Source organism: Mesoplodon mirus, assembly GCF_964341445.2.
Source record: "Mesoplodon mirus genome assembly, chromosome: 10".
Classification (NCBI taxonomy): Eukaryota; Metazoa; Chordata; class Mammalia; order Artiodactyla; family Ziphiidae; genus Mesoplodon; species Mesoplodon mirus.
In genome coordinates, this window is record NC_138986.1 from 41,973,904 (window position 1) to 42,262,261 (window position 288,358).

General features: G+C 38.3%; 2 protein-coding genes across 3 annotated transcripts; one reads left to right on the forward strand and one right to left on the reverse strand.

Moving 5' to 3' along the window:
• The first annotated feature begins 85,261 nt into the window (after window positions 1–85,261).
• Window positions 85,262–240,081, forward strand: CEP85L (centrosomal protein 85L). Of its 2 annotated transcripts, XM_082633276.1 has the most exons (13): window positions 85,262–85,654; window positions 106,162–106,323; window positions 133,902–134,689; window positions 167,104–167,225; window positions 177,069–177,186; window positions 195,737–195,916; window positions 202,458–202,610; window positions 204,791–204,945; window positions 208,468–208,585; window positions 209,133–209,183; window positions 228,754–228,858; window positions 230,938–231,169; window positions 235,329–240,081. In XM_082633276.1, the coding sequence occupies exons 1-13, from the start codon at window positions 85,582–85,584 to the stop codon at window positions 235,490–235,492; spliced, it is 2,421 nt and encodes an 806-aa protein (XP_082489402.1). In that variant the 5' UTR covers window positions 85,262–85,581; the 3' UTR covers window positions 235,493–240,081. The 2 variants fall into 2 exon arrangements, with proteins under 2 accessions (XP_082489402.1, XP_082489401.1); XM_082633275.1 differs by lacking the exon at window positions 228,754–228,858 and having other exon boundaries at window positions 85,463–85,654.
• Window positions 139,782–151,490, reverse strand: PLN (phospholamban). The gene is made up of 2 exons (XM_082633277.1): window positions 151,406–151,490; window positions 139,782–142,541 (listed from the first exon to the last, which is right to left on the reverse strand). The coding sequence occupies exon 2, from the start codon at window positions 142,443–142,445 to the stop codon at window positions 142,287–142,289; it is 159 nt and encodes a 52-aa protein (XP_082489403.1). The 5' UTR covers window positions 142,446–142,541; window positions 151,406–151,490; the 3' UTR covers window positions 139,782–142,286.
• Window positions 240,082–288,358: the final 48,277 nt, after the last annotated feature.

A 288,358-nucleotide genomic window follows, 5' to 3' on the forward strand; every position in this document is an offset into this window, starting at 1 on the left:
AGTGGTTGAGAATCCACCTGCCAATGCAGGGGACACGGGTTCGAGCCCTGGTCCAAGAAGATCCCACATGCCGCGGAGCAACTAAGCCCGCACGCTGCAACAAAGACCCAATGCAGCCACAAATAAATAAATTAAATAAATGGAAAAAAAAAAGCACATTAGATCCCACATTCCTCTCTTCTAAAACCTCTAATAGCTTTCCATCACACTCAGAGTAAAAGCCAGAGCCCCCCCAGTGGCCTACAGCATCCTCCACAATCTGCTCTAAAGTTACCTGGCCCAGCGCATTTTTACCACTCTCCTTGTCTCTCACTTTCTCTGCTCTGTCCACTGGACTCTTGCTCTTGCTCTTGCTAGGACACCCCCAGCCTGCTCCTTACTTCGGGCCTTTGCAGTGGCTGTTCCATGGCCTCAAATGCTCTTCTCCTAGATGACATATGGCTGAAGGCTGACTCCCTCACCTCATTCATGTCTTTGCTCAAATGTCAATGTTTGATCTAAAATCACGCCAGCGGTATGCTGGTAAAAGTTTATCAGCTGCCTATTTGAGAAAAAGAAGCTGCACTTTGTAAGATCTGCAAATTTCCACGGTGCGAATACTTTGCCGTTTCAAGTTACCAATGTGATGTCACTGAATTGATGCTGATGAACATGGAGTTGGAGAAGAGATGCCACAATCAGCTCCTGGAAGCCGAATTTCCAGAGCACGCATCACCACCTTGCATAGCACGTTACTTATCCTCAAGTCCATTGTGTGTTATCTGCCTCCTCCCCACCATGCCCCCAGGGATTTTTGTCAGTTGTGTTCTTGATGTCCCTGTAAGAACAATGCCTAGCACAGAGTAGGCTGTCAATACCTCGTTAAATGAATGAAAGAATTTCCTAATGAGGGTGATATAGTGCAGATATGCTAATATAGATGGACTAGGAGAATGTTCAGGCAGAGATCTGTGGTCAGAGGGCTTTATGAGGTTGAATAGCAGCCCCTTGTTTTGAAGCTCTATATTTAACTTAAAGAGCATTATTTCAGACTGTCATTATTATGGGTTTGAATAAAAAGAATAATGTGCACTGAAAACTAACAAAGGAATTTATAGGTGTGCACTCATTAAAAAGAGAGAGACAATTCTTGATAGTTTTAGGAATTCTTTGCTGTCACTCTTCTTTAAATAATCTGCCCTAGAGACTTTCTTTTATTCAGTGAATGTGTCAGTGTGACACATACTTCACATCCTGATCCAGGGCCTTGAACATCTGGATTTTTCTCCTCTTGCAAATGTATGCCCTCTTACAATTTAGAAATTCCATTTACACTGAAGCTTCAAATAAAACTTTTTTCTTAATATACCACAGAAATCTATTTCTTCTCCATACATTTACTGACATAGGACCATGTCAGTGAGTGTGTCGTTTTTATGAGTTCGAAGACTAGTCATTAATTAACTGTCCTGCCTTTCTGAAAGTGTTGTACTGTTCTCACACTTGGATATAATCAGCCTCTGCCTACACTGCCTTCGATTTGAAAGCTACTTAGCCTATTAACAGCAGTCTCAAGCCTTTATAGGCACATTTTCTACAGCAAGTTGTTCTCATTTATCCAGTTTTTTCAAAGGATATCTTTCATGAATGACATAAAGGTTGAGTGCCGTTTAATATTCTCCTCTGACGTGTTGTTGGATTTGCTGTTTAGGTACAGGGTGGCCAGGATGGGAAATATTGATGTTATACTTAGTTTTTCTACTTAAAATTAAAAAAAAATTAATGCCCAATGTAAATTTCCAACATCAGAAATGAAAGGAAGACCAGAATACAAATGATAAGTGTAAGTGCTGGTTCTTGGCACTGACAATGAGTGCAGACCTCTATAAGCATCTCCAGAAGGACAGTATAGTCAAGATCTCCTGGAGAATCATTTTCTGCAGCTGTTTATTTTGGCCTTGCGAGAGCTGTGGCATGCCCAGTGTGGGCTGCGGTGGGGTGGCTGCCGTCAGCAATGTGGCTGCTGTGAATTCCTTCCCTAACTTGGAATTTTCATCATCCAGGGCTGGCCCACGGCAAGGCCTCCTCAGTGCATCCAGGATGCAGGTCTTGCCCTCTAATGCGCTATCCTGTGCCCTTCGCCCTGATGGTTGCCAGATGTTTCCCTGTGGCTCACTGTCCGTCTCACGTGTCCCTAACCTGCCAGTCCTGCCTATTGGTTCCTGATAAGCTTTCCTTCTCCAAGGAGGGACTCTGCTGATCTGAGCCATGTTGATGAGACCCAGGCCACAACTTCAGTTCTGCCTGATGATTCCATGCTGCCTCTGGCCAGTCCACCACCCCAGAATTCGTCTTAGTCACAATAGGGACCAAGCCACAGATGCCACTGGATCAGTCCAAACTGATCCCCCATGCCCTTTCCTAGGAAAAAACCTTAAGGTCCTTGCTTTAGTGATAAATTCATTCAACAGCTATTAATTTGATCACCTCATCCTGGCATCTGCCCTCATGAAGTTTATGTGGGAAGTCAGGAGATTAATGGTTAAAAAAAATTTAAATTGTAGAGACTGCTGAAGGCTATAAAGCAAATATGGCAACGAGAAGGTGTAACTGGAGGGGGGGTGCTCTCAGAGAACATGAGGATGGGAGTCAGGAGTTCAGTGAGAGCACAGGGTTCCCAGATTCAAATGCAGTGTGTGCCTCGAAACCGAGAACGACAGCAATTCCTGGTACAGTGAAATCCTACTGCACGTACGTCAGGCTTCTGTTCATGAAAACAGTCAGATCAGAAGATAGAAAGGGTGAGAGGTAAAGTACAGTGTAAATGTTAAATTAAGGTGAGCAAAGGAACACACTAAATTCTAAGGGGAGACATATATACGAAAAACCACAGCTTCAGGTTGGGGATTCTAATGACTAAAGCCTCGCTGGTTCCCCAGGTGAGGTGGATGTAAGTGTAGACAACCATCAGAGGCGTAACTCTGCCATCACCTGTGTCAGAACAGAATGTGCGTGACGTCGGCTTGCAGCGGGAAGCCGTCCTGCTCCCAGCCCCTAGGTTAGTCTGTAGCGCAAGTGGTCCTGCTGTATGTCACTTGACTCTGTTGCGCTCAGAAACAGGAGCCAGGAGTATGTACCTGATCCTAGGACAACCGATCCAGAGGCTGACCAGTGGCCTGTGAGCCAACTCAAGGCGATAAGCTCTACACCAGCACGGTGCATGCTCTCTCTTTCTGCTACTAGGAAATATGGTAGCAGGAGGAAAAGCAAGGAAGCAGAGACCAAGAGAGAGGCCGAAGCACATTAACACTGACCACTGGAGAGACCATCCTTCCTCAGCTGTGGTGAGTAGGTATTAGCAGTATCTGCCCACTCCTCCCCTCCCCCGTCTCCCTGCCAGCCCTTCAGCGGCTCTGACTGACGCCAGCCGCCAGTGTCCTTGTCTCCCATCCTAAAGATCTATTTCTAGAACCTGTAGCAGGCTAGAAGTACGAGTGAATTAGCACCTCTTAGGACCAGTCCTCAATCAGGGGCTCACAGGAGTTGCTCTATAAGTACTACCCCAGCTCAGTCACCTCTTGGCTTGCGTAGATCTGGGTTTGTGTTTGGCCCCATTGTACCACAAGGTGAAGCTTTAGTCACCCTCTGTGATAGTGCTTCATCGCACATCCTTTGTTGCCTGCCTGCAGCTCTATCCTCTTCCCTACTCCCCACACGAGTATTTCCTGCACTTCCCAAATAAAGCAGTTGCACTTCTTGTCTAAGACTTGCTTCCCTCAGGAGGCAAGACGATGATTTAGACCCTGCAGCAACTCAGATCTTGAGCCCCAGTTGCCAAATCACTCCTGAAAAGCTGTGGTGGCGTCTTGGTTTTTGCTTTTTCCTTTTTTCGGGCAGATCCCTATGCAGCAAGTGTGCTTTACTAGTGACCAAAAGGGCCTAAATTCTCAAGGCAGGAAACAGGTGTCTGGGGAAGGAAGAAGTTGGTGGTTTCTTAGAGGTAGAACCATATCCTCCTTTAGGAAGTATTTTTGGTAGCTATTTGTTTCATGCTGGGATGTTCTATTAAAGCAAAGGCAGGTTCCTAGTCAAGATATTTAATTAGGGCTTCAAAATGCCCTGTCTTGGGCCTCCCTGGTGGCGCAGTGGTTGAGAGTCCGCCTGCCGATGCAGGGGATACGGGTTCGTGCCCCGGTCTGGGAGGATCCCATATGCCGCGGAGCGGCTGGGCCCGTGAGCCATGGCCGCTGAGCCTGCGCGTCCGGAGCCTGCGCGTCCGGAGCCTGTGCTCCGCAACGGGAGAGGCCACAACAGTGAGAGGCCCGCGTACAGCAAAAAAAAAAAAAAAAAAAAAAAAAAAAAAAAAAAATGCCCTGTCTTTGTGAATATCCTATGATTTACTGCCATATGAGCATGACAGCATTAAAGATAAGAGGTGACTGTCTAGTACAATCGGTTCATGACACTGTTTGGGGGAAAAAAGTTACTATCCTATGATATTGGGGAATTCTTTGGGAATAATACATGGTTGGTTGTGGAATGCTTATCTAATAGACACTACTACAAGAGGGCCAGAGAACCAGGTGATTCTATTATATTCATTCTGAAGAGAAAACTTTTCTCCACAACTTGAATCTAGACCTATTTGTGTGTGTATGTGTGTGTGTGTGTGTGTGCGCACACGTGTATAGAGAGTGATTACATTATAATACAGTCATATAATAAAATATTATGTTCAGGATTCCAGGAAAAATGCAGAAGACCTTGAAATGGGTAAAAATGACCTCTGTCTCGTGTAGCCCGCTCTTCCAGCTTATCTCCACCTTTCATGGTCTTTGAGGTATTTTGTATTCTAGGTTGTAGAAAATGATGATAGTGAAAATGACTGGTGTCCACAGAAATGCAAATGACCGGTGTCAGATGTAATTCATTATCACCTGGTGGATCTTGACCAGTTTTGCAGGCAGATTAAATTCATTTCAGCATTTCAGATTGCCTATATATGTATGGTACTTTGAATTCTCCTTTGAACTAGTTGTAATATCTTACTGGTTCCATCTTTGGTTAATTAGTCAAATAAAAGCTTTTACTTGTATTCATTTTTTTTTTGAAGATGTTGGGGGTAGGATTTTATTAATTAAGTAATCTATTTTTGCTGTGTTGGGTCTTCGTTTCTGTGTGAGGGCTTTCTCTAATTGTGGCAAGCGGGGGCCACTCTTCATCGCAGTGCGTGGGCCTCTCACTATCGTGGCCTCTCGTTGCGGAGCACAGGCTCCAGACGCGCAGGCTCAGTAGTTGTGGCTCATGGGCCTAGTTGCTCCACGGCATGTGGGATCTTCCCAGACCAGGGCTTGAACCCGTGTCCCCTGCATTGGCAGGCAGATTCTCAACCACTGCGCCACCAGGAAAGCCCTGTATTCATTTTATAATTACATAAGAGTCATGATTTTACCCTTTAAAAAATTGCCCTTTGACAACGACATATAGGTAAGGGAAAAAAACCAAGTTGTGCGTTAACATGAATTGTGAGATCAAGCTTCAAAGTGTAGGGGTTTGTCTGGAAGTTGTTGGGAAGTAAGTTCAGAACCAGAGGAACATCTTTAGGGTGAAGACTGTGAGACTCCTCACGGGAAGGTGGCCTGATGTGGAGTTAAGCATGTAGGCCTGGGAATCAAGGAGAGATAAGTCCAAGTTCGGATTCTACAATTTACTAGCTTTATGGCTTTGGGCAAAACTCTTAACCCTTCCACACATCAGTTTTCCTATTTTTAAAACAGCAGTATCTTAGGCTTCTTGAAGGATTAATTGGTGCACCTTACACTTTTCGTTGTGCCCTCACACACAAATACGTGGTAACTAGATATAACTAAATATATTACCATGTGAATGGTTAGAATGTTGCAAGAATAAAAGTGGTTGAGAGTAACATGTGGGAAGGCTCTTCCTGGGCTGGGCCGGTCAGGGCCAGTCATGACCAAGGAGATGCAGGGGAGCTGTGTGCTGGTGGGGTGAGAGGCGGTGGGCTGGAGAGAGGGAAGTCACCACTTACGAGGTAAGCAGTTGGGAGGCTTTGGAGGAAAATGAAGTAGCCAGTGTTCTTCCTTCCTCTAGAGAGGCCAGTAGTGGAGCTTCTAACACAGATTGCAAGGTCTATAAAGCCAGACTCTGAATTCAGTCAGAAAAGCCACACAGAGCAGGAAACTGAAAGAGTTCCATGCTTGGGTTTTGCATCAGTCCAGAGTTCTTGCCAGGAGGCCAGGAGAGGCAAAGGTAGGAACCAGAAGCAGAGCCCGAAGGCTAGACCTAAGAGTTCATGGTATCAGAATTAGGGGGCTGGTCCAGTCCCTGTCCTCCAGCCACAAGGTGATGTGGCAAGTCCTCATCCTTTCATTGTAAACTGTGACTGTTGGACTCTGATTCCCTAAGGCTCCCCAGCCCAAAGATGAGTAAAAGTGGCATGCACCCCATGCATGCATAAATGTGCACACACACACACACACACACATACACACACACAGTGCTTCTGAAAGTGCCCGTGAGAGGCAGCCAAGGGGCAAATTACACGATAGGAGCAGCGGTGGCGGCAGCAGCTGACTTTTTTTTTTTTTTTTTTTTTTTTCCTTTTTGCGGTATGCGGGCCTCTCACTGTTGTGGCCCCTCCCGTTGCGGAGCACAGGCTCCGGACGCGCAGGCCCAGCGGCCACGGCTCACGGGCCCAGCCGCTCCGCGGCACATGGGATCCTCCCAGACCGGGGCACGAACCCGCGTCCCCTGCATCGGCAGGCGGACTCTCAACCACTGCGCCACCAGGGAGGCCCGGCAGCTGACTTTTGAAGCCCAGAGTCAGGGCTCCCTTTGCTCCATTTCTTCTCCTCATAGGGTTTTGGGGAAGCACAGATCACTCACAAAAGAGGAAGGCATGAAAATATAAACAAGAGACCTCTTACTGAGCAAAATGACACAGAAGTCCCTAGGACACCATCACTGTTTCACTCCTGGGTGCTTTTTCATTAGATATATTCACCCTTCTCCTTTGTCTTTCTTTCATTTACAGAAAGGTTGAAAAATTAACATGCAACAATCCATACAACCCCCAAAACAGAGTTCTCTGTTTAGCTGGGCAAATCCTCCTCTTAGCCTCCCTTGAAAGTATCTGGGGGAAGGGACATCACCTCACATCTGCTCTGAGCCTGTTCCACACTGCAGTTGCTTCTCTCGTTCTTACTGGGGATGCTGGTGACCTTGTTGCTGGTCACTGCCTGGAGCCCCTGGATGGCTGTGCTACTTGGCACACAGATGCCTCCTCTGCATTGTTGTCAGCGGAGAGGCGAATGTGGGACCCTGCCCTTTGTATTTCCCCCAACACTGTCACGCGGACTGTAAAGACACCTCAAACTCTGGATGGGTTGGGGAAATGGAGAAGCTTGACATTACAGCAAGAAATCTACCTGGAGCTGAACATGGGGTCCAAGTCCCATGATCTGTAATTGTTAGTGCCAGAAACCTCTGAAAACTGCTTTAAAAGATTTGTGCTCACCCATAAAGGCTGTGCTCTGTGATGTCACTCTTTGGTTATGTTTGCTGGAAGTGTTTCTGGCTTCAAGAAACAGCACGCTCTCAGAGTGTGTCAGAGTTAACATCACTGCTAGGAGCTCACAGCGATGGGGATGACTATAGCCCAACTTGGCTACACACCTGTGAATGAAGCAGTAACATGGTAACAACAAAATAGGTTTCTAGAAACAGTGACCCTGATGACATGCTGCCAAGAGGTGTAAACGAGCAAGAGCCTTTCTCTAGGTGCCTGAGGATTAAGGGCCTTTTTGCTGTCGTATTTTAACTTAAAGCAAAATTTGTTTTCCCCACCAGATAGCCTTCTGCTGGCAGAGGTAAAGGTGTTTATTTCAACCAGCTGTCTCTTACAATCGCAGTGAATCTTTCTTGGCAGCAAAAGTTCACACCAGAGATACGTCAAAGATAAGGCTAAAGAATTCATTTAGGGCATAAAGGTTTGTGCCTTGAATGTCAAGTTTAGGAATATAAACTCTGTAATAATGAAGAGGTTTTAAAGGTTTTTAAGCAAAGTATACAAATACAGTCAATTCTCACTATTTTCAGTAGTTACGTTTTATAAAAGTGTGGTAACACTGAATTAGTGAAGACCGACCCATTCCTCCTGGGGAAATACAGGGTTAATGGAAATTAATTTCAAAAATTAATGTGAAAAAATCCAAATGCTTAATATGATTATATAAATGTGGCAGGATAATGGATATTTTTTCCATTTTCAAATAGAAAGTGTATATTAAAGGTGAACTTGATAATAAAAAATATGATTTGGTTAAAAAAATGAAAAAAAAATGTTCATCTATTATAAATGGACGCTGGTAGCTATAAGGAGAAAAACACCAAGAGTTAGTAAATGTGGTTTGCCCTCAGCTTTAAAATGCTCTTAGTACTTTACTTCTACATGCTGTCACCTTGTCTCTGCATTCTTAGAGCAGGAACATGGATGGCTGGGTAGGTTTCCACATCTTGTTGTGATAAACAAAGGGAACAACATGGAAATTGACTTTCCATCGACTACCACGTCTTAAAAGAAAGCGACTACATTTTGCTCACTTTTTTTCCTGTCTATTAATTCTAGATATCTTTTTCATTGAACTTGATGGCAAAAATTATTCTATGGTTTTACTTTTTAAAAACTCCATTACTTGCAGTATAATCAATAAAAAGGACTCCTTTGCTGAGAATACCCACGTGGCTGAAAAAAGAAAAAAATATTGTACAGTAACAACAAATGGATTTCAATTGTCTCAGCTTAGATTACTCAAAAGTCCCCTGAAGAGAACTCTAGGGATTTTTTTTCCCCTCTTTTAAGAGGAAAATGAATGAATGAATGAGCAAGTGAGTGAGGGAAGCTTGCCAATCCTGCTTTCTTCAAAGGAAATGCTTGCCATGTGGAAAGTAAAGATGACAGACAACAGTCGCTCCAGCTGTAGCAAGATAAAAAATGAATATTAATGATTGATTTCAAATTAGCCAGCTCTTTTTCTTTTGCCTGCAGCTGATGCTGAGGGGATACTGAGTCTCAAGAGATTCCTGGAGTTTAGGTGGCTGTAATTCATCCAATCACCATTAAAAAGAAAAGTCCTTGTTCTGTTCACTTTCATAAGACTTCATGTTTTTAGCATTTTAATTGTGTTTGTTCACTCCGGTGATGAAACAGATTTTTTCCCCCAGACTGCTTTCTGTCTGGTTGTTTTGTAATCATAAACTATGTTAGAAGTAATTTTTTTAAAGCCAAAACTCCCATTTTCTATTCTATTTTATGTAGGTCAGCACTTGAATGAAATAATTTTCTGACTTTCTTAGTGCACATTTATTATTTAGGGTGTGTATGTGTGTGTTTAAACATATGCATATATCGTATATAGCTGTCTGCATATACTGGTATACACACATATATAAACACACATACATTGATGTGCATATGGATATATAATTCTGATGTATGCAGATATGTACATACCCACACCTCTAGTTTTTTTCTTTTATTTGCCCTTTAAAGATTTTCTGTTATGTTCTTTTAGACTGTGATAGTTTTAGGACTCAGCCTGTGACCTCAGGTGTGTGGCAGGAGGCTGACATCACCAGCCCTGGGAGACGGGGTTTGTTTTGACTACTGTATCAGGAAGGAAAGAGCTGCGTAGATGTGTCCTGCAAGAAACACGTCTGACACACTGAAATTGCCTGGGTCAGTGGTTAGTTGCTCCCACGGAAGCCAGGCAAGGCAGCGTCCTCCACACCGTCACTGTCCCTTGAGCCAGAGCAGAGAGGACCTCGGGATGGCCCCCCTGCTGGGTCTGCCCTCAGTTGGGATGAACTCGCATCAGAGTGGTTCTTTAAAATCCGTCCTGTCTTCGATGCAGTGGGGCTGTGAGGGGGAGCTGTCAGAGGAGCTGGGGTGGAGGATCAGCGTGCAGCCTTCTCTCTGTTCTTTCTAAATCTGCCCACTCAGCCTGAAAGCTCTGCTTTCGGGAAGGATCCTAGGGGCTGGGGACGGTCCTGTGTCTGTCCATGAGCAGCCCAGGTCAGGGCTCCACACTGCCAGCTGGGGAACCCAGAAAGATGCCTGTCTTTCCGATCTCAGTGGTGGCCAGGTGCTGCCTGGTCCCCGCAGCCACACACTGGGGCCCTGCAGAGCCCCAAGCACTGCTGCTGCCTGGCAAAGTTTGCACTTTAGTGCTCCTAGATAAGGGCCTGATTAGGTGGACAGCTGTGGCAACAGGACTCTGAACAGGCTAGGAAGGCCAGTGTGGGTCCTCTTTGTACCTATATGTAGTCACATATAAGTACATGTTGGGGGGTGGGGGAAGACCAGGGTGAGAGTGCAGAAGGGGTGCAGGAGGAGGAAAGAATAGGCATCTGTTGCTCCCTCTTACATAACACTCTCCGTGAGACATATATGCTACCCTATGCCGCTTTTGAATTTGGATGCTATTTTAGTGGTCGCTAAAATAAAAGGATAGTGAAAGAAAAGCTCGCTCCTAAATGCATACCCAAGCTGTCCTTAATTTACAAGACTCTCTGCAGTGACTACAAGAGTCTCCCTTCCTGCCTGCTTCAGAACTGGGCTCCATCACCTATCATCTCTTCAAATCTTCAACTTCCTTACGTTTCCAGGCTCCTTTTCCCAGGTGGCTAGCCTACAAATACTTGCAAGAATGCATGCAAGGATCTATCAGGCAAAGGAAAACATTCATTTGAACTTGTGCTACCTTTATCAAGTGCCCCATGGCTCCTTCCTTTTTATACAACTTCTCAAAAGAATAGTTTACACCCACTATCTCTACTCCTTCGCCTTAGGTTTGCTCTCAGGGCATGGCAATCTGTCTTCTGAGCTTATTGCTGTTGGAAGGCTCTCATTGTTTGCCAAAGCCAATCTAATTTTCAATCCAATGGACTCTATCCTTTATCTGTCTGGACCTCTTTGCTGCACTGACATCAGAGTGTAAATCTCATCTGGGCAGGGATTTTTGTTGTTTTGTTCTCTGCTGTATCCAGAGCATCTGGAACGGTGCCTGGTATGGAGTCTGTGCTCAATAAGTATTAGTTGAATGAATAAACTGATGAGTTCTTTCCCAGGACTCACTGAAGGGTCCACTCATGGGCTTCAGTGACTGGGCACCCTCCTGGCTCTCCTTTCTGACCATCCTTTTTGCTTCCTTCACAGACATCCTTTCTGTGAACATCCCTGCGTGTTGCTATTCCCCGGGGTTTCTTGCTGGTCTCCATCTCTTCTCATTCTACATACCCTCTCTGAGTAATTGCATCAACTTTATGTCTTAGTTACCCATGTAAGCTGAGGATTCCCAAATTATATCTTCAGCCATGACATTTCTTTTGAATTTCAAGCTTAAATATCCAAACGTCCATTGGTCATCTTTCCTTTGCATTCTATAAAGTGCCTCAAAAATCAACATTTCTAACACTGATTCCTCAGTCGCATCTCCAGATCCATTTCTCCTCTTGATCTCTAGTCTGGAAGCATCCGCAGCCACCTTATCACCAAAGCTAGTGTAAGCGAGGACTTTAGTATGAGCCTCTGCTTGGAGTTAGACATGTCTTGTTTGTATTCCTCAGGCTGGAAAGGCGGGTCTGCCTAGGAAATCTGTTTACACAAGGGATTACAACTTCTCTTGGGAAAGGACTCATCCTAAGGGAGGGAGAGATGGACAAATCAGGCTGGCTTGAAATTGCTGAGTATGGGAAATCTGATGGTCATCTGCAACCTCACCACACCAGGAAAAAGAAAGGAATGCTGGGCTTCCCTGGTGGCGCAGTGGTTGAGAGTCCGCCTGCTGATGCAGGGGACGCGGGTTCGTGCCCCGGTCCGGGAAGATCCCACATGCCGCGGACCGGCTGGGCCCAAGGGCCATGGCCGCTGGGCCTGTGCGTCCGGAGCCTGTGCTCCACACGGGACAGGCCACAGCAGTGAGAGGCCCGCATAACGCAAAAAAAAAAAAAAAAAAAAAAAGAAAGGAATGCTGAGAAGGGTCCAGGGTGAACAACTGTGGTGCTGGGTTGGAGGGTGAAACTTTCCAGGAGAGCCTCAAAAATGTCAGATATTAAAACTTTGTGCTTCCTCCTGAAGGATCTTTCTGGGTCTTCCTCTTAGCTTTGACTCTTCCTTCGGATGGTTGTTGACATTCTTGAGTCACCCGCTCACTCTGGGGCTGGTGGAGTACAAGAAGCCAGATCCTTCCTTCTCTTCCCTCCACGTAAAGCAGGGCTGCAAACCCATAGTCCTGCACAGTTCATCAGCTTCAAATAACAGAGTAGCCTCTGCTACTGGTAAAGTGGGCTTGCCCCGTCTGTGCTCTGTGTCTGTGGTTCTTGCTTGGAGCCTGCAGTGGAAGCCAATGAAAGATGGGATTCAAGGTTTCAGAGGTATCGATCCTGATGATGCAGAGGCACAGCTAAGGCACACCGTGCTGGATCTCAGCTCTGGGCCTTTGCTCATGTGCCCTCTGCCCCACCTCTCTTTTTCTTCCCTCTCCCTGCTGACTCCACTTGTTCTAAAAGATGCATTTCAGATGTTCTTCTGGGCATGCTTTCCTGACCCCTGCCTGTAACTCCAGTGTTGGATTTATCACATCTTCTTTTACTGATCTGTTAATATGTCTCTCTCCTTCACTGGACTGTGTGAGTGTCTTAATAGTAGCAACATTATCTTGTTCATCTTAGATTCCACTGCCTGGTCATAGCAGATAAGCAGTTAATATTAAATGAATAAATGGATGGATGGATAAGTATGTGAATGATGGGCGCTTTTCTGAGGTTCCCCACAGTACCTGACACAATGTGTTATACATATTTTTGGATCATAACTATTACCATCTGATTGACTGAAAACTAGGTTCCAAGATATGCTCATTAAACGAAGCTACAGAACCAAAATAAAAACCAGACTGCTGGTCTTGCTGCCAGTTCTTTTGTATGTCAGGAATATCCCCAGATTTGGATTAAGTTTGGGGCCAGTTTAGAGGTAGACCCAGACAAAGACAGAAGAGGCAGATTGGTAGAGTGAGTAGCTGCCAGGGTTCCAGCAGAGCAAACAGCTCATCAGCCAAGAACTCTCTCTCAGATGTCAATTTATGTATTTCTCAATTAATGATTAAATTCATTACTGTCATTTAAAAAGATTGCTTAGTCTGGGTTTATTTTAAACTTTATAAAATGGGTATTTTTATGGTTGAAGTCTTCCAAGACTTCTTATTTTCACTGAAAACTGCATTGCTAAAATTCATTCATATAACTTCATATAACTATAATTTGTTATTCCACATCATGGCTATATTACAATTTATTTACCCATTTCTTGATTATGGACATTTGAGGGGTTTTTTTCCTCCAGTTTTTGCTATTAAAAACTACATTGCTTAGACATGCTTGTGAATCTCTCTATGTGCACATGTACAAAAGTTCATCTTGGATATGCCTAGAAAAAGAGTTGCTAGGTTGTAGGGAATATGATGGTCAACTTATAAGGCACTGCCAAACTATTTTCAAAGGGCATTGTATAAATTTACTTTCCCATCAGCCATGGATGAAGAATTGTTTGGTCCATTTTCTCCAACATTTAGTGTTTCCATCTCTTTGTTGTCTGTTTTGCATTTCCATGATCACGAATGAGGTTTGAGTCTTTTATGATTTGGGGCCAAATGAAATGCCTTTTCATGTGTTTTGCCCACTTTTCTTTTTCATTACGATCATTTTTATCTTGAATTTAATACTAGTGTACTTGAAGGTATATTGACTCGAGAGTAGGAAACCTGGGTCATGGTTAATGTCTGATGATTACTTGCCACATTTTCTTGAGCAGGTCATTTACTCTCTCTGAATCTCTTTGTTCATCTGAAAATTGGAAAAGATAATACTCATTCTGCATATTTCACCATCTTGTGGTGAGAATCGAATTAGATTCGGTAGGTCAAGAGCTTTGTAAACTATAAATTGTTATACAAATGTTGAGTATTATAATTGTATCTCATATCATTTATTAAATCCATGGAATTTGGAAGGAAATAGTGGAGTAAGAACATCGCTTGATAGAAACATTTACAAATTCAATTATGTCTCATCTCAGGCTACCTGTCCAAATAGTTCTTTAACCTATATTAACCTTAGATGCCATTTTTATTGAAGTTTTAAAATACTTTAGTTATAAACAAATCTCTTTGTACATAGAACCCAATCTTTCTTTTTGTCATGTTGGCAGTCTCAATTAAATGCCTGACATGTGTTTTAATTCTGTCTTTTTAAAAATAAATAAGACAGTGGTCCATAGTGTAGCTGAAGATGGTGTAGGAAATACTTTTGCTAACATACAAACTCATGTATGTGCAGGTACATGCATGCGGGTGTGTATGTGTGTGTGTGTAGAGTGGTCATTACTTTATTGAGAACTTTTTGTTTCCTTCTAGTTCGACATCATCTTTTTCCATAATCAAATTTTAAGAATATTGTTTAAATGATAACTTATAGTAGGCTGAATAGTGGCCCCTAATGACAGCACGTTCTAGTCCCTGGAACCTATAAATGTAGCCTTAAACAGAAAAAGGATCTTTGCAGATATAATTAAATTAAGGAGTTTGACATGGGGAAATTGTCCTGCATTATCCAGGAGGACCCCAAATGCAAACACAAGTGTCCTTATAAAGGAGAGACAGAGAGAGATTTGACATGCAGAAGAGAAGATCATGTGACCATGGATGCAGAGACTAAAGTGATGTGGCCACAACCAAGGAGTGCTGGCAGCCACCAGAAGCTGGAAGCAGCAAGGAATGGAGTCTTCCCAGAACCTCCAGGGGAGTGGCTCTGATGACACCTTGACTTTGGCCCAGTGAAACTTATTGTGGATTTCTGGCCTCTAGAACTGTGAGAGAATAAATCTCTGTTGTCTGAAGCCACCAAGTTTGTAGCCAGTTGTTTCAGTGGCATTAAGAAACACTAACCCTTCTTCACGTGTCTCAGGAGGAAGGACACTTAGTTATAAGAACTAGTTATAGATCAGTGACTCCTAACTTCTTCTTCAAGATTGAATTAAAAATGTGTTAATTGAGCCATGTAAGGTGCCTGAATGGCACTAGATGCAGCAAGGAACATAAAAGGAATAAGAAATACTACCTTTCCCCCAGAGATGCTTTTCATCTAGTTGAAGAATCAAAACAAATAGTTGCAAAACATTTAGCACACAATTCAAGACAGTGCCTAAATCAAGGGGTAAATAACTCCGGTGGTGTGAACAAAATGAGCAAAGTTAAGGGCAACGATGACCAAAATGGGTCATAGGCAGGGAGTCTGTCAAACTCCTGGGATGGAAAGGAAAGCTCATGATGGGAATAAGTTTAGCAGTTAAGAAGGGCTCCCTTGCAAAGAGAAAAAAAACAGTAAGATGTCAGCTTAATGGTAGAGCAAGCAGGGAGCCATTAGCTGTTTGGAGGCCGAAGGATCAAATGATGAAAGCCGTGTCTAAGGAAAGCTCATTTGTTTCTCATGGGGCAGGTTGTACACTCTAGTTTGCTTGTCAGTCTCCTTTCTCCTAATAGGCAGTATGACATGATATTTTAGAATAATTCTTTTCTGAGAAATATTTGGGACAGCTGTGATGCTCCTTGGGATAATTAGAAACACTCTGGGATGTCAGAAACAAGAACTATAAATCCTTCTCTCAGTATTCCCAATTAGATGTAATTGATATATCCCCATATCTCACCAGCCAGAAAAACAAGAACATTCTTTCTTTAATATCCAAATTGCAATGGAGCCCTACTCATGGACTGCAGGAAGCCCATTTTCCTTCTGAAGTTACCTCTCAATTGGGTTCTGGACATCCTAGAGGAAGGTGTGTAACCTGTTGAATCCTGGCTCTCTGGACCTCCACGAATCTTCTAGTCCAGACTGCGTTTGACTTCTCCAGGCTGCTCTGGTTCCCCTGTGCCTGTTGCTCTGAGCAGGAGCTCTGGTTGCTCGCTCTAGTCCTCATGACCAAGCAAAGTCTGGGCTGTGGTGGGGATAAACAGAGAGACAGCAAAAAGAGTAACAGGTACTGCTGCTGCACGGGCACACCTCACGGTTGTGTGCCCAGATCAGTCTCAGAGCATGCAGAGCATGGGGGTATTAAAGGAAACTTCTATCAGGCTTCCACATGGAAGGGCCAGACCAACCCCCACCAAAGAGCATGCCCAGGCATCTTCCTACCTTGGAGTCTAGTCTCAGGAAGAGACGTTCCTTCCCTCCTCCATCCTAGGCCAACTCACTCCCACACCAACATGGCTGACGGGGAACGTCCATTTTCTTCAGGAAGGCTTAACCCACACACATGCTTAGGCTTCCTCCACGGGCCAGAGGAGGCACGCAGATGGTTAGTTATATGTTAGGACACCAGTGGTCAAACCTGGCGAGGCCTGGTCCATGCCAGTCCACTCCTCCTCATGGCCTTCCTCAGCTTTCAGCTTAAGGTGAAGGGAAGGTCAAGCTGCTTCTCACTTCCTGTGTGACTCAGGTTCACAACGTCTTGTGGGTACATATTTGGGCCTGAAGACACACAAATAATTTGAAGAAACAATAAGAGTCTTCGAGGATGGTCCAATCTCAATGCCAAATCTCCTAATATTCTTCTTTAACTCGACAAAGTCTCATGAAATGTACACTGTTTTTATTACTACGCAGAACATTCAATATCTCAAGTTGCAATATCCTCAGTTTAACAATAGTTCCACATTTTCCCCAAAACAATGTGTGGTGTTTTTGCTCCATGTAATGGTTGATTTTATATGTCAACTTGACTGGGCTAAGGATGCCCAAATAGCTGTCAAACATGATTTCTGGGTGTGTCTGTGAGGGTGTCTCCAGAAGAGATCAGCATGTGGATCAGTAGACTGAGTAAAGGTCACCCTCACCAGTGTGGATGGGCATCATGCAATCTGTTGAGGACCTGAACAGAACAAAAGGTCCGAGGAAAGATGAATTCACTCTCTCTCTACTTGAGCTGAGGCATCCATCTTCTCCTGCCCTTGGACGTTGGACATCGGTGCTCCTGGTTCTCGGCTTTCAGAGTCAGACGAGAAAATACACCATCAGCCTCGGGATTCTCAGGATTCAGGCTGACTTATACCACTGGTTTTCTTGGTTCTCCAGCATGCAGATGGCAGAGAGACTGTGGGACTTCTTGTCTTCCATAACCCTGAGAGCCAATTCTGATAATAAATCTCCTCTATATATCTATATATCTATATCCTACTCATTCTGTTTCTCTGGAGAGCTCTGACTAATACATCCCACATTTGTAAAAAAATATAAATGGCCCATTCTACTAATTATTTTCAATGAAAGGAAATGTGAGACATAAAATTGCTAGCAGCTTTAATTAGTGTTCCTTCAGCTTTCAAGAGTAGGTTAAAACACGGTCTCCACTGTACTCCGTTACATATTTATTGAACTATAAATGTGATTCAACAGCTATTCATTTATTCATTCAACAGATATTTTTAAATGGCTACTATGTGCCCAGCGCTGCTCTAGACACTGGAATACAACAGTGAACAAAGCAAAATCCCTGCCCTCAGGGTGTCTGGTGTTTCATTCTGATGAGGGAAAGCATAAACAAATAAAACTGGAATGTATCAACTGCTAATACTTGCTGAAAAAGAATAAAAGGTAGAGTAAAGGGATAATGAGTGGCTGGGGGAGGATAGTTTCAGAAGGGTAAAAAGGGCAGGTTTCTCTGATAAGGATGTATTTGAGTCCTGAATCAAGGGAAGTGGTATGACAGAGGCTAAGAGCGCTCCAGTCTCCTTTATCCTTGCTGTCTTCAGTGATAGCACCTCAGAGTTTTTGCTAAGCAAATGGATGACATTTGTACTGACTCATTTCCCAGCTTTCCTTGCATCTCTGTGTGCCATGAACTAATTTTGGGCCAATTGGATGTGAGAAAAAGTGATGTGTGCAACTTCTGGGTCATCTTTTTAAGGACATTTGCCTTTTTCCTGCTAACTGGGAAACGGTGACAACTGGAACGACCTGGGAGACCGCATAGTGAGACGGCTACCATCCCTACACTTCTACAGAGACAGAAATTACATTCTCTTCTGAATTAAGTGGCTGTGTTTTGTTAGAGTAGCTTAGCTTGCAGCTTAGCTAATTCAAAGAAAGAGCCGTGTGGGTATTAGGGAGGCACCTCTCTAAGCAGAGGGAATAGTGTTGGCAAAGGGCTATAAAGTAAGAACTTACAAGGAATGTTGGAGAACAGCAAGGAGGTCAGTGGGGTTGGAGTGAAGCAGTAGGAGAGGAAATCAGGAAAGAATCAGAGGACAGCTCATTTTATGCCTTGGAACTTTCATTAGGGCTTGGGATTTTACTCTTGGGAACTATAGACGTACCACTGGAGCAAAAGAATGACATTATGGGCTTCCCTGGTGGCGCAGTGGTTGGGAGTCCGCCTGCCTGCCGATGCAGGGGACACGGGTTCGTGCCCCGGTCGGGGAGGATCCCACATGCCACGGAGCGGCTGGGCCCGTGAGCCATGGACGCTGAGCCTGCGCGTCCAGAGCCTGTGCTCCGCAACGGGAGAGGCCACAACAGTGAGAGGCCCGCGTACCACAAAAAAAAAAAAAAAAAAAAAGAATGACATTATGGGATTTCTGTTTTGAAAGGGTCATTCCGGCTGTTGGGTTGAGAATAGAGCAGGGAAGCAAGGGTGGAAATCCAGAGATTACTTTAGAGGTTATCGCAGTAGTCCCGGCAAGATAGTACTCTGGCTTGGACTAGGGTGCTAGTGCGGAGTGCACTTACAGTGTATTTCTAAAGTAGAGGTGCTTGGATATGCTGATGGATTGTGAATGAGAGAAAGAAGTAAGGGTGATGAGTATAGAAGGAAGAGGGTTGACGTGGGCATGAGAAAATCACATGAGGAGGTCTAGGGTTGGAGCAGGCAGTGGGACTTATATTTCCTTTGCTCATGAGCGTCATATGACCACCTCCTTTTTGCATAATTATAATTAATTTTATCTTGGCCTCCACCAATCCAACTGTGCAGATCGAACTCCACCCTCTCTCTCTCTCCTCTATTTGACCTTCTGTCACATCTTCCTGTCTTTAGCCTAAGCATTATTTAACCCATTCATCCCTTTGGGGAGATGTTCAGTGTCAGCAGAAGGTAGTGGTCTCTGAGTGACACACCTCAATTATTTTCTCTCTCAAAAGCACTTAGGGAAAGAGAAATGAGAACAGGGATATGGAATCAATGTAGAAGATACGCACTGTCACTGGAGAAACGATGGGAGGTTAAAATAGCGATGAAGGTCAGGAGGGAGGAGAAATCCAAGCCTGGGACTGTGAGAACAAGTGAGAGTTGCGCAGTGGGAGACAAGAGCAGGTATCAGTGGTCTCCACGACCATGAGGTGAACCAGAGGCGAGGGGGGAAATAATGACAGTCCATGCTGGGGATGAGCAAACAGAAGGATTGACCTCATCTCTCCTTCATTCATCAGTGGTGCAGTCTTCAGGTGCCCCATAAATTTATGGGATTAAGCAATCTTGAGGAAGTGGCCCCAAGAGAATTGTCACACTTTTCAAGATCTGATTATAAATTGGATTCGAGCTCAGTTGTTCTTATACGAAAGCATGGCAAATGTTATCATAATCCTCTGTCCAAGTCTGTGCAAATGACTTAAGGTGGGAAGCCCTCGTTCATTTCCAGGGGAAAGTTATCCATGGCAATTTCAATACATCTAGGGACACCCAAAGTCAAACTCCAGGGATGGCTTTTTTTTTTTGTTCCATTTGCTAAGAGGATGTTTACAGAATGGGCAGTCATTGAAACTGGAACAGGATACCCTTAAAGCCACTTGGGAGATTGCAAAATATCCAGCACTATACTAGGCATTATGAAGCAAACATGGAGGGAAATATGTTTTAAACCAGTGAGTGACAGGTTGAAAGCATGTTTATGCAAGAGGTACCTTCTTAATTATGATCTCCCATTTTGATTTATAGCTAACAATCAAATTTAACATGAAAATTAATATGACTAGAATCTCAGCATTGTTTACATATCTTTTTGTGTGACCAGGCTTCTAGGGTGCATAGGAAATATAATCAAAATGTACATATCTTATAAGTTCAAAAACCATGGCAAACTCCAGTCTGTTTTTAACTGGGCTTTTCTTGAAATCAAGAATACAGAGGCCAAAATGGTTGCTTCAAAATATAAGTACACCTGATATTGACTCCCTGTCATCTTCACCACCAACACAATCATCCCCACCGCCCACCATCAGTAATCATTTGTAAAGTGTCTACAGTGTTTAGGGTACTGAACTGGAAAAGGGAAATCAAAAGACTATAAAACATAATTACTTTTTTCAAAGAGCTTACGATCCAGTTACAGAGAGAAGATACAAATTAATAGATAAATACAGGTACAAAGTGTGTACAAGTCAGAAGCAGCTAGGTTATGCTGCAGAAACAAATAGCCTCCACATTTTGGAGGATTATAACAACAGAGATTATTTCTCATTCTTTCAGTATGGTCATCACAGGTTGGCATGGGGGTTTTGCTCCTTGCATTCACTCAGGAACCCAGGCTAATGAGGGCTCCACACTGACTTACTTTTATGGTCACTGCAGCAGGAGAAAAGGAAGGTGATGAATCACTCAGTGGTTTTTAATGCTTCCTCCTAGATGCTGTACTTGTCACGTCTGCTCATATGTCATTGTCTAAAGCAGGTACATGTCCACATCTAACTTCAAGGTGGGTGGGAGAGTGTGATTCTACCATATGCTAGGAGGGGAACTATACATATTTGGTGGACAACATAAATGATCACTACAAACTGTACATGTTAAGGGTCAAATACATTATATGGACTGTGTCCACATGCTGTAGACATTTAGAGGCTGAGCGAGCAATAAAATCTAAGATTTTAATTTATGCATTCACTTATTCATTCATCATTTATTCAGGGTACATTTATAGAGCATTTTCTAGCACTAGGTACTCTCCTACGTGATGGTCCTACAGCATTAAACAATCCTGACAAAAATCCCTGCCCCCCTAAAGATTACCTTTTAGTAGGGGAAGACTTGAGCTAGGCCTTGAAGGATGAGTAGAATTTAGACAGGTATACAAGGAAAAGCATTCTAAGCATAGGGAATAGAGTTTGTTTCACATGAAACCAGAACAGTATGAGGCATAAAAGAATGGCAGAATCACTTAATGAATATAACTTATTCCACTTCTGTGTACCTAAGGGCCATTGATAAAAACCATGATCACATAGGTAAAAAAATAGTTTGGAAAACATGGAATTAATATGGATGCTTTTAATTAGTAATTAAAATTAATTAAATAGAATATAATTTTTAATCATTCTATAATCTTAGTATATTTTGTTTTATGTAAAGTATAATGATTTAGATATGTTTCACTGGTAATTTGCTTTATTTTATTTTATTTTATTTTATTTTTGGCTGCACTGGGTCTTCGTTGCTGCACGTGGGCTTTTCTCTAGTTGCAGCGAGTGGGAGCTACTCATCATTGCAGTGCGCGGGCTTCTCATTGCGGTGGCTTCTCTTGTTGTGGAGCACGGGCTCTAGGCGCACGGGCTTCAGTAGTTGTGGCACTTGGGCTCAGTAGTTGTAGTTTGCGGGCTCTAGAGCACAGGCTCAGTAGTTGTGGCGCACAGGCTTAGTTGCTCCGCGGCATGTGGGATCTTCCTGGACCAGGGCTCAAACCCGTGTCCCCTGCATTGGCAGGCGGATTCTTAACCACTGCGCCACCAAGGAAGTCCTGGTAATTTGCTTTTTAACATGTCTTTATTCCTTGAAATGTTTGGTAGTGGGATAATTTGAGTAATGATTATTGTGAATAATTATGACCACTCCCACATTTCTAAGGACCTAGTTATTCCTTAAAGACCCTCAGAAGCCTTAAAACTTTTTTTTTTTGCATATCTACAGAATATGTCATCACCTTTGAAAATAAATTTACTAGGATTCTGAAAGAGGGCAACGTAAAAACAAACTTACAGCTACTCTTATATACATAAACTCATAAAAACAAATACTATCAAATACTCGTATTGAGATCTTTAGTTCATTTTTTACCTAAGAGTTGTTGATGAGGCCCTCGCTAAACTCTAAACTTAGGCAGATGAAAAATGTTGTTGAAAATACAACCAGGCAACAGATTAGTGAGAACCAAGAGATGATATCACTTAACTTGAACAATACTTATCTGTGGGGAAGAGGGTGTAAATATTTTCAGAGGTTGAAAACTTACAGATGATTTATGAAAAAACTTAAAGATACTACCTCAAATTTTTTAGGATGGCTACTATCATAAAGACAGAAAAACAACAAGTATTGGAGAAATTGGAACTCTTATGCTCTGCTGGTGGGAATGTAAAGTGGTGCAGCCACTACAGAAGATGGTGTGACCGTTCATCAAAAGAATTAAAAATAGAATTACCACATGATCCAGCCATTCCATTTTGGGGTATATACCCAAAATAATGGAAAATAGGGACTCAAAACTATTTGTACACCCATGTTCTTAGCAGCATTATTCATAATAGCCACTTACATGAGGTACCTAGAGTAGTCAAATTCACAGAGACAGAAAGTAGAAGGGTGGTTTCCAGAGCCTGGAGGGAGGGTGGAGGAAGAAGAGTTTATTGTTTAATGTGTTCAGAGTTTCAGTTTTGCAAGATGAAAGCAGTTCTGGAGATGGATGGTTGGACAACAGTGTGAATGTGCTTGATGCCACTGAACTGTACACTTCAAAATGGTTAAGACGGTGGACTTTATGTTATGTGTATTTTACCACAGCTAAACATAATTTTAAAATATATAAAAACAAATGAACAACAAGAAGAAATTTTAAAAGTTCTGGGCCTTGTAAAATCAGCAGCCATTTATTTTCCCTTCAGTCTTAGGCATCTCGTTTGTGTTTTGCTCAGAGAGTAATTCCCTGATGTGATGCTTACACATTCCCACTGTCCAAACCTCGATCGCTCTGCCTGCTGCTACATTCCAAGAGTTCCTGTCCTAATTAACATTTCAGTCTAATAAGATTTTCTGGCTCCTAAAGTGTGATCTATCAATTGTTGACATACCTTGGGATATGGCCAGGCATAACCCAGTTAACTGCAGTGGGATGGGCAGCCTGGGAGGGGCTGGAGAAACAAGCACCATGGAACAGGTGCCAAGAAAAAAATGCAGTCGGCAGAGTAGGTAGCAGGGCAGGAATGAGTATAGGGATGGCCCATCATCACAAGGCTGCAAGGAGTCCCAGTGGCATTCTGGCACGTCGTGACCTTCTGGGATACAACAAGAATTTAGATGGGCAGAAGATACTGGGGAAGGTTGTCAGCAGCTCATGGTTAGGATTGTTCCAAGAAGGGAGATTGATAAGAGCATGGCAGAGCCTCAAGCCTCAAACGACTAGAGAATTCTAGCAGGTTGAAATTCTGGCAGGTCGAAAAGGCAACATTCTCAGCACTCAGAATCCTAGTTACCAGATCTTGAACAGAGATGGTCCAGAAAGGGTGACTGGACCTAACATCTAGACTGTGGAGTTAGTTTATGCACCCGCAGCCCCTTGCCTAAAGTCAGGATTGGCAGAGGCTGAGCTGGGCATAGCTTACAGCCAGGAGCACCATGGACTAGCTAACTAGTCAACCATGACTCGTGATAAAATAGAGTTGAATCATCCATTCTAAAGCCACGCAGCTTTGGGAGTTGTTAGCGTTCTAGGCTGCTTCTCTAATGTAAGGAGACTATCAGTGAAAAATCTAGCTTTCTGAAAATCACAATGCATGTCAGAATTTATAAATCTATGGCACAAAAAACATTTTGAGGTAGAAGCAGTCTGAGCTTTGTGTCTTGGCTGGAAGGAAAACAGGAAAAATCTTGGCGAAATATCCATTCCTAATATTTCTCTGGTGTAATCAGCGAATGCCACATGCTCTTCACTGACCTCATAGAGACAAGGATCCTGAGCGGAGAGTAACTGTTGAGCCTAGTGAGCAGACCCACAATCAGAAACAGAATTTTGTATATTTAACATATTATTATAAACACACACACACACACACACACACACACAATCCATTTCAAGTCCAGATGGAAATGTACACGAAACCTTGGGCTTCACAGCAGAGAGAAAGCTGCTATAAACCAGTGAAGAAATCCTCATGTTGTCCTTCCAGAGCTTTGGTTAAGTGCCTGCTGTGTAGTCAGAGTTTCAGAACGGGGCAGTGCTGGTATTCTATTGAGGAGGAAACTTAAGTCTGGGAGCTTAACTTATTTTCTCAAGACCTCTTGTCCAGGCAACGGCAGCCCTGAGGTAGAATCTAACAGTGAGGAGGGTGAAGGAGAATTAGAAGGTCAGGTCCAGCTGGATAGGAGCTCACAACAGCACTCATCCCTGTGGCGTAAGAAGCCCTCCTCACCACCGTCTGCTCTAGGAAATCTGTGGTTTGGAAGTGCAGTTAGGGGGTCCCCCTGCTTAGCCAGCTTAGACCTTAAGGCACAGTGACTGCCTTTAGCCTTCAAAAAATCCAGGTAGGGAATTCCATGGGGGTCCAGTGGTTAGGACTCTGCGCTTTCACTGCTAAGGGCGTGAGTTCGATCCCTGGTCGGGGAACTGAGATACAGGAAGCCGCGCAGCGTGGCCAAAACAAAACAATCAGGTAAAAATTACAATTTGCAGGGTGATAGACTTTTGTGATCTTTGCTGAGAAGTAGGAGGAAGAACCGGCCCTCCAGGGAACCCCCGCTTCTCAGCATCACAGTTACCCACCCTATCCTCCAGCTACCCTGACCTCAGTGGCTCCGCAGGCCTGCAGGCCAGACCTCTGTTCATTCTTCCTTTCCCAGACTGGGGACAATGCCAAGTGCCAGGGCCAGCCTTGAAATTAGAAAGTGGGTATTTAAAATAAACCCTGGACTCAGAAATGCTTCAACTCACAGTGTGTTGTAATTGACCAAAAATACATCAGTGTTCATTTCTTATTGCTGCTGAAATATATAACCACAAAGTTAGTGGCTGAAAATAGCATACATCTATTATCTTATAGTTTTCGAGGTCAGAAGTCTGAAATGGTTCTCACTGAGATAAAATCAAGGTGCTGTAAGGATTCATTTCCTTTCTGGAGCGTCTAGGAGAGAATCCGTTTTCTTGCTTTTTCCGGCTTCTAGAGACTATCTAAATTCTTTGGCTTGTGACTCCTTTCCACCTTCTAAGCCAACAGTGGCTGGTGGAGTCTTTCTTGCTAGTTATTTTCTTTATCCATTAGAGCATGTTAATCAACGTTGTTTTAAATTTTCAGTCTGATAATGCCAACATCCCAGCCATGTCTGGTTCTGCCAACTGCTGTTTCTTCACATTGTGTCTTTTGTCCTTTAGTATGCCTCGTCATTTTTTCTTGATAGCCGGACATGATGTACCGGGTAGAAGGAGCTGCTGTGAACAGTGGGTGGTGGTGAGGTTGTGGGGAGGGGGCGTCTGCGATTAGGTGTCCAGTCTTTTAGTGAGCCTGTGCCTCTGGGCTGGGAACTCATAAGTGTTTCTCGGGCTTTTTCCCCTCCCCCCTTAGGCGGAACATGATGGCTAAGTGGGCTGCAGTTGGGTATTTCCTTTCCCACTGTCAGTTAGGCTTAGAGAATACCCCAGCAGGTTAGGCTCCGTTAACAAGTTTCTCCAGAGGGCAGGCCTTGCTAAGAGCAGAATGCTCTGACCTTGCTGGAAGTATGAGAGGGTTTTTTTCTCCAGTATTTACTGTGGGAACTTGGTCAAGCTCCTGGAGAGAAATCTCACAATATTGTGGGGACCTCCTATGACTGGGTCCCCCTGGAGTTTTTAACTCTCAGTACTGTCTGCACTGAGCCTCCAGCAACTCATCTGTTACAATTCACTGTAACCCTGGCACTGGTCCCTGTGGCGCTTTCCCCTCTCGAGCCTCTGTTAGGGAGGCAGAAACGCCCTGTATTCACCTGTCTGTCTGTCTAGTCTTGTGGGCAGTGGCTTGCCCTGTGTCCTCCTCTCTCTTATGAGTCCGAGAAGAGTTGTTGATTTTTCAGGCTGTTTAGCTTTTTACTTCTTGTTAAGATGGAGAGACAACTTCCAAGTTCCTTACAGCAGACCCTGAAACCAGAGTCATGGAATCTTTCTATATGGCATCCAGCTAACTCTGATGCTCCTGCTTCCCTCTTCCACTCATAAGGACCCTTGTGATTACAGTGGTCCCCGCCACACAGCCCAGCCTATTCTTCCCATTACAGATCAGCTGATTAGCAACCTTAATTTCATCTGCAATTTTAATTTCCCCTTGCCACATAACGGAACCAACACATGCACAGGTGCCAGGGATAAGACATGGACTTCTTTGAGGGGCCATTATTCTGCCCATTACTAGATCCTTCCTCAGAACGTTTTTGGGGGAGGAAGCCGGGGGGCAGAAAACACTGGGGCCTCATGAAGAGAAGAGCCAGGGAACCTCAAAGCATCAGAACAATTATCCTCATTTCCTAAACCACGAGATGGCTCCACAATATACCTTAGAAACCTGTTGTCTGGGGCTTCCCTGGTGCCGCAGGGTTGAGAGTCCGCCTGTTGATGCAGGGGACACGGGTTCGTGCCTCGGTCCGGGAAGATCCCACATGCCGCGGAGCGGCTGGGCCCGTGAGCCATGGCCGCTGAGCCTGCGCGTCCGGAGCTTGTGCTCCGCAACGGGAGAGGCCACAGTAGTGAGAGGCCCGCTTACCGCAAGAAAAAAACCTGTTGTCCTTCTGTCCTGTCTCCCAGTTTACTTTAGGAGAATTTTTTAAACTTCATCTGTTTGGGGAGGAATGGATTTCTCATTATATACAAATACTATGTGCTTCAGAAGACGAAGGAGAGGGTCTCTTCTCCAGGGCCAGTGGCCAGGGCTCCTAAGTCTCAATCCAAGAATGACAGTAATGACAGTAGTGAGTCCTGAGATCAGTGTAGGGGGTGAGGAAGAGTGCAGGGGGTAGGGGAGAGCGAGGGAGGGAGCGGGAGAAGAAGGGATGGAGAGAGGGAGTAAAGAAGGCAGGAAGGAAAGGGAAAACGAAGACAAAAATTAAATAGACTGGTATAGAAAATATCGGGGTGCCTCCCGTGTTCTAAGGATAAAAATTATTTCAGTCACATCTGGACGTAGGCACTGGCTTGCTGTGTGAGTGCATTTCACGGTGGGTGCAGCAGTCTGAACCTAGGGGCTCCCAGGCAGCTGCAGGTGTTTGCAGGGAGAGGTTTCTCCCAATCCCTGCTGAGAAAAGTGCATCTGCTTATCTGTGCAGAAGCTTCAAAAGGACATTAGGGGACCAAGGAGGCAAAAAGGATGGGGATGTGAAGAAAGGAGATCAGAACAGAAGAGGTAGAGATGGGAGTTCAAAGGGAGAAAGAGAAAGCGAAATGAAATTAAGAACACTAATCCTGTGGGATTAAGAACAAAAAGAGTAGACTCAGACAAGAAATCAGCCAGGAAGATAAGTGTGGATTCAAAGGCTTTCCCGGGAAAGTGCAAAGGAGAGAAAACCCCCAAATCAAAACCAAAACCCAAACCACCCTGCGCTCAGCATTCCCTCATTTTGCAGCTGCTCAGCCGAACCTCCAGCAGCCGTCTCTCCATTGCAGGCACTTGTGGGCGCTGGGGTCCGAGGCTGGCCATCTGGGCTTGCTGGTGTCTGCCTGGCGCTGTGACCTCCAGCTGTCCCTGTAGGTGCAAATCCTAGCGGGAGAAAGTGAAAATGACAGGGGACCTGGTCTGAGTGATAGGCAAGGCGGTGGAATGACAGCGCCGCTGCAGCCAGCGTGCAGCCCCAAGGGGCGGTTTCTGTTTAATGCCTGCTGAGGACCCAGTGCCCTTGACTATCACCTCATCACAGACTCAGGGGCAACAGCTATTGAGCACTACTAAATGCAGACCAGGTACCATGAATCCTGTTACGTAGAGAGGAAACCGGGTCTCAGAGGGATTCAAGAAATTGCACAGGATCAGTAAGTGGGAGAGCTACGACTCCAGCCACGCTCTGACCTCTGCACAGGGCTCTTTGCAATACAACTGCCCCTCAAGGACAAACTTTTCAAGGAGGCTGCCCCTAGCCTATCACACCTGGAAACTGCGCTAGCCATTTTAGTCTCAGGCCTCCAGGCCCTCACCCCCAACCAGGCCCCTACTCTGAATTTTGGACCAGTGGACCTTTGCGGGTGGGGTGGGTAGGGTACTTCTGGTGGGAGACTGGGAAACCCTAGAGATGTCTTCTTCTCTCATCAGCGCTCCTGAACAGGCATGGTGGACGGATGAAAGTAGCCCTCTCTTCCCAAGTTTAAAATGGAGTTTAGGGTCGCTTAAGAATCAAATCCTTAAAAGGAAAGTAAAATACTGTTGTCAATTCATTCTTATACACAAACTTACAAATGGCTGGTTAAGGATTATATTCACGTCCATTTTATGGTCCCCTGATGTAAGCACAAGGTCAGTCTGCCAGTCACTGTTCTTCCTGGTTATCTTTTCCACTGCTGTTTCTCTTTATGTCTCAAGCACCCAGTCCTGCCTGTGAGCTCAGGCAGCACCCAGAAGATTCTAACTGAAAGTGGCAATGGACCTGACAGGAAAGCTCTGGAAAAGACAGCCATTTCCAGTGAACATCTGGGGAGCTGAAATAGGGACACTGGAGTCCTGCTCACCTACCCCTTTAAGGAAAGAATGTCTGGAGAGTTGGGGGCTGAGATGGGGCCTGCAGACCTCCAGAGGGGTCCAGGTGACATGAGGACTGCTGTGAACTCTCTCACCTGTCATCTCCCTCCCGTGTGGCAGGCTGGTCACTAGGTAAGAGAAGGCGTCATCCTGCTCCCACTTGAGGAAACATTAGATTAAGTCAAATTAAGCAGAAGTCTTTCCTTCAGGATTTGGTGAGTTTAATAAACCAACAGGTGTTATGAGTCTCCCAAAGAAGAGTATGGTATGAAGTCAGGAGCGGGGTCCTGAAGATCTTTCTGGCAGCCTCCTTTCAGAAGAGGAACCACTAGGTGTGGGTGAGATATTATTAATCTTGTTACACAGAAAAGGGAAGTGGGTCTCAGAGCAGTCCAGGGAATTGTGGTCCCTACAACACAAAATCATGAATATAAGTTAGGTGTAGCTACAGCTTTGATGGGACCCACACAAACAAAGCTTATGCTTCCTTAGCTCATGGTCAATCCACATTTTTTTGGGGGGGCACACCATGTTTCAAAGAAACAGTCTTCCAGAACTCTGAGTCTAAATATAAAGTATCCAAGGTCTTGGGCAGCTAACCTGGCTCTGCAAGGAAGGCATCTGGGCAGATGCTGCCGTCCAGCTTGAGTCCCCCTTTTAGCACTGCTTTTCTAATCCACCGAACAAAGCAGTGGCCTCTGGGCTGGAGCTTCTCTGACACACAATGATAAAGAAAGGAAAGTCACCCACACCGTAAAGGTGGCTTCAGGGAATTTGTTGTTTTTGTGGCTGTTAGATTAATCCTGGACACTATGCAAAAGGCCGAGACCTCCCAGAAGGTGGGTAGGAAGCGATAGCTTCTAAGAGAATGAACTAGCACCAAGGGATGCAGAAACAACTCAGAGGACAGTTCCTTTCATTGTGGGCTTTTAAAATGCTGCGCACTCTGTTTCATGTCACGCAAGCCCGTGTGTGACAACTGTGGGGGTACGTGGGCTGTGACATTAAGCAAACACTGCTGATGTGTTTCTGATTACATTAACGGTGCCTCACTCTCCAGCATGTTAACTCATCGTAGTTGATTATGCTGACACTGAAAGCTTGTGTTAACACGTGTGTTTGTATTTCTAGCTGTAATTTGGTTCAATACCAACACGAGCATCAATACTATCTGAATCATATGTGAGATGATCAGCCGAAAACTAGAGCACAGAGGATTTAGATGAGCCCTGAAGATTTACCAAGAGAGGCAGTTGCTAAACACTGAAATAGTTATTAAGGGAAGTGGTGGAATCTGTTTCCCTGGAGGTTATTAAAACAATGTCTGTTCTATAGAAGGTTCCACGATCCCGACAGAAGGTAGTTTGGCTGGCAAGGTCTTCTAACTAAAATCATAGGTACTCTACTCAAGGTAACCATTGAGGGCTCTTATACGCAGGTGGCATTTTGATTCCTTAACACCTTGCTTGCTGATGCTATTCCTGTTAGGAGAGTTAGAAATTCCATTTCAGGTCAGACTAGCAAGGTATGAACTTATTACCAACACGATGCTTTCTTAATTACTCTATAAAGTATGGTGATTATACTCTATAAAGTAAGGCAACTATTATTATTGTTGTTACTAATATAATAATAATAATTATTATTATTACCTACCATTCTTGAGCACTCACTATGTATTAGGCACTATGCTAGCTCTTTATATACATGACTTCATCTTCCTCTTATAACAAATATTTTAAGATGAGTATTGTTATATCCATTTCATAGATGTTTAAACTGAGTTTTGAGACTAATAACCTGTTGATCACCCAGCAGGATTCAGACCCAGGTCTGTCTGACTCTAAAGCCTGTGCTTTCATGTATTACAAGGTGTGGCTAATGTATCTAGAAGCACATCAGATCACATACAGTGTTGGCTCTTACGTGCAGTCCCATTGGGCAGCCATGCTCTTCTACTGGTGCTCAACAGAGGCTGGGTTCTCTTTTGGATTTGCCTTCATCTCCACAGACACCTCAAAGGTTCACAGAGAATGACATAGTTCCCATCAATCCCTGAAAGTTTAGATGGGATGAGAAAGACCTTCATGACAATCACCTATTTCATATGTACGGGTTCTCATTAGGATAATAAAAGTTCTTCTGCTAAAAAAGTTTGCAAATATAATACAAATATAATACACTCTTTTGAAAATTCTCAACATTTTTTGAAAATCCATTGAGCACCTGTCTTGGGTGGGGGGAACACCTGAGGATTATTCAAAACCAAACTTGGTGAGTTGGGAGAATAATCATTCCAGTTATAAAAAACAAGGTAGGAATGATAAAATAATGATGTCGATTTTCTTATGTGATATTGTGACATGTATACTGACGGTGTGTGCCCTGTATTTCCATCACAACCAACTGTGGCCCCAGCGCTGACATCTATCTCAGAGTCCACACAGTGACCTAGAAACATCTCACCTATTCATAGACCAATGTCCAAGAGAGGACCAAAATGATGACTTATATGAAATGCATTAATCTAGCAGCTGGTGAACTTTGGAGCAAGACAGATGGTGGAAGTAATGACTTTGTGGGAGATGTTTCCCCTCTCAGCGAGATTGCCAAAAATGTGCTCCTCTGCTATTTTTTCTATCAAGGAGAGGGTGGGAGGAAAGACTCTTTTATTGGTGTCTGCAACAGATCCATTTTCCTTAAACAAGATGTAGGTCAGTGATAGGCATGACCTTTATAAACACTTTTTGTGCATATTATAATAGCGAAAAAACACTTAGCCTCATGATGAAAAAACAGCACCATATTCTTTTGCTAAGAATTCTGAAATTATTATATTTAGAGTTTTGATATTTTTTATGAGAGAGTTTGGGTCATATGTTGGTTGGTTGTCACCAACAGCTAAATTTAGCCAAACTCAGGCTTATTTCCTTTCCTGTTCTCCTTACGAACCCTTGTCACATCTGAAGTTCCCCGTTGTTGTCAACGGCTCCTTTCTCCTGCCAGCCTCCTATGTTCCTAACTTGGTCAGATCTTTCCCTTCTATAATTTCGTCCAGGAAATCACCAGTTCTAAGGATCCTTGCTCTGTGGGGCCTCTTGAAGTCACATGCTCTCTCCATTCCCATGGGGACAGGCTGCATTGGACCAAAGCATCTAGACATGGGGAATGGTTTTTAATCTCCCACCTTTAGTTCCTTCCTTATACGAACCATCCTATCCAGCAGCAAGCGTTCTTTTCATCATTTGCCTGACAAAATTAGAGTTATTCAGCACATATTCCACCACCTTACGACTCAACTCATTGTCTTGCAGGCCTTCACTAGGCCCATCAGACCCTTTACTGCCTCTTCCTTCAACCGCCTTCCACCTCTGATGTATGCACAGACCACTCAGCCTGGCACTTCCCACCAAGTGATGCCACTTCATCCCTTTCCAACAGTGTTCAAGATGGTTCTTTGTCATGTTTTCCCAGAGAATACGTGGTTTCCATGTTTTCATCCCCACAACTTTCTTCAATATCCTCTTATCCCTTAGGCACTGATATATAATACAACGAAAGGTTGAAATTAAAAATTTACATGCCATTGTGTTTGTATTCCTACCTGCTCCATAAATTGTTCAAGCTTCTTTTGTGCAAGAGTCAGTTTCCATTTTTGACGTTGCACCTGGGCGTTGGGCAGTCCTTACACACAAGATGGGTCTCCATTAGTCCCATCTCAGTCCAGGATCATCTTTAAAAATTCCACATTTTCCTTACAAACTTTGAAGTCAGGAGGTCCTTCCGTGCTATGTAACCAAACTCCTTGTGCTGGATTTAATCAACCCACTGAAAAATTTATCTCCTTTGTAAAGAATTTTCTGTGTAAGGAAATCAATGAGTCTAAAAGCTGAGTTTAAAAATAATTCTTTCTTTATTCAAAAACTTATTTACTTTAATGTTGTGTGGAAAAGAAAGATTTAAGAATTTTTTAGAAAGCAGTTTCTGTCTGCAGACAAGTTGTTAAACAATCAACCCAGAGTTAAGATGCCTACTAAGCTATTCAAATAGGATATGTTTATTTTTTCAGTACCAGAATTTGTTAGGTAGATTCATATATATCAACTTATTTTACCCTCACAACAATGCTTTGAGATAGATTTATTATTCTCACATTATCGACAATGAAACCAAAGCTCAGTGCAGTAAAGTTCCAAGTTCAAGCTCACCAAACTACAAGTGGTGGAGTAGAATTGTTACTTCTGTTTCTTACCTTCTAAACCCTGCCCTCTTTCCTAATGCCGAGCTGTTCTGTGCCAAGGGCCTAGGGTTAGCACTGAGCCCCTTAATGAGAAAGAGGCAAAGGACCATGCAGCATGGTTGACAGTGGTAGTGAGGCAAACAGAGCCATGGGGAATGTGCCATGTTGATTAGATATTACATTCCCATATGCATTTGGAACTACTTCTGGGCATTATTTCAGTTCCATTGTTTTGTCTGTTTACTTATGGATTAGTCTGAAGCTTTATATTTCAGTATCGGATAGGGCTACCCCTCATTACATTTTTCCCTGGAGATTTTTCTTCTTGCTTTAGAATCAGCTTATCTAGTTGAGAATATCATTATGAAGATTTTTGGGGTCTTATGTCAGATTTATAGATTAAGTCAGGAGAGTTGATATCTCGATAATATTTTGTGTCTTCCCAACACAAAACATATCAGGTTTTCTCATCTATTCCAGTGTTCCTTTGTGTCTCTTTTTCATTTCCCAGTACTAGAGTCTTTTGTGTTTTCATTAGATCATAAAGGTAAACCCATTATTTTTTTAATAGTCTTCCTCTTGGTTTATTCTGTGTTTCAGTGTTGCTTTCTTTTCCTCTTTCTCTCTTTTTTTTCTCTCTTTCACATAGCACGCATGGACACACATACTGAGTTTTTCATCCACAGAGTCATCAAGGGCATTTGAAAGATATTGAACTAAAAGTTCCAGAATCTTCCATGACAGGTACACAGTAAGGTGTTCTTTCTCCCTAGAAGAACATGACAATAAACTGTCATAAGCTTCGTGATGGAGGGACTTTTATCTCTTGTTCATTGCAGTTTTCGAAGTGCCTAGAACAGTATGCATTTACACTCAGTTATCATTTGTTCACTGAAGGAATGAAAAATCCAGTACATGCCTCCCTAAATCCCACTGGAACAAGGCCCTTGGTTTATGTTTTCTGGCAGGTGAAACTCACTCTGGGTATTTTGTTGTAGAAAGTCTGTTGAGAAGAGAAGCAGTGTGTAGAGGAAAATTATCTTCCCGTGTATATGCTCTACTGACCTATTTCTCCATTAGAGTATTAATAATAAATGCCCAAGGCTCTACTGAAAATAAATAACCTTATTCCTTTTTGGTTCTTATTAGCCAAAGCCTTGCAATTCACATTTGCACAGTGATGGCTCTAAAATGCATCCTGGCAGATGGATATTTCTTGAGCCGTCATAAGGCGATGAAGAAAATCCAGTTAAATGTGTGGGTTAAGTCGGCAGTGAACAGTCATCATTCTCAACCGTGTTATAAACCGAGGCTCCGGGGCTCTTCAGCATTACAGCGTTTCCTGGCAGTGTGGGCTGCAAAGTGTGTACAGGAAACACAGTAACACTGTGGTTTCACACCGGAGCTCAGGTTGCCTCTCATGAATATGCATGATGAGGCTGGATCTCCCTCTGGCCACTTGAGTGTTCTTGAGCTTAACTTAACTCCCACAAACCCACTTCCTGCCTATCATTTGAAGATGTTCCCTGAGGAGGTGTGAAAAAGTGAGTTGTGACTCCAGTTGTGGAGCATTTTCTTTTCTTTCTCTTCAAGATGACAAACTGCATCCTGATTTATTTTTATTCACTGTGAGGCATTTGCTAGTCTTATTTTATAAATAATATTTTCTACATCTTACTCAGAGGCAGATGGGAAAGTTCAAGGAAACACCCTCTTGGAAAGAGGAAAAGCCCTCCGGTCTGGATTTGCACATTGGTGCCTTTGCTGGAGTCCCCCATTAGCAGCGCTGCCATGAGGAAATAAACAGATGGCGAATGGTCCCAGGGAAGCAGCATTTAGAGTGGGTTTTCTTTGTTTTAGAAGTGTCTGTTATTCTACTCTCACTGCGAACTCTGTTTACTCCTGAGAATGCAAAAAACAAGCTGGAAACGCTTTCCTAATATTCCTAAAACAGGTCACCAGATCGAAAGATACTTGGGATACTCGCGCGCGCGCACACACACACACACACACACACACACTTGCTAACGGTTATTGTGTGTTTTCTTTGTGAGAGGAAATGGGGGAGGGGAAGGGGGGCTCCAGAGCCTCTGAAGCCAAGAGGCAGCGCTCCAGGAACCCACGTGATGAACAGCATGTGCTCGGAAATGCCAGCCTGTGGCACTCCTCAACTTGGCATACAGACGCAACTCCTGTTTGCCAAAATTTACGAAGCAGACAGGGAGTAGTAGGGGTCTCTTCTCTGGACAAACAGTAAAGGGTGAGAAATGGGCATATGTATGTTGCTATGCGGTTGTTTTGCTGTTTATATGGGAGCCTTGCCAAGCAGCACTTAGACCCTGGGAACATTTGCATTAGTCCATGGAGGTCCCAGCCTTTTCATTCGAACCCACGCCAATGTCTTTTCCTTGAATGACAATCGTTAGGGAGAAAACGTACCTTCTTTCTAGATGTGCTGCTTTTATTTCTCCACAGTCTGATGACCCCTTCCTGAAGTCTGTTACTGATATTATCTTGGTTGTCATAGATGACTATGATTCTAATGAACTGTTTGTTTGTTTTTAATGTTAGACATTCTTTTCCTATGGAATGTTCATCCTTTAAAAATTGCTCAACACCGTTTTGGCACTTAAAACTCATGTTTTAAGAGCTGATGATTTTGTCTCATGGTTAAATGGTGAAACAACAGGGTCAAAGTGAGGTTAATGGGATTTAGAATTTCAATTTGACTGGGGTCTTTCCTTCTGAAAAATGGTGAAAGAAAAGAATGGAGGGATGGAAGGAAAGAGAGGAGGTAGGGGGAGTGAGAAGGAGGAGAGTCTATTCAAGGAAAAGTCTTGAATAGGTGAGATTATTGACTAAATCCAAGTTTATCTGAGCTAAACATTTTTAATACATATTTTTTTAAATTAAAGAAGGTAAATAATTACATTCACATTTCTAAACACTTATTCTACCACACTTTTTCTTTCAGTATTATTGAGATATCATTGACATACAGCATTGTATAAGTTCAAGGTGTACAACATGATGATTTGACCTACATACATCATGAAATGATTATCACAATAAGTTTAGTGAGCATCCTTCATCTCATATAGATACAATGAAAGAAAAAAACTTTTTTTCCTTATGATGAGAACTCTTAGGATTTACTCCCGTAACTACTTTTGTATATATCATTCAGCAGTGTTCATTATATCTATCATGTGGCACATCACATCCCTAGTACTTATTTATCTTATAACTGGCAGCTTGTACCCTTTGACCACCTTCATCCAATTTCCCATCCCCTCACACCCACCTCCTCCCCACCTCTGGTAACCACCAATCTGATCTCTTTTTCTGTGAGTTTGGTTGGTTGGTTTTGAAGCATAACTGACCCACAACATAATCTTAGTTTCTGGTACACAACATAGTGATTCGGTATTTCTATACATTCCAAAATGATCACCACAGAGCTAAACCTTTCTACATGCTCTTCCCAATTCTGTCTTTGTTGGTTCAACAAATACGTTTCAAGAGTGTACTCTGTACTAGGCATAGAACAATACAGCATTTTTGGCTATCACTTAATCATAGACTCTTTGGATTTTATTCCCCAAAAGTATAATAAATCCTTTTTCCATCGTGCACCTCATATTCTGTCACCCCTGCCATTAGAAAAATTAGATTGCCTGTAATTTTTGTTTCATGGCCAGTTTAGGGTTATGTTTCCCCATGTCCAGTTATTTTTACTCTGTTTAGCTCTCGTGGACCATACAACTTAATCCAAGGCCTTAGGAACATGCTGTATCTTGCCAAGTCATGTGAGTGTGCTTTTCTGTGAAGTTTTTGCAGCCCTCCATCTATGCCTGAATTGCTTCCTCTGCATCTCTCTCATGAACTCCAATTGCTTGGGCACTTAACTCTCTCCCCCCAGAGGCTGTGAATACATTGAGGGCAGGGCCTGTGTCTTATTCATTTCTGAAGGGATGGTAACATAGTCAGCACTTAACAAGTATTTGTAGAAAAGCATGAATGTTGCCCAGAGCACCTTTGTTTTTATATTCTGACCTTTTGGCCTTTTTATGGGATTGGATTCTAAGAGTGAGTTTGTTGGTCGAAGTCTATATATATTTTTAGTTTTAATAGATGTTGCTAGATTGCTTTCCAAGAAAAGCTAAGGCAATTTTCTCCCATATTTCTACCAGTAATAGGTTTTATTGGTCTTTTAAATATTTGCCAGTTTAATAGCTATAAAGTGATATTCCATTATTTAATTTTTGTTTTCCTGCTATTAATCAGTTTGAGTATCTTTATATGTGTTTGTTGGTCATTTAGATTTGCTGTTCTGTGAATTAAGTTTTTATATACTTTGTCCATCTTGACACGCAAAAGTTTGCATTTATTTCAAGATATATAAAAACAAAAAATATAAAGCTGCTTTTCTTTAAAATTCCAATTCTAGGTGTGTATCCTATGGAAACACTTAGATATGTAAACAAAAATATATGCAAAGCATCCCATTAGAGTATTGTTTGTAGTAATAAAAAATTAAGTGTAGTGAAAAGAAAGTAGTTTAATGAATTATGGTGTTTCCTTATTATGACAGAGAATGAGGAATTAAAAAAGAATGAGGTAAATCTACGTGTACTGCATAAAAGGAATTCAGCATATTGTTAAATGAAAAAAGCAAATTGTAGAAGATGTATTGCATAGTTCTATCCAAAATTATATATGTACATATGCACATTATGGAAGAAACTATTTGTCCTTAATCTTAGGAGCTATCAAAACTATATATTTGAGTCACACTGCAGCAAGCAAATAGCAATTGTAAAAGCTAGGTCACATTCCGAAAGATTCATTGAGTTTTTATAGTGTGGGAAATATATGACTAGTCCAATGTGGGAAAAAAAGAAAAAAAAGATGTAAATCAACTATACTCCAATATAAAATAAAAATTGAATTAAAAAAAAAAGAAAAAGAAAAAAAGAAATAAAACCCAGTGAGTCAGTTCCCTGGGGATTCAATTAGTTCTGAAGTGACTGACAAGAGGTATGATTTCTTATCTATCAATCCTATATTGCCATATATTATGACTTTCTGTATTTTATTTAGAACATGTTTCACAAACCCTGATATTGATAGCTAAAGTTAGCTTACACTTCAGATGGGTAAATTCTGTGTTTGTAGTGAAAACATTTAATAGAGTCCTTATCTATCTTTACAGATCTTCTCTTTTGTTTCCTAACTTTACTTGTGATAAAAGTGTATAACAAAGTGTAATTTTACTTAAGATCATGTCTCAACCTGATGAGTCAGCAAGTGGGTTTATTGTTTTGTTCCCTGGATCATTAATATTCTCTATCATTGAGCTTTCATATCAGCTTATAGAAAGCAGCTTAAGTTTAGATCCAAGTGATTTGCAATGAAGTTTATTCCTATTTAAAGGAAGACATGTCTTTCTAATGTTTACATTTTCCCCTCTCAAAAAGATGATTTAACTATGCAGTTTCTACAACTTAGGTGTGTTATACATATGCCTGCAAACATCTTTTTGTATGTAAACCCACTAAAACGAGACCTGTCTGGACATATATCAAGCTCTTAACAGGGCCTATGTGCAGGGACAGGGAATGGGAAATGGGAAGAAGGATGTTGGGAGTGTTCGCTTTTGTTCTGAATACTTCTGTAACGTCTGAATATTTTAAAAATGAGAATATTTTCATTCTTTTGTACTTGTATAATGTTAAAAAATGAAAAGAGAAAATCACTAGGAATTAGCAAAAGATAAGATTTTATATATCTCTTAGAACAATATTCAAGGAGATTACAACTTTGTGGAGTATGAGGATGCCCTTTAATTGTTAATAATTTTCCAGACAATCATATGATAGCAGTTGTACTTTTAGTATCTGTTTAGAAAAGAAATAACTATCAAAAGGCACTTCAAATCCATTAATACTTTTTAATCTAAATTATCTTTTCCATAAGGTTTCTCTCTAGTTTCTCAACTCCCTTGCCTGTCATCAGCATGATAAAGCCCCAACCTTGGAAGTGTTTATCTTCATGTTTTCCCTGTCTGCACCCACACTATTGAGTTATTCTGGAGAAATAACACGAGTCGGCCATTGGTACTATTCCAACTCTGTGTCATTAAGCACTGGTCCCTCAAAGCTGCTAGCTCTCCTCCTTTGTTTCCCTAGCCATCTTCTCTCCCACTCACCATAGTAACTATTTCATCCATTCACCATTCTTTTTAGACATTAGCCTCCAAATAATTCAATTCTCTGGAACGGTTTTGGTTTCAGTCTTCCAGGCTCGATTTTAAGCTCTTTGAGGACTGAGACCTTGTCTGTCTCGCTCACAGTTATTTTTCAGGACCCAGCATACTGCTAGAGCGGGTATTCAATAAATATTTAAGGAATAAGTAAATGAATGAATGAATGAATGGATGATGGTTTATAACAGATAGATGATGAGGATTGCTGTGCAGCTTTGAGGGACCAGTGCTTGATGACAGGGGGTTGGAATAGCACCCGTGGCAGAGTTGTGTTATTTCTCCAGGACATCTCAGTAGCGTGGGTGCAGATGGACAGGGAAAACATGAAGATGAACTCATTCAAGGTCGGGGATTTGCTAACGAGGAGCAATGGAGTCGCGATATTAGAGAACATAGTTAAAGTGATGGATCGCGAGATCTCTGCAGGTAGGAAAGGAGTGAAAAAAAGAAACTACTAGGTGAAGAATTGGGCTGGGCTTGTGAAGTGAAAGTTCTGGTGGAGTGTGTGAAAAGTAGCTAAATGAGGCTGGAAGAGAAGGAGATTATGGTTGGAGAGAAAAATTTTTACCTAAATGTTTCAGAGGGGAAGCTGTCCGAGGTGATGAGGTTGAGGGCGTGGCCAAGGTTATAGGTGGCTGAATGAATAGAGGAGTCATTAGCTTTGAGAGGTCAGGAAATATGAGAGTCCTCCAGAGCTCTGGATGTATTACCACGTCGATGTTCTGGGTGGATGGTAAGATTGTTTACTGGGAAGAGTGCCAGTTTTCAGTCACAGGAGGGACTGTGGGACTATAGGTCACATTGAGGAGGTGGGATGGAAGGGGATAAAGGAATTAGACACATAGAGATGTGAGGAAAAGAAATCAATATGACATAAGCGGTGTTGACCAGTACCTCAAGTTGGAGAAAAGAGAGTTAAAAGAGAAGCAAATATTGAAGGGTAGTAAAAAATTTTGTTTAATTTTCAGTTGCTTAAAGTAAGTAGTACATAAATGAAAAATTCCAGCAAGTTCAAATATATGTTTCATTAGTTGAGATTACCCTAAGCTAAAAACTAAAATCATATTAAAATTTTCTGAACCTTTCAGAAGATATAACATCCCAAAGAGGCTCGATGCTAGAAGGAAAATCATAGTAGCTTGCCAATTCCAGTTCTGGTCAGGCATTCTTAGAATACCTTGGAGTGGATTTTAGTCTCAGAGGGATTCTACTTTCAGAAATCAACCAAAGGGCCAAAATACGGCTCTTGAAAATTTTCTCTACTGAAATGCTCAGTCTGCAAACCTGGATAGTGATGGAAGTACATAAGCTTCATTTCTGGCACTTTGAGTGCTGATGAACTTGGTCTTTAATACAAAGAAAACTACTGTTCCTTCTCCTCTCTAGAAAATGAAACTAAAACCAACTCCCTTATCAGAGTACCTGTGTTCTATGCCTAAATTTAAGGCGATTGATCAAGTATACATTACATGCAAGATCTGAGTCCTTCCCTTACAGATAGAAGTACCCGAGGAGCAGGGACACACAGCTAGTGAAAGGCTGTGGTTCCTACAGACAAAGCAGCCCCAGTGCCCCCCAGTTAGCTCAGTGTTGACTGTAGCAAAGAGCTGAGACCAACAATGTGGGGCAGGGTTATCAGGGAAGGCTTCCCAGACATTGCATCAATGCACAAGGAGAGAGAGAGAAAGAATTCACACCAGGGAGGAAAATTATTTATGGCATTGCAAGGGTGAAAAGAAGATTTTTTTCAAGGTCCTGGTATCTCTATTACTCTATCCTAGTGTTTGGACATATGGAGTACCCACTGCCGTTAAAGTATTAAAATATGCCAGAAGAATTGGAATCTCTTAATAGCATGTTGAGAAGGGCTGATGACACAACTCCAATTATGCTTTTGGTACAATTGTCATGTCAGATTGATATCTGGAAAAGGACCGAGATTTGAAAAACTGCATAATGAGTTCTTGTGTTGTTTTTATCCTTTATTTTGTGCACACCATACTCCATGTGCCATTAGTAGCTTCCTCAAAACTCAACAAGATAAAGGTCTGTAAGAGGGACTTGCTGGCTATCTTGATCCCTAATAGAAAGCTCTTAAAACCTGGATTTGATGAGCCCAGGCCATGCCATGTAACTAAACTTTAAACATTTTCTCTTTTGTTGTTCCTTTAGCAGAAATTATATTCCTTCCTCCCGTCTATAAATTGTCTAAGCTCAAAGGGATGTTTTGTGCTGTTTTAGTGTTATCTGACAGCCTGGGGCAAATTATCAGGTAAAACAAGAAGGCAAAATCTAATAAGAGGCAGGGTGCGGAAGGGTGAGCATCTCCTGGTTATGAGGAGAAGATCGAAGCACCACCCTTCGTGTTCTTTGAGAGCCCGTTTGACCCATGCACTTATAAAAGCAGCAGAAGAAACGTGCAGAGAGTGGAAAAGGATGTGTGTGTGTGATGCTGTTACTTAGCAATAGGGAAACTTGTGGCTGACATTTTGAACTGAACAAAGGAAAGCAGCTGGGACAGCATGGAATAAATGAATGTGGAGAAAATGAAAAGGCGGAAAGCAGATGTGGCGGTGAGGGAGGGCTAAGAGGAGACTGAAAAATAAAACAGTAAAGAAAAAGCATGAAAATGGATGTGGTAGGTACTTAAAAACCAGAAGACTATGAATAAAAATCTTCTGAAAAAAAAGTAACTGAAAGAAAGGTGAAAATAGCCAGAAGGATAAGAAAACATCTTCAGTGGAAGCCAGGCAACTGGTGGGAGAAAATTCCCCAATGTAGTGAACTCTCAGCTTAAAACATGGCTCTTTCCTGGTGTTTGAGGTCACATCAGAGTGGACTTGATGCAAGGTTCCTGGAACAGAGTCCAAACCACCTGAGTCTGATTAGGCCACTTGGAAGATGAGCTGGGAGGTAGAGGGGTTCTAAGGATGTTTTTTCTAATATTTTATTATAGGTATGAACCCTTAGAATGATCCGAAAAGAACTTTCAGGTTTTGGGACCACTACGTCAGGCCTGACCTAAAAGGAAAACCCCAAGAGAATTGGATGTACTTTAAATCAGGCTAGAAAACTCCCAATTCCATCTTTGATTCCTCCAAACAGGTTATTACAGTGTCAGCACAGAGTAGGTCTTTACTGTGATATTTTCCATGGGTAGATATGCCTTGATGTTTTCCCAAGGCCTTTGTCATGGCAGTTAGATGACATCTTGTACGCATGGGTGTGTTTATTTATATTACATGACAGGTACAGTTCTCACCTACGTTTGTCTCTTAAAAAGGGCAGCCGTGCTTCCTAGCTCATCCTTCACATTTTTTGATCATTTACATGTGTAAGTAAAAATATTGCAAGCATTTCCTCCCAGTATATGTGCATTTTTATTCATAAACTCTATGCATGTATTATCTCATGATACATGGGCCATTAGATTATGAGATCCATATTAAGAAAGATGAGATAAAGATAAAATTAAATATATATTTTAAATTCTATTTAATTAACAGTTTTTTTAATGAATGGAACCTTCTCTTCCCCACCTTCATCTTCATTCCCCACCCAACCCGAAGCTCATCTACCTACCACAGGGCATAATGCAACAGCACATAGTAGGGGCTCATTAGGTATTGACAGAAGACAGAAGTGGAATGGCATTTTCTCAGTCCCTACTCAGGGTTCTCACACCATGTTTTACAGGGCTGCATGGAATTACCTACATTATTGACAACCATATTGGTTGATATGTTATTTCTGTTTTTCTACATATAAAATAGGACTAAGTTTTTAAGTTATTCCTCTCTAAAAAACTTTTCTTGGGCTTCCCTGGTGGCGCAGTGGTTGAGAGTCCGCCTGCCGATGCAGCGGACATGGGTTCGTGCCCCAGTCTGGAAAGATCCCACATGCCGCAGAGCGGCTGGGCCCGTGAGCCATGGCCGCTGAGCCTGTGCGTCCGGGGCCTGTGCTCCGCAACGGGAGAGACCACAACAGTGAGAGGCCCGTGTAAAAAAAAAAACTTTTCTTATCTATAACATATAATTTATTGATTTCTAAGTAAGCATGTTGAATGATAATATACTTTTGGGTCTACTTCTTTCCCACATCTCACTAAAATGACAGTGAAACGATACAACATGAAGAACCAATGAAAATTAGACAAGGCTTGGTGTATCAGTTATCTATCACTGAATAAAAACTACCTCAAAACTTAGTGGCTTAATATAACACCATTTATTAGTTCACAATTCTTGGGGCAGCAATTTGTTCAGGGTTCAGTTGCAGCAGCTCATCTCTGCTCCACATGGCACTGACTGAGATTACTTGCAATTCCAGTCAGTGGGCAGTTAGCTGGGGTTAACGATCAGGGTGCCTCAGTTCTCCACAGAATCTCTCCAGCAGGCTAGCTCAGGCTTCTTCACATATTACTGAGGTTCCAAAGAAGGCAAGAGGAAGCTGCAAAGGCTTCTTGAGGCCTTGTTAGAAGCCACAAGTCATCACTTCTGCAGCATTCTATTGTCAAACAAGTTGCAAGGTGTTATGGACTGAATTGCACTTCCCCAAAATTCATATGTTGAAGCCCTAACTCTGAATGTGACAATGTAATTTAAAGGCAGATGGGGCCTTTTAATTAAGATCAAATGATATCATAAGGGTGGGGCCCATCCAATAGGACCAGTGCCCTTATAAGAGGAGGAAGACACCAGGGACGTGCATATACAGAGAAAAGTTCACAGTGAAAGGGTGGCCAGAAACCAACCCTGCTAACACATTGATCTTGGACTCCCAGCCTCCAGAACTGTGAGAAAATAAAATTCTGTTGGTTAAGCCATCCAGTCTATGGTATTTTTTTATGAAAGCCTTAGCAGACTAATACACAAGGTCAGCTCAGATTTAAGGGGTGGAAAATAGACCACCTCTTGATGAAACGAACTGTAAACAATTCTGTGACCATTTTTAACCCACCACACTTGGAAAATGTCAGCTTGTTTTAGAAAGTGTAGGTTTATCAAGAGGTGTACTTAAAGAAATGCACAAAATACTCCCACCTCCTTCACACATACTTATTTCACTTAAACCACTTTATAACAGAAATTGCATTAACATTTTTTTACTTAGGTAAATAAGAGGTAGTCATTTAGTAGGCATATGTCTAATTAGGAACTAGAAAATGATATTAAAGGCATAAAATTTTCATTAGAAAGTGAAAGCTCTGTTATGCCAAAGCAGAGCTATCTATAGAGTAAATATAAAGAAAAAAACCACATTTATTTCCAAGATTGAACATTAGAATTATATACTCTATTACATTTATTCTTCTCTGACCACTGGGTAAAAGAAAACATTTCTAATTTTCAGTAGCTGTTGAACCATATCGGTAGATGTTACACCATGTGGACCTTTCCCCTTCCTCCTTCCTAATGGAAACTTCAATTTTATTTGGGTATTCAACCTATCCTCATGTACAAGGGTAAACTTATTAGGTTGAGCCATTGTGTTAGTTCCTTTCCCCTTCCTAATGACTGGTTCAAGAACCCAGTCTTGAAAGCTGTTCTGTACATTCCATCTCCATGGTGACTATCATTTATGCAGAGATTGAAAATCACTCTAAATGGGAGAACTTATATTCCATGACTCTGAAATGTCCTCTCCCCTACTGAATATAAACAAGGAAGTATTAGAGTCTGGCGGCTACCTTAATAACCACAAAGGATGCCCACCTAAGGACAAAGTAAACACAGAGGCTCCTGAAACTTACCTTTCCTCTAGAAATATTATTATGTATGTAATAAACATCTGACTCTTTAGGCCAGTTTCACAGGGGGTAGCCAAAAGAGTCCTTCCTGTCTGATGATGCTGTTTTTGTCTCGCCTGAGGTGTCCTTGATGATCTCACATAAGAGAGTCTATGGAATGGTTTTACAGGGCAAGTCATCCTCCTCACACGTCACTCCCACTGCTCCTCAACATAACCAGACGTTTAAGCAGATTCAGATCTCCGTATGCCTCGGGAGATTCATTATAAAGCCAAATCCAGGATCAGAAGATGTACTCGCCAAAAGAATAGAAAGACTGCTAATTTATGTTGGAAAAATATGGAGAATATATGTGGAAATGGATTCTGAGAGTAGTAGATCAAGGAAGGAAGAACAAAATTATAGATCAGATAGAATTTATCAGTAGAGATGTATTAGAGATTCTGGATTTAATGTGCTAGCTCAAACAGTTGGAAGTTGTCTAAATTATTTGCTAAATTATCTTTTGAGCTGTGCTCAACAGCAGTCCGTTCTAAATTAACCAGAGATACTAGAAATTTCTTATTTTAATATAGAGGAAGAAATCCAAAAGTTTATGGAGATATAAATATTGGGGTAGATCCTCACATGTGAACCACTCACCTATTACCAACTGTTTCCTTCCTCTTAGGAAAAGGAAGAAATGGCCAGAAAATATGTCCTAGACCAGAGGCTTGAGAATTGCATAGGTATAAAAAGCACTTTGTGGTTCTTCTTCATATGCTGGGGTAAAAAGAGAATACTCTGTGGTTGAAAAGGGCTCCTGATTTCAATAGGGATGCTAAGATGGAAGAGGGCAAGTTGTGGTACTTAACTGCTAAAGTCAAAGTGGGTATGCTGACCATAATAACAGAAGTAGGATTGGCATGGTATTCAAAATGATACAACTCTCAAAAATCTCTGCAAGTCTTTTATATTCAGTAGAGTTACAGACATCCAAATAGATGGCAGCCTACTAGAGTTCTAATTCATTTGTATAATGGAAAATACTCCAGGATTAATGATTGCAGCTCTGATGTTGTGTTCTTGAGCATGGTAGTCCTGGTGGTGGCCTTCTGACACCTACTTTTCCAGCCTTTCCAGTGATTTTTGTAAGCATCTAATTCTCTGTCTTAAAACTCTTTCTACTTAAAGTACCTAGAGTAGTCCTGTGCCCTGAACACTGATGCATCCCAATAGGACCCTGAGCCCTTGCCATGATTATTTCCCCAATTTCTGGGTATATTATTAAGATAGATGACCTCAGAAAGTGGCAGACTTCCTACACTGACATGTTGAATAAAAAATTACTGTAATATTTTTTAAACTTCATCTCTGGGGGAATCACAGAGAATGAGGCCATAGTGTTTCCTATCCATCCCCACTTTTGGCCAGTGCAAAAGATAGATGAGTCTTGAGAATCACAGAGGATTACTGTAGGCAAAGTCAAGTGGGAATTCCAAGCATACATGATCTTCCAAATGTAGTCGCTTTTTTTGCAGCAAATCTACATACACTGTATGACTGCAGCTTGTATCTGGACACTCCTTTTTCTCCATTCCAACAGAGAACACAAGAAGTAGTTTGATTTCACCTCAAATGACAAAAACATATTTTCAACTCCAGGTTATTTTAACTCTCTATTCTCTGTGCCATAAATTAGTCTATAAGAACTAAGTTGTCTCACCATCCCCAGATAAATCGGCAATAATATACTGATGAGCTCCAAAGAGCAGGAAGTGGCTGGTATTTTAGATTGAAACCATGCATGCCAGAAGGTAGGAAATAAATCCTATGCTAATGCAGTGATGTTTCTTGGGATCTGTGCTATGTGGCATGTGAGTTTATCCTCTCCAACGTCAAGGACAATTTGTTTCCTACCTCTAGAAAAAAGTACTATGATTTCTGGTGCTCTTTGGATTTTAGAAGCAATAGATATAACATTTTGTGTGCCCGTCAGCTCTTTCCTGAGTGACCCAAAAGGCTGACAGCTTTGAGTAGGGTCCAGAGGAAGACTCTCTAGCTGGTCCCGGCTGCAACTTTTCCATATGGCCTATTAGGACCCAACAAGATCAGTGGTGCTCAAAAATCAAATGAAGTCTGTGGTGTGGAAAGACTGAATACAAGATTCACAACAGAAACATCAAGGTTTTAGAACAAAGCTATCCCTTCCTCAGCGAGGTCCATTCCTCTTTGGAGGAATAGTACTTAGCTTGCTACTGGGCCCTGACAGAAACCAGGTGACTATGAAATATAAGCTGCCCATCATGAACTGAGTGTTATCTGATCTACCCAGCTATAAAGTCAGACATATCCAAGTGGAAATAGTATATAGGTGAGTGCATCTGAGCAGGTCCTGAAAGCTCAAGTTTCACAGGCTGATGTCTTCCTACTATGACACTACTCATGCCACAGGCCACCTCTCCACCCACCAACACTTACAACACCATGAACACTTCTCTAGTATCAGGTAATTGAAGAAAAAGAAAGTGTAGTTTACAGATGGCTTTGCATAATAAGCTGACACCAGCCTCAAATGGATTGCTGAGTACCTCTCAGTCCCACTTAATTGAAGGTGCAAAATTCTCCCAGTAGGTAGAACTTTAAGTGGTATAACATCTTTGTTTTATCCTGGAAAAAGAGATAAGTTGATGGACAGTAACAAATATTTTGGTCAGGTTGTCATAGACATGAAAAGAATAAGACAAGAGAATTGGTGACAAAGAAGCTTGGGAAGAAGCATGTGCACGGGTCTCATAAAATGGGCCATATTGTAAAGACATTACAGTTCCATAGAAATGTCCACCACATTGGTTGTGAACCCAATAGCCATTCTTCTTTCTTGAGAACAAAACTTCAGTTTTGTATAGGTACCCATGCTCCTCCATGTGACTTAAACTCCAAGGAAGGCTGGTTACATCTCCATCCCAACAGGTGAATCAATTCATCTAGCCCATCATGGTTATTCTATTTTCCATATGAGTGGTTGGCTTAAAAAGGGCCATGTGACCCAATTTTGGCCAATGAGACATTGAAGGATGTCTGCTATGTGGTTAGTTCTGTGAGAGTTTCTTTACCTATTAAAAAGAAAAATAAGAGGTGGTCTCTTCTCCTGCCTCACGTTGAATTGGGAGCTAGTCTTACAAATAAGAAGAGAGAGGGGAGCATTTCTGCTTGTAGTGGTTGTAGGAACAACCCCTGGTTTCTAAGGCCAGCTGCATCTGTAGTAGCCTCCAATGTATTGATACAGTGCCAACTGTGCAAGCTGTGACTTCTGACACTAAGTGGCATCAGCAGCTGTGTCCTCACAGGAGTAGTTTTGTGATATGATTTTCATTGTATCCCTGGATGCATGGCTTCTGAACCTGGACAATCTTTGAACTAAACAATATCCTTTAAATAATCCCTTTTCTGCCCGAACCAGGCAAAGTCCATTTCTGTTGTTCGCAAGGAGGCTCCCTGGCTGATATAGGTCTTCCGGATAAAATTGTCTGTGAGATGTTGGTCCAAAAGAAAAAAAATGTAATTTTGCAACACTAATATTGTTTTCAGAATTGAGTGTTTCTTTGTAAGTTTTACTTTTTGATGTTATTAAAAGTTAGGAAAGACAAATGTTCATCCACCTACCAGCAGTATTGCCTGGGTCAATCTCCAGCTGGTAAAAATAATTAAGGAGGAAAACATCTTTCTTTGAAAGAATGGGAATTTTTAAAAAATGTATTAATAATGGACTCAGTGGAAACTATCAGTAAATATGCAGTTTGGAATTGGAAAATAAAGGCAGTGCCTTCCATATACGCTGTGGTGCTAGCCCTTACTTGTTACTGCTCCAGAGGAGCAAATAGGCAGATGTTTCACTCTCACAGAGACTTTTAAATTTTATCCTGGGACTGTCCTTGGTCATGTACTGAATGTTGTAATTTCAGCTATTTTTTCCCAACTAGCGGGGCTAGAGGTCTCTGTTCTCCGTCTCATCTGAACAGCTGGGGCCACAAGATTCCCCCCTTCACAATCTGTGCATGCCTATTTCTTAGGCCCAATTCCAATCAGAAGTAAGACAAACTAAATAGCCTGAGTCTCACATTTTGGCCTACTATGTGCTGGGCATGCCTCTTGGCACTGAGGTTACCCCAGTGTCCAAAAGAGACAAAGTTCAAGATTTAGTGAAACTTCCTTTCTAATGATTTCTTTCCCTGCCCACCAGCAAAAATCCCAGATGCCCCCATTCTATCAATATATCTGCACGTTGTTTCATTTCCTCTGTACTGGCCTAGCTCACTGCTGTCTGTGCCCCAAATCTGGAAATGAAGCAGAAGTCTTAATAGATCTGATAGATTAAAAGAAGTGGGCATGTTGCTTTATCTACTTAGAAGATTAATATTTTTATTTACTTCAGATGTATAATTTTGTGCTTTCATGTAATTGGTGTAGTACATTTATGCCTTCCGTAATGAAATAAAACCCAGATGTTTCGAAGCAGTCAACGAGGGTGAGGCTTTTCTAAGTAGAGGAGGCTGTACTCTACAGTCTCAGCTCTTAGCTCTGAACATTCTTCTCAGGGTTATTTGAATGACTGTTATCACCTGCTGGCCTTGGCAGGCAAAGACTGATACCCTGCTTCCAATGCTTTGTCCCATATATGGGCACATGACTTTTTCTCGTATATCATTTAGCTCAGCTGAGACAGATTTAATGCCCAAATTAAGCTTTACTAAAGGCTAACAAAATGGCAAACTGGATAATAGTGAAACCATAAAAGTAACCCATCTAACAGACATTGCATAACTTACTCATCTTCAGTTTTTAACCCATTACAGGGCTCTTTACTTTTTCTCTTGAGTTCTGTTTCTGCAAGTATGTATCCCCAAGTATCTGGCTTTGTCATCATTAAGACCCAAAGAAGAATGGGAGCTTCCATCTATCTCAGGACCATCCTCTCAGCTATGAGTTTCTACCTGAGGACCTCCTTCCTCCCCAAATAATCAATCCTGGTAAGAACCACAAGCTTCATAGAAGAAAAAAAGACAACTACAGTGGTGTAGCCTAACCCACCAGTCCTACCCTCTGAGTAAGCTGTACGAAGCATTAGTCAGGCCTCTTCCAACTACAGGTGACAAAAATTTATCTGAAATTTGCTTAAGAAAAATATTTATATCTTTGGCTAAGAAAACTGAAAAGACAGATCTTGCTTGCTTCAGGCATGGCTGGACATGGAGTTTCAAATAATGTCATCTATCTTCTGTCTGACAGAGGCTTTGGCTCTCTTTCTCTTTTTGTTTATCTCAGTCTTTCTCTTTTTAAAACTGTTCTTCCCTCTTTCTGTGTATCTGTCTTTGTTCTCCTTTCTACTGAGTCTACCTTCAAGGAAAATTCCCATTTTGGCAAAAATGGCCACTAGCAGCTTTGGATTTACATTAAACTACAACAATTCCAATGAAAAGAAAAAGATGTAACCTCTTTCTGAATGGTTCCAGCAAAATTTCAAGAGAGGACTATGATTGGCCCAGTATGGCTCCCTGAACAAATCCTGTGACTGACAGATGGAGTGTTCTGATTGGTCAGCCTGGATAACATACCCATTCCTGTGAAAGAAAAGATGGTGTCCTGTGATTGGCAGTCCTACCAGGGAGCAGAGAGGTATTTCCTGGAAAGAAATGCTTTAGGACGTTCACGAAGCAATAGGTCTGGATAAAATATGGTATTCCTAATATTCATTCTAGAGATCTAGGTATACAAGAGCAAATTATTAGAGTTATAGTTACACATGATAAATTTGATATGGTCTACAAGTCAGACACATAAGAATTAGGAATAATTAATTATAAAACTGGTTCAGTCATAAGCAATCTGAGACATTGTATCACCAAAGGTGTGGGAAAAGTCTCCAAAGTATTAGACAAGCGTAAATCCCATGTAAGATCAAATGCCAGGATGGATTCAGACATACAAGTTACTTTGAAGTGAACTGGGCAAATCAGGAGGGAGGGACCGGGATGCAAAACTTAACCTGAGGCAAGAACCAGAAATAATTGACCTTTTTTTTTTTTGGCCACACCGCACAGTTTGCGGCATCTTAGTTCCCTGACCAGGGATTGAACCCGGGCCACAGGCAGTGAAAGGTGCTGAGTCCTAACACTGGACTGCCAGGGAATTCCCCCAATAATTGACTCTGTTGAAGGTGGAAAGATAAAGGATGTACTCTTACAAGCAAAGCATGGTGTGCAGAACAAGAAGAATGTAACATTATTGCAATTAATCTTTTTTTATTACTAAATGCTTGAATGAATGAGTTGTACTTATGGGGCTTCAAAATCAAAACAAAAAGAAAGATTCTTTTGGTAGTCACATGTTACAGTTGTCTTAACCTACAAACAGTAAGTCTGAGTTGCTTTAGTAATGAAGCAATTCTATTCACAAGTACTGATCACTGTCTATTTTAGTACTGTAGCCATTAATTTCTTGATTTCCCATCCCACAGGAAATCTAATGCAGCCAAGAACTCCTTACAATTTTTCTGCCACATTCTATAATAGAAAGAATTCCCTACCTCCTCTCATTCCTAATGGAATCACAGCTCTGAGACCATTTTCCTCATGGAACAGCTGAAATGACCTATTAACAACTGAAAGGTTGAAGATTTGAAAATAAGCTAATGTCCATATGAACTATAATTTTTTTTACCAAACAAAAACCATAAAAAGCATTGCTTGTGATGTTACATGCAGTATACTAAGCTATATGCAGCGTACAAAGTTGAAAACCCAGAATTTAATGTGAGATATTTTGAGCTTTAAATTTGGACAATTTATAATTTAAAAGAAAAAGCTATGTAAGTTATAGGCCAAATTTGGCTGCCACTGAAAGCAGGGGGTGAGACAAAGACTTGGCTGCGGGTCACATGTGAAGGAGGTGATTCCAGGAAACAGGAGTAAAGGAGCAGGGAGAGTGGGACAAGAGAAGTGGTAAAGTCAATGCAAGGGTGTGTTATCCAAGTCTTTGCTGAAGGCACAGGGACTCAGTTTGGCTGGGACTTCTGGAAAGTGTGAATATTTTCCAGAATTTTCCATCTGAGGGACGTGAGGATGAAGCATGGCTCTCACATTTGTTTATGGCTGACGTTTCCCTGGGGAGCACTAACATAGCTCACCTTAGGGCTGTGTTTATACATAAGCCCGGTTGCTCCAGGGCACAGGAGAGACCCAGGGCAGAAGGCAGAACACTTCTGTACCTGCTTGAGGTGGGACCTTGTCAACAGGAGATGAACCTGAACTCTCAGCCGATGAAACAGAGGTGGGCCAAAGAAATGAGAATGGGGCTCCAAGGTATCTGTTGCATAAAACAAACATATGTGAAGGCCAGATAGGGTACATGGTTTGTCAGTATTTGACCTTTGGTCTGTTGGCTTAGAAATTCACAAACTGAATTCACAGCATCGTTTAACTGACTTAGAGATTCTAGGGATAAAGTATAGACTTGTAAAAAAAAAAGACGACCAATTCTGCTTTTTATTTATGCATTAATTCAACAAATTTAATGAACATTTACCACATGCTAGGAGCTGGAGATACATCAAAGAACAAGATAAACAAAAGTACCTGCTATGTTGAGCTTGCATTCTGGTTGGGAGGCAACCAACAAGCAATGAGTAAGGTAATTTCTGATTATTCAGTTATAGGGGCTCATAGAAAATGAGAGAAGCGTGGCTGCTATTTTAGGTAGCACCCTAAAAAGCCGTGGAAGGCTTCTCTACATGAATGACATCTGAGAAGAGACCTGAATGAGAAGGAATGAGCCAAATGAAGGTCAGGCAAGAACATGCTAGGCAAAGGGAATAGTTTACGTAGGAGCCCTGAGGGCGGCGTCAGCGCTTGTTTGGTGAAATTGAAAGTGAGAGAGAATTGGCAAGTGAAGAAGTGAGACATGTCGGCTGGGGGCAGGTGAGGCAGGGCCCTGTGGGCTACGGCAAGGTCAGGCTTCACTCTTAGTGAGATGGGAAGTCACTGGAAAATGGTAATCAGAGGAGGGATGTGATCTGATTTTCTGTTTTAAAAAGTCTGCTCCAGTTGCTGCGTGGAGACTGTTTCCAGGCAGTGTGTTCCCTGGGACACAACAGACCTGAGAATTTGTATTTTCCATAAACAAGTTAATCTCTCCCTCTCGTTCGCTTAAAACACAATAGTTGTCCACACAAAGACTTGCACACAATATGTTCTAAGCAGCATTATTCATAATAGCCAAAAAGTGGAAACAACTCAAATGTCTGTCAACAGGTGAGTGGAAAACAAAATGTGTTTATACAATGGAAAACTATTTAACAATAAAAGGAGATCTTGATGCATGCTGCTACATGAACATCAAAATCACCGTGCTAAGTGAAAGAATCCAGACACAGAAGACCACATATTGCATGATTCTATTTATATGAAATGTCCAGAAAAGGCAGCTCTGTATGTAGAGTAAGCAGACAAGTGATTGCTGGGGCTGGGAGTGGGAACAGAGCTTAACTGTACAGAAACAGGAAGATCTCACTGGAATGGTGGAAGTGTTCTAAACTCTATGGCAGTGGTGGTTGCACAAAATGGTAAACCTGCTGAAGATCATTGAATTGCATACTTGCAACAGGTGAACTTTAAGGCATGTACATTATACCTCAGTAAAGTTGTCTCTAAACACACACAGATATTTCTAAACTGAGGACATATGTCCTCAGATCCCGTGGACCCTCGGTCTGTACAGACCTTGGCCTGACCTCAGGTCTCCCCCGCAGACCCCTTGCTCTAGGTATCACCAAGCTGGCCCGGTTTTCCACTCACCAGTGTCCTGCTTCGGAACTGGTTGAGTTAAGCCTTCTTCCTCTCCCAACTTTCTTCCCTCTCAGGAGATCACAGATATTCCAAGCTCTCCCCATGCCTCCTATTTTCAGAACTCTCCGGTTGGTTGGTTCCTCCATAAGAAATTGCTTTATCATCTTTAGCCCACCCACTTTTTTCTCTCACTTTTCTAGCTTTTGTCAACTGTGTTTTAAAAAAATTTTTTTTCTTTACTACTTTCTTTTCTCTTTTTTCTTCTCTCTTCCTCCCTTTTCTACCTTTATTTTCTACCCATCACTCTTTCTCTGTATTTGCTCCACTTGTGATCCCACAAAACGACTGTAAAAATCATGGCCCTTACATGGGAGAACGGTACTGGGGACAGACACTTTCTTAGTACCAAGAAAAAGGAGAGACTAAGCAATACTTTGCCAAATCAACCTCTAAACTTGAAAGTATCAAAAAATCCTTCTCAAAAATATCTCAAAATTTCCCTCTACCTCACTATTGCACAATCAAACCTGCTTCTCTCTCTACTATATTCATGGGAAATAAAGTTATTAAATCATATTTTTAAACTTTTGCTTATTTGTATATAACTGTATTTTAAAATTATTTTTCATTATGAACAAGAATAATAGCAAAAAAAGTATTGTATTGATATCAGTGTAAATACTTTTGTAGGCTAACCCAGTAAAGCACACACTACTTATCATATTATTTCTATAGAAAAAAAATGATGTCTGAAGCCCAAGCAAGATTTAGAGTTTATTTTTGGTTTATTAATTGGAGACTGCCATCACTTAACTGGTTTTAAGCACCTTTACGTGTTAAGTGCTATACATAATTGTTCCACTGGCTGACCTCTTATCTTGTTTTATTGAAATTTTTTTCCTGATATATTCTTAAAAGCAAAAGGGAAATTGTAGATATAACTAAGCAAAATTAAATTTCCCTGTCAGTAGAACAGATGACGGATTCATCATCATCTTTGGATTTTCCTTTCATGTGAAATATATAATGCTGGGAAAGATTAGCATATTAATAGTCTCTACTGTCAGAATTCATTTCTTGGTTATGAATATGTAAAAGAATGAGTTTCTAAATTCTTTAAAATTCAGCTGAAAGGAAACAATCAGGACTGTAGCTCATAATTACTTATTATGTGAGATTATGAAATCAGAGTTTACTGTTATGTCTTGCCTTCAGGGAGATGGATAAATACAGACATGCCACAGCAGACTGCATTCAAGGCTGTAAAGAAACTCTTCAGCCCTGTTGGGAGAAGGATAGGAAGAAACAATGCTGACCTTTCATTTCCTGTAGGTTGCTCATAATTTATGAGATTTCTTTACAGCTTCAACTGTCTTTAAACCTTACATATACTAGTTAAGCCACAATAATGACAGCTGAGATCATAAACAGCAAAAACTCCATTTAGATGTAGGGTAGATTTTTCTAATGTAACCTAGAGGGAGAGCCTCTCAGCAGAGAGAGTTTTATGTTTCGATTTTTTTAAATTTATTTTTTTATTTTGGGTCTTTGTTGCTGCATGCGGGCTTTCTCCAGTTGCGGCGAGTGGGGGCCACTCCTCGTTGCGGTGCGCGGGCTTCTCACTGCGGTGGCCTCTCCTGTTGCGGAGCACGGGCCCCAGGCGCGCGGGCTTCAGTAGTTGTGGCACGTGGGATCTAGAGCGTGGGCTCATTAGTTGTGGCTCGTGGGCTCCAGAGTGCAGGCTCAGTAGCTGTGGCTCACGGGCTTAGTTGCTCCGCGGCATGTGGGATCCTCCAGGACCAGGACTCAACCAGTGTCCCCTGCATTGGCAGGCAGACTCCCAAACACTGCGCCACAAGGGAAGCCCTATGTTTTGATTTTTAAGTGCTAATTTTACAGTTGGCTGCTAGAGAAAAGGGTGTGAGTTTGTTTTAGCTTTGGTCTCCATTTCCTGTGTAAGTCCTTTGGGATGGATGTTAAGCTGAGATATGAAACCATTGGGAAAAGAACAGGTAAAGAGAAAATATTATTATGAAAAATTAAACATTAACTTTCCACATAGTTTTTTTTTTTGAAAGGAAAACTAGTTTGACAGGGTGAAACACTTTGGCAAAACAGGTGGCCCTGAGACCTTTATCTAGGCTCCCTGATAAAAGAGTCCAGTCTGTGGAAAGATCCTCCCCAAAGACGAGCAGGCCATGATCCAACAAATGCCTCTTTACCGCACAGGCTGAAGTTTACAAGAAACAGATGATTAAGTTTAGAGCTTTTACAGAGTTGGCTAAACTTTTGAATCCTGCCCTTTAATTAACAATATGCTTTACAAAACCAGGTAGCTGTAGTAGACAGTTATACCCACGTGTTAATCACTTATTGCAACAAGAAAAAACACTGGAATTTACGAATGGACATTGGTCTGTCACTACATGTTGATGAGAACGTTATGATCTTTGTCAAACCGTGCTGCATATACACACCCAGAGGCAGCACTGATTTTCCGGCATCACGGCTGGAATTGGGAAAGGAGACAGAGGAGTGGTTGCAGGCGGCCCCGAGAGATGTTACTCTCTCTGCCCTGCCTGGGCCAAATGACTCCTTGCAATGCAGTCAATAAAACGTTAAAAAGTTAAGTTTTCATATAAAAATGTTTATAGTTCATATTCTTCCATATAAACATTTCAAGGGAGAAAAAACCCAAAAAACAAAAACCTCCAGCTTGGCACGAAAAAGATTAGATTCTGTCCCAAGCATTGATTTGGAAATCTTCCCAAAAGAAAGCTGTCTGATCAAACTGCTGCAACCTTAAGTGGTAAAAACAATGCACTATATTTCAATGTAGCTATAAGATTTTTCTAATCAGAGTATGAGAACCCTCAAAATCATCCTGTCTGGACTCTTCAGAAAAACACATAAGCTTTGTGATGTAGGATGGATCATTCCTAGGAGGCCTCCGGGAACTCCACAACTTCTCTTCATGGAAACTACAGGATTCTAGCTGCCTTAATCTTCATGCCTGTAAAAACGTGTACTTTTTCGAATTTGGGCCACATCTCCCCTGTGGCAATGCTTTGTGTCCTTTGTCTTCAGTGGATTATTACAACTCTGGAAATTCAAGAAAGGCATAAACTTCTAGATCCAAGCTCTAGAAACATTTCCATATTGGAGCTGAGAACTCTAAAAATAACTTTTTAGCACTAAGTCCTTGATATTCAAGAGCAAAAATTTAGAGCAAGTTGAAAGTGCGTGTGTGTGTGGTCTTTCAGGAGTAGGAGGACTTACCTTGAGGGCATAATATTATGTGAAGCTTCACTCACCTCTGCCTGAAGCACAAACTTAGAACATGTGAACAACTGAGCAGCGGAGGGGACATGTTCCTTGCGCAGTTTGTCTGCCAAATCACTTCTGTTCCCTTAATACATGGCGAAGGCACCCCTTCTTTAAAACTTCTTTATGGAATTAAACCATGGGGTCCTGCAGGTGAAGACCACATTTCACACCCAGAAGGCCTGTGTTTCTAAATCCCAGCACCTAGTACAATATAACCGTACTACATAAAGTACTAAAAATATGATTGATGAATAAAAGGAATCAATGAATGAGTAAACATGTATTTATAAACTGCTGTGACTGTGAAATGTAAGGCTTTACTTAATAAAATCAGCTTATGATATTTAGGTTAGGTTGAATGAACAGCTGCTTGGTTTTTGAAAGCTACCCACTTTTTATTTTTCCTTGATTGTTTTTTGTTTTCCTGAGATTAATAATTTTGAAATGAATATTAAGGTAGGTGAAAGCATTGTTAAAACTGTTTGATGATATTTAAGTGCATCCCAGGTTTAATTATAGTAAAAGAATAAATAGATCTGGATTTCAAAAGTACCTCTAATAGATTACATTTTCCTAGTCCCTCATCTGAGATATTCTTAATTTATTTATTTTATTTATTTATTTTTGGCTGCATTGGGTCTTTGTTGCTGCGCATGGGCTTTCTCTAGTTGTAGCGAGCGGGGGGTATCTTTGTTGTGGTGCACGGGCTTCTCATTGTGGTGGCTTCTCTTGTTGTGGAGCATGGGCTCTAGGCGCATGGGCTTCAGGTGCGCAGGCTTCAGTAGTTGCAGCATGCGGGCTCAGTAGTTGTGGCTTGCAGGCTCTAGAGCGCAGGCTCAGTAGTTGTGGTGCACGGGCCTAGTTGCTCCGCGGCATGTGGGATCTTCCCAGACCAGGGCTCGAACCCGTGTCCCGTGCATTGGCAGGTGGATTCTTAACCACTGCACCACCAGGGAAGTCCTCATCTGAGATATTCTTAAAACTCTGTCCCCTGATATACCAGTGGCTTTGCAGGAAAATTTCATGGGGTTCACATACTATCAAAACGAAAACTGCAGGGACTTCCCTGGTGGTCCAGTGGTTAAGACTTTGTGCTTCCAAAGCAGGGAGCTGCGGTTCGATCCCTGGTTAGGGAACTAAAATCCCACATGCTGTATGGCCCCAAAATTAAAAATTAAAAACACAAAAAGACAAAATAAAAGGAAAACTGCAAAAAAAATTTAAGTTAAGTGGGAAAAAAAAGAACAACTTCAGATATTCTGAAATCTTTAAAGTTTCTCTGAAAATATTAACATTCGGTCTCTTTACTGTTAATAATGGACATATTGGGTTTTTTTCACCGCAGATCCCTGATAATTCGTGTTCAGACTTGTCCATTTCCTTGCTTTCCAATGTTTCTCCCTCTTATGGTTCTATAGATGAACCCAAGAATACATGGACACAATACACTCTACATAAAAACACATCACATGGGTTTCCCAGGTGGCGCAGTGGTTGACAGTTCACCTGCCGATGCAGGGGACACGGGTTCGTGCCCCGGTCCGGGAAGATCCCACATGCCGCAGAGCGGCTGGGCCCATGAGCCATGGCCGCTGAGCCTGCGTGTCCGGAGCCTGTGCTCCGCAACGGGAGAGGCCACAACAGTGAGAGGCCCGCGTACCGCAAAAACAAAAAAAAACAAAACAAACAAACAAACAAAAAACACATCACAGTTCCTTGTTTAAAAAATATGTTCTGTTTGTTGTAACTGTCTTCTCTCATTTGACTTGTATAATCCACATCTTTAAATTTTCAGACTGCATTCAGTGTTTTAAGGTCAAAAACTGTACTTTTCTATGTTGAATGTACTGGTGAGTACATTTTCTACGTTGAATTACTTGGCAAGCAAGGGAAGGTTCTTTATGGGCAGGACTCAAAAGCTCTTGTTTACTGTTAATCCCGAATTCAGTTCTCAAAGCAAATGTCATATGCACAATAGCTCTGTTGTGGATTCAGAACCAAGTTCCATTTCAACAATAGTAAACCCCTCATCAGGCCCTGTTCTGCAGACATGTGCTTTCAGTCAGGCACTCCAGCGTCACCTCAGAATGTCTTTAATAGTTCAACTGGATCATAAGTTCTTACAGATAACCAGCTGTTTAGAACTAAAGTATTTTCCTGCTTACCTACTACCTAGCTCTGAGCATGCATGTGAGTTCCACAGTTCTACCTCATATCTGATGCATAAACTAAAATGCTGGTTGGTAGACGTTGATCACTGGTGGACTAATTTTTTTTTTAAATTTGTTTATTTTTGGCTGTGATGGGTCTTTGTTGCTGCGCGCAGGCTTTCCCTAGTTGCAGCGAGCAGGGGCTACTCTTCGTTGCGGTGCACGGGCTTCTCATTGCGGTGGCATCTCTTGCTGCGGAGCACCGGCTCTAGGCTCGCGGGCTCAGTAGTTGTGACTTAGCAGGCTCTAGAGCACACACTCAGCAGTTGTGGTGCACAGTTGCTCCCTGGCATGAGGGATCTTCCCGGACCAGGGCTTGAACCCGTGTCCCCTGCATTGGCAGGCGGATTCTTAACCACTGCGCCACCAGGGAAGCCCACTGGTGGACTAATTTGGAGGAATTGTTTTTTAACTTTTTTCCCCCCTATTTTCCAAATATTTTTACAAAGGGTTTGTGTTAGTTTTGTAATCAAGAAGCAAATAAACTATGTTTAGAAAAAAAGGAAAAGCAGTGCCAACGGTGGACATCAAGGTATTTTACATAGAAGGAAAACATTCTGTTTTGGGCTGCCAGTGAAATTTCTGATCTAATATTCTGGCAGACTATGAAACCACTTCAGAAAGAATTTTACTTCTTACCAGAATTATAGAAACAGCCTCTTTTTCTACAATGTTGAAAAGATTGTCCACATCTCTCCCCACTCAGTTCCGTTGTAGTTCAGAAGATGTTTTGATTTCAAAATGTGTAGAAGGGAAGGTAAACCAGTGCCTTGCAGACCACATCAGGCCCAAATACTGTTCTGTTAGGTGACCACATGATTTAGAAATTGAAATTGATGCCCCTCGCATGGACATTTAGTTCCTCACAGGCCCATCACACCTTTAGGTAACCTGCCTGGCACCTGAGGTTATTTGAAGTTGACACCTAAAGGCTAGCAGTTAGTAAACAATGGACTGAGAAGTGGTGTGACTAAGACATGTTAGGCAAAGCAACAATTGTGCGGATATCACCATTCTGCTCTTCATTTTGCACACGGGAAAAACTGATTTTGGAAGTAAGGAATTACAGTTAATTCAGTACCTACAAACGCATGGCTCTTACATAACCTTCTACAATTTTCTCCCTGTATCGTCTTCCTTCCTACTTAGTTCATTCTGCACACACCGCCTGCTAATATTCCTAGAGCCTAACTGTACTCATGTATGTATTGTTTATTCAGTCATTCTTTCTTTACTGGGTGAAAGACCCCTCTTAGGTGCTAAGGAAACAAAAATGGGTATGAAGCTCACAGTCTAATATCCCCTGAAGGGGATCAAACGTGAACATTAAAAGGAACAGAATTGGGCTTCCCTGGTGGTGCAGTGGTTGAGAGTCCGCCTGCCGATGCAGGGGACACAGGTTCGTGCCTTGGTCGGGGAAGATCCCACATGCTGTGGAGCGGCTGGGCCCGTGAGCCATGGCCGTTGAGCCTGTGCGTCTGGAGCCTGTGCTCCGCAACGGGAGAGGCCACAACAATGAGAGGCCGCAAAAAAAAAAAAAAAAAAGGAACAGGATTGTGATAGTTGGTAGGAACTGAGGGCTATGGAAACCCAGAGGATGAAGGCTGTGAAAGTGTTCCAAAGTGACTGCCTGGGAAAGTGACTGCCTGGGAAAGTGACTGCCTGGGAAAGTGTTCCAAAGGCGACAACTGAGCTGATTCTGAGAAGGAAACATTCAGCTGATAATCAAGTCAGATAGAGTTACTCCGAGCCAAAGGAGGGCAAGCCAAAGCCTGGGTTCAAGGGAAGGCTTGGGAGAGTCAAGAAACTGCAGTTAGTTTGGTTTGACTGGATCACCAGGGAGCAAAGAATGGAGAGAAAACAGATTCGCGTTATTCATCCATTTAATGATTCATTTGATAAATTGTTTAATGACATGCTCTGTGCCAAACATTGAGGATACAATAGTGATTTATATAGTCAAATCATTTGTCGCACAAGGATCAAAGTCTAATGAGAAATAGAGAAGAGTGTATCAAGAGTAAATAGAGTGTATTAGGTGCTGTGATAAAGTAAATCGGCTTCCCTGGTGTCTTATTTTAAAAAGGGCCGCGGCCACCCCACCCCACCCTGACCAGCGGCCGTCAACATCGAGGCAGGACCCCCACCAGCAAAAAGGTTACAACTCACCGAAGGCTCCGGTGATGGTTAGAATCTTTGAGCAATTAAGTATTTTTTTTTAATAAGCTTTATTTATTTATTTGTTTTTGGCTGCATTGTGTCTTCGTTGCTGAGCGCGGGCCTTCTCTAGTTGTGGTGAGCGACGGCTACTCTTCACTGTGGTGCGTGGGCTTCTCATTGCCGTGGCTTCTCTTGTTACGGAGCATGGGCTCTAGGCGTGTGGGCTCAGTAGTTGTGGCTCGCGGGCTCTAGAGCGCAGTCTCAGTAGTTGTGGCGCACGGGCTTAGCTGCTCCACGGCATGTGAGATCTTCCCAGACCAGGGCTCGAACCCGTGTCCCCTGCATTGGCAGGCGGATTCTTAACCACTGCGCCACCAGAGAAGCCTGCAATTAAGTATTTTTAAATGAAGGTATGTACATTGTATTTTTAGACATAATGCTATTGCACACTTAATAGACTACAGTATAGTAAAAACATAACTTTCATATGCACTGGAAAACCAAAAAATTCATGTGACTTGCTTTATGGTGGTATTCGCTTTATGGTCGTGGCCTGAAACTGAACCCGCAATATCTCCAAGGTACATATAATTGAAAATATGCATTGAGAGATGGAGAGAGGTCAGTGCTAGACATATGGGTTTGGTGACCATTAGCACACATGTGGTAATTAAAAACATAAATGTACATTAGCTCAGAGTATCACTGCTCAGTTCTAAAATGGTGAGCTCTCCATGTTGCTTACCAAAGCAATTCCTAACTCCTCCAAACGGCATTCAGACAAAACAGTAATGGTTCAGCACTACGGACAGTGGCTGGGCTGCGTGCACTTCCCTGCCCCCTCCTCACCCCACCCCCAATATTTTACTTCTGTAAGATCAGGACTTCATTATCTTTCCCAGCCTAGCTTTCTCTCTTTACTTCCTACCACTGCCCTGGCCCATATTATATGCTTAAGTCATCTTGTTCAAGCTTTTGTTTCTATCAGATGACAACCTGAGGCCCAAAGAGAGGCTAAACAGTTTGCTTAAAACCACATTCCTGGTTGGTGGATATCCTAGATCTGTTCTCAGTACATCATCTCTTCTCTCATTTTATTTGTTCCTATATCTTTTTCCTCTGAATTCTGGAAGGTTTTTTGAGTTCGTCTTCAAATTCATTGATTTGATTTTTGGCATTTTCCTATTTTGCTCTTTGCTGCTTTCACTGCTTTTTAAAAATTTTTTTAAATTTCACTTTTACAGTCCTATTCTTATTTCTAAAGCAATGGCTCCTAATTTCAAATAGCTCCCATTTTAAACATGTAATATTTTTTAAAGTGACAGCTTTATTGAGATAAAATTCACATATCATAAAATTCACTCTTTTAAAGTGTACAGTCTAGTGGGCTTTAAGATATTCATAGAGTTGTGCAATCTTTCCCACTGTCTAATTTCAGAACATTTTCATCATTCCCCAAAGAAACCCTATTTACTTACTAAAAATCACTTCCTATTTCCCCTACCTGCCACCCAGCCCCTGGCAACCACTGATCTGCTGTTTTTATGGATTTGTCTATACTGGGACATTTTACATAAATAGAAGCATAAAATATGTGGTCTTTTGTGTCTAATTTTTTTCACTTAGCACGTTCTCAAGGTTCATCAATGTTGTGGCATGTATCAGTACTCCATTCTTTTTATTGCTGAATAATATTTCCGTGTGTGTGTATAATTTTATTTATCCATTCATTAGGTGATGGACATTTGTGTCATTTCCATTTTTTTGGCTATTATGAATAATGCTGGTCTGAACATTTCTGTTTAGGGTATTGTGCAAACATACATTTTAATTTCTCTTGGGTATATTTCATTTCTCTAGGAGTGGAATTTCTGGGTAATATGATAGCTCAATGTTCAACTTTTTGAGGTGCTGGCAAACTGTTTTCCAAGATGGCTGTACCATTTTACACTCCAACCAGCAATGTATGAGGATTCTACTTACTCCACATCCTCACCAATATTTTTTACTGTTTGTCTTTTCTATTACAGCCATCCCAACTGGGTATGAAGTGGTATTTCATCATGTTTTCATTTTCCTAATAACTAATATTGTTGTGCAACTTTTCAGATACTTATTGACCATTTGTCTATCTTACCTGGAGAAATGTCTATTCAGATGATTTACATATTAATTATTTGTCTTTTTATTGTTGAGTTGTAAGAGTTCTGGATACAAGTTCCTTACCAGTTATATGGTTTGCTAATACTTTCTCACATTCCCTGGGTTGTCCCTTCACTTTCTCCAGGTTTCTTTTGAAGCACAAAGTTTTTACTTTTGATGAAGTCCGATTTATCTGTTTCTGTCTTTTTTTGTGTGCTTTTGGCATCAGATCTAAAAACCATTGCCTAATTCAAGGTCACAAATATTTGTGCCCATGTTTTAAGAATTTTATACTTTTAGCTTTTTTTTAAAAAAAATTATTTATTTATTTATCTTTTGGCTGCATTGGGTCTTCTTTGCTGCGCGCAGGCTTTCTCTAGTTGTGGTGAGTGGGGGCTACTTCTAGTGGCGGAGCGCGGGCTCTAGGCACGCAGGCTTCAGTAGTTGTGGCACACGGGCTTAGTTGCTCTGCGGCATGTGGGATCTTCCCAGACCAGTGCTCTCAAACCTGTGTCCCCTGCAATGGCAGGTGGATTCTTAACCACTGTGCCACCAGGGAAGTCCCTATACTTTTAGCTTTTACAATTAGGTCTATGATTTATTTTGTGCTAAATTTTGCATATAATGTGTATATGGTGTGATGTTCTTTTGCATCTTGTTGATAGCCCAGCATCTTTTCCTGGGTTTTAGAGTTTGCTAAAGTTTTTTGTTTGTTTTATTTGTATTATTAACTGTTCATGGATGGGGTCATTTACTTTTACACCTCTGGTTAATTGCCTCTTATAGATTAAAACTGATGCTTTTCATCTAGAAGATGGTTCTTTCTGCTTGTTCATTTTTATGACTGTGTTCATCTCCATGGATGAAGTTCACAAGTTTCAGAATTGTTTGAGGGTCCTATTCAAATATTAGGTGCAGACAATGGGAGAAGGGAAAAATTAAGATTTTTCACAGTTCTACATTAATAAGTTGGATTCCAGGTATCTGCTGGAGTAGGGAAAGAGTTATAGCAAGAGGGGGCAGGGTCAGAGACTACCACCGTGTCACAGAATTCTTGTTTTCTTATGGCTCACCTCAGTATATGAGGGGTAAGCTGGGATGTCCTAGGATATTGCTCTTCGTGGACTCTAGCATTTAGTGTTCTTCCTATAGATGTTGGTAGGATTGGTATTTGTCCCTCCCTAACTGCCCTATATCTCACATTTACCTCTAGACACAGAACACTTTAATAGCGAGCCCTTAAGGTTTATAGCAAGTGCCAATTCATATTTCCCCCCTTTTTATACCCCTTTGGATATTCAACAGTAGTTAAAACATGTAAACTTAGATCAGTGTCTTGCATCAGAGCCCTTCTTTCGGCTTCTGATTTGGCTCTGCTCATTACTGATTATTCTTGGCTTCCATCTACTGACCCACATTAGTTCAGCTTCCTACTCTCATCAACCTGAATGGTTATTTTCTGTTTTTTGCTGGTGTTTCCTATACTTGTCCTGCCCTAGCCACCAGCCCCCTGACCTTGGTGACTGATTTATTTCTTGACGTTTTAGAGCAATAAACTACAATTAGAGATCAGATTGTGCTTCTGCCGGAGGTCCCGAGAATTTCCACATTGCCTCACCTTTCTTCATTCTTAGAGTGAACCCCAGTTACACCTGAGGTAACCAAGTCCTTGTAATGTATGTGTCTAACACACATAGGAGCTTCAGAAAGATTTTGAAGTACCTTATTCATCTTTATACTGCCAATGGCACTTAGCATCACATATGTACACAGTAGGTGCTCAACAAATATTTAAAAATTCACTTGAATAATTAATAGAATAACATGTCAATTTCTTAGTAAATAAAAAACTTCTCTAATTCTAACAGCTTGAAGATAGCTGTTTTTTATTTTATTTATTTATTTATTTATTTTTGGCTGCGTTGGGTCTTCGTTGCTGCGTGTGGGCTTTCTCTATTTGCGGTGAGCAGGGGCTACTCGTTGTTGTGGTGCGTGGGCCTCTCATTGCGGTGGCTTCTCTTGTTGCGGAGCATGGGCTCTAGGCACACGGGCTTCAGTAATTGTGGCATGGGCTCAGTAGTTGTGGCTCATGGGCTCTAGAGTGCAGGCTCAGTAGTTGTGGCGCATGGGCTTAGTTGCTCCACGGCATGTGGGATCTTCATGGACCAGGTCTTGAACCCATACCCCCTGCGTTGGCAGGCAGATTCCCAACCACTGCACCACCAGGAAAGCCCCTGAAGATAGTTTTTCATCCTTACATTTATTTTGATGGTGGATTTGAAATGGTACAAATGGATATCAGTACTTTTTAAACAATACCTTCCTAGAGATAGTTTAGAGAAATACTATAGTCTCAGTAAGTTTTAACAGTGAAAGAGTTGACAGATCAGTGGTATAATTATACTTTTATCTCCATTGTACTAATTGAAATTAGTACTTTTATTATTAATAGTCGTTTAAAAAATATATATATTCTCAATTCAGTTCCAAAAAGGATTTAAGGTAGTTGACATAAACATATACAATATAACAATACCTAATGTAATAACAATAGTAAGTTATAAGGAAAACAAAGAGAGAGAAAATGGGTGTAGGAAAAAAAGATAAAACCAGGAGAGAGGTTAGTAAACAAAATGTATGCTGCAAGGTCACCTACATGTACTTGCTTGTGGAAAGCTACGTATTTGGTTCTGACTTTTGCAAGCAGTATCAAGAGGGCTCACAACCAGTTACAGAACTAGTGTCCATAGATTCAAACAAATTGCTTGGGATAAATACAATTTCTCCAGTTACTGAAACCAGAAAGAAATTTCTCCATAAGGTTGTCACAAAGACGACACTGTAAGTTACAATGATCACCATCCTTACAGTCAACACAGCACCCTTTTGTAGAAGTCATTTCTCAATATAGGCTAGGAACACAGAGTTCCTTACACAGAAAGTTCAGTAGCCTAAATTTAAGTTGTGCAGTGTTTTTAGCGCCGACAGTAACCCTGCTGGTTGTCCTAATGAGGAGAACATTTCCATGGTCAAGTTGAAATGGCACGATGCCTCTAATGCAGCTCAATAGCCTTGAAGAAATTTTCAGATCAGTGGGCATATTGTTGGATAAAATACGCCAAAAAAGTCAAAAGAGCAAGAGGTCTATGGTATTAGTCAGATTTCTGCTGCAGTAGTGCTGCATAACAACCAGCCACAAATTTTAGAGGCTTAAAACAGCAGATGCTTGGGGGGTTTTTGGGGTTTTTTTGTTTTTTTAACATTTCACTTTCACATTTTTCCTTTTTTTTTGAATTTTATTTTATTTATTTTTTATACAGCAGGTTCTTATTAGTTACCCATTTTATACCTATTAGTGTATATATGTCAATCCCAATCTCCTGTTTTTCTTGCTCAAGGTTTGGTCAGCTCCACATCTCCTCGTTCTTGAGTCAGTGGCTAGCCAGTAGATTACAGAAGCAAAGAAGTGCTAAAGCCAAAGACAGGCATGTGTAAAGCCTCTGCTTGCATCACATCTGCTAACTTCAGTGGGCCAAAGCAAGTCACATGGTCAAGCCCAATATGGTCAGTGGGGAAATATATTCTGCCTACTCTGGTGGGAGGTGCTGCAGAGCGACTTGACAGATGCCATGTAATTCCACATCAGGGAGGGACAATCCAATTATCATCACCATAATTCTGTTTGCTACACCCCTTCACATTTCACTTCCCATTTCAGACCTCTAAGGATCATACAACATTGGATTAGTAAGGAAATTTAAAGGTTGTCTAGTATGATCCTTTTTGTTTTAAACATGAATTATCTGGGGCACAGAGAGACTATAAGACTTGCCTATAAGTCAGTTCAAAGCTCTGCTATGTGAAACTAAATGTACCGCTGACTTTCCTCTCTACATTCCACTTCCAAACCCCAGCTCTACGTGGAATTAAATGAGTTTAGTTCATGAGATAAATCTCGGATTAAGGACCTAAACTTCAATCTCCAGAGATAAAAGCCTAGATTGGCTGCAGATGTAAAGAGTTTTGATAGTACACTGAAGGGAGACCTTATATTCTAGGTTCTGCCTGTAAAAAATTGGTTTCTCATAGGGTTTTTCTAATGAAAATATTTACAGAGTCTGAGTTGTTATTTAAAAATAGGTAATGTTTCCAGAAGGAAATGTTTAGTTTCTTTCCCAGTTGCTTTCCATTGTCTCCATGTTTTATCTGACAAAGAATCAAATGTAAGTAAGGGCAAGGGGGAGGGGAGGTGGACTGAATGGAAGATTGCCAGAGATGTTGGAAAGCTATAAAACAGGTCATGTTCAAGCTGACTTTTGTTTTTAAGTTTCCCTAATGTCCTCCCTAAGGTAAATCACCAGTGGCTATGCGCTTGGCTTACTCCTCAAAAGCAGATCTGAGCTGGTAAGCACACTGAAATGCAGTGGAGTCGGGTTTGTTTTGAGAGAAGGGAACAGCTGTTCCTCCCGAGTCCTCAGCAGGCGTGGAGCCTATCCATTACCTCAGTGTTCCTACATGCATTGCTTACAGCCCTTTCTGTGTTCTGTTTACTGTGCCAATTTTGTTGGTCAGTGTGACTGGATATTACTTTTTTTTTAAAGAGATACTTAATAGTTAGTATAGTATTTGTTATTAATGTCCTGTCCAAGTTTGAAAGTTTCTTTAACATTTCATGGTTGTACTTCTAGTTTGCTTACTTCTGTGAATCGACACTTCTAACAAGAAACTTGACCCCTGTAGATGATATTATCTTGGAGGAATGTAGGGCTAGGCTAGAGGGTAGTTTTTCTGAGAATCAGTGATCTGACCACACATAAGAAACAAAGCCAGATAAGAAGCAGCCATTCAACATAAAAAACAGAGTGATAATTTAGCTATACAACATTTAAAAAGAGGCACAGGAAAAGATACAAAATATGTTTTAAAATAATTATTTCCTATCCTATTATTGTTCTGTTCCCTTTATTTTACCCTCGAACAGATGGTCCCCAAGTTTTCAAGTAGGATCCCATTTTTAAGATAAAAAAATTTCACAGAGCCCCACATAACAGTAAAATTGTTGTTTTAGTAGAATTTGATTGAGACGGTACATTAGGACAAAGCACATTGTTATGAATTCAGTAATGCTTTTAATTAAAATCATGCTTTATTGAACGAAAGAGCATCTACATTCATTTGAAGAATAGGCATACATATCAATGCAAGCCAACTTATTCAGGGTACAGATATAAGCATACTTCATGGAAGTATGTGGGTCTCCCTGTAATAATTATAAAGATTGGCAGATGCCCATGGCTCATAGTTTGGCATCTAAACTTTGTTCTCCATTTTTATGCCTGTCAGTTTTGGAAGCTGTCCTATTTAATGACATCATTGGTCTCCCGTCTACACAGGCACTGCATATTCTTACTAGTTGGATTAATCAGGACATAAGAAAATGAACTGAGCCTTGTCTTTCTAAAAGAAGACTGGAGTTGAGGACCGCTTTTTGTTTGTTTTTCAATCTACTATATGTTTCCTTGAGGAAATCAGTGTCTTTGAGATATTGATGTATCTTTTACCTTTTGTAAAATTAAGGATGGGGGCTGGGGAGATACTTGCTCTGCCCAACTCAACAGATACTGTGAGGTTCAAATTAGATTATGTAGCATCTAATTATATAAACAATAAATGGTAGCTGGCCAGTCAGTATTTAAGTAGAACCTTCCCATTTAGAACCTAATTCTTAGCTGTTGCAGTACTAGGAATGCATAGTTTATCCAGAGTTACATTGGCCTGGGTGACGGCCATGCTCCCCAGACTCAACAGTGGCTTGTGGACAGAAAGCAGAAGGTCTGCACAGTGGACTGGGCTGAGAGTGGTAACTTAGTTTTAAGATTTACCATGGCCTTTTCAGTGAATCATTTAATCTCTGGGCCTTATGAATAGAGAAATGGACCAAAATCTCAAAGGTGTTCACTTTTTGCAGTGGGGCTCTTTTCTTTTCCTAAATGAAATCTAATTGCAAATTTCCCATGTATAAACCAGACACAAAACAACACACAATTTTCACATGCAGTTTAAAACTTTCACTGTTTGCCATTGAGGCCCTAGGAGTACATCTTGAAAACCACTGATTTAGTTCACATTTAAGATCCAGCTCTAAATGAAGATGCCCACTTATTAAAGTGAGAGATGTTCCTTCCCAAAGAATTGCTAGTGGTCATCTCCATGAGACCTCTAGTCCTGATGGTCATGTCCATTCAGGAAATCAAACCTTAGATCAGAATTTTGAGCATAAAATAAATCAAATCAAGTTCTCTATTTTTTTTTGGCCGGGCTGTGTGGCATGTGGGATTTTAGTTCCCTGACCAGGGATTGAACCCTGGGCCCTTGGCAGTGAAAGAGCTGAGTCCTAACCACTGGACCACTATGGAATTCGCCACAAGTTCTCTATTCTTGAGGAATAGTTCTGTCAAGCAGTGGTTGACCTAGCTTAATGCCCTTCTTCATGCTAATAATTTTTTTGTTTTCTCTAAAGAACTGGGCAGGGAAATCTAGAATGTCAGCACCATTCCCCATAGCTCAGTGTTGGAAGAAACCTTACCCTTTAACTTGCCTTTTTATGTCTCCATGTAGATCTCCATACTCCTGACATGACTGTCCTCCTAACATTCAAAATATGCATCGTAGACTCCAGGATGAGAACTTTTCAGGTCATCGTATGTTTGAACACACATGAGCCAGGCTCTGCCTTGTGCATTTCCTATGTTTGAGGGTTTGCTACCATTGGAGATAGAGTCATTTCTCTTTCCTCCAAGGAGTAATTCTTAGACATTTCGTTTATATATTGATCTGAAATACGACTCTCTATAGATTCAAACATCATCAAATGTGCAACTATTTGATGAATGAGTCATATTACAGCATGCTCTACACTACAAGTTCCCCATAAGATTCTGAGCTACTGCAGGATATGTTTTTGTTTGCTCAGCGCCTAACAGGACCTGAGGTACTACTAAGGACACTCAATAAATCTTGAATGACTGACTAAATGAATTAAGTGAATTTGTGGCAACTCGTTAAGCAAGAAAAGACTGAATTACTTTATTATTTTCAAAAGCAGCAATTACAAAGTTTATAACTCAGTTTGTCACTGAGCAAATCTAGTTTGTACCTTCAGGCCCCAACAATGCCCCTGCATTGTCACAGCTTCAGAAAACTTGAGTTACTTTCTTTCTTTCTTTCTTTCTTTTTTTTTTTTTTTTTTGGCCTCACCACATGGCTTATGGGATCTTAATTCCCCAACCAGGGATCGAACCTGCACCCTTGGCAGTGAAAGCATGGAGTCCTAACCACTGGACTGCCAGGGAATTTCCCAGAAAACTTGAGTTTCTAAACCACACTGATGCCATTTTCAGGGTGCAGATGGAACTGTCATCCGGTATCTGCCCCCATTTCCAGCCACTGAAAGAACCGCAAGGAGCTAGAGCATGAGGCTGGCAGCTGATGAGGGAACCAAAGAGACTACCTGGGTTCTAATCCTGGCCTTTGTTTGCTATGTGACTTTGGGCAAGTTACTTACTATCTCTGTATCTATGACATGGATATTAGTTAATGTGAGGATTTAATGAGTTGATGCACCTAAAGCTCTTGGAACAGAGCCAGGCATGTTGTAAACATTCAGTAAGTACTGACTTTCATATATTCATCCTGGTTTAGTGGAAGGAGCATAAGCTTTGAGTTAGTCAAGACAGGCTTTTAATTCATACTCTGGCCATTTTTCTTGTGTAATCATTTAATCTCACTAAACTTGTTTCATCTTGTGTAAAATGTGAATAATAACATAGTGGTGGGGGGAAAATGTTATTTAAAACTACAGCAGACAACAGCCTTCAGATTCCTAAGACTCTAAATTTAGGAAAACACCTTGATGAGCCTACTTTGTATATGAAGGTGGAAGCCCCAGGCAGAGAACTAAATTGCTTTGCCTGATAAAGTAAGAATTTTGAGCATTCCAGAATTTGAGATGAAAGCACCAACCCCAGGAAGGAGAGAAGTCCAGCAAAAGAGCCAAAAACCTGGGGCTCTATTTGGGGCAAGAGTCTTAATAGTCAACGTTGACTTGTTTCTTGGCACCGCAGTGGACCATTCCTTACCTTTTCACCAGAATATAAATAGATGTTTGTTGCACAAGCAATCATGTGTGGGTGATACTTTGGGAAGTGAAGAAATTGGGATGATGTGTTTGTGGTATTGGGGAAGGCAGTACAGTAGAAGGGAATGAAAACACAAGAGGGATGTAGAGGTGAGATGAAGAAATTTGGCCTGGGTAGGAAAATAGAATGTGAGGTCAGGAAGAGAAACCTGGAAAAGTGGGGAAACCCAGCAGATTTCTCACCAGTGTGAGACAGCAATCAAGTACTTTTATTTTACACTGATCTTAAAAGATTTAAAAAATGAAAAAAAAAACCCCAAAAAACCCAAGAGTCAGTTAAAGAAACTAAGTACCCTGGCATTTGTGCTACACACTCACCAGGATTCTTATGACAATTAGTGTTAATGGATGTAAACTCCTAGCACAAAGTAATCATGCTATAAATGATAACTATCATCCATTCAGCCTGTTAATTCATATATTATTCAGTGACTATTTATCAAACCCAAGGAAGCTGGGCAAAGAGCAGCTGGTATATGTTGAGGGCAGTGGAGCATACAGGTTCATTCATTTTACCTAATATCCCTCCTCCTACCCCCCACTCCTCTACCCCTGGCCTCTGTCTTTCTGCACCAGAAAATACACTCCCTGAGCCTTCAGGAGGGCCAGGGCTGTGCCCCTCCGGGAGCATAGGCAGGCTTGTGTGATTAGAAAAGATTTTTCCTCTGTTATGTTCATGTAAGAGAATGCTTATACAATGAAAGTTTAAAACTTATTTCATTAATCAACTCAGCTGAGGTAAGAGTGACAAGCAGGGTTTTAAAAACATGGAGTTATTTTACCTATGATCCATTTTCCAGTAGATGACTACCAAGATAGTTGGAACACAAGAGTAGGTAACGGCTTTGTTTTCCCAAGATGTAGTCATTGTGACTATTTTTAGATGAAAGATTTGAAGCCAGAAGCACAACTCCTAATTATGTTGCTGTGATTCTATAACCAGTTGTTTTGTGGAATTAATTCAACCATGACAACTTTAAAGTCACCATATTTTCCAAAAAAAAAACCTGCAGATAAAAACTGAAAATAAAATATTCCATGACAAGAAGTGCTGTTTCCTACGATTATCTCACATCTTTCTACTTTTGAAGCTTGCACACCCTCCTCCCTTAGGCCCTTTCCTAGTTCTCAGCTCTTACCCTGCTCTACCATTATTGAACCCCCAGACAGCCCCTCCTTCAGGAAGCATTCCTAAAGACCCCAGCCTCATGAGCGCCCCTTCCTCTGAACTACTGCATTGATTGTGGATGGTCTACAACCTTCCTTAGAACTCCTCATTCTCTCCCTTGAATTTTAGTTCATTTTCAAATATATCTCATTATTTCCAAAGCTAGGTTTTTACTATGTGACAATTTTGCATTACAAAAACAATATGTCAGAGATCAATATTATCAAAAATTTGGAAGAGTGGGGCTTCCCTGGTGGCACAGTGGTTGAGAGTCCACCTGCCAATGCAGGGGACACAGGTTCGTGCCCCAGTCTGGGAAGATCCCACATGCTGCGGAGCACCTAAGCCCGTGCGCCACAACTACTGAGGCTGCGCTGTAGAGCCCACGAGCCACAACTGCTGAGCCCGCATGCTGCAACTACTGAAGCCCACGCACCTGAAGCCCGCGCGCCTAGAGCCCATGCTCCGCAACAAGAGAAGCCACTGCAATGAGAAGCCCGAGCACCGCAACGAAGAGTAACTCCTCCTCACTGCAAAGAGAGAAAGCCCGGGTGCAGCAATGAAGACCCAACGCAGCCCAAAAATTAAAAAAAAAAAAAATTTATTAAAAGAAAAAAAGAAAGAAAACCAGATTCAGATAACCCAAGAGGGGAGGGAGTTAATGAGGCAGTTACAGGCAACGTGACAAAGCCCCCAGGGCATGGTAGACTGAGGGACCCTTAATGGCAACTAGAGGAGCAGAGAGCATCTCAAGACTCAGGAAAAGTGTGAGTTATGGACATGATCACGCAAAGGCTATTTACTGAACTAAATACTAAAGTATTTTGAAAAGATATAGATCCCGCCAACCTAAATACAGTGTTTGATTTGGTTTTATTCCAATATGGGAATAATCTGGCTCTTTTTTCTCCCAGAAACCACAGGGTTCAGGTAAGTGGCTGAAGTATGGGTTACTGGGAGTCTATAAAAACCATCACTTTATAAATGACAGTCTACCCCTCACCTGGCAATCTGACAATTCTCCCAGCTACTCACTGGAGCAATGCTCTGGGTCTGGCCTTTTGCCAGTATGTGAAAAGGGATCAAGGCACATGCGCTTCACTGTGTCTGTCACTGTAGGTCTCCTTCAGCAGAACTTCTCCAGGAGCCGGCCGTCACCTCAGCAGAAAGCCACCCTGCAGCCGAGAAAGTTCACCTCTTACTGGAGACTGTATTAGCAGGAGAATGCCCATACATACCAAAACATTCTAAGGGAATTCATTATAAGCCCCTAGATGAAAATACAACAAAAACTACAGTGCCTGGTAGCGGCTTCCCGTGTAGCCGGTAGGTACTTACAGGGTGATAACTACCTCCGCCCTGGAAACACGGAGATATACACACTCATCTGCTAACTGAGTCTCATTTCCTCTAAGAAATGTTAAGCAATCTGTCCTAAGAGATGGTATGGAGGAAGATGAAAATTCCTTTAAAAAAATGATATGGTAAAACCCAAACTCAAACCCAGAGCAAAAGTTGCATTGCTCTTCTATGCTTCGATTTTTTAGAAACAGCTTCAGGCAACAGGCTCAGGAGCTGGGTGAATTCAGGGGCCATTTTAGGGCAAGCTGGGTGGGATTAGATGTTCCAGTCTGCACCATTCTCCTAAGCCTGCCGTGATCTGAAACTTAGCTCTTGGGCCTGGGCCAGAACCAGGCTGGCGTTCAAGGGTAAGCAAAGAAGGCAGCAGCCTTCAGGCAACTGCTGTGCAGAATTCTCTGGATAATGCCTTTGGCTCTGTTCTCCCCAACGCTGGTCAAATGCTCCCAGTCCGTCCCCTGCCTCCTTAGTGTCAGTACAAGTGCCTCCTGCTGAAATCATACACCTTTTTAAGACAATGAAAATAAATCCTACCGCTATCTCTATCTTTTGGTCTCAGTAGAAAACAGTTATCTTTCAGTGATTGTCACAGTGTAGATAACTTGCCCAATTTTACTAAGGCTAAAGTTTGCTCATAACTTCATTAGGAGATTATCTGTAATGGAAGAAAAAAGTACCTAATTATTTAATATAAAGATTTATATAATATCCCAATTAGGAAAATGTCATATAAATTTATGTATATCATATATATATCTTTTGTAATTTATTTTGTCATCATTCATAATATATGTATGAGGAGTGTGAATTTAACTTTAGACACTTTATTCATTGTTAATTCATCTCAGACTCTCTGTGAGTACTTATGATAATGAATATTTGATGTTCAGGTGACTTTTCTGTGCTTTCATTTGCAATTTTGCAGTTCAGTAATTGGCGATTAAAGGTGCAGAGAACATTTTTTAAAAGTCGCAATCACTATAATAAAAGTACAAATTGGTTATTCTAGGTTTTTAAAAACTTTTAAGTCTCACTGCGTTGTAAGAAAAGTCTATAAGAAGTTATTCCTTCTGAATTCACTTTTAGGTAGTATGTTAAAATAGATGCCCCAAATATAACATTATAAGAAATTAGAAATGTTTAAGAAATATCTTGAGTATGGCTCAAAGTAGAGAAAAAAGTAGACCAATTTTAATAAATTAATTTTAATTAAGTTAGTCTAGATATGTCCAAATATAAGGTGATCCCCATTTTTTTTTTAAGACACATTTTCAAAAATGTGTCCCAAGTTTGGGACAACTTGACATGTTAAAATTTTGAGATATTAGTGAAATGGTTAAATGTCAACACAATATTGTTGCTTAACAATAACACAAGATATGTTCCTTTTTTCCACTTTCACATTTAATATGTATTTTTAATCACTACAATGTAGTAATTATTGTAGTACATTTTATGTTTTAAATTTATCTTTTTAAAAAAAATACAGATTCCCGATTTTATAGATTGAATTTACATCAAGCTAGATGACTTCTTCAATCAGTATGTTGTTGATCAAAATAAAGTAAGAGAGTGATCCATAATATTAGAGGCTTGTAAGGACTGGAGCACAATGTGACTCTATCTTTTCTGAGAGATAATTTGGGTTAAAACCCCCAAACAACCCACACCGTATAGATATCTATGTATGTTTACAAAACAGAAAATTCAAAAGCTATAAAGGGTTATAGTGAAGTAAGCCAAACTTTCATACCTGTCCCTACTTTTTCCTGCTCTGCTTAGGTACTCAACAAATATTTACTAAATGAGTAAGTAATGAACATTTATATACTATCTTCTTTCGGTTTTTTAGTATGTATTATTTTTACAATCGGAAAAAAATAAAGATAAGAAATTAGTTCCCCCATAAATCCGGAATTTATAGCTAGACTTGTCTTTTATTTCTGAATATATTATAATACTTGTTAAAATTCCATTGAAATTTTAGCTAAAATGTCCACTCTTTAAATCAGCCCAGCTCACTCTAGGGATTGTTTTAGTGATATTAGCTCTATTTACCGCTCCAGAGATCCCTACACATTCTTCCATTGTGTAAGCAATACGGGGAAAGTTCTTTGGAATGAAAACTTACCCAAGTTAACAAAGCTACTGAATTGAATACTACCTACTACCTAGAAGTAATGAAGCTACTGTGAAAACTGTCTTAATGTTTTAAAATTATTTGAGTAGTGAAGTTGTAACAAGTTAATTACTCTTAATTAGCTAATTAAATCCTGTGGACCTCAATGAACTCAACAAGTTGCACAAGTTTGTAGTCTGCTTCTGGAAGCACTTTGGATAGCGGCAAACTTGTCTAACTGGGGCAGCAGCAGCCAGGACCACCCCAGGCAGGACTATTGAGGACTTTGCCCCGTGAGTTTCGTGTGTGCCCAAGTGGCATTCTGAGTCCACTCAAACCTGGTGTTTCTCTCAATCCTGCCTTCCTCTGCTGTTCAAAATGTAAGGTGCTTATTTATCTATACCATTGTCTGGTGTCAGTCCACGCTGCTCTGTGCTGCCTTTCTGGTAACTCAGCCTCGGCTGACAGTCCTCAGAAACATTTTCAGCATGCTCTAAGAACCCCCATTTTACTACTTACAACAAACAGATACAGAGATGAAAATCTAACTCTTTTATATCTTTATCTTCACGTATTGTTTCAGTTGGGTTCTCTGGGAAGCAGATGCTAAAATGGAGTTAGGAGTGTAAGAGGTTTATTGGAGGGTAACACCTGTGAAAGATAAAAGGGGCAGGAAATAGGATTGGAAAGGAAAGGCTCAGACCACAATGCATAACAGATGAGGTCTCAGTCAATCCAACGGGGAGCTAGAGGACAAAGACTGATGATTAGAAGGGTTCTGCACTGGAAAGACTGACAGACCCCAGTATCTCTGCCCTGCTCAGCCATTGGCTGGGGCTCTCCAAGAAAAGAGAGGCCTCCAAAGCTAAGGCAGATCCCACAGGTGCTAACAGCTTGTGGACTGAATGTCCTTGTGGATAACATCAAGGTCTTTCTTGAAGGGAAATCAGAGAGAAGCAACTCCAATGCTACCTCATAGATTGAATTCCTCCACTGCCCCACCTCTGAAATCTGAAACTCCAACATGCTAACCTAACCATTCACCCTAATGCCCTATCTTTCCACCATTCGCTCCCTTACTCTCATTATATCTGCTGTTTGATTTCATGTGAAACTTCCACTCCCTTATTCCTTGAACCTTCTCTCAACATTTCACCCTTTCTTGACATCACTGCTTTCTCCAGATAGGCTAGACTCAGTTCCCCATCACTTCATTCATGCTCCAGCCAATATCCTTAAATTCTTTGCCCCTTTTCCCTAAGTGCCCACAATGCAAAATCGTGTTTATCCATTTGCCTTCTTTATTCCTATACTCAAAATGATGGCCGCAGCTAAAGAAAATCATACAATACCACAGATTAATGTCACATGGTTTCCAGTCTTAGCTGAAGCCTAAACACTACACAGAAATAGGTACTATAATTAGGTACTTCCTTCTCACATGGCACCGGAAGAAAAATCTTATAATATTTGTTTTGCAACATGTTAAAGAGCATGATAGGGAAAGCTCCTTAGATTAGATTTGAATTGTAGCTCTTTCCTGCTTATGTGGCCTTATTTAACTTCTAGGTCTTTTTTCCCCCAGTCTTTTTTTTTCTATACATTTAATTTTATTTATTTTTAGCTGTGTTGGGTCTTCGTTGCTGGGCACAGGCTTTCTCTAATTGCGGTGAGCAGGGGCTACTCTTTGTTGTGGTGCGTGGGCTTCTCATTGCGGAGGTTTCTCTTGTTGTGGCGTACGGGCTCTAGGTGCGCAGGCTTCAGTAGTTGTGGCGCGTGGGCTCAGTAGTTGTGGCTCGTGGGCTCTAGAGTGCAGGCTCAGTAGTTGTGGTACACGGACTTAGTTGCTCCGCCGCATGTGGGATCTTCCCGGACGAGGGATCGAACCTGTGTCCCCTGCATTGGCAGGTGGATTCTTAGCCACTGCGTCACTGGGGAAGTCCCTCCTCAATCTTTAAAATGGAGCTAATATTAACAGTTGATGGCAGATTGTTTTCAGGATTACATAAAATATTTAATCAGTTTAGTGAAAATTCTCAAACCCTTGAGAGTATATACCCTCAGCTTTTTCCCCACTAACTGCTACCAACTGAACTCTATTGAAAACTCCTCTTTCCACTGAGTACATCCCAATCCAATTTCATAACATTCTGGACATTTTGTTATTAAAACAGTCCTCTTCTCCACTAGTGCAGGTTAGATAGGAAACTCTGTGTGTGTGTCTTTAGTGAAGGCATGATCAGCTTTCTTGAACTCCACACTTCCCTCCTTCCACATATCCATTTGGTGTTTGAAAAGGAAGACAGGTAGGGAAGAATTTGATTCTTTATAGTTTGTCAAGTTTGCTGTGTCCTTTCATTGTAAATGACCTTGAATCTTTTCTGAGGCTCAGTATGACCAGGTGGCGACCATAATAAGTTCCACTGACAAAGATGTCAGTCCTCAGCAGTTCCAGTAAACATTGATAGTCCCTGGAAGACTAAACTTTATCTTTTGGTTTAATTTCATCCTTCACAGCTTCACCACCCACCCATAGGACTGCTCCATTATTCAGTGATCCATATCTTACCTACTTTCTCATTAGCCATTGCAACCCAGCTCTGGAGCCAAAGGTATAGGTGGGATTCATTTTCTGTATCTCCCAGGAATCAGGGACTTGAGATGAGGTTTCCTCACCCTTTTGGCCTGGCTACACCACCCAGCCACCTCTCCCTAATCTTCCTTCTTCTATTTGGTAGCATTGGGCAGAGACAGGAAACCCAGTAGCTAAGCAGACATCCATATGAGGAGTTCAGGGAATCACAGCCTAGAATGAAGGCTTCTATGAACTTGCCCTGAAAGAATTTGGTAAATATTGTAAATATTTACCAATATTTACCAAATATTGTAAATATTGTATCATTTCACCATAATCCCTGGACTAATTAGCAACCCCAAAGGGTCAGGAAATGATATCAATCAGTACCAAATATTGTAAATATTGTATCATTTCACCATAATCCCTGGACTAATTAGCAACCCCAAAGGGTCAGGAAATGATATCAATCAGTACTTTACACTATTCTGATATACCATTCTGATACAAAGCACCATCTATAACTAACCTAGATGTACCAATCAATGCTATTTTTCCTTGGTGAGTTATAATGGGACTCCATTTCTAGATTGTATGTCTGTGTCACCAATACAGGGTGCACATTGTTCTAAGCATGCTACAAATATTAACTCATTTAATGCCCACAAAAATCCTATGAAGTAATTACTATTGTAATCCACAAATTACAGATGAGGAAATTGAGGCACAGACAGGTTAAGTAACTTTTATCTCTTGTTTTCACCTTTGTATAGTTGAATGAATCTGCTAGGAATCCAATTAAGATTTTCAAACTTGTCGTCTAGAGAAAGAATTTCTTAGTTTTCTTTTTTTATTATTTTAAGTGGTTATTTGAGAGTATGACAACCCATAATAAATTTGGTAACCTGTCGTTTTTGTGATCTGAAAGAGGTTATATACTATAGTCCTTGTTACACCAGAATTATCTGTTCCTTCAAATTTTTCAGACTTCATCCACAAATCTGTTTCTATCAAGTGGCAATTGTTCTTTGGGAACACTGTCAATTGTTACTGGTTGGCTTAATTTTTCTACATTTTGTTGGTTTTGATATTTTATATTTTTGTAAATATTAAACTCTCTTAAGGTTCCCTATATTATGCACAATACATTTTTCTAATTTTATTTTATTTTATTAGTTATTTATTTGAATTTTATTTTATTCATTTTTTATACAGTAGGTTCTTATTATTATCTATTTTATACATATTAGTATATATATGTCAATCCCAATCTCCCAGTTCATCCCAGCCCCACCCCTGCTTCCCCCCCTTGGTGTCCATACATTTGTTCTCTACATCTGTGTCTCTATTTCTGCCTTGCAAACCAGTTCATCTGTACCATTTTTCTAGATTCCACATATATGCATTAATATATGATATTTGTTTTTCTCTTTCTGACTTACTTCACTCTCTATGACAGTCTCTAGGTGGGATTCATCTTCTGTATCTCCCAGGAATCAGGGACTTGAGATGAGTTATCCTCACCCTCCACCTCTCTACAAATGATCCAATTCTGTTCCTTTTTATGGCTGAGTAATATTCCACTGGGTATATATACCACATCTTCTTTATACATTTGTCTGTCGATGGGCATTTAGGTTGCTTCCATGACCTGGCTATTGTAAATAGTGCTGCAATGAACACTGGTGTCCCTGTGTCTTTTTTTTTTTTTTTTTTTTTGCGGTATGCGGGCCTATCACTGCTGTGGCTTCTCCCGTTGTGGAGCACAGGCTCCGGATGCGCAGGCTCAGCGGCCATGGCTCACGGGCCTAGCCACTCCGCAGCATGTGGGATCTTTCTGGACCGGGGCACGAACCCGTGTCCCCTGCATTGGCAGGCGGACTCTCAACCACTGCACCACCAGGGAAGCCCTGTTGGAAGATTTTAAATCACAGTTTCAATTTCATTGCTTGTGATTGGTCTGTTCATATTTTCTATTTCTTCCTGGTTCAGTCTTGAAAGGTTATACCTTTCTAAGAATTTGTCCATTTATTCCAGGTTGTCCATTTTATTGTCATAGAGTTGCTCGTAGACGTCTCTTATAATGTTTTATAGTTCTGTGGTGTTCGTTGTAACTTCTCCTTTTTCATTTCTAATTCTATTGATTTGAGTCCTCTCCCTCTTTTTCTCGATGAGTCTGGCTAATGGTTTATCAATTTTGTTTATCTTCTCAAAGAACCAGCTTTTAGTTTTAATGATCTTTGCTATTGTTTTCTTTGTTTCTATTTCATTTATTTATGCTCTGATTTTTATGATTTCTTTCCCTCTGCTAACTTTGGGTTTTGTTTGTTCTTCTTTCTCTAGTTCCTTTAGGTGTATGGTTAGATAGTTTTTTTGAGATTTTTCTTGTTTCTTGAGGTAGGCTTGTATAGCTATAAACTTCCCTCTTAGAACTGCTTTTGCTGCATCCCATAGGTTTTGGATTGTCATATTTTCATTGTCATTTGTCTCTAAGTATTTTTTTATTTCCTCTTCGATTTCTTCAGTGACTTCTTGGCTTGTGGACGCTTCCTGATGGGAAGGACTGGTGGTAGGTAGAGCTGGGTATTGCTCTGCTGGGCAGAGCTTGGTCAAACTTTAATCTGCTTGTCTGCTGATGGGTGGGTTCCCTCCTTGTTGGTTGTTTGGTCTGAGGCGACCCAGCACTGGAGCGTACAGGCTCTTTGGTGGGGCTAGTGGTGGCATGTGGGAGGGCTCACACCAAGGAGTACTTCCCATAACTTCTACTGCCAGTGTCCTTGTCCCCACAGGAGCCACAGCCACCCCCTGCCTCTGCAGGAGACCCTCCAACACTAGAAGGTAAGTCTGGTTCAGTCTCCTATGGGGTCACTGCTTCTTCTCCCTGGGCCCTGATATGCACACTACTTTGCGTGTGCCCTCCAAGAGTGGAGTCTCTGTTTCACCCAGTCCTGTCGAAGTCCTGCAATCAAATCCCACTAAACTTCAAAGTCTGATTCTCTCGGAATTCCTCCTCCCGTTGCTGGACCCCCAGGTTGGGAAGCCTGACGTGGGGCTCAGAACCTTCACTCTAGTGGGTGGACATCTGTGGTATAGTTGTTCTACAGTTTGTGAGTCACCCACCCAATGGTTATGGGATTTGATTTTATTGTGATTGCACCTCTCCTACCATCTCACTGTGGCTTCTCCTTTGTCTTTGGATGTGGGGTATCTTTTTTTGTTGAGTTCCAGTGTCTTCTAGTCAACGATTGTTCAGCAGTTAGTTGTGATTCCAGTGCTCTCACAAGAGGGAGGGAGCGCACGTCCTTGTACTCCATCATCTTGAACCAATCTCCTCTAATGTTAAAACATCACTTTTATCCATCGTTATATCACTCTTCAGTTCTCTGGTTGTCGTTTGCCCAATATGATAAATTTACATAAGAAAAATATATGTAAGAAGGTTCAACTTAATCAGTTCAGAGATTCATATCCAAAGAATTTAAGATTTATGAATGCAACATTTATTTTTCATTTTCAAATAATGTATATTTTTAATGCAGTATTTCAAATGAAGAATTTAATATGGTTTGATGTTAACTATGGTGTTTTTAGTACTATTTTCCTCTTTTAAAGCCCTCTCCCAAAACATTAAGTATGTAAATTTCACCTAAGCAACTATGTATATATATACATATATATACACACTCACATATTTACACAGACACAAGCATACACAATCACTGTTTTCATTACTTACTTGTATTGTCTCCAGTTATGAAAAATTACTAAAATATTGAAGTTCTGTAATAAATGTCTTAGCTTGTAAGATCCTCCTTATGGTCTTTACCTACTGTTACAATGAAACAAAAACATGCTGGTTTACAAAATTGGGCTTAGTAATGGTTAGGTAGTCCTGTCTCTCAGTCTTGTGCTATGACTGATTTTACTCATTCTGAGGACCATGGATACTGGGTGTGTCATGGATGTGGAGGGAGATCTCAGTTCAGTATACAGTTGACTCTTGAACACTCGGGTTTGAACTGTGTGGGTTGACTTATATGCAGATTTTTTTCAGTAGTAAATACTGCAGTACTACAGGATCCCTGGTTGTTTGAATCCTCGGATGTCAAACTGTGGATACTGAAGAACCGGGGATTCGGAGTGACTATAAATTATACTCGAAAATGCCTACCACACAGAGGGTCGGCACCCCCTAACCCCTGTGTTGTTCAAGGATCAACTGTATATATATTCAGAATTCATATGATAAAAAAAGGATAGTTTATAGTTTACCTCATATACATAATATTCTTAGTATTTCAGTTATTTTAATTGCATTAGATCTCTATCCTCTCAAGTTTAATTAGTAGGAACACAAAACTTTTTTTCTTTGGTGCCAACTTCCAAAATAGCAACATGTTTTTCTCTTTGCTTTTACTCTTATTTCAATAAGTATTGAAATATTTTACATAGTCTCAGCTTCACACATACTTTTTTGGTGTATATAGTGCCATGCCCTTCAGTTTGATAAAAACACGTAGAAAACATGAGTAAATGATTTTTTAAAAACACTGCTTAGAATTGAGTGGAAGTTGGCAGAGTTTTGGAATAACAATAAGTATATATTAAACTCACAAAGGATTGAGATATATCTGTAATAGTTCATACATTTCTTGGAACTGTGTAAAAAAAGTTTGGTATTTAATAAATGCTATACCTAATATGAGAGTATGGTAAGTATAAATCATGAAAAATAAAAGGATACTTTCATCTGGTTCTATAGCTTCTGATAATTCATTTTAGAATTTACTTTTTTAGGTTTCTTTTTGAACCTATACTATGCATGCGTCATATTACATGAACTAATGTACATTTAAATCACAGAAAGGAACCAGTCACATTTTTTTTTTCATGTTTCTGTCACTTTCTATCCTTAGAAACAGTTGACACTTGGCCAATTGCTCATGATTTGGAGAAATAAGTGGAACTCTACCCAGGGGACCCTAAATGTAAAACTGCAATCTGATAAATTACAAAACAGCTGTGGTAAGTGATAGGTTATACACCTAGATGTAATTTAACCTCTAAAAGTTGTAAGCAGTATTTCCCAATTACAGGGTGCTCAAATACAAGTATGAGGCCTTTGTTAGCAAACATCCCAAACAGGAAAAAGCATCACTGGACTCAAAGCCTGTTGAGGGTTAGGGACCTGCTTTCTGGTTTACCTTATTCATCGGCCATGCGCAGAGCTCGCCTCCTTCTACAGTGCCCGACCAATATTTATTAAATGCACTATTTTAGAACTAAATATTGGAAGGATTATAAATATTGCCCATGAGAAGTAAGATTTAAAAAGAGATTGCTGCACCCTTTTTTCCTTCTCAGGACACCTGCTCCTGCACTACGGGTTCAGGTGAAGGGTGGGAATTGACCAGGCAGAGGAGAAACGTGAAGGTTTAGGGTGTGAGGCAGTTACACTCCCATTACACACTTTCCTGCCATTTTCACTCCTTTCTGATTGCTTATCTGAAACATTGGGCTACTAGATTAAAATTTACAGCCCCTCCCTGAACCTTCTGGTACTGAGTACCTCGGGGCTTTTCTCCTGCTTTTTTCTGCGCAGGTCTCCGTGTCGTAGATATTTTGGTACCTGTTCTCTCTCCCCACCCCACACCCAGGCATTGAATCTGCGGGTTGAGGAAAATGACCACTTCTCTATCCTCCACAGTGATCTATAAACGATGCTTATGGAATGCATGATGACAACTTTAATCCCAATCCCAAATGAGACTGGGAGTCCCTCAGCCCCTCCCGAGGAAACCTCTATCATCACAAGCAGTCTTGAAGGGAGGGCAGGTCTTCCACGCCCTTTTCTGAGATATGCCCTGCAGGCCCTGAGGGATTACCCAAGGTTGGGGGGGGGACCAAAGGACGAGGCCCGGGGCCAAGTTTCCTCCCTCTCCTCATCTCGCAGGGCGCGGGGATGGGGAAGGAGGGATGTAGCTGGTGTGTCCGAGCGACTATTCGCCACCTGCGGAGAAAAGAGGAATAAAGGTACCCACTGGGACCCGTCCGCAGCCCCGCCCGGCGCCGCGCACGCCTTTTGTAAGCGCCCGTGGCCCCGCCCCTCCCCGGCTCGGGTTCGGGTTCCCCCAGCGGAGGGGGGCGGAGAGAAGCCGCAGCTGCAACTTCGCCTGGAGCCTCTGAGGCTGGGCGCAGCCGGGGACCGAGTCGCCGACATCGCGGAGGCGCCGCTTCCCCGGCCCGGGCCTCAACCGAGCCGGCTCGACCATGGCAGCCGCCGCCGTGGCGAATCCGGCCCCTGCGCTCCCAGCCCGTCGCTGAGCGGCCGTTAACCAGCCCGCCCGCTGGTCCCCCCGCCGTTGCCGCAGCGGCCCAGGCTCCAGACAAGTTTCCGCCGCCGGAGGCGAAGGCAGGGAGGACGGACGTGGGGAGTCGGGCGCCCCCGGCCCACTCGACGCTCCCGCCCGCGATGTGGGGGCGCTTCCTGGCCCCGGAGGCTGGCGGCCGGGACAGCCCCGGCGGAGCCCGCAGCTTCCCGGCGGGTAAGTAACGGGACAGGCCCCCGGCTGGGGTGGGGGTCGCGGCCGACCGCGGCGCCTCAGGACCCCGCCGCCGCTCCCCTCCCTCCTCAGGCCTGGCTTCCCCCTGGCCGCCCGCCCCCGCCGCCGCTCGCCGGCCCGCCAGCCCGGCTTCCTCCCGGCTGCTGACGCCCGGCCCCGCGGGCTGACTTCTGGCGCCCCGCGTCCCCGGCCCTGTCCGCCCTGCATCGCGGCACACCGGCTCGGCGCGGCTCGGTGTCCGGGCCGCTCCTCCTCGGGCCGCAGCCCGGGCGCCCCAACTTACAGTTCGCTTGGGCCTCCTCGGGTTAGGCTTTGTTGTGCATCCTCCTCCCTTTTTCTCGTGGGGTGTGTGGCCGACGTGGGTAACGGGGCTCACGGAGCCCCGGGCGGGAAGGTCGCTGCGACCGTGCTGCAGCGGCGGCGGCGGCGCGGCGCGGCGCGGCTCGCGCCAGGGGAACCGGGATCTGCTGCAGCCGCGTCCGCACACCCTACTTTAGGGCGCGTTTTGGGGCGGAAGGAGGCTGCTGGTGATGCCTTGGCTGCAAGTGCCCGCCGAGGGGTCCAGCCCCTCACTAAGACCTGGTCACCGCCCAGCAGCCCTCTCTGGAGGACATGTCCTGCCAAAGCCAGTCGATCTTTGAGCAATAGGGGTGTTAATCCGTTTGCCTGTCCCTGGCCCTTTCAAGGAAAATTGGGGGTTTGCCGCGTTGGGTGTGTGAAGAGAGCTGTTTGTAACGCACAGCCATTTCATGCCTGCATCACTTAAAAGTTGTGTAGGAGCCGCCAAATTAGGATAAATCGTCCCCTAATTTGTGATATAAAAAATAAGGTTTGGGTTGCCTGTGACAAGTTATCTGACGTTGACGGTTCTTTCACGCACTTTAATCTTAATTGAATTTTGAACCCCCCATGAGAAGCTGCAAGTTATATGGACCATTTACCCAGAAAAAACCGCCATATGTACTTACACAAAAATTTTCCTACAACTTTAGGTGCTTCTAGGACTCCTGTTAAGTAACCTCGTTACACAAAATGAGCTCTACTTGTGTAACTGACATTTTGGTATACATTTTCAAAGCTGTTTGCGAAACGAAAAAGCAGAGGCATTTGGAAGTGTTTTTTTGTTGGTAGTATTTTTGCTATTTAAAAAATATCAGGCATAAACTCAGATTTCTATTAAAATGTCAAATAATGCATTTCTGTGATAGTTTAGAAATTTGTGATGTGGGGTTTTTTTTAGACATATATAATTTTGTCACCTTTATTTAGGGTGTAATTGACAAATATAAATTGTATTGATAGATACATTTAATATGTGCCACTTGGTTTTGATATACACACACACACACACACACACACACACATTGTGAAATGATCTCCACAATCAAACTAGTTGACATATCCATCACCTCACAGTTACCATTTTTTTGTGTCACGTGTTTGGTGAGAAAACTTTAAGGTCTACCCTCTTAATGCATTTCAAGCATACAATACAGTATTGTTAACTGTAGTAGCATACTGTACGTTAGATCTAGACATAAAAATTTTTAAATCCAGAGTTAGATTTGAAATCATTCTCTTAAATTTGGTCCTGCAACGCTTTTAGAAATAATAGAATTGAACGTAGGCATGAGTTTAGTAAAAAAATCATATAAGTGGGAAATTATTTTCTCTGAAATGTATACCATTTGTCCTGTGAAGTGGAGACAGCACTTGAGAGGTTTTTGATGCTCACTGGGTGCTTACAAACTCTACAATCAAAGTAACTTCAGTGAGTGAGAAGGTACTTCATTATCCCTAGAGGCTGGAGGGAATGGTTTCAGTTTATCTGTACATGTCAGAAGCCATCTGTAATGTCTTTGTAACCTAACCTCTTAAACTTTATTTGTAATAATAACATGTTTGAAGGCTTAATATCCCCCAAGCGTTGTATCCATTTTTCCATTGTTTTCTATGAAGAAGAAAACATCATAGTGCTTAGAAATTTTTAATTAACTGAAGAAAGGACTTTGAGGTTATATTGCACCCTCTAAACCTTTGCTGTGACAAAGAATATAGTGGAAGAAAATACTTTATAAATACTACCCAATTTTAATAAATTTGGACAGTATATCTTTACAACAAATATATTTTATCTAACCTTTGACAGTGATAAACCTTTGGTAAGTCAGGACATGCCTTTCCAATAAAATTTTTTTTTCAGCTATATGCTGAGAATAGATTACTTTTACAGAATAGTGATATAATTATGTTTATTCTCTTCTTGAGCCAAGCAAATCTTTAAAATTTTTTTAGTTTAAAAATTTATACCTTAGATGAAAAACTTGTGTGGTGTCTTTAGCAAATGAGCAGACAGTGAAGGTTAAGATAATGACCTCTGAATTGGTTCATGTAGGCATTTTTTTCTTAGAATTTAAAGGAAATTTATATATTTGAAACACTGTCCAGTATTATCTTTTGACTACCTTGAGCGATTTTAGAGCTTTTCTGAAAGCAGAAGGAACCAGTCTTCTGATTGAATTTATCAGCAATCATTTTGGTTTTGATGGCCGGTGTGAAGACAGAGATATGTAAATTATTTCTGGTATTTAAATGAGTTTGTCTCAGTATGTGGGTTAATTCTAGGTGTCCTAAAACTGGTTTGTTTATACAGTTATGTAACTAAAGGGAAAACCAAAGGTAATGTAGAACCAGTGTTCTAAAAAATTGGAGAAAACTTTCTTTTCAAGGTAATAGCAGTTAAAACAAGTGGGACTGATTAGCATGGTTTGGAAAATACTGAACTTTTGACCTTTTCTTTAGGATTTAATTTTGTTTTTGCTTTACCCACAGTTTTTCAGCTTTACAGAGATAATTGTTATAAATGAAAATAAAATGAATATTTTCTTATATGTCCATACAAAGATCAAACAAAAGGCCCCCCTCCCCCTCCTTTTTTTTTTTCCAATTGGCAAGTGTGGTTAGAAAGCTAATTTTAAATAGAACAAATGTTATGTCTTTTATGCATTTGGTTGAGTGCATTTGAGAAGATCCTGTTATTCAAAATGTATAATAGTTTCAAATTTGGATGAAAGATAGATGTATTTCCCTTAGGTTTTAAAAATCTAGTATGATATGGGGATATTTTGAGTACTTATACTTAGGTATACTGAATTTCTTCCTTTTTATAAATCATACTTTCAAAATATTAATACATTTAACCCTAAAACATTTGGAGGTAGGATATGATAGTTTTCAAGTGTGCTGAAAAGAAAATGTTATAGAAAATACTTACATGATCTGAAGAAGTGTCATTTGTTCAGTGCCTCAAGCTTTAAATATGCCTTTTCCTAGTTGATACCTGGCCATAAGGTGTTGATAGTGATGTCATAATGATGGTGGTAGTAACTGGTATGATTATGTCAAATACAAAGTTTTTCTGTGGTTCTGAATTAAATGGACCCAAAAGTACCCTGATAACAATGAAACATAACTCTTCTGCCTAAACTCATTTGGACGTGTTCTTTTATAATAGGCTTTGGGGGGTGAGGGGTGAATCTCAACTTCAGTGATGACTTTTGTGAAATGAACCTGATTATTACTGATAGCTTCTTGGCTTGAATGAAGCTGGTAAATTAATCTGAGGCCAGACAGTAAATGGTGAGTTCAGCCTCTGTTGTGAATGTTTCTGTATGTTGAGAATGGAAAGTTTTTACACAGTCTTGAGTTTTCTGACTGGATGAGATGTGTATATTTGTACTCTGAGAAAAAGATGAAGAAATGAAGGCTCTCAGATTTTACTGAGTTATAGCTTAATTAGTTCCTTCAAACTGTACATTAAAAAATGAGCAATGTGATCATTTAGATAACTTCTAAAGCTACTTTAGAAGTACTAAAGTAGTAACAATACTAATTATTGTTACTACTTAAGGATATATATATTTTACACTGGCAAAATAATATTCTACAAAGTGGAATTTATTGTATAAGGTCATTCATTTTAAGAACAGGACTGATCAACATAAAAGAACATCAAATTGCTCTTCATACTAATATTTTACTTGCACTTTCTATTTTTCTTTAATTAAAAAGAATTCATTGTTGTTACCTAGCATAGTGCTTGGCACGTACATAAGTACTTGGTAAATATGAGTCATTCTTTCAGTAAATATTGTGTGGGATACATCATTGAACAAGAAAGGTAGGGTCCCAGCTCTAAGGGAACTTATATTCTAGTAGGGAGGAAACAATCTGTAAGTAAACTAACAAGATAACTCAGCTGATGTTAAGTACTGTGACGAAAAGGGAGCTGGTGAGATGGTGTGGGTAGAGCTGGGTAGAGAAGGCCTCCCTGAGGAGGTAGCGTTGCTCTGAGACCTGAATGATGAGAAGGAGCCAGACATGAGGGCAGGAGTGTTCAGGCAGAGCGTATAGAAAGAGCTCCAAGGTGGAAATGAATTTGGGGAGCTTGAGGAATATCAGAGGTCAGTGAGTCTGGAGCACAGTGAGTAGGGATATGAGGTGAGGGAGGCCTGATGTAAGGCATCATAAGAATTAGTAAGAATTTGGGGTTCTTTCCTGTGTGAGGGGAAGGCAGCTGTGGGTGGGTAGGGGAGATGACTGTTCATTCTTTCACTCAGCACGCTGAGTGCTCCTGTGAGGCAAACCTCGTTCTGTGTTCTGTGTCCTGGGGAGATGAAGTAGATATCCCTGTCCTTGGTGTTTATAGATCACTCCTGGCTGTTTTGTGGGGGAAGAAATTGTGGCGCAGTGGGGGAAAGATTGGCAGTAGGGAAGCCGGTTAATAGGTCATTGCGGTGATTGGGTGAGAGATGATGGCGTGGATCAGAGTGGTAAGATTGGATTGGAGAGAACAGAATGGGTCTGGAATATACTCGAGAAATAAAGCTGACAGGATTTACTGATGGTTTGGGGGTGGTAAATGAAGGAAAGAGGAATCAAAGATGATGTCTTAGTTGGGGCTTCAGTAATTATAATGGATGGCGGCGCCATTTTCTGAGGTGTGGAGGAACGTGAGGAAGATAAGTGGAATTGAGAGTCCTGTTTTAGCCGTGTGGCGTTTGAGATGCATTTTAGAGGTTCAGGTGAGAAGTTGGGTATACAGGTCTGCATCTCAGTGGGGAGACGGGAAGGTGGAGGTAGGGATTTTGAGAGTTAGCTGTGTCTAAATGATGTCTAAATGTGATCACATAGAGTATCGAGAAGGCAGCAGAGGTTAGCGTTTTTTTTGGTCAGATAGAGGAGGAGGAGCCATCCAAAGAGACTGAGAAAGAGCAGCCAGTGAAGTAGGAGTGCAGCCAGCAGAGTGTGGTGTTCCAGAGGAGAGGAGACTGAGGAAGGAGTCTTCACCATCAGAGCCGCGTGCTTCCAAGAGGCCATGTAAGATGAGACAGAAGAGAATGGACCAGTGCCACTGCATACTTCCAGTGAGAGACTTAAAAAGTTAAAACTAGTAGGGATTAAAGATTCTCTGATCGAGTCTGCACATTTTATTACATAGAATTGGTACATAAGTTCTCAGTGAGTGTTTGGGTTGCTCTCTTTGCCCTTACCACTTCTCAAGCCAGGGTGACCAACTATCTGGGTTTGCCTGGGACATTCAGTTTTAAAACTAGCGGTACTGTCTCCTGGGATGCCTTACATTGAACAGTCACTGAGTCTTGACTATAGGATTCTGCCTAGGGCATCTGAACTGGTGTAAGGTTTTAAATTACTTTAAAGAGATTTTAAATTACTTTAAAGATAGTGGATTCAAGATCAGGAACTTTGTTTTATGCCCTCTTTACACAGTGATGTCTTCATTGCTTTATTGATGCTGTTTTAATACTAAAAGTTCAGAGTTCTGAAGTGAACTCTAGTTTTTAGTTAACCTTCTGAAAGAGAATGGGATGAAAAATTTGGACTACATTTCATGTAAAGTTTAAAGTTTTCTATGAGGTGCTTACACTGTCTTGTAGAGGCAGATATTGTGTGTTTATTGATCATAATCAATATACATTGCTTTGTCATGACATTACTGAAGCTTTTTCATTAATTCTGAGCATCCCATCTCACTTTAGGAATAATGTACTGAAAAGCTTAACTAGAAGTTAAGTTTTTAAATTTGGGGGGTGTTATTTATAAATTTTCTCAAAACTTTATTTTGGAGTGTTTTAAAACTAAAGTTTTGTTTTCGTTTTGGCATTTAAATGTATTATGTAAAGCACTTAGGCTCCTAAGTATCAGAAAACAAAAGGCTAATTGAGAAATAATGAGCTTACTCTGCTTTCTTTGGAGGTCAGTGGCTATGTGAATTTTCATTAGGTCTAGCAGCATTAGGTCTTAACAACTTTATTTAGGAATGTTTATTTTTACTGGGGCTTTTATTTCCTCCTGGGCTGATGATCCTTCTTAAGTTGGGACATAATTTGCTACCATGTAGAATATTTTCTCTATTAATTGATATTGTGAAATAGTTATATTCAAAGACAAAGGTAAACCCCTCTGGAATACGACTTGTTATACTTCCTCACGTTTGTAGTGGTTTTATTAAAAAAACCTCTTATTAGTTTTTATCATACCTCATTTTTTCCAGTTTATAAACAGAAACAAAGGCTTATGAGAGACTAAATTAAATATGTGGCCCTCATTCCAAATAGCTACCAAAATACTCTTTTGAATACAGCATTTCATGTAACCAGAGTATAAGATAGGAATCTTTGGCCTGTCCGGAGATGGTCTTACCTTTGTTGGTTGCTACCCTGACGCTCTTGAGTTCCTTGTTTTATATCATGAGTGAATATTACTGGTTTGAATTCATACTTTTTATGTGAAAGGTGAACCACTTATTTATCCATCTGATCATTGTTCTTAATTGAGTTAATTTTAACTTCCACCTGAACCAAGCTAGTTTAAAACTCTTCCTTGTTATACTCAAGTTGAAAGTAAGGAAATTTAGAATCAATCTGGAGACTATAGTCTTATACCTATTGTGGTAATGTTTTTTAAAATTATTTTTATTAATTTTAGTAATAATAGTACTAATAAGTAGTTTTAATAGTAATAGTTAATGAACTTCCAGATTTCTTTTTTATATTTAGAAAGCAAAGAATACTAGGTGTTGATTACTTAAAATTCGATTTAAATCCTTAAGTGCAAGAAAGCCAATTAACTTAGATTGAGGTAGATTTTTTTCGTTTGATTGAGGTATAATTGATATATAACATTGTATTAGTTTAAGGTGTACAATATAATGACTTGCTGTATGTATATATTGCAAAATGATTACCATAATAAGTTTAGTTAATGTCCATCACCACACATAGTTATGGTTTGTTTTTCTTGTGATGAGAACTTTAAAGATTTACTAATTTTAGTAACTTTTAGATATACAGTATAGTATTGTTAACTATAGTCGCCATGCTGTACATTATATCCCCAAACTTATTTATCTTATACCTGGAAGTTTGTACTTTTGGACCACCTTCACCCATTTCCCCCACCCTCCCACCACCTGCCCCTGGAAGCCACCAGTCAGTTCCCTGTCTCTATGAGTTTGTTTGTTTTTAGATTCTACATATAAATGAGATCATACAGTATTTGTCTTTCTCTGTCTGGCATATTTCATTTATTGTAATGCCCTCAAGGTCCATTCATGTTACAACAGGATTTTCTTCTTTTTATGGCTGAATAATATTCCATTCTGTACAAATGCATTTTCTTTAGTCATCCATCTGTTGATGGACCCTTAGGTTGTTTCTGTGTTTTGGCTACTGTAAATAGTGCAGCAGTGAACATGGGGGATGCAGGTATCCCTTTGGGATAGTGATTTCATTTCTTTTGGGTATATACCCGGAAGTGGGTTTGCTGGATCATATGATAGTTCTATTTTTAGTTTCTTGAGTAACCTCCGTACTGTTTTATGGTGGCTGCACCAATTTACATGCCCACCAATAGTGTACAAGTTTTCTCTTTTCTCCCCATTCTTGCAAACACTTGTTATTTCTTATCTTTTTAATAATAGCCATTCTAATAGGTATGAAGTGCTATCTCAGTGGTTTTGATTTGCGTTTCGCTGCTAATTAGTGATGTGGAGCACCTTTTCATGTACCTGTTGCCATTTGTATGTCTTCTTTGGAGAAATGTTTATTCAGTTCCTCTCCCCATTTTTAAATCAGATTGTTTTTTTTCTATTGAGTTGTATCATTTACTTCTACATTTTGGATATTAACCCCTTATAAGATAGATGACTTGCAGGTATTTTCTCCTATTCAGCAGATTGCCTTTTCATTTTGTTGATGGTTTCCTTTGCTGTGCAGAAGTTTTTTAGTTTGATGTAGTATACTTTTTATTTTTACTTTTTGTTGCCTTTGCTTTTGGTGTCAAATCCAAAAAAATCATTGCCAAGACTGATGTCAAGGAGCTTACCCCCTGTGTTTTCTTCTAGGAGTTTTACGGTTTCAAGTCTTACATTTTTAACCCATTGAATTGATTTTCATGTATGGTGTAAGATAAGGTCCAGTTTCATTCTTTTGCATGTGGTTGTCCAGTTTTCTCAATACCATTTATTGAAGAGACTATTTCTGGACCCTTTATTCTGTTCCATTGATCTATTGTGTCTGTTTTTATGCCTGGCACTTTAAAAAATATCTTTACATATTAATTCATTTAATTATCACAACAGCCCTATAGGATAGATACTATAATTTTTTTTCTCTTCTTACGTAGGAAGAAACTGAGGCACAGATTGGCTAAGTGACTTACTCAAGTTCTCACTGCTTGTAAGAGTGGTACAGAACTTGAACCCAGGCAGTCTAGTTTCATAGTCCATATTCTTTTCCACTAAGCTATACTATTCATTCTATAATTAAAGAAAAATTAAAACTATTGGAGTCACTTACCCTAGAGATAAACAGTACTGAAATGAAGTAGAAGAGTAGGGTGAATAACATAAATATCTCTAAGTTTCTTTCACTTTAGCTAGGTATTTTCCAGTGTAGTACAAGATTTTCTGTTTTTGTTTTCCTGATTACTATTAATGTGAATATCTTTCTGTGTTTTAATGTTCTATTTGATTTTTTGGTGGCTTTTTTGTGCCTTTTGACGCTATTGAAAATTGTTTTCCCACATTTATTAGGAATTTTGGCCAACAGCCTTTCAAATCACTTATAATTATTAGTGCTTTTTTGTTTTGTTTGTTTTTATCTACGTTGGAAAATATTTACTGATCTTTTAATAGATACTTAAATGCAAACTGGCTCAAGGGATAGTTTAAAATCTCCTGGATTTTAAAACAAACAGACAACAACCAAAAACAAAACAAAACAAAAAACACCCTGTTTTAATCCTTCTAAAACAAAGACTATTTTTAAGATCTAATTATAAAGCTTCCAAAATTTTAATTTTATGCCAGGAACATTTATTGGGTACCCAGTAGTTATAATGACTACATTTATTGAGACCGTGTCTTAACTGTGCAGCTCTGTGCTAGAGACTAAAAATGTTGTTTTTGGTGAGGAAGAAGAAAGTCATATACATATGGGTTAATATAATTTAGTAAATGCTGTTATGGTATTTTGAGTGATATATTGGGAGAGCACAAAGTAGTAGTTATTTTAATACCCCCTGGAGAAATCAGAGAAAACATTTAGAACAAGTTAATTCTGAATCAGGACTCTTAAAGAAGAGAGAGAAGAGAAATAGCTTGGAGTCACGAAAGAACCTGATCTGTTTGGAGGCAGTGGTTAGGTATGTGCAGCTACAGAGTGTAGGGGAGCTGAAGTGGGAGAGGTAGGAGTTGTAAAGTCTTGGAAACTGAGGTTGCCAGTTGGTGAAGAACTTTGCCAAAGTTAAGGAATTTGAGTTTTAAGCAAAAGAATGACGTAAATATATTTTCTGATAGTAGGGTAGAGGCTGGCTTGGGCAGAGTTACTCCAGCAGGACATCTGTGCAGCAGTTCAGCCAAAAGACATATGATCTGTGACAGTGGGAAGAAGAGGAGAGAACTAATTCAGTGAATACTTCTGAAATGGACTGAAGAGTTTCAGAAATGGATTAGGTGTATGAGTTAAGGAAAAGAGATTTTTGTTGTTGTTGTATTCCCTGCATTTATTTCTTTTTAACTTGGTTTCTACTTATAGAATTTGGGCAGCTTGAAGGCTACTGTTCTGAACTTTGAGGAGAAGTACTTGTTAACATTTCAGAGATGTTATATTGTGAGATTTGTGTATCTTATGTCAAATAAGGGTAAATATGATTTGATATTTTCTGTTTTTTTCTGTTTTATTTTATTAAAAAAGGTTGGTCTCAGTGCACTGAATGGGTGATAACCTGCATTTTAAAAAACACTGTAATTTGTATTCATAGTTTGTATTGTATATTCAGCTTTTTATTTACAACTATAAATCTGCTTTGTCAATGGTGTTGTTTATTTTTCTGGGTTAGCATTGTCATTTTAAAAATTCAATAAGATTAGTTCTTCTAATTGCAGTTACAATTAATGTTAGCATATTGTGGAAGACTTGATGTTGTGTGCATTTTTGCTTCCAATTTAGAAAACAAGCTTCAGAAATAAAATGTAATAGGTTACTTATTCATTTGATGCTAATCTTCCTGTTTTTCCAATGTGAGAAATATTAGTAATTATTAAATAAGTTCTCCCTGGGCATTTAGTATTCTATTTAAAATTATTGAAATTGGTATTAAAAAATGTAACATATTGCCTTCCAAAGAGAAGTCCCAATGTATGGTGTCTTGGGAATCTTTGCTGTTCTTGCAGAAGTGCATCTTTGTTCTAGAGAGAGCTGATTCTACACAGTCATTCAGTTGCTCTAATATGATAGGACCTAGGTAATACTTTATTTCAGAGATCACTGAGCCTTAAAGTTTGTTTTTTTAAGTGCATAGCACATATCTAGAAATTGAGTAATTCCCTTTTAGTAGTGTAGTCTTATAACTATTGTGTGAGAAAATTTTCCTTGTATCACCTGGTAAGCATATTCGTGTCTAATTCTGACTGCTTTGTGAATCTGGATTATGTTGAATAGAGACACGCCATGTCATTCTTCTCAGATTGAATTCATTCAATCTAAATGAAAGATTAGAATGTTATTTCAATCATGACATTTTGTTAATTATCTTCAGTGTTCTAGGCACATAAAATGTTGGATCTTTTTAAGAAAGTAGTAGTTATATTATATGCTTATTATATATTAGAAAGTAGTAGTTATATGCTTATAGACTTATTATATGCTTCCTTCTTCTAGAGTTCTTTTGATGAGGATACCTTCCTAGAAAAAGGACTGCACTGGTCTTTTGTCAAAGTATATGAGTTGCTGTGTTTCCCCGGTAGACTCTCCTACAGCTTTAAAAAGCTTCATAATTTTTTTCTTCTACTGGACTAAATTAATTGTGATATTGAAACAGACTTGTAACTATCAACCAAAACAAAGAACCAGTCTATTCTAAGTTCTTTACTTTGAAGAAATTTTTTTCCTTTTAAGTGTATAAATATAATTCATTTTGTGAACATTAATTTGTAGTTTTGAATTTTTGAACATTTAAAAAAAGTTAAGGTAGTTTGATTTATGTGTTAGAATGTACGCATTTTGTTCCAAACTAGGCCAAGTAAGTTGTATACCCATTTCCTGGAAAACATATCTCCAAAGACTTTCATTAATAGTTACTTAGCACAGGTATAGAATAACTAAGAGGTACTTAATAAGTAAATTATTTGGTTTATTAGTGGTGGGGTTTAAGGATTAAAAAAAATAAAGCTTATTTTTCTGATTATTAAACTAATAATACAAAGCATAAAACTCAAAGAAATTACCAGTAACTTACCATCTAGGGAAAACCACAGGTAGTATTTTGATGTATTTCTTTCCAGTTGCTTTATGCAGTTTTTTTTTGTTTGTTTGAATGTTTACTGTATGCTGGCTGCAGCACTGAGTAAGATCTGGAACACAGGATCCTTGCCCTCAATGACTATTACTACAGTCTAGAAGGAGGACAGATACAGGCACAGATAACTTCAGTTTGATATGGTGAGTGCTAAGCTAGAAACAGGCAAAAAAAGAGTTCAGAGAATTCCTAGACAATATGAAATCTGAGGTTATTTGTGAACTTCCCATTTATTAAATTTTATGTCTTACTTAGATTGACAATATAAGCATTTTATACTTTAAGGTCTTCACTATTTTAATGGCCAAAATTGTGTTCCCTTCTCCCTTTTGGTTTATTTGTAACAGTTCCTTATTAGAAATAACGCTTAACAAACATTCTATAGCCCCATTGTCCCAAATGTTGGATTCTTTTTTTTTTATTTTAGCTTTACTGAGGTATAATTGATAAATAAAATTGTAATGTATTAAAGTGTAAATATGATGTTTTGATATATGTATACATTGAGAAAGGGTTCTCATTAGAGTTGATTAACACATCCATCACGTCACATAATTCCTTTTTTTCTTAGTTGAGAACACTTAAGTTTTATTCTCTTAGCAAATTTCAAGTATACAAAATTGTTGTTAACTATAGTCATCATATTCCACATTAGATGCTAAGACTTAGCGTAATATCCTATTGTGTGTATGTGTTTGCGTGTGTGTGTGTGTGTGTGTCTTTGAAAAAATGTCTGTTCAGGCCCTTTGGCCATTGTTTATTTGGGTGTTTTTTTGCTGTTGAGTTGTTCTTTATATATTTTGTATATTAATCCCTTATTGGTTATATGGTTTGCAAATATTTTCTCCCATTCTATAGGTTGCCTTTTCTTTTCTTTCTTTTTTCTTTTCTTTCTTTCTTTCCTTTCTTTCCTCCTTCCTTCCTTCCTTCCTTCCTTCCTTCCTTTCTTCCTTCCTTCCTTCCTTTCTTTCTTTCTTTCTCCTTCCTTCCTTCCTTTCTATGATGATTTTCCTTGCTATTCAAAAGCTTTTTAGTTTGATATAGTACCATTTATTTATTTTTGCTGTTGGTGTCAAAATCCAAAAAAATCATTGCAAGATCAATGTTAAGGAGCATACCTGTATGTTTTCTTCTAGGAGTTTTATGGTTTCAAGTCTTATGTTCAAGTCTTTAATCTATTTTGAGTTCACTTTTGTGTGTGGTGTAAGATAGGGGAACAGTTTCATTCTTTTGCCTTTGGCTGTCCCGTTTTCCTAATACCATTTAGCCTTTCCCCTTTGTATATTCTTGGATCCCTGATAGTAAATTAACTCACTGTGTATGCATGGGTTTATTTCTGGGCTCTCTATTCCATTCCATTGATCTGTGAGTCTTTATTTAATGACAATACTGTTTTAATTACTATAGCTTTATAGTATAGTTTGAAATCAGGATGTTTGATGCTTCCAGCTTTGTTCTTTTTCAGAATTGATTTGGCCATTCAAGGTCTTTTGTGGTTCTGTACAAATTTTAGCATTGTTTTTTCTATTTCTGTGAAAAATACCATTGAAATTTTTATAGGGATTGCATTGAATCTGTGGCTTACTTTGGGTAGCATGGATATTTTAACAATATTTTTCCAATTTGTGAGCATGAAATATCTTTCCATTTATTTGTGTCTTCAGTTTCTTTCACCTCAAGGTATTATAGTTTTTGACGTGTGGATATTTTACTTCCTTGGTTTAATTTACTTCTTAGTGTTCTTTTCAATGCAATTGTAAATGGATTGTTTTCTTAATCTGTCTTTTCATTAGTTTGTTGTTAGTATATAGAAACATAACTGATTTTTGTGTATTGATTTTTGTATTCTGTAACTTTACTGAATTTGCTGATTAGTTCTAACAGTTTTTTGGTGGTTTTCCATATATAGTATGTCATATGCAAATAGAGACAGTTTTACTGCTTCCTTTACGATTTGGATATCTTTTATTTCTTTTTCTTATCTAATTGCTCTGGCTAGGACTTCCAGTACTTCATTAAGTAAAAGTGGTGAGAGTTAAGTATCCTTGTCTTGTTCCTGATCTTGTTCCTCAGCTTTTTCAGTGTTGAGTATGATGTTAACTGTGGGCTAGTCATATATGGCCTTTATTGTGTTGAGTTATGTTCCCTCTGTACCCAGTTTGTTGAGAGTTTTATCTTGAAAGGATGTTGAATTTTGTCAAATACTTTTCCTACATCTTTTGAGTTTATATGATTTCTATGCTTTATGTTGTTAATGTGGTATATCACATTTATTGATTTGCATATGTTGAACCATTCTTGCATCCCTGGAATAAATCCCATTTGATTATGGTGTACGGTCCTTTTGATGTGCTGTTGAATTAGGTTTGCTAATATTTTGTTGAGGATTTTTGTATCTATGTTATTAGGGATATTAGCCTGTGATTTTCTTGTAGTGTCCTTGTCTGGGTAATGTAGTGTCCAGTATAGGGTAATGATGGCTTCTTAAAAAGAGTTTAGAATTATTCTTTCCCTTTCCATTTTTTGGAAGAGTTTGAGAAGGATTGGTATTAATTCTTTAAATGTTTGGTAGGATTCATTCCCTAGTGAAACCATTTGGTCCTGGACATATCTTTGTTGAAAGGTTTTTGATTATTGATTCAGTATGTGTACTAGTAATTGGTCTGTTCAGACTTTCTTTGTCTTCATGATTTAGTCTTGGTAGGTTGTATGTTTCTAGGAATTTATTTATTTCTTCTAGGTTGGCCAATTTGTTGGCTTATGATTGTTCATAGCAGTTTCTCATGATCCTTTGTATTTCTGTGTGAGCAGTTGTAATGTCACCTTTTTCATTTTTTATTTTATTTGAGACTTTTTTTTCCCATAGTCATTCAGGCTTGTCAGTTTTATTTATCTTTTCAAAATAGCTTTAGTTTCATTGATCTTTTCAGTTGTCTTTTTAGTCAATATTTCATTTATTTCCACTCTGATTCTTATTATTTCCTTCCTTCTTTAAACTTTTTTTTTTTTAGCATCACCACGCAGCTTGCAGGATCTCAATTCCCTGACCAGAGACTGAACCCAGGCCATGGCAGTGAAAGCCTGGAATCCTAAATTAGTTCCTTCCTTCTACTAACTTTGGGGTTAGTTTGTTCTTTTTCTAGTTCCTTAAGGTGTAAAGTTAGATTGTTCATTTGAGCTTTCTTAATGTTGGCATTTATCACTATAAACTTCCCTCTTACAAGTGCTTTTGCATTCCATAAGTTTTGTTATGTTGTGTTTCCATCATTTGTCTCAAGATATTTTTTGATTTCCCTTTTGATTTCTTTTTTGACCCATTGGTGGTTTAGGAGCATGTTGTTTAAGCACCACATATTTGCGAATTTTCTGTTTTCTTCTTTTAATTGATTTATTTCATACCATTTTCATTGGAAAAGATGGCTGGATATGGTGTAAATCTTCTTAAATGTAGTAAGACTTATTTTGTGGCATAAGACATGATCTGTCTTGGAGAATGTTTCATGTGCACTTGAGAAAAAAATGTGTATTTATATTCTTTTTCTATCTCTATATATCTGTAGGAAGAGATTTATTGTAAAGAATTTGTTCATGTGATTATGGAGGCTGGTAAGACCCAAGATCTGCTGTGTGAGTCAGCAATCTGGAGACCCAGGGGAGTCAATGGTTTAGTTTCAAATTGAATTCGAAGGCCTGAGAACCAGGAGAGCTGATGTTTCACTTCCAGTCCAAAGACAGGGAAAAGCCAATGTTCTCTTTTGAAGGCCTTTAGGCAGGAAGAATTCTCTCTTTATTGGGGGTGGGTCAACCTTTTCCATTCAGACCTTCAGCTGGTTTGATGAGGCCCATCCACATATGGAGGGCAATCTGCTTTACTCAGTCTACCAATTTAAATATTAATCTCACCTAAAAATAGCGTCACAGAAACATGCAGAATAATATTTGACCCAGTATCTGGCCACCCCATGGTCCAGTTATGTTGACACATAAAATTGATCATCATACATATGAATATATGTTTGATGTTGTCTAAGAGTTTTGAACCATACAAGGGAATTCCCTGGCAATCCATTGGTTAGGACTCTGTGCTCTCACTGCCGAGGGCCTGGGTTCAGTCCCTGGTTGGGGAACTAAGATCTCACAAGCCACACGGCACGGCCAAAAAAATAAATAAATAAACCATACAGGTCAACTTGTTATTGAGTTCAAGCTCGTACTGCTCGCTGCACGACAGGCTGTTAAATCGAGAGATGAGTTGTCAGGGCAAGGAATAGTGACTTTATTTGGAAAGCCAGCAAACTGAGAAGATGGTGGGCTCATGCATCAGAGAACCATCTTGCCTGAGTTAGAATTCAGGCTTCTTTTATACTAAAAGGGGAGGGAATAAAGTCAAACATTTCCTGGTTCCAGTCAGCCTCTGGAGGGGATGTGTTAATTTCTTCCTCCCTGTAGTCATTCACAGGTGGGCCTGGTCAGGATGTTTCCTGTGAGCTAAACAGAGGAATTTCAGCTTAATGCTCACTACCTGGGAGGCAGGTTTCCCAGAGATGGGCCATTATGTATAATTTAAGCTTATAGGAAACATCCCTTTAGTGGTTAACTTGTAATAGAATGCAAACATTTCTTCCTTATTACAAACTGAGACTGTTTATTCTGGAAAAAGAAATCCAAAAAAGTTGTTGGTGTTGGTAGTCCTCAGATAACTTCAGTAATGCTCCCATGAATTTTCAGATTTAGAGCAGCAGGACTTGCTGGTATGTGCTCTAGGATGAACTAGAATTTCTTCTGAATAAAGGAATGAATTAACATGCTGGCTGGGGTTACTTATTTTGAGTCAGCTGGATTTTAGAGAATATTTGTCTATTAGAATAATTTTTTACTCTCGATCAGGGGTCTGCAAACTAGGGCCCATGGATCAAATCTAGCTTGTCATCCTTTTTATCAATAAAGTTTTATTGCAACACAGTCATACCCATTCTCTTGTCTACTGCTGCCTTTACCACAATGGTAACAGAGTTGGATAGTTTTGATAGAGATCAAATGGCTTGCAAAGGTGAAAATATTTACTGTCTGACCTTCAGAAAACTTCAGAAAAAGTTTTGTTGAGCCATTCTTCCTGGTAATAGTTAATGATTTAAGCCTAATTATTGAAAATCTTCCTAGCTTCTGTTAATAACACCATATCATTATCAGTGTTTTTTTTCTTTCTTTTTTTACCCCCATTACTGGTGTGTATGTGTGTGGGGGTGGGGTGGGGGGATTATATCCTTTTATCTACAAATGGTGTCCTTGGGCCAAGATTTGTTAACAATAAATGGGGTGGAGGTGTTGTGGCCTAAACATGTAATACTACTTTATACTGCTCAAGATGGCTATATTGTCTAAAAGCAAGAGTTTTTACTTTATTTCAGTGGTCTTATGCAGCTTTTGTAAAATTGTTAACCAGGAATCTGTTGAATTTACATATCTTGCTCTATAGCTGGTTCCTTTCAGAATCAAATGTTGATGTAATCTGCAAATCAGTATAAGTAATTTTCAGCATTTTTCCCCAAAGATGATAGTGTATAATCATCATCATCATCATCATCCCTAGTGATAGAGTAAATGTTCTGTAATGTATTTGTTCCTTTAGTAAAACATTGTAGTCAATGTTGACATTTAGACGTAGAGCTCCCTGAAAGCTCCTTTTTCCATATGTAAATGTACAATCTCTTCCCTAACCACGGAATCATACTATATATGTAGCGATACAAATGCTTTGCTCCCACACATACTTAATATTTTGGATGTCACTACATGTTAAAAAAAAGTTCAGTGAAATTATTTTTAGCACTTGAATATTATCAACTAACTTACATATTTTGTTTCTAGGCATTTATTTTTATTGTTAAAGAAGTACTGTCCTTGTGCTTATATATTTTTATACTTGTCTATTACTTCTTTATAAAAATTTCTAGTAGGAGGTCTTATGTTGAAATTTAGGTACATGTTGAAATTTAGATACCTGTTTCCAGATGCCCTAATTTAGAAAGGTTCTATCAGTTTATATACCCACGAAACTATGTGAACTTTCCCTGCACTTTGTTTGACCTTGGTATTTCAAATATTTGCCAGTGGTATTTAATGTTATAGATAATTTAAAAATCTAAAAATAAAAAATTGTTGCCTTTTTCATTTCTCTCATTATTAGTAAGGTTGGACATCTTTTCATATCTTTATTTGCCATTTCCATGTACTACCAGCCTATTTATGTTGTTTTCTGAGTATTCCTAAAAAAATTTCTCCAATTAATAGGTTTGCACTTGGGAGAGAAAGTAGTGGGCTGGTTGCCCTTTTTGATAATGGTTTAGATAGGACTTTGAGTTCATTTAAAAGGAATATTACATGAGGAGCTGTTTAAAGAAAATATTTTTGGTGCAGATTATAGACAAATCAGAGTTAGAGCAGATCTGGTGACAGAATGCCTTCACCTGGTGCTTTAAGGTGTGAGTGCTTAGTCAGATGAATTAAGATAAGTCCCATTCTGAGATAGGTCTAGAATCTACAAAGTTTTAAGTGGTTGTTCTGGACCTCAAAGCTGGTAGAAGTGTTTCTTTGGCCACTATTTTTTAAGCTTGAGTTAATTTAAATGTATATGACTTCTAAGGCTGCTTGTATACTTCATAGATAGATCTATAAAACTCAAAATTTATAAATTATATTATAAATAGAAATGAAAGATAATAATTCGGTATAATGTTTTATTAGAACTAGAACTTTAATGTTGGGGTTAATATGGTAGAAAATAGCTTCAGGTCTGGTTTTATTATTTTTTTAAAACAATTTAATATTTATTTATTTATTTGGTTGCACTGGGTCTTAGTTGTGGCAGGTGGGCTCCTTAGTTGTGGCATGCTAACTCTTAGTTGCAGCATGCATGTGGCATCTTGTTCCCTGACCAGGGATCAAACTCCGGCCCCCAGCATTGGGAGCGTGGAATCTTAACCACTGCACCACCAGGAAAGTCCCTGGTTTTATTATTAATCTCTTTATATATTTTGATATTAATAAAGAGAATGACTGTTCCTAAGTGCAGTAAAAATGATGTAATTAATTTTGTGGATGTGTTTGTCATTTTGAGATTCTTATGTTTATTAAACTGCTAGAAAGCTCTCCTTGCATGCCAATTTCAGTAGCGTGTAACATGTAATTCTGTAATGATGTTTTGTTTCACATCATGATGATAAGTGCCCAGTCATTTCTGCTTTACTTAGAAGCAACTGCAATACTCCCAAATGGGAGTATTATAATTATGTGATAATGTCTGCTTTAAGGTAGCTATTCACGTCATCTATAATATGCTTATTAATTTTCAAGGGTATAATTGAATTGAAGGCTCAAAATTCTTGTACAGAACGTGTTAACTACCACAAATAAGTCTGCAGGCTTCAATTTTAGAGCCACTGTGTTAACCGTTGATAAAGACATGTGCTACTATAACTTTGTATAAAATTCAAGATTTAAAATTGCTCTTTCAAATTACTATAAACATTTTTCAGTGCTTGTCCTTTATTTCTGCACCTAATTTTTATGAACTTGTAATTAATAGTTCACAGAGTGGCATTGGTCCATGGGTATATTTTGAGTGGCATTGTAGACAGTAAAAGAATGAAGTGAGCAAAAACGTAAAATGATGGATAAATCATAAAAAGGCAAATGTAAGTTAAGTAAAAATGGACAACATAAGTGAAAATAAAGATTATAAGAGAACACTGAAAAGTGATACATTAGCTAAACAATGAAGATTTAACGTAACTCAAAAGGGAAAATTAAGCAAAGAGCCAGGAAGATGCTCTGGTGTTAAACTTCTATGAAAAGATAACTAAAGAAATAAAATCAATTAAAATAATGAAAAAGAATTTAAAATTTTAAGTGGTTAGGTTATAGCGGAAAAAAATAGATTTTTTTGACCTTCCATGAGCACATTCTACTTACATTGTCATGCAATATGATTTGATTAGATTTTCCCTGAGTCCCAATTCTCAGCTAATGCCTGTGTCTGGGATCACAGATGCCTACCTATCAAATATTACAAAGCAGAGTGCTGACATTTCCAGATGGATTGATGATAGAGTTGATATTTTAAATCAAACAGTAGTTCCATGTATAAAAGTTCAATGTCTATAAGCAGAAGTCAGAGCTCTTCAGCCAGAGGAAGCTGCTAAATCAGCATTGAATTTGTGTATGTGTGATAAGTAAGTTTATTTGGTGAATCTTAGATATCACCGATCTATTTAAATTATTTTCGGCAGAAAATAAGCTTATTTTACCTTACTTGCATTTTTTTTTTGCGGTACGCGGGCCTCTCACTGCTGCCGCCTCTCCCATTGCGGAGCACAGGCTCCGGACGCGCAGGCCCAGCGGCCATGGCTCACGGGCCTAGCCGCTCCGCGGCATGTGGGATCCTCCCGGACCGGGGCTCGAACCCGCGTCCCCCGCATCGGCAGGCGGACTCCCAACCACTGCGCCACCAGGGAAGCCCCTTACTTGCATTTTTTACAAGGTCAAAAGATGTCTTCTGTCTACTCACAGACATTATAAATGTGTTAACTTCTGCATATTTTCTTTTGTAGGCCCAGATTATTCTTCATCAGCATGGTTACCTGGTAATGAATCATTGTGGCAGGCCACAACTGTTCCGTCCAACCAGCGAAATAACCATATCAGGAGACATAGTATAGCTTCTGACAGTGGTGACACTGGCATTGGAACTTCCTGTTCTGACAGTGTGGAAGGTGAGCTGAATTCTTACTGGTTAGACGTGAATCTTTGTAGAATGGCTGTGATTGAGAAAATTCAAGGGATGTGTTTTATTGTTCTAAACTAAGAAATTATAAAGTAGTGTTTGAATATTTAATAATGTTCAGTGTTGTTATATATCAAATGAAATTGTTCTTCTGATCGTATTAATTTTTCCTTCATTAATTTTTTGTTGTTGTTGTTGTTTTCTGCTGTACGTGGGGCCTCTCACTGTTGTGGCCTCTCCCGTTGCGGAGCACAGGCTCTGGATGCATAGGCTCAGTGGCCATGGCTCACAAGCCTGGCCGCTCCGCGGCATGTGGGATCTTCCCAGACCAGGGCACGAACCCGCTCAACAGATGACCCAAACAACAGATCACAGAATACACAAGCCTACTCTTTCTATTAGATATGTAGATTTCTGTAGCACACATACCAACCTAAGTACTTTTTAAAAACACATGTTTATTTGGAAATTTAATACGTGATATAAAGACAGCATTTCAAAATAGTAAGGAAGGATTAAGCCTGAAAAAAGTGTTAATAGATACTGAACTCAAACTGTAAGAAAATTAAATTTGAAATGGAGCAAAGAACTAATGATTTCTTTTAACAATCATAAAAGTACTAGGAAATAGGAAATTTATTTTATATTTTTACATTAAATATATTCTTAAGCCACACAACACAGATTTTAATAGAAATTCAAAAATTTTGAACACTGATAAAAGATATTAAATAAAAAAGGGGACATACTAGGAATAAATATTTGTAATCAAATTAACAAGAAACTAATATCCATATTATTTAAAGAGTTCCTACAAATAAGGATAATGCCCCCAAATAGGTGTTTATCTATAAAATTTTAAATATTTCATAATTTAAAAATTTCATAGATAAAAGAAATAATTCATGTAAAAAGTACAAATGACCAATAAACATCAAAAAGGTGATCAAACTCAGTCATAGTGAAGTGAAAGTCTAGACAGTGAGATACTGCTTTTCACCAGCAAAATTGCCCCCTTTTCCATAAAAATAGACTGTAATATCCAGGATCTGAGCAAAGATGGGAAAAATAGTACTCTGATAACTAGGATATGTAGTCAGCCTTTATAGGGGGCAATTTGGCAATGCTAACTAACAGCTATATAACTGTTAACCATGTTCTAGGCACTTATACATGTTAACTCTTTTAACCTTCACAACAGCCCTCTGATAGGAAAAGTGAGGTCAACCTTTAAGTAACACTTAGAGGTTAAATTACTTACCTATAAATAATGTATGTAAAGTGTATATATTCTTGATTTAGCACGCACACAGCTGAACAAAGATAATATGTACAAGAATATTCACTGTAACACTGTTTAGTGAAAAATTAGAACTCCAAGTGTCTGTCAGTAGGGAAATGGTTAAATATATCACGGTGTATTCAGTTAATTAGGTAGCTACATATGTACTAACCTAGAAATATATTCAAGCGAATTTCCAACTTAAGATAACAAACTAAACACAGTTCTCTAATTCTGTTCCTTTCTGAATTCCCACTAAAAGTCAGGAAAAAAAATTAAAAAACAAAACAAAACCAAAAACAACCATATGATGACAGGGGGAAAAAGAGAAAACAACAGTAAAATTCTGGGAGCTATAAGTCAGAACAATACAAATTTTCTTAGCAGATCCCAAGAGCTAAATCCGAAACCAGCAGCAGAGAAATTCAGGAACAAACTGTCAATATATATTATTAAAAATCCTCAAAAATGCTCAGGAACTGGTGTACATGATATTCACATGACATCACTGGTGATGTTTACTTTGATTACTTAGTTAAGATGTGTTTGCCAGATTTCTCTGCTATAAGACTGTTATTTTACCCTCTTCATATTCTACTGTTTGGAAGCAAGTCATTAAGTCCAGCCCAAACTCAGAATGAGGGTGGGGGTACAGAGTTTTACATCCTGGAGGGAAAAATATCTATGTACGTTGTTTGGAATTCTTTTATGAGAAAGACTCATCTGTTTTCCCTCATTTATTTATTTATCCAACCACTTATTTATGTTAGTATGGACTGTGTATATTTATCTTTTGGGCTATTATCCAATAATATTTATTTTGTTGCTCAAATTATTCCACCTTTTGCCATTGGGAACTCTTTCAGGTTGACTCCTGTGACACTCTGTGCTCCATCCCCATCCTTTTGTTTTTTGAGCACTTCCTTTTGCATAGTGTAAGGTGTTCCATGGTCATCTTATATCTTCCCTACTGTAGCCCTAGGATCAGCCATTTCTCCAAAGATCCCTGGTTCTTTTTATTGGAGAATAGTATTTAGAAACCAAGATCTGGGTGCTGGGAGTGCTTGTTACCGCTGGGGTGTTATTGCTTCTACACCGTCATGGAGGCAGAACTAGGTTATATGGTATGTATACTCGCCTGTGTATACATGCATATCTGTAATTATTTCTGTGTCTATTCATAAGTATCCACATTAAGCTAAATGAGTTCATACTGATGTCTCTGACTCTAATCCAGTATAGCAGAGCTCATTTTAACTTTTTCCCCTTACTTGTCTATAATTTCCCTTTCCAACAGTGAGATACCTCCACCATCTACCATCTATTTACATATTTATTCAGCCCTCAGTATACAAGTAAAGCAGGTTCGGAACTATTAACCCATATTCCCCTCTGTTAGTTTCCTAGGGCTGCCATAACAAATTACCACAAACTGGGTAGCTTAAAACAGCAGAAATATATTTTCTCACAGTTTTGAAGACTGCAGGTTCAAAATCAAGGTATCGACAAGGATATGTTTCCTTCAAAGGCTCTAGGGACAAGTCTTCCTTAATTGCTGCTTCTAGCTTCTGGTGGTTACTGGCAATCCTTGTCATTCTTTGGTTTGTGGCATGATAGTTTTCATGTCTGCCTCCTTTACATGGCCTCCTTCTCTAGGTCTCCTCTGTGTCTTCAGATATCTCTTTCTCTCTTTCCTTATAAGGACACTGGTCATTGGATTTAGGGCCCACCCATATCCAGTATGACCTCATCTTAACTTGATAACATCTGCAAAGACCCTACTTCAAAATAAGATCACCTTCACAGGTATTGGGGGGTTAAGATTTCAGTGTATCTGTGTGGGGCACACAGTTCAATCCACAGCACTCTGTTACATCTATGTGGTTAAATAGAAAGCCATAAAATTTTTGGAGAGTAATTTGATCTAAGTAGAGTTGAAAATAAAGCAGGAAACTACTTTGAAGGCTTAAAAAATGTATTATTAGCTATTTGGTCTCGTCACTGAACTATAAAAATTAACTTTTTTTGAGGATAGAATGATGTGGGAAGGATACAGATCTGGAGATTTAGAAGTTGTAGAATGGATGCTCTGGGGTTTTTTTTAGTGCTACTACAAAGCTGTTTGCTTTAAGCAAATCATACTCCCTGTTAACTTTGTTCCTGTGTTATGACTTCTCAAAAATTTACTTGAGGTTCAGAGATAAATTCTTTTGCTTTTTGAAGCTTTGTCTTAGAAACTCAGTACTAATAATCTTTTTATAGTCAGTTACTTCAACCTCCATAGAATATTATGGTATTAATCTGGGTCCAGCTGGGAATTTTCTTTCCTCAGTTCAGCCAGGGAGAGCTTAAAAAAAATTCCCCTCTCTTCCCCCAGACTAGGCCACGCTGTGTCAGGGCTGGGATGCTGCATTTTCATAATGACTGGCTGAAGAACTGAGAATACCTCATTGAGAATATGACTATAATGGTGTCTTTTTTATAATCTCCAGAAACCCTTTGATTCTGCTGTGTATTATTATATATAATTACTCACCTTTTCTATTGCTGTTTAGAAAACTTCTTTTTATTCTTTGAATTAATTTAAAACTATTTGTGTTAACAGCAAATATCACTGCTTTTCTCACTGAATAATTCATCAGGTGTTAAATGCAAGTCCCTATAATTTTTTAGGGATGAAGAGCATGATTCTCACTTTCTTCTTGAATTGGGCTGATGTGAAGATGTTAGTTTTATTTATTTATTTATTTTTGGCCTTCCATTAGATCTTGCCATTACCTCCAAGTTGAACTCCCAACTCCTTTCCCTGCTAGTTTTTTAATTAATACATAAAACAATGAGTGATTTTACTGGTATGTTACAGAGCACTATACAAAATATTCTAATGGACAAAGAACCCATTGAGTTCAAGGCGTGATCATAGTAGGTAATGTTATTTAGAGGCTATTCTATGTGGATAAAGCAGTGTCAGAATTTGAAGACAAAGGGCAAGTAGGGAAAGAGTTCTAGGAAAGGATGATGGGTATAACAATGGTGCGTGAAAATAAGATGGAGTAATAGGACTCTGGGAGACTGACAATAAATAACAGAAACTTGGGGCTCCTGTGGAAAATGAATCAGAATTATGGTTTGAATGACAGTGCTGGTAACGAATGACTGTTTTTTTTTTTTTTTTTTTTTTTTTTTTTTGCGGTATGTGGGCCTCTCACTGGTGTGGCCTCTCCCGTTGTGGAGCACAGGCTCCGGACGCGCAGGCTCAGTGGCCATGGCTCATGAGCCCAGCTGCTCTGCAGCATGTGGGATCTTCCCGGACCAGGGCACGAACCCGTGTCCCCTGCATCGGCAGGCAGACTCTCAACCACTGTGCCACCAGGGAGGCCCACGAATGACTTTGATTACATTTATTTATTGACTGTCAGGAGAGGTGAAGGGTACTCTCTTTAAAAAAAGAAAAAATCAATTATTTAAGAATGTTATCTAAAAATAGGGAATAATTTTAGCAGGCATATTAAAGGTTATTTATTTAGAACAAAAGCTTAGGGTGTTTGCTGATACAACGCTTGATTCCAATTAGTGTAGTTTTCTTTCCTGAATTTATGTCTTTCTGAAGTTCTCATGATTTCTGCTTCGTGGGAGCTATTCACCATCTCTGTTCTCTGGTAAGTTTCCTGAGTCATCTAATTTGTAATCTTTGTTTTTCCTTGTTGGATTTGCTACATGCCATATCTGTTTAATGTAAAGGGCTCAGGGAAGTATCCGTTGTGGAGGATTATTGAATATTGAAAATAGCCTTGCATTAGAATATAACTAATAGGTTGATATTTATAACATAATGTCAGCATTAAAACATGCTGTGTATTAGATTATTTCATATCAGTGTCATGTGGATACTTTATACATATATCTATATACACACTTATATATGCTTTACATACTTTGGTCTTTGATTACATAAATCTTTTTGTCATCCACTAATCATAGGTCTATAAAGTATTCATTTTTCTCATTTATAAAATTAAATCTATCCTTATTAAATTCCAAACATAATAGAATAACCTAAAAAGTGTTCATCTCCTTTGTACTAAACCCCCAGATGAGAATTATGGTGGTATAAAATTATATTAATTTTAAATAATATACATGAAATTTGGACCTGTTACCAAATATAATTTGAGTTTGTTTTAGAATGTATTTGCAGAATATTTTAGTTAACTGCCTTTAACTCTGTTACTGTTAATATTTGTCTTGGGAGGAGGGTATATATTCCTACTTGATTTCTGAGGCTGTGGCATGAAGTACTATATTATTTTGGTTTGCTGTGACAGTTTTTAGCTGAAATGTGTGAATGCATTTGAATTCTTAAAAGATTGATTATTGTAAAAACCTCAATATACGTAGCAAATAACTGCATGATTTACATACTACATGGGTTTATTAACAAAAACTCTTAATGTAACTTATCACAATTTACATACTATACTTGATACAATATATGCACTTACAGCTATTGTAAATTACTGTCATTTCCTTTCTGAAGATATTCAGGGTAGTTTATGGAAAACAATAGTATAGAGCTGTGTGATTCAATATGGTAGCCACTAGTAACACGGGGGTATTGAGTGCTTGAACTATGCCTGGTCCAAATTGAGATGTAAGCTGCACACTGGATTTGAATATTTTGTATTAAGAGAAGAATATAAAATATCTCATTAATACTTTTTAATATTGATTACATAATGATATACTATTTTAGATATAGTGGGTTAAATAAAAGCTATTATTTTTTTAAATTTTATTTATTTATTTATTTATTTATTTATTTATGGCTGCGTTGGGTCTTCGTTGCTGTGTGTGGGCTTTCTCTAGTTGCGGTGAGCGGGGGCTACTCTTTGTTGTGGTGCACGGGCTTCTCATTGCGGTGGCTTCTCTTGTTGTGGAGCATAGGCTCTAGGTGCGCGGGCTTCAGTAGTGTGGCACATGGGCTCAGTAGTTGTGGCTCGCAGGCTCTAGCGCGCAGGCTCAGTAGTTGTGGTGCACAGGCTTAGTTGCTCTGCAGCATGTGGGATCTTCCCAGACCAGGGCTCGAACCCGTGTCCCCTGCGTTGGCAGGCAGATTCTTAACCACTGTGCCACCAGGGAAGTTCCAATAAAAGATATTATTGAAGTTAGTTTTACCTTTTTTTTAAATGTAGTTACTATAAAACTTAAAATTACAAATGTAGCTTGCATTATTATTTTTTAAAATAAATTTATTTATTTTTGGCTCTGTTGGGTCTTCATTGCTGCACACAGGCTTTCTCTGGTTGCGGCACGTGTGCTTCTTATTGCAGTGGCTTCTCTTGTTGCGGAGCACGGGTTCTAGGTGCGTGGGCTTCAGTAGTTGTGGCTTGCGGACTCCAGAGCGGCAGGCTCAGTAGTTGTGGTGCACAGGCTTAGTTGCTCCGTGTCTTGTGGGATCTTCCCGGACCACGGACCAAACCTGTGTCCCCTGCATTGGCAGGTGGATTCTTAACCACTGCACCACCAGGGAAGTCCCGCTTGCATTATATTTTTATTGGACATATTGGTATTGACAGTATAATTTGTAAAGGGTTTACTTTCAAAGATTTTATGAGTGTGTATATATGTTTACATACTTCCCGGTAGAAACAGTATTGGCTTCTCAAAATAGCTACTGTCACCCCGCTTAATATTTAATATAATAGAAATTTATATCTGTAGCATTATGTCTATGATAAATTATATTCTCCTGTCAGTCTGGGGCTACTAAGAGCATACTCCTTTCATCGTTTTGACAGTGGTAAAAGCTTCACTGCAGTGGGATTGCCCTGGTTCCTTTGGCAAAGAGAAAGTTAAGGTTTCTGTGGTGAGATATAAATGTTTGGGTTAGGGAAGATTTTAGATTGGAGAATCCCTGAAATTCTGAAGAGTTCTGTTGCTCAGTTAAGGAATGGGGAAAAGGAATAATGTCAGTAATCCCTGCTGGGATTCTCCCATCAGGTGTGAGGTATAGGCCCTCAGACTTAATTAGGAGGAAGAGGGAACATTATCCTGGAGTCTCACATAGCTGACTGCTAGACCAGTGGGTACCCACATGAAAGTGAGCAGGTAAAGAGTGTGATTGCTCCAGTTTTTCATATGTAAAGTTTGGATGCAATTTGAGTGTTTAGGAGGAAAAAGCCTATCTTGCCACAAGCCTCTGAAATTTGTTCTTTGCAAATAACATTATGTTCATGTTATATAATTCAAATATTTAACCTGTAATAGTAAATTTTGAGTTCTTATTTATCTTAATGATTATTTATCTTTGTTTAAAAGACAATAGTGGTTAAATGGTATACCTCTATATACTAAATGTAAATTTAATTTTGGGGGTATAGATAAAAGTACATGAATAAATTTTACTTAAATTCCACGATACATTAAGTAAACAGTACAGATGTGAAGTAAGTCATCAAACCTTAAACAAACTAAAAGGTACTGTCTAGTTAGTCCTTCACTCTCCCTCCCCCTTCTTTGCCCTATAGTACTGTATGCTTATAACTGATGTTCCAGTCGATGCTCTTTGGCCATTGCTAAATCCTCAAGGTATTCTGTGAATCATCTGGAAAAATAACATTATTTTTAATTTTAATGTTGTGTTTTATTTTAATTATTTAAAAATTTAAAATTCATACATGAGTGTAGAATATATATTTATCACACAGACTCTAAATGCTCTAGAAATGATAAATATCCAGCTTTGTAAATGATATGACACAAATAAAGGTACCTTTCTATTCTTTGCTTTTAGACGTTTGTTCATTTATTCACTTAATAAATATTTATTGAGTACTTTGTTTCAAAAACTGCAGAACTGCAGAGATCAACATGGAGAGGATTACATCAAAATCTCAGCAGGGAAGGAACTCTAGTACAGAAAAATATTCTAAAATTACCATTGAGTGATTTGCTTTTAGCCATGGTATTTTGAGATTTCAAATAATGCTAAATAAGAGTGTGAGATTTTTATATTTAATAAGTTGGAACACTAACATTAGCGGCACCACGTTTTAGCTGTGGTAATTTGCTCATGGGGTGTCAGATTCCAGGGTGGGAGGAAGTAGATCTGTGACATAAGGATAGATGTGCCTGCAGAACTACCAAATTGTAACATAAGCCACATCAGCAGATCACCAATTTCTTTCTTGGTTTTCTTTGCTGAGACCTGGAGGCCATGTATAAATAGCTGCCGCTGGCACAGAAAGGAGAGTTTTTCTTGAAGTATACAGCATTTGTTGTGTAGGGCATAACCTAGATGTGGTCCCAGAGTTGAGTAATTAAGGAAGAAGCAAGAGGACTATAGGACTGGGAGTATAGGACCCTGAGGCTAGAAAAGAACTTAATTTTTGCTTAGACTTGGCTCTGTAACCTTCCACAGGACAGTCTTCCTCTCCCGAATCACATGGTGCCTGAGAGGTGGGCTCACATTGCAGTTCTTTTATTTTTTTAAATCTGAGCTCTTAGGTGTAGCTTCTAATAGTCTATTTGGGGCTAATTTTCAAGCATATTTATAAATTTTACTAAAAAAAGGTACAGATAGAGTTAAATATTTTTTCTTTGATAATTTCCAACTGCTAATTTGTATCAGAGATAATTTTCTTATCTAATTAACCTCATTTATTTCAAGTAGGAGGGACTGATAAAAATGGACTTCAATTTAATCATATCTTCATTAGTTATTTGTTTTTACTAAGAAATAGTAGGACTGTTGAATAGTATAAATTTTGAGGTCATCCTGTGAGTATATGTCAGAAAGGAAGAAAAATAAGAAAAGTTAACATTTGGTGCATTGTCCTTATTTTATGAAGAAATGAAGGCCTTGTAATGTAAGGACTTGTTCAGTCATTTATTCATGTAACCAATATTTATTGTCTACTGTGTGTCAGGTTCTGTGCTAGTGGTTAGAGTTAAAAAGACATTTTCTCTGTTCATTGTATACATAAAGTCTAGTGGAGAAGACAAGACAGGAAATAATTATCATAAAATATGAGCAATATGATAGGCAAAGTACACAGGGTAGGAGGACATTCCTAAATCCACTGGATTTGGGGAAGGACCCCTGGCAGAAGTGATGTTTAAGCTGAGGACCAAAAAGGTGAGTAAGAACTGACAGGGCGAAACAAGGCAGGAGAGTAGTCTAGGCTGAGAAGACAGCATGTTCAAAACTGGGAGGTGAGAGAACATTCTGAGGATGAATCAAGAGGAGAGCAAAACAGGATGCCAGGAGACCACTGGCATTGCAGGTGGGAGCCAATGATGACTTGTTCATAAAAAGAGACAGTAGGAAAGGAGAAAATTAGATGATTCAGGAGATAATTAGGCAATGGAAATCATACATTCTTTCTTTTATACAGCTTTATTGAGATATAACTTACATACCATGTAATTCACCCATTTAAAATGTACAACTCAGTGGCTTTTTAGTATTATATTCACAGAGTTGTATATATATCGCCCGAATGAATTTTAGGACATTTTCATTACCCCAAAGAGAAATCCCACTCCCCTTAGCCATCACCCCCTCCTCCAACAACCCTATGCCCCCTACCATAGGCAACCACTAATTTTGGAAGACGTCATAAAAATTTACCAAGGCTCTGTTTTCTTTGCTTGTGTATTTTATTACAGTGATTAGGTTTCATTAGTTTACTTTGCTAAATGGTTTCTTTAAAACACCTCATCTTAATGTAAAATATCCTCTTGTTCTTACTCTAGTTTTTTTTCTTCTTTACAGAAAATTTCAAACATATACTAAAGTAAAAAGAAGGCAAAATGGTAAAACCCACATGTACACAACACCAGACTTATACAATTGTAAATTTGTAACACATCGCAATCTTATTTCAGATATTCTGTGTGCACCCCCATACCTTAGGTGATATTTTCAAGCAAATCAAGAGTTCCCCCTTAACATTTTAATTACAATAGGAATAATATTTATTGAGCATTTACTATGTATAAGGCATCATGATAAGAGGTTTACATGATTGTTTCAGTTAATTCAAAAATAACATGTTGGGTACAATTCTATACCCATTTTATAGGCAAAGTAAATGATATTTATTTAGACTGTTCTCTAACCTGTTTCCTTGCTTTATTAAGGTTCATTTCATAGGTGAATAATCTTATGTTGCTGCAACTTCATAGCTTTGGAACTTTCAGGACTCTGATGATGAGTACTTCCATAACATGACCTCCAGATATTACAGTGGATTAGTTGGTCTGTTGACCTTAACGTTAATAAGAGTATGTACCATAGATTTTTTTCAGTGTGAGGTTTTATACTTCTATACATGATTAAAAATTTTTTTCATTATAGAATCCTTCTGAGGTCAAATATAATTATTTTCTCTTTACTGATGAAAAATAAAACTTAGAGGACATTAATAACATCTGGGTTTATACAGTGGTTTATGTGGTGGAGCTGAGATTCTTCAAGTCTAACTCTAAAGCCCTGCGCTTAACCGCACTGTTAGATATCTGTTCTTGAAGGGAGAAACTAGAGAGGAAGAAGAACTGAGAGGTATAGTGTAGGATAGTATTGGTAATACTAGGCTGAGAAACAGGAGACCAGGATTCTCTTTTGAGATCTGTACTTGGTCAAGTAATTTAACCTTTATGGACTTAGTTCTTCATTTGCATATGGAAAGAGGTGAAGGGTTATACACAGAATACTTTTTTGCTTGTGAAATCAAATAATTTCAAGGCAGTATTCAAAACAATTATGATTTATATTCTTTTGCAAACCAAATAACCCTTTTCCTTTGCTCCCCATCTCTACTTAATTTTCTTGTTAATCTACCTTACTGCTTAAAATATTTCAATTTAAAATTTTAAACATGGCATATAAGAACATTACAGCTGTAGCAAATTTGCAGAAATTAAAATTGTTTATTGGAGGTATATTTTGTATCTTTATGGCCCTCATTTTTACCTTCATTGTTCTTCATCCATCCATTTGTCTATTCATTCACTCATTTTTTTTCTATCATTTTGCTTCTTGGCTTGGTAGAATATGAACCTGATCAAGCTGAGCTGAATTTAGTCCATTTTCGAGAACTGTGATGAACCCACGTACTTCTGACCTGGAAAGGCCCTTCAGTCGCACAGCCATGGGTTTAGGGAAGAGATTAGTGACTTCACATTTCCCCAGACATGCAAGTGGTTAGAGGACCAAATGATAATTTCTTGTCAGTTCTGTCATAAAGTAACAGTTTTTTTTCCTGAGAAAATTTGAATTTTTGAAAATCACATCCCATAATTTGAGATCATTACAATTTGATTTATAACCATTTTTATAGGAGAGAAATAACACTTTTAGCTCTTTGCAAGTAAACTGCCTGATGAGACTTAATCTAAATTGAAACTAGTAGGAGATATCTAGAAAATGGTACAGTTGAATGAAATTTCAAAAGCCATTCAAGAAAAAAATAAAATTTTTATGTAAATACAAAAAGGAGCTTTTTTACTGACCAGCTTTTAAAATTAGTTTTTTTAAAAAAATAATAAATTTATTTATTTATTTATACTTTTGGCTGCGTTTGGTCTCTGTTGCTACTTGCAGGCTTTCTCTAGGTGCGGTGAGCGGGGGCCACTCTTTGTTGTGGTTCACGGGCTTCTCATTGAGATGGCTTCTCTTGTTGTGGATCATGGGCTCTAGGCGCGTGAGCTTCAGCAGCTGTGGCATGTGGGCTCAGTAGCTGTGGCTCGTGGGCTTTAGAGTGCAGGCTCAATAGTTGTGGCACACGGGCTTAGTTGCTCCGTGGCACGTGGGATCTTCCCAGACCAGGGATCGAACCCGTGTCCCCTGCATTGGCAAGCGGATTCTTAACCACTATGCCAGCAGGGAAGTCCCTAAAATTAGTTTTGCTTTGAATTGTTGACCTCTTTAAACTGTACTTCAGATTGTCCTTTAATTAAGTTGCCAGTAGTCTGGTTAGAGATCAGAAATGCCCCCCTTTTTTAAAAACCAGCTTTTCATCTTGTTTTATATAAACTTAGAGAATGAAGTTTCTTAGTTTGTTGTGAATGGTTGCTAAGAGACAGCGTACAAAAAGAGCTTGAGAACTAATTTGTGAACAGTGTAGACTTCTGTAATTATTTTAAACAAGTAATTTTAGAACTTCTCACTCATTTTCTGCTTCAATAGTATTTGACTTCACAAAATACAATTGAGAAAAAATATAAAATATTCAAGAAAAAAAGGTGATTGGTAATAATGATTAGACAATAACAAAATGAGAACCAAGATTTGCACAGAATTGTGTACTATTGCTCTCAAGTACAGTTGCTAAAAGAATAGGTCATAGGTTTGGCAGTAGGGAAACAGAAGCTCCTCTCTATCCTTAAGGTATAATGAATAAAAGCAAGCAGTTCATGGAACTATGCTTTTCATGATCTTGATACCTGACATACAGTTTTCCTAATGTTCTTGATAGTTATTTCTGTGTAATTCTTTTATGTAATCATTCTCAGTCTCTATGCAGATACCATAATGCCAAAATAGGACTTCATATTTTAGGTGTATCTTCTGTAAACATTTAGCTAGATTAAAAAAATTATGTGGACAATTCTTGTCTTTTGAGTGGATATTCATTTACTGTGATTGTTAAATTTTGATGCATTTTAAATCATATTGTATACTTTCTAGTCTGCTTTTCTCAAGTTTTTTCCTTCTTGCCTTCTTTTGTTTCACTTTTTCTTCATGACATTTTCCTTCTAGTTTATTAGAAGTTATACACATATCTCTTATGAGCTATAATTCATATACTATACAATTCACCCATTTAAAGTACACAATTTAATGCTTTTTAATATATTCTCAGAATTGTCCAACTATTACCACAGTCTAAGTTTAGAACATTTTTTAGCCCACCCCCCTCCTCCCCAAAAGAAGTCTGTTAGCTGTCACTCCCCGTCTTCCCTCCCATCCCTAAGCAGCCACTAATCTGTATAAATTTCTTTTTTCTGGACATTTCATATAAATGGAATCGTCTAATATGTCATCCTTTGTGACTGACTTTCACTTAGCATAATGTTTTCAAGACTCATCATGTTGTAGCATGTATCGGTACTTCATTTCTTTTTATTACCATAATAAAAGATAATATTCCATTGTACCACTTTTCATTTATCCATTGATCACTTGATGGACATTGCATTATTCTGATTTTTTGGCTGTTAAGAATAATGCTTCTGTGAATATGTTTCCATTTCTCTTGGGTGTATACCTAGGAGTGGAATTGCTGGATCATATGGTAACTCTGTTTAACCTTTTGAGGAACTGCCACACTGTTTCCTAAGCAGCGGCGCCATTTTACATTCCCATCAGCATTGTATGAGGGTTCCAGTTTCTCCACATCCTTGCCAGACACTTGACACTTACTTACTATCTGTCATTCGGATGATAGCTATCCTAATGGGTGTGAAGTGGTGTCTCATTGTGGTTTTGATTTGCATTTCCCTAAAAATGACAAATAAAAATGTCCTTTTCCTATGCTTTAATAGGACCATCTGTATATCTTCTTTGGAGAAATGACTATTCAAATTCCACATCCATTTTTAAATTGGATTATTTGTATTTTTATTATTGAGTTGTGTTTCTTATATAATCTAGATGAAAGTCCCTATCAGTTGCGTAATTGCAAAAATTTTCTCCCTTTCTTTGGGCTGTCCTTTTACTCTCTTTTCTTTTTTTTTTTTTTTTTTTTTTTTTTTTTTTTGCGGTACGTGGGCCTCTCCGTGCTGTGGCTTCTCCCGTTGCGGAACACAGGCTCCGGACGCGCAGGCTCAGCGGCCATGGCTCACGGGCCTAGCCGCTCTGAGGCATGTGGGATCTTCCCGGACCGGGACACGAACCCGTGTCCCCTGCATCAGCAGGCGGACTCTCAACCACTGCGCCACCCGGGAAGCCCTCCTTTTACTCTCTTGATGGTATCATTTACAGCAAAAAATTTTTAAATTTTATTGAAGTCCAGTTTATTTTCTTTTGTTGCTTGGGCTTTTGGTGTTGTATCTAAGAAATCACTTCCTGACTTAAGATCATGAAGATTTACACCTATGGTTTTCTTCTAAGAGTTTTATAGTTTTAGCTGTTACATGTAGGCCTATGATTCATTTTGAGTTAATACTTGTTGAAGGTATAAGGTAGGGGACACGGGTTCGTGCCCCGGTCCAGGAAGATCTTTGTATTCTTTTGCTTGTGGCTATGTAGTTGTGCACCCTACCTATTCTGTTAGTTGTTAATGTAGAAGTTATAATATGCATCCCTAACTTGACTGTAATGGTAGTATGCTGCTCTACCCCTGTTTTATTTGTCATAGTTGATATTTTGGTTTTATCTCTCCCCCTCTCTTTTTTTTAACCCAGAAGTTAGAAGTGTTATGCAATTATTGGTGTTTTTAGATTTAATCACAACATTGCTGTTTTTTTTTTAAAAAACCTCATTCCTTTTTACAACTCATGACTCATTTTTCTTCTTTAGTGAAAGAAACTTAAGGAATGTTAGTAGTACTTTTAATGAGTCGGTTGGTGATAAGCTCTGTTTCTGTTTAGCAGAAAATATATTTTGCCTTCATCTTGAAAGATAGCTTAGCGTTCCAAACAATTCTTGGGTGCCAATTATTTACTCTTAACCCTTTGGAGATATTATTTCACTGTGCTCTGGATTCCATTTCTGCTGTTGAGAAGTTGGCTATCATTCTGAGAGTTCTGTTATGAATAGTCTACCTTTTCTCTCTGGCTCACTTCTTATTGTCTGGTGTTTTGTAGTTTCCTTGTCCTGCCGCTGTGTGTGTGTAATGGTGAAGTTGTAAACCCTGAGAAGGGCTGTGTTCATATTTTATTGCAAATAATATATTTGCATTGTCTTTTCTACCTAGCACAGTGCCTTGTACATAATATGTTAGAAGATTGTTTGGTTGAACTACTACTGAATTTCTTTATATAGCTCTCTTTTCCTACCAGAGTGTAGTTTAGAATATGTTTAAAATATTTACCTAAAAATGTAGGGAATACTTAGAAACGTTCATTTGTTTAAAAAAGAGTTAAATGTGGTTTAAAAATTTTTTTTCTCATATGATACATGATCATGACATTAGCAGGAAGGGGAAAAAGTCACGGTGTTCTATAAAACTTAATTATTGCCTTTGGGATAGACTTAATATTTTTATTTAAAATATAAAATATTTATATTTTATATTGACTGAAAATATATTAAGCTGTTACATTTTAAATCAGAATTTTTTTTTTTTTGCGGTACGCGGGCCTCTCACTGTTGTGGCCTCTCCCGTTGTGGAGCACAGGCTCCGGATGCGCAGGCTCAGCGGCCATGGCTCATGGGCCTAGCCGCTCCACGGCATGTGGGATCTTCCCGGACCGGGGCACGAACCCGTGTCCCCTGCATCAGCAGGTGGACTCTCAAACACTGCGCCACCAGGGAAGCCCTAAATCAGAGTATTTTGATACAGGGTTATAGTTTCCCGATTATTTTTTTCTTTGTAAAGACTCATGATTTATTGTTATAATATGTATCTGGAAGGTGTGGTTTTTTAAAAATTTAATTCCTTTATACTATAAGAAAGAGCAGAGAGAGACTGTCTCTATATACAAGAGAAGATAGAATCAATCTCGCATCTATTGCCAGATAGAATAATATGACAGTGAAACAGAAGGTTGGGATTTTGTTCAGAATTCAGGACTTTGTTATCTTAAATATAATTCACTTGCATTATCAGATTACAGCAATGTCCTCTTATATTTTTCCCCTATAAGCTGAAATCTGTCTGAAACCATTAGCTCTTCTGTGCTCTATATAAACCCTGTCTTCTGTTGTTGTTTTTTTAATTTTTAAATTTTAAAAATAAATTTATTTATTTAGGCCGCATTGGGTCTTCATCGCTGTGCGTGGGCTTCCTCTGGTTGCGGCGAGTGGGGGCTACAGTTCGTTGCGGTGCACAAGCTTCTCATTGTGGTGGCTTCTCTTGTTGCGGACCACGGGCTGTAGGCGTTCAGGCTTCAGTAGTTGTGGCTCGCAGGCTCTAGAGCGCAGGCGCAGTAGTTGTGGTGCATGGGTTTAGTTGCTCTACGGCATGTGCGATCTTCCCAGACTAGGGCTCAAACCCGTGTCCCCTGCATTGGCAGGCAGATTCTTAACTACTGTGCCACCCAGGAAGTCCCATGTCCTCTGGTTTTTAAAAGGACGGCCTTCTGCCGGTTTTAGATTTCACTTGTTCTAACTTAGATATGGGCTGGATGCCATCATAATAACTTGCATTTGGGATTTGTGGCTACAATTAGGTAGTATAATAAAGCACATTAGGAATCACATTGCATCTACCTCCAATTGATTGTGTTTTGTTAGGCAAAATAAATTATTTTTTGATTCATCTTTTAGATAGAATGGTCCTTTTTTTCAGATACTTAAACTGTCAGATATTTAATACTTTGTTCATTAATTCATGGTGTATATGTGCATGTATGTGCATATGTATGTGGGTAGACTGAATTTTAATCCTTAGTTTTCACAGTAATGAATTCTGAATGTCACAGTAAATCAGTTTTTACAGTGAAACTCAGATACTGGTGATGGTTGAACTTAAGATATTTAAACTTGAAGGCTTCAGAACTGGAATCAGTCCAGGTGGAATGACATGGTGAATAGAACAGCAGAATCACGTATTAAAACGTGATGTTTCCTGGACCCTCTCTACTCTAACTGAATGAGAATCTCTCAGAGTAGGGCTCCAGATACCAGGTAAATCTGTTGTATTTTAAAGTTTGAGAACTTCAGGTATAAGTGACTTTTGGAGTAAATTCTATTCTCAATGTAATGTTCTATGAACAGCATATATTATCAGTAGCTTTCAGATATGTAGGAGTAAATACTAGTCTGATGTGGAATTGGTTTTTATCACCAACTGTTGATTTTCTCTGCAGTTGGGAAGTATTGAGCTACCAAGGTAGACAGGAAATTAGCATGTTATCAGATAAAAGTAGCACCCAGGACTGGTGATCTCTGGTCTCAGAAGTTTCAGCTGTGACATAGAAAGTGAGACAGTCACCTGATACATAATTCACACTTTAGTAACAGTGTTCTTTGAGATATTTCAAACTCTCTGAGGTCACAAAATAAAACACCTTTGCAGAAGTTTGGCCAAATGGTAATTAAAATAAGATGTTGTGTAAAGTAAAATGTGAAAGCATCTTTCTCCTTTTCTCCTCTTTCTACCTTTGTTTATTAAATTTGGGGTATATTCCTCTAGATCATTTCTGTGCCCATGAATATATATGTATTTACATACACATATGCACATGTATACATATATTTACTTATATGTTTGCATATTTTAAATATTGATGTATATAGACAGATTGCCCCTCTTCTTCCAAAGGCTATAACAATTTATATTCTTACCATCATAGGATATTAGCAGCCTTTAATAATTTTATGAATATGATAGGGAATGTACTTCTACTATTTAGTGAGTTGAAATATCTTTCTTGAAAAACAAACTTTTTAAAAAAATTTATTTTATTGAAGTATAGTTCATTTACAATATTGTATTATTTTCTGCTCTACAGCAAAGTGATTCAGTTATACATTTATGCATTCTTTTTCATATTCTTTTCCAGTACAGTTTATCACAGGATATTGAATATAGTTCCCTGTGCTGTACAGTAGGACCTTGTTTATCCATTCTATATATACTAGTTTGCATCTGCTAATCCCCAACTCCCAATCCATCCCTCTCCCACCCCCTACTCCCCACCCCCCTTGGCAACCACAGTCTGCAAGTCTGTTTTGTAGATAAGTTCATTTGTATCATATTTTAGATTCCACATACAAGTGATATCATATGATATTCATCTTTCTCTTTCTGACTTAGTTCGCTTAATATGATAATCTATAGGTCCATCCATGTTGCTGCAAGTGGCATGATTTCATTATTTCTTATGACTGAGTAGTATTCCATTGTACATATGTACCACATCTTCTTTATCCATTCATCTGTCGACGGACACCTAGGCTGCCTCCATTAAGCATGTATTCTTTATTTGCTTTTTTTTTTGTTTTCTTTTGTGGTTAGCTTATGGATTTCTTTTGCCTACTTTAAAATTAGGTTGTTAGGTTTTTGTTTTGGGGTTTTTTTTTTTTGGAGTTCTTTGTACAGTATGCATATTTAGCCTTTTGCCTGTTATATTGAAAATATCACTTACTTTAGCTATTTCTTTTTTTTAACATCTTTATTGGAGTATAATTGCTTTACAATGGTATGTTAGTTTCTGCTTTATAAAAAAGTGAATCAGCTGTATGTATACATATATCCCCATATCTCCTCCCCCTTGCATCTTCCTCCCACCCTCTCTATCCCACCCCTCTAGGTGGTCACAAAGCACCGAGCTGATCTCCCTGTGCTATGCAGCTGCTTCCCACTAGCTCTCTATTTTACATTTGTTAGTGTATATATGTCCATGCCACTCTGTCACTTCGTCCCAGCTTACCCTTCCCCCTCCCCGTGTCCTTAAGTCCATTCTGTACATCGGCATCTCTATTCCTGTCCTGCCCCTAGGTTCTTCAGAACCTTTTTTTTTTTTTAGATTCCATATATACGTGTTAGCATACAGTATTTGTTTTTCACTTTCTGGCTTACTTCACTCTGTATGACAGTCTCGATGTCCATCCATCTCACTACAAATAACTCAGTTTAGTTTCTTTTTATAGCTGAGTAATATTCCATTTTATATATGTGCCACATCTTCTTTATCCATTCATCTGTCGATGGGCACTTAGGTTACTTCCATGTCCTGGCTATTATAAATAGAGCTGCAGTGAACATTTTGGTACATGACTCTTTTTGAATTATGGTTTTCTCAGGGTATATGCCCAGTAGTGGGATTGCTGGGTCGTATGGTAGTTCTATTTGTAGTTTTGTAAGGAACCTCCATACTGTTCCCCATAGTGGCTGTATCAATTTACATTCCCACCAACAGCACAAGAGGGTTCCCTTTTCTCCACATCCTCTCCAGCATTTACTGTTTGTAGATTTTTTGATGATGGACATTCTGACTGGTGTGAGGTGATACCTCATTGTGGTTTTGATTTGCATTTCTCTAGTGATTACTGATGTTGAGCATCCTTTCCTGTGTTTGTTGGCAATCTGTATATCTTCTTTGGAGAAATGTCGATTTAGGCCTTCTGCCCATATTTGGATTGGGTTGTTTGTTTTTTTGATATTGAGCTGCATGAGCTGCTTGTATATTTTGGAGGTTAATCCTTTGTCAGTAGCTTCATTTGCAAATATTTTCTCCCATTCTGAGGGTTGTCTTTTTGTCTTATTTATGTTTTCCTTTGCTGTGCCAAAGCTTTTAAGTTTCATTGGGTCCCATTTGTTTATTTTTGTTTTTATTTCCATTTCTCTAGGAAGTGGGTCAAAAAGGATCTTCCTGTGATTTATGTCATAGAGTGTTCTTCCTTTGTTTTCCTCTAAGAGTGTTATAGTGTCTGGCCTTACATTTAGGTCTTTAATCCATTTGGAGTTTATTTTAGTGTTTGGTGTTAGGAAGTGTTCTAATTTCATTCTTTTACATGTAGCTGTCCAGTTTTCCCAGCACCACTTATTGAAGAGACTATCTTTTCCTCATTGTATATTCTTGCCTCCTTTATCAAAGATAAGGTGACCATAGGTGCATGGGTTTATCTCTGGGCTTTCTGTCCTGTTCCGTTGATCTGTACTTCTCTTTTTGTGTCAGTACCATTCTGTCTTGATGACTGTAGCTTTGTAGTATAGTCTGAAGTCAGGGAGCCTGATTCCTCCAGCTCCATTTTTCTTTCTCAAGACTGCTTTGACTATTCAGGGTCTTTTGTGTTTCCATGCAGATTGTGAAATTTTTTGTTCTAGTTCTGTGGAAAATGCCATTGGTAGTTTGATAGGGATTCCACTGAATCTGTAGATTGCTTTGGATAGTACAGTCATTTTCACAATATTGATTCTTCTAATCCAAGAACATGGTATATCTCTCCATCTGTTTGTATCATCTTTAATTTCTTTCATCAGTGTCTTATAGTTCTCTGCATACAGGTCTTTTGTCTCCTTAGGTTGGTTTATTCCTAGGTATTTTATTCTTTTTGTTGCAATGGTAAATGGGAGTGTTTCCTTAATTTCTCTTTCAGGTTTTTCAACATTAGTGTATAGAAATACAAGAGATTTCTGTGCATTAATTTTGTATCCTGCTACTTTACCAAATTCATTGATTAGCTCTGGTAGTTTTCTGATAGCATCTTTGGGATTCTCTATGTATAATATCATGCCATCTGCAAAGAGTGACAGTTTTACTTCTTTTCCGATTTGGATTCTTTTTATTTCTTTTTCTTCTCTGATTGCTGTGGCTAAAACTTCGAAAACTATGTTGAATAATAGTGGTGAGAGTGGACAACCTTGTCTTGTTCCTGATCTTAGTGGAAATGGTTTCAGTTTCTCACCATTGAGAAAGATGCTGGCTGTGGGTTTGTCATATATGGCCTTTATCATGTTGAGGTAAGATCCCTCTGTGCCTACTTTCTGGAGGGTTTTTATCATAAGTGGGTATTGAATTTTGTCCAAAGCTTTTTCTGCATCTATTGAGATGATCATATGGTTTTTCTTCTTCAGTTTGTTAATATGGTGTATCACATTGATTGATTTGTATATATTGAAGAATCCTTGCATTCTTGGGATAAACCCCACTTGATCATGGTGTGTGATCCTTTTAATGTGCTGTTGGATTCTGTTTGCTAGTATTTTGTTGAGGATTTTTGTATCTATGTCATCAGTGATATTGGCCTGTGGTTTTCTTTTTTTGTGACATCTTTATCTGGTTTTGGTATCAGGATGATGGTGGCCTTGTAGAATGAGTTTGGGAGTGTTCCTCCCTCTGCTATATTTTGGAAGAGTTTGAGAAGGATAGGTGTTAGCTCTTCTCTAAAAGTTTTATAGAATTCATCTGTCAATCCATTTGCTCCTGGGCTTTTGTTTGTTGGAAGATTTTTAATCACAGTTTCAATTTCAGTGCTTATGATTAGTCGGTTTATATTCTCTATTTCTTCCTGGTTCAGTCTTGGAAGGTTGTGCTTTTCTAAGAATTTGTCCATTTCTTCCAAGTTGTCCATTTTATTGGCATATGGTTGCTTGTAATAATCTTTCATGATCCTGTGTATTTCTCTAGTGTCAGTTGTTACTTCTCCTTTTTCATTTCTAATTCTGTTGATTTGAGTCTTCTCCCTTTTTTTCTTGATGAGTCTGGCTAATGGTTTACATTTATTTCTGATCTGGTCTTTATGATTTCTTTCCTTCTACTAACTTTGGGGTTTTTTTTGGTTTTTCTTTCTCTAATTGCTTTAGGTGCAAGGTTAGGTTGTTTATTTGAGATTTTTCTTGTTTCTTGAGGTAGGATTGTATTGCTATAAACTTCCCTCTTAGAACTGCTTTTGCTGCATACCGTAGGTTTTGGGTCTTCGTGATTTCATTGTCATTTGTTTCTAGGTATTTTTTGATTTCCTCTTTGATTTCTTCAGTGATCTCTTGGTTATTTAGTAGTGTATTTTTTAGCCTCCATGTGTTTGTATTTTTTACAGAGTTTTTCCTGTAATCGATATCTGGTCTCATAGCATTGTGGTCAGAAAAGATACTTGATACGATTTCAATTTTCTTAAATTTACGAAGGCTTGATTTGTGACCGAAGATACGATCTGTCCTGGAGAATGTTCCATGATCACTTAAGAAGAAAGTGTATTCTGTTGTTTTTGGATGGAATGTCCTATAAATATCAATTAAGTCCATTTTGTCTAATGTGTCATTTACAGCTTGTGTTTCCTTATTTATTTTCATTTTGGATGATCTGTCCATTGGTGAAAGTGAGGGTTAAAATCCCCTACTATGATTGTGTTACTGTTGATTTCCCCTTTTATAGCTGTTAGCATTTGCCTTATGTATTGAGGTACTCCCATGTTGGGTGCATAAATATTTACAATTGTTATATCTTCTTCTCGGATTGATCCCTTGATCATTATGTAGTGTCCTTCTTTGTCTCTTGTAATAGTCTTTATTTTGAAGTCTATTTTGTTTAATATGAGAATTGCCACTCCAGCTTTCTTTTGATTTCTATTTTCATGGAATATCTTTTTCCATCCCCTCACTTTCAGTCTGTATGTGTCCCTAGGTCTGAAGTGGGTCTCTTGTAGGCAGCATATATACCGGTCTTGTTTTTGTATCCATTCAGCCAGTCTGTGTCTATTGGTTGGAGCATCTAATCCTTTTACATTTAAGGTAGTTATTGATATGTATGTTCCTATTACCATTTTCTTAATTGTTTTGGGTTTGTTATCATAGTTCTTTCCTTCTCTTGTGTTTCCTGCCTAGAAAAGTTCTTTTAGCATTTGTTGTAAAGCTGGTTTGGTGGTGCTGAATTGTCTTAGGTTTTGCTTGTCTGTAAAGCTTTTAATTTCTGCATTGAATCTGAATGACATCCTTGCTGAGTAGAGTAATCTTGGTTGTAGGTTTTTCCCTTTCATCACTTTAAATATGTCCTGCCACTCCCTTCTAGCTTGCAGAGTTTCTCCTGAAATATCAGCTGTTAACCTTATGGAGATTCCTTTGTATGTCATTTGTTGCTTTTCCCTTGCTGCTTTTAATATTTTTTCTGTGTATTTAATTTTTGATAGTTTGATTAATATGTGTCTTTGTGTGTTTCTTCTTGGATTTATCCTGTATGGGACTCTCTGTGCTTCCTGGACTTGATGGATATTTCCTTACCCATGTTAGGGAAGTTTTCAACTATAATCTCTTCAAATATTATCTCAGTCCCTTTCTTTTTTTCCTCTTCTTCTGGGACCCCTATAATTAGAATGTTGGTGTGTTTAATGTTGTCCTAGAGGTCTCTGTGACTGTCCTCAATTCTTTTCATTCTTTTTTCTTTATTCTGCTCTGTGGCAGTTATTTCCACTATTTTATCTTCCACCTCACTTATCCGTTCTTCTGCCTCAGTTATTCTGCTATTGATCCCATCTAGAGAATTTTTAATTTCACTTATCGTGTTGTTCCTCATTGTTTGTTTGCTCTTTAGTTCTTCTAGGTCCTTGTTAAACATTTCTTGTATTTTCTCCATTCTATTTCCAATATTTTGGATCATCTTTACTCTCATTACTCTGAATTCTTTTTCAGGTAGACTGCCTATGTCTTCTTCATTTGTTTGGTCTGGTGGATTTTTGCTTTGCTCCTTCATGTGCTGTGTTTCTCTGTCTTCTCCTTTTGCTTAACTTACTGTGTTTGGGTCTCCTTTTCGCAGGCTGCAGTTTTGTAGTTCCCATTGTTTTTGGTGTCTGCCTCCAGTGGGTGAGTTTGGTTCAGTGGGTTGTGTAGGCTTCCTGGTGGAGTGGACTGGTGCTTCTGTTCTGGTGGATGATGCTGGATCTTGTCTCTTTCTGGTGGGTAGGACCACGTCCAGTGGTGTGTTTTGGGGTGTCGGTGAACTTATGATTTTAGGTAGCGGTCTCTTGCCTCATAGGCAGCTCCACACCTTTTCCCAGATTCCCTCCCAGCTAGCTGTGGTGCACTAGCCCTTTCAGGCTGTGTTCACTCAGCCAACCCCAGTCCTCTCCCTGGGATCTGACCTCCGAAGCCCGAGCCTGAGCTGCCAGCCCCCGCCTGCCCCAGCAGGTGAGCAGACAAGCCTCTCAGGCTGGTGAGTGCTGGTCAGCACTGATCCTCTGTGCGGGAATCTCTCCGCTTTGCTCTTTGTACCCTTGTTGCTGTGCTCTCCTCTGTGGCTTTGAAGCTTCCCACACCATCCGCCCATCTCCGCCAGTGAAGGGGCTTCCTAGTGTGTGGAAACTTTTCCTCCTTCACAGCTCCCTCCCAGAGGTGCAGGTCCTGTCCCTATTCTTTTGTTTCCATTTTTTCTTTTTTCTTTTGCCCTACCCAGGTATGTGGGGAGTTTCTTGCCTTTTGGGAAGTCTGAGGTCTTCTGCCAGCATTCAGTAGGTGTTCTATAGGAGTTGTTCCACTTGTAGATGTATTTTTGATGTATTTGCGGGGAGAAAGGTGATCTCCATGTCTTACTTCTCCGCCATATTGAAGGTCCCCTGTAGCTATTTCAATGGTGTAATAATAACGAACATTTTGCTTTGTGCCTGGAATTCCTGTGAGTCCTTTACATGTATTATTTCATTTAATCTTCACTGTTGTCCTCTTTACTTTATGGATGAGGTAACTGTCATGCAAGAAGGTTAAATAACTTGTTTGAGCATGTGACTACTAAGTGGTAGAGACAGGATTTGAATCTAAAAATGCTGATTTCAAAAATATTACACTGGGCTTCCCTGGTGGCGCGGTGGTTGGGGGTCCGCCTGCTGATGCAGGGGACGCGGGTTCGTGCCCCGGTCCGGGAAGATCCCACATGCTGTGGAGCGGCTGGGTCCGTGAGCCATGGCCGCTGAGCCTGCGCGTCCGGAGCCTGTGCCCCACAACGGGAGAGGCCACAACAGTGAGAGGCCTGCATACCGCAAAAAAAAAAAAAAAAAAAATTACACTTAGCCTTTACACTATCTTTACTTACAGCTTTTTAAAAATGTAAAAGTCTGAAAATTTTAAATTTGATATGACTCATTTTTTGTTTTTTAAAGAATTGAAGATACTTTTGAGAGGCTATGATGATTCTAATACAAATATTCCTTTAGGAATAGTAACACAAACACATATATAGATGTAGATATAGTGCTGTAATGTATTAATACAAATATTCCATAGAATATTGGGGTCATTTGTCCTATTTCTATTTAGAACTGACCTTCAGTAGCATATTCCTCTCTATTCCCTTCTTCTACTGATTACCATAATAATCCATTAATCTTCCTGCTGCCAATCATTTTGCTTTAATTTGTCCTCAGCAGTTACTGGAATAATCATCTTAAGTACAGTTGTGGTCATGTCACTTGCTCCTTTGTTTGGAAACTTTTGGTATGTCACATTTCTTGCTGAATGAAGGGTAGGCTGTTTCTGTAGCAGGGCATTTGAAGATTTGCACAGCTCTGCTTTACATTCACCTTTCAAGAATTATCTTGAGCAGCTTTTCTGGATACTTACTGCATACTGCAGATAAATGGGATAATTTGTTTTTCTTCTTTTGAGGCCATATTCTCCTGGCTTCATACTTGGATCAGTTAGTGTTCTGAATCAGTAGAAGAAGCTGACTGGATGATTGAGCAGATGAGGAATTTACTTAAGGGCCTTTGGTTAGCTCAGAATTTTTGAGGAGGGCTGGAGAGCCAGGCTTCAGGTTAAGCTTCCAGGTGATATGCCTCAGTCACCTCTGAGAACTGGCACTCTCCGGCCCCACTGGAGGAGACCACCAGTGCCGCCCAACTGCTGCCACTTCTGGGCCAGCACTTGGTTTGGCCGCCTCTGCTGCTGTCGTTGTTGGGGGCTAATGCCTCTGCTGTTGCCACACGTGGTAGCTTCACACGGAGCCTGTTTTCTCATGTGACTCACTTCCAAACTGAAATCTTGTGCAGGTACTTCTGAATGTCTGTATCATAGTTGCAGGGCATGTTGGGAATTTAAGGTCTAAAATTTATTTTGGGAGGTTGGGCTTATAATGTGGGGATTTTCTTGAGTATGAAAAGGTTCTGCAGAAGCTGATGGGAAACTGTTATATGGTAAATGTCTACTATATTACTTTTTCTTGTATTCTTTCATCTATAATGTTTTTCCCCTTTCATCTCCAGGTGAATAAATTCGGTGCAAAGACCTATTGGAATTCCATTTTGAATTAGTTTGCCTGGGTCTTTCTCATCTGAATTTTCTTACGACTTTCTCAACATTTCTTTTTCCATTACTTTATTTCTTTAAAACAATATCAAAGCTCGCAACTACTATTTAAATATATTCTGTTATGAGTCAAACAATATGGAAAGATACAGAAAAAACTGTAAAAGTTGCCTTTCACCACCCACCTCCTCTCCCCCTACATTTCAAATGGCTATCCCCTTTCTAGATATCATGTGATAAAAATGATAATCTTTGATTTTAATTTGGTATATTTGATGATAATTTGGTACTTGATAGTAAGTCCATTGAGTATAGAGGCCCTTATTTATCCTTTGGGCTTCCGTAGAGCCTACTACAGCTGTTCCTATGTGTAGGATAGTATTATGTGAAGGCCTGACCTACAGCAGTAACTATGTAATCATTTTGGAAGTAAAAATGTACAACGTGGGCTTCCCTGGTGGTGCAGTGGTTGGGAATCTGCCTGCCAATGCAGGGGACACGGGTTCGAGCCCTGGTCTGGGAGGATCCCACATGCCACAGAGCAACAAAGCCCTTGATGCACAACTACTGAGCCTGCGTGTCTAGAGCCTGTGCTCTGCAACAAGAGAAGCTGCAACAGTGAGAAGCCCGCACACCGTGATGAAGAGTAACCCCTGCTCGCTGCAACTAGAGAAAGCCCGTGCACAGAAACGAAGACCCAACACAGCATCCCCCCAAATTAATTAATTAATTAATTAATTTTTAAAAAATGTACAACATGGGGATTTAGTAAATGTGCAGAGAAAGATAGGAATCAAAGTAGACTCCAAGTGTTCTAGCTTGGGAAATATTTTATTGATGATGCCATTAAGGGAGATTGGGAGTGTAGAAACTACTCTGTATCTGCAAATATGTTGCTAGAACACTTTCTGATTATTTTCCATTATTGCAGGAGCACCTTTACCCATATTCTAATTTGAATTGTAGTTTGAGAGGTGCTAAAATGTTCATATTGGGCCTATATTTCCACAGTTGAGGAAAGACACTAAGAGATACGATTTTTTAATAAAGTTGTGTCTGAGGCTTCAGTGATAGATCATGAATAAGACCTTTCAACGGGGAGATGGATTTTTCTTTTAAGGCACAATACTTAGATTAAATAGCATGAATATAAACCTGTTTTCCAGTCATTTTTCATCTGTAAGTAGATGGCAGATGAGCATATATTTTGTTATGTATCCATTTTTAGAAAATGATATTCGAAAGTATGTTTGTTTCAGATAAACTTAAAGGAATAATAATAATAATAGTAACAATAGTAAGCCCCTCATTTTGATAAAAGTGCCTCTGAAAAACTTGTGCTGGGAAACCATGTTCAGATTTTTGTTTTGGCGTTTTACATTTTGCCTCTTTTTTTTTTTTCCTGTTAATTACAACTAATTTGGCATTCTTTTTTCTTTCCAGATCATTCAACTTCAAGTGGCACATTATCTTTTAAGCCTAGTCGATCATTGGTTACTCTTCCTACTGCCCATGTCATGCCATCTAACTCCAGTGCTTCAGTTTCCAAACATAGGGAATCATTGACATCAGATGGCTCAAAATGGAGTATAAGCCTTATGCAAACATTGGGAAACCACAGTAGGGGAGAGCAGGACCCTTCACTAGACATGAAGGACTTCCGGCCTCTCCGGAAATGGTCATCTTTATCCAAACTCACTGTCCCAGGTAACTGCAGCCAGGGTGGCATTGTGCACACAGAAGAGTCAAGGAGAGGTTTAGAAAAGACAGGGAGAGACAAGGCTTTAACATCACAACTAAGGACAATTGGACCTAGCTGTTTACATGACAGTATGGAGATGCTTAAGCTAGAGGACAAGGAAATAAATAAAAAACGACCATCAACTCTGGACAACAAATATAAATTTGAGAGCTGCAGCAGAGAGGACTTTAGAGCTTCTTCCTCCATTCCTAGGAGACAGGCCTTAGACATGACATACAGTGCCTTACCTGAAAGCAAGCCCATTATGACAAGCTCAGAGGCTTTTGAACCGCCGAAATATTTAATGCTTGGTCAACAAGCCGTAGGTGGAGTTCCCATTCAGCCTTCTGTGAGGACGCAGATGTGGCTTACTGAGCAGTTGCGGACAAACCCTTTGGAAGGTAGAACTACAGAGGACTCTCACAGTATAGCTCCTTGGCAGCAGCAGCAAATTGAAGGGTTTCGACAAGAAAGTGAAACACCACTGCAGGTAAGGCTCAAAATCTAGTGTGTGCTTCCCTCCAGTGGATGTTATGAGTACAAGCGCACTTGAAGTAAGCATATGACAGTGTGTCCATAGGCACAGATTGGTTTGCTTTTCCTTTCCCCTGCAGGATAATAAGCACAAATGTTATAAACTCTAAAAGTATTGCATTGGTAAACAAAACTTAAAAAAATATTTGAGACTGATTAACACGGAAAACTTGAAACCTTTACCTGCCTTGGTAAAGGTTTCAAGTTTATTTTCCTTTATTTTATTTATTCAAATTATTTTTATTTTATTTATTTATTTTATTATTATTTTATTTAATTTATTTCCTTTATTTTCCTTCTCATTTGTTAAATGGGTATAAACATTAACAAAGCAAAAAATACTCAATTCTGTTTCAATACTTGAAACAGAAACAAAGGAGCTGGCATGGTATAATAGAAAGAACATTAACTTGGGTGTATGAAGGCTTGGATTTTGTTTTATCAGATTCAGAGTCTGGATGATTCTCTACCTGTCACTTAATACTTAGTATCTCTGGGCCTGAGTTTTTCTTTCTTTCCTTTTTTTTTTTTTTTCCTAAATTGAGATATAATTGACATATAACATATTAGCTTCAGGTATATAACATAATGATTCAATATATGTATATATTGTAAAATGATCACCACAGTAACTCTAGTTAACATCCATCACCATACATAGTTACAAAATTTTTTTCCTTGTAATAAGAACTTTTAAGATCTACTCTTATCAACTTTCAGATATACAGTACAGCATTATTTGCTATAATCACTATGCTGTACATTGTATCCCTGTGACTTTTTTATTTTATAACAAAGTTTGTACCTTTTGATCTCCTTCATCCATTTACCCACCCTCCAGCCTGAGCCTCTGGCAGCCACCAATCTGTTCTCTGTGTATATGATTGTGATTTTTTGTTTGCTTGTTTTAAAAACATAATTGTCTTTCTCTGTCTGACTTATTTCACTTAGCATAATGCTTTCAGGGTCCATCCATGTTGTCACAAATGGCAAGATTTCCTTTTTATGGATGAATAACATTCCATTGTTTATTGTAATATTCCATACACACACACACATATGTATGGCACATTTTCTTTATTCATTCATCTACTGATGGATAATTAGGTTGCTTCCATGTCTTGGCTATTGTCAGTAAAGCTGAAATGAACATAGGGGTGCATATATATCTTTTCGAGTTTGTGTTTTCATTTTCTTCAGATGAATACCCAGAAGTGGAATTGCTGGATCATATGGTGGTTCTCTTTTTAATTTTTGAGGAACCGCCATACTGTTTTCCATAGTGGCTGCACCAGTTTACATTCCCACCAACGTGTACAAGTTTCTTTTTTCTCTACATTCTTGTCAACACTTGGTATTTCTTGTCTTTTTGATAATAGCCATTCTGATAGGTGTGAGGTGATATCTCATTGTGATTTTGATTTGAATTTCCCTGATGATTAGTGATGTTGAGCACCTTTTCATGTACCTGTTTGCCATATATATGTTTCTTCTCGGTTTCTACATCTATAAAATGAGAAGGTGTAACTAAAGTCATTTATAAAGCTTTGGTAGTGGTTGGTATGTGTTTAGGTTTATAAAATAGATGTGCTTATTTTTTTTAATTAAATTGGATGTCAGGATTTATTAATCATTTTAAGGAAAACACTTTACATGATAATTTACATAAAAGAAAAATGGTGTGTACCCCCTAATGTAACATGTAAGTTTTTAAATTTCTTGATCTGGAAATGTTTTCTATTCCATGGTAATTTTCTACAGCTCATTTTAACTGGGAAACCAATTATCTGTAGAATTTTTCATAAATTCTATCATCCAATTTTTTTTCTATTGCCAGAATTTTCTGAAACAAAGTAATTCCATTGAAAATTGTAAAATTTCCCTAGAGCAAAAACTTAAAATTACTAATCGTTACAATTACTAATAAAAAAAATAACAAAGATTAAAGGAATATATTCTATGAAAGGATGAGGAAATCACTTATCTAGGAACCTCACAAGTCTGAGTGCAGCTCCGAAACATACACATAACCTAATGTGCTACATTCACAGGAGAACCCTTAACACATCGCATGTGCTTTCTTTACTCTTGTTTTGGACATAGTTCTTATCATCTTGATTATATATATTTAAATTGCATAACTAAACAGAAGTATCATTATGATGTGTGAATTACAAGTCAGAAAAGAGCAATTTAACCAGATTTATTTGTGATTTATCTATTCAAGCAGTTGAAAGATAGGAGACTTAATTTATCAAATACTACCATATTTTAGTTCTCAGGTGCTTGTGATTATAGGAGAGCAGGGTTCAAGTAGTTGTTTCTGCAGCTGGTGTCTTTACACAGAAGTGGAGCGGCCTGGGGTGGTGGGGGGAGGGGCTGAATGTTCTGCTCCAACCTGCAGAACGGTAGGTGCGCGATAGGGAGGTAACTGTGAGAGCTGAGGGAATTTAAAGGTATAAGTACTAATTCATTCCTTCTTCCATTCTGGTGGGAGGACCCGCTTCTGTGATCGAAGTTTTCCCCAACCTTGAAGCAGTGCAGAGAGGGTAGGGAGCTTGGAGGTGCTTTGTGGAGAAAACTTATTTTTAAATCTTGGTTCGTGGTACAGGAAGAAGGCTATAAGGGACAAAATTTGCTTGTGCTTCCAAAGCCCTACTTGTTGATTAACCTTCTTTGGGATGGTCTCTTTTCGGTGCTTTTAAGTTTCATTGTAGAAAGATGAAACCAGGTAAGGAAAACCTAGACACTTTAATTGCAGTGTTTAAACGACCGCTTCTCTTCTAATTCTCTTGGAGTACTACAGAAAAAAATTCTTAAATACCTTCTCCTTGGAGCCTCTAAATACTGTATTTTTTTTTTTTTTTTTTTTTTTTTTTTTGTGGTACGCGGGCCTCTCACTGTTGTGGCCTCTCCCGTTGCGGAGCACAGGCTCCGGACGCGCAGGCTCAGCGGCCATGGCTCACGGGCCCAGCCGCTCCGAGGCATGTGGGATCCTCCCAGACCGGGGCACGAACCCGTGTCCCCTGCATCGGCAGGCGGACTCTCAACCACTGCGCCACCAGGGAAGCCCTAAATACTGTATTTTAAAAGCTCTCATCTTTGTCTTTTCTTAAGTCTCTTTAAAAACATTGATTTCCTTTTAGTCTAATTTTTGCATAAAGGGTAGAGGCTTAATAATAATTATCCCATCTCATAAATTGTGAGAATGTGTATGATTTTCAAGGACAGCTGTTTGTCACCGTGAAGAAAAACAAAACAAAACAAAACTATTTACAACAAAGAAAAGGAATTTGGCTGAGATTCACAATCTAACATCACCATAAATGTATCTAGAACTTTGTAGCTGTCAGAGTGTTTTATCTCAATTGATCCTCAGAACCTCCTTTGTCCCTTTACACCCTCAAAAGTTTGTTACTGTAACATGGAAGTGTCACTCCTCTTAGAACTCCGTTCTAAATAGTTACTGAGCCAGCATCACAGTCTTATGTGCATGGTGTTCTTTGATTCCCATGGTTTCCTGTTAAATCAGCTAGAGTGTAGTGGTGTGGAACTCTGAAGTGTTTTCCCTTGTGAATGAAGCCATCAATGCAATGCCCTCAGTTGATTAGAGTATAGGCCTCCATATGCAATGTCCACCACAATCTTTGGTTCGTTCCTCTGTTCTGCATTTGCTGCTCTCTTTCAACCTTCCCCAAAAGCTGTCTAACCCTACATGGACTATGACATAAGAGAAAAACAAACAGCAAAGTCTTATCATCGTCTCTTTGGAAAGACTGTTTCCCATTCCAGGACCCTTTTGCATTTCCCTTTTGGGGTGGGGTGAGAAGGGATTGGAGGATGCATACTTCTACATGCAACAGTGTCCATTGGATCCGTATAAGCTCACAGTGGAGCCCCCAGACAGAAGTGAAGAAGTGTTCTCTTTATTGACAAAGTAGTTCTTCTTTTCTCTTATATTCTGTAGGATCTTTCTGAGTTCTGGGTTGCAATCATTAGGAGGAAGATAAAATTTTGTGCTTGTTTTAACCAAGGAGAGGCTTGATCAGCCAGGATATTGGCACCTAATGATTTCAACGTATTTTACTGGAAGATTTCTCCTATATAAATAAAATATATAAATATTTGGTAGAATGACTTAAAGCTAAATGACTTGCTTTTTGTCTAACATCACGTATGAATGAAAGGTTTTATTTTTAATGTGAGAGCATTTTGTGTATTCTATTACATTCTCTGAAAAGAAAGTTTTCTTGTTTTTATTCTTATTTTTGCACCCTGTTTTGTTTTTAACTTTTTTACTGTTTAACATAATATAGCACAACTGCATTGAAAGATGTGGACACTGTGACACTCTCAATAGATAGGATATGACATTCACTAGGTAACTAAAATGAATATAATTGATTTTTGTATACATGTTTTTTGTTTTGTTTTTTTTTTTTTTGCGGTAGGCGGGCCTCTCACTGCTGTGGCCTCTCCCGCTGTGGAGCACAGGCTCCGGACGCGCAGGCTCAGCGGCCATGGCTCACGGGCCCAGCCGCTCCGCGGCATGTGGGATCCTCCCAGACCGGGGCACGAACCCGCGTCCCCTGCATCGGCAGGCGGACTCCCAACCACTGCGCCACCAGGGAAGCCCTGTATACATGTTTTAATGAATAAACTTATTAATGTGTTTGGCTTTTTTCAATCTGTCATCTTTTCTGTATAGTATTGGCATATAATTTTTAGTCACTTTAAAGTGTGCTGTTACTTAGAAGAAGAGCAAATGTTTTTGAAATTTTACCATTTTCTCACTTTTCCAGAAGACTCAAAAATAATCAAAGGATAAATAATTTCTAGACAGGAGGAAATTCATTGTTTTATGTAGGTCTGCCCTCTTGTGTCTGTACTAGGAAATCTTGATCTTATTTTATTTGGGGAAAGTCATTGAAAACAAGCTACAAAATCAAAACTGCTTATAATTAGATTGTTTTATGGTCATATCAATCATGAGCAGTTTCACTGAGTTCAAGAAGGTTCATTTTAATGTAGGTGATTTGCATTAAGTAAACATTTTGGACCAGATAAAATAAAAAAAGACAACATTAAACATTTAAGAATTAGTTCAGGGCTTCTCTGGTGACGCAGTGGTTGAGAGTCCGCCTGCCGATACAGGGGACACGGGTTCGTGCCCCGGTCCGGGAGGATCCCACATGCCGCGGAGCGGCTGGGCCCGTGAGCCATGGATGCTGAGCCTGCGCGTTGGGAGCCTGTGCTCCGCAACGGGAGAGGCCACAACAGTGAGAGGCCCGCGTACCGCAAAAAAAAAAAAAAAAAAAAAAAAAAAAAAGAATTAGTTCAATTTTGGTACCCTGTAAAGTAAGATTAGAGTTTATTCTACAGTAGAAAGTATTTGAGCATTTGGTATTTAAAAATGTTTAAATACATAGTTCATTATATCTTACTCTTTATACATCATGATAAACAGAATAAATAAGTTGCATTTAAAGAATGGGTTTTTGTTTTACAATATAATCTAAGGTACAGTATTCTGTAATCCTCAAGTATAAGGTTTTAATTTCTGTTAAAGGCAGAATGAAAAACAAAAAAATTCTTTATTTCTGTTTGACTTAGGAAAAACTCCATAACCTCACAGCTTATAGTTTGAAGTTGATTGATGTTGTAATGCGCAACATAATGAAAAGGATAGAATTTATTATTGCAAAATTTCCACTTATTTTTTAAGATCATTGCAGCTACTTACAGAACTTGGTTATTTTTTGCATGGGTTATTATTGACACCAGTGAAGTGAATGCATTACTTCTTGTTTATAAGCTCTTCTAGTTGATGTTAGGGATATCCAACCCACAGATGAGGTTTCACTCAAGAAATCCCTCTGTTAGTAAGAAACCCCTTTTCCCTCTGTTCTCAGATATCAGTGAACCAAAATTATCCCCCTTCCTATCTCCAGTACCCCTCAGGGATTCAGAAAAAACTTAAAAGCAATAAATATTTCCTTCACTATTTTCTTAGTAGCACTTGTGTTACAAACCAAGGTCAACACTGACTTTTCCAGTTCTTTTAGTAACCATATTTTGGCAAATCGTATAGGAAATTACATATTTTCTACTCCTTTAATAATTACTATATCGGTAGTATGTCTTGAACATAAGTTAAAATTACTGGATTGTGCAATATAGGTGTAAACCATTTTAGGCTTAATTTTAAACTGAGTCAATTTAAATTACCAAATTTTGGTGAATATATTTTCCAAACCAGTTTTTACTTCTATTGTTTAATGAGTTGTTGGAAGATATTTTTAAATGACTAGAGGGGAAACTGGAAATGTATTCAGCAAGAAGATCATTGTAGATTAGTATTGCTGGATCTATAATTTAGCGTAGTTGAGTGGCCTACCAAATATGTATTTACCATCTGGGTGATAGATTAAGGAAAATAGCTAAGCCCTATCATAAACAATAGTGGGATAAAAAGTTCATTTCAAAATTTAATCAAAGAATTTGTTAATTTTGGAGAGATAGTTAAACATTTTATTTTTTAATGCTTGAAATAATATTTTTTCTTTTATTCTGTTCCTTGCCTACATTGAGTGTGAGATTGGAACAGAAGACAACCTGTAAAATCATTCTAATGTCTTAAAATTTCATGATTCCAGAGATACAGTGTGGCAGTTATGTGCTCTAACTCAGATAATTAGCTATAGTGCCTTAAATTAAGGTTGATTCTGTTCTATTAGTGTATTAGTATTTATGACTAATCACAATGTCAGATGTTAAAGTAACCAACAGTTATTGTCTATTGATCATAAAGTCCTAGAGAGAACAGATTTACAGTTTACCTACATGTGCTAAAATTCTGTAATTCTTTGAAAAAATTAGTTAAATTTTACTTATGTAAGGGTATGGTCTTGGTTTTTTAACTTGATTTTCATAAACTTAAAATATTAGAGTAGTATACAAAAAACAATTTCTATTTTAGAATGTAGGTTCTGATAGAGTTACTACAAAGACTTCTGTATGATGATAGTAAAGATAACAGATGTTAGGGCTGTTTCAAATGATGACATTTCATTTGAATGATTATTTTGATATACTTGGTGCAGACCTGAAAAATACTTAATAAACATCAAAGAGGCTTTTACAGTACAGTATAAATTATATTTACCCCCAAAGAGTGAAGCTAATGCTTTATATATGAAGTGAACTTGTTAGCAGTGCAGTTTCAAAACTAAACCCCTAGTTCATCCTTAGGAAAGATTTGGGATAGAAACTTATAAGCTCTTTTGAGAAAATTAGCAGTTACATTATGCACACTTACATTATAGTCATTTTAAAGTTAATTTTTTAAAATAAAGCCCTTTTTATGTTTACAACATCCAGCAGATGAATACATTTGCTAACAATTTGTTTTGTTCCAAATCTTGACCTTTTCACAAAGAAATTCTTCTACTTAGGAAGTGGTCTCTTATATAGTATTGTTTTCCCTTCTTCATGGGATGATAGACTTTAAGCCGATGGTGATAAGTTGCAGCACTGGAGATTGCAGCAGAACTTCAGAGAAGCATCACGATGATGCAAATCAGCAAGAGACATATTAAGATGAGACAGAAATTGACAAATAGGTTCTGGAGATTTTGACGTGCGTGTTGAGGCACGTCAATGGTTGAAGCTCTTCTTATAGCAGAACGAGTGAGGTATTGGACTTTATCCATGACACCAGGAAGGCAGGAAGCCTGAAGTTTTAAACGGTCAAGAGAAAGATAAAAGCTGCCAGCCAAGTGTGAGATCACTGTCTTCTTTTAGGTTGCCTGGAATGTAAAAATAGAAAATGGATTAGCATAATATGTGTAACCTATCCTCTGAACAGGTAAAACACAGTTTTGCGTTAATCCCTCTTCCTCAACATTATTTGTATTTATGACATCAAATACCTCTGTAGTCTGTGTGTGTGTTGCTCTGTCTCTGTCAGTCTGTTTTGGTGATGGTCACCATGATGTCTTGTATTTGGGGTGTAATAACTTTAGTCTTTGCCTCCTCCTCTCAAAATGACTGGAAGTATAGTTTGGTTAGGGTGCAGCTTGTTTTGGGCTATTCCCTTGGGCAAAAGTTCTTACATATAGTTTATTTTTTTTAATTAATTTATTTATTTTTGGCTCTGTTGGGTCTTTTTTGCTGTGCGTGGGCTTTCTTTAGTTGCGGCGAGTGGGGGCTACTCTTTGTTGTGGTGTGTGGGCTTCTCATTGCGGTGCCTTCTCTTTTTTGCGGAGCACAGGCTCTAGGCGTGCGGACTGCAGTAGTTGTGGCACGTGGGCACAGTAGTTGTGGCTTGCGGGCTCAGTAGTTGTGGCTCGCAGGCTCTAGAGCGCAGGCTCAGTAGTTGTGGTGCACGGGCTTAGTTGCTCCGTGGCATGTGGGATCTTCCCAGACCAGGGCTCGAACCTGTGCCCCCTGCATTGGCAGGCAGGTTCTTAACCTCTGCACCACCGGGGAAGTCCTTACATATAGTTTTATTAAGGCTGTTTCTCTGTGAGCATAATTGTTGTGAACATTAGTATATTAATAGCTCCAGAGCAAGTCATATAATAAGAAATGCATGCACTAAATTATTCTCTGGATGTTGATTTCACTCTAGAATAAAATAGTTCAATGAGCGGTGTTTTACCAGAACTATAGATTCAAATGTTTCTCATTCCTTTTTATGATTTTATAGCTTTGTAGAATATGCTATTTTAAGTAACTTTTTAACAAGATGATATTAAGTACTGACGGCTGTCAAGACTCAGAAGGCATAGTAATAAAATTATCATTATCTCACTGTCTACCACAGACAGTTGCTATTTGCAAAGGACCTGAACTTAAGAACAGCGTTTCCATTTGTTTTCTTTCAGAGCTTCCACAAGCTATTCTGCCTAATTAATTAATTAGTTGCTGCCTAATCAATTATCTGTGCTAATTAATTAACAAAACAAAACTTAAAACAGATCATTGTAGAAAATTAGATATAGATTAAAAATTAGCTGTGAGTTAACTGCCCATAGATAATAGCTATTAACTTTTTGTGATATTTGTTGTCAATCAGGATACGTCTGTGTAAATTTTGAAATAAGAAAAATTAGAAATGGAATTAAAAAAAATAACCGTAATTAACTGCCAAAGATAATAGCAGTTAACATTTGTTGATATATCACTGCTAATCAAGATATTACTACCTTACCCCAGCTGCCTGATTTCATTTTCTCTCTAGTGGCTATAAACCCATCTCAACCTTCAGCTGTATTTCTGAGAGAGACTAGTGCTGAAGACAGCAGAGGGAAGAACTGAAAGAATGAGGAAGGAGAAGATATATATTAGGACTGATCAGTTAGAACTCCTCATTTATTGTTACAAAGAAACCATGTGGTATATGGTGGTTAGATTCTATATAATTTCAGCACTTCAACTTGGCTCTATTAATTTTTTTTAACATCTTTGTTGGAGTATAATTGCTTTACAACGGTGTGTTAGTTTCTGCTGTATAACAAAGTGAATCAGCTATACGTATACATATATCCCCATATGTCCTCCCTCTTGCATCTCCCTCCCACCTTCCCTATCCCACCGCCCTAGGTGGTCACAAAGCACTGAGCTGATCTCCCTGTGCTATGCAGCTGCTTCCCACTAGCTATCTATTTTACATTTGATAGTATATATATATATGTTTGAATTATGGGCTTTCATTTGGCTGAAGACTCTGGTCTCCTTCATAGTATTGGCCTATAGTGAGGAGATCCAAAAAACCAACTTAGGTCAAACTTCATTCTTTCAAAGAGTTGGTAACAAACTGTGTTTCTCTAGAGCATATATATATATATATATATATATATATATATATATATGTCTTTAGCATATATTCTTCATTCTCCAACACAAGTGGCTGTTACTTAATAGAAAATGACAGCATAAGCTTGGTATAAATTTAATTTAATTACTTTTTTTTAATTCCTCAGGTAAAATACTATAAAAATAAAGGGGTTTACTTTTGTTCCTTAAGAAGAAGCATCCTTTAAGTTGTTTTGGCTTATATTTGTTTATTACAGATATAGCGGATTTATACTGTTGGGTAATTGTGGAGAAGGTTTTCTTTCTTTATTATATAAATCTGACTAATCTCTTTATATAACAGTACAACTAAGAAGGTTGTAAAGAATTAGCATTGGTAATTCCTATTTAAACTTAATTTTTGTGAAGTTTCAGGACTTAAATGGTATAAAAGTTCTAAATTTTAAAATTATTGTGAGATATAACATGGAAAGGGAAGAACAGGCCAGTTATTCATCATGAAGCATATACAAGAGTCACTCCCTACCCTGACACTGGTGAGTGGTACTTGAGTCACATGAAACATGTCACCTTTCCATAAATACTCCATTCCCTTTTATGATTCTGTCCTTTGCACATGTTGTTCTGGCTCTGCCTGGAATGTCTTCCCTCCCCCTGCCTCTACCTTTGATTCTTTGCCAGGCAAACTTCAGTTAATCCTTAAGGCCCAGTTTAAATATCACTTCCTAATGAAACCTTCCATTACTCATTAAGGCAGAATTGGTTATCACCTCTGTTGGGTTTTAGTAGGGCTCTGGTATTACCTGTATCAAGATATGGCTATCGAGCTCTGCTGTAATTTTGATTTACATGCCTGTGCCCCCAAATAGAATTCTAGTTTGTGAGTATAAGAAATCACGTGTTTATTTTGTATTCTAGTACTTAGTGCAAAATTAGTACCATTTGAACAAGTCAGTGAAGTTGAACAAGGGTTTTTATGATTTACTTTAATATTTTTAGAAAATTATTAATGATCAAAGATAGTGCTGTGATTAACAGATTAACCATGTAGAAAATAGAATTTGATAAACACATAATCTCCAATATTCTTCTCAAGTCTCTTTCTTTTTGTTAGCCTGAACTGGGCTTTGTACAAGTGGGTATTTGGTGTTTGTGAAATACAAAGAGGTGTGCCCTAAATAGATGAGCTATCTAATGATGAATATACAATGAATAGATTTTAAAGATGATCTCATAATACTTCAGCCAACTATGGTTGGAAAAGGATAGTTTGTTCCTGGAGACAAATTGATTATAAAGGAGACAACCAAAGATAGTCTTACTTCTTGTCAAACTTAGAAATATGTTATAATTCTAAAGTGATTTGTAGTCACTTTATAACCTTATGCTAAAACCAAAACAGATCTACTTTACATGCTGAAGTGTTAGCTATCTGCATGCAACTTATTGGGCTCAATTTATTTTACAGTGATACAATCTGAAATGTGTTGAGTCCTAATTCTGCTGAACTTCCAAAATCTGTATGATAATAATTAAGCCAAAATTCATCCCTACAAGATGGGGCTTCCAGTCATATGTTGAGAATTGAAAAACCATGTGTGGGAACAGCACAGTCCTATTTTTAGAGTTGTCTGTGACCTTCACTACATCATAATTTATGGCATGGTTGTCAGGTGTTTATCTTTTTTTTTTTTTCCTCCTCTGTGGTCACGACCATCCTATGAGTTTAGAATTCCTGCAGTCTTTTTTTTTCTTCTCTTTCTTAGAGCAAAGCTGTTAATGCAGTAGTATTTGGTGGAGAGCCTAGAAAAATAGTTTCACTGTATTTTCATTTAATTTAATCTTTTAGAGCATTCTTTTGGGATAGTCAGAAATAGATTGTGTTGGGGTACTCTGAACTTACATCTGGCCTAAACAGCCAAGGAGACTGAAATTAGCTCTACCCCCCCCCAACACTCCCCCCAGGGAGGGCTTTTTAAAAGGATGACAATTATGTAAATTAAGTGTTTAGTACAAGAGGAGTAAGGATACTTTGAAAATTAATTCACCATCCGGGCCCTAGTATCAGAATATTGAAAGTATGAAAGATGCTTTGATAGGAATTTGGTTGTAGATGTGCCAGATCCCTGTCTCTTGAGTTACATGTAAGAGGCAGAAAAGTACCCACAGAGTATCTTGTATGTTCTGTGGGCACTGTGATTATTCTAATTTTTGGACGGATGGGAAGAATAACCCTTTACTGTTCTTTGTAGGATTTATAAAGCCTTTGCTTGTCCACTTTTCCTCTTTTGCTCAAAAAGATGAAATTGGGAAGTAAATACAGTCAAGTTCAAGATAGTATTCTGTTTTTTTGAAGTGGAAGAAGGAGAGACCAAACTACAGGCAACTCTAATCCTTCAACAGGTATCATGTGCCATGTTAGGCAACATTTTGGGTGCAAGGTACCTTGTCAGCTTCTGCAGTAGTTCTCACTTTGTCTGCACTGATTTCTATTTCTTAAGGTAACATCAGATGCATTCTTGTGCAAAAGGAACCTCAGTAGACTTTTGCAGACTTTTGGTGTCTGCTTTATGACTTGCTAGACAATTGATACCTTAACGATGTTGTATACGCTGAGCAGTAATCCCCACGTGTAATTTAAGCACTTTCAGTGCTTTGCAGAACTTACTGAACTTCAGTTTTTTTTCAGTACTCCCTCTGCTGAAACCATCAATTCCTTAGATTCTTTATTTGTGGTATTCAGAATTTTGCCTTCCTTTAATTTTTATCTGCTTGTTTATGCTTTCAGTAAAGTAAACATGGACATATTTTGCTAGTAAATTCAAGTAATACACATCTAAGACTACAGTCTGACAGATAATTTTTTGAAAAATTTTTCCCATTAGATTTGTTCAGAAGATTAGAATTCTCTATAGATTTGAGTTACAGGACTTGTCTATATTAGGATTATTGGGGGGGGGCGTTATTTTTTCCTACTCTTTGCTGTCATTTTCGCAGATAATCCTGAAGCGATTGTGTATGCATCTTTTTTGTTGTGGTTGTTGAATTAAATCAGGACAGTTCATCATTAGATTTGTCATCAATCTGTTGGCATCCAAAAGTTCACTTTGGTAGAATCATTTTCCTTTTGAGATTGCCTAATGCTAATAAACTTGGAAGTTATTTTGTGTCAGCAACTTTCCAGAGCTTTGTTGGTCCACACTGGCTATTTGAAAGAATCTTCAAGCTGCTTCTGCCTGGTTATGAGAAGAATTGTGTAAACATATAAAAATCAACATATTCTCAACCCCTAAATTGACCCCATAATGAATTGTTGCCCTGAGTTCAAAGCTCTGCCTTTAGGAAAATTCATTAAACAGCAGCATACAGATTTTCTCTTTGAAATTGGCACACTGCTGTTGCTAGTCTGTAGACTTGTCTTTATTGTCTGTTTATTATGCTAAGATTAATTTATTTGCAATTAAAATATTCTTTTTAACCTTCAGATTCTTCTTTGGGGGGAAAAGCATGTGAGGAGGAAGTGTAGAGGAAGTTTTAAGGAAAATGAATGCCAGTTAAATATATCCCCACTAATGTGGGTAAGTTGGCCTCCCCTCTCTCCCTGTTTTGGAAAGACCTGAAGGTGAAATACATTTTAGAAAGCACTAGAGGTCCTCAGTTGACTACAAGTTTACTGGGGTGGAGCTGTACCCCCAGGCCTCATTTTCTTGTGTTTCTCTGGTAATACATGCTTCAGAATTATGTAGGGTAAGAACATTGATGTACTGTTTCTGGAACTGTTCAAAGAGACTACATATTATCTGATTTAGGTCACTGTAATTTAGAAACATCACTTCCTTGATTTCTAACCTTTAGGTTTTCTTCTTTGCTGGTGTGATCAGTACTGTGTTAACAGTTTAGATGAAAGTTAGTGATTTTCATAGCATAAATAAAGCAAGATTGCTCTATTCAAGCACTTCAGAACAAATGAGGTTAAATATTTTAAATGGTAGAATGTGAGGAGGTCAGAAATGAAACTGAGGAAAGCCAAGGATTTAATATGGAACTGGAATAAAATACGAAAGTGTGTTTTTTTGTTTATGCAAGTATTCTCCTATCTCCAATTAATTAGTGAGATTAAGAAACAGTACATAACAAAATGTAATTTTTTTGAAAGTTTTGAGGAGAAATTAACCTGAATTTTAGGTATCAAAGCTAAAGATTAAAGACATGAGTATTTTAGCAATGAAACAAATTAAATAAAAAGAAACTTTAATTTGTGCATGTTATTGTTCTTTAAAATCTGTGCAGTTAGAGTTTTGTCTTCCAGGGTATATTGCTTAATAACTGAGGACATCTATAACTTTCTTATATTCCTGGCTTTGAAAGTGATCAGGAGAATATTATAAGGCTATTAAGGACATCATACCTCATGCATAAATTTAACTTTAAATGAAATGTGGAGTGGTTTTAAATTAAGATAGAAGTTTGTATCCCCTAACTTTGCCTTTTAGAGTGCCATTTGAGGACTTGAAATTTATTTTGTTTTGCCAATGTCATGATTTATTTTTAAGCCATGTTGATCAGTGGATGAGATGTGTGTGTGGTTTAGAGTCATAAAATCTTGGCTCTTGTCAAGGCTCCACCATTTCCTAGCTCTGTGACCTTGGGCAGTTCACCTTTTTGCATCTGTTCCTAAACTATAAAATAGAGATGGAGTGTCAAACATATAGGGATTTAAGAGGATCAAATGAAATATTTGTATATGGTGCATTTAGAAAATTGTTCAAGAATAAAGAAGGAAGTTTTAGTTGCCCTCTTTATTTCTAGGATTGGTAATAAATATACAGTCTAATTTAGGTACTCTAATTTTTACATTTAATTTTTACTTAAAACTTTAATACATGACACAGTTAATATTTTACCTAATACATTTAATACATTAAAATTTTAATTCTTCTGGGGAACTATTTTGTTTATGTAAATATTCTATCTCCAATTAATTAGTGAGATTAAGAAATAATATCAGTAAGTAACGAAATGCAGTTTTTTCTGGAATATTATTTTTCTTTATGTCCACTGAAATACTGTTAAAATAATTTTGATACTTGAGTTTTAGGAAATGATAGTGACGTGACTCCTCTTAGTTAGACAGAGTACTCTAGCTCTTTCATGTGTTTTTAAGACTTAATCAATTTTTCATAATTTAAACATCTTTCACATTTCTTCCATTTTATTTCATCAGACACTTTTTTGTTTTCTTTTAAACACTTGGTCTTAAACCACATGAAACAAAGACAGTACTTAAATTTCACCTTATGAAAGAGATGAACTAGTTGGGACATTATGTCTGGCACTAGGGCATTATGTTTCAAATGTGAATAACAGTCACTGTAACTGTAATTTCCGTTAACCTGGACACACGAAGGATAACTTTAATAGCAGAATTTCTGCTCTTTCTAGAAATTAACTTCGTGGAGCAGTATGTGATGTGAAATTTTGGTACTATAAAAGAATTCATGAACATCTCATTTGACGTGTGAGAATGTAATTTGATAGATATTTGAGTAAAAATGCATAAATCTGCATAGAAAACACCTGCACTGAGTGACTCTTGTGTAATATCAAAGGAAAAACATTTTATGAATATGAAGATGTACTTAGAGGCAGTTAGGGTGCCTCAGTGGTAGACAAAAATTAGAAATGCTTTTGCATGCCTCAAGGAAAGCTGCTTAAGGAATTATACAAAGTTCTTATCTATAAAAAGCAGTAGAGTTAACATGTCATAAGAACTTAGAATTCTAGAGGTAAATTCTATTTTGACATATATATAAAAATAAAAATAATGAAATAAAATCAATGTAGTATCCTTTATGCCCTGACTGAAAGTTAAGAATGAAAACACATTTCATATATTAAATTGAGGATAAAGAGTAGAGTAGAATTTAAACAGAAGTTATAAAATTTATGGTGGCATCTCCATTCCTGGGCATTTTTTCATCCTCCTCCCCACCTTCCAAATACAAGAGAGGAAACTGAAGAACACTAGAGGATAGTAACTTGATAAACGTATATTCATTAATAGCAGAAGAAACATTCATTTGATCAAATTCACTCAAATGAGATACTTAGGAATATTTGTGCTACCAAAATAACGTCTCTTTGTTTTTAAAATAAAGAAATTAATGCTCTGTAACTTTAGAAAGAATTTTACATGTTTTTGACAAGTGTTTTGAAATGTCCAAACTTGTTATTTATGATATAATATTGAATTTAATATAAATAACTCAATTTATTAAAAGCTTGGATTTTTTAATAGAAGTTGACTGGACTTAGTTCGTGCTATATGTTCTTAAACTCCACTTCCTTAATATTCCCTGTAAAGAATCATAATGATAATATTGGAGTAGTCATGCCAGTAACACAACTGTTCTTAGTATTCCGGATGTAAGCACACAGCTCAGTCCTACCCTACTTCTCAGCAGAGTAACACATAACAAAATGAAACCATATTTTTGCATGGAGAAATCAAATCACCACTAGTACCAAACGTGGTAACATGATTGAAAGATATTTTAATTGGCAGAAATTTACTTTTGAAGAGCAAAATAAAAGTGAAGGTTAAATTAAAATGACAAACCAACAACCAGGACCAAAGGTGAATGCTATCTTTATCATTTCTGGGTTAAGTCTTATTCTTACTATCACTGAATGGAGAAGCATTTATTTAGAAATTAAGCTTTATGTCAGTCAGACATGTTATTATCTAACTTTGAACTGAAGTTTATAAAATATGATTAACTTTTTAAAAAGTTCAGTGAGTTTGAGTTACAGAAAGTAAGAATTGCCATAATCAGTGAAATCTGTTTCTTACCTTGGCTGCTGTGATGATCACAATATAGATTATTGTAAGTTGTATGAAGTATTATCCGGCGTTTAGCTGGAAAGTTTTCTGACTGTTACCAGAGTTATGGGAACAATTGAAGTAGGTGGAGGAGAAAAAGTGTTCTAGGGAGGTCTTATGATGTCACACAGGAATTCTGAAGTTATGATTGGTTAGCCATAGTCTTATCACAACCAAACTTTTTAGAATGTCATTTATCTTAACCTTAGGTATGGAAAGGTCATTAACACTTTGTGCCTTTTGTTCTTTATTTTAAAAAGTATATGGGAGATAAGTGAAAAAGTAAGTTCAGCATGGTAGAAAGCTCTTTTTTAAAGGTTCATGCATCTTCAGGCTTAGAAGTAATTGTAAACTGAGGGTGATAATGTTGAAGAACTAAAATAAAGTAATAGGAATTTTAATAGAATGAGAATAATAATACTGGCTTAAGCCAAACAACTTTCACTGAGTTTGTTGTTGCTGTTGCTTTAATACTGCAGCTTCATAATGTTAGCTTCTATCAAGACAATAATTAAACATTGTCACAGACTCAAATTTTATACCTTTTCCTGACTTATTTTCTTCTTTTCTCATACCTACGTGTGTATGGGGGAGAGAGTATGTGTGAGAAAGCCAGGCTGAGAAATCTGATTTTGGTTTAAAAAATTTTGTGTTTTCTCAGTTAGGGCTTTAACAACATTTTTATGGATAGTAATTCTCATTTGAACTGATAGATATCACCCCAAGAAAAGTTGCTGTTTACACATTTAAGTACTTAGGATTTTTTAACAGCTACATTAAATTACCATAAAATCTTACTAAAATTCTAATAAGCTGACAGTATCAAGAGTAACTTTCTAGCAAAAAATAATCACAAATCATTAATCAGTGGCATCCTAGTTAGTGATATTTTATTGATAATAGGTGTGCATGTGTTTGGAAATTTAGTACTTCTGAAAGGGTGTGCCTCATTTAATGCAGTAGTGGTTTTCCTGAAAATTACTGTGTAAATGAAATTTTAGTAAATGGAATGATGTTTTGAACTTCCGAGAACAGAAAAGGATTCCTTTGACAAGCCAGGCATCATTTTCCTGTTTTTTCTAATTTTTTTGTTTATATATTAGATTTACTTAAATCACCACACCTCCAGATTCTAATTCTTAAATCTCGACTGTAATTCTGGAGAAACTACTTGTTATTTTTAATTTTTAAAATACTTATAGCAGAGTGAACTCAGTCTGCTTCACTTTCTTATGGGTAACTAAAATCTTCTGCAGCAGCTGCTTATGTGTCCTTAAATGGAGATGATTTTGGCTTCTTCCAAAGAAAGATAAATCCTTTGCTAGAACAAATCTCTTGTTATTTAAAGAATCAACTAAAACTATCAGAGAAATAACATTCAGCAAAGCCCCTCTGTAAACATTGCTAAGGGAACATTTTACAACTTAAAAGTAAAACCCCAAATTAAATAAATTGCATGAATGTTTGACAGTTTGCTCAGTGCTCTTCAAGCATTTTTTCTTTCAATCATTACATAATGAGGATCTCTTATTATTACCAATTGCCAATGATTACTGAAATACAAAACCTAGGGCCTTGAAATATAACCCTAAAGTGGTTTACAGTAATTTGTCAAAGATGACATAGCTGCTAAGGGACAGGCTGAGGGTTCAAATCCAGATCTGTTTAGTTATAATTCTCTGATAGGTTGGCATGTTGTGTGGGGGGAAAGTCATAATCTGGACATGGATTTCAGAGAGTAGTATACGTCAACTAAGGAATTTTAAATGGAGATAGCTGAACTACTGAAAACTCAAACTGTTTTTAGAAAGTCTGCTTTAAGTTCACCTACACACTCATTTGAAAGTGAAGCTTAGGGGATAGATCATTGTAGTTGCACCTCTAGTTCGAAGAAAATAGAATTAGTAATACTTGGTTGTATGAGAAACCGCCATAGACCAAATAAAATATGGCCTGGATATTTCACATGTTGGCAGATTTGCTTAAAAGCATATATAGGTGGGCACACACACCCTTAGAAGGCTACTAACAAACTGTGTGTTAGAGTTGGAAAATGGAGATAAAAATTTACTTTTCAGATTGGTACAAGGGCGGGGAGCTTCTGTGTTTACCTTTTTCATTTTGGTTAGCTGCTGCTGCTGCTGCTGAGGGTGATGATCGTTATTATTACTCCGGCTGGAGCTCTAGGAAGCGTTACACCTTCGTTTTAGGCTGATTGCCTAAACAGAAAGTTGCTTACTAGGAGCATTGGTGAGCTACAGTATAGTCAGTAGATTGTTCCTCAGAAATTCCACAATGAGGGGCTGGAAAGTGTTTTTAGAGGCGCTTTGTCAGAATCTTCATTTAGAGTCAGACTATAGTATGAATCCATTTTTGGTCGCATGACCTCATACAAACTTGTCTAAGCTGCCTTATCTGTGGACTGGGTTTGTTGTGAGGATTTAATGAGAAGAAGTATGTATAATGACTATTAGAGATCTTGCAACACAGTGTCCATTTAGTGTTAGCACTTATTTTCCTTTTGAAGATGATTCTTAATCTGCAGTCCATGGGTAGAGTTCAGTGCCCTTTGAACTTGGATAGGAAAAATGTTAGACATCTTTATTTTTACTAAACTCTAAATGAGATTTAGCATTTCTTCAGTTTTGACTGTAGGCCACAAACTGCAGAAGTATTAGCAGTATGTTTGACTGTCACCGTTAGCAATCTTAGATAATTTCATATAGTATAGTTGTTGCAGATAGCTTGAAATACTGCTTACATTCATACCACTTGAAATTACAAAATTAGACCTGCCTGTAAATATATTGTTATTTAGTGCATTAATAAAGAAGCATAACAGAAATGGAAAATAAAAGAAAAGCAGAAATATTACAACACAAATTTGTTTCTTTTTAAAATATTTATTTCAGTGTAATTTATTTCCTTTGTAATCCTATGTATCTCACTTAATTTTTTTTAAGTTTTATTTTATTTTTTGATATGGACCATTTTTAAAGTCCTTATTGAATTTGTTACGGTACTGCTTCTGCTTTACGTTTTGGTTTTTTGGCTGTGAGGCATGTGGGATCTTAGCTCCCCAACCAGAGATCAAACCCGCACCCACTGCATTGGAAGATGAAATCTTAACCACTGGACCTCCAGGGAAGTCCCTAAAGTTTTATTTTAGAACAGTTCTAAATTTACAGACTTATTGCAAATATAGAGAGCTCCTGTATACCCCATACCCAGTGTCCCCGGTTGTTAATATATCCTACATGAGTATGGTACATTTCTCACAGCGGTTATACCAGTGTTGATACTAAAGCCCATACTTTATTCAGATTTTCTGTTTCCCCTGGTGTTCCTTTTCTTTTCCAGGATTCTTTCCAGGACACCAGATTACATTTAGTAGTCGTGCCTCCTTTGGTCCACTTGGTTGTGACCGTTTCTTACAGGATGTCCACAGTTGGGATTCGTCTGATGTTTCTCTCATGGTTAGGGCTGGTTAATGTGTTTTGTTTTTTTTTTTCGGTATGCGGGCCTCTCACTGTTGTGGCCTCTCCCGTTGCGGAGCACAGGCTCCGGACGCGCAGGCCCAGCGGCCATGGCTCACGGGCCCAGCCGCTCCGCGGCATATGGGATCCTCCCAGACCGGGGCACGAACCCGTATCCCCTGCATCGGCAGGCGGACTCTCAACCACTGTGCCACCAGGGAGGCCCTGGTTAATGTGTTTTTGAGAAGAAGATCAGAGAGGTAAAGTGCCATTTTCATCACATATCAAGTGTACATACTATCAGCATGACTTACCGATGTCGTTAACCTTGATCACCTGGCTGAAGTGAAGTATTCGTCAAGTTTCTGCATGGTAAAGTTACTCTTTTCCCTCTCCCTCCTTACTGTACTCTCCAGAAGAAAGTTACTATGCACAGCCCACCATTACGCTTCACTACCTTAAGAGTGGAGTGTCTATAAAAATTACTTGGCATCCTATGTATTTTATGATATAAAAACATTGAGAACAGGTCAGTAGGCTTTAGCTGTCTGCCAAAAAATGTCCATGGCACAAAAAATTAAGAAGTCCTGTGCTGGGGGTTGTTTCTGTCGTAGTATGGGGCAGCCCTTTTTGGAAAGAAGACTGAGTTCTCAAACAGGCTAAATTCCAGACCTCCTAGTTTGCTTTTTTAGGCCCTGCTTTTCTAGCTTTGTCTCGTATCACATTCCCTTGTATCCTGTGCTGTGGCCCTGTACAGCTGCCTGTGGCTTTTTGAACAGGCTGTTGTTCTATTTTAAGCCTCCTCACTTTTTGTAGGAATGTCCTCCTTACTAACCTTTATTCCCATTAAAGTGCTAGTTTCAATTTATGTCTTCTGTGCAGCCCTCTCTTTCTTATGATATATACTTTTGCATGTTACCCCTATTTCTCATTTTATTGTGTTTATTAGTGTATCTGCCTAGACTAGATTCCAAGCTACTTGAGAACTATCCAATAACTCATATTTATACCCTCTTTATTCCTTATAGTATAGAACCTGGCTTATAGCAATTCTTAAATATTGGCTGAATGGATGATTGGATGAGTGAGTGAATAAAGGGGGAACTAGGAAAGATTGCAAGGTGGTAGTGAGTGAGTGATTCTGCAGAAGTAAGTGTTAGAGACAGTTAAAAACTTCTCACTTTTAAAGCTCATCATGGGGGAGGAGGAGAATAATTGGAAGAGATTGGGGATAAGAGTACAGTAACTGAGAAAATAAACTTTCTTGTCATTTAAAGATGATGTAAATATATTTGTAAAGACTGAAGGAAGGTGGAACCATAAGCCCATGCTTCCTGAATTGAGCCTCTAAATTTTTTAAAAAAATTTTTGTTTTCTTTGCTCATTGGATTCATAATAATTCATGTTACTTTATATACTCTTAATATTGCAAGACCTGTTTTTATTTATGTAATTATTTAGTTTTTATTTTATTTTAATACTGGAAATAAAAAGCACCTCTAAGATTACCACCTGAACATAAGCTGGGATGTTAATAACTTATATCTAACCACATGGTCTTGCCATGTTCCCCCTATCTTCCCCACCCAAGTAAATAATTATTCTGATTCCTGGGTTAATTCCTTTACATTTGTTTTTATAGTTTTGTGGCATTTTAAATTATGTATTCCTTAAAAGTTCTTGTAATTTTACTTAACTCTATGTAAAGGAAATTATGATGTATAAAATTCTTTTACGCGGAGTATTTAAACTTCAAGTTGTAGTGGTACGTCAGAAGCAAAAGAAGCTTCAAGATAGACCTTTTTGTTTTTCTGGAAACTTTTGACAAAAAGATGATTTAAGTGGTGACAGAATTAAAGCATTTTAATACTTAAATATATAATACAGTAAAATGCAAGCTGTGAATAAATTTTTGTGATACTTCAAAGATAGGGAGCTTTTTAAGGTTAGACCCCCTAGACTCCCAAGGATTTTACCTAACTCTTAAGGGTTCTGTTCTATTAAAAGTTTGAGAACTACTGCCTTAAAATTTAAAGCTACCTAAAGAAGGATTCGTTGAAAAAAACATCTAAGAGCAAAAATGATGAGACTAGTAGTCTGAGACTTAGGGGATGGGGAAGTGCCTAAGGTAATAGAGAAGAGAGAATAGGAGTTATTCATCAAGTCATGGGTAAAAAAGACCAATAATAAAGTAACTTATAAAACTTGAAATCATTTAGGGGAGGTAGATTCACTTTTAAAATTGACTTGTCAGATACTTGAAGGCTCAGGCATTTTATTTTCTTTCCTTATTAAATATCCCAGTTAGCAATGGGGAAGTTTGACATCAAGAGAAGCCAGTTAGTTTAAGGGAGGGGCTTGTCATGTAGGTTTACACAATTTGGGGGAAATGTACAAAATACACTCGATAAGTGATGGGAAGAAATGCTATAGCATGTTCTGCGGCTTTTTAAGGAACTTGTCTATCGGTAAACAAGTAATATACAGGTGAAACATTTAACATTTGGAAGTTAACCACTATTGCAAGATAACACTAGGAGGTCAAGAAAATTCAGGATCGAGAGTCAAATTAGCACATGTAGTAAGAAGCAATATGATTTCTAAGAGAACTACATATTTTATACAAAAGAAGCTGGCAGAACTGAAGCCAAAATAAGAAATGGAAAATCTCTCTCTCTCTCTCTCTCTCTCTCTCTCTCTCTCTCTCTCTCTCTCTCTCTCTCTCTCTCTCTCTCACACACACACACACACACACACACAACCAATTTAACAACAAAAAACAACCCTCAGGTCTCCAGATACTTGCTTCAGAACTCTGTAGACCATGATGCTGTTCCTTTGTTAGGAAGATTCTAATCCACTTCAATGATGTGTAGTCCCACCCCGTCCATTATATTCATTATCTTTGTGCTTGGCATCCCAGCAGCTGAGCTCCTTGCATTCCCAATATTTATGGTGGCATCATTATTTATTTTGTCATCCAAAATGGAAATTTGAGACTCATCCTTCTTTCTGTCTTCTCCCAGACTCTGGTCCACTAAGAAATCAAATGCAGATTGCCAGTTAGAAATCTGTGTTCCCATAGCCTCATCAGCTCTCCTCTGAACTTTTTTTACATATACCTTCTGTCTTGAGCCTCTCCTGTTCTTTACCCTGATATCCAACTTGCCTTCTCAAGGGTAAATTTGGTTCTCACACGCTGAGAACTTTTCTTTATTATCACCATGTCCCTCAAGATTAAAAACCCAAAATTTCCAGCACTGCATACAGAGGCTTTTCCTAATCTGGTGTTGTCATCTATTCCCACCATATTTGACAACTCTGCCATTTGTGTGTGTTATTTCTTCTATCTGGAATCTATTCCTTACTTTCTTGTTCCTTTGGAATGCCTTTATTATTCAAAAATAGGTAGGGAGAAGGGTGTTTTGTTTGTTCTTAATTTTTAATTGCATAAGTAATAAGTGAATATCTCTTAGCAATTCAGGAAACTCAGATAAAGCAGAAGTTAGAGGGGGACTTTATACATTTTGTAGGTATTTATTTTTTCTTTACCATAAATTTCATGAATAGGGACTGATTTATTTTTTCTTTACTCCTCACACTGCTACTCCCTTGGAAGTTAAGGTTAATGGATATTTTGAATGTTACTTTGCCATTACAAGTGAGCTTGTAAAAGGATAAGTTAAAGGAAGGTATAGAATACAAATGCAACTGACCAACTGACCCTTGAATTTTCAGCATAGATGCATTCTTGAAAAGGTTATGTAAAATGGATTTTGATATGTAAAATTCATGTTTATCTTATAAAGCAAGCGATGTCCCAGTGGAAAAGATTAATAAGCCCAATTTTCTAATATGCAGACATTATAACTTTTTATCAGCAGTTTAATGTACTGCGAGTTGTACATTGTTTTGCTATATCTCAGTAATCTGTACTTCCTCCTTAACCCATCTCCAAATTAAAAGCTTATATAGCTCACCTAAAGGATGTGAACATATCATCATCTGGGGTTTTCATTTGCCCTTGAGTTGGTCAAAGGTGGTGAGTAGGTTCCAGGACCAGCCCTTAGCATTAAGATCAAGAGCATACTTTTGGCAAAGTTTATCAGGCTGCCCTGTTAATGTGTTCATTTTTATAGGTTTATTGCTTAGTTAGGGCCATGGATAGCTGAAGAGTTGATTGTTGACTCCAGCATAATATGTTGATTTTTAAAATCTAACTTAAAAACATAAAATATCTAAAAATTGAGTATTTGGATCATTATGAATCTGTGTATTGAATGTTTGAGAATCAGAAAATGCTCTTGTGACTTTACACCTACAAAATAGAAACACAGTATGGTCACTGAAGAGTTTCTTTCAAAGGTATCTCTAAAATGCAAACTAAAATTAAATTAGTTATGTAGATTACTCAGAGATTTCCTGGGTCTGAAAGAAATGAGGCTGAACCTCAAGAGCTGGAAAGCATGATTTTTATTCAAATGTAAGTTTGTGGATTGATCTTTGAGCTCTAATCTTTAGAGTGTATACATTTTATTATGTATATCATTGCTATAAAAATGATAGTAGAGATTTTTAAGTAATGGTAATTTCAGGGATGGTAGACTTTTGTAGATTGTAAATTTTTAGATTGCTTAATATTTAGCAAATATTGTCAGGTTCTGTGCTGAGTACCAGGAGTTATAAAAGAATAAGGCCAAGCTTATCGTGATGCAGACTAAACTGGGAAAGGAACCACTGCCGTAAGTACTGTCATACGTACTGTCACTCTAATTACAATACCTGTCTGTGCTGTTCAAAATAAGTTTGGATTTCTTTGAAGGCTGAGAAATATACTTCAGGGATTGGTGTTAGTCATTGTCTTTTTGTTAACTGTGTGCTATGGGCTAGGGATGAACTAGACTCTGGGCATTACAAAAAAAAAATCTCTAACATTTCTGGTGCTTATACTTTTTAGTGAAATATGTGAAGGGATGTTTAAATTGAACAGCAATCAAGTTGCCCCTCTAAACTCCTCTCAACAATTTTACCCTGAGAAGATTACGCATTGTTGACTCTTGAAATATTTTTTTAAAAAACAGTGATTTTAACATATTGAAGAATGAAGTATTTAATGGCCCATAATTACACTGTCCGAAAAGAAGTAAGTAGTACATGTATGGTAAGCAAAGTCAGTTAATCCCAACTGATATAAAGTAAAAGCCTCCTCCCTCTCTGCTCACAAAATAACCATCATTAATAATTCCTTTTGTATACTTTGAGAAAAATCCTTTCATACATTTTAAAAATAATGTAGGCAGTGCTTTGGTCCCCAAACACATGTATTATTATATATTTTTCTTTTATCTCTCAATAATACACTATGATAAAAAACTTGATAAAACGTATTTTGGTAATCTGCTTTTAAAAATAAGTGAAATATGTTAGCGCTTATGCTACAGCTCCGTTTTAGTAGAATCTGGTTCTGTAGTCTGGTACATTTGTTATCCTTAAGTAATTATACAAAACCTTTGGAAAATGCTACGTTCTGTTTGTTTATAAGTAAAATCTATGATTAAATTTGAAGACTTAAACACACTCCACCACCCCCAATCTTCTAATTGATTTCTTAGGGAAAATGATTTGTTTCTCAATCTTGGATATATCATTTACCCGCTTCACTTTTGCATTATAACTGTAATGAGATCATGTTTCATGCATAGATCATTCCTTTGTTGGCATTTTTAGAAAACATGCTCATGCTAACACAGATTAGACATAAACCAGATTGATTTTTGAGAGGAAAAATGTCCCTTCCTCCAAAAGAAAATAGTTACATTAATAGTAACTTAGTTGTTTAGCATGGTAGAAATCACTAATATGCTTAGGGTTCTCTTTATTTTCATGTACATGTATTTTTAAGATATAAAATGTAGGTATATATTCCTCTCATCAGTTTCTTTTTATCATTTTTTTAGGGTCTTTTACCCTTGAAGTAACTTGATATATTTGCATTGTTATTTCAATAAAGCATATTAGGATGGCAAAAATAGCATTATAGAGTTAGTTATAAAGACAAATTGAAGAACTAATGAGATCATTAAAAACTCAGTTCCTTCTTTAATTTAAATTTCAAGAGTTAAGATGCATACTTCTGTTTATAATTAGTCACTCTGATGAAGAGATTATGGATAGAATTTTTTATATGATTTGTTTTTATTTTGTTAGAGAAATATGTAGTAATACATTCCATAAATAATTACATGGACTTAGTTTAGATACAGATTATTTTTATTAAATGCACATTCTTTTAGTAATAATATATTGTAAGATACAGATTTTATTTTAATGACAGTTCTTTCAGTAATTATATAGTCCGTGTTTTTCCTTCTCATTGAATAAAAACTCTAAACTCTGTGTAATTTGTAATTTATTTTCATCTTCATTATTGAGATTTGTGAACTTACTTCTGGGTGAGGTGTCCTGATCCTTTTACCAAAAAGCGCTCATAGAGTATCTCTTCAGATAGACTATTCCAGGAAAGAGAGGAAGATCTGCTGTGTTATTTGACATGTTGTGAGTGATGAATGAGCTAAGGAACAAAAGCAAATGAAAGAGAGATAACAAACTTGAAGAACTGCAGAGGCTGTATTCTAGTTAAGTGTGGCAGCACTAGATTATCTAAATTTAACAGTATTTGTCCAGGCTGAAGCCAAAGAATTTGGAACTATTTTCAGATGCAAACAGTGAGCTTATTTTAGAAGCATGTTTGACCATTACATGACATATTTTGGCAACTTTTCATAGCATCTGGGTCTCATCTAAATAGATATATTTGGGATTGTTGTAGATGCTTGTTTTCCCTATTCAGTTATGAGAGTGGAATTTGCTGTTTACAATAAGAGGTGCCAATATATGTATTATATCTCTGGGTGGTTGGGCTCTAGATGCAGAAGAGTTATGGTAGTCTCCTGGCTAGACTATTTGGCTAGTCTACTGTTTTCTCCTCTAAACCACCATTGCAGCAATGTATCGTGCATTTTTAGGTAAAACATCTAAATGAGGAGTTCCCTTCCCTCCCTGAGTTTGGTAACTACCAAATATGTATAAAAAATGTTTACTTGTAAAAGTTGTCCTTGTTTTGCTGTACAGATTTTGAAATATTCATTACTTTGATGATGTCCTTTCTGTTCCGTGCTTGAAGTTGGCTCACAGTTATATGCCTTTATAATTATCTTTTAGATTTCATGTTCATATCTAGTTACAGTTTTATTATTCACAAGCTATAAATATAAATTATATATTCATATGTTTAAATTATATTCTCCTTGATTACTTATATTGGTTATGGTCAAGTAGAAACATGACTGATGACTTGAAATTCTGCCACAAAATGGTATTCCTCTCATGACCAGTTATGATTTTATTGAATAGAAATTCCTAATTGCTTTCTAACTACTTGGGATAAAAATGTGTTACTAATGGTTATAGGGGAGAAGTTATTTGAATATGAAATACTTTCTTCTTTTTCATATTTGGAAGCAGCATTGTCCCATCTTAATAGAAGGCTTCTTTGTTCTTCTTAAGTATTGACAACTCTTAAGAACCAGCTTGTAATTGTTATAGGGGAGGACAAATAATTTCCCCTCTACCATTCTTAGTTCTTAGCTGAGACTGCTGTAATAAAAGATAGATTACAAGAAAAAAACAAATAGAAGTTTATTAACCTATGTACCTTGTGTACAAATGGAAGATCCTCAGGGAAAAATGAGGAACTCAGAGAGGTGGCTTTAGAATTCATGATTAAATACCACTCAATTCAGGAAAAGCAGAGGAGGGATGCAGGCCTCTCAGGGGAGAATAGATGATTTTTAGGAGAGTTGAATAGGCCCTTAGAAGAATAGATAGGAGAGTTGATAACCTCCTGTGGGAAGGTTTGTCTGGGTGCAATGTCTGCTTCTTGTCTCCTTTCCTGTGATAAGAGCCAATCCTTCCTGATTGATGAAACTCCCAGGGAGGGGATTTATGACAGTTGAGTTCCTTTGGGAGGATCTGTCTTTAGGCAGAGAGTGGAGTTCAGAAAAAGCCTCTCCCTGCGTTTGCTCGTTTTCAAGTGCCTACAGCTCAAAATAATTAATATGTCATTAATTATGGTGGCGTGTCCTGAACTCCTACAGTCGTATTTTGGGGTAGCATATTGTGCTACCCTTCATTTCCAACTCTGTTTTTGCATTCTTGGTGTACAGTATTTACTTCATCTGGTCATTTATCTCTCAATTATTTGCCTATGTAGGATAGCACCATAGTGATGAATAGATAGGAAATTATAGCCAAGATAGTGCATTGTATCATCTACAGAGCATCTTTGAGTACTTACATATTCTCCCCCAGCAGGCAAGGCCTTCATTTCCCCTCAGTCCTACTTTGAGGTAGAGAGAAAAATAAAGTCTAGGCCCATGGCTAGTATATATTTTGTTTTTGTTGAGTTAGTATTGCATTTTGTGGATGTAGCACAGTTTGTTTATCCATTTATCAGTTAATGGTTTGTTCCAGTTTTGGGTGATTAAACATTTGCCTTCAGGTTTTTGTAGACATACATTTTCACTTCTTTTGATTAGATAACAAATTCAATTCCCCATTTAATCAGCTTTGCCCCTTCGGAAGTTAATTGACCAAATGAAATAAGTCAGAGAAAGAAAAATACTGTATGATGTCACTTATATGTGGCATCTAAAAATGCCAAACTCATAGAAACAGAAACTAGAATGGTGGTTACCAGAGGGTAGGGGTTAGGGAAATGGGGAGATGTTGGTCAAAGGGTACAAACTTCCAATTTGCTATAAATTATAATAAAAATAAAATTTCATCAATTTCTTTTCTGTATATCTTTAGATATACAGAAACAATGCTGTAGCATTGTTTATATAGTATGCAAAATCATAAAGGTACAGTAGCTGCCTTGCTATTTGAGATGTCACAATATGATTTTAATAACTCTTGCTAGGTAATTCAAATTGTGTTCTATAACTTCATTTAGTATAGCATGCCCTATGGCCTCAATACAAAAGCCTTAAAAGGTAACATGTTTCCATAATTGTCACTTTCAGTGATAGGCAGATATAAACAGGTTTTTAAAATTACGTGTAACTCCACCTGCAGCATTAGGTTGTGTGTCAGGATTCATTCTCCTTTTTAAACTACTTCTATGAATCAGGATTGAAGTTTCGTAGGAAGACTGCCATGCTGCTGATTTGGTAATTGTTTATTGCATCTTAATTACAGAGAAAGGCTTCCTTTCCTTTCTTCCTGTTTGCTCAGTTTTATGGGTCAGTTTTTGTTTTCTAAAGGGTTTAGGTTAAGGGAGCTACCAATCAGAAGAATAAAGTTTCATGTTTTGTTTTACTATATTCACTGGATGTATCTGGCAAGTACTTCAGCAGTCCATCCTGTCAGTGACTCAGGTGCTATAAACCAAGTAGTACTGTTGTTTGCTTTTGTCTTACAGACCTACTTTTTTCTTCTCTTTACTCCCTCTTTCTTGATGCCAGGAAGTTTTATAAAACAAGAAATGGCTTTTCCTTAAGTTGTCAGCCATGGGAAAAATTTTAGCAGATGACTGGTGGAAGAATAGAATAGTTAATGTCTTCTTGAAAAGATCATCATCTATTGTTTCGGCACTTGTCTTATTGAAATAGGTACAAGATGTATAAGGTAAAGCATAGCTTAAAATATTATGGTATAGATCATTCCTGATTTGTGGTAATCAGCAGTGGAGGAACCTTTTATAAAGTTTTGGAAGAGGATACCATAGATCCTCAAGCTATCTTAGAAGTTTTTTGTTAGGCATGGTAACAATATACAAAAACCAATATTTAAAATATCTATAACCTGTTACCAGGATATTAATATATAATTCAATATATAAATAAAATATATATTCACTTTTATTCTACAAATAAATTAAATATTTAGTATTATAAATTATAGCACAAATGGTTCACCATATCATTCTGATAATTTCCACATGTTATGTTGAGTTTTGGAATAAGTGATATGGTCTTTTGTCTTGCTTTGTTTTTACCAGTTTTAATGAATTCCTGTTTGAGCTACAGTTTGACAAAATAAATTTCATGAAATGAGTACCTATTAAACTGATAGTCATTAAGTAACATGGAGTTGCAATAAGCATAGACTTTCTCTTAATATCAACAATATTGTTTATAGTGCTTAATCTTCTCTTGGTTTTTAAGAGCAGTTACTTTCAAACATTTTTTCCAGTTCCTGTGATGCTGTGAAATTTGAAATACCTCTTCGTCAACTGGGCCATAGTAGAAAGAGTGAGACAGTGTGGTGCTCTTTTGTTGGGCTGCCTATATTTGAATCCTAGCTCTGCCAACTAAATATAAGCTGGTAGGTAGTGTTGGGGTGGGGGAATTTTGAGGGGCTGACTAGTAGAAACCAACCAATCAGGAAGGATGCCATAAGTAGTGTCTCAAGGGCCCCTTTTTATGCTAGGAAGTAACTATTTGTTGGATGATGGAAAGTTCTGAGGATTGGGTTTGGGCAGCAGCTAGTGTTCAACCACAGTGAAAGTACTTCAGTACTGCTACAATTAATATATCTGTACTGGTGCATACTGGCCCAGTATCAGCCTGAGCTGTACGTTGGGCAAGAGAAAGAGTGAAATTCAAAGACCAGATCTCTGACTAACCTGTCTCTATAACCCTATGTGTCACTTAGACTCCAAATATGTGACCATCTGACAAAGTTATGTACTCTGTTATCTAGTTTCTACACTTCTTAATCTGATCACCTTGTGCTGTCTTTGTGCTGCCTGAAACATCCTGTCCTAGTATTACTTGACAGTCATCTTAATTTAAAGGTTTAATCTAGGACTAGTTGATGTCACCCTGTTAGTGGTTTATTCAGAAGTAGGTCTTGTCAATAGCATCTTTGGAAAACAAAGGATAAAAAATATTGCTGCACATTTGATTCTCCTAAAGTTGCTTTGTGGTGTTTATATAGCATCTCTTAGCTTGCCAAGGAATTTATTTTCCTATTTGATTTACCAGTTGTATTGGAAATTCACCAATTTCCTAGAGCTACCATAACAAAGGACACAAACAAGGTAGCTTAAACAACAGATATTTATTGTCTCACAGTGCTGGAGGTTTGAAGTCCAAAATCAAGGTATCAGCAAAGTTAGTTCCTTCTGAGGGCTGTGAAGAAAAATCTGTTTCAGGCCTGTTTCTAGTGATTTTCTGGCAATCTTGTTGTGTTCCTTTGCTTGTAGATGTATCACTCCAATCTCTGGTTTTCATCTTCACATGGTGTTCTCTCTGTAACTCTTTACATAGTCTTCTGTGTGCATGTCTGCGTTCAGATTTTCCCCTTTTGCATCAGTCTCATGATTTCATCTTGACTGTATCTGTGAAGTCCCTATTTCCAAATGAGGCTACATTCTGAGGTATTGGGGGTTAGGACTTCAACATCTTTTTGAAGGGACACAGTTCAACCAGTACCTCCAGTATTAAAATTTTGATTTTGTTTCAATGATAGAAATTTGAGTATATCTGCTGTATTGGGTTTTGTTATTATTTGTTTTAAATATCTTAAATTTTTCTTAAAGTCTAAATCGGATTTTTTCTAAATGATATAATAAATACTGGAGACCAGTAATCATCTAGATTATCTGCTTAATAGTCATTTTCTATGGATATATTTACTACTTTGTAAAAATATTTTAGCTTTTGAAATTTCAGTGTAATTAAATGTTGATGTGATGAATGACAATTTGAAGTCTGAATGCTACAGATACTATTTTTATTCCCTTGTGGAAACTCTTCTGGTAATGCTTGTACGGTCTAGCCTTGGTATGTTCTTTTATTGTACTCCTTCCTTAGGCAATGATTAATTTCTTATTTCCAGAAAGCTTCCACAAGATAATGAGAACAGGATCTTACATATAGTATTATAATAATGTTCTCTTGTCACCAGTTCTTCATTAGATTTGTACATTTACTTTAGAACTTCCTTGAAATTCTTCACGTTATGTTGTATTCACAGGTGTGATTTAAGATGGTTTTTTTAAAAAATCAAATGGACAGTTCTCTATTTTTTTTTAATGAAAATCACTGGGAAAATACAAGGTGACATATAACTATTCCCTTTAGCCACTTTTAGTATACTAATAGTGTAAACATGTTTGTGCAGGTTTTGACTGGATCATCTCGTCAAAGTTATTCACCTCCTGGCTATCAAGATTTCAGTAAGTGGGAATCAGTGCTGAAAATAAAAGAAGGACTACTAAGGCAGAAAGAAATTGTAATTGATCGGTGAGTCTTTTTTTTTAAATTACTAAATATTTCAGGCATGCAGAAATGTAGATTAATAAAACAAATATCTTTGTCCCCACTGCTTAGAGTTTAAGAAATAGAACCTTACAAGTACACTGATGTCTCATGTCTGTCCATCCCCAATCCCAGTACTTTTAAGAACCACTATCAGAACTGAGGGTCAGTTGATTTATCTATCTATCTATCTATCTATCTATCTATATATCTGTGTCTGTTTTCTGCCATCCTCCCATTTACATTAGGGTAACTCATTATTTGGAAACTCCTCTTCATCTTTTTTGTACATGTAACAAGTTAGCTGCAATGCTGATGAACTATCAAAGCTAGTGTCTTTGTGTTTTATACTTGGGAACTATCAAATTGGAAAGCTACTTTAAAGTGGTAGTTTCCTTTAACTAATGTATGTTAGATCTGATAGCACAGAAAGCATGAAAATCATGAATGTTTAAAATTAAATGACCTACAGATAAGAATTTTGAAAATTTGGGGAGACATTTCCAAAATTTTGCCTATTTCAGTACCAAAGCTCTGAAAATTTTTTTTTAAACTTAATAGTCTCCTGATTATTCTCAGCAAAAAACCTTAATATTACTTAATTATTTATGATCTATATTGGTTCTACATCATTTATGTATACTTTTGGGATAGTTAAACATGTTGCATATCATGGTAATTGAGAAATAGTTTGAGGAGGCATTTTTTCTTAATCAGTGCTAGTTACTACTTATTTTCATGTGCTTATATGAGATAAAGGAGTAGACATTTTAGCCTTAAAATTAAATCCTAATTCAAACCTTTAAATATATTTAATAGTTGAAATTTCAAAAGATTTTGCTTAGAAACTTAGCAGTGTTAAGCAAGATCTGCTGCGAAATAAACTAGAGCATAGACATCTGGGCTTCCTTATTCTCCACTATGTTCTCAACATCTTGAACAGAGCCTGGCACGTAGTACATGTACTTAGTGCTTGATACTTCCATGCTTGATAAATGAATGAAGATTGTAGGAGATAGTTATAATTGATTTTATGAAAAGGCTATTTTAAAATATTAGATACTTCTAGTACAAGTCAATTTTATGTATAAATAATTATAGACTCTGTTGGATATATATTTTGAACACTTAAATAATTTAACTCATTGTATAGACTTGAAATTAATACCATTTTTAAACACACCAAAATTTAGACTTTCATTAATATGAATAGACTTACCCTCAATCAGAATCACTTGGCTTTTATTATATTTTAAACACCATTATACCATTCTATTGGGTATAAGTTAATAAGTGTCTTAGTTCATTTGGGCTGCTATAATAAAGTACCATAGACTGGGTAGCTTATAGACAACAAATATTTATTCTTCCCACTTCTGGAGGCTGGGAAGTCCCAAGGCACCGGCAGATTCAATGTCTGGTGAGAGCCAACCTCCTGATTCATAGATGGCCGTCTTCTTGCTGTAACCTCCCATGGTGAAAGGGACAAGGGAGCTCTCTGGAGCTTCTTTTGTAATGGCACTAATTGCATTCATGAGGATTCTGTCCTCATGACCTAGTCACCTCCCAAAGGCCCTCTACCCCCATACCACACATTGGGAATTAGGATTTAATGTGTGAATTGGTGGGGGGTGGTGTATGTCACAACATTCAGTCTATGGCAGTAAGAAATGCAGTTAATTATTGATGTAATCTATTAAAATATATTTAGGGCTTCCCTGGTGGCGCAGTGGTTGAGAGTTCGCCTGCCGATGCAGGGGACACAGGTTCGTGCCCCGGTCCGGGAAGATCCCACATGCCGCAGAGCGGCTGGGCCCGTGAGCCATGGCCGCTGAGCCTGCGTGTCCGGAGCCTGTGCTCCGCAACGGGAGAGGCCACAACAGTGAGAGGCCCGCATAACGCAAAAAAATAAAAAAATAAAATAAATAAAATAAAATAAAATATATTTATATTTGTCAATTTTGTATATATAGAAGGATACTAAGGAAATAATCCAAAATCATTCAAGTTGCTCAGTTGGCCAATTCTGTTATTTAATTAAATTTTTTTTTATTGAAGTATAGTTGATTTACAATGTTGTGCTAGTTTCAGGTATGCAGCAAAGTGATTCAGTTATATATATATTGTTCATAGGGTGAAGTTCAAAGAGAAAATGAAGCACACATGTTCTCTTGGAGTTAGGCTCAGAACTGGCACAAAGTCCCTATGGGGAATCTCTGTACCCTTAGTTTAATTTCTCTGTGAACCTAAAACTTCTCTTAAAAAGTATATATATATATATACTTTTTCAGATTCTTTTTCCATATAGGTTATTATAAAATACTGAGTGTAGTTCTCTGTGCTATATAGGTTCTTGTTGTTTATCTATTTTATATATAGTAGTGTGTGTATTTACTCCCAAGTTTCTAATTTATCCCTTTCCCCCATCTTTCCCCTTTGGTAGCCATAAGTTTGTTTTCTATGTCTGTGAGTCTGTTTCTGTTTTGTAAATAAGTTCATTTGTATTATTTTTTTTAGATTCCACATGTAAGTGGTATCATATGATATTTGTCTTTGTCTGTCTGACTTACTTCACTTCGTATAATAATCTCTAGGTCCATCCATGTTGCTGCAGATGTCATTATTTCATTCTTTTTTATGGCTGAGTAATATTCCATGGTATATATGTACCACACCTTCTTTATCCATTCATCTGTCGATGGACATTTAGGTTGTTTCCGTGTCTTGGCTGTTGTAAATAGTGCTGCAGTGAACATCGGGGTGCATGTGTCTTTTCAGGTTATGGTTTTCTCTGGATATATACCCAGGATAGGATTGCAGGATCATATGGTAGCTCTCTATTTTTAGTTTTTTAAGGAAACTTCATACTGTTCTCCATGATGGCTGTACCAATTTACATTCCCACCAACAGTGTAGGAGGGTTCCCTTTTCTCCACACCCTTTCCAGCATTTATTATTTGTAGACTTTTTTTTTTTTTTTTTTTTGTGGTACGCGGGCCTCTCACTGCTGTGGCCTCTCCCGTTGTGGAGCACAGGCTCCGGAGGCGCAGGCTCAGCGGCCATGGCTCACGGGCCCAGCCGCTCCGCGGCATGTGGGATCTTCCCAGACCGGGGCACGAACCCGTGTCCCCTGCATCGGCAGGCGGACTCTCAACCACTGCGCCACCAGGGAAGCCCTGTAGACTTTTTGATAATGGCCATTCTGACTTGTGTGAGGTGGTATCTCATTGTAGTTTTGATTTGCATTTCTCTAATGATTAGCAGTGTTGAGCATCTTTTCATGTATCTGTTGGCCATCTGTATGTCTTCTTTGGAGAATTGTCTATTTAGGTCTTCTACCCATTTTTGGCTGATTCTTTATCTAGTCTCATTTATGGATCTATGGTAGCCACATTGTCAAGTAGGAGTTGGCTGGCCTAGGCTAGCCTTACCTGGATGGTCTTTATGCTCCATGGGGATCTCTCATCCTCCAGTATCCTAACCAGGGTTTGTTCATAGGGTGAAGTTCAAAGAGAAAATGAAGCACACATGTTCTCTTGGAGTTTAGGCTCAGAACTGGCACAAAGTCCCTATGGGGAATCTCTGTACCCTTAGTTTAATTTCTCTGTGAACCTAAAACTTCTCTAAAAAATAAAGTCTGCTTTAAAAAAAAAATCACTTCCACTATGTTCTTATTGGTCACAAGGCCAGGAGACTTCACCTGTGGACAGTAGGAACAGCAAAATCACATCATAAAGGAGTATAAGTAATACAGGGAAGGGAATACTTGTGGATGTTTTTGTAAACAATATACCACACCCAGTGTCTTAAATAATCTTTGATATTTTACATGCTTATTATAAAGTTTTTGATGATTAATGCATTTGATATTATATAAAACAGAGGAAGAAAAAGTAGCAACTTCTGTTTCTAAAGCAACATGACCAGAATTTAAAAGTAAAAATGTTCGTATATAGAGATCTTTATAACACACATAGTGATGAAAATTAGAACAAAATTATAGTATATCTTTTTTCCAGGAAGCAGATTAAACTAATGGCCTTTAAAATGCTGATAACACATGCAGAGACTATTTCAGAGACAGAATTGACAGGATTTAGTTTCTTCCTGGATGGAACTGAGAGTAAAGATGCTGAACTTTTCTACTTTGGAATGCAGTGTGGGTGACGATACCTTTTAAGTCACTTAACTAAAAATTGTATGCTGGATATTATTCCTGAAAGTATCAAGTTATTCATGATTGCATGAGAAAAACGTTTTTTTGTTTTTTTTTTTTTTTTACAATGCATATAGCTTTCGTAGATTTTGGATAATTAGGTCAAAACAGATCAAATGTTAAGGAAAAATAACTGATATAGAAACTGTTCTTCTTATGGTTACCAGTGGGGAAGGGTCGGGGGGGGGAGGGATAGATTGGGAGTTTGGGATTGACATGTACACACTGCTATATTTAAAATAGATAACCAACAAGGACCTACTATATAGCACAGGTAACTCTGCTCAGTATTTTGTAATAACCTAAATGGAAAAAGAATTTGAAAATGAATAGGTACATGTATATGTATAACTGAATCACTTTGCTGTACACCTGAAACTAACATAACATTTTTAATCAACTATACTCCAATATAAAGTAAAAGTTTTTTTTAATTAAAAAAAAAACTGTTCTTGGGCCTCCCTGGTGGCGCAGTGGTTGAGAGTCCGCCTGCCGATGCAGGGGATACGGGTTCGTGCCCCGGTCTGGGAGGATCCCATATGCCGCGGAGCGGCTGGGCCCGTGAGCCATGGCCGCTGGGCCTGCGCATCCGGAGCCTGTGCTCCGCAACGGGAGAGGCCACAACAGTGAGAGGCCCGCATACCGCAAAAAAAAAAAAAAAAAAAAAAAAAAACTGTTCTTAAATGTTCCCCATCTTGTGAGAAAAAGCAAATAGGTTAATTTCAAAAACAACTCAGGAAAAAAAGGAGGAAACCTGGTTTCTAATGCTTTATATTTGACACTAACCATTTAGGTAATTCTGAATAGAGTACTTGACCTTTTGCATATTGATCGTCTCATCTGCCTGGGTACAAGGAGTTTCACCACTTAAGCAAAAAATGAGGTTTTTGAAGATCACTCTTCTAGGCAACTCTCCTCTCCCACCTAGTTGTACAGCCTGAGGATTAAATGAATAAATGTATGTAAAAAGTGCTAATACTGTCTGATGCATAGTAGCCATCAGCAAATAGTAGCCACATTATACATGTTTTGTATATGTAATAGTTACCTTTACGTGCTTGTCTTTCCTCAGTCGACTTTGATCTCTTCACAGAAGAGACAGTTTCATGTACATTTTATTACTCATAGTAGGTACTCACTAAATATTCATGCAGAGGAAATAGCCTCATTTTAATGAAAAAGAGGTTAAGGTTGTTGGTTCACCTATGCTGTTGCTGATACTAGTAGTTCATATGATGGTTTACACTTAGAAATTGCGTAGCTCGTGCCGCTGAATTGAACAGATAAAATAAATATAGGGGTAAGTCAGTGCACTGGAGCCAGATTCAGAGAGGAAACCCTCTACCCTCTGTGGTGACAGCTGAGTTAATGCTATTAGTAAATAATACTGGCAGTATAGAGGAGAATTCTCATTTTGTCACTACTTGCAATTTACAATATAGTATCTACATATCTTCTTAAGATCTTGTCCAATAATAGAGAATCTGACTATACATTGTTTCTGGTTCTTGGAAAGGAGACTGTAAATCTTTAGAATGTCTTTTTTGTGTGTGTGTGGTACACGGGCCTCTCACTGTTGTGGCCTCTCCCATTGCGGAGCACAGGCTCTGGACGCGCAGGCTCAGCAGCCATGGCTTACGGGCCCAGCCGCTCCGCAGCATGCGGGATCCTCCCGGACCAGGGCACGAACCCATGTCCCCTGCATCGGCAGGCGGACTCTCAACCACTGTGCCACCAGGGGAGCCCTAGAATGTCTTTTTTATTCATGAGCCCTGGAACACACCTGCATTTATGCTAATGAGGTGTTTCTTGGGCCCTGGATAGCAGCTTCAGGATGGGGGCTATTTACCATAGAGACCAACCCTGTGATCAGAGGGTTGGGACTTTTGAGCCAGTCCAACCTCCAGGGAGAGGACGAGGCTGGAGATTGAGTTCAGTGATTTAATCAATCTTGCCCACACAATGAAATTCTATAATAAAAACTCTGGGAACTCCCCAGATTTGTAGCCATTTGGTTAGAAGTGTGGATGGCCTGGGGATCCCACTTGAGTCTGGCATCTGAAGTGAGGCTTTCTTGTTGGGGATCATGCCCTTAAAGCTGTGGAGTCTGATGCTAACTTAAGGTGTTTAGTGTCAGAATCAAATTTCACACAGTGTAGCAGTTGGCCTTGAAACAAAATAGATTTAGAAATTGATTTTATAAAGCTATATACCTAGGTGTAAACAACCGAAATAGATAGAAACAAACTATTGAAACTGTATTTAAATCCTCAGATAAGCTGATAAAAATAACCAAATCTTACTTCAACACTTGTGATGGAGAATAAATATGACTCTTGCATTATGGGGTCCATCTCAAAGTAAAAGATGTTCTGCAAATTGCCATGAGCAAACTATCGTATGTTAATTGATCATATCTGTGAAGTTGGAATTTTAATAACTTTTAATAACCATTATATGTACACTTAGGCCTTGCTTTAGAAATATGATAAGTCCTAGCTTCTAAAGCAGATGAGTTAGAAGGACATTTAATATGAATTCCATTAAACAAAATCCACACTATACCAAAGAGTCCACCACTGATTTTAAAAGTTTACCTAGCAAAATTATAATGTGATTTTACTTCCACATGTAATTAAATGAGAGACGTATACATTGCTGAAGGCTCAAATGATAGTCAGCATTTTTTAGTAATAAAATATTTTTAAATTAAGGTATGGACTTTTTTTTTTAGACTTACTATTACACAATAGATTACAGTATAATGTAAATATAACTTTTATATGCACTGGGAAACCAAAAAATTCGTGTGACTGGCTTTCTTGCAATATTCAGTTTATTGCCGCAGTCTGGAACCAAACTTGCAATATCTACAAGGTCTGCCTTTAAATGTAAAAACATCCTTTTAATATACTTTGGGAGTATTTTCAGGCTATACTCCCTTAACTCATTTACCGTCCTTCCTCTGACTACTCTTAGGATTTTCTCTTTATCACTGATTTTAAGTCATTTGATTAGGATGTTCCTTGGTTTAGTTTTCTTTTTGTTATTTGTGCTTTGGGTTCTTTGGTCTTCTTGGATCTGTGGGTGTGTCATTCTCAGCAGATCTGGAAAAAATGTGGCCAGTTTTCTACAAATACTTTTTCTTGCTCATTCCTCCTCCCCTCACCTCCCCTATAGGGATTCTAATTACACATATATTTGGCCTTTTAAAGAAATCCACAACTCATTGATTCTCTGAGTTTTTGTTTTGTTTGTTTGTTTCATTTATTTGTCTTTTTTTTCTGTTTCTTTTTGGATCATTTCTATTGATATGTCTTCAAATTCCCTAATCTTTTCTTCTGCAAATTCTAATCTGCCCTAATCCCGTTCAGGACAATATTTATGTCTTCCATGTCTCTGCTTAACATATTATGTCTTTCTTCTAGTTTCTTGAACACATGAAAATAGTTACAATAATTGATTTAGTGTCCTTCACTATTAATTCTGTCATTTGTGTCAGTTCTAGCTCACTTTCAGTTGATTGGCTGTTCACCTTATTGTGGGTCATATTTTCCTGCTTCTTTGAGATGCCAGGCATTATGAATTTTAACTTGTTTTGGATGTTACATATTTTTGTCTTCTTTTTTTTTTAGTTTATTTATTTTGTTTATTTTTGGCTGCGTTGGGTCTTGTTGCTGCATGCGGGTTTTCTCTAGTTGCATCGAGCGGGGGCTACTCTTTATTGCGGTGCACGGGCTTCTCTTGCGGTGGCTTCTCTTGTTGTGGAGCATGGGCTCTAGGTGTGCGGACTTCAGTAGTTGTGGCACTCGGGCTCGGTGGTTGTGGCGTGTGGGCTGTAGAGCGCAGGCTCCGTAGTTGTGGCGCATGGGCTTAGTTGTTCCGCGGCATGTGGGATCTTCCCAGACCGGGGCTCGAATTCGTGTCCCCTGCATTGGCAGACGGATTCTTAACCACAGCGCCACCAGGGAAGCTGTTATTTTTGTATTCTTGCGCTTTGTTCTGAGCCCCAAATTGCCCTCAGTTGGAAATTGCTGCTAACTGATACCCTGTAACTTATGAAGTTTTGGCATTTGGGAACAGGCACAATTCCAGGCCCCATGTGAGCCTCAGGCACTGTTTCTTCTAATCTTTTTGGCTAACATATCCCCCACCCCCACCCCACAACGCCCCCTCCCCACTTAAAGGAGTTTCTTCACGCATTCATTAGTTAACACTCAACTGAATACTCAAGGGTGGCTCTGCACTGTGAACTCTAGCTGCCTTGGTTTCTCCAGATTACCAGCTTTGTTTTTTCAACTCAGAGAGGTCACTTTCCCTGTTCAGAGGTTAAGGCTTAAAACGGTAATCTCTGGCAATCTTAGGACTCACATAATTTGTTGTCCACCTCCCAGAAGTCACGGTGACTAATAATTGCCTGTTGTCCAGTGTCTTGAGAGTCTTTCTTACCTGTATTTTGTTCCATTTTGTAATTATGTCAAGGGAAGAGCAAAACTGGTTCCTGTTACTCCATCTTGGCTGGAAGAGGAAGTTTAGTTTTCTTTGTAAAGTTTTACATTATTTGAAAAGTACCATGTGACTAATCTCTCCTAATTTATCTGTGTCCTGTTTGATGTTTTCTGTGTGGATGTTCTTAAAGGATAGCATATCTGAAAAACAAATAAAAACAGCTCTGAATAGAATAAGCTCTTTGATGCAGTCTGAACTTGCTCCAAAAGTTATTTTGTAAGTAATTTTGGAAAACATCAAGCTATTTGTTTACCCACAGGTATCCTTATTATTCCTTGAAAGCATGTGCTCTTGCTCTCTTTTGCTCTCACTCCCTCTCTCATAACCTTAGTATGAGACTTGTTATTAAATTTTTGAAGATTAATGATAATACATATAAAGGTCTTAGCATGTTGCCTGGCACATAATGGTTTTCAAATGTTTAAGGATACATATTCACAAAAGTTAAATAATTTGATTAAAATAAGCTATGATCCAATGAGGAAATACTTGAACTTCAGTGTGTCTGCTTCCAGCATGAGGTTATATTAAAATGAAATTTCAGAGCTATCCAGAGATGCAAATCTGCCACCATGTGCGTTCTCCATCGTTGGTGATGTTTATGTGTAGACCATGCAACCTGGATGTTGTAGATAAGATGCAGGCATAGTACAGCAGTTGAGCTAGATGATATTTGTAAAAAATACCTCTCACCCCGACAATGAAATTTTCAGAAGCTTCAATTGGTATTAAGTGTTGAACAGAATTTGGACGAATGGAAATAATAATATTAAGGTAAAGACATTCCAGACTGAGATTGAAACAGTTTTTATGTTAGGCAACAAGAAGAAAGAGAGCAAAGCATGACTTTGTTAGAATTTAAGAAGAGTATTCTACAAAAGATTATGTTCTTTAAAGTGTCAGAAGTACTCTACAGTATAAACTTTTTCTGTATTTAGCATATCTCATGGTACTGTGGTTTAAAAAGATTTCCTATTATGAATTTTAAGATTGATCTTACTTTTAACTCTTATGCCAAATTAGAATACTGAAAGTTCTGCTTTTAATTATCACTTAGAAAAGTATATTTTTTGTAATGTGGTACCTCAACTTATGTTTTGCAGGCAGAAGCAACAAATTACCCACCTGCATGAAAGAATAAGGGATAATGAATTACGAGCACAACATGCCATGTTAGGACATTACGTAAATTGTGAGGATTCTTATGTGGCTAGTTTGCAGGTAAGATAATAAAGGATTTTGTAGTCGATTTATTAGTAAAACATGTAAATTATATACTAAACTTGGAAGATTAGGACATTTTTTGGAGTTAATAATCTGTTCACATGGTTCATATTTATATGTGTAGTGAAAGATGTCCAAGTGCTGTTTTCTATCTGTCCAGTTCACACCCTTTCCCCACACAAACAGGAGCTACTATTAACAGTTTCTAGTGTAGCCTTCCAGAGTTGACTTATATCACAACAAACACATGTAAATGTATTTTATCCTCCTATCTTCACAAAAAGTATCAAAATAAATATAGTATTCAACACCTTCTTTCCCTTAATATTATATAAAATTATATAAAATACAGTGATTATTTTCATATCATTACATAGGCAGCGTCCCTTTCCTTTGCTTTTACAACTGCTTGATTTCCCATTTTATGGAGACAGCATAATTTATTCAACCTGTCTCTACTTGTCAAAATTTGGGTTGTTTCTAGCTTGGGACTATTATACATAACCTTATAAAAGTGAAACGCTGTACTCACCATTTCACTTCCCGACCCCTGGCAACTACCATTCTACTTCATGTCTCTATAATTTTTATTACTCCAGGTATCTCATGTTAAGTGGAATTATACAGTATTTGTCTTTTTTGTGACTAGCATATTTCACTTAGCATAATATCCTCAAGGTTCATCCGTGTTGTAGCATGTGTCAGAATTTCCTTCCTTTTTAAGGCTGAATAATATCCCATTTTATGTATACCACATTTTGCTTTTCCCCTCATCTTTCAATGGACACTTGGGCTGAATCCACATTTTAGCTATAGTGAATAATGCTGCTATGAACATTTTTTATATTATTTATTTGAACATGGGTGTACAAATATCTCTTTGAGACCCTGCTTTCATTTCTTTTGAGTATATACCCAGAAATGGAATTGCTGGATCATATGGTAATTCTGTTTAAATTTTTGAGGAACTGCCACACCATTTTACCACAGTGGAGGTACCATTTTGCATTCTCACCAACAGTGTACAAGTGTTCTAGTTTCTCCACATTATCACCAACACTTGTTATTTTCTGGTTTTTGATAGTAACCATCCTGATGATATCTCATTGTAATTTTGATTTGCATTTTCCTAATGATTAATGATGTTGAGCATCTTCATGTGCTTATTGGCTACTTCTGTATCTTCTTTGGAGAAAGATCTATTCAAGTCCTTTGCCCATTTTTAAATTGGACTGTTTGGTTTTTTCTTTATTGAGTTTTAGAGATTCTCTATTCTGGATATTAATCCTTTGTCAGATATATGATTTGCACATATTTTTTCTCATTCTGTGGGTTGCCTTCTTATTCTGTTGATAGTCCTTTGTGTCTTCATGCACGAGATTTTTAAATTTTCACGAAGTCCGATTTGTCTACTTTTCTTTTATTGCCTGTGTCTTTGGTGTCGTAGCCAAGAAATCATTACCAAATCCAGTGTCATGAAGCTTTTGCCACATGTTTTCTTCTAAGAGTTTTATAGTTTTAGGTCTTACATTTAGGCCTTAGATCCCTTACAAGTTAATTCTTGTATATGGTGTTAGGTAAGGGTCCAACTTCATTCTTTTTGCATGTGGATATCCAGTTTTCCCAGCATCATTTGTTGAAAAGACAATCTTTTCCCCATTGAATTGTCTTGGTACCTTGTCAAAAGTCACTTGACCATATATGTGAGGGTTTATTTCTGGGTTCTTTATTCTATTCCATCGGTCTATATATGTCTCTCCTTATACCAGTACAACACTGTTTTGATTACTGTAGCTTTGTAGAAAGTTTTGAAATCACAGAGTGTAAGTCCTCCTCTGTCCCCCTTTTTCAAGATTGTTGTGGTTATTTTGTAGTCCCTTGAGATTCTATATGAATTTTAGGGTGGGGTTTTCTATTTATGCAAAAAATATGTTATTGGGATTTTGATAGGGATTGCATTTGAATCTGTAGATCACTTTGAGTAGTACTGACATCTTAACAATATTAAGTTTTTCAGTCCATGAGCATGGGATATATTTCCATTTATTTGTGTCATCTTCAGTTTCTTTCAGCAGTGTTTTTTAGTTTTCATTGTACAGTTCTTTTACTTCTTCGGCTAAGTTACATCTTAAGTATTTTATTCTTCTTGATACTATTGTAGATGGAATTGTTTTCATAATTTCCTCTTCAGATCATTTATTATTAGTGTGTGTAGAGATGCAATTAAATTTTCTGTATTAACTTTGTATTCTGATACTTTGCTGAATCCATTCCTTTTTTTTAAAAATTTCTCCAGCTCAAACCCAGGAGGGTGGAGATACATTTTTTAAAAAAATATTTATTTAGTTGGTTGCACTGGGTCTTAGTTGTGGCAGGCAGGCCCCTTAGTTGTGGCATGTAAACTCTTAGTTGCAGCATGCACGTGGGAACTAGTTCCCTGACCAGGGATCAAACCCAGGGTGCCTGCGTTGGGAGCATGGAGTCTTATCCACTGCGCCACCAGGGAAGTCCCTGAATCCATTCTTTATTGCTAAAGAATGTGTATGATCATATCATCTGTGAACAGTGATAATTTTACATCTTCCTTTTCAATTTGGATGCCTTTAATTTCTTTTTCTTGCCTAATTGCTCTAGCTAGAAATTCCAGTACTCTGTTCAGTAGAAATGTTGTAAGTGGAAATCCTTTTTCCTGATCTTAGAGGAGATGCTCTCAGTCTTTCACCATTGAGTATGATGTTTACTGTGGGTTTTTCTGTATAGCTTTTATTATGTTGAGTAGTTTTCTTCTTTTCATAGCTTTTTGTGTGTTTTTTATCATAAAAGGGTGTCATATTTTGCTACATGCTCTTTTCAGCCTCAGTTGAGATGATTGTTTTTCTTTTTTCACTGTTTTGTGCTGTATAATAGCATTGATTGATTTTTTTTTTTTTTTGCGGTATGCGGGCCTCTCACTGCCGTGGCCTCTCCCGTTGCAGAGCACAGGCTCCGGATGCACAGGCTCAGCAGCCATGGCCCATGGGCCCAGCTGCTCCGCGGCATTTGGGATCCTCCTGGACCGAGGCATGACCCGCATCCCCTGCATCAGCAGGCAGACTCTCAACCACTGCGCCACCAGGGAAGCCCACATTGATTGATTTTTGAATGTTAAACCATCCTTACATTCCAGGAATAAATCCCACTTAGTCATGGAGTATAATCCTTTTTATATACTGCTAAATTCAGTTTGCTAATATTTTGTTGAGGATTTTTATATCAGTGTTCAAAAGGGTTGTTGGTCTGTAGTTTTCGTGTAGTGTCTTCATCTGGCTTTGATATCAGAATAATGCTGACCTCAGAATGAGTTAGCAAGTGTTCCATCCTCTTCCAGTTTTTAGAAAAGTTTGAGAAAGATAGATATTAATTCTTCTTTAAATGTTTGGTAGAAATTGCCAGTTAAGCCATCAGGTTCAGGGCTAAGGCTTTTGTTTGGAGATTTTTGATTACTGATTCAATCTCCTTACTAGTTGTAGGTCTACTCAGATTTTCTATTTCTTCATGATTTAGTGTTAATAGGTTTTGCTTCTAGGAATTTGCCATTTCATCTAGTTTTTCCAATTTGTTGAACAGTTAATTCTTTATACTACTCTTTTATAATCCTTTTTTTGATAGAATTGATATTGTCTCCATTTAAATTTCTGATTTTAGTAATTTGAGTCTTCTTTTTTTCTTAGGCCATCTAGCAAAAGGTTTGTTAATTTTGTTCTTTTCAAAGAACCAACTTTTGGTTTCATTTATTTTCTCTATTATTTTTCTATTCTTTATTTCATTTATCTCTGCTCTAATCTTTATTTTCTTCCTTCTGATAGCTTTGGATTTAGTTTGTTCTTCTTTTTCCAGTTCCTTATGTTGTAAAGTTACGTTGTTGATTTGAGATCTTTTTCTTGTTTTCTCCATATGGATTTAATATGTATTTCTCCTAAGACTGATGTTGAACTTCTTTTTATATATTTAAGACCCATTCATGTTTCTTTTTCTGTGAATTGTTTTTTTGTATTTTTTGCTTATTTTTTCTGTATTGATTTTTTTGCTTATGGATTTTCTGAACCCTTTAATGGAAAAAAGTTAATTTCTTTTACATATAATTTGATTTGAAAATGCATTTTCTGAATTGTCATAATATTTTCATTCTATTTATATCATTTTCTCATTTTTTTCCTTTATCTATTTTTTTCTACCATGAAGTCTCTCTAATTCTGATGAGTATTTTATAAATAAACCATTTTGGAAATGAACCCATTTAACAAACAATTATTAAACATCCACTGTGCTAAATTCTGAGATCACAAAAGTGAAAAATAGTTCCTGCCTTCCTGAATCTCAAACTATAAAGGGAGAGACCATGTAGGTAAACACATTTACCCAATCCTTTAAAATTTATTATGATTCCTATAGATTAGGCATTGTCTAGGTGCTAGGAATAGAAATGTGAACGAGATTCGTTTTGTCCTTGAGAGTACAGTCTAATGGGAACATGGACATAGGGTCTATGATGCCTCATAACAAAATTTATATGGCTGGAAGGACTACTTTCTCAAATTATTACTGTTTTTAAGAATTGTCCTTAATATTTGTTTTTATATATTTCTATGTACACTTTATAACTGGCTTGTTTATTTACAAAAAGAAGAAAAACTATTGGCAAATTACTTAATGGTGGTATGTACTTCTGTTTGGTCACTTTCATTAACATCTTTATTCCTAGAATTAAAAAAAATCAATTTAAGTGGAATTTTTCCCCCATTATATTTTCAAACTTGTAGTTTTATTAAAGGCATTGTTATATTAAAATCGGGACATATTAAAGACCAAATAACTATCAGACTTATTTGAGGCAGAGGCACTTAACAGATTCCAGCTTGTTTATCATACTTCAGTTACTAGTGTATCAAATACCTTGTTATTATGTGGTTTCATCTTCAAGTTCCATCACATGATAGCAAGGCTCTGTCATACTGAGATTAATAGTGTACAGTTATTCGAAAGTGGTATTTCTATACTACTTAAGTAGTATAAAGTATAAGTTGCTTTGATAAGGGTATTTTAATAGAACCATGCAGTTTCTCCGTATAACTTTATTATTCTGAATAAAGGTTTTACTTGAATTATACAATTATTATTATATTACCAAAACCATTTAAAACTTACATTATCTGCAAGCTGAAGAAAATGTTTTTTGACACAGCATCAGGCCAGAAGAGGGCTCTCTATGTCAGTCGCAAGGACAGATAGAAATATCTGGAAAGGTATGGAAAATGGGCTGCTAAAAATATTAGAAGAATTTTAAATTATGTGGGGAATTAAAATATTGTTGAGAAATTCATTTTAAAAGATAAGTGCAATTAATAAAAGGAAATACAGGGAAAACCCTAAGTACTAAATGGATATGATAAATATATAAGATAAACTTTTTTCCAGGAGATTGATACAGAGAGTGGATAAAACAGCAAAAGTTTAGGAGAAAAAACTAATAAGATAATAAAATTTTCTTTAGTAAAGGAATTATTTTGGCATGTGAATAGTGTTTTTATTTTTCTTCACTTTTTCATTGAACAGATTTGACATGTAATATGGTGTAAGTTTAAGGTGTGTGGTATGTTACTTTGATACATTTGTATGTAATATGATTGCTATTGTAGTGGTATTTGTCACATTACATAAATTATATATAGTACGATATAATTGTCTGTATTCATTACACTGTGCATTAGGTTTTATGGCATATTTACTACTTGTTAAAGTTTTACCCTTAAACACCATCACTCTTATCCCCTGTGGGAGCTCGCCACTGCCCATCCCTGGTAAGGAGGTACTCTTATGTTTTTTGCAGGTTTAACATTTTAGATTCCACATATAAATGGTATCATACAATACTTACCTTTCTCTCATTTATCTCACTTAGCATAATGTGCTCAAGGTCTACCCATGTTGTGTCAAATGGAAGATATCCTCCTTTCTCATGGCTGAGTAATATTCCATTGTGTGTTACATCTTTTGTCGATTCATCTGTTGATGGGTACTGGGCTGTTTCCATACCTTGGCTGTTGTGAATAATGCTGTGATAACCATGGGGGGGTGCATGTATCTTGTAGAAATCCTATTTTCTTTGGGTATATGCCCAGAGATGGAATTGCTGGATCACATGGTAGATTTGTCTTTTATTTTTTTGAGGAGCCTTCATATTGTTTTCAGTAGTGGTCACGCCAATTTACATTCCCACCAACCAAGTTTTTTTTTTTTTTTTTTAAACATCTTTATTGGAGTATAATTACTTTACAATGGTGTGGTAATTTCTCCTTTACAACAAAGTGAATCAGTTATACATATACATATGTTCCCATATCTCTTCCCTCTTGTGTCTCCCTCCCTCCCACCCTCCCTATCCCACCCTTCTAGGTGGTCACAAACCACCTAGGTGATCTCCGTGTGCCATGCGACTGCTTCCCACTAGCTGTCCACCCTACGTTTGGTAGTGTATATATGTCCATGCCACTCTCTCACTTCGTCACAGCTTACCCTTCCCCCTCCCTGTATCCTCAAGTCCATGCTCTAGTAGGTCTGTGTCTTTATTCCCGTCCTACCCCTAGGCTCTTCATGACATTTTTTTTCTTAGATTCCATATATATGTGTTAGCATATGGTATTTGTTTTTCTCCTTCTGACTGACTTCACTCTGTATGACAGACTCCAGGTCCATCCACCTCACTACAAATAACATAATTTCGTTCTCTTTATGGCTGAGTAATATTCCATTGTATATATGTGCCACATCTTCTTTATCCATTCATCTGTTGATGGACACTTAGGTTGCTTCCATGTCCTGGCTATTGTAAATAGAGCTGCAATGAACATATTGGTACATGACTCTTTGTGAATTACGGTTTTCTCAGGGTATGTGCCCAGTAGTGGGATTGCTGGGTCGTATGGTAGTTCTATTTGTAGTTTTTTAAGGAACCTCCATACTGTTCTCCATAGTGGCTGTATCAATTTACATTTCCACCAACAGTGCAAGAGTGTTCCCTTTTCTCCACACCCTCTCCAGCATTTATTGTTTCTAGATTTTCTGATGATGGCCACTCTGACCAGTGTGAGATGATACCTCATTGTAGTTTTGATTTGCATTTCTCTAATGATCAATGGTGTTGAGCATTCTTTCATGTGTTTGTTGGCAATCTGTATATCTTCTTTGGAGAAATGTCTATGTAGGTCTTCTGCCCATTTTTGGATTGGGTTGTTTGTTTTTTTGTTATTGAGCTGCATGAGCTGCTTGTAAATTTTGGAGATTAATCCTTTGTCAATTGCTTCATTTGCAAATATTTTCTCCCATTCTGAGGGTTGTCTTTTGGTCTTGTTTATGGTTTCCTTTGCTGTGCAAAAGCTTTGAAGTTTCATTAGGTCCCATTTGTTTATTTTAATTTTTATTTCCATTTCTCTAGGAGGTGGGTCCAAAAGGATCTTGCTGTGATTTATGTCATGGAGTGTTCTGCCTATATTTTTCTCTAAGAGTTTGATAGTGTCTGGCCTTACATTTAGGTCTTTAATCCATTTTGAGTTTATTTTTGTGTATGGTGTTAGGGAATGTTCTAATTTCATACTTTTACATGTACCTGTCCAGTTTTCCCAGCACCACATATTGAAGAGGCTGTCTTTTCTCCACTGTATCTTCTTGCCTCCTTTATCAAAGATAAGGTGACCATATATGCATGGGTTTATCTCTGGGCTTTCAATCCTGTTCCGTTGATCTATCTTTCTGTTTTTGTGCCAGTACCATACTGTCTTGATTACTGTAGCTTTGTAGTATAGTCTGAAGTCAGAGAGCCTGATTCCTCCAGCTCCATTTTTCATTCTCAAGATTGCTCTGGCTATTTGGGGTCTTTTGTGTTTCCATACAAATTGTGAAATTTTTTGTTCTAGTTCTGTGAAAAATGCCAGTGGTAGTTTGCTAGGGATTGCATTGAATCTGTAGATTGCTTTGGGTAGTATAGTCATTTTCACAATATTGATTCTTCTAATCCAAGAACATGGTATATCTCTCCATCTGCTTGTATCATCTTTACTTTCTTTCATCAGTGTCTTATAGTTTTCTGCATACAGGTCTTTTGTCTCCTTAGGTTGGTTTATTCCTAGGTATTTTATTCTTTTTGTTGGAATGGTAAATGGGAGTGTTTCCTTAATCTCTCTTTCAGGTTTTTCAACATTAGTGTATAGAAATACAAGAGATTTCTGTGCATCAGTTTTGTATCCTGATGCTTTACCAAGTTCATTGATTAGCTCTAGTAGTTTTCTGGTAGTGTTTTTAGGATTCTCTATGTATAGTATCATGTCATCTGCAAACAGTGACAGCTTTACTTCTTCTTTTCCTATCTGGTTTCCTTTTATTTCTTTTTCATCTCTGATTGCTGTGGCTAGAACTTCCTAAACTATGTTGAATAAGAGTGGTGAGAGTGGGCAACCTTGTCTTGTTCCTGATCTTAGTGAAAATGCTTTCAGTTTTTCACCATTGAGGACGATGCTGGCTGTGAGTTTGTCATATATGGCCTTTATTATGTTGAGGAAAGTTCCCTCTATGCCTACTTTCTGCAGGGTTTTTATCATAAATGGGTGTTGAATTTTGTCGAAAGCTTTCTCTGCATCTATTGAGATGATCATATGGTTTTTCTCCTTCAATTTGTTAATATGGTGTATCACGTTGATTGATTTGCATATATTGAAGAATCCTTTGCATTCCTGGAATAAACCCTACTTGATCTTGGTGTATAATCCTTTTAATGTGCTGCTGAATTCTGTTTGCTAGTATTTTGTTGAGAATTTTTGCATCTATGTTCATCAGTGATATTGGCCTGTTGTTTTCTTTTTTGTGACATCTTTGTCTGGTTTTGGTATCAGGGTGATGGTGGCTTTGTAGAATGAGTTTGGGAGTGTTCCTCCCTCTGCTATATTTTGGAAGACTTCGAGAAGGATAGGTGTTAGCTCTTCTCTAAATGTTTGATAGAATTCGCCTGTGAAGCCATCTGGTCCTGGGCTTTTGTTTGTTGGAAGATTTTTTTTTTTTTTTGCGGTATGCGGGCCTCTCACTGTTGTGGCCTCTCCCGGTGTGGAGCACAGGCTCCGGACGCCCAGGCCCAGCAGCCATGGCTCACGGGCCCAGCCGCTCCGCAGCATGTGGGCTCTTCCCGGACTGGGGCACGAACCTGTGTCCCCTGCATCGGCAGGCAGACTCCCAGCCACTGTGCCACCAGGGAAGCCCTACTGGAAGATTTTTAATCACAGTGTCAATTTCAGTGCTTGTGATTGGTCTGTTCATATTTTCTATTTCTTCCTGGTTCAGTCTCGGCAGGTTGTGCATTTCTAAGAATTTGTCCATTTCTTCCAGGTTGTCCATTTTATTGGCATAGAGTTGCTTGTAATAGTCTCTCATGATCTTTTGTATTTCTGCAGTGTCACTTGTTACCTCTCCTTTTTCATTTCTAATTCTACTGATTTGAGTCTTCCTTTTTTTCTTGATGAGTGGCTAATGGTTTATCAATTTTGTTTATCTTCTCGAAGAACCAGCTTTTAGTTTTATTGATCTTTGCTATCGTTTCCTTCATTTCTTTTTCATTTATTTCTGCTCTGATCTTTATGATTTCTTTCCTTCTGCTAAATTTGGGGGGTTTTTGTCCGTCTTTCTCTAATTGCTTTAGGTGCAAGGTTAGGTTGTTTATTTGAAATTCTTCCTGTTTCTTAAGGTAGGATTGTATTGCTATAAACTTCCCTCTTAGAACTGCTTTTGCTGTATCCCATAGGTTTTGGGTCATCGTGTCTCCATTGTCATTTGTTTCTAGGTATTTTTTTATTTCCTCTTTGATTTCTTCAGTGATCACTTGGTTATTAAGTAGTGTATTGTTTAGCCTCCATGTGTTTGTATTTTTTACAGCTCTTTTCCTGTAATTGATATCTAGTCTCATAGCATTGTGGTAGGAAAAGATACTTGATACGATTTCAATTTTCTTAAATTTACCAAGGCTTGATTTGTGACCCAAGATATGATCTATCCTGGAGAATGTTCCATGAGCACTTGAGAAAAATGTGTATTCTGTTGTTTTTGGATGGAATGTCCTATAAATATCAATTAAGTCCATTTTGTTTAATGTATCATTTAAAGCTTGTGTTTCCTTATTTATTTTCATTTTGGATGATCTGTCCATTGGTGAAAGGGGGGTGTTAAAGTCCCCTACTATGAATGTGTTACTGTCGATTTCCCCTTTTATGGCTGTTAGCATTTGCCTTATGTATTGAGACGCTCCTATGTTGGATGCATAAATATTTAGAATCATTATATATTCTTCTTGGATTGATCCCTTGATTATTATGTAGGGTCCTTCTTTGTCTCTTGTAATAGTCTTTATTTTAAAGTCTATTTTGTCTGATATGAGAATTGCTACTCCAGCTTTCTTTTGATTTCCATTTGCATGGAATATCTTTTTCCATCACTTTCAGTCTGTAAGTGTCCCTGGGTGTGAAGTGGGTCTCTTGTAGACAGCGTGTATATGGGTCTTGGTTTTGTTTCCATTCAGCCAATCTGTGTCTTTTGGTTGGAGCATTTAATCCATTCACATTTAAGGTCATTATTGATATGTTTGTTCCTGTAACCATTTTCTTAATTTTTTGGGGTTTGTTTTTGTAGGTCCTTTTCTTCTCTTGTGTTTCCCACTTAGAGAAGTTCTTTTAGCATTTGTTGTAGAGCTGGTTTGGTGGTGCTGAATTCTCTTAGCTTTTGCTTGTCTGTAAAGTTTAAAATTTCTCCATCAAGTCTAAATGAGATCCTTGCCAGCTAGAGTAATCTTGGTTGTATGTTCTTCCATTTCATCACTTTAAATATGTCATTCCACTCCCTTCTGGCTTGTAGAGTTTCTGCTGAGAAATCAGGTGTTAACCTTATGGGAGTTCCCTTGTATGTTATTTGTCATTTTCCCTTGCTGCTCTCAATAATTTTTCTTTGTCTTTAATTTTTGCCAGTGTGATTACTATGTGCCTCAGCGTGTTTCTCCTTGGGTTTATCCTGTATGGACTCGCTGTGCTCCCTGGACTTGGGTGGCCATTTCCTTTCCCATGTTAGGGAAGTTTTTGAGTATAATCTCTTCAAATATTTTCTCGGGTCCTTTCTGTCTCTCTTCTCCTTCTGGGACCCCTGTAATGCAAATGTTGTTGTGTGTAATGTTGTCCCAGAGGTCTCTTAGGCTGTCTTCATTTCTTTTCATTCTTTTTTCTTTATTCTGTTCCGCAGCAGTGAATTCCACCATTCTGTCTTCCAGGTCACTTATCTCTTCTTCTGCCTCAGTTATTCTGCTATTGATTCCTTCTAGTGTAGTTTTCATTTCAGTTATTGTATTGTTCACCTCTGTTTGTTTGTGCTTTAATTCTTCTAGGTCTTTGTTAAACATTTGTTGCATCTTCTCGATCTTTGCCTCCATTCTTTTTCCAAGGTCCTGGATCATCTTCGCTATCATTATTCTGAATTCTTTTTCTGGAAGGTTGCCTATCTCCACTTCTTTAGTTGTTTTTTTGGGTTTTATCTTGTTCCTTCATCTGGTACATAGCCCTCTGCCTTTTCCTCTTCTCTGTCCTTCTGTGAATGTGGTTTTTGTTCCACAGGCTGCAGGATTGTAGTTCTTCTTACTTCTGCTCTCTGCCCTCTGGTGGATGAGGCTATCTAAGAGGCTTGTGCAAGTTTCCTGATGGGAGGGACTGGTGGTGGGTAGGGATGCCTGTTGCTCTGGTGGGCGGAGCTAAGTAAAACTTTAATCCACTTGTCTGCTGATGGGTGGGACTGGGTTCCCTCCCTGTTGGTTGTTTGGCCTGAGGCAACCCAACACTGGAGCCTACCTGGGCTCTTTGGTGGGGCTAATGGCCGACTCTGGGAGGGCTCATGCCAAGGAGTACTTCCGAGACCCCCCGCTTCTGCAGGAGATTCTCCAACACTAGCACGTAGGTCTGGGTCAGTCTCCTATGGGGTCACTTCTCCATCCCCTCGGTCCCGATATGCACACTACTTTGTGTGAGCCCTCTAAGAGTGGAGTCTCTGTTTCCCCTAGTCTGTCGAAGTCCTGTAATCAAATCCTGCTAGCCTTCAAAGTCTGATTCTCTAGTAATTCCTCCTTCCGTTGCCAGACCCCCAGGTTGGGAAGCCTGACGTGGGGCTCAGAACCTTCACTCCAGTGGGCAGACTCCTGTGGTATAATGTTCTCCAGTTTGTGAGTCACCCACCCAGCAGTTACGAGATTTGATTTTATTGTGATTGTGCCCCTCCTACGGTCTCATTGTGGCTTCTCCTTTGTCTTTGAATGTGGGGTATCTTTTTTGGTGAGTTCCAGTGTCCTCCTGTTGATGATTGTTCAGCAGTTACTTGTGATTCCGGTGCTCTCACAAGAGGGAGTGAGAGCATGTCCTTCTCCTCCACCATCTTGAACGAATCTCTAGTTCATTTTTGTGGAGGGTGTAGGGTCTGTGTCTAGAATCTTTTTTTACATGTGGATGTTCAGTTGTTCCAGTATCATTTGTTGAAAAGACTGTTTTTGCTCCATTGTACTGCCTTTGCTCTCTTGTCAGTAGATTGGTTGACTGTATTTGTGTGGATCTATTTCTGGGCTCTGCATTCTGTTCCATTGACCTGTTTGTTCTTTCCCCAATACCACACATTCTTGATTACTGTAAGTCTTGAAGTCAGGGTGTCAGTCCTCCATCTTGGTTGGTTCATCTCCTTAAGTATTATGTTGGCCATTCTGGAGCCTTTGTTTTTCCATATAAACTTTAAAATCAGCTTGTCACTATCCACAAAATAACTTGCTGGGATTTTTATTGAAATTGCATCGAGTCTATAGATCAAGTTGGGAAGAACTTGACATCTTGACAATACTGAGTCTGTCCATGAACAGGGAATTTCTCTTCATTTATTTTGTCCTTCTTTGATATCTTTGATCAGAGTTTTGTAGTATTCCTTGTATAGATCTTGTATATACACATTTTGTTAGATTTATACTATTATGTTTTGGGGGGTGCTAATGTAAATGGTAATGTGTTTTTAGTTTCAAATTACACTTGTTCATTGCTGTTATATAGGAAAGAAAGTGCCTGACTTTCATTTATTTCAGTCCACTCTCTTTTTGCTTGCATGGTTTCTGAGAAGTTGTATAAAGCTCTTATCTTTTCCTGTCTATAGGTAAGGTATTTTCTCCTCTCGTTTCTTTCACAATTTTTTTAATCTTTGATTTTCAAAAATTTAAATATGATACGCTTAAGTGTAGTTTTTGGGCATTTATTCTGCTTGGTGTTCTCTGAGCTTCCTGGATCTGAGGTGTGGTATGTGACCATTTGGGGGAAATTCTCAAATCATATTGTTTAAAATATTGCTGTTTTCTTTCTCTCTTTTCCTTGTGGTGTTCCCATAAGATGTATATTACAACTTTTGTAGTTATCTCACAACTCTTGGATATTCTGTTCTATTTTTTCCAATCTTTTTCCTCTTTGCTCTTAAGTTTTAGAAGTTTCTTCTGTCATATCCTCAAGCTCAGATTGGTTCCTGCGCCAGGTTCAGTCTACTGATAACCACATCAAAGACGTTCTTCGTTTCTGTTTCAGTGTTTTTTGTCTCTAGAGTTTCTTTTATAGTCTTTCCAGCTCTGTTCTTATATTATCCATCTGTTCTTGAATGTTGTCTACTTCAGCAGTAAAGCCCTTAAGCATGTTAGTTATAGTTTTAAAAAATGTCTGTTCTGATAATTCCAACATTTGTGACATATCTGACTCTAGTTCTGATGCTTGTTCGGTCTTTCCAGATGTACTGATATAAGGAAATGTGGTAAATAGGCCTTTAGTAATGTCATGGTAGGGTGTGGGGCAGGGGAAGCATTCTCTGGCCCTCTGACTTAGTCTTTTCGTGAGCCTGTGCTCCTGGACTGTGAACTTCACCAGTGCTTCTTAGTTTTTTCTTTCCCACCCTCAGGTAGGACAGGATGGCTAGAGACAGCTGAGTTGGATATTAACCCTTCCCCCATGTGGAAGGCTAGAGGGAGCTGGTTTGGGATTTTTTCCTTCTAGGTATGTTAGTTCCCTTCTAGGTAGGTTAGTCTCTGGTAAAGTAGTTTCTCCTGACAGGCCTTGTTAAGAAGAACATAGAGCTTTGGCATTTCAGAATGGTTTCTTTTCTCCTCCCTCTGCTGGAAGCACAAAGGGATTCATTGTGAGGACCTGGTAGAGCTTCTAGTGGTATAATTCAAGAATATTGGGTGTCCCCTATGACTGGGTGCCCCTGGAGTTTTTGACTCTCAGACCTTCACTCTGAGCCTCCAACAAATTCATCAATTACAGTTCTGGTTTTCCTACTTCAGCACTGGTTCCCATGGATAATTCTGTTCCAGTAGGTGTGATTTTCTTTATTTTCCTGTTTCTCCAATTTTGGGGGTTGCAGTTTGCCCGCTAACCTCACTTCTCTGACAGATCTAAGAAGAGTTGTTGATTTTTCAGTTTGTTCAGCTTTTCACTTGTCGGTAAAACAGGTTGGCAATTTCTGAGCTCATTATATGCCTGACGGGAAATTGTAAATCTTTATTAACTTTTTTACAGCTTCCTAGCCTATCCTGGCCATTTTTCTGGGTTCTAGACACATCTCTTTGCCTGATGTTTGTATATATTTGTATCTTAATATTAAATTGATATTAACTGGCATCTTAATATCAATAGGCTCTAATTGTAATTAAGTACGTTTGCTTAAACCTGTTCTCCCACATGACCTACTTACCTCTGCTCAGAATATGATCTTCCCTGTTACTTAGACTCAGAATTTCGAACCTTTAGTTATCTTTAACATTTCTTGTCCATTCACACCTTAAAAAATAATTTTCTTTAAATCCTCTCATTTCTGCTTCCAGAGTTTCTTCCTTCTGTTCTCAGTATTCTTGTTCAGTTCCTTGGTTTTTTCAGCTAAATAGGTTAAGATAATTTCTTAAAGTGATATATTCATATCCATTCACCATATCATTTAATTCATCTTGTTCATTACTTCCAATTGTTATAGTTCTCTCTTGTCCTTTTTCCTCTTTTCTTTTCCCTTTAATCTAAAGTTACTAAGAGTTTACACACTATGGTAAGTGCTAGGGAATACAGAGATTTACAAAACAGAGTTCACAGACTTCTTAAACATGTTACTTTCTTGTTCTAGAACCATCACCGGATTCCCATTTCCTATGAATTAAGGTTGAATTCTGAACCTTGTGATTCTAAAAAGTATGGTCTCACGTAGATGTTTTAATTTTCTCTTATATTCCCCCCTCTTATAACCTAAACTTTATGGGTACTCAGTGCATATATTCCATCTTTTACCTTTTTAAAATGTTCTTTCTGGAATGCTTTTCTTCCTTTCTCTGTTCCTGCCAGAATCCTCCTTATTTTCAAAGTCTGTCCCAAAAGCCACCTTTCCAGTAAAGCCTTTCCCTCCTTCTCCCCATGCCCTTTTCATCTATCCTCCCCACTTCCAACACTTTGTACTGAAGATGGCTTTTCTTTGGCTGCCATACTATATTGTATCCTGTATATAATTATCTAAGGGTTTCTCTTATGCTTTTGATTAGAATTTGAGTTTGTAAAGGGCAGTGCCTGAGTCGGTTATCTTTGAAATACCATGCACATGATAAATGCTGTTTATATAATCAAAATTTTTTCCTTCCAGTTTTATGGAGATATAAATTGACATACAGCACTGTATAAATTTAAGGTGTATAGCGTAATGATTTAACCTTCATGCATCATGAAATGATTACCTCAGTAAGTTTAGTGAGCATCCACCATCTCATACAAATACAGAATAAAAGAAAAAGAAAAAAACATATTTTTCCTTGTGATGAGAATTCTTATGATTCACTTTCTTAACAACTTTCGTATATAACATACAGCAATGTTAATTATGTTTATCATGTCATCCATTACATCCCTAGTACTTATTTATCCTCTAACTGGAGGTTTGTACCTTTTGACCCCCTTCATCCACTTCCCCTTCCTCCACCCCTGCCTCTGGTAACCACAGATTTGATCTCTTTTTTTCTATGAGTTTGTTTTTTTGTTTTTGAAGTGTAATTGACCTACAATATTATGTTAGTTCCTAGTGCACAGCATATTGATTCAGTATTTCTATACATGACAGAATGGTCACCACACTAAGTCTAGTTACCTCCTGTCACCATACAAAGATATTCCAGTATTATTGACCATGTTCCTCGCACTGCACATTTCATACCTGTGACTCATTGATTTTGTAACTAGAAGTTTGTACCTCTTCATCTCCCTCACCTGTTTGTTCTATGTATCTATGACTGTTTCTGTTTTGTTATGTTTGTTCATTTGTTTTGTTTTTTAAATTCCGTGTATAAGCAAAATCATATGGTATTTGTCTTTCTCTGTCTGACTTAACTTCACTTAGCATAATACCCTCTAGGTCCATCCATATTGTCGCAAATAGCAAGATTTCATCTTATATTATAGCTGAGTAATATTCTGTTGGATGGATAGATAGACAGATAGATATAGATATCACCTCTTCTTTATACATTCATCTATCGATAGGCACTTAGGTTGCTTCCATATCTTGGCTATTGTTCACTGCTGCAGTGAACATAGGGTTGCATATATCTTTTCAAATTAAGTGATTTTGTTTTCTTCAGATAAATACCCAGGAGTGGAATTGCTTGATCATATAATAGCTCTATTTCTAATTTTTTGAGAAACTGACCTACTGTTTTCCATAGTGGCTGCACCAGTTTGCATCCCACTAACAGCGCACGAGGGTTCTTTTTCTCTGCATCCTGGCCAACGCTTTATTGTTATTTGTTGTCTTTCTGATGATAGCCATTCTGATAGGTGTGAGGTTGTATCTCACTGTGGTTTTGATTTGCATTTCCCCTACGATTAGTGATGTTGAGCATCTTTTCATGTGCCTGTTGGCAATCTGTATGTCTTCTTTGCAAAAATGTTTTTTCAGGTCCTCTGTCCATTTTTTAATTTTTTTTTTTTTGATGTTGAATTGTGAGTCCTTCGTATATTTTGGATATTAACCCCATATCAGATAAATCATTTGCCATTATCTTCTCTCATTCAGTAGGTGGCCTTTCTGTTGTTGATAGTTTCCTTCGTAGTGCAAAGGCTTTTCAGTTTGATTTAGTCCCATTTGTTTATTTTTGCTTTTGTTGCCCTTGCTGAGGAGACATAATCCCAGAAACATTGCCAAAACTGATATCAAAGAGTGTACTGCCTGTGTTTTCTTCTAGGAGTTTTATGATTTCAGGTCTTACATTTTAAGTCTTTAATCCATTTTGAGTTTATTTTTTATATGGTGTGAGAAAGCATCCAGTTTGATTCTTTTGCATGTAGCTGTCCAGTTTTTCCAACACCATTTATTGAAGAAGCTGTTTTTTCCCCTGTTGTATTGCCTCGTATGTCATAGATTAATTGACCATATAAATATGGGTTCTTTTCTGGGCTCTCTATTCTGTGCCACTGATTTATGTGTCTGTTTTTGTGCCAGTACCATACCGTGTATATAATTTTTGAATTGCATCTCTACCTTTTGAAAAAGTATGAGTTCTTCAAGGCCTAGTTCAAGTTCACTTCTATAAAGCCTTTCCATAGCTACTACACATACAACTATCTTAGCACTTAGGCAGTTTTTGTTGTCTTTTTGTGTGTGACACTTTATTAAAGTGGTGGAACCTTGTTTTATTAACTGTTGACTCCCCAGTACACAATGCCTAACATATGTGCTTAGTAAATAGAAAAATAATCTGTTTCTTTACTTTCACATTACTTTGTTGGTATCACATTCTTATCACATTCTAATTTGTTTGAGGAAATATTTGTATTTCCTGCCCTCCTCTTCCAGGTTGTAATGCTGCAGGGGGAAGGGGAGGGAAGAGATTTTGTCTAACTCTCCTTCAAAGCCTTGCTCATGAAAACAATAATACATTTATTCATTAAGCAATTATTTTTTAACATTTATTTTGTGCCAGTCACTGTTCTATGAAATAGGGATATAAGAGCAACTAAGATGGACAGAAATTCCTGATTTCATGGACCTTAGTTTCTAGTTAGGGGAAACACTCTATTACTACTTACTGAGTTTAATATTAGCTAAAAAATGATCACCTGTGAGGAAATATTTCTTTAGTTCTTATTTATTTCCCCTGAGATTTCACTTCTTTATAATGTACTTTTTATACTCTAATGGTACTTTTTAACCAAATAATAACTGCTTTTTATTAAGCTTCTGCTGTCTTCTAGGAACTTTACATAACTTGTTGATGGTAAGCAATTTGAATTGATCATGGCACATAACTAGGAAGCAGGAGAGCTGGGATTTATGCCAAGGTCTGTCATTAAAGGCTATTTGTACTCTTTGTACTGTACCTCATTTCTAATTTCTTTCCATTTATTCAAGACAGATAAACTTTTAAAGTCTTACCCATGTTTTTTTTTTTCCTTCTGAATAGCCACAATATGAGAATACTTCCCTCCAGACTCCATTTTCAGACCAGTCAACATCCCATTCCCAGCAAGAGGAACTTCAGCAAAAGCTTGCATCTACTGAGAAAGAGGTTTTACAGCTCAATCAGTTTCTAAAACAAAGAATAAGTCAATTTAGTGAAGAGAAGAAGAAACTGGAGGAAAAGGTAGGTATTTTTAATAAAGTTGAATTGGGTCAAGGGCATTCCTTCAACATATGATTTTTTTGTCATCTACTCTATGCCAGGTGTCATACCAGGTTTTATTTACATTGAAGTGATTAGTTTTACAGTAGCTTTTGAGAAACCCTGTGCTATCTACAAAAATCCAGGCATTTTTTTTGAGAGAGAAAAATACCACTGTGTATTATATTATATCTTTCTAAGTAATAGTAAAGCTTTTTTTAAAGTTAGTTGTCTGCACTGAGATGTGGCACCAATAACTGTTCTCCTTTTCCTTTTTGGGCCCTGTATCTTTGTAATGTGGGATATGAAGGATTGGTAAATGAAATGAAAGTGGTCCTTCTTTTAGAAGCACATGACTTCACGTTATTTAAGCCCTTGATTCAGAATAAGTAGCTGAAAGCCGGATACCTCTATATACACAATACATCTGTCCATTTATTTGACCTTTCTGCCTTTATTAAAGTATTTTCACAGACTTCATCTCATTCCATTATAGTATCATTAAAGATCAAGTAAGATAAGGATACATGCTAGCCCTGATTTATTGAAGAGGCATAGATCCTTAAGCTACTACTTAGTTGCAGAATTGGTTTTAGATTTCTCTTGTTATACCCAGCTTATTATTCTATTAACTAACCTTCCCTTCAAGTGATCTTGAGGCAGTCACCATGATTTCTGTAGGCAGGTTTGGAGCTATTAATTGAGAACTCATTGACATTTTTGAGTCAGTACACACACACACACACACACACACAAGCTAAAATTTTTATCTTCCAAAAAACTGACAAATTTTACATGGTTTCTCTTTCTCAGCTATATGATGTATTTTATTGTGGCTAACTTGAAAGTACCTTGAAACAGGTACTGTTTCTTGTTTCTTTTGTGTATTTTGGGGGCTTTATCTAATACCACAATCTGGAGGGAGCTATGGAAATATCCATCGGTCATACATAAGTGGGAGGGATTAAAATGTTTTCTCACCTGAAACTTGTTAATTAAAAGATTGTGTGAAAATTGTGAAGATTCAGTGGATGCGGTTTTTAAAATATATTTTTATATTTTACCTAAATTTTTCTCATCTTTTATTATTTTTCATGTCTATTGCTTAATAAAATCAGTTTATATGTTACCTACCTATGAGACAGCTCCTAATTGGATGTCTTCAAAATACTTCAGACTTCTCATGTCTAAAATCAGTTCTTATTTTGCATTCTGACTGCCCTGTTCTCAAACGACATAAAACATTTTCTTCAATGTTCATTGCTGTGTATTCAGTTACTCATGCTAGAAACTCTACTAAGTTAATCAAGCCTGTCTTCTAAATATATACAGGACCTGTCCAACACTACCAGCCTAGTTCAGATTCTTATCTCTTGGCAAAGCTTTTGTAATGGCCTCTTCATTGGTGTCTCTGAATTCACCCTTGCCCTGTCTACCTGTTTTCCCGTTCTCTCCAGTCACTTTTGTTGTTGTTGTAATTCTATGTATTTTATTTATTATACCTTTAAAGATTGAAGCATAATTTGCATACAGTCAAGTGTGCTGATCTTGGGTGTTCAGTTTTTATGAATATTGCTAATAGTATACAGTCGACCCTTTAACAACATGGGTTAACTGTGCAGGTCACTTATACATAGATTTTATTCAGTAGTAAATACTACACAATTTGAGGATCTGAGGATGTGGAGGAAAAAGCAGATACAGAGGGCCGACTGTAAGTTGTATACTGCATGGAGGGTCAGCAACCCAGCCCCCTTGTTGTTCAAAGGTCAACTGTATACCCATATAACCACTATCTAAAATGAGATCATAAACATTTCAGTTATCCAAGAAGTTCCCTTGTGCTTCTTTCTAGTCAGTCTTCTTCCCTTCCCTGAAACATTTTTTAAAAATAAATTTTATTTATTATTTATTTATTTATTTTTGGCTGCATTGGGTTTTCATTGCTGCACGCAGGCTTTCTCTAGCTGCGGCGAGTGGGGGCTACTCTTCGTTGTGGTGGGCGGGCTTCTCATTGCAGTGGCTTCTCTTGTTGCGGAGCATGGGCTCTAGGCGCATGGGCTTCAGTAGTTGTGGCACGCAGGCTCAGTAGTCGTGGCTTATGGGCTCTAGAGCACGGGCTCAGTAGTTGTGGCACACGGGCTTAGTTGCTCTGCGTCATGTGGGATCTTCCCGGACCAGCGCTCAAACCTGTGTCCCCTGCACTGGCAGACAGATTCCTAACCACTGCGCCACCAGGGAGGTCCTCAAAACACTTTTTTATCACTATAGATTAGTTCTGAGTCTTCTTGGACTTTGTATAAATGGAGTCATACCATATATGTTCTTTTGTCTGTGTTTTCTTTCCCTTAATATCTTTGAGATTTATTTATGTTGTTGCACGTATCAGTAGTCTGTTCCTATCTATCCCTGAGTTGCATTCCATTATATAGATCTCTCACAATGTATCTATTGTCCTGTTAGTGGATATTTGGATTGTGTGCAGTTTGGGAAAATTATGAATAAGGCTGCTGTGAACATTCTTGTACTAGACTTTATTTTGTATACATAGGTTTTTATTTCTCTTGGATAAATTCCTAATAGTGGAATTTCTAGGTCATTTGGTTCATAGTGTAGATGTTTAACTTATAAGAAACTACCCAAGTTCTCCCAAGTGTGTGTACCATTTAACACTTCCACTACCAATGAGTGAGAGTTCCAGGTGCTCCACAGCCTTGCAAATCCATTCTTAATAGTATGGAGGAATGAACCTTTTAAAATGAAGATCCAGTCATTTTTCTTACTTGGTTAAAACCCACTAATGCCATCTCATTGTCTTTAAAATAAGAATTTAATATTTTCTGTGACGTGAAAGAGCCTGCCTAATTTATATAGCCCTGGGCCCTACCGGTCTCCCTCTGGTACGCTGTGTCTTGGTATAGTGTCTTACAGTTGTTAAGCAGGTCAGACCTTGTTTCTGGTATAGGTTCTTTACATAAAGTGTCCTCTTTGCCTGATGAATACTTGGCTCTCTTTTCCTGCTCCCCAGTCACCTATTTATCAATATTTTATCAAGTCTCAACTTAAATATATTTTCCCTCCAACCACTTCTTATACATGCTTAAAGCATTTTGTTCTCAGCACAAATTTGAATATTGCTATGTTTTTTATATATCTCTGTAAGTTTTGTGAAGGCAGGGATGTATCTGAATGTGTCACTGTAGCATATGTAGCACCAGCCATGGTCCCTGGCATATTGAATGAATGAATGAACAAATGCTTTCAGGTGATTTTTGCCACGAAGAGAGAGAAGGGAATGAGATAACCCCAACAAAGGACTAGGGAAAGAATAATTAGAGATATCGAAGATGTCAGAATGGGTGCACAATGGACCAAATTCCTAAGGAGAAATAGGAGAATGTTGATAACAGATGCCAAGGTGGAAGAGTTCCTGTTGGAAAAGAAGAGAAATAGCCTCTCTGTGAAGTGAGACAATTAAGAATGGACGTGTCTATACCAGTGGACCTTGAGGAGTGGGGTTAATATAGAGGGTAGACTTTGTGTCCGAGGACATGGAGATGACCTGAGTTCTTGAAGGGAGTGTAGAAGCTAGGAAATTAGACTCATTGATAATGCATCAACTAAACAGCACCCTGGGCCCACATGAGATTAGATTGCATTGTTTTCCTTCTGCATTTACTCTCAGTAACCCTGATCAAGACTGATTCTAAGACAGAAAAACATTTAATGTGGTAAGAATAACAAGAGAAGTTACTCTTTGTTGAGCACTTTCTTTTATGTGCCAGATAGTATGTTAATGTACATTAAATGCATTTTCTTATTCAATCCTAGTGTCACAGAAACCCTATGAGATATATACTATACCCCATTTTTTTAAAAATGAGGTTACTGAAATTTTGAGAAAAGTAATTTGTCCAGTTGCATGTAGATAGAAGTTGTTGAAAAGCTGGAAGTAAAATTCAAGACAATTTAACTCTCCAGCTGATGCCTTGGTTCTAGTAATAATTTATAAAAATTTTAGTGGAAAACATTTTCTCCCTAGTCTCTTTTGTTCTAATAATTGTATTTAAAATGAAGAAAAATAAATCTGTTTGTAAACCTCTTCTGAAATGGGGAATTGCCTTCTAGGAATGATCTCAGTATTGCATAATACCTCCTTGAAATTTTACTTAACTTTTTATAACTAGAATAGGAAAGATTTATTAATGATGCCTCATTTACCTATTGGTAATTACTGGAGTTCAGAATTCAGTAACCTCTGTTAATCTGCTAATCTACAACAACATAAAACGTGGAAGTTAAAAAAACAAAAAATAAAGAGCTTCTCATCAGTGAGCAGGGCTGGAAAAAAAGAAACAAAAAACCAAGTCCAGTAATTATGTGTGATCAGCTTGTGGCCACAAATAACAGAGATGGTATCCAATAGGAGAGTGTTGGCCGAGATTTGTGATCAAGAGCAGCAAGCTTGACATGATAGCAAAGAAGAGAATTGACCAAAGAAAAAGAAGAAACCTAGGACACCTTTGCATAGAAGAAGACAGCATGACTAACTTATTCTAGTGGCTGCTTTTTGAGGACACAATTATGTCACTTAAACAATTTTGTCACATTAAAGACACAAACAATAAAGTGTAAATTAGGGAGCATGTAGTAAAAATAGGTTGGTAGTTATGTTTACTTCTGTAATTTACAGGTTCATTTGCTAAGGCAAGAGCAGGATTATATGGTCTTTCAGGTCACGACCAGGGCCAACAGTCTGTGAGTTCTGATAGATCAAAAGTTAAATTGTCACACCAGCACACTTGATTTTAGTCCTAAGAAAGCCCCAATAAAAGGTTTTGTCTGTTTTACCATTGTTGCTCCTTACCCAAGGACCTAAGTGAATCCTAACATTATTGATGGAATGAATAGATGAAATGCGATGTCATTTGTTTTTCCAATTGAAATTGGGGTTTTTTTTTTAAACATCTTAATTGGAATATAATTGCTTTACAATGGTGTGTTAGTTTCTGCTTTATAACAAAGTGAATCAGCTATACATATATCCCCATATCTCTTCCCTCTTGCATCTCCCTCCCTCCCACCCTCCCTATCCCACCGCTCTAGGTGGTCACAAAGCACCAAGCTGATCTCCCTGTGCTATATGGCTGCTTCCCACTAGCTATCGGTTTTACATTTTGTAGTGTATATTTGTTTTGTGTTTTGTTTTTCCAATTGAAATTGTTTTAATAAAAGTTTTTATACATTGGACCTGAAATAAGTTAGATAAGGCATGAAAGAAACTGGATTGTGGATAAGCATTAGCTTTAATAAAATTTGAAAGAGTAATCCATTATACTACTAATTACTCGTACTTATTTCCCTAGTGAATATGAGAAAAGGCTATAAAGATATTTTAGAACCCTGTAAGCTTCTGAAAGAATGTTAAATGTTTGGAAGACTGGTAAATTAAAGTAAATGTGAGTCTGGAGTTTACTTTTTATGCAACTATTTGTATATACATTGTTTTTAATTGATCTTGATTATGAAAGAGCTTTAGAGATAGTATATCTACCAAATTTAAAGATCATGTGTTTTAGGTGGAAAGGTGAAAAAAAATAGTACATAAAAGTCTGAGGTTCAACCTACACAAATTGGGATTTATTTACTAAAGATCATGAATTGTATGTATTCCATAGTAGGTGTTCAATTAGCATATTTCATCAGTCCTAAGATGACATTAATGGTAAGGCGCATCTTTATTTTATATAGTAAGAGAATATAATGCAAGTTCAGTTTGACACAGTGCTTTAACAATAGTCTTGCTTGAGGTATGAATTAGTCTCACTAGTCCCATTATTTGTTCCTAAGTATTTGGTAATTTTGATAAGTGCCCTGGCTTTGATTGCTTTGCTTTAGTACATGATAAGCGATTCCTTTGTAAGTCTGTAAGTAGCAAAACAGCTTTAATTACTTACAGATATCTTCCTTTCTTAATTCACATAAAACATTGCATATAACTTTGCAATAAATAAGAAATTAAAGTCATCCTTCCAGAGATGAATACTTGCTTCACTGATTTCTCAGTTGTTCCCTGAAACTGTCTTTCTGGGTACCCAATAACATTTTTCAATGCCAAATTATAATGTAATATTTCAAAGGTATTTTAAATATGATTTAAACTCAACACACTTTCAACATGTACATAATACCGTTGAAATGACAAAGATATGAATAGCCTTGACCAAATTTGCACATGTGCAGGCAATAAAAACTACATCATTACTGCTGCCTGACTGACTGCATTTTATATCATCAATTGTAAAATCAAAATTTCAAAACTCTTGATTTCAATGATACAAGAATTTGAAAAAAATGTGAATCTTAGAATCTATGAAATAAGATAAATCATACTTAAGTTGGAAGTGGTGTTAACTATATCTGGAACAGTTGGTGAATTCAGTGATGCCTAAGATTAGAATGTCCGTTTTTATATTACTGTTTTTTGACAAAACCACTGAAGCTTCATAATCTTTTTCTTTAGCTTAAAACCAGAGATAGATACATCAGTAGCCTGAAAAAGAAGTGCCAGAAGGAATCTGAACAGAATAAAGAAAAGCAGAGAAGAATTGAGACCTTAGAAAAGTATCTGGCAGATCTTCCAACTCTTGATGATGTACAGAGTCAGAGTCTACAGGTAACATGAAATAAAATGCTGATCTTTAAATGAGAGGGAAACATATTCTTTTCTAAGTTGACTCTTTAGACATTTCATTTTTATAATTTTTCATTCATTTTGTAAATTTTTATAATTTAAAATTTTAGTTGTATATTTGGCTAATTGTAAGTTAAATCTGTGTGCTTAATTGCTGTTTTTAGGATTAACTTTAATTAGAAACTTTGTTCATCTGAGCATGAGTAGATCTTTCTTGTCCTTAATTAATATGCGGTTTCCTTCCTAATGAATCTGTCTTAACTCTCTCACTTACTGTTCTACTCTAAAAGGTAGTTTCTAAACCAGTGACACCCCACCGCATGCACACACACTCATGCACCTCAGTTCTGACTCTTCCAGTATTCTCTGGGATCCACCAAGTCTTAACAAGACCTTTTTTTGACCATCTTTCCAGATACTTGTTTTGTTTTCATCATTCTTCTTAATCTTTCTGTAATTCTTTCTTATACTTTAATCTATGACCTCCATTCACTCCTCTGACTTCTCTTCTGGCCATTTTCCTTTCTTAGCAGTACCTCATCCAAAGTCTTTCTACTAACTCTGGTGAGACCTATCCTCTTGAAGCCTTATTTGTAAATCCATTAAACCTACTCTTCAGTCTTCTCAAAATCTTACTATTCATGGAATTTTCAATCTTAGCACTCTTGACATTTGAGGTTAGGTAATTTTTTGTTGTGAGATTCTGTCCTGTGCATTAAAGGATGCTTAACATTTCTGGCCTCCACCTACTGGCTGCCAATAGTGCTGCTTCTTCCCTTCCCCCTAAACCAAAAATGTCAGCAGACTTTTCCAAATGTCTGCTGGGGTGAGTGGAGGGAGATCACTCCCAGTTGAGAATCATTGATCTAATCCATGGAGTATCATTATTCTGTAGACTCTAGACCTATAGTACAATCTCTGTTTACATTAATTTATAAATTGTAAAACTAACAGAGGGTGATATCATGAAGGAACTAAAGAAGGACCCACAGGAGTTTGAGCAGGAACAGAGAGGACTATAGATTTTAAAACATGTGTTCATACCACAGTACACCCATTAGGATGGCTAATATCTAAAAAACAGAAAGTAACAAGCATTGGTGATGATGTGGAAAAATTATAATCCCTCGGGCACTGTTGGTGGGAATGTAATATGGTGTAGCCACTATTGAAAACCATATGACGGTTCCTCAAAAATATTAAAAATAGAATTACCATATGCTCCACCAATTCCACCTCTGGGTATATGCTAAAAATAATTGAAAGCAGAGTCTCAAACAGGTGTTTATTCACAACGCATGTTCATAACAGCATTATTTACAATAGCCAAACGGTACCTCGTGTCCATCAGTGGATGAATGGATGAACAAACCGTGATGTATACACACAATATAGCCTTAAAAAGGAAGGACTTTCTGACGCATGCTACAACATGGGTGAACCTGTGGACGTTTTGCTAAGTGAAATAAGCCAATCACAAAGATAAATATTGGGATTGACATATGTATAAGATGGGTAACTAATAAGAACCTGCTGTATAAAAAATAAAATAAAATAAAAAAATTTTTAAATGATTACAGTAATTATTTTAGGAATTGAAAAGGAGACAACATTTAATTTAAAAAAATATAAATAGATTAAAGATAAAGAAAAATAGGTATGAGATACCTAAAGTAGTCAAATTCATAGAGACAGAAGGTCAAAGGGTGATTGGCAGGGGTTGAGGGGAGAGGTAGATGGACAGAGAGGTAGATGGGTAGAGAGTTTGTTTTGAAAGATGAAAAGAGTTCTGGTGATTAGTTTACAACAATGTGAATGTACTTAACTCTACTGAACTGTACACTTAAAAATGGTTAGGATGGTGAATTTTACATTAGGTATATTTTGCCACAATTAAAATTTAAAAAATATCCCCAAATTGAGATCATTCACTTTTCTCTGTCTTCTAGAAATTTCTGACCCTATTCTCCTCTTCTCCATAATCTCATTCTCTCAGCTCCCTTTACACAAAGGAAGAGATAAAGTGTTAAGTTCTATCCATGAAATGAAGATAGTGTAATTTTAACCATAAGTCTGTTAATTCTTGAGAACCCAGTATCAATTTCTAGTAGGAACATATTTAATATTCTTTGTGTCATGAACTTTAAAAAATTTCTCTTCAGCTGCAAGTTCTAGAAGAAAAAAACAAGAATTTGCAAGAGACTTTAATGGAAATGGAAAAAAGGCTTGAAGAGTTCAAAAAACAGTGTCAAGAAAATGAGGCACAGCTAATATGCCAGAAAAAGAAAGAAAAGGAGTTGGTAACTACAGTTCAGAGGTAAGGAAACCCTCAGTAATTCTTTTATGTTATTTTTAAGTTATTCCTTATTTGTCATAAAGCATTTCACTTAAAATATGTTAATTTATAATTAGTACTCTATTATTTCTCTTAAAGATGTATTATTGAGAACCAGAAGTATTGTCATCGAAACAGGTTGTCTCAGTTGTGATTTAACAATTCGATGCAACATACTGACATCTTGGTTTTAGATAAGAGTAGGTTTTAGATGAGAATAGTTTTTAAAAAAAAAAAAACGTCAATTGAAAACTGGAAGCATTAACACAAACCCTTTATCTAATGGCTTTCTCAAAGAATAAGAAAAATTCTAAGTAACAAAAAGAGGGGCAGCCGGACTGCACTCCTTAATGGGACATGCCAAAGTAAAGTAATTGGCTCCCATATCACCTGACTGCAGAGTAACAGATGCAGCCGTTTGCCATGCACCTTCCGCGTTTACTCACGTATATCTTGCCTCACAGGTTTCTTCGAATTTAATACAGTTAGAACTGCAGTGAATATTATTTGTTAGTATATTTTGTTAATGATTTAAGCTGGAAAATTAATGTTGGATTCATGAAAAACCTAGAAAACTATGCTATATATGCATCTACGTGTACACTGTTTTGTAGAACTTAAAAAACCTTAATAAATTATCAACTATAAGTAGATAACACTATCCTGAAGAAGAAGACAACAAAGCAGCAAAAAACTAAATTTAATAAAGGTACTCTTTATGCTTCTATCAATTATATATAACTCAATGTAACTCACTTTTTTAGTCAAAATCCTCCTGATAATTCCATGTTACTATTGCTTTACTACTATTTTCAAAGTCTTAAATATGCCTGGTCTACTTTTTTTCCCTTAGATTTCAGTGCAGAAAACCTCTGATTTCTGGGACAATTCAGGCTTCTGTGTTTCTAATCTCAGCTCCAAAAAAAAATCCATATACCTTTGACTCTACCTTTATTTTTCTCCTGTTTTCTGCTTTCTTGATCTTTAATTTCTTTTTATTATTCCACATCTTATATCCTATTCTCGAGTCTCAAAACAGCTTCTTGACCTCCATTAACTCAACCACATATCTTTTTCTTTAATCTTATGACGAAAAGAGGTAATGCATTTGTTCTGTTTTATAGGGCATTACAATCATAAACTCAAGCTGTGTTTTATGAGTAGAACTAGGAACACCTGAAAATAATTTGTTTTGTTCCATTGTGTGCTTTTACATATTTAATATAATTTTATACCTTCTCTTTTATTATGATTTTCTCTTTTATTAGGTTTTTGGAGAGCATTGAGCCTAGTATTCGTGATTTGGAAAGATTTAGTATAGTGCATTTGAGAATCCATTTTCCATATGCTAAACTTTATCTTGATACTCTCTGAGATGACATCATCCCAGGAAATTTCTCTTGATTTCTAATAGATATAAAGGACCAAAGAAGGCCTTCTAAAATTCTTCAGTACTTGTATGGCTATAGTGTCAGTTGACTTGGGGGTAGGAGTGTTTTTTCAGTTTCCTCAGCTATATGATGTAGTATTCCTTAAGTTCCAGAAGAACTTAAGGTGTATTATGTGACTATAAATTATATCATTACATTGATCTGTTTTTATATAATATTCCAAGTTTCCTGCTTTGTGAATACGTAAGAACTTTTGGGATTTAAAAATGAGATAAGAAAACTTTTCCATTTAGAAATGAAAATCTAAGTAAAATATGTGGATGGGATTCCTAGTAATGTAATAATTGGTACCTTTGCCGTTAAAGAGATTTATTACTTTTCTAAATGAGCATGCTTCATAACGTAAACAAAACGAGAATAAATACATGAAAGAATACTTGATATTTTTACATGACAGAGTATATTTTTCCCTCCACATCACTGGCTCTTTTGTTTTCTTTTTAATATGAGAGACCTTAATAGTTTTAATATAACTTATTTTTCTTGAAATGTTATAAATACATAGAAGTAGTGTCTTCACACTGAATGAGACAAAAACTTATTCTGAGATAGAAATAATGTATTTTTTTTACTTTTAGACTGAAAAAGCAAATACTTTTATGACAAGTAACAATATATTACAAATCAGTACAGTACATTCATAATATGTAAAAAATTCTCTGGTGCCGTTATTTATGAACACATCTGAAGCCCTTATTGTACTATTTAGAGCAGTCAATTCTTTGTCCACAGACTAGATATGGCAGTTTTTCTTTTTGGGCGGTGGGCGGGGAGAGAGAAAACACGATAGCCATAATACTTGAAAGAAGAAAACTAATGAAAATATCCAAATCCACATTATAACAAGTCTGTTTCTTTTAGTAGGCTGCAACTCTTGAGTATGATTACAGGCTAAAGTAGACCTATTCCTAGGTGTCTTCACTGTTATGTTTTGGTTTTGGTCGTTGTTTTTAATAGCATAGTTTCTTTTAACCCAAACAATACTGTTCTTCCTTTCTCAAAGCTAACATCCACCCCGCTCCCTGTCTTTTATTCTTAATATACCAGAGGGGCTTCCTTTTGTTGTTTCCTCTTCTAAAATGCAACTCTGTGCCAAGCATAGCATAAGAAACTGTTAGGTCAAGGAATAAATATATTGGATTGTTGCTTTTCAAAGAGGAAGCCCCACTCAGCATCCAGTACAAACTCTGGTCACCACAACACTAATCACACCCGTTAGGCTAGCACACACTGAGGAAAGACGTGACAGGCATCCATACTAAAAACAGCCCTCGCATCAAAAATGTTAGACACACGCAGGCTACACAGGGATGCTCCCACAAAAACAGCCCTTCAAGACCACTAGGTAACTGTTTCTTCTAAACTCATACAGTCAGAGAAATATAAGTAAAATGAAGAAGCAGAGGAACCACTCCCAATGAAAAGATCAAGAGAATTCCCTGAAAGAATAAAGAATGAAACTGACCTCTCGTCTACTAGATCCCAAGTTCAAAAAGGAGGTAGTAAAAATGCTGAAGGAAATAAGAAAGGTTATTGATAGAAATGCAGATTACTGTAAAAAGGAACTAGATTGTTCCTCATATTAATGAAGGGGAAGGGTACTTCTGCTGATTTAGTCAACAACTATCTTTACAAACAAACTTTTGCTGAACTCAAAATGAAGGGCAAAAGACATGTATCCATATTCTTAGGCTCCCTACCATAATCATCTTAATCAAGGAACTCTCCCTTGGGGGAGAGGGAAAGAACACGGCTTAGATTGCAGAGCTCAGATTAGGGTCATGAAGGACTTCACCAGGGCCCAAGGTTGTCACATATTAGGCAACTCTTGACTCTGGTCTCCTATTTGCTATTTCTGAAAAGATAATCTGCCTGCGTTATATTTCTTACTTGTATGAAATATAGGTACTCAAACTTAGTCATCTGTTGTCTGTAGGTCTTGATTATTGCTTGCTTAAAAAATATTATAGACCCTAAGAAGAGACTTCATTCATCTACCAAAATCAGCACAGAGAGCTTATTTTCTTCATATAATTATGTCTTTCTAAAACAGTTTGCAGCAAAAAGTAGAAAGATGCCTTGAAGATGGAATTCGCCTTCCCATGTTAGATGCAAAACAGCTTCAGAATGAAAATGATAACCTGAGAAAACAAAATGAGAATGCTAGTAAGGTCAGTATATATCTTTAATAATGAACTTTGATAGTGAAATCTATACTATATGGATACGTGCATAGATATATAATTTATCTAGTTTATTTGATTTATATTTTTGCTAATATTTAATAGCTTATGGAATTTTTAGTTTGAATGTTTTTATTAGGAAAGAAAATAGCAATTTAAGCAACTTTAATTTAAATTTAAATAAAAGCCAAACTAAAGAAGTTGTATTATTTCTTAGCAAAAACAAAAGGATATCTTTTTCCTTCCTAAATTATTCAAAATCTGTCTCAAACTTATTTTTATAAATTGTAAAGATTAAAGTTTTATCAAGAGCTAGAGTAAGACGTTTGCAGTTTTACATATGTGTGATCCAAATCATATGGCTACTTAAAGGATACTTTGTATGAATACTTTTGTTAAAAAAAAAACACACACACTTTGATTTAAAAAAATAAATTCATAATTCCCTGTGCTTTTGTTTTCTTGAAATTTGGTACTTCCAAAAAAGCAATGGAAAAAAAATTTGATTCAGACTGATATATTTCATATGTTGTAGATAATAGACAGCCAACAAGATGAGATTGACAGAATGATTTTAGAAATTCAGGTAAGGAATACTTTGTGCTTATTTTCATTTAGCTGTATGCTGATTTACTCTTAGTAATTGCATATCTAAAAAATATCAAAGCATATATGTTTTTGTATGAACATATTAATAACACTTGAGGTGACATTGCAAATTCTTTAATATTAATCTTTCAGTTCTTTAGAATGAAAATGATACTTGGTAAATCAGTTCTTCAAAAACTGTGAAAATTATTCTTCTCTATTCCTTACCTCTCCTCTTTTCAATTGGGTGCAGTCTATCTCTACTACTGAGAACACATTTGGTTAAGGTCATCAGTGATCTAAAATTAAAGACAGTGGACTGTTCTTAGTCCATTGTAACTCGGCAAGAGCACTCTCCCTCCTAATAATACTATATATTATTTTTCTGTATTATCAAAGTATAACACTTTGCATATTTGTGTCTGTATCTAGAGCTTAGGGTATCTGACCCAAAATATCAACCAAAATTTGTAGATTAAGTGGATTTTCATTCTTTTATTGATTTGCCAGATATTTACCGAGCCCTTACATATATGCCAGGCACTGTTCTTAGCACTGGAGATTCATCAGTGAACAAAGCAAGTCCCTGGCCATTCTAGTGGGGTGAGATGGAGAAATTGGAAATATAATGTCAAGTACGGATACATACTATTATTTAAAAAAAAAAAAGTAGGATAGAGGGCAATGCAGATCGTGCTGCATTATATGCAGTGGTCATGAAGTTTTCCCTGAAGAAGTAATATTTGAACATAGTTCTGAATGAAGATAAGCAGGGGAAGAACATTCTAGGCAAAGAGAGCAACCAGTGCCCTGAATGTGCCTGGTGTGCTCTAAGACTAGCAAGAAGGCTGCTAGTCTGGAGTACAGTGATTGTGAGATATAGTGAGAGGTGACTGATGGTAGAAAGTAGCCTGGGGCCAGATCACATAGAGGTATATGTCTGTATTTTATTCTTTGTGTGATAGAAAACCATTGGACAAATTTTGCTGAATAAATTATTTTTATATCTCCTAATTTGAGTATTCTCAAAACTGGAAGTAAAAAAGAAAAACGTAATGGTTTGAGTGTCAGAATTTATGGACAATCTGCTTTGTCTTTTGGCCATATTAAGTGATCTATCAGTTTAATCAAACACTAGTCCAATTCAACAAGTGTGTGGGCTTATTGGATTGATTCACAGAGGTTATACTCTTTAGTGTGTATTCCTTCAGTTGTTCTGCAAGCCATTTGAATTACAAGATGGTTAGATTCCCTCAGCCATTATTATCTGACTTCATATCATAGACCACAATGAAAGGAATTTCTATTTCATTTGGTAACAATATCTAGGAGGTAAATCTAATAAAAGTTATCTCGATACAAATTAAGGACAGTCAACTTTGTCCTTTGGCATTGAGATTTTGGTGGATAAAACATGTAGGATTTATTGTTTTTAATTTGTTTATTTGTAGGATTTATTGCATACTCTCTCACATTATAGATGTTTAGTGTATATTTGTATTAATTGAAATGTGCATTTTCCCCATTTGTGGAAGCATCGTAATGCAATTTACTCTTACACATTAACCAAGTCTTTAGTCAGTCACATTTAGATATGAATATGTAGAAGAATATATAATTATGTGCCATTCCATTCTTTGTTCTTAAAATGCTTGAGTTAACATTCTTTTATTTCTTCAAATTAATTACAGAATGGAAGTCAAATTAATGAGGTACATTTATTTCCAAATATTTGGGCCCAGACAGTATACTCATTAATTCTGTTGTCTTACCTTTGGAAGCAAAGCCTATCTTGTTTTGTTTTGTTTTGTTTTTTGTCCTTAGCCATTGTGACCATCTAGGTTTATAGGTCTAGGATATAGTTTGCTCACAGAGAGAGACAGCAAATGTTGGTAACTGGCCAACTAAGCTCCATGTATTTACCAAGATATTATTTGAAAATATCTTGAAAATTACAGATGGAGACAAATATGCCTCAGATAATGAGAAAATTTTTTGCTTAACATTACTTGTTTAAACTTGTTATTTTGGGGCCCTCACAGTTGAGAAAGCTAGGTTTTTTGTTTCATTTGTTATTTGGTGGTTTGTGATGGATATAAAAAAAAACTGTAAAAACCTGAAATTTTCAGAATATTGCCTCTTCTGAAAAAATGAATACTAATTATTTACCTAGCATTGGAAACTGCAGAATCCTAAAGAGAACACTCTGGGTTGAAAAAGTATTCTTGTTGCTTTATACTATAGTCAATGGGCATGCCATCAAGTTGAACCACATAATAGAGCAATTCCTGTCAAACACTGATTATTTAAAGCTCCTAGCTTTTCCTTTTGCTTACATCAAGAATGGCCAACCTTAGTCCTATGTAGATGGTGATGTCCTTCCAACATGCTTTAGCTCTGTTTTATATTACTTCAAATTCCTTGGCATAGCCAAAATAACACAAAATACTTTATAATTAAGAACAACAGAGAACTTCCCAACCATTTTTAACATGAATTATGCATTTTAGCTATTAGTATAGTATTAAATTTATTATAAAATGTCACTACCATTATAGTTTGCGTGTTTCATTCCTCCATAGTGCTGGGAAGTTGTTCCATTTTCGGGTGTTTAATAGACAAAGCCACCTTAGTATTATTCGAGTTTCATGTTTCACTGCTTCTTTATGTCCCTGCAAACTGTTGAGAAGATCAAATTTGTTAGAAGTTCGTTTGGCTGATTTGGAGTACTGCATTGCCTTGGGTATATGCAGGTTATTCTTATAGCTTAAATTTTATGACACAAGTGAAAAATAAAATCCCTTGCCGTATTTATTATGTCCAGTTTATAGGCGGTAAAAATAAGGCATTGTTATAGAGTGAAAATGCTATATTTAAAATACAACTATTGAACTTCCCTGGTGGCGCAGTGGTTAAGAATCCGCCTGCCAATGCAGGGGACACAGGTTCTTCCTGGTCCAGGAAGATCCACATGCCACAGAGCAGCTAAGCCCGTGCACCACAGCTACTGAGCCTGTGTGCTAAAGCCCACGAGCCACAACTACTGAAGCCTGCGCACCTAGAGCCCGTGCTTTGCAACAAGAGAAGCCACTGCAGTGAGAAGCCCATGCACCACAACAAAGAGTAGCCCCCGGTTGCTGCAACTAGAGAAAGCCTGCGTGCAGCAATGAAGACCCAATGCAGCCAAAACTAAATAAATAAAATAAGTACATTTTTAAAAAGAAAATAAAATACATGTAGTTTACTACCTTGCACCAGAACTCAAATAAATACTTACCTGGTTTAGGTCAGTGGCAAGTTTATTGATTCACAACTTTGGAGGTTTGGGGAGAATCAGTCTTCTACTAGTTATATTCTATTTGTTGTTGAATACAGAAAAAGTTTTACTTCATGTAACAGTATATGCTGATTTTGAAATTGAGTTCAGTGTTATAAATACACAGATTTATCCACTATTTTGTTCAGCCATCAAGATGATATTGTTAACTGGCATGAATACCTTGATTAGTAATTGATCCTTTAGAAATATTGCCTTTCCTTATATCCACGAAACCAGTGTAGCTAAACTGACTTCTCCTCTTACAGGTTTATCTTCTGTCAATATATATACTATAAAAAGACATTTTGCAGTAGAATGTTTCCCATCATTTCCATAAACATGGCTACAGTCAGAATGTGAACGAGTTCTTCACTGGGCATTATTACCTTTCTTCCTATTTATCCCTCAAAAGGACATTTCACCCATATAACCTTGTTTCCAGTGAGCTGCTATCTTTGTATGTTATCATTGTAATCTTTTGGCAGAGGAGATACAAAGTAAAAAAGTTTGTTATGTTTACTTGTTTTCTCTAACATGTTAAAAAGTTTTCTCATTAAAAGAACTTATGCATTTAAATGGCCTTTCTGAATTGACAGCTATCAATGAATGATTATAATATTACAAAGTAAGAATGACACTTTTAAAAGTCTTTAAGACTGTTCACTTTTAATGGCATGGTTGGGACCACCAATCTCAAAACTGTGGCAGTCTGTCCTATTTATAACACTTCAAGAGAAGATGTTTCCACAGCCTAAGAAGATTTTATTCCAATTTTTAGCAATCTCTCTTATTAAAGCTTTCATCAAAAGGTTTTTTCAGTAGATATGGTGAGAAAATGGATCATAATCCAATACAATGTCATACAGGCAGAATATAATTTTTCTTTAACCTAAATAAATATTGATTTAATGTTTTTCATTATTATCATGTGATTTTATCTCCTATTTTTTATGTTATCCTAGTTTTGTAATGTGTCCTGACATGAAGTTCTTTCTTCCCAAAGTTTTTTAATTTTTAAAAATTTTACCTATGTGTAAATGCTTTATATAATGCATGAAAAACTGAAAATATTCTCACCAGAAATCAATACTAATTTTTGAAAATCCTAGCAGCCAAAAATATGTATTCTATTAAAGGAAAAGTAGATTTTTAAAAAATAAGCTTTCTCTCTAGTCTTTGTACTTACAAAGAGAAAAAATCTTTAGTGTATAGGCCTTTTGTGTGCACAGTATAGTTGTTAATTAAAATCTTAGAATAAGATATATAAAAGGTGGATTTAACTTTTGAAAAGTCAGTTCTTTGTGTCTGAGGTGGGAAGTTGCAGGAAGGGAGTCAGCTCACTTGAATCATGAAAGAGTATTCTTGAGCCTGTGCTATGAGTGGTCACCAAACCTATATGGATATTCAAAGTACTTGGGATGCTTTTTAAAATACAGATTTCTGGGCCCCACTGTGACTCTGGTGAGTCAGTATCTCTGGGGTGAAGCTTGAAATAATGTATTATTAACAAGTTCTCTAGGCAGTTCTTCCTTATAGCCTAGTAGTAGTCCTAGTCCTAGAGCCTTTAGGAAGTATTGTACAATCCTCAGCTTGCTCATGGGACCACAAGTGGGACTTGACTGGAAAGACTGAGATTTAAGTTTAAAAAAAAGGGTTTAATTCTGAGACACTAACCTTAGGTTTGTAATGGCACATTTAAACTCTTTTGGTAGCTCTTGCTTTATAAGCCTGAGAAAATCATGACCTGGAAGAAAAGGAACCCAGGCAAGTGGTGTTTTTTTTATATTGTGCTGATTTTTTAATAACAGTTTTATTGTTATATAGTTCACACGCCCTATAGTTCACCCATTTAAAGTATACAATTCAGAGGGACTTCCCTGGTGGTCCAGTGGTTAAGACTCTGTGCTTCCAACGCAGGGGGCACAGGTTTGATCTCTGGTTGGGGAGCTAAGATCCCGCAAGCCAAGTGGCCAAGAATAAATATACAATTCAGTAATTTTTAGTATACTCACAGACGTATGGAACCAAGACCACAGTCAATTTTAGAACATTTTTGTCATCTCCAAAAGTAACACCTTTAGCTGTCACTCTCTTAAACCCCATGCCCTCCTCAGCATAAGCAATCACTAATCTACTTCCTGTATTTATAGATTTGCCTGCTCTTAGACATTTTATATAAATGTAATATGTGGTCTTTTGTGACTCCTTCTCTGACCACACCAGTTGTTAAGCTCCATTAATTGCCAGCTCAACACTCTGCTGTTTTCAACAATGCCCTGTGGCATAAATTGCTTCATAGGCTGATCCATTCTGGCTCCTTTGAAGGACTAGCTTCCTGGGTTAATGTTTGAGATTTTTACTGTTCCCAGGAGTGTCCTTCCTAGCTGTCTCTTTTACTGTTTCTCTCTTGCAAGCTAGCCAGCCTACAGTAGAGCCTGTTGCTCCAATGAATCGAACACTGTCTTCCCAACTGCCTTTGCCACAATCTCCCGCTGTTTTGAGAGTGCCCTTAGGATTGAACTTCATACTCTGTTACAAAAGAATTCAGTTCCTTTAGGGAGACCTTCAGAGTTCTCTGTTCTGTGGCCTATTTCTCCCCAGGCAAAATCTCTGAGCCTAGTCATTGTGGGTGGGAACAATGTCAAGATTCTGATTGACTCTAGCTGAGCGCTAGTGGAGGGAGGGTGGGCAGCAGCTCTAGGTCTCTCGGCTTGCCTCTTTCAGTGGATACTCCTGCCCCAGAAGCCAACACAAGGGCAGTCAGGGCCCCAGTATTCTCGTGGCTACACCCCAGGTAAAGCCTTCCTCCCTTGAGGCGGCCTGGGCGGAAGAATGGAGCCCCCACCTTTTGGCTGCACTTGCCTGGAACTTAGCTTCAGCTACAGATGAGAAGTGCTGATGCCCTGCCCTTCCTAGGAAGACAGTGGTCCAACTAGGAGTTGGGGGAGAGGGAGCCCTCTGTTCTTGGCTGTTCCAGTCTGGAGTTTCCATTTTGCTTAGCTGTGAGAGGGTAGGAATCAAGTGGATTTTGTTTCAGATACCACAGACTTCAGCTCTTCTGAGTAGTAGCTTTTCTTGAATATGTTTCTTCATTTGCTTGTATGAACCATTTCCAGAAGCTTTAAATGTGTTATTTTATGGTTTTTCACCAGTTTCCTTGGGGAGCAGGTCTGAGGAGCTCCTCATGCCATCATGCTGAAAGCAGAGCCCTCAGGGAGATTATTTTTTAAATTATATCAGGTAACAAGATGATAGTTAAGAAAGGAATTTGAGGTGTACACTATCTTCAATTATTATTAAACAGAAACCTAAAAAATTGCAATTCTTATGGTGCTTGCATATTCCTTAGTTTTACAGATATTTTGAAAATTCTTTTATCAGTATGGAAGAATGAGGAAAAGGGGTTTAATATTTTTTTCCACACTTAGGCCAAAGTGAGAAATAGAACCTCTGTTGCCAGATGCAGAGGTGTCAGTGATGATGCTAGTGATGATATTACATGTTACAGGAGCGGTTCTTTCTGGTTTCTGTTTATTATCTCTAAGCCTCAACAGTAATCTTACAAGGTAAGAAAGAACGTATTTTTATACATGAAGTTGCTGAGATTTAAAAGGTGTGCCCAAGGTCTCAGCTGAGATCCTAATTCATGTCTGTCTGACCTCAGAGTTTGTGCCTTGGGCATTAATCCTGGATGTCTCAAAGTGAAAAGTCCCAAGAAAAAGAAAAAAAAAAATGTTAGTCTGATTTCTTCCTTGTATAAGCCTTAGGGGAGGGAATTGTTTTAAGGGTCTTTTCCTGGAATGAAAGATATTTAAACTGGAGCACACTGGGCAATTAGTCTTCTGCAGAAAGCATCTTATGCTCAGTTACCTAGAAGCACAATTTGGAAATTTTGTCTCCAAAGTGAAATTTTTTAGTACATTACACTCTACGGTGTGGTGGCATTATTTGCTCCTTGAGATGAATAAAATGCCTTTTTTTTCTGATACATTTATTTCAGGAGCTTTATAATGGGTACACTAAGGTCTTTGAACATTCCTTATCCAGTTTAGCACTTAGCACAGTGCCTTGTGCATAAAATAGGCTCAGTAACTGTTTTGAATGAGTAAACACAGCTTCTTACTTAAACAAAACTAGGTGTTAAATAGTTACTTTTTCATATTTTGTCATTTATTCAGCTCATTTAGTAATTGTTAACTGAGTTTCTGCCATGGGCTAGGCACTCTTCTAGGGGATGACTAGTGAAAAAAGACAAAAAAAACCTTTTTCCACAAGAAATTTCACCCATAATGCTGAATTTGGAACAGGCTCTTTTTTGTTGTTGTTTTGTTTTGTGGGGTTTTTTTTTTGTTGTTGTTGTTGTTTTTAATTTTGGGCTACACTGCGCATCATGTGGGATCTTAGTTCCCCAACCAGAGACTGAACCTGCAACTGGTCCACTGGTCTGCCAGGGAAGTCCCTGGAATGGGCTCTTTTTTTCCCCCAGCTTTATTGAAGTATAGTTGACAAATAAAATTGTAAGATATTTAAAGTGTATATCATGGTGATTTGAAATAAGAAATGGGCTTTTAAATATTAGTATAAGAAGAAGGGAATTAGTGTTAGTTGCATAAATATTTTGTACTAGGTACAAGTAAATTAGGCTTTTTGATTGTAAGCAACAGAACCGATTCAATTTAGCCTAAGCAAAAACAGTAGAATATACTGTATTACAAGAATGCAGAGATATCTGTGGAATCCATAGGTAGGAATGAAGCCTGGCTTCAGGAAGGAAAAGGCCTTGTTGCTGCTCGCATTTCCATCTGTTTCAGTCTCTTCTCTCTCTCTGCAGACTGACTTCCTTTCCTCCTTTAGCTTATATGGCAGACTATGGCTGTCCCATAGCCCTGAAGTTCTATAGTTCATTTCCCGCCACCTGCAGAGACTAACTCATAGACTTTGGGTCTCAATTCCTCAGGTTTGGTCAGGTGTTCATTCAGCCTGACCCAGTGAGCTATAACCCAAGAATATAGAATCCCAGTACAAATATGACTACTTATGTATGATTCATGGGATTTGTGAATAGGCAGGCATCCAAAGGTATTGTCTACATATATACCACATAATTTTCACAGTACTTTACAGTACTTTACAAGGTTAGAAAATCTTTCTGATGAATTTGGAGCCTAGAAAGGTTGAATAACTTACCCATGATTATACAACACATAAGCTGTACACCCAGAACCTAATTTTGTCTGACTCCAAAATCTTATCTTGTTACCATTAACTCTATACTTTCTTTCTTTCAAACTGTTATAACATTAGTTTCAGGTGTACAAAATAGTGATTTGATATTTTTATATGTTGCAAAATGATCACCACAGTAAGTCTAATAATTAACATCCATTTTATTTCTTGTGATGAGAACGTTTAAGATCTACTCTCAGCAACTCAAATGTACAATACAGTATTGTTAACTATAGCCACCATGCTGTACATTACATCCCCAGGACTTATTTTAAAACTGGAAGTTTATACCTTTTGACCCGCTTTGCTCATTCCCTCCCCACTCCCACTCCCTCCCCTCTGGCAACCACACATCTGTTCTCTGTTATCTCTGAGTTTGGTGGGGGTTTTTTAATATTTCACATATAAGTGAAATCATACAGTATGCCTTTCTCTGTCTGACTTATTTCACTTAGCATTATGTGCTCACGCTCCATCCATGTTGTTGCAAGTGGCAAGATTTCATTCTTTTTATGGCTGAATAATATTCCATTGTGTGTGTGTGTGTGTGTGTGTGTGTGTGTGTGTGTGTGTATTATATAAAATCACATTTTCCTCATCCATTCATCCATTGAGGGACACTTAGGTTGCTTCCATGTCTTGGCTATTATAGATAATGCTGCAGTGAACAGTGGGGTGCACATATCTTTTCAAGTTAGTGTTTTCATTTCCATTGGATAAATTCCCAGAACTGGAGTTGCTGGATCACATGGTAGGTCTGTTTTTAGTTGCCTGAGGAACCTCCAAGCTGTTCTCCATAGTGGCTGCACCAATTTACATTTCCACCAACAGTGCACAAGGGTTCCCTTTTTCTCTACATCCTAGCTAACACTTATCTCTTTTTGATAATAACCACCCTGACAGTTGTGAGGTGATCTCATTGTGGTTTTGGTTTTGATGTACATTTCCCTGATGATTAGTGAAGTTGAGCAACTTTTCATGTGCCTGTTGGCCATTTGAATATCTTCTTTGGAAAAATGTCTATTTAAACTTTTACCCATTTTAAATTGGATTTTTTTCAGCTCTTGAGTTGTATAAATTCTTTATGTATTTTGGATATTAACCCCTTATCAGATACATTATTTGCAAATATTTTCTACAATTCTGTAGGTTGCCTTTTCATTTTGTTGGTGGTTTCCTTCACTGTGCAGAAGCTTTTTAGTTTGATATAGCACCCTCCCCTTTTTATATTTTTGATGCCACAGTTTATCTTGTCTATCCATTAACAAATTATTGTAGTTATAGTTCTACTACTTTTGCCTTTTAACCTTCATAGTAGCTTTGTAAGTGATTAACCAGCCACCTTTACAACATTAGATTATTCTGAATTTTACAATATATTTACCTTTACTAGTGAGATTTATACTTATCCTGTTACTAATTAGTATCCTTTCGTTTCAGCTTAAAGAATCCCTTTAACATTTCTTGTGAGGCCCGTCTAGTGGTGATGAACTCTTTCAGCTGTTGTTTGTCTGGAAAACTCTTTATTTCTCCTTCAATTCTGAAGGACAACTTTCCAAGTGGAATGTTTTGGTTGGCAGTTCTTTCCCTCCCCTCCACCCCAGCACTTTGAATATATAGTGCCACATTCTTCTGGCCTGCAAAGTTTCTGCTGAAAAATCTGCTGATAGCATCATGGGCTTTCCCTTGCATGTAATAAGTTGTTTTTCTCTTGCTGCTTCTAAGATTCTCTCTCTTTAACTTTTGACAGTTTCATTATAATGTGCCTTGCAGTGGGTCTCTTTAGATTCATCTTCTTTGGAACTCTTAGTTTCCTGGATCTGGATGTCTGTTTCCTTCCCCAGGTTATGGAAGTTTTCAGCCATTACTCCACTTAAGTTTTCTGTCCATTTCTCTCTCTCGCTCTTCCTTCTAGAACCCCTATAATGTGAATGTTGGTCTGCCTAATGTTGTCCCATAAGTCCCTCAGACTATCTTCATTCTTTTTTTCTTTTTACTGCTCTGATTGGCTGAGTTTCACTGCCCTGTCTTCAAATGTACTGATCCTTTGTTCTGCCTCATCTAGTCTGCTATTAAACACCCCCTATTGTATTTTTCAGTTCAGTTATTGTATTCTTCAGCTCTGTGACTTCCATTTGGTACTATCTTATACTTTTTCTCTCTGTGTTGAAATTGTCACTTTGTTCTTGCTTTGTTCTCCTTACCTTGGTGAGCATCTTTATGACCATTATTTTGAAGTGTTTATCAGGTAAACCACTTTTCTCTTTTATTAAGGTCTTTTTCTGTGGTTTTATCTTATTCTTTTTTTTTTTTTTTTTTTTTTGCTGTACGCGGGCCTCTCACTGTTGTGGCCTCTCCCGTTGCGGAGCACAGGCTCCGGACGCACAGGCTCAGCGGCCATGGCTCACGGGCCCAGCCGCTCCACGGCATATGGGATCCTCCCAGACCGGGGCATGAACCCGTATCCCCTGCATCGGCAGGCGGACTCTCAACCACTGCGCCACCAGGGAGGCCCTATCTTATTCTTAAATTTGGAACATATTCATTTTCCTTGACTCTCTGTGTTGGTTTCTATGTATTAGATAAAACAGCTATCTCGCCCAGTCTTGAACGAATGGATGGCCTCATGTAGGAGATGAACTTTTCTTAACTAGTTTTTAAAAAGGTGTTGAGAGAAAAATATGAAATTTTATTAAAAGAATATAGTCTTCTTATTAATGATTTCTAAATGCCATTATCTTGTTAAGTATGCATGCTCCTTATTAATTGCTATTTCTTATGATAGCACTATTATCTTACCTTTTATGTATAGTTACATATGCTATTGCAAAAATAGTGTGCTTGTATTAATAAAATCATAACAGTTACTGTGAAGCCTTTTGACTGTTCTCAGCAATAAACTTAAAGTGACTGACTTATACCTTGTTTCTAGATAATAGAAACATGTACAATAAAATGACAATCAAAAGAATGCAGAGGAACTTGCTTTTTAAGATATTTTTTGGTTGTTTTTGTTGTTTCATTTAACTAGACACAATAAATTTAAGGTCTGTAGCATAAATCCTATTGTAATGTATAGGCAGGTTAGTAGACTAGTATATAAAAATTGGACATATTACCTTATTAGAAACTTATCCAGTTTATAATCTAGGGATAAGTTTAGTTTCATTTGTGATATTTATGTTAAGGTTTATTTTGAAGACATGTGAATTACTTTCAAAAATACTGTATCATATTCCAGTGAGCAAGATTAAGAGGTACAAACTTGCAGTTACAAAATAAATGAGTCACAGGAGTGAAATGTACAGTGGGGGGAATATAGTCAATAATATTGTAATAACCTTGTATGGTGGCAGATGGTAACTAGACTTATGGTGATCATTTTGTCATGTATAGAAATATCAGATCACTATGTCGTGCACCTCAAATTAACATAGTGTTGTAGGTCAGTTATACTGCTAAAATACACACACACACAGTGTCATATTTCAAAAAAGGGGTTTGTTTCTTTCCTAGGATTCTCTATTTATACTTCTCTTGGTGATCTTACCCAGTCTTATGGCTTTAAATAAAATGTGTGTGCTTACTACTCCCTAATTTTTATCTCCAGGTCAAAGTGCTCCCCTTTTCTTACAACTTGTATATCCAATTGCCTTCTCAACGTCACCACTTGATGTATTGGACATAACATGTTCAAAACTGAATTTCTTATTCCCCTAAGCCAAAAACTAATAAACCTGCTGCACCTTCAATATTTCCCATATCTATTAATGACAGATCTGCCCTACCATTTGCTCTGTCTGGAAACCTTAAGACTTATTCTTGACTTCTCTTCTGCCTTACATTTTGTGAGCAACTCCTGTTTTCTTCAAAATATATCTAGCATCTAGCACCTTCTCCTGACCTCCACTGTTGTGCCATCCTGGTTCAAGTATCCTAATTCTTTTTTTTTTTTTTTTTACATCTTTATTGGAGTATAATTGCTTTACAATGCTGTGTTAGTTTCTGCTTTATAACAAAGTGAATCAGTTGTACATATACATATGTTCCATATCTCTTCCCTCTTGCATCTCCCTCCCTCCAACCCTCCCTATCCCACCCCGCTAGGTGGTCACAGAGCACCGAGCTGATCTCCCTGTGCTATGCAGCTGCTTCCCACTAGCTATCTGTTTTACGTTTGGTAGAGTACACATGTCCATGCCACTCTCTCACTTTGTCACAGCTTACCCTTCCCCCTCCCCATATCCTCAAGTCCATTCTCTAGTAGGTCTGTGTCTTTACTCCTGTCTTACCCCTAGGTTCTTCATGACATTTTTTTCTCTTAAATTCCATATATTTGTGTTAGCATACGGTATTTGTCTTTCTCCTTCTGACTTACTTCACTCTGTATGACAGACTCTAGGTCCATCCACCTCGTTACAAATAGCTCAATTTCATTTCTTTTTATGGCTGAGTAATATTCCATTGTATATATGTGCCACATCTTCTTTATCCATTCATCCGATGATGGACACTTAACGTTGTTTCCATCTCCTGGCTATTGTAAATAGAGCTGCAATGAACATTTTGGTACATGACTGTTTTTGAATTATGGTTTTCTCAGGGTATATGCCCAGTAGTGGGATTGCTGGGTCATATGGTAGTTCTATTTGTAGTTTTTTAAGGAACCTCCATACCGTTCTCCATAGTGGCTGTACCAATTCACATTCCCACCAGCAGTGCAAGAGTGTTCCCTTTTCTCCACACCCTCTCCAGCATTTATTGTTTCTAGATTTTCTGATGATGGCCATTCTGACTGGTGTGAGATGATATCTCACTGTAGTTTTGATTTGCATTTCTCTAATGATTAATGATGTTGAGCATTCTTTCATGTGTTTGTTGTCAGTCTGTATATCTTCTGTGGAGAAATGTCTATTTAGGTCTTCTGCCCATTTTTGGATTGGGTTGTTTGTTTTTTTGTTATTGAGCTGCATGAGCTGCTTGTAAATTTTGGAGATTAATCTTTTGTCAGTTGCTTCATTTGCAAATACGTTCTCCCATTCTGAGGGTTGTCTTTTGGTCTTGTTTATGGTTTCCTTTGCTGTGCAAAAGCTTTGAAATTTCATTAGGTCCCATTTGTTTATTTTGTTTTTATTTCCATTTCTCTAGGAGGTGGGTCCAAAAGGATCTTGCTGTGATTTATGTCATAGAGTGTTCGGCCTATGTTTTCCTCTAAGAGTTTGATAGTTTCTGGCCTTACATTTAAGTCTTTAATCCATTTTGAGCTTATTTTTGTGTACGGTGTTAGGGAGTGATCTAATCTCATACTTTTACATGTACCTGTCCAGTTTTCCCAGCAACACTTACTGAAGAGGCTATCCTTTCTCCACTGTACATTCCTGCCTCCTTTATCAAAGATAAGGTGACCATATGTGTGTGGGTTTATCTCTGGGCTTTCTATCCTGTTCTATTGATCTATCTTTCTGTTTTTGTGCCAGTACCATACTCTCTTGATTACTGTCGCTTTGTAGTATAGTCTGAAGACAGGGAGCCTGATTCCTCCAGCTCCGTTTTTCATTCTCAAATTGCTTTGGCTATTCGGGGTCTTTTGTGTTTCCATACAAATTGTGAAATTTTTTGTTCTAGTTCTGTGAAAAATGCCAGTGGTAATTTGCTAGGGATTGCATTGAATCTGTAGATTGCTTTGGGTAGGAGAGTCATTTTCACTATGTTGATTCTTCCAATCCAAGAACATGGTATATCTCTCCATCTGTTTGTATCATCTTTAATTTCTTTCATCAGTGTCTTATAATTTTCTGCATACAGGTCTTTTGTCTCCTTAGGTAGGTTTATTTCTAGATATTTTATTCTTTTTGTTGCAGTCGTAAATGGGAGTGTTTTCTTGATTTCACTTTCAGATTTTTCATCATTAGTGTATAGGAATGCCAGAGATTTCTGTGCATTAATTTTGTATCCTGCTACTTTACCAAATTCATTGATTAGCTCTAGTAGTTTTCTGGTAGCATCTTTAGGATTCTCTATGTATAGTATCATGTCATCTGCAAACAGTGACAGCTTTAATTCTTCTTTTCCGATTTGGATTCCTTTTATTTCCTTTTCTTCTCTGTGGCTAAAACTTCCAAAACTATGTTGAATAAGAGTGGTGAGAGTGGGCAACCTTGTCTTGTTCCTGATCTTAGTGGAAATGCTTTCATTTTTTCACCATTGAGGACGATGTTGGCTGTGGGTTTGTCATATATGGCCTTGAGGAAGGTTCCCCCTATGCCTACTTTCTGGAGGGTTTTTATCATAAATGGGTGTTGAATTTTGTCGAAAGCTTTCTCTGCATCTATTGAGATGATCATATGGTTTTTCTTCTTCAATTTGTTAATATGGTGTATTACTTTGATTGATTTGCATATATTGAAGAATCCTTCCATTTCTGGAATAAACCCCACTTAATCATGGTGTATGATCCTTTTAATGGGCTGTTGGATTCTGTTTGCTAGTATTTTGTTGAGGGTTTTTGCATGTATGTTCATCAGTGATATTGGCCTATAGTTTTCTTTCTTTGTGACATCCTTGTCTGGTTTTGGTATCAGGGTGATGGTGGCCTCATAGAATGAGTTTGGGAGTGTTCCTCCCTCTGCTATATTTTGGAAGAGTTTGAGAAGGATAGGTGTTAGCTCTTCTCTAAATGTTTGATAGAATTCGCCTGTGAAGCCATCTGGTCCTGGGCTTTTGTTTGTTGGAAGATTTTTAATCACAGTTTCAATTTCAGTGCTTGTGATTGGCCTGTTCGTATTTTCTATTTCTTCCTGAGTCAGTCTTGGCAGTTTGTGCATTTCTAAGAATTTGTCCATTTCTTCCAGGTTGTCCATTTTATTGGCATAGAGTTGCTTGTAGTAATCTCTCATGATATTTTGTATTTCTGCAGTGTCAGTTGTTGCTTCTCCTTTTTCATTTCTAATTCTATTGATTTGAGTCTTCTCCCTTTTTTTCTTGATGAGTCTGGCTAATGGTTTATCAATTTTGTTTATCTTCTCAAAGAACCAGCTTTTCGTTTTACTGATCTTTGCTATTGTTTCCTTCATTTCTTTTTCATTAATTTCTGATCTGATCTTTATGATTTCTTTCATTCTGTTAACTTTGGGGGTTTTTTGTTCTTCTTTCTCTAATTGCTTTAGGTGCAAGGTTAGGTTGTTTATTCGAGATGTTTCCTGTTTCTTAAGGTGGGATTGTTTTGCTAGAAACGTCCCTCTTAGAACTGCTTTTGCTGCATCCCATAGGTTTTGGGTCATCGTGTCTCCATTGTCATTTGTTTCTAGGTATTTTTTGAGTTCCTCTTTGATTTCTTCAGTTATCACTTCGTTATTAAGTAGTGTATTGTTTAGCCTCCATGTGTTTGTATTTTTTACAGCTCTTTTCCTGTAATTGATATCTAGTCTCATAGCATTGTGGTCGGAAAAGATACTGGATACAATTTCAATTTTCTTAAATTTACCAAGGCTTGATTTGTGACCCAAGATATGATCTATCCTGGAGAATGTTCCATGAGCACTTGAGAAAAATGTGTATTCTGTTGTTTTTGGATGGAATGTCCTATAAATATCAATTAAGTCCATCTTGTTTAATGTATCATTTAAAGCTTGTGTTTCCTTATTTATTTTCATTTTGGATGATCTGTCCATTGGTGAAAGTGGGGTGTTAAAGTCCCCTACTATGAATGTGTTACTGTCGATTTCCCCTTTTATGGCTGTTAGTATTTGCCTTATGTATTGAGGTGCTCCTATGTTGGGTGCATAAATATTTACAATTGTTATATCTTCTTCCTGGATCCATCCCTTGATCATTATGTAGTATCCTTCTTTGTCTCTTGTAATAGTCTTTATTTTAAAGTCTATTTTGTCTGATATGAGAATTGCTACTCCAGCTTTCTTTTGGTTTCCATTTGCACGGAGTATCTTTTTCCATCCCCTTACTTTCAGTCTGTATGTGTCTCTAGGTCTGAAATGGGTCTCTTGTAGACAGTATATATATGCGTCCTGTTTTTGTGTCCATTCCGCCAGTCTGTGTCTTTTGGTGGGAGCATTTAATCCATTTACATTTAAGGTAATTATCAATATATATGTCCCTATTCCCATTTTCTTAATTGTTTGGGGTTTGTTATTTTAGGTCTTTTCCTTCTCTTGTGTTTCTTGCCTAGAGAAGTTCCTTTAGCATTTATTGTAAAGCTGGTTTGGTGGTGCTGAACTCTCTCAGCTTTTGCTTGTCTGTAAAGGTTTTAATTTCTCCATCAAATCTGAATGAGATCCTTGCTGGGTAGAGGAATCTTGGTTGTAGGTTTCTCTCCTTCATCACTTTAAATATGTCCTGCCAGTCCCTTCTGGCTTGCAGAGTTTCTGCTGAAAGATCAGCTGTTAACCTTATGGGGATTCCCTTGTGTGTTATTTGTTGTTTTTCCCTTGCTGCTTTTAATATGTTTTCTTTGTATTTAATTTTTGACAGTTTGATTAATATGTGTCTTGGCGTGTTTCTCCTTGGATTTATCCTGTATGGGACTCTCTGTGCTTCCTGGACTTGATTAACTATTTCCTTTCCCATATTAGGGAAGTTTTCAACTATAATCTCTTCAAATATTTTCTCAGTCCCTTTTTCTCTTCTTCCTCTGGAACCCCTATAATTCGAATGTTGGTGCGTTTAATGTTGTCCCAGAGGTTTCTGAGACTGTCCTCTGTTCTTTTCATTCTTTTTTCTTTATTCTGCTCTGCAGTAGTTATTTCCACTATTTTATCTTCCAGGTCACTTATCCGTTCTTCTGCATCAGTTATTCTGCTATTGATTCCATCTAGAGTATTTTTAATTTCATTTATTGTGTTGTTCATCGTTGCCTGTTTCATCTTTAGTTCTTCTAGGTCCTTGTTAAAATTTGTATATGCGCCAAAAAATGGTTAGCATTTCTGGATATTTACATCAAAATAAGAAATGAATTTAAAACCACTTTCAACTGCAAGAATGATTGCGATCAATACCTGTGGATTAGTAACTGAGACTTTAAAAAATCATTATTAAACAGGAAATTTAAAGGGAAATTGTAGACATTTTAAAATGATTTCGTTTTTAACTTCAGTAATCCCATTCTGAGCTCAGTAGAGATTCCCCTCACCTTGCTTTTTTCTTAAACTTTAAACATGTGCTTTTTCATACAATTTGGGATAGAGAAGTAATTAATCTTTTAGGTGAAATGTTATTGTCAGACAGCTATAGCACTCATACCTAGTATTATCCTATAAGTTGTGCGCATTTGGTCTTACTAGAATGTGTCTGTGAACTCTTTCTTCTTTTAAAGGGCTGCTTGATTAGTACCTTTGAACCTAACCAACATAACACGTTAAGCTTAATGTATTTCCCCAGTTCAGTTTTCCTTCTTATGACAGACAGCACTACTGCCAGACATTTCTGGTTTATTCTGATGGAGATTACCTTTTTCTTCACTGATTTAAATTTAGTCTTACACAGTAACGTATTAGTCAGATTTATTAGCTACGTATTAGTCACATTCAACATGATAAAAATAAAAACCACTATAATCTTCTAAAGAATTATATTACAGCATTGTGAAAATACCTCTCTTGGGTTCTGTTTTCACTGTTAAAATATGAGATTTAGAGTAGTTTATTTGTTGTGCCTTTCTTCTACAATTCTAATAAAATAAACAGTCACAAATCTTAAGAAAATTTAGGATGAATTCTGGATTCTAGCCGAATAATCTTGTCATGCCAGTAAGTATGAGTTTTTAGCTAGGTAAATAAATCCCAACATATCATTCAATCAAATGGGTTTTGATTCAGTTACAAAGGAATTTCAATATCCAAAAATATATATTTTCAGGTAGCCCATGTGACTTTGTACTGTGGAATTCATCTTTGTGGAATATAAAACAAGTTTTCCCTGAAAGAAAATGTACTTGTTATAGAGCTTGATTCATTTGTATCCAACTTTTGAGTAATTAAGTATAATATTTTTACAGAGTTTAGCAGACAAATGAAATTAAAAAGCAACAAGATTGAATACTGTTACTGAGAATACTGTTTTATATTTAGAGTCTTATCTCAACCCATGGTGACAGCTATCCTCTCTTATTCCATCCAGAGATAATGTGAGGGAAAAAAAAAAACCTTCACAGTAGATTGTATGCTATTTAGGTCATCAGCATTCTGAAGAATTTTCAGAGTTGAGACTAAATATAGACCTGAAGCAAAAAATAATGAAATTTCTTCTTTAGTCATGTTTATTGATCTTGTGGTTCAAAAGGGGAAAAGTTGATAGAAAAAAAAATCACTGATAAGTATAAGGTTTATGGCAAGTTCTTCTTTGATGTGTAGCTGAAAATCAGATTTATAAGCTGAAATGACCCAAGCACTCTTAAAATATCCTATATTCTGCTTTGGTATACTCAAGATTATCTCACAATAGTATCATGTCTGAATAATTTATAATTTTATAATGGAATTAAGAGAGATTAGTTTATCTAAGTCCCATAATAGACCTTTGCCCTGAATTGAACATCATATTCACAGCTTGGAATATTATACACTCAGAGAGGGTGTTTCGCTGTTTCAAATGATAGAAAACAGGCATAGTCTTATGATCTTATTATCTTGTACCTTATTAATCATAAGAAAAAGGGTTTTTTTTAAGTATAGATTTGCTAATACACTCCCAATATATAAACAAAAATCAATAAAATAAGAACTGTTTGTAATACAGTTGTTAAACAGCAACATTAGATTTAACATGTTTTACCCAGATTAAAAACTGTCTTGGTAAAGATGATATTTTCTCCTTCCTCCCTCCTCCCCTGCTTTGGAATTATCCACTCTAGAAGTAATATGAGTTGATTGAAAAGTGAAGGCATCATCTTCCAAGGGGTTAGGGAGGTCAGAACATCTAAAGTATTCAGAGCCAGTATTCCTGGTTACCTACCTGATTGCATTTTGCTTTAAGCATTAACATGCTTTGCTTGCAATTCTCTTTATTCTAGTCTATGCAAGGGAAGCTTTCTAAAGAAAAATTGACTACTCAAAAGATGATGGAAGAGCTTGAAAAGAAAGAAAGAAACCTTCAGAGATTAAGAACATTGCTTGATGTGAGTAAAAGAAATTCAGATAGCTTTCAAGGATGATTCAGTACCTACTTAAGTTAAAGCAAATGCTTATTTTATACATATTCATAAATCATTTTTTAATTGAAGACTTGATTTTGATGTGCCAGTTAATTAAATCCATTAGGTTTCTTACTAAAATTCTAATCTAAAAGAAAAACTTTTATTTTTCTAATGTCTTAGAAACAATTGCACAAACTTAACTATAGCAAAGTCAAATGGTATATAGAGATTAGATCCTAAAGTCATCAAATGATGCATAAGTTGAATACAAACAAAATTACCCTTGAAAATCCTTAAGGAAGGTGCAATGTAGACACTTCATCACTGAAACAGGTCACACTTTCTTCATTTAATTATGAGATGAAATACTTGGCTTGCATTTAAGGACATGTTATACAAAAAATGTTTATTTTAGTTTTTGAGTTATCATGACATTTCCCTCTAAATACTTAGGAATGCATCTCCAAAACTTAGGGACAGTTTCCTATATAACCATTTCACCATTGTCTCACCCAATAAGAATAATAATTTTCCTTGACGTTTGATAATACCTAGTCTTATGAAAATTTCCCCCCTTCTTCCCCAAATGTTTTTTTTAACATCTTTATTGGAGTATAATTGCTTTACAATGGTGTGTTAGTTTCTGCTGTATAACAAAGTAAATCAGCTATACATATACATATGTTCCCATATCCCCTCCCTCTTGCTCCCCAAGTGTTTTTTACAGTGGCTATTGAAACCAGCATTCAAACAAGGACCGTGTGTTGTGTTTCATTTTGTCTTATAAACCTAAAGTTTCTTTCTTCTCCCTGAAGAAACTGGGCATTTTGTCTTACAGACTGTAAATTTGTCACACCTAGATTTGTCTTATTGCTTCCTCATGGTGTCGTTTATCTTGTTCTCTACCCCCTGTATTTCTTGTAAGCTAGGAGTTAAAGCTAAAGATATTAGATTCAGTGCAAACATTTTTTGGCACGAATACTTTGTAGGTATTGTTCACATCATCAAATTATACGTGTTTGTTTATCCCACTGTAAGTGTCACAAATACCCATCTCACTGGGTTAAGGTGGTGACAGACTGATTCTTTCCATTGTAACATTGTAGCCTCTGCAGTCAGCAGTTAATGGGGTTGTTGATACTTAGGCAAGTGTGTAAATGTGCAGTTTGCCAGCAACCTTTCCCTTGATGGTTTTAGCTTGCACCAGTGATCATTGTCTGAATGATTAGATGATTAAAACAACAGTAATTTTTTCTAATTATATCGTTCCCTTTACATTTATTAGCTGGCATTTGTCTGTAAAAATTTGTATTTTCCTCATCAACCCAGGCTATTTGGCTTTTCTGAAATACAGTTCCAACTGGAAAGCTAGTTAAACTTACCTTTAATTAGCAGTTTTCAGGATGAGGAGTAAATGGTGGTCATTTGGGGAAGAGGTGAGCGTAGCTTTTTCTGAGCATAATAAATCATGAGTTTGTACTGATACTTCCAATTCAAATTTAACAATTCAGAGTTGTTTGGCATTTTTTTTTCCTTTGATTTTATATTTTTATTTCTTTTTCTCTTACACTGAAAAGTATGGTTCCTGTCAACATTAACATAGTAACATATATACTTTTTTCCCAATATTCAAAAAATAGTTTCAGAGTAACTAAATCACTGTGGCTACTAACAATAAAACTGTAGGATGAGATTTAAGTTTTCTTTGCAGTTCTTTTTGTTCTTGGGATACCTCTCATAGCAAAATATATACACAACCAAGGTACTTTTTATGTGAGACCATGAGAGACCCCCTAGAAACTGAGACTGTTTGAATTCATGTTTCCTCTCTCGGGTTTACTCTAGGCCATCAGATGGCACCCTTTCCACTATTTAAATTCTTTTTCTCTCCCTTTTTATTTTTCCTGCTATATGTATGCAGTTAAATTTGGTTAATGTGCACGTAATATGATTCCACTGTTTTCTTTATAGAATTGGATGGGAGAATGTTAACCTTTATGGCTTTTGAGTACCTTTCCTCTGTTCTAACAGCCAGATTTTTGTTTTCTTTATCCATTGCAGAACCAAAGACAAACAGAAGAGACCTGCTCTTTATTGGATCAGGGCCAGGAAGCAGACCAATCCAGGCAGCAGACCGTTCTTTCCAAAAGGCCACTATTTGATTTGAGTGTGATTGATCAGCTGTTCAAGGAAATGTCCTATTGTTTGTTTGACTTGAAGGCATTGTGTAGTATTCTTAATCAGCGTGCTCAGGGCAAAGAGCCTAATCTTTCATTATTACTGGGAATCAGATGTAAGTGGCTAATGACTTGTTCTTACTGTATTGCTTAACAGTTAGAAACATGTCTTCATGAATCGGGAACTTCTGACTGCCTTTTCCCTATTTGTTTTTATCTCCTTTCCTACTTAGATTTATATATTTCTGAATCAATCTGTGGGTCTGAATACCTGTTCCTACTTCATTGCTAGAACTTGCCTCATTATGCTTATGGAAATGAGCAGGATCACAGTTGATATGGACTGCCACTCAGAAGCATGCCTGTAAATGTGCCTGCTAGGAGATGTTTCCTATGCTGATTCTGTTACTATGTGACTGGAATGCTAGTTAGGTGTGATTTCCTGATTACTCTTCTAAAAGTAATGATTCTCTTTGCTTTCATGTGGCAGTTGTATTAAATTAATGACCCAGCCATCAGTCCACTGGTAAAATATTTGAGAGAAGGTACTTGTAAGCTTTCTTATGTATGTTCTATGGCAACTGTTTAATGTAAGTGCCAATGCTGTCACATGAGCCGGTTTTCATGGCCCATAGATCTGTTGCCCTTGTGATGCACACCTGCTGGCTTTGTCCCTTCCAATGTGACACCCACCCATTCTGTCTCAGTTCTGCCTTCCTGAACACATAATGGTGAGGACCGCCCCAAGAATATCCTAGTGTCTCTTCCCGTCTGTGCTAATTTTGCTGGAACACTCAACTTACATGGCTCTAAATTATTATAATATTGACATGTTGGTCTCTTTTTAATATGGAGGAAATGGACTTCAGTAAGGAGATATGAGTGGAGTAAGACCATAGTGTTTATGTACCAACATGTTTGTATTGAGTAACTACCTAATAATATGGTAAATACGTGACTGAGTGGAGACTAGTTTTGTTTCCAGTTTCATCAAAAAGATTCTACCATCTTGCCTCATAGTAGTTATTTTGGCAAACCAAATAATACTCCTTATTGAAGTATCTCACTTGTTAAATGAAGCTTGTAACTGTACTCAGAGATGTCAGCAGAATTTTCCCCTCTACTCCATAAATGTGAGAACACATATATGAGTGTGGGTATGTAAAAAACACTTTTTTAAAAAAAATTGAAGTATAGTTGATTCACAGTGTTGTGTTTTAGTTTCTGGTGTACAGAAAAGCAATTCAGTTATACATATAAAATGCTTATTCTTTTTCATTATAGCTTATTATAAGACATTGGATATAGTTCCCAGGAAGACCTTGTTGTTTATTTTATATATAGTAGTTTGTATCTGCTAATCCCAGACTCCTAGTTTATCCGCCTCCCCCTTTCCTCTCTGGTAATGAAAGGTCTGTCTTCTATGTCTGTGTGTCTGTTTCTGTTTCATAGATACGTTCATTTGTGTCGTATTTTAGATTCCACATATAAGTGATATCATATGGTATTTGTCTTTCTCGTTCTGACTTACTTTGCATAGTATGATAATCTCTAGATCCATCCATGTTGCCGCAAGTGGCATTATTTCATTCTTTTTATGGCAGCTCTGTTTTTGGTTTTTTAAGGAACCTCCATACTGTTCTCCATAGTGGCTGTATCAATTTACCTTCCCAGCAACAGTGCAAGAGGGTTCCCTTTTCTCCACACCCTCTCCAGCATTTATTGTTTGTAGATTTTTTGATGATGGCCATTCTGACTGGTGTGAGGTGGTACCTCATTGTAGTTTTGACTTGCATTTCTCTGGTAATTAGCGACGTTGAGCATCTTTTCATGTGCCTGTTGGCTATCTGTATGTCTTCTTTGGAGAATTGTCTATTTTAGGTCTTCTGCCCATTTTTTGATTGGGTTGTTTCTTTTTAAAAGACACTTCAATGTTTAAGTATATTCACTCACTCAGTAAACGTTTATCAAATGCCTTCTATGGTCCAAGCACTAAAGTGCCGATAATGCAGATAAGTTGAATACAGCCCTTGCTCACACATTAACCAAAATATTACAGCATTGTGGTAAGTACTGTAATTGAAATGTGATCAGAGGGCAGTGGGAGCACAAGGGGAAAAACCAACTAAATCTACCTGGGAAGGGCTGTGAAGGCTCCATGGAGTAGCTGGTGTTTGGCTTGAATCTTAAAGGAGGAGAGGTTTGCCAGGTGAACATGGGGTGTTTAGTTAGCAGTGATCTCTTGGAGCAAGAAATAAAAGGTCACACACAAAAGACTGCTTTTCTCCACCATTTTAGAGCTGGTCACCCCTTCAGTTACTTTGTAACCTTCTACATCTGCACTGTCCTGTGTAGCATTTATTACTTTTTCAGTTCTAGGATAAGAGCAAGCTCCTAATGTGAACAGAAGGGAGACTCAGAACCTCCCCCACACAGTGTACAGCCCTTCCAGTCTTCAAAGTCTAACCCCAGAACCCTTATCTTATAGGCTGGCATTATGCAAATTTGACCAGCCAGCTAATTTCTCAAAAACAATGGAGGTGTTTTGAACACTCCATCAGTTATCTGTTGATACTGTTCACCCCACCCTTCTGAAATCTGGGCTACCATGGTTTCCATGACATCATTCTCTAGGTTCTGCTTCTACCTTTATGACTGCTCAGCCTCAATCTGTGAAATTCTCCACCACTTAAATACTGGCGGTGGCCCAGGAAACTTTTCTTGTTGGTCTTTTTGTTTCTATTTACTTTCTCTGAGTAATCTTGTACATATCCACTTGTTTGCTGTTTTCTCTACACCTTCGACCCATACAGACATTCATCTCTCACCTGCCTAGAATGTCCCTTTTGGGCTCCTGATTGTACTCACCTGTACATTAGAACCAGCAGTTTCACAGGTATCACAGACTCAATATGTTTGACACAGAACCTACTTTTCTTTCCTCCCTACCCTAAACCTGTTCCTCCTCTCAGTGAGTAGAACCACTGTCCACCTATCACCCCAACCCAGATTTTATCCTCCACCTTACTCGTTCCCCCATCTGTGTCCTGTGTCCAGTCCCTGGCCCCTTTCCAAGCCGATTGATAATCGAACTTCTTCATGTCTATGAGTCCCTTCCTACTTGTGACGTTTATTCCTGCTGCCACATCTCCACTGCACTGTTGCCTTAATTCAAGCTTTCGTAGACCTTCGTCTGGACTGGTTTCTCTGCCAAGCCTTGTGCCCTCCCCACCCCAGTCCATCTTTACATTGCTGCCAGAGCCATCTGTCTAACCTGTGGTTCTGATTTCCTAATACCCTCCCTGAGAATAGAGATAAAGGTGGCTCCCACCTGCCTCTCCAGCCTTGTTTCTTGGACCTCCCCTCTCATAATTTGTGTTCTGCCATTTTAGAGCTGGTTTTCATGATGTTTCTCAATTTCTGTCAGACTGTTTTGTTTTCTGCTTCTGTATACCTCTGTTCATTCTGCTTCCTTGTCCCATTCAGTGAACCTGTCCCCTCTCCAGTGAGGCCTTTTTTTTCTCTTCTTTGTGCTAATTGTAGCCTTTGTGTAGTGGTAGGTCACCTGTGGTACCTGACTGAATTTACTTCTTTATGAAACTGTATGTAAATCATTAAGAATAAGCCACTATATACATTATTTTGCTGACCTCAGCACTCAGCAAAGTGCCCAGATCATGAATCATGTACAGTAAAACAGTTCAATTAATGTTTGTTAAAATAACAAGTTATCTGACTCTTATGCCTCCAATTAATTAAAAGCTAGCTAACTCAGGGCCTTACCCTCAGTGATTCATCCATTGGGCAGCTAGCTATCAGCCTGATTCAGTTGTTTAGAATCATAGGGTCCCAACACACACACACACACAGAGACACACACACACACACACACACACAGACTCGATTGTTAATACTTCACAATCTGTAAAAATATAAGATAATGCCCCTCACCACACAGTGATTTTCAGATTTTTGTCTCTGAGTTTGAAGAGAGCTGTTAGAGCATGTTCCTTTTTACTTTTGGAATATTGTCATCCATTAAACCTGTTGAATTTGTGTGTTATCACTGTATGAATTTAATGCATTTTAGTTAGCAAAATTTTAAAAGGACCAAGTAGATAAGATGCATTTACTATTGAGTGATGCATAATTTAAACCTGAGCCTGACTTGTATTCAGTATACAGCATTATGTTTACAATGATAATAAGTTGAAAATCCTAAAATGACTTTGTTCCCAAAAAATGTGAGATTTTCTCCATGTTTTATTTCCACAGCAATGAACTGTTCAGCTGAAGAGACTGAGAATGACCACAGCCCAGAAACACTCACTAAAAAACTGTCAGATGTATGCCAGTTACGGAGGGACATAGATGAATTACGGACCACGATATCAGACCGCTATGCTCAGGACATGGGAGACAACTGTGTAACCCAGTGACCAGTGTTGGTCCCACAGCAATAACGACCCATTGTTACATGCTGCTGTGCTAGGTTCTTCACATTTCTTTTAGGAGCCATGATAGAAACTTGCAAGTGACATACGACTTGCACATAAGTTTTTTTTTCTGTGGATTTGTTCTGTTGGGGAGGAATTGGGATGTGAGGAAGTATCGAAGGGGCTTATCTAATCAGGAAAAAAATTAAATTACCATTTGAAAAATATGATAAAATGTATAAGAAAAAATTTTCTGTATTCTCAAACTACTGATTGTAGGACCAAGCTGTGAAGAATGCCCTTCAGATAAAGGGATAGGATTTCTTTTAATCCTGTAGTTTGTGTGTGTGTGTGTGTGTGTGTGTGTGTGTGTGTGTGTGTTCACAAAATTATAAAGATTTCTAGGATCAAAGGAAAGCTTCTAAGAAAGGCACACACTGTATTCTTGTGCTGCTTTTTTTTTTCATGGAGAAGCTTGTGTTGTACTTGGGGTTTTCAAGGGCTGGCTGAACAAGAGTTGCCACAGCAGGCAAGTGTTCAAATAGTAGTACAGCAGGCGAAACCATCTGTGTTTGAACAATCCCTGTGCTGAGATGGTGAGGTTGTAGTGTTGGGTTGATTTTAGTACTGTAGATAGGTCAGCTGTTTTTCCAGAGTGCTTGTGAATTGCCGAAGAGATGTGAAATATTGATGTGATGGTTTTCCCGTTAGCATTGTAATGTATGTATTACAAGGCAATTTAACATAATCTGAACTAATTTTAACATATCCCTTACTATTTACAACTTTTTGTTTATATATTATATCTATCTATCTATATATATATATATCAATGTAAACAAAGCCATATATAATTAATGCAAACCTAAGGCCTCAGATCATTATTGTAAAAGAAAGATTAACAAAGTGACTCTGGAACAATAGCTTATTTATCCAAATCTCAAATGTTTACATTTTAACAGTTTTGTATCTGTTTTAAAGTTGAAACTACTTTAAGAAAAAAATCAACCTGTATCCTTTATATCTGAGTTATCACTAGCATAAAACAAAATCTAAACCCAGGTGATATTGCAATTCCTTTTGTTAGGTAAAGTACATTAAAAACAAGGTTCTTCATAGAATACAAATTTGGCCAGGTTAGTTCTTTTTCTGGGGTACAGGATATCACTATAAAATGCAACTGACTTTTTTGTAGACATATAATCATTTAAACTTCCAAATGAGTATTTCCCTGTCTTAACTGGTATTTTGGAAGGACTATATATTTCATTGCCTTCAGAGCATTTAAATGTACATTCTTTTTAATGTACTTAGTTATGGCAGTCATTGTCCTTTACAAGTTGTTTTGATTTATCTCTTGATGCAACCCCAGGTCTCATTTAGGTCAAGACTAAATAACAGGTAGAAGGAATGAGGGATGTTAACCAAGCAGGAGAATATTGTTTGAGGCAAGAGCAGATCACTTGTCTGTTTTCTTGCTGGGCTTATATACTGGTGTAAAGGCTGCTCCTAGAAAAATACGCTCCTAAATGTTTTCAGCAGTGAAAACGTATTTGGGATAAGGCCTTCAAGGAAGCTACCCAGGAAGACATTCAGTTCAGAAATTGGCTTATATACAGCTCTCAATAGTTATTTTATAGTTATATTTCAACAATCAGTTATAATACATTGTAAGGACATCAGACTTTCCTTCTATTCAGTGCCTGAGTCCTCCCTGCCCTTTTTTTTTTTTTTTTTTTTTTTTGCGGTACGCGGGCCTCTCGCCGTTGTGGCCTCTCCCGTTGTGGAGCACAGGCTCCGGACGCGCAGGCTCAGCGGCCATGGCTCACGGGCCCACCCGCTCTGCGGCATGTGGGATCCTCCCGGACCGGGGCACAAACCCGCGTGCCCTGCATCGGCAGGCGGACTCTCAACCACTGCGCCACCAGGGAAGCCCCCCCACCTTTTAAGTCTTAGAATCTGGGCGCTAAGAAATCAGTGCATTGTAGTGATTCTGTATCCCAAGGTCCCTAACCTAATAAGGAAGGACCTAGTCACTAGCAAGAATTTGGCTTTTTCATGTGTTCTTTTGTGTTTGAATGTTGGTGGTTTGAAGACAATCAGGGAGTAGTAAATTTGTACCAAAAATCTGATGCAAAGAATTCTGCCTTATAAAAATTAAGATCTGTAAAAATGGCCCTTTACAGTAAAGTAGGTAATAGCATCTGAAATAGATAAGCCACAGGTGTAGCACACAACACCTTTACATCCTCTTTGAATAGAATCCCCTCCCCCACACCCCCAGCCTCCATAATTTTGAAAGTAAAGGTACCGTAAAATGATAGTGATAATGGGCAAATAATCACTGATTTGGGTCACTAGATTCTTAAATGTATATGTTTGGGGGTTTTATGGTTAGTATTATTGTTTAAACAAACTTTTGATCGTTTTGATCACTGTAGATACTTTGTTTTCCAGCTTAGTTGGGATTAAGTAATTTATATTTTAAAAAAATAAGTTAGCTTTCTAAAACTTACAGAATTCTTGAGGTTAAAACAAATTTAACCTAGTAGAAAATTAACTAACTACTGCTGATGTATTTCAGTTTCCAAAATGTATACTCCACATAAAAAGGGGATTTAAGATGTGATAGTGTAAGTATAACCTTGAAGTACAGAATGTAATCTCTTGGAGTCTGGGTTTTGTAAAGGGGCCTAGATCATAAGTAGACAGATTTGGAGGGAATTTGGGGGGAAATAAAAATAGTAGTAGTCTAATTTGTCAGTATTTAATTTTAATTTTTATTTTTCAGAAAATTCCCCCTTCCCAGGACAACCTTTTGTGTTAGAATAGTAAGAAGATCAGTATCTCATTAAAAACAAGGATTTTACTGTTAGGCTAGGTAAGATGGGCAAATAGAAACACTATAGTATCTTGTCCTAGTTTGAACTAAGATATTCTTGGAAGTTATTACAGTGATTGTATGTCTGAGGTGAAAATTAACCTAAGTTTTAAAGTAAATCTATTTGAAATTTTGCTTAAGTATTGACTAGGTAAGCCATGCCTGAATTAAAAAAAATAAAATAAGTGTGGCCCCTTTTTGTATTTGAAATAGGATTCAGTATTTAATGTTAACAGTATTTTATTTTAGTGAAATTTGTTTTTTGGTCATGACAATTTATTAAACTGAATTAGACTTCTTCCAGTAGCCTGTTAGAGACAATCTCAAGAGCCAGAAAGTGTTGCTAAAATGGATATTGTACATTTCTGACTCACTAATGAGCTTATAAATTAATTCTGTCATAGTTCAAGACTTATTAATAGGATTCTCTTAGAGGGCATTTTTAAAGGAACTACTTTACTGGAAAAATGTTCTTTCAGTATCACTAATAGTTCATTGAATAATACAGTAGCTGAGAACTTGGACTATATTTTTACATCACACAGTTCAGCTCAGGCACATCTTCAGTTTGGATTATTGGCATTCTCTTATGCAGCTTTCTACCACTGTAGATATGTGATTACAGAAATAAGCAATTCTCATAACCATGCTCACTCAGCCTGTGTCATTTGAAACTGCCAGTAGCTAGAGCTCTCAGAGCCAAAGTTAATTCATTTTGTTTCCTTTTCTGACAGTTTTTTTTTCCAGTGTTCACAAAACATAAAATTTCTAGCTTCACCCCAAAATGTCATGGTGGAAATTGCTGCATGATAATGTTCTACATTTAATCATGAAGAGAGAAAGGTTTTGGATATTTGGATTTTTCTTATTTAAAAGAAATATTGAGTATATGAAGAATGTAGTTTCAAATCAATAAGTCATTAACAACACTATTACAGCTGCATACAGAGAGAACCTTTTGTGCCTTTTTGCCTGCAGTAAGCATTCATTTCTATTTTACATGAGCTGTAAGAATGTTGATGATTATTGCACCTTGTTCTTCTGTAAATAGACTTGATTAGGATTTTTTTTTCCTTTTTTTTTTAAAGCAAGAGCAGTTTTTCCTTACTAGGTAGATACCTTAGTAAACATGAGGGGAGGTATCAGATATATGTCTTTGGAGCCCAGCCTTTTCCCTGTTTAGTGAGCAGGAAACTCCTTTGGAGTATAGTCATTTGTGTGTATATGTGTACATATATGTATAAATAGTTATTTAAATATGTAAACATAAAATTCAGCATCACATTGGTGTGATGACAAGAAGTAGTAAGGTGCTAGGTGGTTGCATTAAAAGCACAGCAGAGTGTGTAATCAGTCACTATGACTGGTGGTTTTTGTAAACTAGGTTCAGTTTTTGAACCACCCAGAATACCTCATGTGTAAATACAACGGTCATGACTTAATTGAAAAACAGTTATTGTAAAAAGAATGTGAAGCCACTGGTTGGCTTATGCCTTCTGATCTATCATCCTTGCCTCTTTTTTTGTAAAGGGGTTGGGTTTTTTTTGTTTTTGCTTTTTAATAGGGTTTACAGCTAGAATTTTGAATGCCAAAGTTCTATTTATTAAATAAAAAAAGTTTTCAATGTTAATGGCTAAGTATTTTTCCACTGGACTATTGTTTGTTGATGTTGGAATTTGTATTAACAGAGAAATAAATTTTTTATAAAAGATTTATGTCTACCAAGTGCCTAATGTTATTATAAAAATGTATTTGAAATTTCAGACTCTCTGAATTCTCAATAAGCATATGCTGACTTGACTTTGTAAAGTTTTCTTTAAATATGCAAGAGAAAATCTTACTAGATCGGGGACACTTCTGCCTTCTAGGTCTATCTTACAGTTTCTTTTCAGTCATCAAAAAGCTTTTTCTCAGGGCCTTCCCCTGAAGGGCACTGAGATTTTCTGATGGCAGGTGCTGTAAATACAAGGGCATGTCTGTGCATTTCAGCTCATAGCATAGCTCATAGCACTGTGTCTGTACTTTGAATTTCTAAAATACTTATTTGAACCAAGTCTTCTTTCTACTTTTCCAACAGACAAATCAGATTTCAGTTTTTTATATTGCCGAACGCTTGGGCTGGCAAGTTAAATCTTTTTTATTTTCTCCCTTCTAATCAGAGATTAAAACCTTAACTGAAACATATACAAATAAGACTTTGTTAAAAGGTTACTCTGCAGAGCCTTGACATCTCAACTTTTAATGGCACCCTGGGTCCTTGTTCTAAGTCATATGTGCCTTAATGTCTCTAGCTGGTTAATATTTGGATTAGCAGCATCTGTTTCTAGTCCAGCTAACTTGGCATTGCTATCAAGAGTTTTAAATGAGGCATCTAATTCAGTTAACAGGAAAAAGAATCACGCATTACAGACCCCTTAGGTTGCAAGCAAATGACTTGGAAATAAAAACAGAATGGATAAAATCCTAGAGTATCTACAAGGTGATTAATGAAGAGGTTTCTCCTTTATAACGAAAGATGATTATTTTGATCTGGTTTAAAAAAAGTGTTTTGATGGAGTCAGCAGAGGACTTACGGGGTACATCCCAGTGGTTTTGCCAGGACTTTGAGCTTCTCTTTGTGCCAGCTTTCCCAACCAACCAGAGTCATCCTATGTAGAAATGCAGAGGACTCAGTTAAAACGAGGGGTAGAATATGCTGTTAGTGACGGTGCAGAATGGCAGCGTGTGGATCCAGTAGAGCAAACCATTTACAAATGAATAGCACTCTAACATCATGTCAGTTAAGATGGTCTCCTTGATTTAGAGGAGATTCCAGTTTGAGGACTGAAATGGGGATAAAAGATTTCTTCAATGTTTAAATAAAACTGCTGTCCCTGACAAATTCGGTGAGATCACGCACACATACAAAAAACTTTGCGTTTTAGCCAACCCGTTTTTACTTAAACACAGTCTTGCCTCACGATCTCTATTGATTCCTTTATAATAGAAGTTTTCATTAAACATACACCTACCCTGTGACCCGGAAATTCCACTCTAGGTGTTTATTTGAGATAAATATAAACACTCATCTAAAAAGAGACTTGTAAATGAATGTTCACAGCAGTTTTATTCATAATAATCAAAAACTGGAAATAGCACAGGCATCTGTCAGTAAGAGTTCTCAGCCTAGAGTTGAAAAACAGCATTCTTTCACGACCTCGGTTTTTAATTGATTGTTGCTTATATGTCAATCCTTTGGGGAAATGGAGTAAAATTTAATAGATCACAAGACAATGGAGCATCAGAGTTGGAAAACAGTCCTCCTTTCTACCAGAGGCACTTTTGTTTACACTTCCCTCTGGAGCATTTTCCTTTGTCATGCTGCCACCTGTGTTCCGTGAGTCTCCACACTTGATGTGAAGCACTTGGTTTTACCCTTCTTGAAACAAATTTTTTATACCATTGTTTGGGTGCTGGTCCCTCACCAGACTCTGAGCTCTTTTAGAGCAGGCACACTGTCTTACTAAACTTGGTCTTTAATGAGCAAGTAGGAAATACTAACCTCCAGAGATGTGCAAATGCCTGCCCTTAGCCCCAGGGAGGAAGAACGATTTCCAAGAAGAAAAGAAGTGATCTTTAAAGCATAATTCATCCTAGGAGAGTGTGGTGCTTTTAATGGGACAGGTAAAGTGATAATAAACCCTACTTAGGCAAGTTCCATTTTTCTCCATCTCTTGGACCTCTTGCTAATCTCTCCTGTGACTGTCCTCTTTCTGCCCTTCTGAGGCAGGAAGCCTGCCCTGCAGGCTATAGGATTGGACACAGTTATTTCCCAACCCCAGTGTTCCTGGAGCATAGCAATCTCATCGGGCTTTAGGCCAGCTATGTAGGTTTTGTAAGGGCAAATCCAAGGTCTTAGAAGAGGGACAAAATGTCAACTTGAACAATGAAGTTTCATCTCTCTCTATGTGTGTGTGTGTATATATATATATATATATATATATATATATATATATATGCACAAATCTGGAGAATAATCATTGAAACAGAAATAGTACAGCTGGCATCCCTTCTAAACAAGGAAGCAAGGTACTTTAATTTACATTTTTTATTCCTACACTGATATTTGGTCATAAACCAAGTGGTTAAAGTTGTGTAGTGGCCTGTGATGACTAAAAACAATACACAGCGTGTTTTCTATATCATCATCATCATTATCATCAATCAACATTTGAGCATAAACCAAGTACAAGAGCCTTGCATAAATCATCCCATTTATTCCTCTGTATAATCGTCTATGAAGTAGGTGCTATTATTATTCTTATTTCAGGTGAAAAGATTGAGGCACAGAGAGGTTTACTATCTTGACCAAGTTGGAATAGCTTGTAAGAACCAGGCCTCTTAGGCTCCAAAGCTTGACTGTACCACTCGTTAGAGTTCCTTCTGTCTCAGTTTTGTGCTCAAAATTAAACTACTCCTCTTTCCCAAACCTGCTTCCTCATTAGGCTTCTCCAATTCTGTGCATTGCACCTTCATTCCAGGAATACTTCCTGTCTCTTTCTTTCCCCTACATCCCCATTTATATTAGTTTATAACAACACAATTTGTTACCTTACAATTCTAGAGATCAGAAGTCCAAAATGGGTCTTACTGAATTCAAAAGGTGTTGACAGGACTGTGTTTTCTTTCTGGAGGCTCTAAGAGAGGATCTGTTTCCTTGCTCTTTCCAGCTTCTGGAGTTTAACACATTCCTTGACTCGTGGCCCCATTCTCTCTTCAAAGCCAGCAATGCCGACCCTAATCCCTCTCACATTGCCACCTCTTTGGTTCTTTTCTGCCTCCCTCTTTCCCTTTTAAGAACCCCATGTAATCACATTGGGCCCATCCAGATAATGTGATATTCTCCCTATTTTAAGGTTGGCTGGTTAGCAATCTCAGTTCCTCTTTGCCATGTAATCTAATCTATTCAGAGGTCCCAAGGGTTATGATGTAGTCATCTTTGGGGGACTGTTCTACTTTCCATACTATCTCATAAATGAATCAGTTGTCAAATCTTGCAGATTCTGTCTTCTTTGATTCTTTCACATTTGTCTTGGGTACTTCATTTCCATTTCTTTTGTTCCATCTAATTGAGGCCCAAACTACTGTAAAACAGATGTCAGGTACTTGAACTTAAAAAAAAAAATTAAATTGGAGCCTCCAAAGTCAGCTTTAAAACTATATCATTAATGATTCAGGTATTTGCTTCACTCAAGAAAAGACATGTAAGACTCCTGATTCAACTTCTCGAAAAAGAATTTTTTTTTCTGAGAATTTCTGAATATTTATAGCATCATTATTTGTTAATGTCTTATAGAATGTGCCAAAATCTGGATGTCTGATTCTTTCTGATGATTAGATTTAGGGTAAACATTTTTGGCGAAAATGCTACATGAGTAATGTGTGTTTCTCATTCATCGCATTTGGAAGTTTATGATAATGGTTTGTACCATTATTAGTGATGCTGAATTAGATCATGCGGTTGTGCTAATAGTGCGTATACTGTTTGTGCTAAAGTGACTAAATCTCAAAGAGAGTGATTCCTTAGCCAGAACTTTCAATATCACTTAGCACAATAAATGACTTTTATTTATTTATTTTTTACAACTCTATTGGAGTATAATTGCTTTACAGTGGTGTGTTAGTTTCTGCTTTATAACAAAGTGAATCAGTTATACATATACATCTGTTCCCATATCCCTTCCCTCTTGCGTCTCCCTCCCTCCCACCCCTCCAGGCGGTCACAAAGCACCGATCTGATCTCCCTGTGCTATGCAGCTGCTTCCCACTAGCTATCTACCCTACGATTAGTAGTGTGTATATGTCCATGCCCCTCTCTCGCTTTGTCACAGCTTACCCTTTCCCCTCCCCATATCCTCAAGTCCATTCTCAAGTAAGTCTGTGTCTTTATTCCTGTTTTACCCCTAGGTTCATCATGACATTTTTTTCTTTCTTAAATTCCATATATATGTGCTAGCATCCGGTATTTGTCTTTCTCTTTCTGACTTACTTCACTCTGTATGACAGACTCCAGGTCTATCCACCTCATTACAAATAACTCAATTTTGTTTCTTTTTATGGCTGAGTAATATTCCATTGTATATATGTGCCACATCTTCTTTATCCATTCATCCGATGATGGACACTTAGGTTGTTTCCATCTCCGGGCTATGGTAAATAAAGCTGCAATGAACATTTTGGTACATGACTCTTTTTGAATTATGGTTTTCTCAGGGTATATGCCCATTAGTGGGATTGCGGGGTCATATGGTAGTTCTATTTGTAGTTTTTTAAGGAACCTCCATACCATTCTCCATAGTGGCTGTACCAATTCACATTCCCACCAGCAGTGCAAGAGGGTTCCCTTTTTTCCACACCCTCTCCAGCATTTCTTGTTTGTAGATTTTTTGATGATGGCCATTCTGACTGGTGTGAGATGATATCTCATTGTAGTTTTGATTTGCATTTCTCTAATGAGTAAAGATGTTGAGCATCCTTTCATGTGTTTGTTGGCAGTCTGTATATCTTCTGTGGAGAAATGTCTATTTAGGTCTTCTGCCCATTTTTGGATTGGGTTGTTTGTTTTTTTGTTATTGAGCTGCATGAGCTGCTTATAAATTTTGGAGATTAATCCTTTGTCAGTTGCTTCATTGGCAAATATTTTCTCCCATTCTAAGAGTTGTCTTTTGGTCTTGTTTATGGTTTCCTTTGCTGTGCAAAAGCTTTTAAGTTTCATTAGATCCCATGTGTTTATTTTTGTCTTTATTTCCATTTCTCTAGGAGGTGGGTCAAAAAGGATCTTGCTGTGATTTATGTCATAGAGTGTTCTGCCTATGTTTTCCTCTAAGAGTTTGATAGTGTCTGGCCTTACATTTAGGTCTTTAATCCATTTTGAGCTTATTTTTGTGTATGGTGTTAGGGAGTGTTCTAATCTCATACTTTAACATGTCCCTGTCCAGTTTTCCCAGCACCACTTATTGAAGAGACTGTCCTTTCTCCACTGTACATTCCTGCCTCCTTTATCAAAGATAAGATGACCATATGTGCATGGGTTTAACTCTGGGCTTTCCATCCTGTTCCATTGATCTATATGTCTGTTTCTGTGCCAGTACCATACTGACTTGATGACTGTAGCTTTGAAGTATAGTCTGAAGTCAGGGAGCCTGATTCCTCCAGCTCCATTTTTCGTTCTCAAGATTGCTTTGGCTATTCGGGCTCTTTTGTATTTCGATACAAATTGTGAAATTTTTTGTTCTAGTTCTGTGAAAAATGCCAGTGGTAGTTCGATAGGGATTGCACTGAATCTGTAGATTGCTTTGGGTAGGAGAGTCATTTTCACAGTGTTGAGTCTTCCAATCCAAGAACATGGTATATCTCTCCATCTATTTGTATCATCTTTAATTTCTTTCATCAGTGTCTTATCATTTTCTGCATACAGGTCTTTTGTCTCCTTAGGTTGGTTTATTCCAAGATATTTTATTCTTTTTGTTGGAATGGTAAATGGGAATGTTTTCTTGATTTCACTTTCAGATTTTTCATCATTAGTGTATAGGAATGCCAGAGATTTCTGTGCATTAATTTTGTATCCTGCTACTTTACCAAATTCATTGATTAGCTCTAGTAGTTTTCTGGTAGCATCTTTAGGATTCTCTATGTATAGTATCATGTCATCTGCAAACAGTGACAGCTTTACTTCTTCTTTTCCAATTTGGATTCCTTTTATTTCCTTTTCTTCTCTGACTGCTGTGGCTAAAACTTCCAAAACTATGTTGAATAAGAGTGGTGAGTGTGGGCAACCTTGTCTTGTTCCTGATCTTAGTGGAAATGCTTTCAGATTTTCACCATTGAGGACGATGTTGGCTGTGGGTTTGTCATATATGGCCTTTATTATGTTGAGGAAAGTTCCCTCTATGCCTACTTTCTGGAGAGTTTTTATCATAAATGGGTGTTGATGTTTGTCGAAAGCTTTCTCTGCATCTATTGAGATGATCATATGGTTTTTCTCCTTCAGTTTGTTAATATGGTGTATCACTTTGATTGATTTGCATATATTGAAGAATCCTTTGCATTCCTGGAATAAACCCCACTTGATCATGGTGTATGATCCTTTTAATGTGCTGTTGGATTCTGTTTGCTAGTATTTTGTTGAGGATTTTTGCATCTATGTTCATCAATGATATTGGCCTGTAGTTTTCTTTCTTTGTGACATCCTTCTCTGATTTTGGTACCAAGGTGATGGTGGCCTCGTTGAAAGAGTTTGGGAGTGTTCCTCCCTCTGCTATATTTTGGAAGAGTTTGAGAAGGATAGGTGTTAGCTCTTCTCTAAATGTTTGATAGAATTCGCCTGTGAAGCCATCTGGTCCTGGGCTTTTGTTTGTTGGAAGATTTTTTATCACAGTTTCAATTTCAGTGCTTGTGATTGGCCTGTTCATATTTTCTATTTCTTCCTGATTCAGTCTTGGCAGGTTGTGCATTTCTAAGAATTTGTCCATTTCTTCCAGGTTGTCCATTTTATTGGCATAGAGTTGCTTGTAGTAATCTCTCATGATCTTTTGTATTTCTGCAGTGTAGTTGTTACTTCTCCTTTTTCATTTCTAATTCTATTGATTTGAGTCTTCTCCCTTTTTTTCTTGATGAGTCTGGCTAATGGTTTATCAATTTTGTTTATCTTCTTAAAGAACCAGCTTTTCGTTTTATTGATCTTTGCTATCGTTTCCTTCATTTCTTTTTCATTTATTTCTGATCTGATCTTTATGATTTCTTTCATTCTGTTAACTTTGGGGGTTTTTTGTTCTTCTTTCTCTAATTGCTTTAGGTGCAAGGTTAGGTTGTTTATTCGAGATGTTTCCTGTTTCTTAAGGTGGGATTGTTTTGCTAGAAACGTCCCTCTTAGAACTGCTTTTGCTGCATCCCATAGGTTTTGGGTCATCGTGTCTCCATTGTCATTTGTTTCTAGGTATTTTTTGAGTTCCTCTTTGATTTCTTCAGTTATCACTTCGTTATTAAGTAGTGTATTGTTTAGCCTCCATGTGTTTGTATTTTTTACAGCTCTTTTCCTGTAATTGATATCTAGTCTCATAGCATTGTGGTCGGAAAAGATACTGGATACAATTTCAATTTTCTTAAATTTACCAAGGCTTGATTTGTGACCCAAGATATGATCTATCCTAGAGGATGTTCCATGAGCACTTGAGAAAAATGTGTATTCTGTTGTTTTTGGATGGAATGTCCTATAAATATCAATTAAGTCCATCTTTTTTAATGTATCATTTAAAGCTTGTGTTTCCTTATTTATTTTCATTTTGGATGATCTGTCCATTGGTGAAAGTGGGGTGTTAAAGTCCCCTACTATGATTGTGTTACTGTCGATTTCCCCTTTTATGGCTGTTAGTATTTGCCTTATGTATTGAGGTGCTCCTATGTTGGGTGCATAAATATTTACAATTGTTATATCTTCTTGCATCGATCCCTTGATCATTATATAGTGTCCTTCTTTGTCTCTTCTAGTAGTCTTTATTTTAAAGTCTATTTTGTCTGATATGAGAATTGCTACTCCAGCTTTCTTTTGGTTTCCATTTGCATGGAATATCTTTTTCCAGCCCCTTACTTTCAGTCTGTATGTGTCTCTAGGTCTGAAGTGGGTCTCTTGTAGACAGCATATATATGGGTCTTGTTTTTGTATCCATTCAGCCAATCTGTGTCTTTTGGTGGGAGCATTTAATCCATTTACATTTAAGGTAATTATTGATATGTATGTTCCTATTTCCATTTTCTTAATTGTTTTGGATTCGTTACTGTAGGTCTTTTCCTTCTGTTTTGTTTCTTGCCTAGAAAAGTTCCTTTAGCATTTGTGGTAAAGGTGGTTTGGTGGTGCTGAACTCTCTCAGCTTTTGCTTGTCTGTAAAGGTTTTAATTTCTCCATCAAATCTGAATGAGATCCTTGCTGGGTAGAGTAATCTTGGTTGCAGGTTTTTCTCCTTCATCACTTTAAATATGTCCTGCCACTCCCTTCTGGCTTGTAGAGTTTCTGCTGAGAGATCAGCTGTTATCCTGATGGGGATTCCCTTGTGTGTTATTTGTTGTTTTTCCCTTGCTGCTTTTAATATGTTTTCTTTGTATTTAATTTTTGACAGTTTGATTAATATGTGTCTTGGTGTATTTCTCCTTGGATTTATCCTGTATGGGACTCTCTGTGCCTCCTGGACTTGACTGACTATTTCCTTTCCCATATTAGGGAAGTTTTCAACTATAATCTCTTCAAATATTTTCTCAGTCCCTTTCTTTTTCTCTTCTTCTTCTGGAACCCCTATAATTCGAATGTTGGTGCATTTAATGTTGTCCCAGAGGTCTCTGAGACTGTCCTCATTTCTTTTCATTGTTTTTTCTTTCTTCTGCTCTGCAGTAGTTATTTCCACTATTTTATCTTCCAGGTCACTTATCCGTTCTTCTGCATCAGTTATTCTGCTATTGATCCCATCTAGAGTATTTTTCATTTCATTTATTGTGTTTTTAATCGTTGCTTGATTCATCTTTAGTTCTTCTAGGTCCTTGTTAACTGTTTCTTGCATTTTGTCTATTCTATTTACAAGATTTTGGATCATCTTTACTATCATTATTCTGAATTCTTTTTCAGGTAGGCTGCCTATTTCCTCTTCATTTTTTAGGTCTGGTGGGTTTTTATCTTGCTCCTTCTCCTGCTGTGCGTTTTTCTGTCTTATCTTTTTGCTTATCTTACTGTGTTTGGGGTCTCCTTTTTGCAGGCTGCAGGTTCGTAGTTCCCGTTGTTTTTGGTGTCTGTCCCCAGTGGCTAAGGTTGGTTCAGTGGGTTGTGTAGGCTTCCTGGTGGAGGGGACTAGTGCCTGTGTTCTGGTGGATGAGGCTGGATCTTGTCTTTCTGGTGGGCAGGTCCACGTCTGGTGGTGTGCTTTGGGGTGTCTGTGGACTTTTTATGATTTTAGGCAGCCTCTCTGCTAATGGGTGGCATTGTGTTCCTGTCTTGCTAGTTGTTTGGCATAGGATGTCCTGCACTGTAGCTTCCTGGTCGTTGAGTGAAGCTGGGTACTGGTGTTGAGATGGAGATCTCTGGAAGATTTTCGCCGTTTGATATTATGTGGAGCTGGGAGGTCTCTTGTGGACCAGTGTCCTGAAGTTGGCTCTCCCACCTCAGAGGCACAGCACTGACTCCTGGCTCCTCAATTTGGAATGATTCGTTGTCTATTTATGTATTCCGCAGATGCAGGGTACATCAAGTTGATTGTGGAGCTTTAATCCGCTGCTTCTGAGCCTGCTGGGAGAGGTTTCCCTTTCTCTTCTTTGTTATCACAGCTCCCGGGTCTCAGCTTTGGATTCGGCCCCGCCTCCCCGTGTAGGTCGCTGGAGGGCGTCTGTTCTTCGCTCAGACAGGACAGGGTTAAAGGAGCAGCCGCTTCGGGGCCTCTGGTTCACTGAGGCCCGGGAGAGGGGGGGACGGGCACGGAGTGCGGGGCGAGCCTGCAGCGTCAGAGGCCGGCGTGACGTTGCCCGAGGCACGCCGTGCGTTCTCCCAGGGAAGCCGTCCGTGGATCTCGGGACCGCGGCAGTGGCCGGGTGCACAGGTTCCCCGGAAGTGGGGTGTGGACAGTGACCTGCGCTCGCACACAGGCCTCGTGGCGGCGGCAGCAGCCCCAGCGTCCCACGCCCCTCTCTGGAGCTCCTTTAAGCAGCGCTCTTAATCCCCTCCCCTCGCGCACCAGGAAACAAAGAGGGAAGAAAAAGTCTCTTGCCTCTTCGGCAGGTCCAGACTTTTTCCCGGACTCCCTCCCGGCTAGCTGTGGCGCATTAGCCCCTTCAGGCTGTGTTCACGCCGCCAGCCCCAGTCCTCTCCCTGCGCTCCGGCTGAAGCCCGAGCCTCAGCTCCCAGCGCCGCTCGCCCCGGCGGGCGAGCAGACAAGCCTCTCGGGCTGGTGAGTGCCGGTTGGTACCGATCCTCTGTGCGGGAATCTCTCCGCTTTGCCCTACCCAGGTACGTGGGGAGTTTCTTGCCTTTTGAGAGGTCTGGGGTCTTCTGCCAGCGTTCAGTAGGTGTTCTGTAGGAGTTGTTCCACGTGTAGCTATATTTCTGGTGTATCTGTGGGGAGGAAGGTGATCTCCGCGTCTTACTCTTCCGTCGTCTTCCCTGGAAGTCTCTAATACAAATTTTAATTGGAGTTTTCAAAAGGAGAGATTTGAGAAAAGGGGGAATAGGAAATATTTAAAGAGATCATATTTATTTAACAGGATTGGTGAATTTTTAAGGACAGAGAAAAACATGAATTTAGAGAGTGATGAAATTCAATTAAACTGAAACCAGAAAAATGAAAAAGAAATTCTACCTGGACACATTGTAGAAAAACTCAGAATCTTAAATTTAAAAGGAAGGTTTTTAAAAGAGGTAGAGAATAAAAGGTAGAATAACTTCAAAGAAGCAATTAGACCAGCAGAATTCTCATAAGCAATAACAAAACACAGAAGACAGTAGAATATCTTCCAAAGACTGAAACAAAATAGCTGTCATCATAGAATCATATAAATTATTCACAAGTAAGACCAAAGCAAAGACATTTTTCATAAAAACAAAACTTGGAAAGAGTTTCAAATCAATAGACATTAATAAAAGGATTCCCAGAGGGTAAATTTCAGGAAGAAACATTAAATTCAGAAAGGAGGATAGAGAAGTAAGAAGCAACAGTGAACAAAAAGCTGGTATACACAAAACACTGTATAAAACACTAAAGAAATCCTTAACTTGACATTCATGTTGTGGTTTGGTTTTTGTTTTGTTTTGTTTTGTTCTTCTCGTCCTATTTTTCAAGTTTTTCCCTTTCACTAATCTGGTCAAAATATATTGGTCAGATACACTGATCAAAGTGGACACTCAGCTCTGCTAAAAAAATACCAAATTACTTAGCCAACTTAATGCTTTTTTCTCCTTTAGAATGAACGTCTTCCCATTTCTACTTTTCAAAATTCAATTCAGATGGCATTATGTCTAACCATATCTTCCTTATCCTTTTATGCCTCATTGTGGCTTGCACCTGGTGCTTATTCAATAAACATGTTTTTCACTGGAAATAAGAGTCAGGTTCTGAAATATTTGCTTTGAGTAATTTCTCAATCAATATTTCTGTTATAGAAACAAAGATAAGCTATTTTTCATTGGAGTATTGTCAGTCTTTTATTATTTCTTCCATAAGTGTTTGAATCATTAATAAAGTAATTGCTAAAATTAATGAAGTTGTATCTAGCATTGGAGTGGCTAGATAACAATAATTAAATGAAGGCTGTTAGATATGGTATTGACAGGTTTCTTATAACTGTTTTAAACTGTTGATAACAGTTGAATAATTTTAATGCACTAATTTCCTTTTTAATTCAAGTAGCAAGGTAAACCATGTGACTAGTATCTAAGAATTCTAATATTTTAAAAATTTAGACCCCTTATTAGTTCTCCTAATCTTGAATCTATGGGTAATTTTATGAGAGCATTTTCAAGAATAGACTCAAGTTAGTTAATTTAGGAATCCAGAGGAAGATGTACGGAAGGTTGGCTTGATAGGATATGGGTTTTAAAATTTTTGAGCTAGATTAAAATGTCCAATTTCCTAATGTATGTAAAGTGGGGTAATCTTGTTAATCCTTTTCATAAATAACCTTTGTGTAGTATTTGAATCTGTGATAAAAAAAATACTTGTATTTGTATCTTTCAACAATTGCCCTCAATAGCTCTAAGTCGTGTTGGAAAGTGGCAAGTAGTAAACAGAGCAATAACCATAAGGTCAGAGCTAGAGGAGGTGCCTAGAGTAAACACTGTAGTGGAGAATGAAGGGTGGTGGAACAGAACACCGATGCTGATGAGGGCACCAAGGATTGTAAGCTTGGTGTGATAGCAAGTGTTTTTATCTGGCTTTTGAGTTCAGAATGAAAGTGATAGTAACTCTTATGTACAAAAAGTGTGGCCAAATGTGTAAGGATTTATGATTCGATGCTAATATTTTCCCATCAATGAATCTGGGGCAGAAGCAGAAAAAAAGAATGAATCTGACTAAGAAAGAACGAAGTAAAATCCCTCTCTGGTACTCAGGAAGGCCACATTATTGATAGATAAGAGGAATGCTTGCCTCTATTTTACGTGAATGAAGCGACGTAGGGGGGATTGCTTATTCCAAAACATCTGCCAATATTTCACAACTAGTGATTCACACTTTTGTGTTAAACATTTTACTCAGCTTGAATTTCTCTTTTAATAGATTTTGTTTTTAGAGAAACTTTAGGTTTACAGAAAAATTGCACTGAAAATATACCCACTCTCATTCCACTGCCGCACACAATTTTTCCTATTGTTAACGTCTTCCATTAGTGTGATACATTTCTTATAAGTGACCAACCAATACTGATACATTATTTTTACTAAAGCCTATAGTTTAAATAGGGTTCACTGTTGTTTGAACAGTGCTATGCATTTTGGCGAATACGCAGTGTCAGGTATACACCATTGCAGTACAGTATTAAACAGAATAGTCTAACCACCTTAAAAATACTCTGTGCTCCACTTATTCCTCCCTCCCCCCAAACTCCTGGCAACCACTGATCTTTTTTGCTGTCTCTATAGTATTACCTTTTCCAAAATATCATATAGTTGTGATTATATAGCATTGTAACCTTTTTAGATTGGCTTCAGCCACTTAGCAGTATGCATGTAAGATTCTTTCATATGGCTTGATAGCTTATTTCCATGGCTTGAAGGCTTAGTTCTTATCACTGAATATTCCATTGTATAGATATACCACAGTTTATACATTCACTTACTGAAGGACAGTTGGTTGTTTCCAGATTTTGGCAATTATGAATAAGGCTTCTGTAAACTTCCGCTGCTGGTTTTTCGTGTGGACATGTTTTCAACGTTTTGGAATAAATACCTCGGAGTGCAATTGCTGGGTTATATGGTATATTTAGCTTTGTAAAACACTGCCAAGCAGTCTTCCAAAATGACTTACCATCTTGCATTCTCACCAGCAATGAATGAGACTTCTTGCTGCATTTGGTGTTGTCACTGTTTTGGACTTTATTCTAACAGGTGTGGAGTGGCGTCTCATTAGTGTGTTAATTTGCATTTCCCTGATGATATACAATGTTGAGCATCTTTTCATATTATTATTCTCCATTTATATGTCTTCTTTGGTGAAGTGTCTGTTCAGATCTTTTGCCCACTTTTTAAATTGAGTTGTTTGGTTTCTTATTGTTGAATTTTAAGAGTTCTTTGTACATTTTGGACAGAAGTCCTTTATCAGGTATGCGCTGGCTATGGTTTATATTTTCCAGTCTATGGCTCATAGTTCATTCTCTTAAAAGTGTCTTTCTCAAAACAGAAATTTTAACTTTTAACGAAGTCCAACTTTTAAATTTTTTCTTTGATGGGGTATCTAAAAAGCCATGACCAAACCCCAAGGTCACATAGATTTTTTTTCCTATGTTATTCTAGGTGTTTTGTAGTTTTCATTTTATATTTAGGTCTTGACCCATTTTGAGTTAATTTTTGTGAAAGCTCTAAGCTCTGTGTCTAGATTCACTTTTTTTGCATATGTATGTCATGTCTTTCCAGTACCATTTGCTGAAAAGACTATCCTTTCTCCATTAAATTGCCTTTGCTCGTTGTCAAAGATCAGCTAACTGTATATATGAGAGTTGCAATTCTCTTTTAAAATAAAGCTCCTCCTGGGAAAGGAAAGATGTTGAAAGTTATTAATATTTTAGTGTGAAAGAGTTATTCAAAATCTTCTCTCGACAGCAGAGACTGGGTTAGAGAATACTGGCTGTTGAGGTAGTCATAGTATGTTGGCAGAAATTGGCAACTAAAATGTACCAAAGACATCCTCTAATTTCTTCTCAACTTGGTCTAGGGCCTGAGTGTGTGGGGATGAGGGGTTACCTGAAGTCAGAACGTCAGTCTTGTGGGTCCTCATCCTCTAGGTAGAGGATGGGCAGCTCACTTACCTGTTCTTTTTTCACTTACTCTGTGACATGTAGATTGTCAAGTTGTTTGAATGTAGTAGCTGTTGCATTGTTATCAAGCAATTAATTATTTTTAGAATTACATTGCTGTCAATCTCAGCTTTAATGGATGTGATAATTCACAAAGCAAGCCAAGTGAATTCACATTTTCTATGGCTGTATCCCAGTTTTTCCTTAGCTCTGGAGCAGAGCTGGTCTAGAAAACTTTCCAGGCAGAAGTGACAAAAAATGAGGACACTATGGAAAAACAGTACATTTAATAACCTTGAACTATCAGTCCATCTATGCAGGGATTAATGCTTTCATACAAGAGTGCTATTCCAGGAATATGTAACAGGAATATATAAATTCACTTAAATTTAATCTAATGGATAGATTGAATTTTCAGTAAAAATTGAAGACTTCTTTTCAGTCTGAAAGTGGTGGCATGTTTTGTTCCATAAATCTGTAAAAGGATAACCTTTGTAAGTAATATGACTCATATGAATATAAAGTGAACATGCATCAAAGATTTTATTTAACTCATTAATTAATTGCAGGAACTGGAAAAGCTATCACAAGTAATTCAAAAGAGAATCCAAAGAACAAACACATTTATAAATTAGGAATACTGAAATGAATTTGCAAGTGGTTGCAAAACGCTTTTCCTTTGTGGGGAAGGGAAGTCATCGGAACCTCCGCTAGTCAGAATTTATCGCATATTGATAAACAAGACTTGTCAGTAGACAGTCATTTTACCTTATTATCAGTTATCTACAACTTATAAGAGTTGTAAAATAGCTTCAAGGCAATGACAGGCTTAAATCAGATAACCTGGAAGACCGTGCTCTAAATAATGCCTAGCTTTCTGCTGAAGATACTCAGTAACCAGTTTTTCTTATTGCAAATTTCCTTACGAATTTTTCTGTGCTTCTGTTTTTCTTTAGATTATGGGACATTTGTATTACTTCAAAGATTGTTGAGGCTTGTGGGTATAGATGATGTTTATAAATTCTTCCTGAACCCAATCCAGATGTGCAATGTTTCCTTACCGGGCTACCTTGGGCAAAGCAACACAGCACTGAAACAGACAGCCATAAGTATATTCTGTTAAAATATGTTTATTTAGAAAATAAATCTTCACTTGGCTTTCATTTTCTATTTTTTGGAAGCATACCTTTATTTTTCTCTCATTATTGACTGGATAGTTTTGTAGCTTACGACCATTTGTTTCAGCTTGTATATCTGATACTTAGGCAATGGGTGTGTGTGTGATTGCCTGATCTCTACACTTTGAGGAGATAACATTAATGTATTAATGAGTATTTGTTATTTCCTCTGGATTCTTTCTTCATACAGGTCTAGATATTTAGGAAGCAGTAATTTTGTGTGAATTTTCTCCTTTCAATGTCCCAGAGTCCCAGAGACTATTGTCAACAAGAAGGAGATTGCGGCTGGGGACAGGAGATGGATGTAAATCATGGTATTCTAGAGGGAACTTGCTGAAAGGAACATCCAAAGGCGGATTTGGGGGAGAGCTCTGTTTATAATTATTTTTGTACCTATATTAGGAATGTTGGCAACAGCTGGTTTGAAGATCATGCAAGATATTATCAGTGGGTTCCAACCCCACGCAAGGTAATCTTTGACCTTGAATGACCCCATCTAGTGAAAAAGCTTATTTTTAAAATAAGTAAAAAATCTCCTGTCAGCTGTGTACTAATCCAAATCATAAGAAATCCTCTTTTCACCTTGATAATTCTTCATATTTAGAATATTAGAAGAAGCAAATAGAGCCAAAAGGAGGTATAGCTGCTGTACTATATACTATACTATATACAGGTTGAATAGGGTTCCCCCAAAATTGAGGTCCACCTGGAACCTCAGACCTTATTTGGAAGTAGGGCCTTTGCAGATGTAATTAGTTAAAATGAGATCATATTAGATTAAGGTGCGCCCTAATCCAATGACTGGTGTCCTTATAAAGAGAGAAAACAGAAACACAGACAGAGAGGGAAGAATACCATGTAAAACAGCGACAGATATTGGAGTGGTGCATCTCCAGGCCAAGGAGTACCAAGCACTGCCGATGACCACCAGAGGCGAGGAAGAGGCAAGGAAGGATTTTTCCCTAAAATTCTCAGAGAGGCCTTGTCAACACCTTGGCTTTGGACTTCTAGCCACAGTGTCACCAAACCAGGTTCCTTTGCCCAACATGCAGCAAGCCAAACGCTGAGACGCCAAGGTTTGCAGCAGAGAAAAAGTTTATTCACGAGGCAGCCAACTGAGGAGACAGGAAAACAAATCTCAGATCTGCCTCCCTGAAGGTGGGGAACTTGGGATAGCGACAGGTGAAGAGTATAGGGTGGTCGGGGGTGCAAGGGAAAGTGATGGAGGCAGGAAAAGGTGATGTAATCATCTTCCTGTGCAGGTGCTGCTGAGCTACATGCTTCTTCTTGGGATGCATGTGCAAATCCGGGGGAATTAGTGTGAAACGTGGGGAAGTTTGGGGCTGTGACATCAAAAGGTCATCTATTAAACAAGCAGGTCTATTCTGTGCAGATTCGGCTCAGCCATGTTGGTTCCATCTGGTTTCAGCCAGATTTGTTGTGTTACAGGCAGAGGGTTTTTTTTTTTTTTAACAAGCTGTTCCCTTATCTGCTGTTCTGTAAGATAAGCCCAAGAGCTTCTGTTAGTCACCAGTTTTTATTAACCCTATGGGGCATGGTTTCAGCCAGAAGTCCAAGATTAGAGTGCCAGCATGGTCTGGCTCTTTTTTTTTTTTCTTGCGGTACACGGGCCTCTCACTGTTGTGGCCTCTCCCATTGCGGAGCACAGGCTCCGGACGCGCAGGCTCAGCGGCCATGGCTCACGGGCCCAGCCTCTCTGTGGCATGTGGGATCTTCCCGGACCGGGGCACGAACCCGTGTCCCCTGCATCGGCAGGCGAACTCTCAACCACTGCGCCACCAGGGAAGCCCTCTTTTTAAAAAAAAAAAACAAAAAAAAACCCCAAAAAACATCTTTATTGGAGTATAATTGCTTTACAGTTGTGTGTTAATTTCCACTCTATTGCAAAGTGAATCAGCTAAACGTATACATATATCCCCATATCCCCTCCCTCTTGCGTCTCCCTCCCATGGGGCACAGTTTCGTGAGACCCGGGAGAGAATATATTTTGCTGTTTTCAGCTACCCAGTTTGTGGTACTTTGTTATGGTTGCCCTAGGAAAATAACACAGTGCCCTTAAGCAAAATGGCGAGGAGGCATGAGTGGCTTCTTTGTCCCTGGCAACCCTCCTCCTCACTCTTGCTTACATATTCTTTAATGGGTTTTCATTCCAATGTTTTAAATGGCACCTTGAAAGGCATGTTTCAAAGGAATGAAAGACTCTGAGGTCGTGTCAAGTGCTGCAGCACCTGGGCTAGGAAGGCTTTCAGGGCAAGTGGAAACTTCCCAGAAGCTTTGGCAGAACTATCTCGCCTTCTCTCCAGGGTAAGGACTTTCAAACAAACAGGAGCCACAGTTCCCCTCCTGCCTCCAAATAACTGGGGGTGTTAGGAAGGGCGTTTGGAGTGGGGCTTTCCCTTCCAGGAGTATACAAATTATCATGATGCTTCCCAGAGCTCTGAGGGGAGAGGCGACCTTTACTAAGTCACATAAAGTAAAAAGGTCCAGTTGTACAGTTTCCCCAGGGTAATGGGTACTAACTCAGTTTTCTGAAATAAAAAAGATGATTGACTGTCTCCTCCTTTAGCTAAAAAAGAAGCAGTTTAAAAAATTTCACCTCACTTCATTTCATAAACAGTGACTATACTAAATCAGTTGTCGTCAACAAATCATTTATTTTATTTTAAAAGTACTGTTAAATATATGAAAACAGTATGTGCCTATTGTAGAACATTTGAAAAAGATCATGTATTTCAAAGTGAAAAAAGCTGGGTGACACTGGTCAGTCTGACTTCCAAACTACTTACCAGGACAACATCACTCACTTTTCTACTTGGACTGAGCCTGTGTAGGGGAAGCATCCGACATCTTAAAATGTCCAAACTTAGAAAGAAACCTTGCTCTCATCTGCAAGGAGAAAATCAAGTCCTTAATAGCCCCCGTGATGGTAAGAGAGAGAACAGAGAAGCAGAAACTAAGGAAGCACACGGCTAATGCAATCATCAACCTAATAGAAAAGTCATGACTCTTGCATACAACAATCATTGTAAAACTCCAGGTGGTAGAAATCTTTGATTATGGCAGGCATTCTTATAAATTTCAACCTCCACATGATTCTCCCTGATAAGGATTCAGTGAACATGAAGAATTATGGCCCATCTACCCTATCCATTTCTTCCTTCTGTGAAAAAAAGACTTGGTGATCACAGTTAAATGTCACCAGCCAAGCAGAATTTGATAAGAGATTCAGTAAATCTACTTTAGGATTGTTGCTGATGATGCTCATGGAAATATATGATTTGCTCCAAGTTTTTATGTACAATTTTTCTTTGATCCAGTTGAGGGAGGGACAAGTCTATCATCTGTGACTTTTCATCACATTGCTGCTGGTCACCAGCAGTTTTTGTTTTTGTTTTTGTTTTGTTTTCGGTACGTGGGCCTCTCACTGTTGTGGCCTCTCCCGTTGCGGAGCACAGGCTCCGGACGCGCAGGCTCAGCGGCCATGGCTCACGGGCCCAGCCGCTCCGCGGCATGTGGGATCTTCCCGGACTGGGGCACGAACCCGTGTCCCCTGCATCGGCAGGCAGACTCTGCGCCACCAGGGAAGCCCAATCGGTTCTAACTACATTAAACTGATAGCTGGAAATGGGATGTGAATGATTCGTAATTGAATCTCAAATGCCTGCATGTCTGAGAGTCTAGCTAATGGAAATGTGTAGGCCTAAAATACCACTGATGCAAACATACGTAACTGCCCACCCTTGAATTCACACAACAGACCACGATTACATTCATAATTAAGCTAAGCTAATATCAATTTACATTTAAAAGGCAAGAATAGCAGCATTGCAAACAACAATAAGCAGCTTAAGAAAACACTGCTATGTGATGAAAAGTGTGGGGTTTTTTTAAGTGTAGGAATTCTAACTATGTGTGTGTCTTGTTTTGTTTACAATACTTTCCTTATTAAAATATGAGCTTCATGAGAGCAGGGAGTTTCCAGTTGTTTGTTTTGTTCAGAGGTACTCCCAGTGCCTAGACAAGTGCCTGGCACAGGGCTCCGCTCACCAGTAGTTGTTGAGCGAATGAATGCACTTTACATAATTACAGTCACACCGCATGACAACAAATCTCCCAATAGGAACCTCCACCACTAAGCAGCACTTATTAGAATATAAAAATTAAAGTCTATGGAATTATACTTTATCTGCCCCATAAAGCTAGCCCTCAGCCCACTATGGCCCTCCCTACTCATGTCTGACTGTGAGCCCTACTTTGAAAATCACAGATCTAGACTCTATGGCCTACTACAGTTGTCCCACGGTATCCATGGGATTGGTTCCCAGACCTCTGTGGATACCAAAATTCTTGGATGCTCAAGCCCCTTATATAAAAGGGTGTAATGTACAGTTGGCCTCTGAACAGTGGGTTCCACATCCTCACGTTTGGTTGAATCCGCCGATGCTGAACCCAGGGATACGGAGGATGGACTGTACTGTGCTTTAAGTTCTTGCTATTCCAAGTCTGGCTGGGGAAGCAACTACATCCACATCACAGGGAACTTGATAGAAATGCAGAATCTCAGTCCCCCCATTCGGACCTACGAAACCCAAATCCACTTTTTAACAAGATTCCCAGGTGATACATACGTGTATTCGAGTTTGAGAAGCACGGCTTTAAGGACTGCAGTCAGTACAGTGTGGTGACTATAGTTAACAGCACTGTATCGTATACTTGAAAGCTACTAAGAGAGTAGATCTGAAGTGTTCTCACCACACACACACACAATCTATGTGCCATGAGGGATGTGGTAAATAACCTTACTGAGGTAATCATTTTTCAATATATACACATACCAACTTGTCACATACATCTTGAACATACACCATTGTTGTAAGTCAAGTGTATCTCAGTAAAACTGGGGGAAAGATACTGCAGTCACTGCCATAACAACAGTCAGCTCTGATGCTTGGGCCCTGCGCCCAGCCAGCTCCAAACAGAGGCAAATAGAGACATCTAAGTGATTAGAGTGGATCTCTAGTTAGTCCATCAATCAAGAAATGTTTATTGGGCATCTCCAAGGTGCCAGTCACTCTAGGCGCCATGCCTTTAGCCCCCGTGTGTCTCCCTGAAATACTATTAGTCACGTGGAGTGACTAATAGTTCTCACTAGTCGCTAACAAATTCTCACTATTAGTCACTTGGAGTGTCGAGCCGTGAGGCACCTCAGAGAAGACCTCATCCAACCCCTTTATTTTGCCTGTAAGGAAACCAAGGTTGTGTGTGACCCAGGACATACAGAACAGACTAAAATCCAACTTTTTTGTTTATTACATCACACTTTATTCTTCCTCCATATGTAAAACTCAAGAGAGATATGGTTAGATTTGACCCCTACACATTCTGAGGTAGGGATAGCTTGTCCCCAGAAGGCCCAAGAGAAAGTGACATGTGTCACTTGGGAATGAACTTCTTACATTCACCTTCTATCATGGATGAGAGAGCATTTAAAGAGAGGGATATAGTGCAGGTCACGTTCTGACAGGAGGAAAAGGGTACAAGGGAGAGTATTCCAGGCGCCAAGATCTTCCCAGAGATGAGGCCATAGAGGTCATGTGTGGAGACCACAAAAGGGTCAGTTTGGCAGGAGGTCAGGAGACTAGACTGTGGTGGAGTTGGGGCCACATCTTGGAGGATGTCAGCTCTAAGCTAGGGACAGAAAAGCACTGAATTTGCAAATAATCTTTAAAACCCCCCCCAATTGTTTTTTCCAAAGCCAAACTCTCATCTTTGGCTCAGAGCTTGACAAGGAAAGTCACTTTCTGCTTCTAAGTGTGGTTGGTTTCTCCCTCCCAACTGCTCTTCCACACGTCTACCAGCTGTTTTTATTTTTATTTTTTTTTATGTATGTATGTATGTATGTATTTATTTATTTATTTGGCAATATGTGGACCTCTCACTGTTGTGGCCTCTTCTGTTGTGGAGCACAGGCTCCGGACGCGCAGGCCCAGCGGCCAAGGCTCACGGGCCCAGCCGCTCTGCGGCATATGGGATCTTCCCGGACCGGGGCACGAGCCCGTGTCCCCTGCATGGCAGGCGGACTCTCAACCACTGCGCCACCAGGGAAGCCCCTACCAGCTGTTTTTAAATGCCGTTTCGCTGTGCTGCCTACTGCTCAAAATATTTTGAGAACTTAAAATAGAGGACAAAGTAAGGCTGCTAAGCCTGGTGTTCGGTGCTCCCTGCAACCTGACCCCCACTTTCCTCTCCGGTTTTATTTCCTGTGACCTGCTCTAGAGCTTCCTGCCCTCGCCAAACTGGAGAATCCACTGCTTCACGGTAAATTAAATGCATTTCTGCCTTATGGCCACAGCCCCAGCTGGAACAGCATTTCCCTTCTCTCTAGGTCCATGAATCTCATCTTCCTTCTGCATCGAGCTCCTCTAAGATTCCCCTGACTCAGCCCACTATCACCATCAGCTACCCTCTCTTCCCAAAATCCTTTGCAATTTCCCCTCTTATTCAAACAGCAACTGGCTCATTCTTTCATTCAGCTGAAATTTGTTGGATGCCTGCTGTGTCAGGTCCTAAGAAGATAAGTGTCTCAATCCCAGCATTGGAAGAGCTGACAATCTAGTGGGGGGAATATTCACTGTTACAGTAGAATATGATAGATGCAGCCATAGCAGTAAAACTGAGTAACGTGAAAGCACCCAGCACAAAGTAATGGGAGGGACAAAAGGTGGGAGGGAAGGAGACAGGGGAAAAGGCAGGGAAGGGGGAAGGGAGAGAGAGAGGGAATGTGAAGGCTTTTTGGTAACTGATTTCTCAGTTTAGCTTTGAAGGATAAGTCGTAGTCAGAAAAGGATGATGTGATGGGGAAGGATGAGTCTGTGTGAAGTCTTCAGGGGACAGTGGCAAATTTGAAAAATCACTTAAGCTAACTTAGCAGGTACTTGCTGTTGATGATGCTCGTGGAAATATGTGATTTGCTTCATGCTTTTAGGAACAATTTTTCTTTAATCCAGTCAAGGGGCAACTGCATTATCTGTGACTTTTTGTCGCATGGCTGCAGGTCCCCCAGTTAATCAGCTATAGTTAGACTGAGCTGATAGTTGGAAAAATATTTCAAAAATCAGTAAATATTAAAATTCTTCCATGAAACAAGATCTTTTAAAACAGAACCTGTGTCTTTTCTTCACTAAACTACCGATGATTATGATAATGAATTACTGGGGACATTTTACACCTCTTCAATCAATAACTCAGACTATTATAATAAACTTCTATCCTTTCAGCAAATACTTATTGAGTACTATGTTAGACTCCTCTTATGTACCACTTCCCATCCTCTCTTCCTCTGCACGAGCTCTTATCAACTTCCCCCAGGTGCAACTAGCCCACACGGCCTGCTCACAGCTTTTCTGTTGACCACAAGGTATGGAACTCTGGGGGATCCCATACACTCACAACTCAGAAACGTAAGGGAGACCAGTGGGAGATGGGGGCCAAGGGATGCATTCTTCTCTCTTCCTCTCCCAGAGGATTGTTTTGAGATGCAGTTTCTACACTTAGCAAAGGATGGTTTAAAAGATCAAATGAAACATTTGCTCTCAGAACCCCTTTTCCTCACTTTTGCTCTTCTGGGATTTCTTCCACCAGCAAAGTGGTTGAATTTAAAGCCTTTGTCTCAGGCTCTGCTTTCTTGGGACTCCAGGTTAAGACAAGCATTTTCTATGTGCCAGGAACTGTTCTAGACTCTTGGGCTATATAAGGAACAAAGACTACTGAAGTTTAACACCAACAAGCTGTTTTTATGATCTTGATGAGGAAAGTGAAAGCACAAATTGTATCATTTGCGTAAGTGCAGATATTTTATTTTATTTTTTAGATGTTGGGGTTAGGAGTTTTTATTAATTAATATATTTTTGCTGTGTTGGGTCTTCGTTTCTGTGCAAGGGCTTTCTCTAGTTGTGGCAAGCGGGGGCCACTCTTCATCGAGGTGCGCGGGCCTCTCACTATCACGGCCTCTCTTGTTGCGGAGCACAGGCTCCAGACACACAGGCTCAGTAGTTGTGGCTCACGGGCCTAGTTGCTCCACGGCATGTGGGATCCTCCCAGACCAAGGCTCGAACCCGTGTCCCCTGCATTAGCAGGCAGATTCTCAACCACTGCGCCACCAGGGAAGCCCATACATTTTCTTTTAAGCATAGGAAATTGACAAAGAAGAAACTGTTTTCATTACTGAAGGCTTTGAAAATATGTCAAAGGGAAGATAGTTAAATTTCATTAGTCATTTTAAAGCATTCCACAATGAAGTAGGTGTCATCATTCCTGCTTTTCCTGAAGGATCTCCCAAGCCTGCATACCTATTTTGATCTCCTGAATGTTTTAAAAACACAACATCCCACCTCCCCTGCCCCTACCATCTCCACCTTTAAATTTCTCCCCTCAAAAAAGAACTTTTCCACATCCTCCTGGTGAGTCTCTACCTGACCATGGCCCATCATGTGGAGCTCCATGTAATTTCATCACCCTCAGGTCCATTTGTCGCTATGAAAAAGAACACCATAGACATGCCACTTAACTGGGCTGCTCTTGGGGGAAGGAGCCCCTGGTGACTGTTCCAAATCATTGCCAATACCATCACCCAAACTTGCACTCACAGAGGCAGGTGAAAAGTCATGAATAGGAGGTATTTATGCAACCAGACTTCCTTAATTTTTTCTCAGGCAAACGTGGCATTGATGTACCAAAAATTTGAATGGCTCATCTTTAGATAAAATAACCAGTGTTACTTTCTTCTCCTTAGCCTCAAGTTGGCTGGGTTTTGATGCCAGTTTTAAATTCTGGCTCTTGTCAAAAAAAAAAAAAATCAATCATCTTGCAGACAGAAGTTCTTCTGCTTCTTAGAAAATAGCAGGAGGCTCTATTTATAAAGGGAGAGATTCGAAAAGACTAAATTGTGGTTGCCACCTTTAAGTAGGATTTAGCACTTAATACAATAATTTTTGGCAAGACTTTGACTGGTTTCTTTCCTGCCCAGAACTATTTGCTGTGCCTGTTTTATTCTTAGCCTCCTTTTCAAAGCGGAGCACCTGTTGGTTTTTGCGTCTCTTGGAAGGCAGGGGTCCTATTCTTTCAGCTTCTTGAACTGAACTGGAATTTGTGGTTTGGTCCGAGGAGATGTATTTTCTGTAATTTTTTTCTTTCTGGAAAGTATAAAAATGAAATGCAAATGAAAGTTAAAGTCTTAGTTGATTTTTAATAACCACATGAACATTAACCAAGAATTATCCAAGGCTTATCGTTCCATAAATGACATATTTGTGCACAATTGCAACTTCAGGGCAAACTTGCCTAAAGGTTCACATTTCTAGGGAGTTGGGATGATTGGGGAATAGCTGTCTATTTTTCAGCTAATAAACATTGGAGACACTTTAGGAAATCTCTGCTTATGGACTGGGGATGGCTTTGGAATTACTTCTTTTGCCCTAAATACTGTAAGTTCTCACCCTATGTATCCATGTGTCATTTGAACCTTCCCTTTCCTAATGACCTCCACGTTTGTACATTTGGTATCACAAGTCAGGCTTTGGTTCCTGATTGATACCTAGTTCCCTCTTGGGACAGGAGCTTTAGTAGAGTGGAAGTCACTTGTCAGGACCAGAACCCTCCTGGATTTGCCATCCTCTCCTGCCTTTGTGTTCCTGACTACCGTTTCCCCGCCATGTCAAGCACTTGAAGCCTGTCATTTCAGCTAATCCAAATCGTACGCTTTCATCCAGACTCTTATTAGGAGTCTTGCTTCCGCATAGGAGGGCATCTGTCCCCTTCTCTTGCCAGGGTAAGTGCTAGGATTGGAAATGTTGCCTCTCTCCATCTTCTTATTCTGCCCTTCCCCAAGGGAGAAGGAGTGGCAGTGCGGCTCGGACTTGACATCTATTGAGTTTGAGCCAAGTCAGCTGGTGGGTGAGTAACTGGGCCCCTGAAGCCAGGTTCAGTCTCCATCCATTTGTCTGTTTTCACTCCTCTGTTCAGGGGCAGGGGTTTCTCCTCTCCTCTTCTGGATCCAGGCATGGGGGGTGGTGCTCTGCTTTCTGTCCTCAAGCAGTAAGGACCCCTGGATGGGGCCAAGGTCCATGGCAGATGGTCCTCTTTACAGTGGTTGAGAGGACAGCATTCAAAATCTGCCCTTTGAATGTACTTTATTGCCAAAGACAGTGTGGCCACGGTTACTATGGTGAACAGCTGAGCTGAAGTCGTCATAAGAATGTCTGACCCTCAGAAATCTTTTTTTTTTTTTTTTTTTTTTTGCGGTACATGGGCCTCTCACTGTTGTGGCCTCTCCCGTTGCAGAGCACAGGCTCTGGATGCGCAGGCTCAGTGGCCATGGCTCATGGGCCCAGCCGCTCCGCGGCATGTGGGATCTTCCTGGACCGGGGCACGAACCCGTGTCCCCTGCATCGGCAGGCGGACTCTCAACCACTGCTCCACCAGGGAAGCCCCCGCAGAAATCTTTGGCATTGGTGATTGATTGTGGTGTCCTTAGAATGAAAGTAGGTGTACATCCCACTAAAGTCTTATTCGATTTGTATAAATAGAAAAGCCCTAAGTCTGATGAACAGAGGTCTGACTTGAATCACCATAATAGAGTCACATTCTCTTAACCAGCCTTGAGCCTCTTGACAAATATAGAGCCCCTTGGATGAAGGATGCCTTAAAGGAGGGATCCTTAATACCTGTATTTCAAATACATAAGAATATTCCTATGGCTGTAGTCCACGTGCATTCTTTGGCGTCCAAAAATTCATTGCATTTATTTACCTGCTATTTGGCTGTTTTAAAAAAATATTTTAAAGTGATGAAACATGGGGTTTCAATGGACTTTTCTTCTTTAATTTAAAGAACCAGGAATGTCATAACTGCACTGAAAATATGCTTTCTTTATAACCTGTAAAAAATAAAAATAAAAAAAATAAAGGAGGGATCCTTGAATACTGAATTCTCTAAAGGGAAAACCCTGCTACACAGGCAAAGTTCGTACGGTAACATTCCTCATAGCCTTCCCAAAAGGGACCTGTGGGTATTTCCCAGGGTGACTGTGCGGTGGGGAAAGGAGACTGATCAGGTGTTGTGACTCTGGCTCTGAACTGACACTATCTCCTGGAGACACAAAATGCTACTGTGCTCCACCAGTCAGAGTAGGGTTAAATGATGTCAAGTGATCAAAGAACTTCTGGCTCGTGTTAATGTAACAGTGTGTCCGGTAAGTTCCTGAACCCACCCTTCAATTCTAGATTGCTCTGTTAGAACAGACATGTTCAGCAACTGGCAGAAGGCCCAGACTGGTTCTGTGAAATGAGAGCTGTTGTAGTAGGGGGAGCAAATGGACGCCGTTAAAGCTTACCCAATTAGTAAACCAGGAGTAACGCCTCAGTCTTAGAGGTACTGCAGAGATTAGCGCCACCATCAAGGATTTGGAAGGTTTAGGTGTTGATTTCTACCAAATCTGCATTTGCTATTTGGCTGACGAAGAAGACAGACGGATCATAGGGAATGATAGTGGATTACTGTAAACTTAATCCGATGGTGACTCAGATTATAGTTGCTGTTCCTGATACGTCTTCACTGCTAGAGTAAATCCGCAGATCCCCTGCTGGCTCGGCAACCCCTGACAAACAGTGTTAGATGGTTGAGCTTGGGCTGAAGTGGAGGCCACAATTTCCTCCTTTCCTCCCAATCTGGGCCTTGTTCCTTACCTGTAGGGAGAGATGTTTCTGCAGAGCGCACATTTTCTCCAGCCAACCCCACAAAGAATCATGGCTGTTTAATAACCTGATGTCTGGCAGAACAGAGGCCCAGCTGAAAGGGAGACGGATGTGCTGCTGGCCTTTCAATGCTGTGCCTCATCCCCACCCTGGTCAGCTTGGTAAATATGTGCCAGATTATTCTCTGGCTCTTCAGACAGATCTGTTTTTATTCTAATGAGGAAAAATGAGTAAAGGGACAAAGAGAAGATCCAGAAGTATTCATTCCAACACTGCTCCTTCATCTCTGTGGAAATGTAGAAGGGGAGGCAGGTGTTCCCCCAAAAGGTTCTAACTGGGATGCAGACACTGCTCTTGTTTTGACAAGAGCATTCTTTTTTATGTATTTATTTATTTAAATTTGATTGAAGTATAGTTGATTTACAATGTTGCGTTAATTTCTTCTGTACAACAAAGTGACTTAGCTATATATATATTTTTTTTCATAGTCTTTTCCATTATGGTTTGTCACAGGATATTGAATATAGTTCCCTGTGCTGTACAGTAGGACCTTGTTATTTACCCATCCTACATATTATAGTTTGCCTATGCTAATCCCAAACTTCCAATCCTTCCCTCCCCGTTGGCAACCTCAGTTCTGTTCTGACAAAAACATTCTCGTTGGATGTTGCTGTGGGTGGGTATGAGGTATACCAGAAAAAAAATGTTTAAATTTTGAAAGCTTAGTTATAGCTTTAAATTACTTTTAATTTAATTTAAATTAGCTATTTGCTAATTTGCAAATAGACAATGGCTTAACCTTTTTTGCTTGTTATAAAGCAGGGTAGGGTATTTCTCTTCTCTGGCTTGGTTCCCTTGAGCCCAGAGACTCAGAAATGGGAAATCTGGCTTATACAGAAACAACTTCAACTCTCAAGGTCAAAGAGCATACTGATGAGCTCGAATTTCTTTATTTATAGAATCTGCTTACTCGGCCTCACATCAAACAGTGTGGTCCATATGCCTTTCTACAAAGAAAGCTGTGGGGTATTGCATAAAACTGCTGAATCATCATCATGGTACAGATGAATGCAGCATCTTCAGGAGACAGGCTTTCTCTCAACCAGGATTTCCTGAGTAATTTCTTATTATATTGTATGTGATGCTGGCATAAGTCCTGGGGATGTGATGATAGACGTTGCATTGTCCTTATCTTTCATGAACTTCAAAGAATCAAGCAAATACAATATTTAGTATTTTAAATAGAATCTCATAAATTTACACAAAATTCTGGTTCATAAATAAGACTCTGTGTAAAGAATATTTTATTGGTCTACAAATCTGGTCACAATATAGATCAAATTGCAATCCCCTCTATTCATCTCTGTCCCTGTAGCCCAAGAAGAGAGTTTCTCCATACGATATTATATGGCATTTTATCAGAGTTACTCAAGATAAAAAAATGCCTATTGGTCATGCAAGAAAGGGAATATATTGGCTCAGGTAACTGGGAAGTCTAAGGTGCATCGGGCTTGAAACAAATTTCAAATAATGTCATCAGGGTCCTGCTTCCCCTTATGTATCATTATACGTGGAAAAGATGGCTAATGGTGGCTTCAAGCCTACGTATGCTGCTCTTAATCCCAGCCAGCATCCATCAATTACATTTCAAGGAGGACTCTGTTCCAGTTTGGCTCACATGTTCGTGCCTGAACCAATCACTGTGGCCAGTGCCTTGCAGTACTATGACTCAAGTCACCCCTGAGGACAGGGAGAGCTGGGGTCTTTGTGTCTCCACCCTTTGGCCCAACTAAGAAAGAGGTAACTCCACAGAGAAAGGACGAAGAGGGAAAGAATGCTGTATGGTAAAAAACAAAGCACATTTAGAGCAATCAACTGTCCAGAACAGGCCCTTCAGATCTACTCACACTCTGAAACAGCAAGATTCTTACGCTGTTTGGTAGTAGAGTGCTGGTAAATGTTTGAAACAACTGGAGGTCTGGTGAAAAGCCCTGCTTTGTACCATTTGTCAAATTTCATGGTGCAAATACTCCAGCAAAGCTATTTTCAAGCTACCAATCTCACATCACTGCACATGGAGTTGGGAAGAGATGTGCAGTAAGTCTCCATCATGTGCTATTTCTACCACACAGGTACAATCCATGGAGATTACCTCAAGCCCACAGATACTAGCAAATGTAGTAATGTAAGTAGGAAGTGGTGGGGTTTGAGTATTTATTACATTTGGTTTTGATATATTTAATTGCAAGTTTATGTCTTACAGGTTTTAAAATTATTTTATTGAAGTATAGTTGATTTACAATATTGTGTTAGTTTCAGGTGTATAGCAAAGTGATTCAGTAATAGATATATAGTATATTTATATATAATATATATTATATATATATTTTATAATGGTTTTAATCTGCTCGCTCATTTTGTCTCACTCTTCTGATTTCAAATCTACACTCACCAGTCACTCCCTACCTTGGAAATTTTAGGTATTTACCTGTCTGGATTCAAAAGGCCCCCATCAAGAACTTGCTTCTCCAAGTTCTGTTTTTGATACAACCAAGTGCTTTTTCCCTCTTTTCTATTTTAAAATACAAAGTAAAACCTGTGTTCTGAGCTCATAACAACTCATTTTCTTTGGCTACCAGTAAGATTAGTTACACTGAAGTAGGAGAGAAATTTGTTCATCATTTAGTTATCTTCTTTTAGAAAAACCTTTAAAAATCCACGCAAAACCTATTTCCACAGAGAGTAGATCAAACACAAACTACATCACGTTAAATGAATAAAATACAGTCTTAGAGGAAAGAAACCCAGTTAAAACCAAGAACTCAATATCAGAATGTCAATTAAACAAAAATCAAAGCCACTTGCTGCAGAACTCCTCTTCGAAATTCAAGGAAAGATCACGCAAAAGCTCAAAGACTTGCTAACAAGCAACTCCTATCCTTTTTCCAAGGAGGAGGCCAGAAAGAGGTCAGGAAGATTTCATTTCTTGTTTTGAACCAGCTCTGAGATAACTTGCTTTGTGGGTGCTGTGGCCCAAATAGACAGGCTGGAAGCACTCAGAGAACCACTGACAGAACTCAGAGAAGAGACTGTATTGCCAAGCGAGTTATTTATGACTAACATGTGTTAGGATGAAGGGTGGGCAGGGAAACTGACACCAGGTGAAAGAGAACTCTGTCCTAGAAGAGAATTCTCACCTCTGACATTCCGGTTGCATCCACATGAATTACAAGTTACACTAAATCATTTTCACAGGCCAACTAGAAAGTGAGGAGCTTCTCCCTGTCCATAACCAGTAGTTTCTTCAGGAAGAAAATGTATAAATCACCATCTCACTTTGGGAGTCATTGCTATTATCTGGAACATTTATTCTCTAAGCTGCAGAATGATGCCAAAGGCAACAGAAATATTTCTCTTTAATTAATTTTCACCGTGGTCACTTTTGACCATGATGGTAGACCATTGTTTAATCCAATTTCCCTACCAGTTGCGTGGGTTTGAATTTCCCTAATGTTCCGTTTATAGCTGCTCAGTGTGTTGCTCGGAAAATAATGATGAAATTATAAAGATAGCTCAGTGACTTCACCCAAGACAGGAGGAAAGGAATAGGTGGCTCATGAGTTAGAAAGTCCTTTTTAAAGGCAGAAGCCCTTTTAGAAATGGGTAACAATGGCAACCCCATAAACAAGCTGCTCCCTTATCACAAGGGGACAATTACCTTGTTCAAATGAATTTGATTCAAGATGATATGTTATAAATACCCCTCATCTCTGTAAACTCCCTCGATATATATTAAAAATCCCCATGGTTCTCTGTAAAACATTTAAATTCTATAAAAAGGAAAAAAAAAAAAAGACTGTTTCTGAGACCAAAAATCAGCTTTGTATATCTCAATGCATCCTCATTCAGAAGAGTGTATCTGAATAGGGGGTATTTTTTATTTCTCGGCTCTGGGTGAGGTATTGTTGAACAAAATTCCACTGAAGTCTGTGAGATGTCAGTTCTGGAAAGACTGCAAGGCTGACGAAAGGATGCCACTTGCCAAATTTAGGTAGGGGTTTTACTTTCTGATGAGCTCAGAACTGGCCTTTGCAGTTTCTGGGCATCAAAAGAGTACAGGCTGGACAAAGCAAAGAATGAAGTGGGGCCATTTGAGGAAAGAGGGCAGGGCTGTCATTTGATAGAGGAGCTTCATACTCTATGAATTCAAGGGCAAGGAAGAAAATCTAAGCCTAGTAGAGGAAGTAGGGAGATGTCAGGCTGGGGAAGAGGCATTAGTGCTTGGAGGTGACCCAAGATAGATCCCTGAATTCAGCTCTGCAATCTTGTTTTCTGTTCCCCCAGGTTAGAGAGACCAGTGGTCAAGTAGACTGGTTTCCTTCTTCCTTCTCATTTCTTGCTCAGGTTTGCTAAGGATGCCAGTCTAGGGAAGTCTCTTATCAGAGGCCCCTGGACCTCTAGGTCACGTGAATCCGGCAATGAAACCCTGCATATCGGAGGACATTTGTACAAGATTAGGGTTTGACTCTGTCTTAGAAAAGACACAAAGATGGGGCCATACGTAGAGGTTTTAGAATGGATGGACTAAGACACTAAATTACCATAGTAAGGGTGCTGTATGATACCACTATGGGATTGGGCTTTGACTCTAGTCATGCCTGCCATAGGCTTGATGACACAGCAATAAATGGGAAACAGAAGTGCATACATATGATGCAGCAAGAATTTTTCATGAGTTAATAGAGTGAATCCTTGACTACTGGCAGCAAAAAGGACTAGGCTCTTGTGACCTAATGAAGTCCTTTCTCCACAGATGCTAAAGTTCATATAGATCTACAGGTGGGCCTCAGTGAAGGATGAGGGTGACATCAGGAACCACTTCCACTCGCCTGGATCAGTTTATTCATAGATTTAACAAATATTTGTGACACCTGCTGTGTGTCAGGCACCAGAAATACACAAGTAAACAAAACAGACAAAAATCTCTGCCCTCTGAGAACTTATATCTGTCAGAGGGAGAGAGACAACAAACAAAATAAATAATTCTAGTTTAAAGGTAAGCAATTAAAATTTTTTTTTGTTCAGGGATACGTGTACCTGTGGTAAAACCACCGAGAAGAGCAAGAAAATACTAAACATAAAATAGCTGGCCTGGTAGTAAACTGAAGTGACCACAGACCCTTCTGGAGGTCACTCTCAAGCTTTCTCAGGTTGAGGCCAGCTCAGAAGCATTTCTGTTCTGTACAGTGCTTCACACCTTATCAGCCCAGAGAAGGACTGTGATAGGATTTTGATAATTTGAAAAAATGCTCCTAGTTAGACAATTTGTGTGTGCAGGAACTGGGAATAGACAAATGTCTCTGAATAGTCCAATGGTCCAACCTCTGACCTGGGTGCCCATGATAAGTATCCTGTTCCTGCGGACCATTCTCCTGCTGGGGTGTTCAGGGGGGCCCATGTCCTGGGCACTTTTGCTTTCACCACCTGTTCTCCGAATCCTTGCTCAAATAGCTGCCAAGTGCTATATGAGGCAGTTAGAACAGTGTCTCCACAAACAAACAAGCTAAAGCTGACACTTTCTCATGTCACTTGCATCCTCTCCTTTATTATAAAAATTCATCGATCTGCTACTGGACTTCTTTTTAAAATGGGGATTTATTAGCTATTTTTCTTTTTTAAATTTTGTATTGGACCATAGCTCCTCGGAATTGGATTAATCACATTTCTGGTTCATGACACTCTTAACATTGCTCCATGAATGGTCTCTTTTATTTACTTCTTTGCTGGTTGGTTTCCTTTAATAATGTCATCAGCAAGTGACATTTGATAATCATCACATTAAAAAGCTTCTGCACAGCAAAAGAAATGATGAACAAAATGAAAAGGCAACGTACTGAATGGAAGAAAATATTTGTAAATCATATATCTGATAAGGGGTTAATATCGAAACTATACAAAGATGTCATACAACTCAAGAGCAAAAAATGTAATTTAAGTACGGGCAAATTTCTAAATAGACATTTTTCCAAAGAGGACATTCAAATGGCCAACAGGCATATGAAAAGGTACTTATCATCACTAATAATCAGAGAAATGCAAATTAAAACCACAATGAGATACCATCTCACATCTGTTAGAATGGCTATTATCCAAAAGACAATAGATAACAAATGTCAGTGAGGATGTGGAGAAAAGGCAACCCTGTGCAGTGTTGGAGGGAATGTAAATCAGTGCAGCCATTACAGAAAAAAACATGGTGGTTCCTCAGAAAAGTAAAAAGAGAACTACCTCATGATCCAGCAAGTCCACTTCTGGGAATTTATCTTAAGAAAATTAAAACACTAACTTCAAAAGATGTCTGCACCTTCATATTCACTGCAGCATTATTTACAATAGCCGAGACATGGAAGCAACCTAAACATCCATCAATGGATGAATGGATAAAAAAATATGTCATATATATATATATATATATATATATATATATTCCATAATATGTATAATTAAATGTGCCACTATATATATAATGAAATATTACTCAGCCATGAGAAAAAGAGCATCCTGCCATTTGCAATAACATGGAGGACCTTGAGGACATTATGCTAAGTGAAATAAGTCACACAGAGAATGACAAAAACTGTATAATTTCATTTACATATGGAATTTAAAAAAAAACAAATTTATAGTGACCAGGAACCAATTGGTGGTTGCCGGGGGCAGGGTGTAGGGGTGGGGGAAATGGGTGAAGGTGGTCAAGAGATACAAACTTCTAGTTCTAAGAGAAATAAGTCCTGGGGAAGTAATGTGCAGTATGGTGACTGCAGTTAACAATACTGTGTTGTATATTCGAAAGTTGTTAAGAGAGTAGATCTTAAAAGTTCTCATCACAAGGAAAAAATTGTAACTGTTCAATGTGATGGATGTTAACTAGACTTACAGTGGTGATCATTTTGCAACATATACATATAACAAATCATTCCATTGTACACCTTAAACTTATACAATGGTATGTCAATTACATCTCAAAAAAAATTGGGAGAAAATAACGTCACCCGTGAATATACCACTCAGTAAACAAAACAAAGACACCTAGAACTAAGATGATAACCTGCATGTTTATTGGTCCTTCTCCACCACTCCCCTGTGCCTCCCCCAACATAAGGTAACCTCCATTCTGCATCAGTGTTCATTTTTCCCTTGTTCTCTTTTTCTTTAGAATTATTTTTAACTTTACCAAAATGAGTATCACATTGTATGTTATATTCTAGGACTTAAATTTTTTCGCTTAATGTCATATTGCTAAGATTCACTCATAATATTGTGTGACTGTAATTCATTTTGGCTGCTGTACTCTTTGATGTGAACATACTAATGTTTATTCATTGATCTCCTGACATGAGCTCTTGGGTTGTTTATAAGTTTTGTTATTATGAACGATGGTGTTAAGTATCTCTCCTCTTAGAACTGCTGTTCACAGGGGGCGTCGGTGTTCACCTTTATAATACAAAACTGTTTTCCAAATGGTTTTAACACTTTTCATTCCCTTCAGCTATGTATAAGAGATCCTGTGGAATCACATTCTCCAAAATACTTGGTATTGTCAAACTTTAAACATTTTTTGTTACTTGAAAGAATATAATATGCTATCACAACTTGTTCTCAATTTGCGTTTCCTCTGTCACTAATACAGCTGAATATCATTTCAAGTATTTATTTACCATGCATGTTTCCTCTTCTATGAAATGCTTGGATGAAATGATGTTTGGAAAAAGGTGAAATTAGAACCTTTCCACATTTCATATACAAAATCAACTTCAGATTGATTAAGGACTTAAATATAAAAAAGGAAACGTTGTGCTCTTGTTAGAATATATAAGTGATTATGTTTTAGACCTTGGTGTAGGGGAAGGCTTCCTAAGCAAGACATAAAAATTACATCTATATGAATATTGGTATATTTGACCATACTGAAGTTGAGAAGTTTTATTTATCGAAGGATACATTCAAAGTAGTGAAAGGACAAGTTAAAAACTAGAAGACAATATTTACAATACACGCCATCAATATAACATTAGACTCAAAATAATACTTATATTAAGAATACCTGTAGACCTTTAAGAAGGACAGAAAAAACAGAAAAATAAGCAAAAGAAGTGGATGCATATTTCTTTTATTTCTCATTATATACTAACTTATTTTTACATTTGGATTCAGTAAGGTAAAATGATTAAGAATATGAATTCTGGATTTAAAGAAAGAAGCCTGAGCTCAAATCCTTGCCCCGGCACTTATTAATTATACAATCTCTGGCAAGTTTCTTTAAACTTTCTAAGTCTCAGTATCCTCAACAGTAAAATGTTATTTTGCCATCAACTGATGAATGGATAAACGCAATGTGGTGCATCCATACAATGGAATATTATTCAGCCATAAAAATGAATGGAGTACTGACACATGCTATGACATGGATGAACCTTGAAAACATTATGCAAAAAGAGAGAAGCCAGACACAAAAGGCCACATATTGTATGATTCCATTTGTAGGCAAATCCATAGAAACAGAAAGTAGATTAGTGGTTACCAGGGACTGGGGAGAGAGGGATGGGGAAGGACTGCTAATGGGTGTGGAGTTTCTTTTTGTGGTGATACAATTCTGGAATTAAATAATGGCTGCATAACCTTGTGCAAAAAACAACTGAACTGTACAATTTAAAATGGTAAGTTTATGGTATGTGAATTTTAAAAAAGAAAAAAGTTATTTTGAGTATTGAATGGGATAACTTATCGAAATGTCTCAGTATATTGCCTGGCACATAATAACCATGCAAAAATGGTAGGTAGTTTTAAAAAATGCTCTTTTGTTATCTTTTGCTTCATTTTTCCCCTAGCTATAAATATCTCTCTCCAGAATATATGTCATTTGACCCAGGTTTCAAAAACAGGAACAAAAGTACTATGATGACTGTTCATGAAAATAATAGCTATCACTTATTGATTGCTTAGTAGGCATCCACCCCAATACTTGATGTTTTCTAAAAAATTTTCTTGGTAAATCTGCAGAACAATCCTACGAGCTATCCCTATATTACATTTGAGAAAACGGAGGCTCTTTTGCCCAAGATCAAACAATCAGTAGATCTGGGAATAAAACAAAGAAATTTTAAACTCCAAAATCCACTTCTCTGTGCTATCCTACAGTAGACAATGGTATAAATTACTGCGGGGAAATGCTGAAGAATATCAAAGAATGTTATGAAGTCGTTTAATCCAATAATACGTTCATATCTTTTGAAAATAAAGTCTTCTGTATAGCAGCAGGATTTTTTTCTTTGAACAGGAAAGGTTTTGTTTTATAAAGAGACTGCTGCTAAGGGTGGTGGCTTTGCTCCTGAAATTCTCCAAATCTCCTTCCATATACAATACAAAAGTATGGATGAACTTATAGAATGGAAGAGGAACCACATTTGTCATTTAAATGTCAGTGCTGTGAATGTCATTTTAATCAAAGCATTTGAAATCCCCTTATCATGATTCTTCACAGCATCTTTCTTAATTAGAAAGAGCTTTGAGCCAATACTATGGTGTTAGAAAAATTTGCAATTGAGAGCATATAACTGAAATATCATCAGTGAAAATACCAGACTGTGAAATCATTGAGAAATGCTGCCTTCTAGCAAGTTGGCTTCTACGAACAAATCTCCATAGAGGTTTTATTTTTACCCCAGGCTTTATTTGATCTACTAGAAACCACAGGACTTTGAGCTAGGGCTGAAGACATCACAAGAATAGTTTCTTTCATAAGACGATTCTTCTCATCATTGTACCGAATTCTCACAGACAGTTCTTCATTAGAAGTATGGTGCTTGAGGTCACCATGCTATCAGAGGAAGCCCCAGAATGAAGCTAAGGTGTTTGAATGGAAAGCAAAATTTTCTCTTTCCACTTTGACAAACTGTGCTTCATATAGAAGAGCCAGTGTTTCAGGGAGAAGAACTTTTTTTTTTCTCATGTATAGCAGAAAGCAGGCATTCTACATTGCCACTGAGTCTCCTGCTTTAAGGAGAAACTAACCTTTTTAGGCGCAGTCTGTGGGATGGATACTATACTATTTATCCTCCATACGCTGTCTCATTCATCCAGTATCACTGCTCCTCTCCTACAGCCAGGCATTGAAGCCTAAGGCTGTTAAGTAACATACACAGCTAGTAGGTGGAGGGGTCAAGATTACAACTGAGGGCTTCCCTGGTGGCGCAGTGCTTGGGAGTCCGCCTGCCGATGCAGGGGACACGGGTTCGTGCCCCGGACTGGGAGGATCCCACATGCCGCGGAGCGATTGGGCCCGTGAGCCATGGCCGCTGAGCCTGTGCGTCCGGAGCCTGTGCTCCGCAACGGGAGAGGCCACAACAGTGAGAGGCCTGCGTACCGAAAAAAAAAAAAAAAAAAGAAAAGAAAAAGATTAGAACTGAATTCAGTCTGACCCCCAAATCTAGGCTGGTTTTATAATGTTATGTTGCCTCTTAGAGAAATACATTGGCTAAGCAAGGAAGAATATTATGAGCATAAGAATGACCTAGTTCCTGTTATACAATGCACTCTAAAATGGGATTTTTAAAGATATGTGATGAATAATTATTCTAGTCTAAAATTAAAGCTATTCCTATTTGTCCAGTTTAATAATCTTGATTGTTAAGGGAAAAACATCTTATTCGTCATTCTCTCTGTTTCCAGGGGAAAACTGCTAGCTCCTTTTCCCACCGTCTTCTCATTGTTCCCCAAGGGAGGAGGGTGGCCACTGGGAGACTGCCAAGAGTGTCACATCCAGTGACCCTCCTCCCAATAGCCCGCTGGGTGTGACGCAGGCCCTTCCTCATCTCAAGTCCTTGCCTGCTGATCCCTCTGCCTGGAACACGCTTTCTCCAGACATTCTGGATCCAACTCCCCAACCCACAGTGTTCTTTGCTCAAATATTGTCTTCTCATAAGGTCCACCTGACCAGCCTATTCAAAATCACAAACTGCTCGCACCCCTGCCCCCCAGTCTTCCTGTCTGCCACTGTTTTGTTTTCATAGCGCTTACTATTTTCTAACATATATAATTTACTTATTACATTTATTGCTTATTGTATTTCTCACCAACTGCAATATCAGTTCTTTGTGTGTTTAGTTCATGGATGTATTCCAAGTGCCTGGGTCATATTTGTTTAATGAATAAACAAATGATTGAATATGCAACTACACATTTCTGTACTTCTGTTTCCTTCAATTTCTACTTTCAAGTCAATCATTTATTTACTGCCTTCTGATTTTTTTTGGGGGGGGGGAAAGCCATGCTAAAGATAGCAATGAGCAGGTAGCAAACACAAACTTGCAGCTCTGTTCAAGTACTTTTCCTGTACTACTGACGCAATAGGTTCGTTATTGCAGATGAATGTTTTGCATGGTCTACAAATGTCTCCAGCTTTCCGGCTTATAATATCTATTTCCTTCTCTGTATATTCTAGTAGAACGAGGAATCTTAAGTTTTCTATGAAAAAATGCTCAACTGTGCCTTATTTTTGGTGATGCCTGTACAGGCTAATGCCAGACCAAGAGAAACAGCTCTAGAAAGGACTTGGAGAAACAATCACCTGGTACAGTCCTCTAAAACATTTTTTTAGTCCTAAAATTTTTTCCAACCCCCCTCCCCCAGAAAATAAGAATCACACCTTCTTTTAAGGTTATCTAGACAAAGAAGCTCTATCGTCCTCTTCAATAGCTCATTTCCCCCCGATCGTTCCTTCACGTCTAATTTCTGATGGCCGTGTTTAAGTGGTTCTGTTTCCCCTTGTAGCGTAAAATCCTCATTCTGCATTTGAAATCTGCTTCATTTGTCATTTGTTCCCAGACGTAGAGTGCATTGTGGTTGCTCTCCACTGTGGACACCTACACTGCAGATGGCGATGAAAACAACGGAAAGTTGACCTAATGACCCCAGTGCTCTTGGATATCTTGTTTCTTTTCCCTTTATCCTCACATCAGTTAGATCGATGTTGCTAAGGTTCCTCCTGTTTTGCAGATGAAGAAACACCACTTTAGAGAGGTTAAATGATTCACCTAAGTGTACCAGAGCTATTGAATTGCTGCGCGTGATTCAAACTTTGTTGGCCTGAGTCCAAGTGCAACGCATCCATTCATACAGCAGAGATTTCCCAGCACTCACCCCCAAGTCCACTCCTCCTGTTATCCACTCACTGTATGAGAAGTGCCAAGCGAGCCTGTCACTATCTGGGGCGAACATACTTCTCAGCCTCCGTTGCAGCTAGTTATGGCCACTGCAGTGGGGGCAGGGTGGTGACTTCCCCTGGGTGGTGCTTCATGCTCTTTCCCCTTTCCAGGACACTGGATGGTGACATTCAGGACAAGTCTGGAATACTAGAATAGTCATCAACCTGAGTCCCTGAATACCTACTCTGGACTGTTACATGAGGAAAGAAAAAACACATTAAAAAAGCTTTTTTTTTTTTTTTTTTTCTTTTTTTTTTTCTTTTGGGCCGTGCTGAGTGGCTTGCAGGATCTTAATTCCCCGACCAGGGATCGAACCCGTGCCCCCTACAGTGGAAGCGTGGCATCCTAATTACTGGGCCACCAGGGAATTCCCAAAACCTTGTTCTTTAAGTCACTGAATCTTTTGGTTGTATTTGTTGTTTCAGCTTAGGTTTCTCTAATTTATACAACCCAGATCACCATTTTGCATGAAGATTTTCAGTGCCGGCAGGTTTACTACTTTTCAAGGCGGTAAAGGTTAACTCTTTTTTTATGTTGAGTCAAAATATCTTTTTTCCTATTTCTTCTAGTTTTTCCCTTTGGAGTAAGCAGAATTTCAGTACATTTCTTCAGAACAAGCTTGCAATATTTGACTACAGCTTAAAGGCAACCAAGTGGTCTCTTCTTCAGAGCTTGCATATAAGCGTTTGTGTTTTGTAAACACAAAATAATCACTAAAACTAAAAGCTACCTCTCTCCTAAAATGTGCTATATTGTATGGCATTCGGTATCACTTTTTTCTTCTGCTGCTTCTTTTAAGGCCAGGGAGAGCAAAGCCATGCAAGGAATTCTCCTCAGAGAATTTTGGTTCAGTCCTCTCCTTGATTTAATCTTGCTGTCTAAACGGACTCAGAAAAATCTGATGAAATGGAGGTATTTGGGGATCACAGGATCTAAGCTGACTTTATATTACAGGTGATCCCTTGAAGAGAGAAAGAGAATGAGTAAAGGACGGTGAGCACATGACCCCGCGTGCCCATGTATGAAATGAAAGCTTCACGGAGATCTGTGAGGAGAGAAGGTGGTGAGGGGTTGAAAAGGCAGCAAATGGTTGGAAAGGTCTAGAGAGTCACTCCTTCCAAGAAGGCAGTCAATGCCTTCCCTGCTCCGTGTTTCCCTAATACCACTAGGGGGAGCCCACCACTCTCAGCAGGACCCTGTTTACCTGCCAGGTGACCTTTCCCCTATCAATTTGCAAACACAGCCCCTCACCAGGACATCCCCCTGTCTCCGCAGCTGGGGTGGACCCACCGAAACATGGCAGCCCAATATTCAACCAATTGTTCGTTGTCTCCCAATTTTAAACACTTCACTTAAACACCTTTCGTGTGATCTGATATAAATGTGTCCCCGGACTGGCCCAGTCAGCTCAGAGATGTTCTCACTTGCTTGATTCCTATCCTGAAAGGATTGCTAAGTACAGTGAGGGGCTGAGGTACTTAAACGTAGGATATTCACATAGAGGGTAGTCAGCACCAATCACCTCTGAGACTCCTTATGGAAAAGGATGGTGGGGGGACAGGTGAGACAGTGAAGAGAGTGAGCTGGACTCACTACCCTGCTGACCTCACCCCAAACTATCAGTTCAATGTCTGAAGTTGAAAATATTGGACAGGACTTATGACTCTATTGGCTGAGAAGAATGACTGCCTTCTTGCTTAATTGCATCAGTCTTCCATCCCCACAAACTCGCCTTGTTCATCCTGCTTTGACTTGCCTTCCTTCTGACTGACAAGTTACTTCCTTGTCCGGATGCTCCAAAGGACACATAAACAGCTGAGAAGGGCACTCTGTCCATTGGAACTGTCTGGCTTGAAATGAGGATGGAATTTCCTGGGCACAGTGCTGTCCGTATCCTGTAATGGTCTCTCCTGTTTTCATTAGTGACAACAATAGGGCCCTATGTGACTAGAAAGTACACGGGTTGCGCGCACACACACACACACACACACACACATGTGAAAGAAATGCTAGAATATGTTTCCCAACAAAAACCTGGGGCTGATACAAGCCAGTGTTTTTATTCAAAAGGTCAGTAATTGAAAGCAGAATGTTGTCACTGGCCTCTGCTGTGTCTGAAGTCATCTTCAAAGATGATATGGACTTCTTTCCGCCTGCCTGCCTCGTGTGATCTCCAATAATATATTGGTCTTCATCGGGGTCCTAACAAGAGGTCAGCAGGCAGTGAGAAAAGGATGCAGAATTTGATCCCCTTTCAGGAAATCAGTTTGTCCCCAGGTGTACCGTCTCCTTCCTTGTAAATCACAGCTATAGATGCAGGGAAGCCTTCCCAGATGTGGGAATTAAACCTCCCGGAGGCTGCAGGTTTCTTTCTTCGCAGGACTTTGCTCCTTTCGGTCGCTCAGGTAACAGATTGAATGAACATCTGCCCCCTCCTTCACACTCTTTTTTTTGTGTGTGTGTTGTACGCGGGCCTCTCACTGTTGTGGCCTCTCCCGTTGCGGAGCACAGGCTCCGGACACGCAGGCTCAGCGGCCATGGCTCACGGGCCCACCCGCTCCGCGGCATGTGGGATCCTCCCGGACCGGGGCACGAACCCGCGTCCCCTGCATCAGCAGGCGGACTCTCAACCACTGCGCCACCAGCGAAGCCCCTCCTCCACACTCTTGTCAACAACCAGTCCTCTCCTGCTCCAACTTAATTTCTATTTTCAGGCCCATGTAGAAAATTCCTTTTAACTCATGTTAAACTCACTCTTGCTGTCAGCGGTGTCCCTCAGTAGTATATGCCTCCGATATGCACTTTGAAAACTTCCTCCTGACTTCTCCCATTTGCACTCTCAGAGGGAATTCCCATTTGCCTTTCAATGTCCAATTTTTCCTTTCCTGAGAAAATAAAAAGGAAGGTAGGCAGCTATGATTAAATGGAGTGAATGCTGCAGAGAGTTTGGAGTTCAAGCTGGAAGGGGTGACTGGGAGAATTTTCCATTGGAAGTTGTACATAATGGTTATTTATAGCCTATCTCTTTTTCTCTGCCCATCTCTCCAGAGACATCCATAAAGGCTCTTATTTTGATCAGAAAAAAAGGGGCGGGAAGGAGGATCAGAGGAGAAAGAAAAGAGACAAGATGGCTTAGCAATAAAATGGAGAGGCCAAGGACTGCTAAGGAGAGGGATGAAGATTATTTAGCTTTAAAGTTGTATGAGTTGTTGTGATGTAAACTTCCCATCATTTCCCCTAGACCTTCAGTAAAGTTGCCTTCACATCCAAAGACTCTGGGTGAGTAGTTTGTTTGGCAACTCTGTGAAACAGGCAACCACAGCTGGTTTCACGTGGTGTGGACCAGATTCCTCACATGCAGGGCAGTGACTGTAAACAAAACGGTCTAGCTGAAGCAGGAGATCAGATAAAGAAGTGACCAGATTTACCTAATACCTTCAGAAATTCAGATCACTCTTGACAAGGGCATTGGACTTTCCATAAATTATGGAGTCAGGATATTTGATAGGGTGGATGAAACACAAGAAGAGCCTAGCATCATATGTAGAATAAATTTTTTTTAAAAATACATACACATTCCCAGAATGTGTGCGTATGTGTATGTAATGTAGGCTTTTTATATGTAGACTAGTTTCTTGATACCCTACCCCCCAAATAATGAAACAACTAAGTCAAAATTCTGGCTGGTTACTTCTGGAAACTTTGTACCAGAGTAATACACGTTGTTTGGCTGTTTTCTTGAGGACAGGATGTGGGAATGAAAAGACAGCAAAGAGTGATGACAGGCTGCCTTATTCAGCCCCGCACCCTAAAAGCCAGGAGCAGAAAGCCACCCTGGAAAAGACTTTTCTTTACCTGGAAAATCACCACAACATTATCAGCCCAGATACTCTTTTAAGGCCTGCCATGCTTACAAGTGTATGTAACTGTCATATACAGTGTAAGCCACAGCATGCAACTCACTTCATGGAGAGGCACAGGTGCCTCGATCTATCAATGAAAAGGGTTCCTGAGGATCGGAGCTGGAGGAGATTATCCTCTTTTTCTTTTTTTTTTTTAACATCTTTATTGGAGTATAAGTGCTTTATAATGGTGTGTTAGTTTCTGCTTTATAACAAAGTGAATCAGCTATACATATACATATATCCCCATATCCCCTCCCTCTTGCGTCTCCCTCCCACCCTCCCTATCCAACCCTCCCTATCCCACCCCTCTACGTGGTCACAAAGCACCGAGCTGATCTCTCTGTGCTATGCGGCTACTTCCCACTAGCTATCTATTTTACATTTGGTAGTGTATATATGTCCATGCCACTCTCTCACTTCATCCCAGCTTACCCTTCCCCCTCACCATGTCCTCAAGTCCATTCTCCACGTCTGCGCCTTTATTCCTTTCCTGCCCCTAGATTCTTCAGAACGTTTTTTTTTTTTTAGATTTCATATATGTGTGTTAGCATATGGTATTTGTTTTTCTGACTTACTTCACTCTGTATGACAAACTCTGGGTAGTAGAGTCATTTTCACAAAGTTGATTCTTCCAATCCAAGAACATGGTATATCTCTCCCTCTATTTGTATCATCTTTAACTTCTTTCATCAGTGTCTTATAATTTTCTGCATACAGGTCTTTTGTCTCCTTAGGTAGGTTTATTCCTAGGTATTTTATTCTTTTTGTTGCAGTGGTAAACGGGAGTGTTTCCTTAATTTCTCTTTCAGATTTTTCATCATTAGTGTATAGGAATGCAAGAGATTTCTGTGCATTAATTTTGTATCCTGCTACTTTACCAAATTCATTGATTAGCTCTAGTAGTTTTCTGGTAGCATGTTTAGGATTCTCTATGTATAGTATCATGTCATCTGCAAACAGTGACAGCTTTACTTCTTTTCCGATTTGGATTCCTTTTATTTCTTTTTCTCATCTGATTGCTATGGCTAAAACTTCCAAAAGTATGTGAATAATAGTGGTGAGAGTGGACAACCTTGTCTTGTTCCTGATCTTAGAGGAAAAGGTTTCAGTTTTTCACCATTGAGAAAAATGTTGGCTGTGGGTTTATCATATATGGCCTTTATTATGTTGAGGTAAGTTCTCCCTATGCCTACTTACTGGAGGGTTTTTATCATAAATGGTTGTTGAATTTTGTCGAAAGCTTTTTCTGCATCTATTGAGATGATCAGATGTTTTTTCTCCTTCAATTTGTTAATAAGGTTTATCACATTGATTGATTTGCATATATTGAAGAATCCTTGAATTCCTGGGATAAACCCCACTTGATCACAGTGTACTATCCTTTTAATGTGCTGTTGGATTCTGTTTGCTAGTACTTTGTTGAGAATTTTGCATCTATGTTCATCAGTGATATTGGCCCATAGTTTTCTTTCCTTGTGACATCTTTGTCTGGTTTTGGTATCAGGGTGATGGTGGCCTCATAGCATGAGTTTGGGAGTGTTCCTCACTCTGCTATATTTTGGAAGAGTTTGAGAAGGATAGGTGTTAGCTCTTCTCTAAATGTTTCATAGAATTTGCCTGTGAAGCCATCTGGTCCTGGGCTTTTGTTTGTTAGAAGATTTTAAATCACAGTCTCAATGTCAGTGCTTGTGATTGGTCTGTTTATATTTTCTATTTCTTCCTGGTTCAGGCTTGGAAGGTTGTGCTTTAATAAAAATTTGTCCACTTCTTCCAGGTTGTCCATTTTATTGGCATATAGTTGCTTATAGTAATCTCTCATGATCCTATGCATTTCTGCAGTATCACTTATTACTTCTTTTTCATTTCTAATTCTATTGATTTGAGTCTTCTCCCTTTTTTTCTTGATGAGTCTGGCTAATGGTTTATTAATTTTGCTTATCTTCTCAAAGAACCAGCTTTTAGTTTTATTAATCTTTGCTACTGTTTCTTTCATTTCTTTTTCATTTATTTCTGATCTGATCTTTATGATTTCTTTCCTTCTGCTAACTTTGGGGATTTTTTATTCTTCTTTCTCTAATTGCTTTATGTGTAAGGTTAGGTTGTTTATTTGAGATGTTCCTTGTTTTGTGAGGTAGGATTGTATTGCTATAAACTTCCCTCTTAGAACTGCTTTTGCTGCATCCCATAGGTTTTGGGTCATCATGTTTTCATTGTCATTTGTTTCTAGGTATTTTTTGATTTCCTCTTTGATGTCTTCAGTGATCTCTTGTTTATTTACTAGTGTATTGTTTAGCCTCCATGTGTTTGTATTTTTTACAGATTTTTTTTTCCTGTAATTGATATCTAGTCTCATGGCGCTGTGGTCAGAAAAGATACTTGATACGATTTCAATTTTCTTAAATTTACCAAGGCTTGATTTGTGACCCAAGGTATGATCTATCCTGGAGGATGTTCCATGAGCACTTGAGAAGAAAGTGTATTCGGTTGTTTTTGGATGGAATGTCCTATTAATATCAATTAAGTCCATCTTGTTTAATGTATCATTTAAAGCTTGTGTTTCCTTATTTATTTTCATTTTGGATGATCTGTCCATTGGTGAAAGTGGGGTGTTAAAGTCCCCTACCATGATTGTGTTACTGTCGATTTCCCCTTTTATGGCTGTTAGCATTTGCCTTATGTATTGAGGTGCTCCTATGTTGGGTGCATAAATATTTAGAATCATTATATATTCTTCTTGGATTGATCCCTTGATTATTATGTAGGGTCCTTCTTTGTCTCTTGTAATAGTCTTTATTTTAAAGTCTATTTTGTCTGATATGAGAATTGCTACTCCAGCTTTCTTTTGATTTCCATTTGCATGGAATATCTTTTTCCATCCCCTCACTTTCAGTCTGTAGGTGTCCCTAGGTGTGAAGTGGGTCTCTTGTAGACAGCATATATATGGGTCTTGGTTTTGTATCCATTCAGCCAGGCTATGCCTTTTGGTTGGAGCATTTAATCCATTTACATTTAAGGTTGTTATCGATATGTATGTTCCTATTACCATTTTCTTTATTGTTTTGGGTTTGTTATTATAGGTCTTTTCCTTCTCTTGTGTTTCTTGCCTAGAAAAGTTCCTTTAGCATTTGCTGTAAAGCTGGGTTGGTGGTGCTGAATTCTCTTAGCTTTTGCTTGTCAGTAAAGGTTTTAATTTCTCTGTCAAATCTGAATGAGATCCTTGCTGGGTAGAGTAGTCTTGGCTGTAGTTTCTTCCCTTTCATCACTTTAAGTATGTCCTGCCACTTCCTTCTGTCTTGCAGAGTTTCTGCTGAAAGGTCTGCCATTAACCTTATGGGGATTCCCTTGTATGTTATTTGTTGTTTTTCCCTTGCTGCTTTTAATATTTTTTCTTTGTATTTAATTTTTGATAGTTTGATTAATATGTGTCTTTGTGTGTTTCTCCTTGGATTTATCCTGTATGGGATTCTCTGTGCTTTCTGGACTTGATTATTTCCTTTCCCATATTAGGGAAGTTTTCAACTATAATCTCTTCAAATATTTTCTCAGTCCCTTTCTTTTTCTCTTCTTCTTCTGGGACCCCTATAATTCGAATGTTGGTGCATTTAATATTGTCCTAGAGGTCTCTGAGACTGGCCTCAATTCTTTTCATTCTTTTTTTTTATTCTGCTCTGCGGTAGTTATTTCCACTATTTTATCTTTCAGTTCACTTATCCGTTCTTCTGCCTCAGTTATTCTGCTACTTATTCCTTTCAGAGAATTTTAAATTTCATTTATTGTGTTGTTCATCATTGTTTGTTTGCTCTTTAGTTCTTCTAGTTCCTTGTTAAATGTTTCTTGTATTTTCCCCATTCTATTTCCAAGATTTTGGATCACCTTCACTGTGATTACCCTGAATTCTTTTCCAGGTAGACTGCCTATTTCCTCTTCATTTGTTTGGTCTGGTGGGTTTTTTCCTTGCTCCTTCATCTGCTGTGTGTTTCTCTGTCTTCTCATTTTGCTTAACTTACTGTGTTTGGGTCTCCTTTTTGCAGGCTGCAGGTTCATATTTCCCATTGTTTTTGGTGTCTGCCCCCAGTGGGTAAGGTTGGTTCAGTGGGTTGTGTATGCTTCCTTCTGGAGCGGACTGGTGCCTGTGTTCTGGTTGATGAGGCTGGATCTTGTCTTTCTGGTGGGCAGGACTACGTCCAGTGGTGTGTTTTGGGGTGTCTGTGATCTTAGTATGATTTTAAGCAGCCTCTCTGCTAATGAGTGGGGTTGTATTCCTGTCTTGCTAGTTGTTTGGCATAGGGTGTCCAGCAGTGTAGCTTGCTGGTCGTTGAATGGAGCTGGGTCTTATTGTTGAGATGGTGATCTCTGGGGGAGCTTTTGCCATTTGTTATTACGTGGAGCTGGGAGGTCTCTGGTGGTCCAATGTCCTGAACTCAGCTCTCCCACCTCAGAGGCACAGGCCTGACACCTAGCCAGAGCATGAAGACCCTGTCAGCCACATGGCTTAGAAGAAAAGGGAGAAAATAAATAAATAAATAAATAAATAAATAAAGTTATTAAAATAAAAAATAAAAAAATTATTAAAAGTAAAAAGTAAAGAAAAAAAAAGAGAGCAACCAATCAGAAAACAAATCCACCATTGATAACAAGTGCTAAAAAGTATACTAAAAAAAAAAAAGACAGAACCCTAGGACAAATGGTTAAAGCAAAGCTATACAGTCAATATCACACAAAGAAGCATACACATACACACTCACAAAAAGAGAAAAAGGAAAAATATATATACATCTATATATAAAAAGAAAAAAGGAAAGGAGCAACCAAATCAATAAACAAATCTATCAATGATAATAAACTCTAAATACTAAA

Excerpts from the sequence above, each read along its gene's own strand:
- CEP85L (XM_082633276.1), top strand. The coding sequence starts at position 85,582 with ATGTGGGGGCGCTTCCTGGCCCCGGAGGCTGGCGGCCGGGACAGCCCC. Across the intron at positions 134,690-167,103 it reads AAAGTGAAACACCACTGCAG|GTTTTGACTGGATCATCTCG; the intron begins GTAAGGCTCAAA and ends ATGTTTGTGCAG. Across the intron at positions 228,859-230,937 it reads GATTAAGAACATTGCTTGAT|AACCAAAGACAAACAGAAGA; the intron begins GTGAGTAAAAGA and ends TATCCATTGCAG.
- PLN (XM_082633277.1), bottom strand. The coding sequence starts at position 142,445 with ATGGATAAAGTCCAATACCTCACTCGTTCTGCTATAAGAAGAGCTTCA.